The sequence below is a fragment of the Martes martes genome (assembly GCF_963455335.1).
Source record: "Martes martes genome assembly, chromosome: 1".
Lineage (NCBI taxonomy): Eukaryota > Metazoa > Chordata > Mammalia > Carnivora > Mustelidae > Martes > Martes martes.
The window spans coordinates 12,635,053-12,872,177 of record NC_137888.1 but is presented as its reverse complement, the minus strand read 5'-3'; the positions used below and the strand labels follow the sequence as shown (position 1 = coordinate 12,872,177).

The 237,125-nt window shown below is 42.8% G+C and overlaps 2 protein-coding genes and 1 long non-coding RNA gene across 4 annotated transcripts; 2 read left to right on the top strand and 1 right to left on the bottom strand.

The window, feature by feature from the left end:
• Positions 1-62,969: 62,969 nt before the first annotated feature.
• Positions 62,970-71,702, top strand: SOD1 (superoxide dismutase 1). The gene is made up of 5 exons (XM_080806082.1): positions 62,970-63,376; positions 67,288-67,381; positions 69,185-69,254; positions 70,066-70,183; positions 71,251-71,702. The coding sequence occupies exons 1-5, from the start codon at positions 63,305-63,307 to the stop codon at positions 71,356-71,358; spliced, it is 462 nt and encodes a 153-aa protein (XP_080662208.1). The 5' UTR covers positions 62,970-63,304; the 3' UTR covers positions 71,359-71,702.
• A 1,553-nt stretch (positions 71,703-73,255) lies between these two features.
• SCAF4 (SR-related CTD associated factor 4) lies at positions 73,256-141,011 on the bottom strand. Of its 2 annotated transcripts, none has more exons than XM_080806057.1 (20): positions 140,575-141,011; positions 117,731-117,814; positions 116,780-116,824; positions 115,085-115,246; positions 113,628-113,763; positions 113,152-113,291; positions 112,362-112,538; positions 107,760-107,932; positions 107,022-107,130; positions 105,395-105,559; positions 104,776-104,861; positions 103,915-104,105; positions 102,665-102,765; positions 102,130-102,243; positions 100,181-100,337; positions 98,807-98,964; positions 89,753-89,918; positions 89,579-89,665; positions 89,234-89,425; positions 73,256-75,272 (listed from the first exon to the last, which is right to left on the bottom strand). In XM_080806057.1, the coding sequence occupies exons 1-20, from the start codon at positions 140,602-140,604 to the stop codon at positions 74,320-74,322; spliced, it is 3,426 nt and encodes a 1,141-aa protein (XP_080662183.1). In that variant the 5' UTR covers positions 140,605-141,011; the 3' UTR covers positions 73,256-74,319. The 2 variants fall into 2 exon arrangements, with proteins under 2 accessions (XP_080662183.1, XP_080662184.1); XM_080806058.1 differs by having other exon boundaries at positions 89,234-89,359.
• On the top strand, positions 140,079-170,935 carry LOC308344504. Its single transcript, XR_013966984.1, has 3 exons — positions 140,079-140,292; positions 166,047-166,294; positions 170,318-170,935. It is a non-coding gene; the product is annotated as an uncharacterized lncRNA (long non-coding RNA).
• Positions 170,936-237,125: the final 66,190 nt, after the last annotated feature.

Here is a 237,125-nt window from a genome sequence, read left to right as displayed (position 1 = left end):
TTGACCCCATTACCGCCCCCCCCCAAAGTTCCGGAGGATCCTCGCGGGTCCCCAGACCACCGTTTGAGAACGACCATGTTTTGGGTTCTCTGGCTTCAGGCATCTCATCTGAACAAAAGCAGGAAGGTGGGGCGCCTGGGTAGTTCAAGGGGTTAAAGCCTCTGCCTTTGGCTCAGGTCATGATCTCAGAGTCCTGGGATCGAGCCCCGCAACGGGTTCTCTGCTCAGTGGGGCGCCTGCTTCCTCTTCTCTCTCTGCCTGCCTCTCTGACTACTTGTGATCTCTGTCAAATAAATAAATAAAATCTTAAAAAAAAAAAAAAAAGCGGGAAGGTGAGAAGAGGTGAGCGGGTCACACTATCTTCTTACCCGGAGAGGGTAAGCTGCTCTAGCAGGTCTGAGCGGCTCCCTGGCCAGCGCTGTCACAGGATCTCAACTAGCTGTTCTCCAATAGGAAAGAAAGCAAAGACCAAAACCCAAAAGAGGTGTTTTGAAGTTTCAAAGGAAACAGAGACAGTCCAGAGAATGGAGTAACAAAAATTTTAAATCATAACTAGTTTCTTGGGAGAAGTAAGAGGACAATATTGGGTCCCTCAAATAACAACAGTATACTATTAAAAATATTTTACGGTTGAAATAAAAATTCAACCAGTGGACGGAGAGATAAAATGGAGGAACTCTCCCCGAAAAAAACAAAAAACAAAAACAAAAAAAACAAAGCAAGTAAACAGAAGAGATAAAATTTTAAAGAAATTAGAGGATACATATACAAAGTGTAATCAGCCAAAGGGGGGGGGACTGGGTGGCTCAGCTGGTAAGCATCGGACTTTCGCTCAAGTCCTCAAGTCATGATCTCAGGGTCCTGGGGTCGAGCCCCACGTCGGCCTCCCTGCTTGATGGGGAGCCTGCTTCTCCGTCTCCCTCTGCCTGCCACTCCCCCTGCTTGTGCTCTCTCTCTCTCTCTCTCTGTCAAAAAAATAAATAAATAAATAGTCTTTTTTACTAAAAGACAAATTGCACAAAGAAGTGAGAAAATAGAAAATTACCATGGAAATAATTCAAGACTCCAAGAATGGTTCAGGAATCAAGAGAATTGGGCTTCTGGATTACAAGAGCCTACTGCGCACCCAGCAGGAGGAAAACCTTGCAAGGCAGGTCGTGATGGCATTTTCGAATTGTGCAGATAAAGCAGAGAGAGGGGGAGAGGGGGACAGACAGAGAGACAGAAAGAGCCACAGTCTGAGAGAGAGAGAGAAGTCATATACACACACAAAATTTTGAGAGTTAAGTTGACTATGTGCAGAATGTTGTGTTGATGATAATTTGCCTCTCAAAAATGTCTCTCAATCTCTCTGTCTCTCTCTCAATCCGTGTTTCTCTCCATAATACATCCTATTGGTTCTGATTGGTTCTGTTTCTCCAAATGGCCTGTGATAAACGGGGCAGGCGGAGTTCTACTATGACAGGGGACAGAGGAAGGATGGGTACTGGGGACTATTAGGAAAAAGAAGTACTTAAAAACTTCACGAAGAGCAAAAACTTGTATAAGAAAGGAAACACAGCCATGATGGATTGCTTGGCTTGGCCTTGACTGGTATTTTATATGATCATAACAAGTAAACTCTGAAACATTGAGTTAACATTGATTTAACCCCAAATCATCATGTAACTATTGGAATGAGAAGAAGAAAATGAGGAGCAGTAAATGGTTTCAAGGTCCTAAATGACCCCCTTGTACATTAGGACTCTGTTATAGCCCAAATATTTGCATTATGTATAATATGCTATATTTAATATATTGTATATTATAACATATATTATTATATATTATAACATATTTAACATATATTATAACATATATATTATGATATATTATGTTATATATAATATAGTCTATATATGTATTCCCATTGTATATAATACAGCCATATATATGTAATTACGTTATATATAATATAGCCCAAATTCATACATCAAAATCCTAACCTTCAATGCGATAGATAGTATTAAGTGAGGTCTTTGAAGGACTCTCCCTTGGGATGTCGGAGTGGCTCTGTCCCTTTAAGCATCTGACTTTAGCTCAGGGCCTGATCTCAGGGTCCTGGGATCGAACCCTGCATGGGGGAGGGGGGCCCTGCTCAGCGGGGAGCCTACTTCTCCCTCTCCCACTCCCCCTGCTTGTGTTCCCTCTCTCTGTGTCTTTCTCTGTCAAATAAATAAATAAAATCTTTAAAAAAAATAAAGATTTTATTTATTTGTCAGAGAGACAGACAGAGCACAAGCAAGGGGAAGGAGCAGAGGGAGAGGGACAAGCAGGCCTCCTGCTGAGCAAGAAGCCGGATGCGAGGCTCGATCTCAAGACCCTGAGATCTTGACCTGAGCCGAAGGCAGACGTTCAACCCCTGGAGCCAGCCAGGCGCCCCCACGAGAGCTCGTTTTTTGAGAGACCGGCCCAGGTGGCTGGTGTAGGTTGTGGCTGTGGCAACACACTTTCTCCAGCTGCAGCCCCGGGACTCACGGGGCCTCGACCCCACACCCTGGTCTCAGCCCGGCTGGGCTCTCGGGACTTCATGCGGCTGATGAAGGCTCGGAGGAGGAGTCCCGCGGCCCGGAGAGGGTGTGTGGCCGGCGATGGCACCCCGCTCACCGAAGCAAGGTCTCCCTGTGGCCTCAAGAGGGAAGCGGAAAGAAGGGCTCCGACCCGCTGGAGGAAATCAGGCGACGTCATGACAAGGGGCAGACGCCGAAGAGGGACACGGCAGCCGCAGCCCCTTGGACGGCCGCTGCCTGGAGTCGCAATTTGTTAACAGCCGTTAGAACTCTTCACCCTGTGTGGTGCTTGCAAGACACGGCAGCCCCCGGAGGAAGGAGGATAAATGTCTGACTTTCAGTCCTGTGCCGTCCAGTACGGTAGCCGCGGGCCGCCCGCGATGACTGAGCTCTTGAGACGTGGCCGCTCCGGACGGAGATGTGCTGGCGGGAGGGCGGCCACCGCGGTGGGGAGGGGAGCAAATGTCGCTCCTTCGTCTCACGCAGCAAGATAAACTCCCGAGGGATGAAAACGTTAGAAGCAGAAGCATACGGAGAGGAACTAGGGTATGTTCGACGGGCGCAGGGTATCTGAGAACAGGAGCAAGGGAAGAAATCACAGAGAGAGGGACACACTGCACTACAGGAAAAATGAAAACCCGTAGCTGGCTTTACTATTGACAAATATTAATTATAAAAAGGATAAGAAGGGACGCCTGGGGGGGGCTCAGTCACTTAAGTGTCTGATGCCCGGTTTCGGCTCAGGTCACCATCTCACAACCTTGCGATCGAGACCTTTGTCAGGCTCTGTGCTCTGTGCAGAGTCGCCTAGAGATTCTCTCTCCCTCTCCATGCCCTCCCACTTGTACGCACTCTCTCTCTCTCAAATCAATAAATAACTCTTTAAAAAATAAATAAATAAAAAGGTAAAAGAAATGACCTTCAGGCCAGGTAGGTACTTTTAGAAACATTCTCTGAAATATAATCGACATGTAACATTGTGTATTTTTAAAGTACGCAACCTGTTGATTCAACACATTTATGATACGTATTGCAATATGATTACCGCCAGAGTGTCACCGAACAGCTATATCATGTCATATAAATATTTCTTTTTTGTGGTGGCAACACTGAAGATCAAGTCTCTGAGCCACTTCCTAGTTTATGATACGATGTTGTTTACGATAATCGTGCCGTGCATTCCATCTCCAGGACTTATTTATCTACTAGTTGCAAATCTGTAAAAAGCTTCAGCTTTTTTTTTTTTTAAAGATTTTATTTACTTATTTGACAGAGAGAGAGATCACAGGTAGGCAGAGAGGCAAACAGAGAGAGGGGGAAGCAGGCTCCCTGCTGAACAGAGAGCCCTACTCGGGGCTCAATCCCAGGACCCTGGGATCATGACCGGAGCTGAAGGCTGAGGCTTTAACCCACTGAGCCACCCAGGGACCCCAAAAAGAGCTTCAGCTTTTATAACATTATAGATATAAATACAATTTCAAAGCATATAAAAATGGGAAATTATTTTCCATAAAGATCACATATAACGTACAGAAAAAATTGGTGATGTCCTAATACCCCAGGAACAGAATGAGCAAGTCCCAGGGGAACTCCGGGTGGCTAATAAACATTTAAGTGTTTATTCCTACAAGTAATCAAAGGAAAGCACATTAAAACTGCCATTAAAAGTTTAAAAAGTTAAGGCAAGTTGAAAACACTGTTTACTATGATTCAAGTTAAAAACTTTTTTTTTAAAAGATTTTATTTATTTATTTGACAGACAGAGATCACAAGTAGGCAGAGAGGCAGGCAGAGAGAGAGGGGGAAGCAAGCTCCCCGCTGAGCAGAGAGCCTGATGCAGGGCTTGATCCCAGGACCCTGGGATCATGACCTGAGCAGAAGGCAGAGGCTTTAACCCACTGAGCCACCCAAGCACCCCCCAAAATTTTGTTTTTAATGGAAGTCATACACAGCTGATGGAAATGTAAATGGGGAAAAATTTCTAGAAAGCAACTTGCAAAATGCATCAAGAGTCTAAAAATGTTCTACTCTTTGACCTAGAAATTTCATTCCTAAGGAAATTAACAGACCGATTTATGTGCAAGAATGTCCATATGTTCACTGCTCATAACAGCGAAATAACTGAAGCAGCTGAAAATATGCAAAAAAATGATGATGCCACCATGGGGAAAAAATGTGCTATAAGTGTAAAATGTGCACTGAGTTCCAAAGATTACGTATGGGCGTGCCTGCATGGCTCAGTCAGTCACAGGACCAGTTCTTGACTCTTGATTTTGGCTCAGGTCGTGGTCTCAGGGTCAGGAGATCCTTTCCGGGCTGGGTGTGGAGTCTGCTTAAGATTCTCTCTCTCTCTCCGTCTCCCTCTGCCCCTCTCCCCCAAACCCCAGCTTGTGCCTACATTGTCTTTCTCTCTCAAAAACCAGAACAAACCAAAAAACCCAAAGACTTAGCATGAAAAAATAGTGTAAAACGATCACATTCGTATTTTTAGATCGATTCTCTACAGTGGCCAATATACTGGGCTAAATATTAAGTTGTATAAAATATGTCATTTTAGGGGCGCCTGGGTGGATCAGTGGGTTGGGGCCTCTGCCTTCGGCTCAGGTCATGATCCCAGGGTCCTGGGATCGAGCCCCACATCGGGCTCTCTGCTTGGTAGGGAGCCTGTTTCCCCTTCTCTCTCTCTCTGCCTGCCTCCCTGCCTGCCTATGATCTCTCTGCCAAATAAATAAATAAAATCTTAAAAAAAATTTATATTTGGTTGTAATATCTGGTTAAATAAATAAGATTACATAACATATGCTTAAGATTGATTTCCCCTCTCTTTTAGTGTGGCTACTAGAGAAGCTAAAGATCCCATATGCAACTAGCGTTTGTGGCTGCCATGTGTGGGCTGGTCTACATTTCTACAGGATAGAGCTGCTCTAGATCTGTCGGTAATCCTCGGCCCAACCCTGTATCCTCCCCAATTGTCTCTCCCACCCCAGCCTTTCCCTGTCTCTCTCCTTCTCTACATTTTATACTCTTTCAGCAGGAAACCAACTCACTTCTACCACTAAATGGGAAAAACAACAGCTGACCTTTTTTTTTTTTTTTTGAAGATTTCTTTCTTTATTTATTTGACAGACAGAGATCACAAGTAGGCAGAGAGCCAGGCAGAGAGGGAGGGCGGGGAGAAGCAGGCTCCCTGCTGAGCAGAGAGCCCGACACGGGGCTCGATCCCAGGACCCCAGGATCATGACCCGAGCCGAAGGCAGTGGCCTAACTTACTGAGCCACCCAGGTGCCCCAGCTAACCTTTTTATCCTTTTTTTTTTAAAAAAAGATTTGTTTATTTATTTGAGAGAGGGAGTACTCATGACTGCACATGGTGGGGGAGGTGGAGGCAGACGGACAGAAGCTCAGGCAGACTGCTTGCTGAGCAGGAGCCCCGAGGCTTGATCTCTCCCCCCAGAGATCATGACCTGAGCCGAAACCAAGAGTCAGAAGCTCAGCCAGCTGGGCGCCCCGCTAACATTTTTAAAAAAGGTCTCTGTGCTAAGTGCTTTACCTGTCTTATGTCATATAATCCCCCCAGCTATCCTCTAGGGTAGGTAACATTATTGACACAGAGCGGTTGAGCTGTGTGCCCAAGGTCATATAGCCAAGGAGTAGAGATGCTAGGATCCCAACCCCGGGTCGCCTGTCTCCCAAACCTGTCTGCTCTATTTTATGCTCTATGCTGCATAAGAGAAACGGGAAGTTGGGACATCTGGACAGAAACCTCTTTGGAACAGTCAATGGTGTTTTCCCACTGGCACTGCCGGGTTGCCCTGGGGAGGACATGGAAGCTAAAAAGCTAATAACAGGTTCCTGAAATGAGCCCGTCAGTGCTGTGGATGGCATTGTGTCTCCCGAGTTGGGTCACTGCAGCTGAGACAGCATGTTCCTGACAATGTCTTACACATTAGGAGCCTTCTGAGGAGGCTTTTAGCCTTGGAGGATGTGAACAAGTGGGTTAGAACCAATAAAAGGGGATGTAGGGACTTCAAGTGGCATAGGACAAAGGAATGACCCAGTCAAAGGAATGACCCAGCCAGGAATGCTGCGCTGAAAACTGCAAACAGAAGGAGGTGAGAGGCATATTGTCTATGACAAAAGATCCTCAGGTTTTTCAGGAGGAAAATATGTAAGATGTGTGAACAATAAAACAGCCAATATGGGATGGTCGCACCAGTTGGATTTCTAGAAAGAAGATTTAACTGTTGACCTGGTGGGTCGACCACATCCAAGTCCCTTAAGCTGTGACCTCAAACCACAGTGCCTCGTCCAGTGGCAAAGTTGGCTGCTCGTTGATTATTAAGAATAATATTTAAGTACCCAACATGGCAGAGGATTTATTTTGTAGGTGTTTTAAAGGGGATGGCAGTGTTATCCCACTCCGGTCCCGTGCTTTAGAGAGCAGAGAGGAGAGGGTGGGGTCAGTGTTCACTTGGTGGCTGGTCCCCGGAGCTCCCTCACCCGCGCCACAGCCTAGGACCCCGAAGGAAGGCATCTGCCCCTTATTTCCAGCAGAAACGAAGTTTAGAACAGATGCTTTAATGGATGATACAAGAGAATCAAAGGGATTGTGGCAGGTCAGATGATGGCCAGACAGCAGGAGTGGGAGAGGATGATAAGCACAGGGAACCCAGAAGGTTAGGGACTTGGGGATCGGTGAAATGATGTGGATAGAGGAGTGCCTTGAATCCAGGTAGACTGGGTTTAGATCTCAGAGCTGGCACTAAGAGCCTTGTGTGTGGAGCTTCCCGCCCCTCCCCTCCCCACCCAACAACCAATTCACCCAGCTGGGTGTCTCTTAATCCATTCAGGGCTGTTACTGGTGCCTGAAGTTATAGGGCTGACCTTATCTACCCACAGGGAAAGGGCTTGGTCCCGCTGTGGATGCCAGATGCAAAGCGGGGAGCCCGGGCTACTCACACTTGGGCCTGGCGGACTATAAACTTGACATTCCCGTACTGCCACCCCCCTACCCCCCCCCCCCCGCCCCCGCTCAGGTTTAGCAATTTACTCCATCAACTCAGAGAACTCAGGAAAAAACTTTAATGACTATTTTGTTGGTTTGTCATAAAGGATACAACCGGTGCCAGTTGGTGCCGGAGAATGGGAGTTGGAACACACCAGCTAAAGCCCCGGGCACCACGGACCAGAGACAAGCAGTCCCCTGGGGGCTCTTTCCAAATCCTGACCCAAAGGATCTCCGAGCACAATTCAATGATCACAGTTTCATGTCACTTTTGGGGGTACTGGTTTTTTTATGCAGTCATAGATAAATGGACCCAGGTGGTCCCCTTCAGAGTGGTAAGGATCAGAGAGGACATACGGAGACCACCTAATCTGGGGCCTGAACTACAGCAAATCTCACAAATGGTAGCTCTTACCTTCATTATTGAAAACGAAAGGATCATAAACGACTCGCTGTGTTTGGCCTCTCAGTCTCCTTGGCTCCCTCCTCCCCGCCCCCCACACTTGCAGGAAATCTCAGAGTCACGTGGCAGTAGCCAGGACCCTCCTCCCCAAGTTCCAACTACTTTCTTCCACCCGGAGGTGGTGAGAGTCTTTATTTATTTACTTTTTTCATTTTATTTTATTTTATTTTTTTTCCGTGTTCCAAATGGTGAGGGTCTTTAAAGGTGTTTCCAGCTGGTCTGAAGCCAGTTTTATGTCAAATCAAGCCCCTCTACCCCCCTGTCTTTATTCTCTTGCTCTTTGGAAGCCCAAATCCACTTTGACCTGGGGCTGACCCCAAAATTACCCTGCGGGCTCTCTGCCAACCCAGGTCCTCTGATCCTGTAAAGTGGGGGAGGCCAGGTGTGGAACCTGCAGGGCCTGGGCTGGCCACGGAACACCTTTCCCCGCTCCCTCCCTCGGCCCTCAGTTTGACTCAGCCCGTGGAATCCCGTCATTTCTCTGGGCTCCGATGCGCCAAGGATACAGGGAACAAAGGTTCTCCGCCCTCTCTTTGTGGCTCTAAGGCACACAGACGCCACCCATTCACTCTGAGGTGTGTCTCCGTAGAGGGGCGTCTCCTGCCAAGCGGCTCTTCCTCTGATTTTTCTTTTTCTCTCCAGGTCGGGTTGTGAAACACTTGGCACTAACAGGGACCCGGAGTCTGAGATCAAACAAACCAAAGCAAAGTTCGTAACCGTGGAAACGAACGATGGCATCAGATGATGGCTGCGTCCAGGTGAGGCAAGCCCAGGGGCTCCCTCTGCCTTTGGCGCCCACGGCCCCCGGGGAGCTAGATGGGGACCCGGCAAAGCTGCCCCGCGTCCTGTTATCTGCATGGAACTGCTGAAAGGTAGATCCACGTGGGGTAAATACACTCATGGTTCCCACTGTATGGATGAGCAGACGGAAGCTTGGACCGTTAATCCGGGGCCTCAGAGCCGAAGCAAAACAAAGCTGGGATTTGAGCCCAATCTGTCCGATTGAACGTCTAGCCTCCCGACCCCCAGCTGTACACCATCCTCTGCTATAAATGGCGGCTCTGCTGCTGGGGGTACACGTTGGGGGTACACGTTTGGGGTACACAGAAGAACCCCGTGAGCTCTATGGATCTTTCCCGAGACCCTATTCCATGTGAGGTGCTGTCAGGAGCTGGGCAGGATGAAAAATGATGGAGACAGAGGATAGTAAAGAAACAACACATCTTTCTAAAGGTTATTGGAGGGGCATCTGGATGGCTCAGTGGGTTAAAGCCTCTGCCTTCGGCTCAGGTCATGATCCCAGAGTCCTGGGATCGAGCCCCACATCGGGCTCTCTGCTCAGCAGGGAGCCTGCTTCCTCCTCTCTCTCTGCCTGCCTCTCTGCCTACTTGTGATCTCTGTCTGTCAAATAAATAAATTAAAAAAAGATAAAATAAATGTTATTGGGTAGAATGTCATGACACCCCCCCCCCTTCCGTCATAGAGCTCTCGGGCAGTCAACAACAACCATTCAGGACATTTCCCTCAGCCGGAAGGGACACTCCAAAGAGCTGGCCAGGGCTGAACTGTGTCCCACAAAAGGACACGCTGAATCCTAGCATGAATGGAGGGAAGACGTTGTGAAAAGACAAAGGGCGAAGACGGCCATCTCCCAGCCAAGACGCGTCAGGGATTTCCGGCAACCACCAGAGGCTAAAACAGAGGCGTGGACTCAATTCATTCCTGAGTCTCCAAGAATGAACCAACTCTGCCAACTGACACATTGACTTTGGACTTCTGGCCTCCAGAACCGCAAGAGAATAACATTTTTGCTGCTTTAAACCAGCTGGTCCGGGGCGCTTAGTCATGACAGCCCCAGGAAGTGACTACGCCCACCCTCCATTTCTCCGTGGTTCCTGCGTTGTGGGAGGAAAGCAGTCTCTCCTTAACCTTCTGATCTCTCGTTCTTCCTGGGTCTCCTCGAAGACCTCCAAACCCTTCCCCTAAGCGCGTGTCCTTCCAACCAGCTCGTCTGCTAGGAGTGCGCCCTCCTACTCCAGGGCTAATCAGGTGCCCCTATTTACATATACTTATTGAGCGCCTGCTGTATGCTAGGCACGGTGCTAAATGCTGGAGAAATGCACCAGGTAAGAATGCTTTCTGCGGTGAACGACGGGACACATAATGGACTTAAACCATAAGTACATTTATTGTTCATTTAACATACAGTCTGGAGGGAGATGGGACCCAGGCTTTCCAACCTTCTCCGCTGCCCTCAACATGTTGGCTTTGCGTCTTGTGTTTGTTGCCTCATGGTCTTGAATGGTGACCCCACTGACCGAGATGGATGTTATAAGCCAATGTGCATCCCCCCAACATTCCTGTGTTGGGAGTCCTAACCCTCAGTACCTCAGAATGTGACTATACTTGGAGATAGGGCCTTTAAAGAGGGGGCTGAGTTACCATGAGGTTATATGGGTGGGCTCTAATCCAGCATGACTGGTGTCCTTACAAGAGGAGATGAGGATCCAGAAAGGCACAGAGACACCTGGGATGCACTCGAATGGAGGAAAGACCATGTGAGCGCAGGGAGAGGGAGCCATCCGCAAGCCAAGGAGAGGGGCCTCAGGAGAAACCAACCCTGCCAACACCTTGATCTTGGACTTCCAGCCTCCAGGCTGTGAGACAATAAATTTTTTAAAAGATTTTTATTTATTTATTTGAGAGAGAGCACAAGTGGGAGGAGGGGCAAAGGGAGAGGGAGAAGCAGACTCTCTGCTGAGCAGGGGACCCATGCGGGGCTCGATCCCACGGCCCTGGGATCATGACTTGAAACGCTTAACTGACTGAGCCACCAGACACCCCAATCAATTTGTTGTTTAAGCTGCCCGGTCTGTGCATTTTGTTATGACGGCCCTAGGAAATGAATACAATGGGGAATAGAGGGACGACCAGGCTGGCGGTGGGAGGGAGGCGGGGGGAGGAATCCAGCTTCTGTGCACTGATTAAAGCTCTTCCCTCCCCCATCAGTCAAGCTCAGCCAGGCTCCCCTCACGCCCCCAAGTCACACTGCACGCCTTAGAGACCTCACTCCCCCTGGGACTTGTGTCAGCGCCCACTACACTGTGAATTGCTCATTCTGTGTTGCACACCCCACAAGGTTGTTTTGAAGGGAGAGAGATGTGTTGTTCCTTTGTTTACCTCATGCCGAGCTATCTCCACGTGCTGGAGTCTTGTTCGTTCTCCCCGCGCCTGCGTGCGTAAAGGTCTGCGGTTTAACAGAATTAAAAGAAAGCGATCATGACTTGGAGAACCTAGTAAAGTGCCCGAAAATGTTGTAGGTTTTCCAAGTCCTTCTTGACAGAGGAGAGGGTGAGTCTTGGCACTAATCCTGAGAGGGCTGGGGTAGCCCACCCTGAAGTCTGGTGCAGACTGGGTGTGTGTGTGTGTGTGTGTGTGTGCAAGCAGGCGCCCATGTGTGTCTAATGAGGCTGTGAGCAGGGACGAGGTGGACAGATGGCTGCCTGGGGTGGGAGGCTGGTTTCTCTTCCCCTCCTTCTGAGCCCTCACAGGTTTCCAGGTATGAGACTGGCTAACATGGGCTGACAACCATTAGGATAAAATAAGGCGAAAAAAGACACCAAATTTAAACTGGGGTTTGAGGTGCCTGAAGAAGAAACATTGGGGTTTCAGTGCTCGGCGTGCGGAAAGAAATGAACCAGAGATCAGCAAACACCAGGTATGATAAATGGATTTAAGAGGCTGTCAAGAAAAAATTATTCTGAGACTTGCTAAAATGGCAAAAAGGAAGACTTTATTCAAGACGATCACTGTAGGTGTCAAGACGAGTGCAGTAGGGGAGAGACCCAGCTCAATTCTGAGGACAAGTGGGGATTTTTAGTCGAGGGTCAGCGTGAGGGCAGCCAAGAGGTGGGAAATTAGGAAGAGGAGACATCCTGGGGTGGGGAGATAAATGGACCTAACAGGGTTCCTACTAAAGGCGGGCCAAGGACTAGTACTTCAAAGGTTGGGGATGAGGAACTTAATCAGATAGCAAGAGTGACTAGATGGCAAGGATGGGGGAATTCTTTTTTTTTTTTTTTAAGTAATCTCTAGGGTCACCTGGGTGGCTCAATAGGTTAAACATCTGCCTTCAGTTCAGCTCATGGTCCCAGGGTCCTGGGATCAAGCCCTGAATCGGGCTCCCTGTTCAGCAGCAAGTCTGCTTCTCCCTCTCCCTCTGCCTGCTGCTCCCCCTGCTTGTGCTCTCTCTCTCTCTCTGTTAAATAAATGAATAAAATCTTAAAAGAAGAAAAGTCTCTACACCTAACTTTGGACTCAAACTCTTAGCCCTGAGATCAAGAGTCACATGCTCTACCAACTGAGCCAGCCAGGTGCCCCCCAACAGGGGATTCTCTTTATAATGACAAAGCAGGACTCTTGCTAAAACTGAGGGTAAGGGTCAGGGTCAATGCCCAGAAGAAGACCCAGATGAACCTGACGTTTGACCTAGGACAGAGTGTTGTCAAGGCAGCCCCACTGAGAAGCACATACAGAATGAGCAGGACTAAACAGGTTTTAGAATGTAGAGCTAAACTATATTGTGTCATATCTGTAACTAAGCATAATATTTTATACATTCTTTATGTTTTATACATATTGTATTTGTAACTATTATTTTTTTCTCGAAGTAGATTTGATAGATGATTAAGAAAATCCAGCCCAACAAAAAAAACATACTTAAATTTTCAGTCTCCTACTTCCTGAGAAGCTAACATTTTGATGAATCCTGACGAAATCTCATGCCAGCACATCAAAGATTTAGGAGGTTTTGGCCTAAAATTGTCTCAAAGATTTTTCAACGATGACTGTGAAATCAGTCTCGTTAATCTTCGAGAATTACGAAGAAAGAAAGAAGCACTAGAAGGTCAGCGTGGGACAGTTTGTCTCGATTATATACAGAATCTGGAGCCATTCACAGAATGTTCCCTAGATCAACTCTGTCTTAGGAATGAGCAGAAACTCACTGGAACCACGAAGAAAAGCAGTGGAGAGAGCGCTACCCAAGTCAGGAGAGTGGTTTCCTTCGGGGAAGGAGGTAATTCCTTGGGCAAGACTCACCCCGGGCTTCTGGGAATCTCCCATCATTCAATTTAGGGATTGCGGATAGTTCCAGGGGTGTTCGACCCATAGTTATTTATCAATTAGTACATATTTATATTTTAGGTACCTTTATGTAATGTGTTGTATTACACAGTTAAAAGCTTTAAAAAATAGTTTCTTCTAATTTTCAATAAACAAATGCATGGAGGCTTCTGGAAATTACAAACCAAAATAATCCTTGGGGAAAAAAATTCTAGAATAAGTGATGAAACTGACAGTGTGAGTCCTTGGCAAAGAAAGTGGTGATGCTAGACTCCAGCATGGGTTTATTTAGAATAAGCTGGGCTAAAAGCATCTGAATTTTGTTTTGCATAGAATTATGGGCTAGTGGGTCGTGGATTGTACAAAGCATCTGGAAAGAGCTCTCAAGATATGCTTGTGGACCAAACAGAAACGTAGGCTGGCCCAAAGGAAGTTTCTCTGGAGGATGTGAAGTTGGTTTGCCGTGGATGGTCTAAAGCATGGTGGCGGGGCGCCTGGGTGCCTCAGCCGGTTAAGCTTCAGCCTTCGGCTCAGGTCATGGTTCCAGGGTCCTGGGATCCAGCCCTACATCGGGCTTTCTGCTCAGAAGGGAGCCTGCTCCCCCCTCCCCCTGCTTGCTACTCTGCCTACTTGTGATCTCTCTCCCTCTGTGTCAAATAAATAAAAACAAAATCTTTTTTAAAAATTAAAAAAAAATAAAGCGTGGTGGCAAAGGTTTTGATACCCTTCCTAGAGAGAGGTCAGGTCTATACAGTGTTGTGTTGCTACATGTCTAATGGCCACCTCTCTGGGGGAAAAAAAGCCCTGATTTCTAGTATTTGACAATTTCTCTGGGATACATTAAAAAAGAAAAGATTTTATTTTTAAGTAATCTCTCCATCCAACATGGGACTCGAACTTGCAACCCGGAGATCAAGAGCCGCACGCTCTACTGACTGAGCCAGCCAGGCGCGCCTGTGGTGTAAATATTCCCACCATGATCGATGTCAAAGATGGCTGTGTTTAACACCTGACTTATATAATTTTTTGAAAAGTTTGCTGGCTTCACTACCCTACTGGGTCTATGTCTCCTCTTTTGCATCTAGGCAGGTTTGTGACAGCTTTAATCAAGAGCCCAGTGGAAGTGATTCCAAAACGCCAGGGATAAAGGTATGTAACTCCCACTTTGATGCTGGAGTCCTCTGGGAAAGCCCTCTGGGAGCCCCAAGCTGCCACATAAGGTTTGCCACTGAGAGAATGTGCCAGATACGTGAACGAAGCTGCTTTGGACTACACAGCCTCAGCTACCCAGTGACCCCCACCAATGCCACAAGAAACAACAATAACATAGATAGAGATAGAGACTTGCCTCAATGTCTGACTTCCAAAGTCATAGGCTATAATAAAATGCTTCTGTTAAACCACTAAGTTTCGGGGCAGTTTGCTCTGCAGCCGATCATTGAAATACTTCCCACAGCCTCTCCTCTCCTTTCTGACTTGACTTTCTCTATACCAGAGGCTTCGAAAGGGGGCCACTCAAATGCTGAGCCTTCCTTACTGCCAGGTGTGGCCATGTGACAGTTTTCGCCTATGAGATATAGGCAGAAATCCCTGGGGAGATTTTCTCTTTCTGGATTAGGAAGGCAAATATTTAAGAGGAGAGGATTTTTGCTCTTTGTGCTTTGTCATGTCTCATTTTTCCTGCATGGAATATAGATGTGATGATGGCCTGAGGTTTTGCAGCTATTCTGTGCCAGGAAGAGAAATTTGGTTCCAAAAATAGAGAAGGACAGAAATCCTGGGTTATCTGCCTCTGGATCTCTAATGACATGGAAAAAGTAAAATCTTACTTGCTGAAGCCCTTGTTTGTTGGGACAGCTGTTACTCACAGCTGGAAGCAATTCTAGTTTATTTTAGAGAAGTCAATTTGTAGCAAGTTGGATGAAGGAAACAAAGAAGTTAAATCAGGGCAGATTTCTTGGGTGTGTGACCAGTGCAATTACACAGGGACCCACACAGAGAACGGCCACACTTGGTTTAATGCTCTCCTAGCTTTACCTTGAAATTCTGAATAATATTTGAACAAGAGGCCCTGCATTTTAATTTTGTATCTTCATTTATCTTTAAAGTAATTTCTACACCAAACATAGGGTTCAAACTCACAACCCTAAGATCAAGGGTCACATGCTCCACCAACTGACCCAGCCAAGCGCCCCCGCATTTTCATTTTGTGCTGAAGCCCACAAGTTAGTCAGTTCTGGGTTTAATGAATCAGTGTGATCCTAAATGGAATTTGTATGTAAGTTGTATCATCAAACTTGGTCACTCAACATTTTTCTTAAAGTCACAGAAGAGGACATTGAAAACATAATGAAATTTGTAAACAGCCCCAAATTTGATATATCGTTAATTAGATGACAACTTTAATATTCATTTTTAAAGATTATTTATTTATTTGATACAGAGAGAGAGCGCAAGCAGGGGAAATGGCAGGCAAAGGAGAAACAGGCTCCCTGCCCAGCAAGGAGCCCGATGTGGGGCTTGGCCCCAGGATCCTGGGATCATGACCTGAGCCAAGGCAGTGGCTTAACTGACTGACACCCAGACACCCCAGATTTAATATTTAAAATACAATTTTAATAGTCATGAAGCCCACAGCAAGATGACATTTAAAAAGAGATAAATGAGAAGCCTTGTCTTTGGGATTTTAAAAAAAATATTTTATTTATTTATTTTAGAGAGACAGAGATTGAGTGGGGAGAGGGGTAGAAAGGGAGGGAGGAGGACAAACAGATTTTGCACTGCGCACAGAGCCCTACCCGGGGCTTGATCTCATGACCCTGAGATCATGACCTGAGTCAAAACCAAGAGTTGGATGCTTAACCGACTGAGCCACCCAGGTACCCCTGGGAATTTTTGTTAAACACACTATGTCGGAGCTATGTGGTGGGAAGCTCAGAGTTTGCCATTGCCATGACCAACCGTGTGTCCAAAGTAAATCACCACTTCTTTGGAGCATGATATCATCACATGCACGGGAAGGGATTTAGTTGGGTAATTCCAGGTCAATCTAATGATTCTAAGTGAGCTACTGACTTGGGCTTGGAAATCTTTTTGCCATATAGTAAATTTTAGTAATAGTATTTCGTCTGGGAAGGAGCCCGGTAAATATTTCCTTAAAGCTTGGAGCAGATATGGTACCAGTTGAATGGATGAGAACTGGGACCAATAGACCTTGTCCAGTCTTCTTTACCCCAGTGATACATACACAAGGACACACATATATTTACATAGTAAATATAAACACATGTACACATAATGGTTATAAGCGAAAATATCAAACAAAGTATTTATGAACCCCTTGATTATCTTACTTTATTAACGTCACCCAGAATAGACCACTTTATCCAATAAAAGCTTAAAAGTAATATATCTGCCATGATAAAAATTGATGTAATATTTTATTAACATTTCCAAAAACATGTTTGTTAGCGGAGAGTAAAACAATAAAACAGAATCTAGGTGCCCCAGGCTTGAAAGACTGTTATCAAAACACCCTTTGCCTTCTTGTGTTTTGTAAGGATTCTATGAGCAATCCAAGCAAAGTTCTGGGTACACAGTGAGCACTCAGGAAGTGAGTTCTTACAATAATACGATAACATATTGTTCTTCTAGTCATGGCCCAAGCTACCAGCTAACATCTTCTTGGGCATCGAAGAAGTGCAATTCAGGGAAACCCAATCCATGAGAGCTAGATAACGAGGCTACCCATCCTTGAGGGGGAAAATGTGAGTGAGTGGGAGAGAAGACTAGGGCTGCAAACTCGGTTCCCATTTCACCATTATTTCTAGCAGATTGTAAAAGGGAACGTTCTTCCAATCAACGAGTCTGCAAGCCTGATGGTCACCAAGACAACGACGAGGCGCTGGCGCCACCTGCTGGTCACACGGTAACAACTCTGTGAGGACGAAAGCCGACTTTGGTAACCAGGGCAAACACACTTTTTTTTTACAGGACAGTGTGGCCGAAGGAAAACGGATTTTGGAATTCGTACACCTGAGTTCCACTCCCAGCTCAGCCACTCGCTGGTGGTCTTGGGTGAATTACTTAACTGTTCTTAGTTTCCTTTCCTCTGCTGTAAAAAAAAAAAAAATGCTGCTAATAGGGTCTTTGAATGGAGTCAGGCTATGCCTGCTTGGGCGTGGCAGAGAATGTTTGGGTAAGTTTGCAAAGGGAGAAACAGTTTCCAGATCCGCAGCGTCCACCTGCCCTCATTCCCAGATTGTTCTGTCTGACAAACGAGCGTGGATGAAGTGTCAAGCTGGTTTTCAGTCTCCCTCTTACAAAGGCTCTTCTCTCCCACCTCACAGAAGGCAGGCATCCCTTGTCATCTACCCTCCATCTAACTAAAGTGCCTGTCCCCCCAGAAGGGGTGGCAGGTGATCCTGGGGCGCCAAACAAAGGGACAAATGGGGATATCCGTGTCTGCAGTGAGAATGTGAATGATTAATGACAGAGTAGCCAGTCCTGATAAATCAGGTCATTTCCCATGCATTGTCTTAAGCAAAAAGTAGAGCCCCTAATTGAATTGCTCATTACTAGATCATTAAAATTAATTTAATGAAAGATTACTAAATGATTTCTGACATATTATGCTAACGGAATTTTAAAAATTGAATGGTATCAGTGTGATAAAACTCGTTCCAGACCGCCTTCTGATCTACGTGAAGCTAGTCTCTCAGAAGATGCACCCTTTTTATAATTATTATTAAATAATAATGGATTTGCAGGCAGTTGCAAAGACAATGCAGAGACATATGATGGAGCCTTCACCCAGTTTTTGCCAGTTTTGATTAATCGTATGGAACTACAGGACAATTGCGAAACAGGAAACTGACACCAGTGCAATGTGTATGTAGTTCTGTGTCATTTTCATACACGAGGTCCTATGAAGGTATTCCTTACGCTGTCCCCTGTCATCCACCCCTACCCCACCAACAGTAAATCCTGGCAACCACTAGTATGTTCTCCATCTCTATAATTCTGTCATTTCAAGAATGTTATATAAACAGAATGATAGAGTATCTGATTTTTCCAGATTGGCTTTTTTTTTTTTTGTCTTTGTAATGCCCTTGAGATCCATCCAAGTTGTCACATGAATCAAAAAATTTTTTTTGTATGCTGATGCTTGCATCTTTCTATATGAAGAATGGGGATAGAACTGATGCCGAAGCCTGATTCATTGTAGCAGTAAGTAATTTTTATTACCAACAAGAAAAACTCAGTGTCACCAAAAAATCATCCATTTCATGAAGATATGTACTTCTAATAAAATTACTTTTTACATTTAATAACTTTCAATATTTTTGTTCTCTTAATCAATTCTATTACTAATCATTATAAATTAATCCAAATTAAAGAAAATGTAAACCTTATAACCTATGATCACAGGAAGTGGAAAAAAATTTTTTTAAAGATTTTATTTATTTATTTGTCAGAGAGAAAGAGAGAGCGCACAAGCAGGCAGAGGCAGAGAGAGAAGCAGGCTCCCCACTGAGGAAGGAACCCGAAGCAGGACTCGATCCCAGGAGTCTGGGATCATGACCTGAGTCAAAGGCAGCGGTTTAATCCACTGAGCCACCCAGGCATCCTGGAAATGGAAAATATTTCAATTTATATAATTCAGTTGGACAGAAATAGTAGATGATCGACCAAAGATCAAGCTTGTATTGTAATAAGAAGAATTCTGTGGGGGATGTGGAATAGAAGTAGCAGTTGAAGGGGGAAATTATGCCAATTTCTGACCGCGAAGGAGTTTGTTCAGTGCTTTGTAAATGGATAAGGATGGGTATTAAGTCCCTGGGGTATTAAGGTTCCATCAGACACATTTGCAGGTGATCTGAGAGGCTTGCTTTGTGCTAGGAACACTTAACAGGAGATCTGGCCTTTAAGCAAATTCTTACGTGCACTACAGAACTGTTAGCTATAAGCTCAATGCGGTCCTGCAGATCTCTAGAACTTACTCCTCTTGCATTTACTGAAACTTACACCCCCAAAAAGCGATCCAGGAGTTTTACTTGAAAATGTCAGTATCTCCAATATGGGAGAAATTACATCCTTTGCAACAACCTAAACTTAACATGAAAAATGGTTTTTAAAATGTTAAAACTTTAGAAAGCATGGGGGGGGGGATTTTTTCAGAGTTCTTCTAGAAGGTATGTGAGTGAAAGTGGTGAATCACCGACGTTTCCAAATGGTTTTGACAATAGGAGGTAACGCCTGTGACACGAACAGGGTGGTCCTGTTGCATAAGCGTATTCCCATAAAAGCTTCCTGGCATCCTGGTAAGCAACCAGTCCGTACTGGGACAGTTTCAGTGTGAGTAACCAAAATGTGACTCACACTGGATTAAACGGAACAGAATTAACTGGCCTAAAAACTGGGAGGTTCGGGAGGCGGATCCCTCCGCTTAGTTGGTAACTTTGGAAATCCACCTCTCCAGGGGTTCTGGCTCTAGATTCCTCTCTGAGAAAACCTTGCGGTGGCAACATGGCTCCAGCTCCAAGTCGTCCCGGACGCCCGTCCTCCCAAGTTGGTAACCCAAGTGCCATGAAAACTTCTTCCCAATAGGTTCAGCGAAGTTGCAGGAATTGGGTCTTATTGGCCTGGCTTGGATCATGTGCCCATCCTTGAGCCAATAGACTGTGGCCACAGAAACGGAATGCTCTGACTGGCTAGTCCTGGGTCACGTGCCCACCCTGAACCCGGGGAAAGCTTCGGCCCAGGTCAAACCACCCGAACGCCGGAAGGAGTCGAGGAAGACCAAGAATTTTCCCGGAAGGGAGAATGGCTAAGGGATGCGCCGGCGTGCTGGAGGGCCTCCCGTCGTCATCGGTCAGCCGGCATTCACGGAGCTGCAGGGTTAGAGACACGTCCGTCGCGGATCTTGTTCTGAATGAGTGCATGTAGGTCAAGGGCTTAGAGCAGAATGGCGTCCCGTACAAAGCACGAGTGTCCTAGGTCAGGCTCCCCGGAAGCGGGGCCGCAGGAGGATTCGGGTTCTGGGGATTGGCTGAGGGGCTGCTCTCAGGGGAGGCGGAGCGAGGGAGGCAGGATGGGGCAGGCAGGCGGTGGACTCCGCGAAGGCGTGCTGTCCGCGGGAGCCCGGCTTCAGACTGATCCCACAGGGAGCTCTGGGGCTCCGAGTGTCCGCCCGGCCGGTTCCCTTAGAGCAGGGGCTGGCCTTTTGTCTGTCTCGGTCTGGCAGTCGCCCGCTGTGGGCCGCGGGAGGTGGGCTGGGGGAGCATAACCTCCTGGGTCCGGTGCTCCTGCCCCCAGAGGGCGGTTCTCCGGAGAGGGGTAGGTGTGAGCGGGAGCGAACACTCAGAGCATCGCCGGTCTCCGTGAGGGAGTGAGGTGGGGCAGCAGCAGCATCTTCTTGGGAATTTCATCTTCACTGTGTAGAATATAAGGAGCCCCACGCTGTTTCTCATGGAGTACTCCTGACTGTCAAGGCAGAGGGGCCTGGGGGAGAGGAGAGCTCAGCAGGCCAGTGAGAGGGCCGGGAGAAAGTTCTGGAAAAAATGGAACTTGAGCTGGCACTGCAAGGGTTGGGGAGGCTCTGGATGATTGGGAGGGGGGAGGAGGTGCGGGGGGAGATGAAGTCAGTGCTTTCTCACAGCTTACAGTTAATTGGTGGACCTCTGGAAGGAGATGAATGAGGGCAGGGCAGCCACACATCTGAGACCCCAGATAGAAAGGCCAACCTCCAGATGGCCAGAAAGCAACATGTGACACAGCCACCCTCAACGTCCTGACAGTGATCCTCTGAGTGACACATGTGTCATCGCTGTGTCAGATGAGAACACTGAGGCCCAGAGAGGTTAGGCTATTGTTGAAAGTTGCACAGCTGGGAAGCAGTGGAGCACGGTATGGGCCAAGTCATCTGGCTTGAGTTGGCACGTGGATCCTCTGTGTTGGCCTGCCACCGTCTTGATGACCCAGGAAGGGCAGCGTGGCCCAGGCATGGTGGCCACAGTGAGCTGCAGGGGAGCTAGCTGAGCAAGGCCCAGTGAGCCCTGATGCACAGACCCCACCCGGCAGGGCAGAGGCATCACCAAAACCTCAGGTAGGCCTTCTGCAGTCCTACGCCAGCCTGAAGGAAGAACAGCCGACGGGGCAACTGGTGGCACAGTGGGGACCTGGAAGTGAGGAGTGAAGCCTGGGGGGGACAGAGCGTGGGAGGAAGGGAAAGCTGGGGCCAGGGTTGCAAGACAGCAAAGGGCACCAAGCGGGTGCTGGTCAAATGACTTCCCAGTGGACTGGGCCTCCCTGCCATTGCTGGGAGCAGGGGGAGGAAGCGCCGTTCAGTGATTAGGCCCGGAGGCCCTAGATGCAAGTGAGCCCGCCCTGGGCCGCTCCTTCCCTGAAGACAGGATCCCAGCTGCACAGCCACTATGGAAGCAGGTGGGATTTGTTTTGTTTTCTTTTTTTTTTTTTCCTGTGGTAAATATTTACCATTTTAACTATTTGTAAGTGTACAAATCAGTGGCATTAAGTACATTCACCTTATCTTACAACCATCGCCGACATCCATCTCTAGAACTTTCCATCATCCCAACCCAAAACTTCATACCCCTTAAATGATGACTCCTCAGTCTCCTGTACCCCAGCCTCCCCATCATCTCTATTCTACTTTCTGGGTCTCCGAATTGGCCTATTCTGGGCACCTCACATACATGGAGTCACACAGTATTTGTCCTTCGGTGACCGGCTTACTCCACGGAGCCTCATGTTTTCGCGGTTCCTTCATGTTGTAGCATGTAGTGTAAATACCAACGTGAAGTTTGAGGCTAAGGTGTTCATTTTAAAAGACATTCCTTTTGAATACACTTATCGCCAGCTGTGTGACGCGGCCATGAGCAAAACGACCAGATAAGGAGTGAGGCCTCCCGTACCCATGAAGTTGCTTTTATGGAACCCCTGGACAGCCTAGAAACCTGACCACTTGAGTGACTCTGCCTTCACTCTCCCATGCCCAAATTCCTGCTCTGATGCCTCGAATTAGCCACTAGACACTCCACCCTCTGATCCTAATAAAGGCAGAGCCCCAAGTCTGCGCTTATCTCTCCCAGCACGACCAACAGAACGTATCAGAACCTTATTTTTCTTAGGCCGGACAATATTCTGTTGTACGGATATATCCTCTTCTGTTTCTCCATTCATCTGTTGATGGACATTTGGGTTGTTTCTACCTTTAGCTCCTGCGAATGGCACTGCTATAAATGGTGCGCAAGTATCCGTTCAAGTCCGTTTTCAGTTCTGTTGGCTCCGCTCCCAGCAATAGAATTGCTGGATCACATGGAAACTCTGAGTGAGACTGTTTTCCGCAACGGCCGCTCCATTTCACATGCCCACCAGCAAGGCACAAGGGTTCCAGTTTCTCCACATCCTCGCCAGTTCTCGTAATTTTCCATGCAGAGGGTTGGTTGGTTGGTTTGTTTTAGGTTTTTTAGGTTTTATTTTTAAGTAATCGCCACGCCCAACATGGGGCTCGAACTCACAACCCTGAGATCAAGAGTTGCATGCTCTACTGAGCCCGCCAGGCGCCCCACCACGGGGAGGTCCTGGGGCTCTCCATGCCAGCCCGCACGTCAAGCGGTTGGAATCAGAACCAGCAGGGGTGAGGCTCTGGCTTAGTTAACCATCTGGTTCTCATCAGCTTCGCTCCCTCCCTGGCTCCAGACAGCCTCCCCGGCAAGAGCCTGTGTGATGACTCTTGGGTGGGGCCACACTGAAAAGTGTCACCACGGTTCTCTGGGACCCTGAGCCCCGACGTACAACCCTACCCCCCTCCAGTGCTGCCCAGTCTACCCTTTAAGAACACATCTTTGGAAATGAACACCTCCTTAAGTATTAGGAATTTCTAGGTTAACAAATGCAGGTGACAACCCACTTTTACCAGAATTTGAAGCTTATGGATCTTTAAATTTTTTTTTAAGTTTGTTTATTTATTTATTAATTAAAGATTTTATTTATTTATTTGACAGAGAGAGATCACAAGTAGGCAGAGAGGCAGGCAGAGAGAGAAGGGAGGAACAGGCTCCCTGCTGAGCAGAGAGCCCGATGTGGGACTCGATCCCAGGACCCTGAGATCATGACCTGAGCCGAAGGCAGAGGCTTACCCCACTGAGCCACCCAGGCGCCCTAAGTTTATTTATTTTTTAAGTAATCTCTACACCCAACATGGGGCTCAAACTCACAATCCCAAGATCAGAGTTGCATGCTGTTCCAACTGAGCCAGAGACCCCAAAATCTAAAAGAATTTTTTTACTGAAGTTTAATTAACATAATGTATTAGTTTAAGGTGTGCAATACTGTAGTTCAACAATTCTGTACAACACTCAGTGCTCATCTATGTGAGTATGTCACTCAGTACTCTTAATCCCCTGATCTATTTCACCCGTCCTCCTACCCACCTCCCCTCTGGTGACCATCAGTTTGTTTTCTATTCTTTTCAGTCTGGTTTTTTTTTTTTTTTTGTCTCTTTTTTTCTTTGTTCATATGCTTTGATTCTTAAATTCTTAAATTCACATGAGTGAAATCATATCGTATTTGTCTTTCTCTGACTGAATTATTTCACTTAGCATTATACACTTTATATCTATTCATACTGTTGCAAATGGCAAGTTTTGTTTTTTATGGATGAGTAATATTCCATTGTGTGTGTGTGCGTGTGTACACACACACACGTACCCCCCCTCCCCATCTCTTTTATCCATTCATCAGTGGCTTCCAAATCTTGGCTATTGTAAATAATGCTGCAATAAACACAGGGTGTACTTATCTTTTTGAATTAGTGTTTTCATTTTCTTTGGGTAAATACCCAGTAGCGGAACTACTGAATCATATGGTAATTCTAATTTTAATTTTTTGCAAACTGCCCTACTGCCTTCCACAGTGGCTGCACCAGCTTGCATCCCTAACAACCGTGTATGAGTGTTCCTTTTACTCCATATCCTTGCCAATACTTGTTTCTTGTGTTTTTGACACTAGCCATTCTGACAGGTGTGAGGTGATAGCTCATTGTGGTTTTGATTTGTATTTTCCTGATGATGAGTAAGGTTGAGCATCTTGTCATGCGTCTGTGGCCATCTGTACATCTTCTTTGGAAAAATGTCTATCCATGTCCTATTCTTATTTTTTAATTGGATTATTTGTGGTTTTTGGTGTTGAGTTTTATAAGTTCTTGATATATTTTGGATATTAACCCTTATTGGGTAGGTCATCTGCAAATACCTTCTCCCATTCAGTAGGTTGTCTTTTTGTTTTGTCGATGGCATCAGCTGTAGAAGCATTTTTCTAGATATGTCTCCTTTGGCAAGGAAAACAAAAGCAAAATAAAACTATTGGGACTATACTCAAATAAAACACTTTTGCACAGCAAAGGAAACCATCAACAAAACAAAAAGGACAACCCACTGAATGAAATCAACCTTTTCATTCGTCAGGGAAAGTCCCTGGCTTGGTGTGGAATCTTAGAGATCTAGAAAATTCCACCATGAGATTCGCAAATTTAATAAAATAAATATAATTATATAAATTATTAATCCATTAAATTAATGAAATAAATCAGACTTAGTTAATGTCCATTCTGCCCCATATTCTGCTGAGCTCTACTTAATAATTCACGAAGAGACCATCGGTTTACCCCATATTGTTGGTTCTTACAAAGATAAACTGTGTTTAATAAGGTTGATTACAGGGTTTCTCAGCAGTTCCTAAAGCCAGATGGGTCCACACAACATGACATCCAGAATCGATCCTCAGGAAGTTCCCCTGGCCTGGCGGAAGCTCCTTCCTTGGGGCTTTCTGCCTCTTTATGCTTGAAGCTATAGCTTCTGAAAAGAGGTCAGCAGACCTCATGTCCTTTGATTCCATCTTTTTATTTTTTTTTTAATTTTTTGAGGTTTATTTATTTATTTGGTAGGGGAGAGGCAGAAGCAGAGAGAGTCCCAGGCAAACTCTGCTTGGAGCACGGAGCCCAATGCAGAACTTGGTCTCACAACCTTGAGATCACGACCTGAGCAGAAATCAAGAACTGGACATGCACCTGACTGTGCCACCTAGGTGTCCGAATTATTTCAGCTTTTTAAAAATCTGGAGATTTCACATAAAATATAACTTTCTAGATTCTCTTACAAAAATGATGTGGCAACACTAGATGCCATATTGCCACAAGGCGAGCGGTGACTGGTACAGATTATTACTACTGTGTGTGTTATTTTTTTTTCTTTAAATTCAGTTAATTAACACATAGTATATTATTAGTTTCAGAGGTAGAGTTCAGTGACTTCTCAGCATTGTATAACACCCAGTGCTCATTACATCACGTGCCCTCCTTAATGCCCAAGAGTCTCTTATGGTTTATCTCCCTCTCTGATGTCGTCTTGTTTATTTTTGTCCTCCCTTGCCCTATGACCCTCTGCTTTGTTTCTTAAATTCCACATATAAGTGAGATCATATGATAATTGTCTTTCTCTGATTGACTTATTTTGCTTAGCATAATACCCTCTAGTTCCATCCACGTCATTGCAGATGGCAAGATTTCATTCTTTTTGATGACTAATATTCCATTGTGTGGACCACATCTTCTTTATCCATGCATTTGCTGACAGACGTCTGGACTCTTTCCATAGTTTGGCTATTGTGGACATTGCTGCTATAAACATTGAGATGCAGGTGCCCTTTGGGATCACTACATTTGTTATCTTTGGGGTAGATACCTAGGAGTGCAACTGCTGGGTAACGGGGATAGCTCTATTTTCAACTTTTTGAGGAACCTCCCTGCTGTTTTCCAGAGTCGCTGCACCAGCTTGCATTCCTGAACCAACAGTGTAAGAGGGCTCCCCTTTCTCCACATCCTCATCAGTATCTGTCATTTCCTGGCTTGTTAATTTTAGCCATTCTGATGGGTGTGAGGTGGTATCTCATTGTGGTTTTGATTTGTATTTCCCTGATGCAGAGTGATGTGGAGCATGTTTTCATGTGTCTGTTGGCCATTTGGATGTCTTCTTTGGAGAAATGTCTGTTCATGTCTTCTGCCTATTTCCTTTAAAAAAAATTTTTTTTAAAGATTTTATTTATTTATTTGACAGGGAGAGACACAGCGAGAAAGGGAACACAAGGAGGGAGAGTGGGGGAGGGAGAAGCAGGCTGCTGCTGAGTGGGAAGTGTGCCGTGGGGCTGGATCCCAGGACCTTGGGATCATGACCTGAGCTGAAGGTGCTTAATGACTGAGCCACCCAGGCGTCCCTTCTGCCTATTTCCTGATTGGATTATTTGTTCTTTGGGTGTTGAGTTTGGTAAGTTCTTTATAGATCTTGGTGATTCCATCTGTTTGGATTCTCTTTGGGAACTTGGTCTTCAAACTGTCAAACTCCTCTTGTACTCTCACTTCTCAGGGAACTGTTACTGTCCGTGCAGAGTTCCAAGGACTGTACCTTGATGATTCTAAGGGAAAACAGTTGGCATTTTTCCTTCATCATTTAGATTTCAGTTTGTCAAACAGAAATTACTGCTTTTGGTGACAATAGTAATGAAGTCGATGAAGGAATTAATTGGGCATTTATTCATTCAGTGGATTCCCACTGTAGCCATAGTGATGGTTAATTTCATGGGTCAGCTTGGCTAGGCAATGGTCCCCGTTGTTTAGTCAACCACCAGTCTTGGTGTGGCTGTGAAGGTATCTTCAGACTTTGAGTAAGGCCAATTACCCTGCACAAGGTGAGTGGACCTATCCAATCAGTTGAAGACCTTAAGAGAAAAGACTGAGGCCCATAGAAGAGGAGGCAATTCTGCCTCCAGTCTAACTGCAGACTCAAGACTGTAACTCTTGCCTGGGTCTCCAGCCCGCCCTGCATCTTTGACTTCCCAGCCCACAGAATCATATGAGCCAATTCCCTAAAATCAATCTCCTAAAATCAATCAATTTAAAGGGACTTGTTAAAATCAATCTCTTAAAGTATATGCATGAGTGCATGAGTGTGTGTGTCTGTGTGTGTGTATCCATATACATACTGTATATGGGTTCTGTTTCCCTGGAGAACCCTGACTGATACAGCCATTCTGCAGGATAAAAACAGCAGACTCTGCTTTCTTAGGAACTTAATTTTAAAGACTACATAAAGGCTGGAATTTAGTATTGCCAGAATTACCTTCATGAATCTTGGGTTCTCAGTATGGGACCATCTTTACACAATATGCTGATGAGTGACATATTAGCTGTCCAAAATAGTCCTCTTCCCTGATACCGGAGATGAGCAAACTGCTGTTCCTATGTTTATTTTCAGTTGAGCATCAGTTGAAATAATCACTTGAGGATATAGGGCCTTGTTACATCAAAAATAAGTACCTAAACTACATCAAACTAAAAAGCTTCTGCACAGCAAAGGAAATAATCAACAAAGTGTAAAGGCAACCTACTGAATGGGAGAAAATATTTGCAAATCATTATCTGGCAGAGGTTCATATCCAAAATATATAAAGAATTCATACAACTCAACAGCGATAAATCAAACAATCTGATTTTAAAATGGGTGGAGGGGCGCCTGGGTGGCTCACAGGGTTAAGCCTCTGCCTTTGGCTTGGGTCATGGTCTCGGGGTCCTGGGATCGAGTCCCACATCGGGCTCTCTGCTCAGCGGGGAGCCTGCTTCCCTCTCTCTCTGCCTGCCTCTCTGCCTACTTCTGATCTCTGTGTGTTAAATAAATAAAAATCTTTAAAAACATAAATGGGTGGAGGATCTGAACAGACATCTTCCCCAAGAAGATATACAGATGGCCAACAGACACATGAAAGATGCTCAACATCAATGACCATTGGGGAAATGCAAATCAAAACCATAACAAGCTATCATCTCACACCTGTCAGAATGGCTAGTATCAAAAAAGACAAGAAATGACAAATGTTGGTGAGGATGTAGAGATAAGGGTACCCTTGTACACTGTTGGTAGGAAGGTAAATTGGTGTAGCCACTGTAGAAAATAGAATGGCGGTTCCTTTAAAAAAAAAATTGAGGGGCGCCAGGCTTGGCTCTCAGTTGGGAGAGCATGCAACTCTTGATCTTGGGGTTACGAATTCAAGTCCCACATTGGTGATAAAACAGGTATATTTGGGGGTGCCTGGCTGGCTCAGTAGGAGGAGCACATGACTCTTGATCTTGGGGTCGTGAATTTGAGCCTTACATTGGATATATAGCTTATTTTAAAAATTAAAAATAGCACTACTATATCATGCAGCAATTGCACTTTTGGGTATTTATTCTAAGAAAATGAAAACACTTAATTTGAAAAGATATCTGCACCTGCATGTTCCCTGCAGCATTATTTACAATGGCAGAGACATGGAAACAACCCAGATGTCGCTGGACGGATGACCAAAGGTGTGGTGCACAGTGAAATCCTGTTATTTGTAACACATGGGTGGACCTTGAGGGCATTAAGCTAAGTGAAATAAGTCAGAGAGAAAGGCAAATACCATATAATCTCACTTATATGTGGAAACTAAAAAAAATAAAGAAACAAGCCCATAGATACAGAGAACAGATTTGGTGGCTGCAGGCCAGGGGAGGAATGGGTGAAGAGGGAAAAAAAGTATGGTCTTGCGGCTATAAAATAAGTAAGTTCTGGCGATGTAAGGTACAGCATAGTGACTACAGTTAATAATACTGAGTTTCATATTTCAAAGTTGTTAAGAGAGTAGATTCTTTAAAGATTCATCACAAGAAAAAAAATTTATAACTAGGTTTGGTGGCAGATGTTCACTGGAAATGTAGTGATCATTTCACAATGTATATGAATATGGAATAATTATGTTGTATGCCTGAAACAAATGTAACGTTATATGTCAATTATATACCTCAATAAAACTTTCTCTTTTCAGGGAGAGAACATGCATGTGGGGGGCGGGTAGGGGAGGAGGAGAGGGAGAGAGAGAACCTTAAGCAGGCTCCATGCCCAGCACGGAGCCTGACACAGGACTCCATCTCATGATCCTGAGATCACGACCTGAGCCAAAGCCAAAAGTCCGACGCTTAACCGACTGAGCCACCCAGGCGCCCCAAGAGTGAAGACATTTTTTTAATCTAAAGGAACAAAAATTGATTTCATACCTGCTGTGGGTGAAGTACTGTGATAAAACCAAGGTGAGTAAGATGTCGCTGCTCTCTTCACGCAACACAGTCTAGTAGGAAAGTTAAGACACGTGTAGTACACAGGCCCACATTTTGGTGTCTAAATCCCATTACCAACTAAGAGGAACCTGGGATTCTTTGAGAAAGACCAAACCTCAGGTCTTTGGCAGGGAATGTAGAAGAGGAGTGACATTTCTATCACAGAAAGCAAGATCGAAGACCAGTGGTGTCCTGTCATGAAAACTTAGAACCAACTTGAAGGAGTGCCCACGGCTCCAAGGTGAGAAAATCTGGGCAGCAAAACCAATAAAGCACAACCTGAACGTCCACTGATGGGGGAACGGATAAACGAAATGTGCTTTATACATGTGATGGAGTATTATTCAGCCTTTAAAAGGAAGGAAATTCTGACACCTACTACAACATGGATGAACGTTATGCTAAGTGAAATAAGCCAGTCACAAGAAGACAAATACTGTGTGATTCCACTTACAGGAGATACCAGAGTAGCGAGGTTTGTAGAGACACAGAGTGGAATGGTGGGCACAATTGCTGGGGGACGGGGATGGGGGTGTCATGGGAGTTGCAGTTTGTGATGATAAGGTTCTAGAGATGGGTGGTGGCGATGGTTACATAACAGTGTGAATGTACTGAATGCCACAGTGGCGTTTCACTGTGGCGTATTTTACCACAATTTAAAAAAAATGAGTGGCGCCTGGCTGACTCAGTCCGTAGAGCATGTGACTCTTGATCTCAAGACTGTAAGTTTGAGCCCCACATTGGGTGTAGAGATGACTAAAAAAAAAAAATAAATAAATAAATGGATGGATGGATGGATGGATGGATGAATGAATGAATAAATAAAAAGAGATGATTACTTATAGCCAGGAATGATGTGTCTGGAGATGGATGGTGAGGATTACATAACACTGTGAGTGTACTTTACCGCCACTCAAGTGTACACTTAGAAATGGTAAATTTATGCATATTTTACTGCAATTAAAAGGAAAAGAATCTTTAGAACTGATTATCACCAGGAAAGATGCTCTCTTAATCTAATATATATACTGTAAGGGTAAAAAAAAGACTAGTGTCCATAACTGGTTGAAACAAGGGGATTATACAAAAAACTGTGAGCAGAAGGAAAGCGTGCGTGAATGGAAGGCATATGAACTTATGCTTACTTCCACCAGGGGCGAAGATAAGGGAATGCAGTTCCAATATGTGTTTTCTCCGTCACCATGGCCATGGGCAGTTAGCTCCATTCTGACACTATCTACCTGCAGACAGTGTCAGAATCATGTCAGCTCCCACAGCTTAAGGGCTCAGTCCCACTAGGCTCCCCCTCCCTCTCCCTCCACCCTTCAACTGCAAGTCCAAGCTGTTCCCCGTGCTTCTGGTGACTGGCTGTTAATTGGAGGATCCCACAACTCCCTCCTTGGGTTGAAATAACTCGCCAGCAAGGCTCACAGAGCTGAAAGGAATATTTCACTTACTAGATCATCGGTTTATTATAGAAGAGTATAACTCAGGAACCGTCAGATGAAAGAGATGCAGAGGGCAAGGTACGAGGGAAGGGGCGTGGAGCTTTCACGACCTCCCCGAGCGCACCGCTGTCCTAGTCCCTCCAGGTACTCACCAACCCGGATGTTCTCTGAACCCCATCCTTTTGGGGTTTTATGGAGGCTTCATTACATAGGTATGATTGATGAAATCACAGGCCGTTGGCAATTGATTCAACCTCTAGCCTCTCTCCCTTCCCCAAAGGTCAGGAGACACAGGACTGAGAGTTTCCGCCTCCAATCACACGTCTGTTTCCCCAGCAACCAGACCCTAACCTTTGGGGCTTCCCCCAAATCCCGACACTGACATCAACTCATGTGTGGCCGAGAGGGGCTTGCACGGAATATCAAGACACCTTATGGCTATTGTTACTTACGAGATTCCCAGGGTTTTAGACGCTCTGACCCAGGTGTGGGGACAAAGACCAAATATGTATTTCTTTTTTTTTTTTTAATTTTATTTATTTATCTGAGGGGGGAGGGGCGGAGGAAGAGGGAGAAGCAGACTCCCTGCTGAGCATGGGGCCCGGATGCAGGGCTCTACACCAGAACCCTGGGATCATGAACTGAGCTCAACCGAACCACCCAGGCGCCCCCTAAATACATATTTCTTATTATAAATCATATCACAGACCTCTTCAAGGACAAGTCCTACAGTTGAGTGTGTCTGTGGGAGCGGCTGTCCAGGCAGAGCACGCAGCCAAGGGAAGGGCTTGAGAAGCAAAGTTGTGTGGCTGAGGAACAGCACAAGGCCCACTTGGCTGGAGGCAGGAGAGGGTCGTCTGAGAGTGAGAGATGAGGCAGAGAGCTCATCTCTGAATGGGCCAGTAGCGAGGAGGTGGGAAGCGAGGAGGTGGGACATGAGTTCCTGTGGGCACTTTGATCTGTGCAGACTTCTGGCTAAACGAAGCCAGTAAGGCTGTGGGGCAGAAAGGAAATGCCAGAAACTTAAAAAAATGCAAATAAAGTGTCAGTGAAAATGTGAGGCATCACAAACTCTCACACAGCTGCCGTTGCGTAACCAGGTTCATCCAGTCTGGAGGGAAGTGCCTCGGAACACAGAGAAATTAAGTGTGGGCCTGCCGGCCCATCACGTAGCAAGTTCATGCTTGCACGCGGACAAAAAGAAATCTGTATGAGAAGGTACGTCTTAGTAGCAAAGTGCATTAGTCAGGGAAGGAATTGGCTCATGTGATAATGGAGGCTTAGAAGTCCCCAGATCGGCAGTCGGTGAGCTGGAGAACCGGGAGAGCGGATGTAAGTTGTAGTCGGAGAGCAGGAGAAGACGGACGTTCCGACTCACACAGGCAGAAGTTCCGTCTTAATCAGTCTTTTTGCTCTGTTCAGGTCTTCAATGGATGGCATGAGGCCCAACTATATGGGGGAGGACAACCTGCTTTACCCAGTCTACCCATTCAAGTGTTATTCTCATTAAAAACAACAACAACACCCTTACAGACACAGAATAATGTTCGACTAAATGTCCGGGTACCCGATGGCCCGGTCAAGCTGAGGCATAAAGTTAACTATCATATGAAGTATGGGTAGCAATACAGGTGCCCAACCCAAGGGGATTTATAATCAAAGTGTAGCAAAGGGAAAGCATAAAGTATACTACTGACCAGAGCGCAATGAAATTGTCTCATCTCACAATCTGGATAAGATGGAAACCCAGAATTATGAGTTAACAAGGTAAAAAACAAAACAAACTTGTTTTTACTGAGACTCTAGAATGAGACCACCGCCCCCCACAGGAAAATCCCCATCCATGAACTCATGATGATATTCAACGAAAAGAGAAAGTTCTTTTGTCCCTAAAATAATGCTTCGTCACCATTGATGGTAGCTATTGCTCCAAATCCTTACTTGGAACACGGATCGTTAAAGGGAACTATGTGGACATTTATCTTGCCTTTCCTACAGAAATCGTATTTCAGGGTGACCAAATAGGCCCGAGTGAGGAGAAAGGCCTCCGCTTTACAGAGGACGCCTGCTAATAAAAGTAGAAAAATCATAATATAAAGTCACCATTGTGCAAACTTTAACTTTCTTCTGTGTGACAAAGGAATTATGGTTCTCGAATATACTGTCCTTTATTTCAAGTTGAGCTGCTACGATGTTTGTACCATGCTTCGGGAAATGATATAAAAGGAAGCATGAAGCAAAAAAGTTAAAATGGTAATTGTTGAATGTAGGTGATGAGTTCATTAAATCATTCTCTGTACTTTTCTGAATCGTTGGCATTTTTCAGATATGGAAATTAGAGAGAGCCAGGGAGGCTCTCGGGAAGAAGAAATTCAGGGGTTTTGGGAACCACTTTATGTGCAGATGTCACCTCCGAACAGAAATTGGCGGGTGTAATTCTTGCTGACTTATTTATCTTTGCATTAAGCTTGTCTTAGAAAGATTGTTTCCTCAATCCAGTAAGAGCACAGAAGTCACAGTTGTTTGAGAGAAATTCCGGGTCATAAAGTGGTGACACTGGCCAGGCCCTTGGTGTTCTACAGCATCCTGGGGACTCTAGGCCAGCGACCAAAAGCCTTCGGTTGCACCCCTGCAACTTCTCACCAGAGAATGCCTGTTCTTACTCCAAAGTGGGGATTTGCATCTATTCAACCCCACAAACCTAATTTGTAACCGTGTGCAGTGTTCCAGCATGTGGTTAGGAGCTGCTAAGATGAAGAACGTCCCTAAGGGTCTTCCCATCCAGTCAGAAAGACAGGAAAGACACGAGCAAACACAAAGGGAAGGAATCATTTGGTCTGGGGTCATGGAGGAGCAGCGGGTTTTCTCCCCTCTCTCCCCCAAGGCCACATCCTGAGCAACTGAACAAAGCGGTGTTTGGGTAGGGCCAGAAACCCGAGACCAGATGGCAGCAAACTTCCAAGCAGTTTCTTTTATGCTGGTGTCCAAACCAGCAAATGCTAGAGAGCCATGGAGGAAAACCAGGAAGCCTGGTGTTTTCAAAAGGTTATCCTGGACAAGTAAGGAGGACCAGCTGGAGAGGAGAGAGGACGGAGGCAAGGGTTGTTAACCTTTTTTGTGCCATGGACTCCTGCTCAGGATAATGTTCCTAAGTGCTGCTATGGTCTGGTTGCTTGTGTCCCCCGCAGATTCATATGTTGCATTCCAAATGCCCAATGTGATGGTAATTAGGAAGCAAGGCCTCTGGGAGTTGCTTATGTCAGGAGAGTGGAACCCCCACGAGTGGGATTAATGCTCTTGTAAAAGAGACCAGGCAGAGCTCCCTGCCCCTTTGACCACGTGAGGACATGCGGACGCAGGCAGGAGAAGATGGCCTTCATCAGCACTCGACCTTGCCGGCCCCCTGATCTCAGACCTGCAGCCTCCAGAACTGTGATAAATCTGTTGTTCATAAACTACCCAGCCTCTAGAATTTTGTTCCAACAGCCCAAACGCATTAAGACAAGTGCATAAAATAAAATACACAGGTTTACAAAGGAAATATTGTTGAAATCCTAACACCAAAATGTGTTCAAAATCTGATGTGTAATGTAAGTGCCTTCTTTATTAGTACACTGACTAGCAAAATCTAGTGGGGAGTCTAATTAAACTGAGGATTTCCAAGGAATGATGAGGGTAAATAATTTTGTGTCAGTTGTAATGCGATATAAAAACCTCTGTAATTTCCAATGGCACAGCCACTGGCACTGCTATGCTCTGTTTCATTCATAATTGAAAAGAATAATGAATTTTACTAAAAGGGTGGTGAAAATATCAACCTAATTGCTTTCCCAGCCAAGTTCTGAATTCTGTCCAAGGACCCCTTGGGGAGACCAGGTAAAGACTGAGCTTGAGGCTGTCCCGTTTACCCTGAAAATAGATATCACACTGATGGGCATATTTTTGGATCTTGCCAAAGTCAGGGGAGACTCCATTTTCTTTACAAAATTCGAGTTCATTAACTGATTCTTTGGGGCAAGGCAGTTTGGAGAGGGATATTAATGAAGGCTCTACATACCTCCCCACAGGTGAGTTATTAATTATACAGAGGAGAGAGTACCTTTATCGTGAGAACTATCCCAGACATCATCACGTTGACTACCACTCCAAGTGTCCAACATTCAAACACTAATAACAGGACAAACCGAAATCACATTACTCCAGACCAAAATGTGGAACCAGAATAATCTCAAGGAAGCAATCGGATAAGCCCCAATTGAGGGGCCCTCCACAAAACCAGGCACTTGTCCTCTTCAGAAATGTACACGGCATGACGAAGTAAGGTGGAGAAGTGCTTCCAGATAGATCATGGGAGAGTAAAGAGATTTGACAATTAAACGTCTTGCTTAATCCTTGACTGGAGCCAAGCCTGAAAATAAAGGTTTATAAAGGGTATTACTGGGACAATTAGCAACATGTGAACATGAAAATATATTAAACAATAATATAATAATTTTTTGAATTTGAATCTGAGATTATGTAAGAGAATGTCTTTGTTCTTAGGAGATAGACTCTTGAGGCGCGTGGGTGGCTCAGTGGGTGAAGCCTCTGCCTTTGGCTCAGGTCATGATCTCAGGGTCCTGGGACCGAGCCCCACATCGCGCTCCTTGCTCAGTGAGAGCCTGCTTCTTCCTCTCCCTCTGCCTGCAGCTCCCCCTGCTTGTTCGCTCTCTGTCAAATAAATAAAACCTTAAAAAAAAAAAAGGAGATAGACTCTGAATTATTTAGGTGCAAAGGGTACAAATTAGTCTCAGTGATTCAGCAAAAATGTCTCTACGTTAGATAAACGCACAGGTAGAGATAGACAAATATACACGTATATCTAGACACAAACGTACGTATATGGAGAGAGTGTTCATGAGCAAATGTGACACAAATGTTAACAATTGGTGAATCTAGATGAAAACTATAAAGAAGATATGTATGGGGGTTGGTGACTAGGATAGTACCCAGAAGTGATATTTCTAGGTCAAAGGTAAATACTGTTTACTTTTGTTAGATATTGCTCAAGTCCCTTCATCAGGGGATGTACCCTTTTGTATTCCCACCAGACACGCGTGAGTGCCCACTTCCTCACAGCCTCGCCACAGAGTAGTTTGTCAAGATTTTGAGTTTTTGTCCTGGTGACAGGTGTACTGTGGCTTCAATTTGTGTCTTGTGAAGCGCGCAGAGCTAGCATCCTTCCACCAGATTAAGTGGCTCCTAAGGCCTTATTTCAGAGAAATGGTTTCCACTTGGGCTCCAGGTACTTCTTCAATCCCAACCCCTCTTTCCTCCCTGTCTAGACAGACGCAGTTAGTCAGATTGTGGGAATGGGATCCTCACGGTCATTATCATCATTATCAAATTTGCCTTGACGAGGGAGGGCATCGGATACATTTGTGCCAGTGGTGCATTGGCATGGACCTGGACAACATGCCCAGCCATTTTGCTTCCATCTCAGTCCGCACAGCAGTCGCCTCCAGAGGGCACTCAGACAACACCCTCCCCACTGAGTGAGGAAGTGGAGGTTCAAGGAGATGAAGTGTCTTATCCAGCCAGTAAGTGGCGAATCCATGTTCAGATTCCTAATAAGTGCCTGTGAAGTTACGGAACAGGTCCCAAGACTACCCTTACTTCTGACACCCATGGCAAGTCCAGGGATCCCCACAACCACCCTAAGTTCAAGAATTCACAAGAAGGACTCTCAGAACTTGCTGGAACCTATTGTACTCATTGTTATGATTTATTACAGTGAAAGGATATGGATTAAAATCTGCCAAGGGAAGAGACCCATACGGTGGGGCCAGGAGAGTTCCACACACACACAGAGCATCCCGCTGTCCTTTCCTAGTGAAGTCATGGAGAGTGTTAACTCTTAGAGACAATGCGTGACAATACGCATGGAGTATTGCCAACCAGCAAAGTTTACTCAAGCCATGGTGTGCAGTGTTTTTATTGGGGCTTGATCTCGAGGACATGGTCAGCTGCCCCCATGGCTGACCTCAGTCTCCAGTCTATCCAAGGGCTAACCTTATACTGCATGACCAAAACCCTCGCCACAAATCCCATTGTTAGACTATCTGGCATGGCACAATGCACCCAAGTAAACAAAATCACTCTTATCGGGCAGGACATTCTCAAGGTTTAGAGATCGTCTCCTGGGGGTTGGAGGGCAAAGACCAGATCCCTCTTTGGGCATGGTTCAATCTCTATTGTGCAATGCCCTTTCTTTGTAATCCATTCCGACAAGTGGGGTTACCTGCTCACTGGGACAAGGAATGGAAACTGAGCAGAACAGCAGGGAGGAGTGGCACAGGGGAGCCCAGGAGTGAATTTAATGACGGCCCTGTACAAGAAAATGTGCAGTACCACATGTTTCTCTGCTTGTCAAGGGTGGAAGCAAAGTGCTAGCTTGAGCCCACTTGTATCTGGGCTCTGGCCCAGCTGGTCTCAGTCTCAATGTACTATGTACATTGTACTCTGATTCAGTGCATGCAGCACCCCTAGGTGGCACACATTTTCAGTTTAGGCAGCAAAAAGGAAAAAAAAAAAAAAAAAAGGAATCCAAAAGATTAACAGACCTCATTCTTCTATCAAATTACATTTCCCGGTGAGGTACTGTTACAATGAAAATTGGCCTGCAGTTTGTGCAAAAGGTCTAAGTTCACCCTCTTTATTCGCTTTTTAAATCTTAGCCGTGGGAATGTTGTTGACACTTGGAAAAACAGTCCATCCCCAAATGGAACAAAGTTCGATAGAGATGAGGCCAAGCCTTACAACAGAGGGGAGGAGAAGAAGGAGGGGCAGGCAGGGAGCTCGGAGTACAGAGAAAAGTCCGGTTCACTTCATCTCAGAGCTTTCCCTAAGAGCACTGGTGTGTCCTGAAGGAGGGCAGAAGACCTTTCCGGTTTCCCAAGCCCATCCCGGGTGTTTTCAGGATTTCCATTCTCTTCCAGCCTTCCGTGGATAGGAAGCCACAGCCATGGGCAACTGTTTTATTTCTTCATAACACAGACAGAAGCTTGGAAAGACCCAAACCCAACACCTGGGTTACTAAAGCTTTGGTGGGTGCTTATTTTGGGCACAAGACTGAAATAATGAGAAGACTTGTCATTAGTGATTTTGCTCTCTCTGTGCTCCCTTCCTCTTCCTGCAGTCCTGCAAAGGAACCAGAAGGTTCCTCCCAGGGATACTTTACTTATTGACAAATACTTACTGAGCATCTATTAATGCCATGCATTGGTGGGAGTGAGGATGGGCAGACACAAATGACAAAATAAACCAACTAGAAAAATACCAGCAGGTGGTCATTGTTTCCAGGGGGAGTGAAACAGTGTTTGGGTGGTTTTCCCATGGTCACAAATGGTCTCTTTATGAAGGTGACATTGAGGGGCGCCTGCCTGGCTCAATTGGAAGAGCATGTGACTCTTGATCTAGGGGTTGTGAGGTCAGGCCCCACACTGGGTGTAAGATTACCTAAAATAAATTTTTAAAAAGGTGACATTGAAATAGAGACTTGAAAGACAAGAATGAATCAGCAATTAAGAACTTCTGTGGGAAAAGAAGAGGGAAGCGACCTTTGACTTGATGAAGAAACCCTGACTTGCCCCAGAAAGCGTGCAAGCGACTAAGGTGAACTGAACTGGCTGAGACAAGACTTCTCAGTGTTTGAAACAGAAATTAATCTCCTTTGTAGGAAAATTAAGAAAGCTACAGTCCTCTCCATGAGGAGGGAAGGCAGGTTACAGAACAGGGCTCTGCTCTACTGAAATCCACCAAAAAGGTCTTCCTCTAAGCGTCTTCCTCCAAGATTTGCCTCAGTGGGGACTCATATGATTTTCAGCAGAGTGAAGAGGTTATGAGCAGGGACTCTGGCATCAGAGGGATAAAGCTTTAACCTTGGGTGTGTGACCTTGGCCAAAAATTTAATAAGTTGGAGCCTGGGTGTGTGACCTTGGCCAAAAATTTAATAAGTTGGAGCCTCTGTTTCCTCGTCTCTAAAAGGGGTATAGTGAACCCTGCCACTGAGGGAGGCCAGGAGGGCTTGATGCAATGGTTTGGCACCCAGGACCCCCCCAGCGTGAGGCATGGCCATACATCAAGGGTCCCTGGCGTGGCCCAGGAGGATTGCTCAGTGGGATAAGCAGGGTTCCCTTTTGTGACCCAAGGGTAGGATTAGGAAAGGAGTAAGGAACGGCTTCACTCTGGTGGCTCTTTTCCAGCAAATTCCTAGCAAAGGACAAAGGACACTATCTCAAGCTGCTGGTTATGTAACTGGCTACGTAACTGCTTAAGGGGAAACCAAACTCTATGGGAAGCTGCGACTTAACAGAATCATTTGTAATTGTTTAAAAATAAACCATTTCCCCACACCAACATGGAAACAGCCTGCATAACAGGCAATGCAGGTTGCTGGCGACCATCTACAGCGTTCTGATTTCCATGGGTTGTCAAGATAAACTAAAAGAAAAGGCGAGAGTAAGCCCATCTTTTTTTTTAAAGCAAATAGGTAGATATATTTTATTTGTCGAGAGTAAATGTCAATTTATTTCTTTATTTGGGACACAATAGGTCAGAATTCCAGAGCTGGTTGGGTAGCCTTGGGCAAGGAGCTTAACACTTGCTACTCAAGGTGTGGTTCCCCTGCTAGCAGTAGAGGGTCACCTGGGAGCTTGATGGAAACCTTCAGGCCCTACCCCAGATTTGCTGAATCAGAGCCTGCATTTACTGGAGCTCCAAGTGGTTTTAGGCACCTGAGAGCTGGGGAAGCATTTGTTTTCTTGCATACCTGAAACTAACGTAACACTGTATTTTAACTAACTGGAATTATTATTATTGTATTTTTAAAGTAAGCTCAAACCCACCCTGGGGCTTGAACTCACAACCGCAAGATCAAGAGTCATAGGGTCTTCCTAATGACCTAACCCCTTAACTAGCTGGAATTAAATGAAAACTTAAAAAGCCAAAAAAAAAAAAAAAAAGTAAGACAACTGGGGAAGCATTGATTTAACATCTCCAAGGGTCACTCTCCTAAGACAGGGGCCAAAGTGGCTTTTAAACAAATTAGATATAAATATAACCAGCTTTTTTTTTATTTGCCAAGTCATTCTCACCAATTTATTCTTCCAAATAAGCTTTCAAATCCTATGTCAGCATTCCACAAAAACAAAACAAAACACCCAACCACAAAACCAAAACATCACTGGAATTCTCATGAGAACTGCATTAAAAATGTAAAATAATTTGAGAAATGGTATCTTTATAATATTTATTCTTCCTATCCAAGAACATGGGCTGTTTCTACATTTATTCAGTCTTTTTATTTTTTATTCAAGTATAAGTTAATATGCAGTGTTATATTAATTTTAGGTGTACAATATAATGATTCAACAATTCTATAATTATTCAGTGCTCATCATGATGAAAATATGGAACACCGCAAATTTGCATGTCATCCTTGTGTAGGGGTCATACTAATCTTCTCTGTATCATTCCAATTTTAGTGCTGCCAAAGCAAGCAATAAATTTAACCAGCTTTTTAACAATTAAAAGTTAAGTGGGGGGTGCCTACCCGGCTCCGTCTTGGAGCATGTGACTGTTGATCTCAGGGTTGTAAGTTTGAGTGCCATGTTGGGTGTAGAGATCACTTAACAAAATCTTTTTTTTTTTTTTTTTAAAGATTTTATTTATTTAAGAGAGAGCATGAACAAGGGAGAGTGGAAGAGGGAGAGGGAGAAGCAGACTCTCTGCTGAGCAGGGAGCCCAATATGGGGCTTGATCCCAGCACCCTGAGATCATGACCTGAGCTGAAGGCAGACACAACAGACTGAGCCACCCAGGTGCCCCAAATTTAAAAAATCTTAAAAAAAAAAATTTAAGTGAACAGAAAGTGAAATGAAAAGCAAAACGCCCCTCCATCCTCCAACCCCTCCTCATCCCACAATACCCTGCAACTCCTGACCCCCACCAGCCACTCTCTGAACCTCCTCCAGCTTGGCCTGGTACTGGGTCTTTCTCCTTTGCAGGTGGGCAACCACCACACTCTAGGCATTATTTGCCTTGAGTTTGGGTGGGGGGGGGGGTAGGAGTAGAAAATCACCCTTCCCTCCCAGAAGCCAACATGCTCTTCAAAAACATCCTCACTCTCATCAGGCTGACGGATCCCTCCCTCGCTCCTATTAAGCTCACAGGAGGGCAGAGCTGCAGGTCAAAACTGGCCCAGCCACCCCTCTTAGCAAGTTATGAGGGGAGAATGAATGTTAGGGTCTTGGGGCATCTGCGTGGCTCAGTCAGTCAAGAGTCTGCCTTTGGCTCAAGTCATGATCTCGGAGTCCTGGGATGGAGCCCTGTGTTGGGCTTCCTGCTGAGGGGGGAGAGTCTGCTTCTCCATCTCCTTCTTCCCCCTGCTCACGCTCTCTCTCTCTCAAACACATAAATAAAACATTAAAAAACAAAACAAAACCAAAAACAAACAAACAAAACCCCAAAGCAAGTTAGGGTCTTGTCACATGTCACTGCTATTCTTGGTTTGGGGCTTCGGCTGATACTCCCGGACAGGAGTCTTCCAAAGCTGGCAGTCTGTGGATTGACCCCAGAGACCGATCTGTCTCAGTGATCACTTCACAGTCAGCTCCTTCATTATGACTGTGATATGACTGAGACAGGACTTCCCTTCACGTGGGCCCGCCCAGCTGCTCTAAAGGGAATCGACCAGCACCTTGGGATTCCATGACTACTTAGATACCTTCCATCTTTCTCTAGTTTTAAGAGTCTGGGCATCTTGGCCCAGCCTAAAATTTGAGGTTCTCATCCATCATCTCACTTAATGAACAACAAATCTTTTATACTCAGCTACTTTCTATGTAAAATGATCTAGTACCAATTCCCTGTGTGAGAGTGTGTGTGTTGACGGCAGGTGCTCCCCACGCTGTGCAACAAGTATCTGGACACCAGCTGGGTGTCCTACAGATTGACTCCGTTGTGACAGTATCTACCCAGAGAGAGCATCAGACACCACAGGGGAAGGCCTCAGTCCTATATGACTGTCTCCCTGCCCCCCCAGCCTCAGAAGCCAATCATAAGTCCAGTTTATCACCCGGGCTTCTGACTGACCAGCTACAGACTGAAGGTTCCAACGACCCCCTCCTTGGGCCTGATTAATTTGTTAGAGCAGCTCATAGAACTTAAGAGGAACATGCTACTTACTGGATTTCTGGTTCATTATACGAGGATATAACTCAGAAACAGCCAGGTGGAAGACAAACACAGGGCAAAGCTTGGAGAAAGGGTGTGGAGATTCCATGCCCTCTCCAGGGGGGCCACTCTTCCTAAACCTCCGCGTGTTCACCAGCCCACAAGCTCTCTCAACCAGTCCTTTTAGGTTTTTATGGAGACATCACCGGATAGACTTGATTGATTAAACCACTGGCCACTGGCGATTGATCCAATGTCCAGGCCTTCCCCCTAGTGTCGGTCAGGGACTTCCAGTTCTAACCCCCTAATCACATGGCTGGTTCTCAGGCAGTCAGTTCCCATCCTTAGATGCATCCAAAAGTCACCTCGTTAATGCTCTTAACACTTAGGGAATTCCAAGGGCTTAAGGAGCTCTGGGCCAGACCCGGAAGAAGACCAAACATATATTCATTCACTCACAGTATTGTACTTGACGCAAATATCCTTTCCTTAGCAAAACGCAGACTTGAGGAACATAAGAAGCTTGAATTTTCTTTTGATACCAATTAATTTATTCATCAAATATTTACTAAGGGTTTACTCTGTGGGCAATGCTCTGCTGGCACTAGAGAGAGACTTAATGATGACCAGGCGAAGTCAAAGTCGAAGAAAGGCACCCCTGTGAGATGACTTTCAGTTATTTTTAATGCTGGAGGAAAAAACTCTGAGAACTAATAAGCTTACCTTAGTCTTGTTGAAAGTAAACAGAGGCATATTAAACATTTTTAGACTTTCAGCAAAAATCGACTGGACTCAGATAGCATCCAATCTAGCAGATGGGAGCCCTGAGGAGCTGCACAAAATGGAAGACTGTTACAGTCAGAAGGGAGCAGGAAGAAGGAAGTTGTACTAGACAAAAAAGTGGGTTGGTTACTACAAGATCACTTTCTTTTTAGGAGACGAAGGGGGTCTGTCAGGCGGACTGCCCAGCTAGTGCTGACCCTGACTGGTTTAACAGTCCCTTTCTGGGAGAACCAAAACTGGAGTTCGGTTAAGTCTTGGTTTGGTGATGTGGGGTATAACATAAGCTCCCCGATTTGGGGCTGGGTGCCTTGTTTGTAAGTCCCAGCCAAAGGCGAATCTTCTATCTTGTAAAAGTTTGCTTAGTAGTATTTAGTTTATTGTTTAGTAGTATTTTTAATAGTGAAGCATTTTTAAAAGCTGTAATAATTTTGGAAAAGTTAACACAGTACATGAACACGGCAAAGTCAAAAAAGGCTCTAAAGGGGACACGGGTAAAAGTCAGCGTCTCCCTCTTCTCCTACCCCTATCCCCAGCTCCCTCCCCTAGGGCTGGTAGCTGAAGTTTGGGCTTCAGGCCCCAGTGGGGCCTTCTAGGCAGCTCTCCTTCTTCCTCAGTCCTATCCGAGATCTTTGGACCAGAGGATCTTGGCTTGCTGGACAAAGGGGGCAGGGGAGAAGACAAGTCCCCAATCCCCGTGTGAGGCCTTGAGTTCTCATACCCAACCAGCTGTTTGGAGTACAGGTACAAGTCACTCATTCTCAAATGCTTACTGATTGCCAGACACTGATCTGGACATCTGGAAAACAATAGACAGGAGTCTCTGCACTCATGAGAGCTTACATCCTGACATGGGAGGACAGAGGGAGAAATAAACATCATAAGAAATTAGTGCGAATTAGCCACCCCTCCTTGTTGGAGGTGGAGAGCTGGGGAGGGGTGGGTTGATGAGGGCCTGGTGTGAGAGCCAGGGCAAAAAAGCCCCTTCTCGCGACTCTAACGGCAAACTAAAGAGCTTTAAGCTGGGAAGGTCAAGTACCCTTTTTCCTTAATCATCTACAGTGCAAGGGATTTGTGGCCACCACCCACGCCTATAATATGAACAAGCGATCCCAAACATTGTTCTACAGTGCTTTCCTTCAACGACAAAAATGAAACAGACCTCACAACACAGGGGTTCAGTGAGCCACCCATTTTTTGGCTCCAAGCAGTGCTCTGCACTACCACTTCTGGTCAAGGAGCCATCTCTGGTTTCCAGGAGGCCTTCTTGCAGCCAGTGGGTTGGAGCAGAGAGAGAAGGATGAGCAGAATCCCTGATGAGCGCAGAGCCAGATGTGAGGGCTTAACGTGGGGACTCGACTCCAGGACCCTGAGATCATGACCTGAGCCAAAGTCCAATGCTTAACCAACTGAGCCACGTGGGTGCCCCCAACCTGAGCCATTTTTAAGTACTCAGTTTAGTGGTACCAAGTGCATTCATACTTGTGTAGGCACAACCTCCATCCCGCGCCAGATCTCTTATCTTGCAAAACTGAAACTCTGTACCCATTTAATAACAGCTTCCCCTTCCCCCCACCCCCGGCCCTGGGCACCCCAGGCCCCAGACACCCTACTTCCTGTGTCTATGACTTGACTACTCTAGGTCCCTCCAACAGGTAGAATCATACAGTATTTGTCATTTTGTGTCTGGCCTATGTCACTCAACAGAATGAGAGGTACCTTCACGGTTCATTCATGTTGTAGCAAGTGTACGGGATTTCCTTTCTTCAAGACTGAATAGTATTCCACTGTAACTTACTTATGCCATGTTGTGTTTACCCCATGCATCTGTCCGTGGAGACCTAGGTTGACTCCAACTTTTGGCTACTGTACACATAGCCGCTGCTGTCAACACAGGTGTACAGATTGCTGTTCTGGTCCCGTTTTCGGTTTCTCTGTGTATATGCCCAGAAGCGGAGTTGCCCTCCTTGCTTTCCTTAATTACAGTTAAATGACTCTGTTGCAAGAGAAAGTCAGGATGGACAGGTCGTCTGCTGGATGTTTGCCACCAGTTTGATGACCCAGCTGAAGCCCTCTCATTTAAAGAGAGAGAGGGGGATGTGTCTTCTCGAAGATTCACAGAAAGTCCCACCTACGGACATACTTTCGAACACACCTCGTTTCTGGTGTAACTATGCCCTGCGAGTGTGTGTGTCCAGAAACTGCACCCAGCCTAGAGCCACAATCTTATTAGGCGCTTTGAATGCCCATGGCACAGCTGCATCCAACGATTTCAACACCGAGAAGCTAATACCCCTTCACCGGAGATATATCCTTTCACACAGTCTCTTGCCTTAGGTTTCTGTAAAAGATCAAGTTCCAATCAAGTGGCAGAACAAAGAAAGGATGGTGACCTAAAGAAAGAAGCACTTAAAGTGTCTGAAATGGAGTAAATAGAAAGCAGAACAGCAGCTCAACGGGGAACAGGAAACACCTAGCAATTCGAAGACTGATGGAGACAGTGAACACATGAAGGTGTGCTCATTTGCACGAATAATCAAGGAAATGGAAATTAAATGAGATTTTAGGGGCACCTGGGTGGCTCAGTCATTAAGTGTCTGCCTTTGGCTTAGGTCGTGATCCCAGGGTCCTAGGATTCAGCCCCCACTTCGGGCTCCCTGCTCAGCAGGAAGCCTGCTTCTCAGGATCCCACTCCCCCTGCTGTGTTCCCTCTCTCACGTGCACGCTCTCTCTCTCTGTCAAATAAATAAAATAAAATCTTTAAAATAAATAAGATTTCATTTTTAAGCTCTGACTGGTAGATAAAGAGACTGGTCCTACGAAGTTCTGGTGAGGCTTCAGGGAAACAAACACTGAGGGTGGGAACGAAAATAAGAGTAACCTTTCTTGTTTTTTAAAGAAGGGATTTTTCCTTTTTAAAGATTTATTTACTTATGGGGCAACTGGGTGGCTGAGTTGGTGAAGCGGCTGCCTTCAGCTCAAGTCATGATCTCAGGGTCCTGGGATCGAGCCCCGTGTAAGGCTCCCTGCTCAGTGGGGAGCCTGCTTCTCCCTCTCCCTCTCCCTCTGCCCCTCCCTCCTGCTCATGCTGTTCTCTCTCTCTTTCTCTTTTTCATAAATAAAATAAGTACAAAATCTTTAAAAAGTTATTTAAAAAATGATTATTTGAGAGGGAGAGTGCAGGAACAGGCGGAGGGACAGACTGAGAAGGAGAGAGAGAATCCTAAGGAGACTCCCCGCTGAGAGCAGAGCCAGACATGGGGCTCAATCTCACAACACTGAGATCGTGACCTGAACCGAAATCAAGAGTCAGTTGCTCAACTGACTGAGCCATCCTGGCACCTCAATGCAACCTTTTCCAAGTACAATTTGGCAAAAACCTATGACTCAGCATGTACACTTGCAGGAATTCATACTTTAGAGACATTTTGCAAGTCCATGAGACTATGCATCCAAGTCCATAAGAAAATACGCAGCATCTGTTCTACCGGCAAATCATGGGAAACACCGATAAGTCTGTCCATAGGTGTAAGGGGTTGATATATTACCCCCAAAAGATAAGGTAAGTCCAAACCATTAGTACCTATGAACATGACCTTTTTGGAAATAGGGTCTTTGCAGATGTAATTAGTAATGATGGTATCATACTGGATTACAGTGGGCCCTAAACCCAGGGACTGGTGTCCTTATAAGAAGAGAGGACACACAGACATACACACAGGGAAGAAAGCCATGTGACCACACAGGCAGAGATTGGAGTGAAGTACCCAGGAGCCAAGAAATGCCTGAAGCCACCAGAAGATGGAAAAGGCAAGGAAGTGTTCTCCCCTAGAACCTTTGGAGGAATCACAACTCGGTTGACACCTTGATGTTAGTTAGACCTCTGTCCTCCAAAACTATAGGAGCGTAAATTTCTGTTATTTTGACCCACCCAGTTTGTGGTGATTTGTTATGGCAGATGTAGGAAATTGATACAAAAGGGATCAAGTCAATAAACGATGGTATACACACAGGACTGGGGATGGGAGTGAGACCCTCAAGCTAGTCCTTAGCATGTTCTGGTTTTTGAACTACATGAATATAGTTCCTTTTAAAAAATAAAATAAGAAGTGCCTGGGTGGCTCAGTCGTTAGGCATCTGTCTTCGCCTCAGGTCATGATCCCAGGGTTCTGGGATCAGGTTCCTTGCTCGGCTAGAAGCCTGCTTCTCCCTCTCCCACTCCCCCAGCTGTGTTCCCTCTCTCGCTGTGTCTCCCTCTATCAAACAAACAAACTCCTTAAAAAAAAATATTATGGGGCGCCTGGGTGGCTCAGTGGGTTGAGCCTCTGCCTTTGGCCCAGGTCATGATCTCAGGGTCCTGGGTTCGAGCCCCACATTGGACTCTCTGCTCCATGGGGAGCCTGCTTTCCCCTCTTTCTCTGCTTGCCTGTCTGCCTGTCTGCCTGCTTGTGAGCTCACAAGCAAATAAATAAATAAATAAAATCTTTTAAAAAAATTAAAAAAATAAAATATTAAATAAAATTCAGACAATAAATACGGTTCTTTTTCTTTATAACCTAATTATTTGAGCTTTATTTATTGTGCTTTATATTTTTAAAAGATTTATTTATTTGAGAGAGAGAGCGCAAAGAGAGTGTGGGTGTGCGTGTGTGTGCAAGAGCAAGGGGAGGGGCGGAGACAGAATCCCAAGCAGACTCCCTGCTGAGTGTGGAACCCAATGTGGGGCTCAAACTTACAGCCCTGAGCTATGACCTGAGCTGAAATCAAGAGTCAGACACTTAACTAACTGAGCTACTCAGGAACCCCAACTTTTTTTTTGTCCTTTAAAGCCAAAGTAATAGTGGACAATTATACTGATTCTTTTTTATAAAATTTTGAGCTAGAAGAGCTAAGAGATTACCCAGTGTAGTAGGGAGAATAATAGGTCCCAAAGATGTCCACATCTTAATCCTTAGAACCTATGAATATATTAGGTTATGTGTCAAAGGGGAATTAATGTTGTAGATGGAATTTAGGCTGCTTATCAGCTGACTCTAAAACAAAAAGATGGGGGCGCCTGGGTGGCTCAGTGGGTTAAAGCCTCTGCCTTCAGCTCAGGTCATGATCCCAGCGTCCTGGGATCGAGCCCCGCATCGGGCTCTCTGCTCAGCAGGGAGCCCGCTTCCTCCCTTCTCTCTCTGCCTGCCTCTCTGCCTACTTGTGATCTGTCTGTCAAATAAATAAATAAAATCTTTAAAAAAAAAAAAAAGATGACTCCGGATGAGCCCGATCACTATAATCATGGAAGTAGGCCCAATGCCATCCATTTAAAAATCAGAGAGGGAGGCAGGAAAGTCAGTGTCAGAATGACGTGATGTGACAAAGATTCAACTGGCCATTGCTGCCTTTGGCTTTGAAAATGGAAGAAGTGGCCAGGAGCCAAGGAAGGCAGGCAGCCTCTAGATACCGGAAAAGGCAAGGAAATGGATTCAGTCTAAGAGACTTGAAAAAGAACATGGATCTACTGACACCTTGATTTTAGCCCAGTGGGATCCCCATCAGACTTCTGACCTCCAGAAATGTAAGAGAGGAAAGGTGTGTTGTTTTAAACCAATAAGTCTGTGGTAGTTTGTGACAGCAGCCTTAGGAGGCAAACATCTTGTTAAATCCTCCTTTTCCAGAGAAGAAACTAAGATCCAGGAACTCCAGAGAGAAGAATCAACACTCAACCCCAGATCTCTTGGGTAACAGGGTGTTTTCACTATAAAATGTGTTACACAAATAATAAGAAGATAAACATACTTTCAAATCAAACATGTTTTATTATAATTGACTTCACTGAAACATTTAAAATACGAATCTTTGAAAAATTCAGCATCTTTTAGCATTTCTGGAATACTTCTCATTTAAAAAAAATTTTTTTTATAAGATTTTATTTATTTATTTGACAGACAGAGAGCACAAGTAGGCAGAGAGGCAGGCAGAGAGAGAGGAGGAAGCAGGCTCCCCGCAGAGCAGAGAGTCCGATGTGGGGCTCGATCCCAGGACCCTGGGATCATGACCTGAGCCCAAGGCAGAGGCTTTAACCCACTGAGCCACCCAGGCACCCCAGGAATGCTTCTCACCTTAAAAACAAAAATAAACAATAAGGGGCACTTGGGTGGCTCAGCTGGTTAAGTGTCTACTTTTGGCTCAGGTCAGGATCCCAGGATAGTGGGATCGAGCCCCGCATCGGGCTTCCTGCTCAGCAGGGAGCCTGTTTTTCCCTCTCCCTCTGATGTTCCCCTTGCTTGTGCTCTCTTGACTCCTCTCTGTCAAATAAATAAATAAAATCTTAAAAAAAAATTAAACAATAAGGATATTCCATACTCACTCTCAGACCAATTTATTAAGAACCATTTTTTCACCCAGTTGGTCTGGCTTGGCTTATTATCTTCCTTGGTAAAACTGGACTAGTTTCTCACCTCAAGCCGATCCAGGGTTTTCAGTCCCGTGCACACGAAGAGCTCCGCAAGAAGAAAAACCGATCGTGCCACTCCACGTACAGTTAATGCATGTGCAACAGGATTGCTATAAATTTAAATCCCTGTTCACTGTCAAGAGTAATAAAAAGATTGCTTCTAGAATTAATGTGGGTCTGAGCCCTGTTCTCTAAGGCACTGAAAGGTTAACAGAAAGCACAGGTTGTAAGAAAACTGTGAGGGGGAGAAAAAGAGTCCGGAGCAAGTGGCGTATGAAGGAAGATTACTGTTATTTTGGGAAGGGGGGGCTCCTGGCTGGCTCAGTCAGTGGAGCACGCAACTCTTGATCTCAGGGTTGTGGGTTCAAACCCCACGCTGTGTAGAGATTAATTAAAAATAAAATCTTAAAAAAAAAGATTACTGTTAGGGCACCTGGGTGGCTCAGTGGGTTAAAGCCTCTGCTTTCAGCTCAGGTCATGATCCCGGGGTCCTGGGATCAAGCACCGCATCGGGGTCTCCACTCAGTGGGGAGCCTGCTTCCCCGTCTCTCTCTCTGTCTGCCTCTCTGCCTACTTGTGATCTCTGTCAAATAAATAAATAAAATCTTAAAAAAAAAAGATTACTGTTATTTTTGGACAGTTTGGTAAAATGAACATACCCTACAGACCATAGGTACTCAGTGTGTGTTATGTTTGAATCAAGACTCATGGGAATCTTATGGTGGTATTTAGTTACTTTAATCATGGTTAATATGCAAAATTAGAGTAATCAAGCAAGGACAATGATAAGATGTTATTTTAGACTTTAAAACAAATTCCCTGGTATTGTTGAAGGGTGCTGGCCTAGAATTTAGAAAGTCTGGGTTTTACCATTTCGAGGCTATGGCCACTTCCTTGAGTCTTAATCCCCAATTTATAAAATGGGAATTATGATATCATCCTGGCTTTCTAACAGGTGCTTGTGAGTACAGCATGGAATAAGGAGCATGAGAATAATTCAGACTCTACTCTGGATGCCAAGGAAAAGCCCTGTGCAGGAGGGGCAAGCTAGGAGTAGACATCCATCCCATAAGGGCCACTGGTGCAGGTACCCTCACATGTGGAAATCCTGCCCTCACTGGCAAAAGAAAAGTAGAGATCTATGACCAAACAAGCAGTTTCTTGTGGAAGTTCCTGAGCAAGTCAGGTCCTTGCACTGGAAATCGTCCTGCTGCTGCCCTGGCCTGACTTTGCCAGTAATTACCTGGGCCTCTTACTCTACTGCCTGGCTATGGTTTCCTCCTTAGGATGACCTTCCCCTCATATGTTGTGTTAGGATGCTTTAACAGGTGAGCAAAACTCATCTCGAAATGGCTTAACTGAGAAGAAGAGGTATACTGAAAAAGAGTTCTGGAGATGGGTGGTTCCAACTAGTTAATCAACAGGCTAGAAGATGCCATCTTTCAGCCTGACCACCCTCGGCTTGTTTTACTCAGTTTAGCTCAGGTCACATTTGCAAGACAGTTGTCGTAGGACATCCAGGAGAAGCTGACCAATTCTTCATTTTGCAGATCTTTTTCATTTTTTATTTTTTATTTTTATGTGTTTACTTATTTGACAGAGATCACAAGTAGGCAGAGAGGCAGGCAGAGAGAGAGAGGAGGAAGCAGAGCCCCACCTGCTGAGCAGAGAGCCCAATGTGGGGCTCGATCCCAGGACCCTGAGATCATGACCTGAGCCGAAGGCAGAGGCTTTAACCCACTGAGCCACCCAGGCGCCCCTGCAGATCTTTTTTAAAGAAAGGGAACATTTCCCAGAAGCCTCCAAATGCATGCTCCTCATGTCTCACTGACCAGGACTGGGTAGGTGTCAGGCTTACTGACCTGCAGAAAGGGGTGACCCTGGCTGGTTTAGACAATCAGGATTTCCTATTTCCTCCAGTCACGGGGGAGGACAAACTCTGAAACAAAATCTGGGCTGTTGGGCTGGTGATCAGCAGTGCCTGATGGAACTTGAAAATAATTTTTTTTCTGAGGGGGGGTCAAGAGGGGCAGAGGAAGAGGGAAAGAGATTCAGGGCTTGATCTCATGACCTTGACATGATGACCTCAAGAATGGGACGCTTAACCGACTGAGTCACCCAGGCAGCCCTGGAAAATAATCTTTAAGGTTCAGTTCAACTCTGTCTATGGTAATTGCGTAGACGTTGAAAAGGAAGGTCCACTATGACCTTCCTTTCCTTAGATAACTAACGGACACCATGAACTTAACTATATCCGAGATGAAACCACCGCCATTTTCTTTCAGATCTGCCCTACTTGCAGTCTTCCCAACCACCTTAATTAATAACAACCTCAAGCACTGGGCCAAAGCTCTGGAATCATGCTGGACCTCTTTCCTCATGTGCCCAACATCCTAACCATCAGCAAATCCTACTGATGTTGCCTTCAAAATATATCCAAGTTGGGGCCCAGGAAACAGGGATTTGGGGGGAAGGCTTGGATAAAACCCAGCTATGATCCAGCATCAGACTAAGGAGCATGTGGAGGCAGCATCCTTGGCATGCAACTGGGTGTCCTCACGACGGGCAGTAGCGGAGACGAAACTTCTCCAGGTGGCTCTGTGGACCGTGGATGGGGATAAGGAGCCAGAGCATGTGAAAACTGCAGCTAATACTCTGATTTTGTAGACACACATGAGCCGCTACTCTGGATATGCCCAGAAATAACTAAGGACACCTGGGGATGAGGCAAAGGGCTGATAACCAATCGAGCTGGCAGGGACTTGTGCCAGGAGGAAAATGCAAACTGTCTTTATTTATAGTGGCTACAGGCTATTCAGGCTCTTCAGGACTACAGGTGGATAACTACAAATATTTATGATGCAGATGGTGTTGTGAAAACATGAAACTACTGTGTTTTTGTTTCTCTCTGAAATCACATTCCCCGGTAGCCTCCCACCTGCAAGTTTGAGTCACGGGCCTTTTTGTCCCAGAAAAGGAGAGGCTGTTGACCCACAGAATGAGGAATTAATTGGCTCGAAAAAAGCTGATTTTCCTGAGGCTGTAGCATGAGGTGACCAGCCATCCTGGTTTGTCTAGCACAGTCCCATCTACGCTTGTGGTCTTAGCATTATTTTAAGTATCAATTGATTTCCCCACCAAAGGTGCCTCAGTTTGGACAGTAAGCTATAGAAGATAATAGTTTGAAAACCTTTTCTTGAGAGAAAAGGATTTCCTAAGTTCCTTAGCATCCATTAACAAATCAAAAGTCAACCCTTATAAAAAGATTATAGAATTTTACTATAAATCAGGGGTAACAAGAAACCAGCATAGAAGGTAGAGATCAGTGGTTCTTAAAGTGTGAATAGCAGATCAGCAGCAGCAGTTATTTCCTGGGAACTTGCTAGAAATGCACATTCTTGGGCCCCATCTCGGACTTGCTGAATCAGAAACTCTGGAGGGTGGGGCTGAGTCATCTGCGCTCTAACTCTCCAGGGGGTTCTGATTCAGAGAAAGTCTGAGATCCTCTGAGACAGAGCAAGTAGGACACTTTTTCTTCAATATTGTGGGGAGAGGCGAAAGGAGAGCTGGAGAGGAAGCCAGCCACTTGGTGAGCCACATGGGTCCTTTCTTCCTCTTTCCCTGTGAGTTCTTTTATTATTTTTTTTTAAAGATTTTATTTATTTATTTGAGGGGCAGAATGAGTGAGAGAGAGCAGAGGAGCGAGAGGGAGAGGGAGATGGAGAAGCAGGCTCCCCTCTGAGCAGGGAGCCAGATGTGGGGCTCAATTCCAGGACCTTCATCATGACCTGAGGCAATGGCAGACACTTAACCAACTAAGCCACCCAGGTGTCCCTGAGAGTTCTGAGGGCTGAGGTAGAAACACCTAGATAAAAATAGAAGATCTTGAGAACTTTAAGAGTGCTCATGGCATGCATGTCAGAGTGGAAGAAGGTCAAAGGTCTGGGAGAGGGTCCATGGGGAGACATTCCAACATGGTGCCAGGCCAACACAGCTGGGTGTGGACGGAGATGTCAGGAGAGGGAAGTCTGAAGAGCTTCACATTGCCTATGCCTAGCCATCTACAGCACCCAGAAGTTTCTGTGGGCCGAGTGTTAGATTACAAAAAGACCAAGTCAACTGGTAGACCAGCAGAAGACTGAGAGCGGCGCAAAGAAGTGGGCACTTGGAGACAAGGTAAAGGGTCTAAACCACAGACTATAGTGGTGGGACCAGCCATATTTGGTTGTCACCAGTCCAGAACCAGACTGGACCAGGTGCTCTGCAACAGAAACTAACAAGGACCCTGGTGACATCACATGAGTAGGAGGAGCTCTCAGCATTCCAGTGCTGCCAGTGAGATGCCCTGGGTCCATCCTGGAGTGCAATCACGGGAATGGGAGGAAACGCTGCATCTACCAGTGACACAGGAAACCGTCCACAGTCTAAGGAAGGCAGTATGGAGCACTGTGGTGTTTGGGATAATTACAACCTCCTCTGGAAAGTAACTTAGCATTTTTGAGAAAATAACTGAGCAATTTTCTCATAGACTCTGATGAGATTAAGAGCCTCTGCAGGCAGTTAGATTTACCTGTGCTATCTTGTTATGAATCACCTGAACTGCTAACCATCAGGCTGGCACTGAACAGACACTCATTCACCTGACAGGCCTTTTTGAACCTAAGGCTAACAATATTATGTAGTCATGTTTACTTCTTCTTCTTCTATTTTTTTTTTAGATATTTATTTATTTGACAGAGAGAGAGATCACAAGTAGGCAGAGAGGCAGGCAGAGAGAGAGGGGGAAGCAGGCTCCCCGCTGAGCAGAGAGCCCGATGCGGGGCTCGATCCCAGGACCCTGAGATCATGACCTGAGCCGAAGGCAGAGGCTTTAACCCACTGAGCCACCCAGGCGCCCCAGTCATGTTTACTTCTATCAAAAGTTCCTACCAGGGCCACCTGGGTGGCTCAGTGGGTTAAAGCCTCTGCCTTCGGCTCAGGTCATGATCCCAGGGTCCTGGATCGAGCCCCATGTTGGGCTCTCTGATCAGCAGGGAGCCTGCTCCCCCTGCCTGCTGCCTGCCTGCCTCTCTGCCTACTTGTGATCTCTGTCTGTCAAATAAATAAATAAATTCTTAAAAAAAAAAAAAAAAAAGAAAGTTCCTACCAAAAAGAAATCTCTTAACTGGCTTTATTCCAGGTCTTGTTCCCCTGCAGCACCTTTTTTTTTTTTTTTTTTTTTTAAAGTAGTCTCCATGCCCACTGTGGGTCTTGAACTCATAATCCTGAAATCAAGTCACAGAATCTACTGACTGAGCCAGTCAGGTGCCCAACTCTGCAGCAATTTTAAATAACATTTTGTGAGTCCTCATAATGAGTTTATGAGAAAGTTGTTTTAGTATCTAAAAGACTCTGAGTTAATTTAAAGCAGTGGTTTTCAGAGTGTGGTCTTTGGGCCAGCAGCATTACCTGAGCACTCACTAAGATGTAAATTCTCCAGCTACACCCAGGCCTAATGAATCAGAAACACAAGGGGACAAAGCTGACTTCTGGCTATGGTCAAGTGGAAAGGTGAACAAATCCTCTCTTCAGAATGCAACTATCATATAAAGCTAGACAAAATTGATAAGAATGACAATTTCAGTGTTCTGGAAACCAACCAAAGGCATAGGACAATTTGAGAAGCGTTTACGCTTCAAAACTGCTGAACTGTAAGAATAGTAGAGGTCTGAGGCTTCCTGGCCTAGCACTGCTTCCCTCCCCTCCAGCCCAGTGGGTGGTAAAGGTTCTGCCAGGGAAGGACAGGTCGTGAGGGCTGGCAGCTATGCCACTGTGGCTGAGGGGGCCTCACACGATTTGCCGTAGTGGGTGATGCCCATGGCCAGTGGCACTGTCAGTGGAAGTCATGAAAGCCTTGTCTTTCAGAAAATACTATAGGAAGTCCTTCAGACTGTAAGGAAGTGACACCAGATGACAACTGGATGCGCAGGGGAGAATGAAAAGCACTGGAAATGGTAAGTATGTAGGTTAATATAGAAGACTCTATAAATATATTTGCCTCATTTCTCCTTCTAATTTCTTTACAAGACATAAGATTGTGTCCAACAATACTCATAACACTGTATTGTTGGATTTATAGCACATATAAATGTAATAACAATAATAATACAAAGGAGAGGGGAGAAAATGGAGCTATACTGCAGTAAAGTTTCTATGTTTTACCAGAATTAAATTAGTATTAGTCTCAACTAGATTTTGGTGAGTTAAGACGCTGAAATCTAGGGGGGAACCATTAAGAAAATACATTTTAACATAGTAAGAAAAGTTAACAGGGGAATTTAAATGATATACCCAAAAGTACTTATTTAACACAAAAGAAAGCAATGAAAGAGGTACAGAGAAACAAAGAAGAAAGGAGACAGAGACAAACAGCAAAATGGAAAATGTAAATCCAAACATATTATGAATTACAGTAAATGTGAATGGCCTAAACATCCCAAACAAAGAGTGGAGAGACTCAGATTGGATACAAAAAGCAAGATCCAAACATATGCTGTATGCAAGAGACACACTTAGATTCAGAGACAGAACGAGGCTGAAAGTAGAAAGATGAAAAAAGATACACCGTGAAAAAAGCTACCATAAGAAAGTTGCAGTGGCCCATGTGGATATTAGCTAAAATAGATGTAAAGACAAGAAATATTACTAGAAACAAAGACAGATGTTTCCTAGTGATAAAAGAGTCCATAGATCAGGAATCTACAAAACCCCATTTGCAAATAAGGTCGCATGGGATTATCTTCAAGTTATGAATTGTGGAGGGGGCACAATTCAAACCACAACAAATCCAAATGTCCAGCAACTTGAGGGGAAAAACAAGTTGTGGTATATCCAGATAATAAATTACCACTTAGACATAAAAAGGAATGATCTACTGCTACATGCTACAACACAGATTAAGCTCTAAAACATACTAAATGAAAGAAGCCAGATGCAAAGACTACATATTGTATGGTTCCATTTATAAGAAACAAACAGAAAAGGCAAATTTATAGAGAAAAAGGCAGATCAGTGGTTGCCAAGGGCTTAGGATGGGAGAAGGGATTAAGCAAAAACCAGCAGGAGGAAACTTATTGGGCTGATAGAAATGTTCTAAAACTGCATTTTGGTAATGATGGCCAGCCACCTAAATTTACAAAAAAAAAAAAAAAATCACTTAAGTGTACACTTACAATAGGTGAATTTTTAAAATAGTATATATATATATATATAATATATTAATAAAGCTATTTCTTTTTTAACAGTTTCTGAGGGTGGGGACCAGCCATCTGGGTTTTAATAAGCCTTCCAGCTAATTCTTGTACTAAGTGTGCAAATCACTGCTCTCAAGAGACTATTTAAAACCAAATGAACTTGACATAAAATCACTGGCACATCCAAGTCATACCTGATTCTTACCCACCCAAAGTGGTAGAGGATCTTGAAGACAGTGACATCTCCCAGAGGGCATAAATAACTACATTAGCTTTACCAATCTGAATAGCATGTGTGTTAAATTTGAGACAGAGTCCAGACTTAGATGTGACCCTGAGATTCAGACCCAGAGCCAAATGGACAATTTCACCTTGGCAATTCTAACTCCCTCAGGTACTCCAGATGCACCCTTTCCTGAATGAGGATCTTTATCCCCCTACTTGCTTTTCTTGGTAAATGGCCCCACCATCAACCCGGTGGCCCAAGCCTGAAAAAGGGGAACTACATTTGCCTTCCCCCTCCCTCACTTTAGATAGTCACTGAGGCTTGCATTGCATTTCAATTATCTTTTTTCCAGTAATGGCCGTAGGCCAGGACCTTATCATGGCTCGCAAATGGACTCACTGCCTTCAGTGTCACCCCACCCCGTGTCAGTCCACACACTCAGATATCCTAGGGATCATTTTTTTAAAGATTTTATATATTTATTTATTTTAGAGAAAGAGAAAGAGGCATGCTAATGGGTGGGGGTGGGTTGGTTACGGAGCGGAGGGAGAGACATAAGCAGACTCTGTGGAACATGGAGCCCCACACGGGGCTAGATCCCACAACCCTGAGATCACGACCTGAGCTGAAATCAAGAGTCCAACACTCAAATGACTGAGCCAGCCAGGCTCCCCAAAACACTGTTAGATTCTTATGTCTTACAGTGACATGATATGCATTTACAGTTCATGCATACATACAATTTGAAGATTTGAATGCAATTGGGCCCAAGCCCAGTGTTTTCTTTTCTTTTCTTTTCTTTTTTTTATGATTTTATTTATTTATTTGACAGAGATCACAAGTAGGCAGAAAGACAGGCGGGGTGGGGGGGGAGGCAGGCTGCCCGCTGAGCAGAAAACCTGATGTGGGGCCCAATCCCAGGACCCTGAGATCATGACCCCAGCCGAAGGCAGAGGCTTAACCCACTTAGCCACCCAGGCACCCGGTAAGTCCAGTGTTTACAAAAAAAAGCTCGCAGGTAGTTTAATGTGCAGCCCAGGTACCTCTGATTTATAGCAGAGGTCTAGAGAGGATATTCCAGGAAGATACAGTGGGCCAGACGGAGCCAGAGCCCAGGCTGGAACTGCTAAAAATATAGCCTATGACAGAGGTTCTGACAAGATTATTAAATATACAGCTAACTTGCAATTACAGTTTGCAAACTTCTAATCACAGACTGTTCACTCCTGCTTACCAACAATCTACATTAATTTTTACACTTTTCACTTTCCAACTTTCAAGAATGCCTCAGATACTTCATGGTTCTGTGATATACTCTTCCTACAGGGTTTATTGGTAATAGGTGTCAGTTTGGGGGATCTACTGATATCTGGATTTTAGTATAGGCCGGGAGAACAAGCTAATGCCACTTCTGTTTCTCCTTTGCTTCCTAGTGGTTAGTGCATTTGTTTCTTAGCATTACAAAACCTCTCTTTGTACTTTCCTTCTCTTGGATTTTCCCTAGCTCTGGCATTTTCCTACAGTTCACATAAAAATATGCCTTTTTGAGGGCGCCTCGGTGGATCAGTGGGCTGAGCGTCCAATTCTGGATTTCGGCTCAGGTCATGATCTCAGGATCCTGAGATGGAGCCCCACGTTGGCTCCGTGCTCAACGTGGCTCCGTCTGCTTCAGATGCTCTCTGCCCCTTTCCCTCCGCCCCTCCCTCCCATTCTCTCTCTAAAACAAATATATAAATCTTTTTTTTTTAATTTTTTTAAAAAATATTTTATTTATTTGACAGAGAGAGATCACAACTAGGCAGAGAGGCAGGCAGAGAGAGAGGAGGAAGCAGGCTCCCTGCAGAGCAGAGAGCCCGATGCGGGGCTCGATCCCAGGTCACCGGGATCATGACCTGAGCCAAAGGCAGAGGCTTCAACCCACTGAGCCACCCAGGTGCCCCCAAATATATAAATCTTTTAAAAAATATATGTCTTTCATAAGCAAAGGCCGTGGTGATAATCCCTTTGTGGCATGTGATGTAAAGGAGATTAACAGAAAGCTATGTATTTACTGAGAATGATGAAGGTATAAAGAGGAAATTGCCTTGAGTCACAGAAATAAGAATGATTTAGGGAAAGAAAAAGATGAAATAAATGAGAAAAAGTGGAGAAAATGAACCCTGGGCAAAGAAAAGGAGGAAGGGGAAAAGAAAAGAAATGCAAGACTGAACTTCTGGTCTACCTCCTCACTCACATCCTAACTACAGAAGTCCCCAAACGTTGACTTTCATTCTCAGGAATGCTGGAAAGACAGGCCGTAAGGTGCTCAGTCATCCACACAGGCTGCCTGATATCTGAGACACCTGTCCCTCTCCATCATTCCCTCTAAAATCAAAGTCTCTCTGGATTATCTGGACCCCATTCTGACTGTCAGATTCTGACCACATTCTGGGGCTCAAGACAACCCAGGCTACTTTCGGATTTTTTTGACTTCTTGGGGATAATGACTCTCAATGGGATTGGCTTGGTTCAATAGTGACTTTTCGAAATTACCTGAGTACTCTGGTCACACCGCAGTTTGAAACACATGAACTCTGGGGCATGAAATTTTGGGGCAGAAAGACTCCAAAGCTACCATGGAATCTCAAGGTTAACCTGCCTTAATATTTACCAGACTGGGGCAAGAGCACAAGTGGAGGCCCTCACACCATACACTAGATATTTAAATAATATAAATCACGATAACAGCCAGATAAAAATATATCCTATCTTCTGGTTTAACAATATATCTTAATAAAGACCTGCAAGGCGGGTTCAAATATGGCATTCTTGGGCTTCTTTGAGTTCTAGGTAGGAAGGTGGTGATAGGGTGAGAACCAGCCCCCCGTCCCTGGTCTTTCCTTCTTTCCCCACTGCAGGTTCCCTGTTGCACCGAGGGGTCAAACTTAGGTGTATACCCATGGTGGTACCATCTTTAGCCTGTCTAGGCCCTGGAAACAGGCCGAGGATGCCAAGAAATAGCAAAGTCTTAAGTCTTCAATGAGTGTTCTAGAATAGTAGTTCTCAACTGGGGCCAATTTTGCCCCTCAGGGAACACTGGGCAATTTCTGGAGACATTTTGTCTGTCACGGCTTGAGGAGAGGGGTGTTAAGAGCCTCTAGTGGGTAGAGGTCAGGGATGTGTAGACATCCTACAAGGCACAGGTCAGCCACCACAGTAGTTAACTGACCCGAAATGTTACCAGTGCCACGACTGAGATGTCCTGCTGTAGGTGGACACAAATACTTTTCAAGATCACAAGACACCTTGGAGATACTGTGGGTTTGGCTCCAGACCACTGCAGTAAAGTGAATATTGCAATAAAGCGAGCTGGATGAAATTTTTGGTTTCCCAGTGCATGTAAAAGTTATGTTTACACTACACAATAGTAAGCGTGCAAGAACATTCATTATGTCTAGGGGTGCCTGGGTGGCTCAGTAGGTTAAAGCCTCTACCTTCAGCTCAGGCCCTGATCTCAGGGTCCTAAGATCGAGCCCCGCATTGGACTCTCTCCTCAGCGGGGAGCCTGCTTCCCCCTCTCTCTCTGCCTGCCTCTTTGCCTACTTGTGATCTCTGTCTGTCAAATAAATAAATGAAATCTTAAAAAAAAAAGAGCATTCATTATGTCTAAAACAATGTATATACCTTAACTTAAAAATACCTTATTGCTGAAAAATGCTAACCATCATCTGAACTTTCAGCTAGTTCATAATCACTGACCACAGATCATCATAACAAATATAATGGATAATAAAAAAGTCTGAAATCCTGCGAGAATTACCAAAAACGTGACACAGAAACAAGAAGTGAGCAAAGGCTGCTGGACATACAGTACCAGTGGATGCCTGGCTGGCTCAGTCGCTGGAGTGGGTGACTCTCAGGGTTGTGAGTTAGAATCCCGCACTGGGTGTAGATATTACTTAAAAATAAAATCTTTGGGAAAAAAAAGAAAGAATAGAAAAATCGTGCCCACAGACTTGCTCGATCAGGGTTGCCACAAACCTTTGGTTCATAAAAAATACGTTTGCAAAGTGCATTAAAGTGAAGCACAAAAAAATGAGGTATGCCTGTATTTAAATTCCTTAATCCTGTTCTAGGAGGGGTAAGGTTCTGGGCAGGAACACCCTCTTGGCTCCACAGACTCTCCCCCACAGGAGATCTGGCTTAGGGAGGGACAGAACAGGGCCTTCTAAATTACAGGGCCCAGGGCCAGGGACTCCCTTGACCAGGTGGGAGGGCAGCACTGGGAATGAATTTAGAGTATATCCGGGGTCCTCGAAACCTGTAGAAGACAAATCCCTTCCACTGAGCAAAATGGGCTGTCCGGGCTTCAAGTGAGTATCTCAAAGAGGACCAACTCCCTGACCTAGGGCTGCTCTTTGTATCCAGGGGTTGGTCCCTGGGCTGGTCCCCTGGCAAGTTCATACAATGAACTGAAACCAGACTCTCTCACTTCCTGGAACCCAAAGAAACTTAGACCTTGGGCAAAGGCCCTTTGGCTAGCATTTGCACATTTATGCAACTTAGTAGCATATGCCAATTATCTGGAGAATACTAGTAAGTACACGCAGGAAAATTACAAATATGTGCACTTTCTAGAGGCTGATAAAAAATGTGGATTGTATATCTCTGATAGAGGACGCCTTAGAATCCAAGGGTCTGAAGAAGTAATTGAGATAAAGTGTAGCCCAGATGTGGCTGAAGCAGCCCCTGTCTTTGTTCCACTCTGACATTGAATTAGGCCTCAGTATATTGTCATCCTTACAAGTGAATCCTGCAGTAGAGGGACACAGGGATTGTGGTGCAGAGTTGTCAGGAAATGGGGAGGCTAATACCACAAAGCAAACAGAACAGAAATCCCCAGGAGGCAGAGCGGTTCTTCTCTAGGTCTGTCCCTTCTCGGTCCCTGTCCTGGTCTCCCTGTTTCCACTTTTCTTTTCAGGACTCTTTCCCCATCTCTTCTTTGGAGTCAGGTACGTCCAGCTCTTGGCCCCAATTTGCCTGCTTCACTGGGCAAGAGGAACACCTGCGAATCACAGGTTCTCAAAATGAGGACCCGGACCAGCGGCACCGGTGTCACCTGCGAGTAAGTTAGGAATGCAAGTTCTGGGTTCCCATCCCGGACCCACCCAGTCAAACACAGCCACCTGCAGTTAAACGCGCCCTTCGGGTGAGTCTAACGCCCACTGCCACGTGAAGGTCAGCTCGGCACTTCCTCCAAACACAGTTCAGCCGCCTTTGCTGGCATTCCCTCAGGCATGCCCTGTGGGGTTGGAAGAGGAAGGCTCTACTCCCTGCCGTGCTCCCCAGCCCCCACGGCTTATCAAACTATTCCCCCAACAAAAGTGCGGGTGTCAGGGGGGAGGGTGGGTAGGATTCTCAAAGCCCTATCGTTGCAAACAAATTCATGGCCCGTTGGGAAAAAAATATTCTAAGAGAACTCAGTAAAAGGTGCTACAGTCTCCTGTACATCTTTCCAGACATTTCTGAGCGCACAGTGAGTAGGTTTATCCTTAAAATACACACGAACAGTTTGGACTGTTTGCTCATTTCATAACATGTTTTTGAAGTATCTCCCTTGGGGCGCCTGTGTGACTCAGTGGGTTGAGACTGCCTTCGGCTCAGGTCATGATCTCAGGGTCCTGGGATCGAACCCCGCATCGGGCTCTCTGCTCAGCAAGGAACCTGCTTCCCTTCCTCTCTCTCTGCCTGCCTCTCTGCCTACTTGTGATCTGTCTGTCAAATAAATAAATAAAATCTTAAAAAAAAAAAAAAAAAGAAAGAAATATCTCCCTTGAAGGCTGAGTAAGCCTGCCGGTCTGGAGGAACGACTCGCGCCCCGTCTGCCCTTCTCCCTGACTGTCGAGGCAGTAGAGCCGACTACACACGAGCGAGGTGCGGGAGTCACGGCGCCGGCGATTTGGTGGTTTCACGGTGGTGGGCCTCGTCCAACAGGGAAAAGGCGACTAAGAACACAGAATTCCGCTAACCACATTGGTAACGCTGTGCGCCAGGGACTGAGGAAATTGCAGGGAAGCAAAGGCGGGGCAGGGAGGAGATGCGCCGCTTACACACCGTCAGGAAGCCCAGAACGCAAGACGAGAAACGAAACGACCAAAAGCGCCCAGCTCGACCGTCCCAATTTCTGAGGCGCAGATGAGACAATGCCCTTATAACCACTGACGCTTCCACACACAGTGACGTAGAGTTGCAAAGGCGTGCCACGTGTACCTCATTTTTCCCATTTCGCGCACAGAGATCTACGGGCTGCAAGAGAAAGGCCGAATTTTTCCACAGTTCCATGTTTCCGGGCGGAGGGAGCCGGCGGCGCGGGACGCCAGGTTCCCCACGCGGCCCCTTGGTCCCGCCCCCGGCCGGTCACTCCCGGCCACTCGCGCGCCGACGCCCCGTGGGGAGCGGGCTGAGCGCGCGGGCGGCGATTGGTTCCGGGCCAGGGTGGGCGGGGCGCGGAGCGCCGGCCTATAAGAGCGCGGCGCGACCACCTCGGTTTGCGTCGGCGTCTCCTGCGGCGTCCTGCGTTGTCCTCGGGGTCCCTGCAGCCCTCGGAGCCCGGTCCGGAGCGCGCCCTCGCGAGTCATGGAGATGAAGGCCGTGTGCGTGTTGAAGGGCCAGGGCCCGGTGGAGGGCACCATCCACTTCGTGCAGAAGGCAAGGGCTGGGGCGGAGGCCAGCGGCGAGGCAGTGCCCGCGCACCTGTGCCCCGGAGCGGCGGCCGGCGGGCCCTCGGGCCGCCCTCGTCACGCCCCCGCCGCGCGGGGTCTGCGGGTTCGCGCCGCCCGAGGCCTCTGCCCCGCGGCGGTGTGGCGGCCGAGTGCTGAGTCACCGGGCGGGCCCGGCGGGGGCGGCGGTGCGTGGCGAGGCCTGGGCGGGGGTGCAGGGAAGGAGCCGCGGCCGACCCTGGCGGGGGGGTGGGGGTGCTCAGAGCGCGGGCCCGGAGGAGAGGGCGGAGGCTGGCCGGCCCTCGGGCCTGGGGCGCCGCCCCGGCGTCTGTAGGTCGGCGGAGGAGGTTCTTGAGGAGGCTGTAGCCCTTCCTTGCGGGGTCGTTTTCTGGGTCCTGAGGCTCCAGGACATGGAGTTGCGCAGTCTCCGGCCTGGCCCGCCCTTGACGTCCGGGGCGGGGGTGGGGAGTGCGGCGGGGCCACCTGGGCACGGTCGCATCCGTAACCCCACTTTGGGGCTTCCTTTCCGCTCAAGGGTCTGCAGCTTGCAGCCTGCGGGCACAGCCGGTGCCGGGGCGGGTGTTGTGCAGCCCCGGAGCTAAGAGGGTGGCTGGTACACGGTTTGTTCAGAGGGTCCTGAAAAACAAGAATCATGGGACTGTCAAGTCCGAGATGAAACCCTTGAGTCCCTGAGGTAGTAATTAGTAAAAGCTTATTGTGCACACGCCGGGAGATAGTCGGAACCGGGAGCGATCAGACCAAACCATGGAATGAGGGGGTATATTGCCATAAAGCAGCTTATAGAGTGAGAAGGCAGGGACTGTACTATTTTTCACAGTCATGGGTCACCACAGTTTTCTTAAATAAGAATAAGAAATTGGTTAGTGTTTACCAAAGACCGGCCTTGGGATGCAAACAGTTTGACCTTTTGCTTAGGATTTCCAGAGGCATAAATAAGAAATGACCCAGGTCGAGTTAGTCTTGCAAAATAAGCCAGTTAAGCTATGCTTGTATGACTAAATTGGTTTTGTCTGATCAGGGAATTTTCAAGGCTGGTCTTGGTTTGTTTTTGACTTTAACAGGGCAGAGACCTTGTGTGGCCCCTTACAGAAAAGTTTGCTGACCCTTGCTCTGGGTCATGGTCAGGCTGTAAAGGCCGAGAAGATGGCCTTGGACAAAGCTCCTTTTCCACCTGCAAAGCTCCAGAAGCCAGAGAGCTAAATGGACTCCCTTGTTGGTTGTTTTCCAGACCTGTGATTTTTTTTTTTTTTTTTTAAGCCCTGGGTGCATAGTAGGCTCGTTTGGGGAGCTTTTAAAAAAAATGTTGATTTCTGGGGCCAACTCCAGATTAGTTATATCAGAATCTGTCGGGATGCAGTCTGGGCTTTGCTGTTTTTAAAGTTTCCACAGTAGTACTGATTTGCACCAACAGTTGAGAACTGTTGGTAGAGGGTAGTGGATGGGGTTTAGGAGTTGGAAGTCAGGAGATGTGGAGAGTTTCACTTAACTGTTGTTGGAGCGTTCATTTAACCAAAATCTCTGTAAAGTGGCTTTTGAAATTGCTCTACCAATAGGCCCATTACTGAAATGGTCAAAGAATAAACTCTACAAAAGTACTCATTAATAATATTGCAAAACACATGTTTTACAAGGAACGTGCTTGTGGTGAGACTTGTTCCCCAAATCTTAGTGAGGTTAGGAACTGATGGAAAATTGTCTGTTGTACTTGGCTTGATAATCATAACAGAATATTTAATATATGAATGAGATTTAATATTTTTTAAAGACTTTTTTGTTTATTTACTTGACAGAGACAGGGAGAGAGGGAGAAGCAGGTTTCCCGCTGAGCTGGGAGCCCTGATGCTGGGCTTGATCCCAGAACTCTGGGATCCTGACGTGAACTGAAGGCATTGAAGGCAGATGCCTAATGACTGAGCCACCCAGGTGCCGAGATTTAATATTTAAAGTGGCTTAGAGAAATGTGAGAGGACAGGAAAAGTAATCTTTGAAATTTATGCGAGGGAGCTTAATTTTTTCCTTTAAGTGGTTTCCAAATTTTCTGGAAAAAGGCTTTGTCATTTGACTAAATTTTGCTGTTTTCACTTGCCAGACTTTGTTTCACTCTTCTTCTTTCTTTTGTAATTCCGCCAATACTAAAAAATCTAAGAAGCCTCCGAGGAATACCTTCCCTTTGGCCTTGGAGAAATGGCATGGGTGTTACCTTCAGAAGTAAGCTGTGAATCCATACATAACGGAGTTTTTCCATCTTCCCTGAGTCTCTTATGGGGCTCCCTCTTTTTTTAAGTTCCAAACTTCATTTTGGTGGTGCTGTTTGTTACCTGATAAAAGATCCTACTGTAGTTAAGCATTATAGCTCTACGGATATGCAGGAATGTTAAATTGGAAATAAACTGTATTTGGTGTATAGTGTTTAAAATTTTGGATTAATTTCCAATTTCTAAGAATCAGAAGTTTTGACCTGTAAGACCAAATTACTAGCTTCTCTTGAAAAGGGGAAGCCACACTGAGCCCTTATTAGGTCAGGACAGCACCCTGCAGGATGAGTTAATGCTTTTTGCTTCCCTGACCTGTTTTAGTCAGTTAAGGTAACTGCCTGGCCCTATAGGGTGGCACCCAGGCCGCTGACTGTTGAAACGCTCATGTGTGCTCTGTGCATTACCCATTAATGGCGACTTGGAAGAACCTGCCCTTTTGTCTCTGTGCTGTCGGTAACACAGTGCATTTGAGGGACTAACATTCATGTTTTAGTTTTTCCAGAGCTAAAGCTTAGAAGAATCCTAGTCTGTTCTCAAAGAAAAGCAAAGAAGGGCAGAAATTGACATACTACTTTCTTTGAGCCCTGGAGGCTAACATCTCTTGTAACTGTTGGCCCTGGCTATTAAAAAAAAAACAAACAAACTAAAAACAAAGACGCCATCATGTGTATAACTGTGTGGTACAGATACTACATGTGTTTTATTTTTGTTCCTAAGATCTCTTAGCTGCAAAAGGTCTTTATTTCTGTATGCAGCCCTGCAGCACTGTTACCTATCACCATTTCCTATATGGAGATACCGGTATATTCTGCTGCTCTAGTGTTTTTACTGCCCTTTCTTTTCGGTCTCAAGTGTGGAGGTTATCTAGGATTGAGGGCCTAAAATGACTTTAGAAAACAATAACTTGGCTTAGACCAGAATCAGTCCCCCAGGGAAAGTGGGATAGGATATTTTCTGGCTATTAATAAAAAATAGCTATGCTGGAGATGGATAAATACCCCTAGTGAGAGAGTGGAGAACCGGGATCCTAGGGTAACCTGTTGGACGTTTCCAGGGTGTCTTTTTCTTTTCTTTTTTTGGTGGCTAATCTGTATGTTTGCTGTATGGAAGAGTGTCTGCATGAAGAAAATGACGTGTTATGATGTGCTGCTAACATTTGGGTTAACAAGTTTGATACATATTCATATATTCAGCAGGTGCAGATGTATTCAAAAAAGCATTTACAAAAGTCATGAACTTATTCATATAAAATAGCCATATTACATACGGATGTAGTATCCGTTGTAAGGGAGTCAAACCCTACAACATCCGCACATCCACCATTTTAGTGCTCACTCGTCATTCGGCTAAGTGCGTTTTCTTGGCTATTAATTGTGATGCTGGCTGTAGGGCTCCTGGGCTCTGAATGTTAGAACAAGGTCACATCTCCCTTCTGTGGGTTTCCAGCCTAGAAGAGTTAAATAGCTTGCTAGAAATTGGTGGGCCTGGGATTTGGACACAGATCTTTTGACTCCCATGTCCATGTTCCTTCCACTTCCCTGTGATTGGTAAAGATTATTCAACTCTTTTCTTTGTTCAGAAGCACTTGCTCTCTCAAACTTTTTGCACTTTTCTTTGACTAAAGGGAATGGGGCCTGTTGAGGTATCAGGAACCATTACAGGATTGACTGAAGGCGAGCATGGATTCCACGTCCATCAGTTTGGAGATAATACACAAGGTGGGTGTTGTTTTGGTCTAGTGGCTCCTACTTGTTTCAGCTAGTCAGATTAGTAAGACTGGGTAGAGCTACCCCTAAACATTAAAAACCCTCAACATGCAGAGAAGAAAAAGTCAATAGGATTACTATGGTCAACCTTAGGGAAATGACCCACAAAACTGACTCTTAAGTGTGGAAAGGAAGGGGAAGAAGTTTTTTTTTTTTTAATTTTTATTTATTTATTTGACAGAGATCACAAGTAGGCAGAGAGGCAGGCAGAGAGAGAGGAGGAAGCAGGCTCCCTGCTGACTAGAGAGCTCGATGTGGGACTCGATCCCAGGCCCCTGAGATTATGACCTGAGCTAAAGGTAGAGGCTTAACCCACCGAGCCACCCAGGTGCCCCAAGAAGTTTTTTTTTTTTTTTAAATCATGATTATACATTGATTATAAGAGCTTCAAGTTTTTTCTTTTTTTTTTTTTTTTAAGATTTATTTATTTATTTGACAGAGATCACAAGTGGGCAGAGAGGCAGGCAGAGAGAGGAGGAAGCAGGCTCCCTGCCAAGCAGAGAGCCCGATGTGGGATTCGATCCCAGGGCCCTGAGATCATGACGTGAGCCACCCAGGTGCCCTCAAGTATTTTTTAAGAAAACTAAAAATTAAGCTACTCTTACCTTCCATAGTAATCTCAGGTGTGTGTGAGCTGGGGTTGAGGGTGGGTGCTGCCAGCACAGGGTCTGCGTTTATTTGCATTACCTGTAAGAGTAGCTCGTACCTCCAACACAAGAGCCTTAGTAGGACAGAAGTAAGGTACAGTCTGAACAAAGAATGTAAACTGTTGTTTTTGATTGAGTTTCGTTTTTTCACTTTAGGATTAGAAGCAAGTTAGCAAAAGCTTATATGCATTTAGTCATCTTTTACCATATTGGAGTAACGTGAACTCAGTGTTTACTTTTTATGATGGGAACTTGATTTATTCGTCTTGCTGGATTTGTTTTTATGTTCTATAATTTGGTTCCTATAAAAATTGTGATTTAATGACCAGCTTTGAGCCATTTCAACAATTAAAATTCCTCAGGTTGCTCTTTTTTTTTTTTTTTTTAAACCACGTTGCGTTGGGTGGCATTTGCCCTGTGTCTTTGATTTACCTTGCTCCTTCCTGTGACCTGTGTGTTTTCTCCCTGGGGACGCTGGGTAGAAGCTGTAAGCCATGGAAACTCCGTCACCTGCCGAGTGAAGAAAGCCTGTCACTAACGAGCCTTCTGCATTGATGATGTCGTCTGTGAGATTGGCTTTCTGTGAGGCACAGGAGCGCCATTTTCACAGACTATTCTGAATGGCACTCTGTGGAATTCTGTGAGGCAACAGCCTGGGCTCGTAGCTGTAAGGTGCCTTTTCTAGTCTGCTCGCACCAAGTAAAGGGCACCGACAGTGGTTGCTGGTGGTATGTTGCTGGGGAGATCAGCTTCTTGTAGTTACAGGATGCCACCTCACAAACCAGGATCATAATCATGGGATTTTAATAATAGAAGAACCATGATGATCAAGTTCTGCCCTCTTATTTTACAGGGCAGTGAGGAGATCAAAGCCCAGAGAAGGATGTTACCTTTACTGGTGTTACAGAGTAGTTAGAACTTGTTTCTACTGCTTGCCTATTTTGTTTATACTGAGGTGTTGCTTCCTCTCTTTATGAACCTAGAAGTCATGATGTAGGTCAGCATTTTCTGTATTTGAGGTTTTAGCAATGACCAGTTTCTTTTTAGAATTGGTTTTGAAATTCTGATTCATAATTTGGCTACCTTTGTTTTTGTTTTTGGTAAATAGGCTGTACCAGCGCAGGTCCTCACTTTAATCCTCTATCCAAAAAACACGGTGGGCCGAAAGATCAAGAGAGGTGAGTGAAGAAGTGCTTTAACTGTCAACTAAAATTATGGTGATGGCTTGTTGGGGTCAGGATGGGTATCTACTTGCAGATTGCATGCTGACATAACTGAGTAGGCCTTCCCACCTCTGCTCTTGAATTTGTTGCCCCCACCAAGTAACCCCTTTGCCCCAGGTACTAGAGCGGCTTACTCTCTGGGCTGAGGAATTGACACATGGGGACAAGATTTGGTTTTGTAGCATTTATTGAATATAGAACTGATACAAGTGCCAAAGGGAACTAATACAGGAAATGTCATGAGTAACAGTACTGTCAACCACTAGCAACATAAACCATCATTGTGAAACATAGGAAGCCTTGTAGGTAAAAATTTGATATTGAAAATTCAGTGAGTCCATTTCCATGTGTGTTTCCTGAGAGCCTTTCAGGAAAATACTGTAGTTAAGGACAGGGCTGAATTTATTTTTATAGCAGGCCTGGGGCATAGCATTCTTAGCCAGGCCAAGAATTAACAGGTGTAACTCAGTAACTTCAAGTTTACCCTTTGGTACTTTACCTCTGAAATCAGAGATGTGTCCCCATCCTGCAGTTTTGCCCAGAGCATTACCTTGTAGATTGGAAGCTTTGAAGAGCAGCATGTCTAGAATGTCAGTTGTTTCTGGTTTGTGTATGTTCCAAAATTCTGTCGATCTGGAAGAGTGGGTCCTGTTTGATACATACCATACCAGCCCTTATGTATGACTCAGTCATTAACTTAGCTCACCAACTAGCCTGATGTTAAATGGAAGTCAGTCCCAATTCCTGATGACTCTTTCCCTGTTAGGCATGTTGGAGACCTGGGCAATGTGACTGCTGGCAAGGATGGTGTGGCCGTTGTGTCCATGGAAGATTCTCTGATCTCACTCTCAGGAGACTATTCCATCATTGGCCGCACAATGGTGGTGAGTTTTCGTATGCACCGTTTCTTCTAATACACAGACATGTATCTTTTCATGGATTCATGATTATTATTCCTGGTTTCTAAGGATCCACATACATTGTACCTTCAGTCCAGATTAGGAAAAGCAATTACTTTGATCACAGTGAAGGTGAATTAGGTTGATGTAGGTTGGTTGTGACACTGTTCTGCAGAGATGTGGTAATTAAGTAGGTTTCATTTGGTCATATTAGATCTGTATCGTGGAGAAACAGTAGTAGTCATCGTCTGGTTTTAAAATGGTCAGATTTTCCTGCCGTGATTGTCCCCCTTGTAGTTCAACAGAACATTTCGTGAAGTCCAAATGAGACAGACCTCAGTATTGGTATTTGTTCATGTTTGCAGGTCACCACCATTTGTTAAACTTGTGGGAAGCGATTGCCCTGAGTTACCCATGGGAGCTGCATCTGGTTCTCGTAGTCACCAAGTAGCGTAGGCTCTGTGTTGCCTGCCCCAGAGGACAGTTAACCTTCTGTAGTCCTTTCCTCCCAGGTGACCCTAGAGTTTTCTTCAGCTATGGTTGCGAAGCAGAAAAATCATTGATCAATGTTTGAGGAGCCAATTCTAAAATACTATTGTTTAAATAGTTGAAGATACTTATTTACAGACTGGTAGTTCATTAGGCACGTTTTTGGGTTTTTTAAAATTCACTTTCCTTTTCCTTTTTTTTTTTTTCCTAAAGTGTTTATTATGAAAGAAGGTTACAACTCAGGCTACTAAAATTTCTTCTGGAGGATTCAAATTGGCACACGGCAGCCTGTAACACTTGTCCCGGGTTTTTAGTATTTCATTTAGAGATAGCAACACTTACCTAGTGTTTACAACGAACTTAGTCTCTATCACAAAGAAAAAGCTTTGAGTAGTAGTTTCTGTTTACCAATAGATTAAACATTAGTGTATTTCCATGCTAGGATTATTTTAACATGGTCTTTTCTAGTATTAAGTGGTTCTTAAAAAGTCTTTTGGGTATTGTTGGTAATAGGTGGTAATTACTTGATTGTGCTATGTTAATGTTCTCAAAACTTTTTAAAGGTCCATGAGAAACGAGATGACTTGGGCAGAGGTGGCAATGAAGAAAGTACACAGACGGGAAACGCCGGGAGTCGTTTGGCTTGTGGTGTCATTGGGATCGCCAAGTAAATATTCCCTAGGATGCGATCTGAGTCCTAGTAGCTCCTCTGTTATCTTGCTAGTTGTAGAAATTTAACTTGATAAACATTAAACACTGTAATCTTAAGAGTGTAATTTGTGTGACTTTTTAATTGCTTTAAAAAGTACCTGTAATGAGAACTGATCTATGATCACTTGGAAGATTTATATAATTTTATAAAACTGCTATTCAGTTAAAATGTCTGTTTCAATGATCTCTGTATTTTGCCAGGCTTAATAATCATACGTGGGTATTAAACTTAATTGTGTGAATTTCTTCAATTCTCATTCAAGCTCGCAATAAACAAATACACCATATGGCACTGCATCTTGAACCTGTTGAAGTATCCAAATTGAAACTCTATAAATTAGCTCCTGATAGTCCTACAGAGTGCTCGAATGGAACAGATTTAGTAATATGTTGATAGATACGACCTGTTTCATAGAGGTTGCTTTTCAAAGTGTTCTAAATGACGGGAGAGGGTTTAAATTTCTAGCAGCTGGTCTTTTAGCTAACACCTCAATTTGAATCTTGGTTGGACAGCTGTCCTTTGTCAGCTTCAAGGAAGTTAAGGTGGTTTCCCTGATTAGCTACTTAGCATTTTGATTCAAAAGTATTTAAGTTTATTTTAAAAAGTAAGTGTTACGGTTTGAGAGCCCTTTGATAACTTTTAGTGAAACTGTGAACAGTTAAGTTAGCCTCAGCTAAGAGTAAATTTACCTGCCAAAATGGCACATATTCCATGTTTCATACACCTATGCACATTTATTTAGTTTTTAATAAAAGTAGAGGTTGGCGCAGTCTGCTTTCAAATTAGCCATTTAAAGAAAATACCGTAGCATTTTAAGATGGGACCAAGGAAATGTTTGAAGGTGGGTTATGGCTACTTAAGAATTTATGCATCCATTAGTAAGTTTAGGTGTAGTTCTCCTATTGTAAATACTTAACTATGAACCTATGAGAAACTACTTTTAAATGAAATGTTAACCTAATTCAGGTTTTGGACTCTGGATTACAGTTATCAACTGGTAATTGTAGAGTATTTCCAATAGAGAAATCAGAAATAAGGTACACTTCTGATTGATCATAAATATATGCTATACTTTTATCAAATGTAGGATATTGGTTAGGAGAGGAAAAGCCAATTTGGAAAAGGACAATTTGTAGTGTTCTCAAAGTTTTAAAATTGGTGATAAAAAGAACAACATGCTCAGAAGAAGTGGTTGTTAAAATCACTGTCAGAAGTTAAAAACAGTAACGGATTTCACTAATAGACCACTTGTATGTGTGTGGGATAAGACTCAAATATAGGGCCTGGCTTGTGAGCCTCAAGTGTAATCACTACCACTTAGTACTTCGGGGTGGGGGGATGCTGTCAGGTGGAAATAGGATGGTTCCAATACTTAAAATTGGAAATAGGGGTTTTAAGTCCTTGAAATCTGAACACTAAATCAGATGTATTATTTCTTTCCAGAAGCAGTTTCAGTTAGGACTTTTAAACCTCTCAGGTGGGCCAACATCAAACGGAGGGCAAGTCTTATAATTCAGGTGCAGTTATCAGCCTGATTTTCTCTCATTTTCTAAAGCCAGGAACACAAGAACATTGTCCTAGATACATTCTCCCTGTCGAAAGAGATCTTGCTGCAAAGTACTATTTAAAAACCAGAGTGATAAAGCAGCTTCACCTGGGGATGAGGGCAAAGAAAAAGTTACCTGCTCAGCACACTAAAACTAGGACAGTTTAAAAGGTAATTTAAGGGAAAAAAGCCTCAACAAGGCCATAAACACTTGGGACTGTAACAACAGGTCTATTCCTTGGCACCGGGGAAAGCAGTTTTATGGAACCGCTTTTCTTTATTATTTTAGATACAGGTTTGATTTGGCTTTGGACGTCTCCACGTAATAGTTCTTGGATAAACTACATCTACTTTTCTAGTTATCCCAACAATTTTAAGCAAAAGAGAAAATACTTTATATGTTCTTATATGTGACAAAAAGTTCAGTCTACCTCTGCCCAGCAGGGGAGTTTAAAAAATGGTAAAGAAAGGCAACAGTCAAGGCTTATAAGGAAACAATAGGTTGCATTTAAGTCCTTAAACATAGAAGACAGAAAGCTTTTAGGTTGCAAATGTTAAAACCTTGATTTTTTTCACCCTTCTGAAAAATTTAATGGGATGGTAAGGAAACACTCAAACTTACTTCTAATAAGTAATACCCAGGCAATCAGATAATTCTATAGTACAATTGGGTCTTTGGGATCCAGTTTTTCCCCCAGCAAAATTTCTCTTTACAAGTTAATTAGGGCAACATTTACCACAAAGCCAATGGCAAAAAAGAAAACCTTGATTGAACTGCAAAACTAACAAGCTTTTCAATTAACATGAAAACAACTAACCCTTTACACCTTATGATTGAAATGTTAAAATTCAAAAATAGTACAAATGAAAGTGAGAATAACTACATAAAGATGTCTATTTCCATCAAATAAACAAGTCTAATTTAGACTCCAATACAGTATTAACAGCGCAAACTTTGATGGTGAACAATCCTTTTCCACCTTAATGCAGTGTAGGAAGAATAGCACACATTAAAGTTTGTTATGAAAATAGAGTTTATTAAAAACATCCCTATTGTTTTGAGGAGCTTTCACCGTTACCTTGTCTTAAATTAAAAAAAAAAAATAGAGAGCACTTCTAATTACGATTTGTAAACTTTTTAAAGTCAAAACTTTTAAAAAGTTACAGCAAAAAGGGTAATATTTATTCATATTTTCAGTATTTTTTGTTATTTTGTGGCTATTTTTAAATAGAAGGGAAGCAATCAAATTGCTTACAATTCCCCGCCAACTACTGCGGGGCTGCGGTATAGCAGGAGCAATATAATACAGCATCTGTACACCTCAAGCTCTACACTCCGGAAGTGTCACGGTCACATTCGACAAATGCCAGTCTCTAACGAGGAGCCTCTGCTGCTGAGCCAGAATCCTTTTCGGGTTCAACGGATGAGGTAGCCTCAGCAGGTAGCTCTTCAGAAGGTTTTACAACGGCCGACTCAGACTCCCCCTTACCAAGTTCTGAAACAGTGTCTACGGTTCCCACTTGGCTAACGGGAGCTTCAACGGTTTTGTTACCACCTGCCCTGTCTGTCACCTCGGGCTTCTCCTTTCCTCGGTTTTCTTCCTTATCTCTACGAGACTCTCTATCTCTAGAATCTCTCTCTCTGTCTCGATGCCCACTAGAGCGTCTATTTCTCTCTTCCAAGTCTCTGTGCCTGTCCCGGTCAGGGCTCCTTCTTCCCCACTCTCTCCTTTCACGGTTACTATTATCTCTATCATCATTACGGCTCCCATACCGTTCCCGGTCATTTTCCACCCTATTTCCAAAAGATCTTCTTCCAAACCTCTCTTGGTCTCTACCTGAATTGAACTGCTGCCTGTTATCATTTCTAAACGGCTGTGGTGGTTGCTGCGCGGGTGGCGGCTGCTGCTGCTGCTGCTGCTGCTGCTGCGCGGGCGGAGGCTGCTGGGGCTGCGGCTGCGGCGGTGGGGGCTGCTGCGGCTGGGGTTGCTGCTGCCTTCCGTCTCTGTCTTCAGGACCCCCTGGGCCTGGCCCTGGACCCCCGAGCCCTGGCATTCCGCCAGGCCGAACAAAGGGGCCATGTGGTGGAAAGGGGCCTTTCATTCCATGAGGTGGCGGCATTCCAAAGCCCCCCGGTCCTGGAGGGGGACCTCTGTGCATCATATGTGGTGGCATGGGACGAGGTGGCATCAAAGGGAACCTCTGTAAGTGAGGTGGTGGCATTCCTGGAGGGCGCTGAAGTGGGATCAGGCCAGGTCGGGCACCGAGAAGACCAGTGGATGGTGCCTGGAGCCCAATTACAGGACCAGGTGCAACTCCTTGAGTACCTAAGAGAAAGTAAAAATAAAAATGTATGTAAAGTAACGCAGAGATGGCATTCGATTTTCACCTGTTTCCTGTGGCGCTTCAATCAAAATGAAGTTCAATCCAAATCTTCCAATTTTGTGTGGTTTGCCAAGTCCACCCTGTGAGAAACTCAATGTGACCGTCCGCCCAGTCACGACCACGGGATGCAGTCTCACAGATACTACACTGTACATATATGCTATGGAGATACGGGTCTATCTAACTAGTGGACAGGTGATTAGTGTCTCGTATCGGTAGAGGTCAAATCAGCTGGAAAAGGAAATTGCAGTATACCAATTTTGGAAAGTCTCCTATAGTCTTCACCAGCAGCTGTTTGGCGAAAATATTTAAAACACTCAAAATACTTAAAACATTTGAGAAACACAATGTACTAGGCCTAATGAGAAAGGGCTGAACTATCTGAGCCAACTGAAGGCCAGCTCAGGTGTACTCTTAGGAAATTTTAGGTTTTAAAGTCAATACTAGAAACAAATGGGGTCACTGACCCAGAAAATCCACTGAAGAGAGAGGTCTCTGATTCCTTGTCATTAGGATGCCTTACTATACGGTACGTGTTACTTGAACAGTAATGCTTATAAAGACTGATACACCAGCAGAGAGTTTATTTTTACAGGTTCTTGCTAGGCCACAATGACGAAGTCTGCTCAAAGTTCAGCCATTCATCTTCTCATTCTTCCTAAGGCGACAAGATGGACGAAGTTGGTGCTGTTGACAGCGCTGAGGACTTACTGGTTTTATTTCCCATTTACATGAGGCTTTGCTCAAGTTTTGGTATTAAGTCATACAAATTCAACAATCCATCATTTAGAATGATCTGGCAAGCAGTATGCGTGTTTCAGTTCACCACTTAATAACAGAAAGGCATCATCTATTTCTTCGCAAATATCAACATCACAAGGCAAAATACTGTATGACCAACGGGAGTTAACTCCTGTTACTGTTAACACTGTCACTAACACTGGAAACTGTTCCAGAGGTTAGAATAGGTACTATTTCCTCATGAACTGCAGAATGGCCTTTGAGCAAGTTATGGGTTAGGACTCTTGATCAGCAATGGTTCAGAGAAATGTTCGGGTGACACAGATAAAAAAACTCAAGAGCAAACCCCATACTTTAATACTAAGTATTCCCCCCCCCACATTAGTTTGAACCACTTCCTTCCTCCCACGTGGTTCAGCAAACATTTAACAAGTACTGCTCCCTCCCAAATTTTCTGTATGAGTTTCTAACTTCAGTTTCTGCTCCTCACAACACGTGGTCCAATAGTATTCTGTCAGACTTAAGGACTAAACAGAGTAGACCTGAAAATATATATATAGCAGTTTATAACTTTAAACATGAAAACCAGCTTTGGTATTTACTTAGACACACCTTCTTTCACATGCTTAAAAAGAAGTATGGGGGCGCCTGGGTGGCTCAGTGGGTTAAAGCCTCTGCCTTCGGCTCAGGTCGTGATCCCAGGGTCCTGGGATCGAGCCCCGCATCAGGCTCTCTGCTCAGCGGGGAGCCTGCTTCCTCCCCTCTCTCTCTCTGCCTGCCTCTCTGCCTACTTGTGATCTATGTCTGTCAAATAAAGAAATAAAATCTTTAAAAAAAAAAAAAAAAAAAGAAGTATGTTTGGTGAAATATAATCTCACTTAGGAATGACCTTGGACGTGTGCCTCAGAAATGAGAGTAATACCTGCCTCTTGTTGAGATTAAATGGGATAAAATACATATAGTTAAATATGCTGAAATTATTATATCTATTTTGACAGGTGATAAATATCCTAACATTAAATACCTAACTTCACTACAATGAGTGCATTTTTCATTTCTGATTTGGATCTTATTAACCTCTTGTGGTTCCCCAATACCCACCACAATTTAAAGTCAAGCATTTTGGCAGTTGGGAAAAATGTGAACGCACTGAGCTTTCACATGTCGGGTCTAAAGGTAAAATACGCTAAATACCACAGTAAAAAGCTAGAATTTATGAAATGGACAAACGAGGCAAAGACCTTGTCTCTTCACACACTCTTCAGACTTGCCTTGAAACCCCAATGAACATACAAAGAACCTATCCTATGTTTCAGATCTAAATGAATTCACAATGGCCAACATTATTCCTATCACTTAGTAAACACTGTGTGTATACCAAACAGCAGGGCAACAAAAGCATCTAAGATACGTCCTTTCTCTCACTTTTAAAAGAAATTAGTCCCAACATTTGTGGACCATAACTCAACATAAAATGTATGTACCCAAGTTACTGCCCTTTTCATAGAGATACCACACATAGATACACTCAAAACAAACTTTACTTTCCCACCAGCCTTTAAAATGACCACTGTTTTACTTTGTTAAAGAGTTCAGTGTGGCACATAAGAGTACCTCTCTTTAAGTGCCAGAGGCCAATGCCAAATTTTTAAATATCACTAGAAAAATGGGAAACAGGTTCAGAGCATCTTACTATAACAAAAGAATCAGGTTCAGATGAATCTTTAAGAGGAAAGAGGGACTCCTGTAGGACAATGGAGAGGTCCTATTTCCTGATTTACCCAAGACTGGCTTCCTCAACTACCAATGTGACAGTGGCCAAAGGATGCAAGGCCACCTCAGCCTTGTACAGAACAGATAAACTGGCAATAATACTCTCTAAAAATATAAACCTGTCTCTAGGAACACATCTCTTAAGTCCTTTATAACATGCATTTGAGAGTAAACAGACTGATTTAATATGGTTAACATTTATAGTAATCATATATTTAAACTATCCACAACATACAGTATTTTTTATAAAAGCAAAAATGTTGCCTAATTCATTGATTTTGTATGTGTAGCTGTTTGTATTTGCCTAAAATACTACAAGCTCAAATCCCTTCTCTCATTTGTAAATAAGTAGATTTCCATTTAATCCTTCATGGACAAACATTTACATTTCCCTGACAGAATATTCCCATAGTCCTAAATGTTGACCTTCAGGCCAGAGAAGTGGTAAAATTATGGATTATTATTAGGTTCTTTTGCCGTCAACATGTGTTGCTTTTATAATCAAAGTTATATTTAACTAAAAATATACTAGGTGGCATAAACCCTTGACAGGCATGCTAGCTCAATTTCATTTTTAATTAGGAAAGCTGACATTATACATACATCAATGGACGATGTAGTGAGTTAGTCTGGTCTAAAGGGGCTTCAAAGCAATCATTCATTATGTCATGGAAGGATGACAAGCAATACCACTGACAAGTTTTCTAGTTACAGATTAAAAAAAAAATTCACATATATTGAACACCTGAGCTTTACATTATTAACTCATTTCATGTGCTAGAGACATAAAGGTAAACGAAACATTGTCCTTTCCTTCAAACAGGATACAGTCCAAGTAGAAAGAAACATGGTGGCTGCAGGAAGAGATGGCCCAAGCTAGTATGGTGGCAAAGGCGGACCTGCTGAAGCTTGTGTGTATGAATCTGAGTGTGAGGCTTAGGGCGTCTGAGTGGGGTCCAACAGCAAGGACATCACCAGTGGGGAGAACTGCAACAGAGTGTCTTCTGACGAGAGAGAAGACAGATATGCACGATGAGGTTTATTACTGGAGCAGCAGGCAAGAATCTGTGTGAATACAAGGACCATCAAACTGAAAGAGGTTCAGGAGGCCGAGCAGGCTGGCTGGGGCAATTCAGAATTGTGATACGCCACAAGAGGGAAGCCGGACTTCGACTTCAAGTGATGGGGCAATGACCAAGGCATGATTCGCAAGGATGATCCCGTGTTCATTTTTTGAAAGAGCTTTCTAGCAAGCAGCGTAGGAGAGCCAGGAAAGGAAAGACAGCAGAGAGCAGGTGGACTCTTATCCCCTGGACTCTGGATATCTGGAATCTTAAAGATTCATCTGAACTCATGAATCTGTCCATGAAGGATTAAATGGAAATAGAGACTGAACCCAAATAGGGGGGACAGAGAGGAAGAGCACAGCTCTCTGGTCTGAATGAGTAGACGGAAGCATCAATGCAGTGCAGGAATTTAGGAAGAGAAGCTGTTTTGGGGGAGAGAGAGGACAAATTTCTACTGAGCTAGAGGAGACTGGGTTAGATCTGGTGGGTGTTTGCAGAAGAAACTGGTATGCACACCTAGAGCTTGTAAGAGAAGTCCCAGTGTCACCCTCAGTTCAGGTAAGAAAAGGGAAGAGTTCAGACCCAAGGAGACACTAAAGTCTCCAAAATTTTAATACAGCGGATTTTAATGCAGGAAACGGGACAGTCCCAAACATCTATATTCAAATTTGAGAAGTGTTAAGAAATACACTTGAGTTCAACTCAAAATAACCAAGACTTAACTGTGAATATTCCTATGAGTCAAAAACCAGACATTTCACAATTAAAAAGTCAGTCAAGATTAAAGGGGAGGTACCACTGCTATCTAGGGCAAAGCTGTCCAGAATTATGTGACTTAAAGAACAGGTGTTAAAAGGCTAAACGGGCAGCGAGGAAGAGGAAGCTGGTATCACGAGTGGAGTCCAACGTGGACCTTGAAGTCCCAGAACATAAATAAGGAACACAAACAGTAACTTTCTGCCCAACAGGCAGCTTTCTGCTAAGGACTGTAGGGGGACAGGGAGGACAAGGAGACACATATAAAATTACTAGAAGTTTGAATTAAGTGCTGAGTGACCCAAATGCATCAGTTAGCTGGATGCTTTTGAAGAGGATGAAAATTCAAGGGGGATCCTTTACGGAAAACAAGGACTTGCTAGGTGAAAAGGGGAGGGAGGAAAAGGATGAGAGGGAAACATCTAAAAAGGCAAGGCGGTTCTACCTCTTTGCCAACCATCTTGTCCTTCATCCTACCAAAACCACTGCTTCTTTCAAGTCCTGGACCTTTCGTTACAAATACCTGTATTACTTCCAAATTCTCATCTGCAAGCACCCCACTCCCCGACCCCCTTCTCGGAGTAATTTTTGATGTCACGAGGGTCAGGCCCCCACAGTGCCCTTCACTGTCTTTACCTTTCCTTCCTTAACTTGCCTCAGAGTCCATGGTTCCCCCTCACCTCAGCTGGCTTGGGAAAACCTCAACTTGATGGTTTTGAATGCAACTCTTCTACCTAATCTGTACCCAGAGAGGGCTGGGGGGGCATCCCACCCCCAAGACGTCAACTGGTCTCATTTTAAGTGTACAATTAAAACCACAAGTGCTTCCTTAATGGTTTAGTGATCCTCATTTTCCTAGTCTGTTTTCATTCTCATTTCCCTCTATATCTAATTCACCTGTTCGTCCTTAATTCTAACTATTCTTTTTTTTAAATTTTTATTTAAGAGAGAGAGAGAGAGAGACCATGAGAGGGAAGAGATCAGAGGGAGAAGCAGACTCCCCGCCCAGCAGGAAGCCCGATGTGGGACTCGATCCTGAGACTCCAGGATCATGACCTGAGCCGAAAGCAGTTGCTTAACCAACTGAGCCACCCAGGTGCCCCAATTCTAACTATTCTTAAATGGTTTTACAACAAATTCAGTGAGATAAAATACACAGTTTATAATTTACTCACATACAAGTGTTTATAACTCAATGGTTTGTAGTATATTTGGAGCTGGAAAACTGTCACAATCAACTTCAGGATATTTTCATCACCTCAAAAAAACCACTCTTATCACCCCCATTTCTGGTCCCCCACTCCCTGCCCCCTGGCAACCGCATACTCCAGTTTGCGTCTTTATAGATTTGCCTGTTCTGGACATTTTCTATAAATGGAATCAGACAATATGTGATCCTCTGGGACTGGCTCCTTTCACTTCGTCTATCTTGTCAAGATTCACCTATCTTGTAGCATGTTTAAAGGGCTTCATTTTTAAAAAAATTACCAAGTATTATTCCACTATATGGTTTATAATGGAAACCGTTATAATGAAAACCATATATTGTATATATGTACTGGGGTTTATCATGAAAAAAAAATATAAAGGTCGTTGGAAAACTTTTTCATTACCTACCTACCACATCTACCAGTTTACCTGTATCCGTATTACTCCTTCTGAGAACATTATGCTCCAAGGGCTAAACTCTTTATTCAAACCCTGAACCCATGCATGCCCTCAGCAAACACCTCTTCTTTCTTGCACCAAAAACTTCCCCTCTGCTGATTTTCCAATAAAGATACTTTAGTTTCATCCATCTTTTAGAAATTAAAAAAAAAAAAAGCCTCCCCTTTCCTCGCATCTCCTTTCAACCATCACCCCATTTCACTATTCCTCTATATAACAAATATCCTCAGTGATGTCCAGAATCACTGTACCCATTCCTTCAGCTCATTCTCTCCTGACCCTTCGAAAATGGGCTTTTTGGATCCGCCATTCCAAGGAAACCACATTTCTAAGGTTATCCAGGAGCCTTCATTTTGCTAAATCCAGGCAGCAAGCTTCAGTGTCCTTCCTTGACCCATCAACACAACCAATAGTTGATCCCTCCTGCCTTCTTAGTAACTCTACTTGGCTTCCAGAATACCCCCTCTACTTTGCCTGCTAGCCCATTGGCTGCACCTTCCAGTAACCTCTGCTGAACAGAACAGTACAGAACAGTGGTTAAAACCACAGGCATTGGGAGCAATGCTAGCTTCAGCTCTGGACCCACCACTTACAGCTGTTGACTTGGCCAGGCTACTTCCTCTTTACTCTTCAGCCTCCTTATCTATAAAATGGGGTAACTGCACCTACTGCTTAGGGCTATAAGGCTCAAATGACTGATACATACAAACTCTTCAGAAGAGTTCCCGGCATATGGGACTATGTCTGCCTTAGTTCTCAATACTGTATTCTCAAGTGCTGGGTGCTAAGTATTTCCTGGGTTCATCCCTCTAGGTCTCTACATTCCCTCAAGTCCTCTCACAGGCTCCTGTGGCTTTGCCGATGTGTTTGCAGACGATACCTGAAATCACATCTCTAGACATTATTCACCAAGTTGTTTACTTACCATCTGCACGTCAATTTCAAAGTTAAAATACCCACCATTTTACCTTGATATCCTCTCTGCAAACCCACTCCTCCTTGACATATGTTCACCTCAGGAACAGAAATTATACCCTACTGATTGCTTAGGTCAGAGACTTATTCCTGACTCCCTCCTCTCATATCCCATATTTAGTAAGGCAACAAGGAGGCCCTCTCTTCAAAATAAATTCAGTGTCCAACCAATTTATTTCCTCCACTGTACCACCCCCGATGCAAGTGGTCAGCCTGCATCTCATCGACTGTAACAGCATCTGGTGTCTTCTTTCCACTCTTACCAACTCCTGTAGTCTGCTTTCTCTGTAACAGCTGTTACCTTTATAAAATACATGTCAGATTAGGACCACAGAATTCCCCATAGCAATCATAACCAGGCCCTTGACAACCTTCTCTGAACTGAGAGCCTGCTGCTCTTTCCTTTGTTCGCCTGCTCCAGCCGCACCAGTTTACTGGGGTCCCTTGAATAAGCCAAATTCATTCTCAATCCTAGCCTCCTTTTGGCCTTCTACATGAAATGTCTTTTCTGTCTATGCCTCTTCCCCATCATTTCTCTACATATTACCTTCTTAGATGCCCTCCTGAGCTGTCCCATTTAAAAGAGCACATTGCTGGAGCGCCTGGGTGGCTCAGCGGGTTAAAGCCTCTGCCTTCAGCTCAGGTCATGATCTCAGGGTCCTGGGATCAAGCCCCACATCAGGCTCTCTGCTCAGCAGGGAGCCTGCTTCCTCCTCTCTCTCTGCCTACTTGTGATCTCTAATAAATAAATAAAATCTTCAAAAAAAAAAAAAAAAGTGCACATCGCATGTGATGTTCCTCCAATCCCTAAGTGTTCTCTATTTCACTCTTCACAGGATTAACTCCATGTGAAACTATTACTTTTATCTGTGTCCCTACCAGAATAGAAGTTCTACAAAGACAGGCTTTTGTCTTGTTCATTCAGGTATCTCTAGTACCCAGAAGGGTACCTGGCACACAGTAAGTACTGAAGAAATACATGTTGAATGTACGAATGAATGGTGGTGGCAGAGTCGTGATGACCAAATTAATCAGCAGAAAATCTCTCTCGGGGTGCAAGAGCAGAAGCTCTAAGTCCAGGTTTCTCCCCCAGGGTACGGAGTGTCTTTCCGCTGTTCACCTAAAGATCTGAAATTTATTTTCAGAAAGGCTGCAATTTTCTTTCACAACCTCCTTTTCTGTTCCTATTTGCAGTTCCACCTTTTTTGATCTGATCCCAATAAAATGAAGTTCACTGTGGCATTTGCATGAATCTAGAATGAAACTTTCCCACACAAGGAAAAAAAATTACCAACCACCCTTCTCTCTCCCACCAATACCAAAAATCCCTAGGCATGCGCATGTATATATGTAATTTTTAAAAAATCACTAAATGTCTTTTTTTCATTCCAAACCTTCAGAAAATGGGAATACTAGCACAGCCCACATATGTCTTTCTTTTGCCTAGATTTACCATTTAGTAACATTTACAGCATAACTACTTTGAAAACACTCCCAGGCAATTCTTATAGCAGCCACTATGTTGGGAGCTGGGGAGAACAAAAGAGTAAGGAGCTAGTTTTCAAAGAAAGAGAAAGCACATTTTAGACAGTATTATACCAAAATCAAATCGTGCCTAGAATGTTAACAAGAGATCTTTAAGAGAAATCGGGGTTTTCAATAATACATAATGCAAGTGTACTGAGAGGGGGATCTATTTTTAGTATAGGGGTACATTCTGTTTTGATAAAATCCAATACATGAAAACCAGAATTTCAAATGAAGAGAAATCAGACAGATTTAAAAGTGACTGCATGGCTTTTTGCAAAATAATGTACAATAGGCTCTGGTCCACGTCCCATAGTTCATTTATAGTCACTTTCTAGAATTTGCACACAAAGTGCTCTTTTAGTATAACTTGGCAAAGCACAACAGCTCTGACTTGGAGTTAAGAGTTGCAACGTTCAACGCTAGCTGGAAAAAAATCTTACCTGAAATTCTTCAAAGCAACATCACTGTCTACTAAAATCAGTTCAGAGCCCAGAGTATCTGCCCCTCCCACCTTCCTCAAACCCAAAGTGATATACGTCTGAAAGATGTAAATTTAAGAGAGACCCTTTAGGCTGGAGTTCTACAGGCCAGGAAGCACAGAGGGGCATGGAGACAAAGTGATAAACAGCTTTCAGATTTTTGTACAAGACCTTCCCTGTGTGTTTCATGCAAGTACTTTACCTACTGAGAAAATAGTGTATTCATGCATCAACTCATATCCAAGGCAAGTATTTGTTGTGGATTAATAGCTATTAAGCATCTACTGTATCCACTGAACAATGTTATATACTAAACTGAAGGTAGGGGGCCAGTATGTGGGAACCATTTCTACTATGTAACACTAGTGAAATAATTACCAATGTAATATTTAGAGTACCAATTCCAGTATTTTAAAGCTTTCAAGGAGAACATGTTATAGGATAAAGTCAACAGGCTTTTTGGGGGTACCAAATCAAACACCTCATAGATCCCTCTAGCTTATAATTTAAAATAACCAAATTATTATAGCAAAGTTCACAGTAAGAAAAAAACCATTAGAACATAAAAGTTGTATTAAAAATTAAATATCATAAAAAATGGCTTTCTAGAATTTCTTCAGGTTTTCTTTGAACGTTATTCACACTAGATTGGTGCTCTAATGTTCTAATTTAAATGTTAAAAATTACTAATATAAAAATAATTAAAATTCTGGGCAGAGAAATCCAAGCTAAGTGAAATCACCATAAACCAAATATGAATTTTAAAGTAATCACTGAATGTGATGGTATAACTATTCATCTTCTAGGCAGTTTGAAGGATTGTAACTATTGCATGAAAGCAAACACAGTTATTTACGTATAGAATTCACAAACCAAGTCTGTACACTTAATTTCTTGAAGTGTCCAAATTTGGGAACATCAACTCAAATACTTATTGAGTTCATGCAAGATGTGTTAAACCAAGTATGAAGGGCATCATACCACTGTCTAGCAATTCAGCCTGGAGGCCACCAATTTGTGACTTCTGCTTTAGATCTTTGGTAACCAAAATTATCAGTAAGTAGGAAGCAATCTTAGAAATACCCATTTCTTACTTACAAATTTCGCCATCATCTATAGCAGTGTGACAAAACTAGGGAGAATTTGCATATTAGCAATTAATGAAAATAAATGTATCTGACAAGAGAAAAGGCTTTAATTTTCCACCAAAGGAAAGAGTTCAAGTTAGCGTAATTTTTCCATGAAAAGATATTTTGGATATACTGGTAACACAGTAGAGATATGTAACACAAACAAACATTTTTTTTGTGTATTTTTTTTATTGTCTGGAACACCAAAGTAACCCAAATTTCACATTTACAATAACTTTTTAATAAAAAATATGCTATACATATTAAGGGATACATGTTATACAAGTTTTTGAAAAGTAAACACATACACTTAATACAGTAAAGAGAATAGACTGAATCGCTATCATTAATATTCCCTCTCACCTAAATGATCAAGAACCCCTACCAATAGCTTTTATGAAACCACCACTGTCCTAACTAGCTATTTTGGAGTGTGAGGTACGAAGAATGGATTTCTTCAAAATTAAGTGATAATGAATTATTACTGTGCATCATATAACTTCATATTTTCAGAATGTCACTAAAATAATCAGAACCTCTACAAGATGGAGGTTTAGTTCTCTACAAATTTGGTAGTGTGGGGTACCTCAGCCCAACTCTAGAAACAGGTAGTTAGTTACCACTTCCAAACTAACACCCACACTTACATTTGATCATTCAGAAAATTCTTTAAGCCAATCCTTGCAGGACTGCACTGCCTCCTCTCCGTATAATCAGGCCTTACTATTGAATTTTGGGAGATGCGATGAACAGTTGTTTAGCCCATGCTATCTTAAAAATACTATTGCCATGTTTCAGAAATTAAGATCCAAGAACTCAGTTAAGTCCCGAGGATAGGTTCAGCTTCCCTTGTAAGAAAACTACCTGAGTATCATTGATGAGAACAATACAAATATCATATCATGCTATTTCAATGAAATACCACTATGGCTAACTCTTTCCCTCAGTAGACCAAGTGATGGAACTTGAAAATGTGTGAACTTATGACCCAGTCTAATCTACCAGGAAAATATGGGAGGCAACTATGTCAAAGTGCATTTTTTTCTAAAAAGCCTGTTTCCTTTGCCAACAAACAGAACAGTTCAAAACTAACTATAGCTAAAGTAATATAATTTTAGAATTACAAGGTAGAGATCTTGTCTAGGTATTCTAAGTATCTCCTAGGACACTCCTTACCTGTAATAAGCCCCCACCATTCACAGATGGCCTACCCTGTGGCAGGCCCCACGTGTCAGTCGTTTTATATACATAAGCCCATTGAATCACCACAACACCTGGTGTGTCATTTTTATTCCTCCCCCACCGTTTTAAAAAACAACAACAACAAACACAAAAAAACAAAACAGATGAAGAAACTGGAGTTTCATATCACCTTATAGGCTTAAAGTTTCCTGGTACAGCACAGCATTTCTTTTTATTATCATAAGAGAAAACATTAGAGCACCAAGAAGAAAGTTGAAAGCATCTTAGTTCTAATATTCTACTACTTGGTCAACATCAACAATATCCCAACCTAATAAGCAACCCTTCAGGGCTACAGTATTACATGTGATTACTGCATTTCTTTATCAGAATGATGGAACTATGATTCCTCTTTTGGATAAATTCTCCTTTATTTGCATATGTGACCTTTCTCTTAAAGGCCAAAATTTATAGGATATTCTGTTCAAGATTTCTAATTGAAGGAACATGAAAGGCTTTCTTTCTCGTGACTGGAACTAAACCACTGCATTTCAGTTAAAAGTACTTATTTTAACAAAACAGTTTTCATTTTTATGTTATGTCACATTTTGATCTTTCCAGATTTGGAACAGCCTTCAATTTCTTAATTTTGTTTTGAAAGTTACTAAGATCATCATTAGAGGTAAAGTATTAACAGCCCTACATTGAAAACCATCCATTTATCCAAATCCTCAAGTAACAAATGTCCCTCTCTCATGGAGTTTCTATTCTAGTATGTATTTGGGAGGGAGAAGAAGGAAAAGACATACAAAGAGGCGTGTCAGGCAATGATAAATGCCGAGAAATTAATTATTTTTCTAGCAGTGCCTAGCTTACTAAGTTTGTTTTTCAAGCTCACCAACTTTTGATCTGTGCTTTAGTTTGTTTCGCACGTTGGATGCAGAGTTTAAATTAGGCACCTCAGTAGTGATAAGAAATAAAGGGCAGAGTCTTCAAGACCTTAATGTTAAATCAGAGGCAGTCTACTTAGTCTTCAAGGTTGTTTGAAAGTAGTGGTTATTAAACTCTTAGGGATGGAGAAAGCTTTCATTTAGTGGATTTACTAACACCAGAAAAAAAGCACAAATGCATGTCACTTTGTAAATAGTCTCAGGTGGCCTAATATCCATGGATGCTAGTCTCGGAAATTTCATTACAAAGAGAATTCACAATCAGTCAGTGTGAGGTGGAGGAAAGGGGTTGATCAGAAAATACTATCCAACTCAGATTCTGTGATTCTTATGCAACCATCTTATTACAAATATGAAAAAGAAAATGTGTAACAAAACTGAGATCCAAAGATTTAAAGGTCTCCTGGCTCCCAGAACAACGCTCCTTCTACTACACGATTTTCATTATGGCGCAGACCTTGTAAGCAACTTCCTCATTAAACAAACTATTTGCCATCATTATGATGACTACTGCTCCATTACTGGTGAGAAAATTTTAATCCTAAATCTTTTACCATTACCCAGTATGTATACTAAAGGAGTTGAAAAATCAAGTTTATTTTCAGACTAAGCTCAGTCTTAGAGAGGGCAGAAGACAGCATGCTATTTGAAAACAAATTGATTTTTATTATAAATGTAGTATATGCACAAAGTAAAAAGTTCCAACAGCACTGAAAGGTGTAGGTGAAAAGTAAAAGTCCTGAATCACAAACTAATGTTCCACAGTCCTACATTTCAGAGGCACCTAAGGTGCTCTCTCCTTAAAAAAAAACTATGATTATGAAAGCTTGTATGTGCACATACATATACTTCTGAAAAATACAATGGGGTTACAGGACTACAATGTTATAATAAGCAGGAATTAACTACCCATTAGGAGAATCAAGTGTTAATTATACTTGGTAAAACCACTTCAAGACACAAGAATGCATTAATTTAAAAGATGGTCACTATAACAAGTATATGAAATAATCATTTATAACTCCAGCAAGCAAGGGTAAAGCCTCTTAAAGATGGAAACAATCTAAATGATACTTCCCTTGATTGCAGTAGTAAAACTGCAGGTAAAGAGTACAACAGATAAACTAGCAAGAGGAAACTGAGGGGTGAGAAAACACTGTCCCAGGCTGTGCAACTGTCACTCAGACAATAAAGCCATTTTATTACAATGTATCAAAGATAATTTCTTTGATAGCCAGCAGAGATTATCACAGCCCAGGATTTTATAAAAACTGGTCCAGACAGGAAAAAATTCCGGGTTGTCAAAATGCTATCTCTTACAACGCTGGATGTCTGGCATTATATCAATCATGGACTCTGTACCAATTCCATCTCACAGAGATTAGTTTACCTTCCTACACTACATTACGATGTACAAATCCACACTTTCAATCAGGACAACAAACATGATATCATCTTTGAGGTTTGTCTCTTGGGCTACTCTTGGTAAAGACCAAGTGTACATATTTAAAAGGAAGATCTTCCTCAAAGAAAAGTACGAGTCTCAGAAAACATTTTACCAAAATTAGCACTGTTAAAAAAAAAAAGAAAGAAAGAAAGACACCTAACTTGGGTGGGGAAAAAAAAAACTGATGATAAAAAAATTAACTTACCAAGAAGTGAAACAGGCTGGGTTACAGGAGGGGTGGGCAGATTCGTGGGTGCAGCAGGTGGCACGGCAGAGCCATACATTTTCACACTGTCACCAGACTCGGCGTTTCCTCTAGCCCCAGACACCACTGTTGGAATGGGATTTCCAATAGATAAGTCTTTTGTAGTGTCTTCATTTATACCAGCGATAGTAGCTAAGGAATATAATTACATCAACATGTGAAGCTGAATAATTATCTCCCCAGTCAACATTCTTTTGCCATACTATAGATCCTATTACTGGTCCATTCTCCCTCCTACTCCCAACTCCAAGAGGATGAGTGAACACAAAGGAAAAACATGCTTACAGTTTGGGATGCTTATTGGAGGAGTGTGAGGAGGAGGAATGGATACTGGTGGAGTTATAGGAGGTGGGGGTCCAGGAGGAAGAAAACCTAGAATAAAAAAAATAATGTCAACTTACGTTGTGTCACCTTACTTTGGGTTCTAAAAAGAATGTCTTCTTAAACAACTCAGTGTACCTGGTGGTAAATGCATTGGATTAAATCCTGGGCGCAAAAATGGTGGAGGAGGAGGTGGAGGAGGAACACCAGGACCAAAACCTGGAGGGGGAATGCCCAAGGGAGGCGTGAAAGTGGGTGGCTGCAGAGCACCAACTACAGGAGGACCCGGCTGATGTGGTGGGACCTAAAAACAAAGAAAGAAGAATGAAGCCATATATCTAGTCACCTTCCCATCCATATAGTTAAGTAGAGATGAAGAAAAGATCATGTTGAAAAAGCTATTTCTAAACTTGCTTATTGTGTGAACAAATTTATCTAATGATAGGTGGTAATTAGTACCTACTATAAACGACAATTCAAATTTTTGTTCATTACTCTATGACAGCAAATTCACATTTTATCTCACGAGTATCTATTAGTGTTCTGATAGAATATGACATGTTGCATCGATAGGTAAGCGTGAGAAATACAACTCTAAGAAAAGATACCTGGCAATTTACAGGGATTAAGATCCCAGGTTCTGGAGTCAAATTGCCTGTCCCTTCTCTGCTTCTAACTAGCTCTATGATCCCGAGTAAGCTATTTACAATCTCTAGACACCAGTTTACTTATCTATAAAATGAAAAAGTGCCAACCTCACATAGTTAAGGGGATTAAAGAGGTAATACATGTTTAAGTGCTAGTGCCTGTCACTTTACAAAACAACCAACAAATGTTAGCTATTATTAAAAAAAAAAGTATGATTAACTTTAACAGATTAGTCAGGTTTCTTTAAATGAGTGGTGATAGACACTGAATCTTATTCAGAACCTATGCTGAATGCGCATGTCCAAAAAACCAGCTGAAGAGTTTGCCAATTTAATCCATGTACAAAATATCACAGCTAGGTTTGTATCAAAGCATGTAATTTTCTCCTTAGGGAGGGAAAATCAAAAGGCTAGGTAACTTGGAGGGAGGAGCAAGATGGCAGAGGAGTAGGAGATCTAAATTTTGTCTGGTCCCAGGAATTCAGCTAGATAGTTATCAAACCATCTGAACACCTACAGACTCAACAGGAGATCAAAGAAAAGAATACCAGCAATTCTATGAACAGAAAAGCAATTACTTTCTGGAAGGTAGGATGTGTGGAGAAGTGAATCCAAGGTGACATTTGGGAAGAAAAGACCATGGGGGTGGGGGGATGGAGCCTCTGTCAACCAGCTACTGGCAAGTGACAGAAGAATGGAGCATAAAATTGGAACTTTTAGAAGTCTGCTCCACTGAGGGATGTCGCTCCAGTGGCTAAGTGGGGGGTGGAACCCTCGCTGGGATAGTGTAGTCCAGGACCCTCAGGGTCACAGAAAGACCGGGAGTGCCTGAGGGCGGCAGAGCCCCTAAGTATTGAAGTGGGAAAGAGGCTACAAAGATGGACCTAAGAAGGGGGCTCTCAGCTCAGGGTTGCCACAAACCATGATCTGACGCACAGTCTGGCCACTGTTCTTCGAGCAGGGACCCAACAAGTGGCAGATCTGGGGAGACTCCCCTTCCTTCCCCAGGAGGAGTGGCATGGGAATGCATTGCAGGAATCTGATGGGTTTGGAAACCCTAAATGGGGTCATGTGCCAGAGACAGAAATGCTCCATCACAAGCCTGGTGAAAGGAGTGGGGCCCTGAGCCCTTGGCTCCTCTGGGGCCAGAGACTGGGAGGCCACCATTTGCATTCTCATCCTCCAAAGCTGTATGGAAAGCTTTCAGGGAACAAAAGCTACTGAGAGCAAACAGGAGCAGATTACTTATTTAGGCCCCTGGCAAGAGCAGTGCAATTCCGCCTCAAGCAAAGACACTTAAGAATCACTGCAACAGGCCCCTCCCCCAGAAGATCAGCAAAAATATCCAGCCAAGACCAAGTTTATTGATCAATGAAAACTGTAAAACTCCTGCACTAGGGGAATACAGCATATAGAATTCATGGGGTTTTTTTCCTATGATTCTTTAGTCTTTCAAATTAATTTTTAAAATTTTATTTTTTAAAAATTTTTCTTCTTTTCAACCAACACCTTATCAATTCCTTTTTAAAAATTTTTTAGTTTTCATTTTTACCATCCTATTCTATCCCTTCATTGTATTTAACCTTATTTTTGGTATATATGTAAGTTTTTCTTTCTTTAAAATTTTGAGATACAGTTTCTTCTAACAGACCAAAATATACTCTAAATCTAGTGTATGGCTTTGTTCTAGTCTCCTGCCTGATCACATTCTCTCTTTTTAAAAAAAAAAAATTTTTTTTTAAACCAATTTCTTACCAATTCCTTTTTTAAAATCTCTTTAAATTTTCATCTTTACAATCATATTCTGTCCCTTCATTGTAGTTACCCTTATTTTTGTAAACATACGTAAGTTTCTCTTTCTTTAAAATTTTGGGAGGCAGTTTCTTCTAAAAGACCAAAATACACCCAAAATCAAGAGTGTGGCTCTGTTCCATTCACCAGCCTGATCATATTCTTTTTCTTTTTTTTTTTTTTTAAATTGGGCAGTTTCTTTTCTTTTTTTTTTTTAAAAAGATTTTATTTATTTATTTGACAGACAGAGATCACAAGTAGGCAGAGAGGCAGGCACAGAGAGAGGAGGAAGCAGTCTCCCCGCAGAGCAGAGTCTGATGTGGGGCTCAATCCCAGGACCATGGGATCATGACCTGAGCTGAAGGCAGAGGCTTTAACCCACTGAGCCACTCAGGTGCCCCCAGCCTGATCATATTCTTATTCTTTTTTTAAAAATTTCCTTTTCCTTTCATCGCCACCCATCCCCTCCCCCGCCCCTGGTTTTGGGCCTCTTCTGATTTGTTTAGTGTATATTTTTTCCAGGGTCACTGTTACACTTTTGGCATTTTGTTCTCTCATTCATCTGTTCTTCTCTGGACAAAATGACAAAATGGAAAAACTCACCTCAAAAAAAAGAACAAGAGGCAGTACTGACTGCCACAGACCAAATAAGATGTGGGAACTACAGTTTAGAATGACAATTATAAAGATACTAGCTGGGCTTGAAAAAAGCATAGCAAATACTACAGAATCCCTTTCTGGAGAAATAAAAAAACTAAAATCTACCAAGTCAAAATAAAAAAGGCTATTAATGATGTGTAATCAAAAAAGGAGGCTCTAACTGCTAAGATAAATGAGGCAGAAGAATCAATGATATAAAAGACTAAATGATGGAGAATAAAGCTGAGAAAAAGATAAATGACTACTGGATCACGAGGGGAGAATATGAGAGATAAATGATACCGTAAGATTAAACAATATTAGAACAGTTGGGATCCCAGAAGAAAGAGAGAGAGGGGAAGAGGGTAGGCATCAGAATCCAGGAGGCACAGAGAATCCCCTACCAAAATAGGTCAACACCCCGACATCTAACAGTGAAACTTACAAGTCTCAGAGACAAAGAGAAAATCCTAAAAGTAGCTTGGCAGAAGATGTCTGTAACCAACAATGGTAGAAACATTAGATTGGCAGCAGACCTATCCACAGAGACCTGGTAAGCCAGAAAGAACTGACATGATTGTATTCAGAGTCCTAAACAAGAAAAACATGCAGCCAAAAACACTATATCCAGCTAGGCTGTCACTGAAAATCAAAGGAGAGATAAAAAGCCTCCAGGACAAACGAATACTGTAAGAATTTGCAAACACCAAACCAGCCCTACAGGAAATATTGGAAGGGATCCTCTAAGCAAAGACAGAGCCTAAAAGTAAGATAGACCAGAAAGGAACAGAGACAATATACAGTAAAAGTCACCTTACAGACAATACAATGGCACTAAATTCATACCTTTCAACAGGTACCCTGAATGAAAATGAGCTAAATGCCCCAAACAAAAGAAACAGTTGTCAGACTGGATAAAACAAGACCTAGCAATATGCTGTCTGCCAGAGACTCATTTTAGACCCAAAGACACCTCCAGATTTAAACTGAGGGGGTGGGAAACCATTTACCATGTTAATGGACATCAAAAGAAAGCTGGAGTGGCAATCCTTGTATCAGACGAATTAGATTTTAAACCAAAGAGCATAATAAAGAGATGAAAAAGAACACTATGTCATACTTAAAGGGTCTATCCAACACGAAGATCTAACAATTTTAAATATCTATGCCCCTAACAAGGGAGCAGCCAATTATAAAACCCAATTAATAACAGAATAAAAAAAACACATCAACAGTAATACAATAATAGCAGGGGACTTTAACATCAACCCTCACGGAAATGGACAGATCATCCAAGCAAAAGATCAACAAGGAAATAAATGTTTTATTTTTATTTATTAATTTTTAAAAGATTTTATTTATTTGACAAACAGATCACAAGTAGGCAGAGAGGCAGGCAGGGAGAGAGGGGGGAAGCAGGCTCCCCACCGAGCAGAGAGCCCGACGCGGGGCTCGCTCCCAGGACCCTGGGATCATGACCCGAGCCAAAGTCAGAGGCTTAAGCCACTGAGTCACCCAGGTGCCCCGGAAATAAATGTTTTAAATGACACACTGGACAAGATGGACTTCACAGATATATTCAGAACTTTCCATCCCCAAAGCAAGAGAATACACATTTTTCTCTTGTGCACGTGGAACATTCTCCAGAATAGATCATATCCTGGGTCACAAATCAGGTCTCAATTGGTACCAAAAGACTGGAATCATTCCCTGCATGTTTTCAGGCCACAATACTTTGAAACTAGAGCTCAATCACAAGAGAAAGGGTGGAAAGAACTCAAAATACATGGATGCTAACGAGCATCCTACTAAAGAATGAATGGGTCAACCAGGAAATTAAGAAAGAATTAAAAAAAATTCATGGAAACAAATGAAAATGGAAACACAACTGTTCAAAATCTTTGGGATGCAGCAAAGGTGGTCCTAAGAGGAAAGTATATAGTAATACAAACCTTACTCAAGAAACAAAGTCTCAAATATGCAACAAACCCTACATCTAAAGGAGCTGGAGAAAGAACAGCAAGTAAAGTGTAAAACCCAACAGAAGAGAAATAAAGAAGATGAGAGCAGAAATCAATGAAACAGAAACAAAAGTAACAGTAGAACAGACTGACAAAACTAGGAGGTGGTTCTTTAAAAGAATTAGGAAGATTGATAAACCCCTGGCCAGACTTATCAAAAACAAAAGACAAACAAACCAAATTAATAAAATCATGAATGAAAGAGGAGATCACAACCAACACCGAAGAAATACAAACAATTATAAGAACATATTATGAGCAACTATATGCCAATGAATTAGACAATCTGGGAGAAACTGATATGTTCCTAGAGATGTATAAACTACCAAAACTGAACCAGGAAGAAAGAGAAAACTTGAACAGACCCATAACCTATAAGGAGATTGAAGCAGTCATCAAAAATCTCAACAAACAAGAGCCCAGGGCCAGATGGCTTCCCAGGGGAATTCTACCAAACATTTATAGAAGAATTAATACCTATTCTCCTGAAACTGTTCCAAAATATAGAAATGGAAGGAAGACTTCCAAACTCATTCTATGAGGCCAACATAATACTGATCCCAAAACCAACAAAGACCCTATCAAAAAGGAGAATTACAGACGAATATCCCTGATGAACAAAGATGCAAAAATTCTCACCAAAATACTAGCCAACAGGATCCAACAGTACATTAAAAGGATTAGTCACCACAACCAAATGGGATTTTTTTCCTGGGCTACAAGGTTGGTTCAACATTCACAGCAATCAATCAATGTGATACAATACATAAATAAAATAAAAAGAACCATATGATACTCTCAGTAGATGCAGATAAAGCATTTGACAAAGTACAGCATCCTCTGTTATCAAAACTCTTCACAGCGTAGGGATAGAGGCTACATACCTCAATATCATAAAAGCAATCTATGAAAAATCCACAGTAAGTATCATTCTCAATGGGGAAAAACTGAGCTTTTCTGCTAAAGTCAGGAACACAGCAAGGATGTCCACTATCACCACTGCTATTCAACATAGTATGAGAAGTCCTAGCCTAGGCAATCAGACAACAGAACGAAATAAAAGGCATTCAAACTGGCAAAGAAGTCAAACTCTCACTCTTTGTAGATGGTATGATACTTTATGTGGAAAACCCAAAAGACTCCACCCCAAAACTGCTAGAACTCATATAGGAATTCAGTAAAAGTGTCAGGATAGAAAATCAACACACAGAAATCAGTTGCCATTTCTATACACCAATAAGACAGAGAAATTAAAGGAGTCAATCCCAGTTACAATTGCACCCGAAACCGTAAGATACCTAGGGATAAATCTAACCAAAGAGGCAAAGAATCTGTACTCAGAAAAGTACAGAATACTCATGAAAGAAATTGAGGAAAACACAAAGGAATGGAAAAATGTCTCATGCTCATGGACTGGAAGAACAAATATTGTGAAAACGTCTATGCCACCTAGAGCAATCTATTACACATTTAAGGCAATCGCTATCAAAATACCATCAACTTTTTTCAAAGAAATGGAACAAATAATTCTAAAATTTGTATGAAACCAGAAAAGACCTTGAATAGCCAGAGGAATGTTGAAAAAGAAAACCAAAGCTGGGGGCATCACAATTCTGGACTTCAAGCTCTATTACAAAGCTGTTATCATCAAGACATCATGGTACTGTCACAAAAACAGACACATAGATCAATGGAACAAAACAGAGAATTCAGAAATGGACCCACAACAATATGGTCAACTAATCTTCGAAAAAACAGGAAAAGAATATCTAATGAAAAAAAGACAGTCTCTTCAACAAATGGTGTTGGGAAAATTGGACAGCCACATGCAGAAGAATGAAACTGGACCATTTCCTTACACCACACACAAAAATAGACTCAAATTGGATGAAAGACCTAAATTTGAGACAGGAATCCATCAAAATCCTTGAGGAGAACAGAGGCAGCAACACAGGCAACCTCCTCGACCTCAGCAACTTTTTCCTAGAAACACTGCTTAAGGCAAGGGCAGCAAGGGCAAAAATGCACTATTGGGACTTCATCAAGATAAAAAGCTTCTGCACAGCAGAGGAAACAGTCAACAAAACACAAAAGACAACCAACAAAATGGGAGAAAATATTTACAAATGACATAACAGATAAAAGGCTAGTATTCAAAATCTACAAGGAACTTATCAAACTCAACACCCAAGGAACAAATAATCCAATCAAGAAATGGGCAGAATACACGAACAGACATTTTTTTTTTTTAAAGATTTTATTTATTTGAAAGGCAGAGATCACACGTAGGCACAGAGGCAGGCAGAGAGTGGGGGGAAGCAGACTCCCCGCTGAGCTGAGACCCCCAGTGCGGGGCTTGATCCCAGGACCCCAAGATCATGACCTGAGCCGAAGGCAGAGTCTTTAACCCACTGAACCACCCAGGTGCCCCACGAACAGACATTTTTGTAAAGAAGACATCCAAATGTCCAACAGACATATGAAAAAGTGCTCAACATCACTCGGCATCAGGAAAATACAAAACCACCATGCGATACCACCTCACATCAATCAGAATGGCTAAAATTAGTTAGGTCAGGAAATGACAGGTGCTGGTGAGGATACAAAGGGGAACTCTCATACTGTTGGTGGGAACGCAAGCTGGTGTAGTCACTCTGGAAAACAGTATGGAAATTCCTCAAAAAGTTGAAAATATGACCCAGGAATTGCACTATTGGGTATTTACCCCAAAGGTACAAATGTAGTGATCTAAAGGCGCACGTGCACCCCAACATTAATAGCAGCAATGTCCACAATAGCCGAACTATGGAAAAGAGCCTAGATGTCCAGCAACAGATGAACAGATAAAGATGTGCTGTGTATACACACACACACACACAGGAATATTATGTAGCCATCAAGGCCCCCCCCCCGCAAATTTCGCCATTTGCGAGGAGGTGGATGGAACTAGAGGGTATTAGGTATGCTAAGTGAGTAAGTCAATCAGACAAAGACAATTATCAAATGATCTCACTGACAGGAGGAATTTGAGAACAAGACAGAGGATCATAGGGGAAGGGAGGAAAAAATGAGAAAAAACAAAAACAGACAAACCATAAGAGACTCCACCTCAGGAAACAAACTGAGGGTTACCGGAGGGGAGAGGGGTGAGACGAATAGGGTGGCTGGGTGACGGACTTTGGGAAGGGTATATGCTATGATGAGCACTATGAATTGTGTTAAGACTAACGAATCACAGACCTGTACCGCTGAAACAAATAATATATTATATGGTAATTAAAAAAAAAAGGCTAGGTGATAGTTTTTTGATAGTTCAGATTTATCTGATTTAATGTGAGCAATTGAAAAAGGTACAGGAAACACGCTGAGTATTTAATACACATTATGTCATTTAATCCTCAAAACAACTCTGACCTAGGAAGAACACCAGAGCCAAAGCCAAAAAAGGGAATTTGCACATTTACAGATAGGAAATTAAAGCTTAAATTAGGTGACTTGCCCAAAGTTACATTGTAAAGAACAAACAATGGAGCTGGGATTCAAACTACGTTCTGTTAGAATCCAGATTCTCTCCTCTGAAGTAATGCACTGAGTGACCAGACAGCAGACATTTAAGAATATGCCTTCATTTTAAGTGGACCTCAATTTATTAAGTAACTGATCCATTAAAAAATGTCATGATAGCACCACACAATTTGAAAATTGAGAAACCCTCTTTCCCTCAAAACAGATGCTTGTTGGGATATATACTTTCAGTTCCCTCAGAACATGAAGTCTCCAAAGAATAAAGACCCAATAAAGGAAAACAAGAGGAAACAGAATGTAAAATGCTATTAGGTTTCGATCTCAAGCCTGAAACATTATAAAGACACTTAATAATCTAGACAGGTGTCAGGCAATATGAATTTACTTTGATTTTGTTGGTGTTTATGGAGAATGTATTAAGAGTTTATAAAAAGTAGGTAAGACATACCAAAATATGAATATGAACATTTATGGATTCATGTCTTTGAACATTCATCTAGACATACATCTAAATAAATAAGATTTAGAAAGGTTTATCTTTCAGACCCAAGTGCTCCAAATATTCTTACCTGTGGAGGTGGCACTGTTATAGGTGCAGGGACAGGAATAGGAGGGACAGGCACCGGTAAAGGTTTAGGTATGGGTGATACTGGTTCTGTATGTGAGGTTTCTGCCCCTCCATTTTGAGCAACTTCATTTTCATGCTTCTTGGGGATTCCTTTCCAATCTATGAGAGTTAAAGAAATTTAACAATATAAGTTTGCCATTTTCAGTTTATAGCTTTAAATATAGAAATCATTTTTAAAATGCTGATTATATAAAAAACCCAGTAGTATGATTATTAAGGAAATGCCTATGCTAATCTTATAAATATTAAGCGAATGAACAACAATAACAAACATGCAAAAGAAGGCCAATTATGTTGTGTCTCAGACACAGTTCTAAGTAATATGTATTAATTCAGTGAATTCTCATAACCATTTGTAAGTAGGCCCCATTATTATTCCCATTTTATAAATGAGAAAAACAATTTGGAAATTAAGGAAAACAAGGTCAGATACTGCTAAGTGGCAGAGGCGGGATTCAACATACACACATTTGGCTATACGGTCTATGTTCTTAACCATAATAGCGTACTGTCTGGAGTAAAGGTCCCAGGAGGGAGGAGCAAGATTCTTTTTACCCGGACCAGAATGCCTGGCACACAGTCATGCCCTGATACCTATTTGCCTGAACAGAAACCTAGCTCTACCCTAAAGTGAAGGCATCATGCACTGTGGGAAACAAGGTCAAGGTATGGGAATGGCCCAGGCATGGTTTCACCTCTTTTTGGCATTCAAACCAACTCCACTTGCTTCAAATTCCTTTTATCACTTACTTCTATTTTGTCACAGCACCCAGCACTCCACCTCATCCAGCTATCTAGCAATATCCAGCTCATGCCCACGCCTGAGGCTATTTCCCCCAGTGTAATCTTACTATCAATCTGGCATTTTTAATGCTCATCGCACAGGAAACTATACCTCCTTGTCTTATATGTTTACTTTCGACTGTTTCTCTGGACATTCAAATGTTTTCAAAGAAATTATTATGAAGCACTGGATTAAAACACAATACCAGTAGTGTTCAGTTTAAGACTCATTTTATCCATTAGGTTTTCACAGTGAAAAATTCCATTACGATCTACTTATACTATAATTAATGATTTAACCCCACAATCAATATTATTTATGTCTGAATCTGTCCCACTGAACAGAAGTTGCCTTAAGAGTAAAGACCACATCTGTCTTATCTACCACTCTTTCCTCAGTTTATTATGGAGAGATTGGCACATAGAGGGTACTTGAAAATCTCAAAAATCACTTCCTACTGTGAAAAAACATTTTTCATATGTACAATCAAGAAAACAGATGAATTTTAAAAGAAATTAAATACTGTTTTACCTGGATTAAGTGTATCACTGTCCAACATTCCTCCTTCACAAAAACTCTCCAGTTCTTCAGGCTTGACTTTGTCCCATGGAATATAAGTAACACCCAGTTCTACATCCCAATACTGCTTATAATCTGCCTTTATTCCTTTGTTTAAAGCCCAGGCAATCTGTATCACCATTAGTCAAAGTATAAAAAGAAAGAAGGGGAAAAGAAGGTCAATTTTGAGAATTAACTGTTTCTCGAATTTCTAATCACTCAGACTTGGGGGCAAAAGGGGAATAATCTGGCCTTGCTATCCCGAGATTTCAATTTGATGTCAGGAAACTGTTTAACCTTTTCTCCCACTTTATGCAAATTTAACTGGCATTGCCTTCTTATCCACTCTTTGAACCACTCACTTCTCAATTTAGCCAACATAAAACTTAGAGAAAAGGAAAACAATCTTTATTAGGGAAGGCTGAATGAAGTTCCCTGCACAGGGACCACTTTCCAAAGTCTTGGGTACCTTGGAATTATTCCACATTAGACAAAATCCTTTTGCTGTGCAGTTAAAGGGTAGACTATTATGACACTAAGGAAATGCTGACTCTGGCCCCTTACGGGAAGAATACCCATGTACCTACATCTTTTCCTCCCTGTTGAATTTTTTTTTTTTTTAAAGATTTTTGCTTATTTATTTGACAGAGATCACAAGTAGACAGAGAGTCTATAGAGAGAGAGAGGGAAGCAGGCTTCCTACTGAGCAGAGAGCCCGATGTGGGGCTCGATCCCAGGATGCTGGAATCATGACTGAGCCGAAGAGGGTTTTTTTTTTTTTTTTTTTAAAGATTTATTTATTTATTTATTTGACACGGAGAGGGGGAGAGAGAGAGAGAGAGAGAGAGAGATCACAAGTAGGCAGAGAGGCAGGCAGAGAGAGGGGGAAGCAGGCTCCCTGCTGAGCAGAGAGCCCGATGCGGGGCTCGATCCCAGGACCCTGGGATCATGACCCGAGCCGAAGGCAGAGGCTTTAACCCACTGAGCCACCCAGGCGCCCCCCGAAGAGGGTTTTTAACCCACTGAGCCACCCAGGCGCCCCGACTGTTAAATATTTTTAATAGTTAGTATTCTAAGGATGAGATAGCAAACTTTAAAAATGTGTAAAACTCAGAGGCACCTGGATGGCTCACTTGGAACACCATGCAAATCTTGATCTTGGGGTCTTAAGTTCGAGCCCCATGTTGGGTACAGAGATTACTAGAATAAAACTTTTTTTTTTTTTTTTAGATTTTATTTGTCAGAGAGAGAAAAAACAGAAGCAGGGGGAATGGCAGGCAGAGGGAGAAGCAGGCTCCCCACCAAGGAAGGAGCCCGATGCGGGACCTGAGCCAAAGGCAGACATTTAACAGACTGAAGCCAGCCAGGTGCTCAAAATAAATAAAACTTTAAAAAAATTTTTTAAATGTGTAATATTTAAAAAAATATTTTAAAAATGTATAAAATCCAAAATATCTTGAATGACAAAATGAAATTATATTTAAAGCACCGATTAATTAAAAATACCTTGATGAACCTATCTATACTTTTTGTTAAAAAATGAAATTCCAGGGGCGCCTGGGTGGCTCAGTGGGTTAAAGCCTCTGCCTTCGGCTCGGGTCATGATCCCAGGGTCCTGGGATCGAGCCCCACATCGGGCTCTCTGCTCCGTGGAGAGCCTGCTTCCTCCTCTCTCTCCCTGCCTGCCTCTCTTGCCTACTTGTGATCTGTCTGTCAAATAAATACATAAAATCTTTAAAAAAAAAAAAAAATGAAATTCCACATGAACCTAACATTTAAAATTTTATGTTAATATTTAGGAGATAAGCTCTTTAAAAAAAGATATAGGAAATGCTTCAGTGTCCAAAATTAGTTTTTAAAAAGCCAAGTAATGTTATGTGTTAAATTTTTAAAAAATGAACTACAAGGTATAAAAACTGTACCTTTATGGACTTCTGGTTTACTTTATAGTTTCCTCGGCTCAGTTTCTGCAGGGCACGATAGGCATCTTGCCTATGAACCATAACAATATAGGCACAACCTCTGGGAGGAATCATCTGCTCCAAAATATTTAATAAAATAAAATAAAATAAAAGAGCAACAAAATTAAATAAATACTAAATAACCAATTCCAACAAGCCCAACTCCCCTGACCCCTATCCATTCCATGAAGCCAGGTTCTATAATCTGAGATTAAGGTATCATAAACTGGCAATTCAAGTTTGGTCTCAGCTGCCAGTTTATAATGAACTTACAGTTCTCCAAGCTTTGTTAATATAGATTTTTGTAGAAAAGGGTTTCAAATTAAACTTGGGTTATCTAAGAACTGTGGTTAAATGCAGAGTGCTAAACTGGACTTAACACTTACACTAGCCACATCTACAAAGCTGGGCAAATTTTAACTTGGGTCTCAAGTCCTTAATTTCCTATGACATTAATCATACCTGTCCATCATTACATAATTTAATAAACACTCACATTAATTGATTCAATTGGACCGAACTCTTCTAAGAGACTGGCAACATCTTGTTGAGTAGTCCTTTTGTCCAGCTGTCCCACCCAGAGTGTAGTACTACAAACTTAAAATAAAATTATAATAATAAAAATAGACATATTTTGAAAATGAGCAGCACTGTACTTTTCTACAATAAAAAGAAAATTGTTATAAAAGATGCACAAGTCACATGATACCATAAAATTAAGAAGCAAATCCCATACACATCCAAAAATATCCTAGAAATATGTGGCAGTACTTCCAGAAATGGAATAGGATAGCTGAACAACATAAGAGTTGAAAAAAATCTGGCCCTTTTGTGGACAGATCTAAACTGGGGCCAGAGATAACAATAACTGGTCCAAGGCCACCCTTGGCAAGTGAGCAGCAGAAGACCCAATCCTAACTCTCTCGATCAACAAACAGTCCAGCTGTTTTTGTCCACTAACACAGCTGTCTCTTCCTGACTGTTGAGTACACACGAATGGTTTTTCTCTTATGTTGTATCCTAGGTAGTATCTCCCAATCAGAAGCTCTACATATGCCCTACTTGTAGTAGAAATAAAAATTTCAACAGTAACTACAAACTTACACAATGAATGTGTCTAGCATACCTTATTAAACATATTCTAAATACATGATGAGAATCAAGAGATAATGCAAGCTAATATATTCTGTAAACTGTAAAGCCTCTCCATGTATAGGAGCGCTAGTTCATTGACTTCCATTTCATACATTAAATTCAAGACATGCTATCACTTTATTCTTCATCACTATTAGCTGGGTTCACTCCTTACTGCTGCTTTACAGCTAGTTTTTTTTTTAATTGTGTTATATCAGTCACCATACAGTACATCCGTTCCAAGATTCATTTTTTATGTATAACACCCAGTGCTCCATGCAATCTGCGCCCTCCTTAATACCCACCACTGGGCTCACCCATCCCCCTATCCCTCTCCTCCCTAAAACCCTCAGTTTGTTTCCCAGAGTCCACAGTCTCTCATGGTTCTCTCCCCTTCTGATGCCCCCCTGCTTCACTTTTCCCTTCCTTCTCCTAATGTCCTCCATGTTATTCCTTATATTTAACACATCAAAGCAAAGTCAAGGGTGTGTATGCCAAAGCACAAACAAAAGAGAGAAAATAAAGCAGTACGTTGCTAACAGTTATGAAACATTTTATACTCAAGATACACAAAAAATAATGCAAGAAGTCTGAATGTAAAAGTTAATTTACCACTCGCAGTTTCTGGTTTGATTTGAGGAAGGCCTTTTTGTCGGCGTTCTCTTTCTTTTTCTCTGTCTCGCCTTTCTTGGGACCGAGATCTAGGAGAATGTCGGCGTCTATCTCTGGACCGGGATCGAGAACGTCGATGGCGGGACCTTCGAGATCTAGAGCCAGAGCGAGATCGCCTTCTTTTTGGTGACCTAACATTTTCATGAGGGGGAGAATGGATAGAATACAGAGAAAGAACTGAAAATATAAGTGGGTATTAATCTGAAAAAGAAAAAATATAACTAGGTAGTTTAATGTTTAGATATGTAATAATTCAAAAGCAGAGAATTCATTTTTAAAAAGTTTAATATGTTGCAAGTTAGAAAGCATGCACATATTTTAAATGAGATAAATAAGGCTGCTAGCTTATAAAAGAGTCTCTCATCTTTGATAACTTGATACTATACTAAATTATGTGCCTGGGAGTGTAAGAAGCTGTCATCACTGACACAGACTGCTACTACTGGTATCTATCTTCTCAGTTAACTTCTTTTCTGCAGCAAATAAAAATGTTATCTGTTTATAGTATTACTTATTACTGTTCCACTTTTGTTGGCTGATCAACTTGTAAAGGAACTGTGAATACAGAATTCCCATCATTCTATGCATATATGCGTGCAGGCACTGGAGCAACTCCGGGGAAAAGCACGGGTAAGATAAGATGACAGGCCTTAGTTTTTTACATCACTACTTCTGCTCCCACATACATACATATACACCAAATGTTATTTTATTAACATTGTATATCTAAAAATAATCCAGTTTGATTTTAATTTGTCTCCTAAGACACAGAGGATTGGAAAAACATTTTCTATCAATTACCTGGATGCTGACCTAGATCTTGACTTTCTGTTATCAGACATGTGCCGCTTAACCTCTTGAATGCAAGGCTGTTCGACTTCCATTTCCTTTAAAAATCAATAAAAACAAAAAGAACCAAAACCACCACCCATCATTAAATGAGAGAAATGGAAATTATAAAGGCAAGAAGACAAAATCTAAAAAATGCTAAATTACAAATCTTTTGCCTTGACAGTTTTATTCTGGTTACTTGACACCATATTACCAGTTTAATAATGACTGTCCATCAGTGAGAAAAAAAAGTTTTTATATGGTTTACAAGATTAGAAGAAACACTTCTCTACTTCTAGAAATTCGTATAAGTTACATATAATTTTATTAAACCATTGATTACAGTGGTAAACTAGGCATTCTAGTTAAGCATTCTGGACTCTGACTCAATCCTCAGAGAATCCTTCAGAAATTGGTTATTACTATATCCACTTTCCAGATGAAAAGCTTTAGGCACAGAAAGGGTGAATATGTGCCCAAAGAAGTCTTTCTTCACATTCAAAAATGAAGATAACAAAGCAAACAGGCAGGAATCTGCACATAAGTCAAAGCAACCAAAAAGATAACCAATCTGAGAATAAAGTTTTACCTGATGTGCCTTCTGTGTTAGTGGTTCATTCTGTGCCTGAAAAGAAGCTTGGAAAGGCTGCTGCACGGGTGGAGTTGGAGGAATCACAGACTGAGCCATGGGAGGAAATGGAGGTGTAGGAAGAAGGCCAAATCCCGGCATCTGCCCATTAGGAGGAAGTGGAACCTTTTGTTTTTAAAGAAAGCACATGAGTATTTTAAGTAACAGCTACCAAAAATAATTTGGGAAGTCCTTAGTTACTTGATGTAAAACTAAAAGATCTTCAAGCAATTTTGATCAAGGAAAAACCGTGTAGTGACATACAATAATGATTAATAATTTCCATAAGTGTAGTATTTATCTGAAGAATTTACATCACGTATATAGGTTAAAAATTCTAGAACTCATTTTTAAAATTATGAATACAAAGCCTTGACTTCATATATTTAAAAACATAATTTCATTTATAAGAGGAACAATGTGACCAAATAAACTTAAAATTCAGAGAGGTACTATACTGCAATCTGTCTCCCCTCAACCTCAAAGCAATCAAGTCAATTGGGAGGGAGAGTGGCTATAGCACTGATGTACAGGTTCACTTTTTAAAAATTTACTCCAAGGGGAATTTCAATAAACATCCCTACTTCTAGGGTTCAAAATATCATATTAATAATGAGAGTAAACCACAACGTAACGTATTTCTGCATGCGCCATTCCAATACGGACAATATTAAAAGCATAATTATAGGGGTTCCTGGGTGGCTCAGTTGGTTAAGTATCTGCCTTTGACTCAGGTCATGATCCCATAGTTCTAGGATCAAGCCCCACATCAGGTTTCCTGCTCAGTGGCAAGCCTGCTTCTCCTTCTCCCTCCTCTCTGCTTGTGCTCTCTCGCTCTCTCAAAATAAATAAAATCTTTAAAAAGCATAGTATCAATTTCCTACTAGCAAATTACAGAATGGATCAAACACGATACACATAAGAACATGAACATACTCTTCAGAGTTATTTCTCAGAACCCTTTCTAAACCAAGGATACGAAGTAGTATTTCCCAAGGCTGGTTATAAAACAGAATTTGTACATTAAAAAAAAAAATACAGATTCTTTAGATTTGACTTTAGCATTAGATTCCTACCTCTGTCATTTAGCTGTGCAGTCAAGTTTAGGAAACTCTGAATAAAGGATTTGCTAAAATAAACCCAATAGCAAACCCCTATGAACTTCTTCCAATTTTCCAGAGTTCCTTTCACTGCAGATTTCAAACTATACTCCTGAATGTGGAGAGCTAAAAACCCTCTACAGCATCTCAAACATCTACCCCCCAAAAAAGATCCTCACAAGGGAAAAAGCTGCACCATTAAGCAGGCCAGGTACCTAAAACAGAGCTATAATCTCTCTCTAAATGGTTTTAACAAAACTACCTGTTATTAAATTATAAGCACGTAGTATTTAGTATGCTTGTTTTAATTAAAGCTTTTTAAAAATAACAACTCAAGTCAATCTCATGCACAACAGCTTTGACTGTGGCTGTAGTACTACTTAGCCAAACACACAGCTAACTAACAGTGGGCTGGGAGGGGGAATCCGTATGCTCTAATGAACAGATCCTTACATATTAAAACTCAGTGGCGAGAAAAATGTGTATACCTGATGATGCACTGGGTCCTGCTGTATCGTCATCATTCGAGGTTGAAACTGATCCATAGTTTGATGCTGTGTGTATGCTGGCTGCTGCATGCCATCTCCAGGAAACCCACTAAAAAAATAGGAGAAATCTTCATTTTGTCCATCCAAAACCACAAAAGATTCTAAGCCACATTTTACTACAGAGACATTAAGAATGCTGTTCAGGAGTCATTAATAATTAACATCTTACTGAATCATGTACTTGCCTACATTAATTTACACATCCAGCATTATTCCCAATGTAAATGACATTTTTAACTATAAATCTGATAGCATCTCCTCCCCATTCAAAAGAAAACCCAAGTATCATTTTAAAAAACAATGACTATATGAAAAATGACTTTGTTACTGAAGTTATAGTTGACCCTTGAAAACATGGGTTTCAACTATGTGAGTCCACTTACAGTTTTTGGCTACAGTACAGTACTGTAAACATATTTTCTCTTCCTTATGATTTTAACACTGTTTTTCTTCTAGCTTACTTTATTCAAAGAACACAGTATGTGTACAGGTTTGGCTTCCAGTAAAGAGTAGGCTATGTAAGTTTTGGGGGAGGCAAGTTATAATGCAGACTTCAGACTCTGGGCAGGTTGGCACCCCTACCTAATCACCATGCTGTGCCAATGATCAACTGCACTTGTCGTATGCCTGATTACGACTCCCAACTCTATCCATGGAAGAGCATAGGAAAGAACTTACAAGGGCGCCTGCGGAGGGGAAGCAGCAGGTGTGGGGGCCGGCACGGTAGCGGAGGGCGCGGGAGGCGCAATAGCTACGGCAGGTGCAGCGGCGGCAGCAGCGGCGCCATCTTCCTTCTTTGATTCTTCCACAGCCTCTGGCTCATCATCATAATCAAATCTATCGAGTAGCTTCTGGAATAGGTACATCAATATTTCATTTTAAAATTGGGATTGGAAAAAAAAATAATGAAGTTGGGTTGGGATACACTACACAAAAGACTTGATAAAAACAACAGATATCTCCTATCATCTACGATCCAAGTGCAGTCATGTACCATCTCATGTTCCCACTCGCCCCTTAGCACCTTGGTTCACAGACAAACCAATGCCACACAAATGCCATCTGAAAAATAATTAAAAAAAAAAAGATTTTATTTTTTATTTTTTTAAAGATTTTATTTATTTATTTGACAGAGATCACAAGTAGGCAGAGAGGCAGACAAAGAGAGAGAGGGAAGCAGACTCCCTGCCAAGCAGAGAGCCCGATGCGGAACTTGATCCCAGGACCCTGAGATCATGACCTGAGCCGAAGGCAGCGGCTTAACCCACTGAGCCACCCAGGTGCCCCAAGATTTTATTTATTTATTTGACAGGCAGAGATCACAAGTAGGCAGAGAGGCAGGCAGAGGGAGAGGGGGAAGCAGGCTCCCTGTCGAGCAGAAAGCCCGACGCGGGGCTCAATCCCAGAACCCTGGGACCACGACCTGAGCCGAAGGCAGAGGCTTCAACCCACTGAGCCACCCAGGCGCCCCTGAAAAAGAATTTTTTACTGTTTTTCTTCACCAATTATAAATGCAGTGTTTTCTGATTATTTTCTATACACTTATTTTATAGTTAATTTAGCAATATAAATATTAAAATAGTCACACACTAAAAACGTTTGGAACTTTGCACACATGAAAATGGGTGTAAATTTTCAGTTAACTGTAAAATGTACCAAGACCGTCTTATCCAATCACTATAAATCCCTAAAGAAAAATGACCATATGCTGCTTGCTCAAAAACATACTAATATGACAAAGAAAAAAGAGAATGGCACAGACATGGCCATGAAGAATTTACTACCTGGGCACCAACTTCTTCCTTAAAGCTTCACAGCTCATGTCGGAGTACCAGAAACATGGAAGGAAGGAAGGAAGGAAGGAAACAAGCAAGCTAGCTCAACACGTCACAAGATCACATGTCTAGAAGAGCCATTTAAAAATAGGATGACATTTGTTCAGAAAGGAAGGAAGGTAACACCACAAACACCTACTCATACCACCATCTACTGTTTACATATCTATGTATGATACTTCATCACAAGAGGCCTGCAATGTACACATAGCTTAGATATAATTTCTTCTTTTTATAGACAAGGAATCTAAGACCCAGGTGATTAAGAAACATTACTCAGACCGCAGAGCCACCAAATGGTAGAACTGGGATGTGGACACTGTTCTTTTTGACTTCAAATCTCTCAATCTCTGGCATTCAAACAAGCAGTCTTTTCCCTCAAGCTGTGCCCATTCTGGTCATGGATTTTCAACCTCAAATTCCTAAACTTGTGTTGTTCTGTGGTAGTTCTGCCTAGAAATTATGGTTCCACTTTACTGGATAAGAGATTTCTGAATTGGGAAAGGAAGTCCCCTTCTTGGATAACATTGTTTCTTGGTAACGCTAGGCCATGTCATTAAAAGTTCTTACAGTGGGCGCCTGGGTGGGCTCTGTTGGTTAAGCGGTTAACGTCTGCCTTTGGCTCAAGTCATGATCCCATCTGGCCCCACATCAGGCTCCCTGCTCAGCGGAGAGCCTGCTTCTCCCTCTGTCTCCCTCTGCCTCCTGCTCTGCCTACTTGTGAGCTCTCTCTGTCAAATAAATAAATAAAATCTTAAAAAAAATTCTTATAGTAACTGAGTGATCTAATTACGGCCCAGACACCTTATTGTCTTACACACATTAGTGTATCATCTAACCCTCAAAGCAGCAAAGCCTACACACTGCCGTCACTTTTACAGTGCTGCACAATGAATACTTAAGTGACTCAGCATGAAGAAAGAGTCAATGATGGGAGTCAAAATTAAAACTCAGGTCTAGACTATCTACAAAACACAAAACTTCTGGTCTTTACTGTTTTTCACACGTAGATATGTTCTTCAAAGTTTTAAGATTTAAAGCTATTTGAAAATGATTTGAAAAAATTTGAAATGATTTGAATGATTTGAAAATAATTTGAAAAAATTTAAAAATTAAAACTAAGATTCAAAAAGAGATTTTTGTTGCTTTTTAGGAAAGTGAAGATCTGTGAAGCAGCTGAAGCTGTTCTACTAGCTTAAAACAGACCTTTTAGTCACCGACCAAACCACTTGACCAACAAAGGACTCCATCAGCATTACTATTTTTCAGTATTTTTTGAAGTCCCAGCCACCAGTACAGTAAGAAAAAGAAATAGGCATACATATTGAAGAGGAAGTCAAATTTAGTAGCTACCCAGAAATCTGAGAACCAACTAAAAAACTAAGTGTTTAGTATCATGAACATTTAAAAGATAAAAGAAACAAACAGGAAAAATGACTAAATATCTTAGAAATAAATGATGTAATAAATGTACAAGACTCGTATGAAAAGGGATTTTAATAAATGGACATTCTGTGTAAAGCTCTTGGTACTTCTTAAATTAACTTATAAATTCTAAAATTTATGTTAAAGTTCATCTTGAAAAGTACGATGTGATGGTTAATTTTATCAATTTGGCTAGGTTACCATGCCCAGTTGTTTGGTCAAATATTCATCTAGATGTTCCTGTGAAGGTCTTTTAAAAATGTGATTAATATTTAAATTAATAGAATTTGAATAAAGAAATACCCTCCATAATATGGGTGGGCCTCAACCACTCAGCAAAGGCTTTAGGAGTAAGAACTTTGGTTTCCCCAAGAAGGAATTCTCAAGACAGCAACATAAAAACCTTGCTCTGTAGAATTCAGACTCAGAACTCCAACATTAACTCTTGCCTAAATTTCCAGCCTGCCCTCTGCCCTACAAATTTCAAATCTGCCAGCCTCCACAACTGTGTCAAACAATTCCTTACAAATTAACCAATCTGTCCCTCTCTCGCTTTGCCTGTGTGCGGGCGTGTGTGTAATACTTGGAAATGAAATAATATAGTACAGAAGATGCAAGTAGTTAAATTGTTATGACGCAGAAGTAATTATATTAGGAGGACACAACAGAGTTCAAATGCCCACAGACAGACACAGAAACAAATGAGAATTCAATGTATGACAAAAATAGGGAGGGAGAATTGGCTATTTCCAAAAAGTTCAAGATACAACTATCTTGAACCATATTCTAAAACAGGTTCCAGATGGAATGAAGAGACAAACATAAAAAACAAAAATATAAAACTACCAAAAGAAAATATAAAATTAAAAAAATACATATGTGTGGAGCTTTCCTAAACTCTGAAAAAACATACACAAATCTGTTCCAAGCAGGTAACTGCTTCCCTTTTCACTTTAGAACTTCCTGTATTGTGTTCTTTTTCCCTATAAGCATGCACTCTTTTTCGACTTCAAATTTTATCCAAACTTCTTTGAGTGAGTAGTTGTTCATAAATCATGAAGATATAATGACAACTACTATTTACCAAATGGATTCTTAATTTGGACTACCAGCAATAAAATTATATCTTAAAATTAAAATCTGGAAAGAATAAAACATTTTAGAGATGATTAAGCTAAAAGATTTCACTTAGTTCTAGGGTTTTCAAACATTTGTATTTTTGGCAGTGAGACCAAAAAAAATGAAATTTTATATAGTCATAGACAAGACATAAAACAGGTAAGACAGAGTTGTCTGGGCTGACATTTCCGCAGGAAGCTCTGAGCTCTATGAAGCCAGCACATCTATATCCTTAGTTGCAGCTCCTTAAACATGCCTCCAACAGAGCAGCTGGAAGACCTTGAACCAAGGAAACTCTCAAATTATACATACGGTAACTAAGTTCTAAGAGCAAAAAGCAAAAGGCGACTTCAGTGCCTGTCAACAGGGGAATGGCTAAACCTGTGAGGTGCACGTGTAATGAATACTCCTCACAATAAGCACTCAGTAAAAATGTAGATCTTAATCTAAACCTTCAAAATGAGAAGAGAATTAAGATCAAAACAAGTTAAAAACTGTGTGTATATATATTTATATATTATGCATAAAACATGCATATATTATATATTGTAATATACATACATACTATGACCAAATAAAGAAAAACCTATCCACAGGAAATTAGTTCAGAAGAGACATACAGCAAAAACTTACAGTAGTTATCTCTAAGTACAGGGGTTAATGGTGAAAGTTCTCCTGTTGACTTTCCTACTTCCAATTTACTAAAAATTTTTGCATTGTGTATATAGTACACACTTACAGCCAGGAAAAATAATCAGTGTTTTGCTGTCAAGGGGGGAAATCCTTTAAGCCACAAAACAACAAAATGAAAAATCCAGAGCGAAAGAGAGAAGTAACTTCCATATCCTAAATTGAGTGGTATCAACAGTCAAGGTGGGTTATGTAAGAGAAGCAAGCCTACCTTGTCAAATGCAGTTTTTTGCTCAGGTGGGGGGAAAACAGCTTTTTGTTCAGGTGGCTGCGCAGGAGCTGTCTTTAACTGAGCTGTGATAGCCTGGACCTGAGCCATCACAGCATTGTCAATGGCTGGCGACTGCGGTTTTGGAGGCTGTTGAAAAGTCTGAAGGATCTGCTGAAGCTTAAAGAATGGGAGAACTGATAAACCACATAACAAAGTATAATCACAGTATCAAAGGTTGATTTACTGGAAAAAAAAAATCTTAAAGGTAACTCAAAACAGCACGGGCACAAAGTGAACTGGAAAAAGAATACACCTTTTAGTAAAGGTTAAGCCTGCTGTGAATACCAGGGACACAATGTGTATCATTTAAGGTTAAACATGTATGCTGATACCCCAACAGGCAGAAAACAACAGTCAAGAAGGGAAAATACACTGAACTGTGAACAAGGTAAAGAAATGTTTTCTAGAAAAATGTAAAAATATCTCCAATCCAAATATAATTTTGAAGTTAGTCCGAAATGCTAGAATCATGAGCAACAATACCAACCAGTCAGCAGTTCTGAAGTTCTCTTCACAGGGGCACTGCTACTGCTCAGCACACCACTCCCTTATTTCTCACCTTTCCCTCATTGCCCGTTATCCCTATGCTGTTACCTGCCTCGTAAATGCTTTTCTAGGTGAAAAGGAGAAATATTTCCTCCCTTGAATGTGTTCATTAGTTAGGAATGGAAAATAAAAACTGAAAATAGTACCTAACTGCAAGGAATTTAATCTTGAGATGGTAGTTTACCTGTTGACCTTGAGTTGTCTGAAACAGTTGGGCCACAGCAGCAAAAGCATCAGAGCTAGGCAGCTGTGGTACAGTTGGTACAGAGTTTGTAGTGGCTTGGGGCGGTTCAGAAGAAACTTTAACTGGAGGTGGAGGTGAACCTAAAAAAGAAAAGGCCATTAAGACCTGCAAAAACTTTAATCTTCAAATTTTCCTTTTTAAACTCCATTAGCTTTTTTACTAAAACAACACTGCATTTAGTTTAACATACAGGAAAAATAAAGATCATGGTACTAGACTCTGTACTATAGCAAATACATGAAAGAGCATATTTTTATTAGAAATAAGAACTGTGAAAAGAAAACCGTATCTTCCAAGATGTAAATTCAAAAGTTTTTCTTATGGAAAAATTCCACCAATATAATCAGACCACAAACTTCTCACGTACAAAAGTTATACCAGTGTTTTTCTAAGTTCACAGATATACTTGGCCATACCTTCATTATTAGTAACATTTTCTGCTACTGGGGCGGCATTACTGGTTCCTGCAGCCATGTCCAAAAGAGGCTGAATAATTTCAATTTTGAATACTCCATTTTTTTGCCAAAGGTTCAGCACACGAACTATTTTACTCTGTTACATGCAATAAAACATGAATATACAATAAATATTTTCACAAATAATGTATTATACCTCTAAAAAAGAAAGAAATCTCTAAGCTAATAATTCCATACTAAGTCTGTTTCATAAACAAAAAAAATTCATCTTTAGAATTACCACCTGGTTAAAACTACGCTAATCAGCCTTTTTTCAGTAGTATAAACCAGAATAAAAAGCAAGGGGGAAAAAGAAACAGAAAAAAAATATAAGCCAAATAATCAAAACAAACGTAATAAAAAATGTACCTCAAGTTTTCATTGTATTTATGATTACAAAGAAATACCGTCACTGACAAAAAAAGTAATTATCTTAGAAAAGTAAATGAAGTGATGAAGAATTTCTTCAGGATGATTTTAACAGTTAAAATATTTAAGAAACTGGCCTGTAACTGATAGCTAAGTCATTTTATGGCCCAGTAAATATGATGGCAATCGAGAGAAGATGTGTTATTCATGGGAAAAATAACTTTTACGTCCTACTCAGGAAACTATTTTTTTGTCTTGTATATTTTTCCCATTAAGAACATTCCTCTAAGAATATAGACAGAGAATCCACAACACCCAAATTTATATAGTGTTCACTGTAAATGTCTTCATTCTTCTGAGTGGATTTAGCAGTGTATTTCTCCCACCTACTGGGAGTCCAGTTATCATGTCTGTAAATGTTCTTTCTTCTACCCTTTTTATAGTACATAGTAAAATCAGCTGTAAAAATGAGGAATTAAATGCTGTAGTCTGATTGCTAATGAATACCATTTATGCTCCAGCCTCTCAAAATGCTAGGGAAAGCCATCAATTATTGGTTCCTTCTTTCTGGAATAAGCAACAATATGAGATAAGTACTGCCTTTTTCTATGGCAGAACTTATCTCAACTACAAGTCAATCTTTCCAACTCCTTTTTCAACAGTACAACATTCCAAAAGAATTTCACAAGAAAATACATAAACATGAGATGGCCACAAGAGAAAACACTAGGTTTTGTTTCAAGTTCACAGAGATCCCTATATAATTCTCTTTCAAATTATAATATACATTTAAATACATTTAAATATAGAAATAATACAAGTTTTTTTTTTTTTTTAAATTTTATTTATTTGACAGAGAGAAATCAGAGCTAGGCAGAGAGGCAGACAGAGAGAGGGGGAAGCAGGCTCCTGCTGAGCAGAGAGCCCGATGCGGGGCTTGATCCCAGGACCCTGAGATCATGACTTGAGCCGAAGGCAGAGGCTTAAACCACTGAGCCACCCAGGCGCCCCAATAATACAAGTTTTAATTTAAAAATTATTAACTATACCTTATCTTCAGATGGACAAAGATATAAATATTGGAATGTGGCGGTTATATTTTTAGAGAATCTTGGCCCAAAAACATCTTTATCAGTTCCAAACTGATGACGAGACTGTCGCACAATTGAGTCAATTACATATAATCCCGGAACCTTGTACTCTGGTTTACACTACAAAAATAAAGATGCAAAGTTAATACAAGAAAAGCAAAATCACAATTTGATGCCCAATAATCTCCCTTTTACGTGGATAAACTCTGTATATCCAATGATTGTTTCTATTTAGAAACTGCCTGAGTGTTTGGTTCTTTTATTGGCTAGCTTGTCAAAATTCCCACAGGTCTGTACAGAACTACCAATTCTCCTGACTCTCCAGATCCCCAATATTTTACTTTCCTCTGATCCCTCTCTCCCCCAACAATTTCCCAAAATCAACATTACTTTACCAATCCCTAAGCCACTTCCACACAATTCCACTTACTATGATACTCTCTACTCCCAATTCATCCTGCTTAAAAAATAAATTTCTACCTTTTAAAGTCATCAAAAAGATAGTTTTAGTAACATCAATTTTAAATCTACTCAAGTATAGTACCAGAGAAAAGAAAACCTGAAAGGAGAGATCACATTTTTGGCCCACCCAATTAATAAGAAGAAAGGAGAAACAGACACATATGTATTTCTGGTGGTACAACCTTTTCGGATAATGATTTAGCAATAAAAGCAAGGCCTTATTTGATCCAACAATTCCACATCTAGAAATTTATCATAAGGAAAACCATTAAGGTGTGGCTAATTTTTTCCTTAAGGCCAGCCACTGAAATTGAAATGTCCAAAAGGAACTAGCTGAGTAAACTGTGGAAACAATCATGCAATGGAATACTTTTTGCAAACATTTTATGATAAACTCAGTGGGAAAGCAGCTACTGATGTCACCAGTTTCTTTTATGAATGTATGTGTAGAGAATTAAAAAATGAATAGACCCAAATATAAATATTATAGTAATTTGGGGTGGTGGCAAATAGGTAATTTTAATTTTTTTCCATTTTACTTATTGGTACTTTGATTTGCTACTATAAAAACTTCTACTGATCATTTTTTTGGTCTGTTGGGACTCCAACTCCTAACTCTCAGTTAGTATTCAAAGGCCATGGATTAAAGACAATGCTACACACATTTACTGGTTCATACTACAAAACACAGCTCCAGGTTTTGGGGAGGGGAGGGGTAGACAGAGAGGTTTAAGTCTCTGTTCTCAGTCCTCCTGGTGAGACAGATGTGTGCTAATCACATGGTTATAAAACCAGATACAACTGTAGAAGTGAAAAATGATTTAATTATGATAGGAGCAGGAAAAAGTTGGAAAAACTTTACAAACTGATTTCATTTGAAATACTTCAAGATGAGTTAAATGTCAACGAAGTAAACAGGGCAAATGGCACAGAAGGCATATCAGACTCAGAGAAGAGTCATGCTGAGTACAAAGGAAACTTGTTGAGTGCCTATCTTATACTAATTGATTAATAAACAGCATTGCTATACATTTTCGGTTAAAAAACAAACTCAAGCGATTAACAAGAACACCTAGTGACAACTTTTTTGGTATAGTGGCTTTAGAAGTAAGCAACCAAATTATAATTTACAAAGTAAATTACAAGTACTGATCATAACTAAAATGAAGTAATAAGGAAATGGATAGTTACCTTTTTGATGAACTTTTCTACTATTTGAACTACATGCTTATAAAGCTGAAAAGAATTAAAAGAAAATTATTGCACAGTTTACATATTTCTATATATTCAGTAATATAATTAGGAAATACTTAAAACCTTAAAATTTGCACAATGTGAATTCTCAAAATACTGAATGAACCATGACAAATAATTCCTAGTCAGTAAGTGAACAATCATGAATCAGAAGAGAATTAACCAAAACAGAAACTACAAAAATACCCCCAAAAGGTCCTTTTATTAGAGATTTTTAATCAATAAACCTTAATAAAGCAGTGTATTCAGGCAACTCTGAGCCTGGTAAGAACAGTGGAACTGGAACTAAATAATGCAGTTTCTAAAGTGAGTCAGCTACTTAGGTGTGATCTTGAGGAAAACATTTAACTTCATGGAGCCTGAGTTGTTTTTTTTTAAAAAGTAAGTATGAGGCTAATACTCAGCTGATTTATGGCAAGAATTAACTAAAACAAAGAAAAAATCCTTCCATTCTACTCTCTACTTCAACTTTCTCACACACACACACACACACACACACACACACACCAGCAAATACGTGAGGCAATAGATGTGCTAATTAGCTTGACTGTGTTAATCATTTCATAATGTGTAAGTGTATCAAACCATCATTTTTAAAAATAATTTAAACAAATAAATATTTTTAAATAAATTTAATTTTGTCAATTATACTTCAACAAAGTTGGAAAAATATAAATGGGAGATACTAAAACAACAAAAAAGGAAAAAAGCAGGTTTGAAACAATGTGTTACATTTCAAATATATTGTACTGTATTATCACGTGGCTTCAGCAAAAGCTAGTTACTGTTCTTTGATTCATGCCTAAACAAAGAGGATGAATTCTCATATTTAAAAGTATTTTCAAAATTTCAAAAACATTTTTTGAATTAAATATATTTTATTCTTACCTTAATAGCTTTAATAGCAGCTTTAGTGATAAGAATCATCTTGGCTCGAGAGATGGGAGGTTTCATATCCATAAGTGAAAAGAGCTTAAAAAAAAAATTTAGAAATTAAAAGTTAGAGGTCAATTCCCCCCACTTCTACAAAGATAATGCAATTTATTAATTAAAAGAATAACAAACTTTTGGAACTAAGCTGAACAATTTAGCTTGTAAAGAAAATCCAAGCACTTTCCTATATACCTGCATCACTACCAAGAAAATACCATGGAAAAAATACTAAAAATAGCAAGAAAGAAAAAATAAGAGATTTACTAAAACTGTAACTAAAAAAAAAACCAAACCTAGAAAATTTTACTGAAGAACTCAGAAATAATTTGAATGGAAACATACCAGGGGTTTCTGAGATTGGCAATAGTATGACTCAATATTTAATGCAAACCTCACTGAGATTTTGGAGAACTTCAAATAATTCTAAGGTTCATTTGGAGAAAGATGTATTAAATTAGGCAAGAAATTTAAAATGCTGGAATTCACAATTTCTTGACTTAGTCAGGCATAAAAATAGCACCATATTTACCAAATCTCATGACAGTAAATCCAACAATAAGGTGCTCCCCATGAGATTCAACCACACATGCACAATTTTCCCAATATTTAAATCAAAACAAGACATACTCAGAGCCCACAGAGAGTTACAAAGATAAAATCCTGATATTAAGAAGCTTGTCTCTAGCTTCTTAAATTCTTCTTTGTTTGCTTTTGTTTTGGTTAAAAAAAATTTTATTTATTTGAGAGCGGGCATGCTCACATACTCACGGGGTGGGGGACACAGAGGGAGAGGGAAACCAGCAGACTCCCCACTGAGCGGAAAGCCCATGTAGGGGGCTCCAAGCCAGGACCCTAAGATCAGGACCTGAGTGGGCCTAAACCAAGAGTCAGCTCAACCAACTGAGCCACCCGGGTGCCCATTTGCATTTTGTTTAATCATGGGCACATACTCAACCTAGGACTTCTAAAAAGATAATTTGTGGGATTTTTTTTTTTTTTAAAGTAGGCTCCACCCTCAGTATGGAGCCCAACACAGTGTGGCTTGAACTCACCACCCTGAGATCCAGACCTAGCTGAGATCAAGAGTCAGATGCTTAACTAAAGGAGTCACCAAGGCACTCCTAAAAAGATACTGTGAAATAATTTAAGTTTCGGAGCTTTATACGAATCATATTTCCAAACAATGTTGATACTCCACATATGTAATCTCTAAGACACGGATCTTTACTAGATCACTAAGAAGTTAACCTAAAGTACAAAAGTCTCTTTTCATAAGGTAAATAGCCCTATTTGGCAATATACCCTAAAAATTCAGAAAATTTTCACACAACTACAGACACAACGGGACTACAGATAACAGCAACAGTAATATTAGAAAAGGCATGGAATGCCAGAGATAATCAATACAAGAATTAGATACTCTGGTTTAAGCAGAGAAAAGTAGAATTCTTCCATAAGTAATATTAAGATTTTAAAAAATGGGGAAAACACAGATATTAACAAAGGAATTTGTTTTAAAAATGTGATTCTCTGAAGAGGGTCACAACAATTCTTTATTATTTCTTTTCCAAGGTAATAAAAGTTATCCTTGAGAATAAATGCTCATTAACAGAAAACAATTAGAAAGGAGACAGTAATCTTTGAGACTAATATAAACTGATGGGAGATGAAAAAACAATTTAAAATATTACAATTTAAACACAAATTCTAAAAATATAAATACTGCACGAGATACATAGCATGCATTTTTATAAAGGATATTTTCTTACCATTTATAAGTTATAAAATTTATTAAGGCAATTGTTATTACTGCTGTTCTAGTTTCTTCTCTGTAACTTAATGTAGAGAAAAGGGATGCAAATAAGTTTATACATGATCTTTAGGAATGAACAACAGTGAGAACTTCTCTGGTCATTAAAAGCTTAGAGAATCATATTTTCATGAAACCTAAGCAAAAAGTACTCATTTAATGTATCAAATAGCACTCCTTGATTACTTTAGCAGTAAGCAACTTGCCGTATTAAAAAACCTCAGCCAACTGAGCACACAAGACAGACCAATGTACCATCGCATAAAATACTCCATAGTCTCTATTTAAATTAAAACTTGTTAAAAAAATTAAAATACAGACTATATTATAAAGCACTATAACCATTCATGCAAAACACCAGCAAGAGAACTCTCAAGTGCTATTATCAAAGAGCCAGTAAAAAGGATGTTAAACATTTCATGAAGAAGGATGACTTGGTAAGAGAGGGAACCGGCATCTGAGGTCCTATGATGTACAAGGAAGAATTAAATTTAGTGGTATATAATTTTATTTAATCATATTAACAACTGGAGGGAGGAGGATGGGGGATGGGCTAAATGGGTGATGGGTATTAAAGAGGGCATTTGCTGTGATAAGCCCTGGGTGTGGTATGGAAGTGTGGAATCATTAAATTCTACACCTGAAACCAATTTTACCACATGTGTTAACCAGAATTTATATAAAAACTTGAGAGGAAAAAAAATTCGTATTAACAACGAACACAGATTCTCTTCCACCTGTTTAAGATGATACTCAAAAGGGTTACTTATATCTGTTTCCAATGATGCCCAGGGAATGGGTTTGAACTATAATTTGCAGATTTTATAGTTCACAATTCCCGCCCCCCCCCTTTTAAAAAGATTTTATTTATTTATTTGACAGAGAGAGTGAGCACAAGCAGGGAGTGGCAGACAGAGGGAGAGGGAGAAGCAGGCTCCCAGAGGACCAGGGAGCCCAACACGAGCCTGGATTCCAAGACCGTGGGATCATGACCTGAGGCAGCCGCTTAACCAACTGAGCCACACAGCCGCCCCTATAGCTCACAGTTCCTAATAGCATATTCATACCCTTAATACAATGCTGCTTATAGATTAAATACATACGAGACCATTATGATGGGGAATACAGACAAAACATGAAGTAGGCATCTGTGCCTACTATATATACAGTGTGTGCCGTCTATATATATATTATATTGACTCAGGGATAATGACTAAACATATTCAATTTATACTGAAGTTCAGGCAGACATGAGAATATGGGATCTTGAACACAGAAATGGTCCAGTCTAGAAAATGAGAAGTCACAGAGTCAAGGCCATGAGTGTGGGTGAGAAGAAATTTGTAGTAAGAAGAAAGCCAAGAAAGAACACATAAGCTAGGATGTATCAAAATGCCACTGTGGTATAGAGAAAGGGGTTGCACGAATGAATAGTATCAGGATAAATACCAGAAATTAAAGGCATTTGGCATGGTCAAATGTGGTCAGAGATGCAAAGCAAACCTTGCATGGTTTGACTATTAGATGGCTGAACAGATACTAGTTTTTGAAAGTGATTTCAAAGGCCAACTGGTAAAGAAGTAGGAGGTGAGGAGGTAGAAATGCAGTTTTGGATAATTTTTCATTAATTTAACAAATTTTTGAGCTCTCAGGAAGTGTCAAGCTCAGTGAGTGGTACATAGAAGAGGCAGAGCCATGTTTCAGTGCTTTACAGATGACCGCCCTTAAAATATCTCTTACTTGTGAGCACCGTGATGCTTCTGTCACATTTAAGTTTCTTTTTAGATGGTCTTTGCTTTCCTTTACAAATGACTTTTTAAATCTTAAAGCTGAAAATCTGTATTTGATATAATTTATAAAGAAAAACAATACTACAGGCAGATAGAGAAGTTTCAAAACCAGAGTCTGAAAAAATTACCTTTAAAAGCTCAATGAATGTTTCTAATATTTTACTGACTTCTTCGAAGCACAAATTCATCAGTTTCTACCTTTTGCAAGGCAAAAAGGTTCCCTGATATCTAGATCAATACCTTCCTTGGATATAGAGACCCAGAAATTATGCTGAAATTGATATACCTTACTCTAACTATGGGCACTGACACTACCTATTTAAATAGAAACACTAATTGCTTTTGTGGTAGTTAGATATTATAATTCCACATGAGAACACTGAGGCATAAAAGTTCAAGAATCTGCTCAAAATCATAATTTAGGTGGTAAATTTAATCTGTGGTCCACCACTACCCAAAGCTCAAGTTCTTTCCAATAACTACCTAACAATAAAGAAATTATTTCATTAATACTATAATACATTATCCTAGAGGAATGAATGGCACACAGACATTAAAGATGACAGACTATACAACTAAATTTTTAAAAGTTATATATAAATATACACATATATATGCAATTATATATATATGTGTGTGTGTGTGTGTGTGTGTGTGTGTGTGTGTATGCGCATGAAGACCCAAATAAGAAAGTATACCAATATGTAACTGTGGAGGGACCGGACCCAAAGATTTTTTTAGTAACAAAAAATAAATGAAACAGAGATAAAGTGCTATGTCCAGCCAAGCAGTTAAGTTAGAGGTAATGTACTAAGTCCTTAACTGGATCTAGAGCAAAACTGAAATTCAATAATCTCAGATAAGAAAGAGTTAATTGACATGTTGGCTGAGAAATCTCTCAGAAGTACACAACCTTGTGGTGGTGATCTAAGAAGACTCAGATTATAGTTCCTGAATTTTCCCCCCACAGGTATACTCACCTTATTTATTTTTTCATTATTCATTATTTTCATTTTTCATTAAAAGTTAACATAATATGTATAATTTGTTTCAGGGGAACAGGTCTGTGATTCATCAGTCTTACACAATTCAGAGCACTACCATAGCACATACCCTCCCCAAAGTCCATCACCCAGTTACCCCCTCCCCTCCAGCAACCCTCCCTTTGTTCCCTGAGATTAAGAGTCTCTTATGGTTTGTCTCCCTTTCTGATTTCATCTTGTCTCATTTTTCCCTCTCTTCCCCTATGATCTTCTGTCTTATTTCTCAAATTCCTCCTATCAGTGAGATCATCAGCATAATAGCATTTAGTTCTATCCCCATCGTTGCAAATGGCAAGATTTCGGTGTTTTTAATGGCTGCATAATATTCCATTGTATACATATACACCACATCTTCTTTATTCATTCATCTGTTGATGGACATCTAGACTCTTTCCATAGTTTGGCTATTATGGACACTGCTACTATAAACATTGGGGTGCAGGTGGCCCTTCGGACCACAACATTTGTATCTTTGGGGTAAATACTCAGTAGTGCGATTGCTGGGTCCTAGGGTTATAGTTCCTGAATATTAAAAACAATAAATTTCTGTTAAAGTAATGATAAGAACAAGATCAATAATCAACGGTCTGGGAAATCTGGACTCCCCATCTGCTAGGTATGAGAAGTAGTTTCTTCGTTGTTTCTTCATCTATAAAATGAAAATAATTAGCCCCTACTTATTAAGGCAAATTTAATACAAACAACACATATAAAGACCACTAATGCAGCACCTAGCACAGAGTAAGTACACAACAGATGTCACCTATTACTACCACCACACATAATTTTGTTGAAAGGAGAAAAAATCCTGGAAATAATCCAGATGAGTGTTTTTTCAAACTGTGGGCTGAGATACATTAGAATATAAAAATGAGCTTAATGGGTGGCAGAAATTTCCAGTGGAATAGAGTAAAAAAAAAAAAAAAGATAGAATTGTACACAGCAAGGTAAGTATTACTTAGTGAAATTTCTCGGTTTTGTGTGTGGGTATGCATGCAAAAACACCTCTCTATGTAAAATTAGAAAAAGTCTTTTGTCTTAGAAATGAGGGAAAATAAAGCCCCACACTAAGTGCTGTCAACTTTCAATAATGAAGAGAGTCCTTAAGCCATTAACATATTTCTTATGAACAAACTGGGGAAAAAGGCAGCACTGTCAAGTTAGAAAAAAATTTCATATTTTTCAATCAAGTTTAGAATACACAGTATATAGAGTAGAAAGAGGGGTAAAGATAATTTGGGCTCTAGTTATTTCTGACCAATATCCAATCTCAGCCAACAAACCTCAAGAAAATAACCCACTGGCTTTATATAGAAGCTTGAGAACCATAAACTAATATAATTCCAACAAACTCTACTAGTGGAAAAAAAAATCAGATACATGGGTACTCTGGAAAGAGTCAGAACAAACTGGTTTTGATTCTGGGTCCAGCAATGTAAACAATTCTGGGCAAATTACATAACTCTATAGGATGCAGTGTCTTCATACGTAAAAAGGTATGGTAGTTACCTACTGCAGAGGCTTCAATGAGAACTGAGTGAGTTTTTGCAGATGGAATGACTAGTGTATCATCTGCGAGTGCTCAGTAAGTATCACTAAGAGCGGCACTCTCCCTACTACTACAGCCTCTAGTCACCACTTGTGTTATCTGTCAATGAAACCAAGTATGAAAGCAAAACAGAGGAAGCATAGGCAGAAAAAGGTGCAAGACCCGCATGAAAGGCATTAGTAGAAAAAAGTACTTGCCAGCAACAGAGGTGTTTGGCTTTTTCCTCTGTCACTAGCTAAATAACTACAGAAAGTATAAATGTGAACACAGTCTTGCTACAGGACATATAAAGAAGCCTGATACACAAAGCAGTCTAAAAATTATGAAGAATCATTCATCACAGTCCCTTATACCAATAGGGAATAGTTTCAAGAGAAGGTAAAGAATGAGACTATTTGGCCTGTGACACATGTTGAATTCAGTTTGAGGTAGTCAAAGTAACATGATACTCTGCTATTTACTAACACTATAAACTCTAAGAAGTTTAGTTAACCTCTCTAAACTTCAAGGATCTTCTGAATATGAAAATGGGGATTAACAGCATACATTTAATCTCATAAAACTATTAGGATTAAATAAGATAACAGACATAAATCTCAGCCTAGTACCTAACATATAAGTGACTCACTAAATAAAGCTATAAAATGCCCTGAGAATCTTTACACATACACTGAGTTTAACTTTTTGTTATGGCTTACCGTAGTATCTTTTTTGTATTACAACTACTATTCAAACACTGCACTTAGAGAAATCTTCTCTACAGCGACAATACCATAGTATCAAAGACTCTTAAAGCCATATAGCACTTTAATATCTAACCTGGTACATAAACTGAATTTAGAACTACTTTTATAATGTATCTGTAGCCAAGTGACACACGGCTTAAAACTCCTAACTAATCAGCTCCAATGGTTACAGAGGCCTCCTGTGTACTAACCCCCAATCTCCTTTCTGATACCTTCTCTCTCCTGTTCCAATTCTGATTAGTGCGCTCTCTTGCAGGATAAAATATTTAAAGCTGACTAAACATGTTTCCCACTGAACTATCTTCTTCAACTACTAGTGAGATGGTACTTCTAGTGAAATGACTAATTTCTTTTAAGTATGATATCCCCAAATGGACACTGTCCAGATGTATTACTGTGTTAATGGAATCCAGTGTATTGCTTTTTTTTTTTTTTTTTAAGTTTCCTATTTCTGCAGTAACACATTACTACAAAATTAGCAGCTTAAAAACAACACAACTTTATCTTACGGTTTTGGAGGTCAGAATTTCCCTAGTCTGAATCCAAGGTGTTGGCAGGGCTACTATATTCCTGCTGGAGGTTCTAGGGCAGAATGTATTCCTTGGCTTTTCCAAGCCAAGGGTGCCTACATTCCTTTGGCTCATGGTCTGTCTCTTCCTCCATCTTCAAAGCCAAGAGGGTAGCATCTTCTCCTCCCTGACCTCTGTGATTCTGTTGTCACATCACTTTCTTGACTCTACTCCCTCTCTTGTATAATGACCCTTGGGATTACATTGTGCTCATCTAGATAATTCAGGACAATTAACCCATTCCAAGATCCTTAACCCCATCAGATCTGCAAAGTAAGGCAACTTATAATAAGGTTCTAGAATTCTAAAGTGGATGGGGGAGGAACTTTCTTTCCTTTCTTTCTTAAAAAGATTAATTTGAGGGGCGCCTGGGTGGCTCAGTGGGTTGAAGCCACTGCCTTCGACTCAGGTCACGATCCCAGGGTCCTGGGATCGAGCCCCGCATCGGGCTCTCTGCTCAGCAGGGAGCCTGCTTCCCCCTCTCTCTCTGCCTGCCTCTCTGCTTGTGAGTTCTGTCTGTCAAATAAATAAATAAAATCTTTAAAAAAAAAAAAGATTAATTTGAGAGAGAGAGACCACGTGTGGGCAGGAAGGGGCACAGGAAGAGGGAGAGAGAAACTTTCGTTGATTTTGCTGAGCTTGGAACCCAGACACAGGGCTAGACCTCAAATGAGATCATGACCTGAGCCAAAACCAAGAGTTAGGCGCTTAACTGACTACTGACTGTGCCACCCAGGAGCCCCAGAACATTATTTAAAAAAACAAAAACAAAAAGAACAAAAACAGTTTATGTGTTTTTGTTAACCCACATCTATAATAAACCAAACCCCTCAAACTGTTTTCAATGGAATCTCTATCAAAACTCGTCTTCACGTTGACTTTATGTTGTTTTCTGACAGTCCTTTCAATCTACTTAGGTCATCTGGAAATAATTTTCTGCTACTTGATGTAGCAGCTACTCCAATCAGCTTATAAATTTCATGAACTTTCATGAATGTGCTTTATATGATTTCTTCCAACTCAATGGTTTTTTAAAAATTAATAAGAACAGGACCTACTTGGGGGATGACCCATATAGTCCTTGGACACTGCCTGTCAGCTAAAACTGACTTAACAATACTCTTATCCTGCCTTTATTTTTCTAACGTATTCATGATGAAATCAAGACACATATCTTTCTGAAATACTTGGTTTATAGTCCTCACTAGATAAAACACACTTCACAAAAGAGAAAAGTTTAATTTGGTCTGCTATGAATTGTTAGTGAACCTGTTCTGGCTCTGAGTGTTTTAGAAATTTCTAGTTAAAAGAACCAGCGAAGATAAAAGTTATTGGCAGAGTCTTCGATTTCTGGAATATGCCTTTTCCTGTTCTTTGAAATAGAGCTATCAAACCAGTGAAAAGAATTAGAAGACCATATTAGTCTAAATAATTCTTCTAGTCCCTAATCCCTCAATGTTTCTTTTAGGAATCTTTCAATGGAGTGCTCACCTCTACCTTCTTCCCCCTAAACTTTAAAAAATTTGCTTTCCTCAAATTTATTTTATAATGAATCATACTGATGATATATGCAGTATTCCTTCCTTGCTATTATCACCTCCAAGATGACAAATTCTACCTTAAGCTGGTATTATCAATACTTATTTACAAGCTTTAAAGAAAAAATATGAATCCTTCCAAAAGGAAGTTTGTACACTTAAAGTGACAGGCTGACAGTCAAATCTCCCTCCTGATAGATGCAAGTATCAAAGCATTTAATTCTAATCTTTCCTCCTCTTTCATTCATTTGACTCAGTATAATCACTTTCTTCTGGAAAGATGCTTTGTTCATCTAATTACAGCCTGAAGACCACTCCATAAAATACTGCTGGAACAATTAGGAAAGGGATAGTTAACAGCTCCTTTTACATGGCATTTCACTTTATGCCTTAAGTACACTATATCAAAGGTCTGTTCAAACTAATACTTTCTTGGGGCTCCTGGGTGGCTCAGTGGGTTAAAGCCTCTGCCTTCTGCTCAGGTCATAATCTCAGGGTCCTTGGATGGGGACCCTGCTTCCCCCTCTCTCTCTGCCTGCCTCTCGGCCTACTTGTGATCTCTGTCTGTCAAATAAATAAATAAAATGTTTAAACTAATACTTTCTTAGTACTGGGCAATTCAACATGATGGGTTGACAGGTACAGAGAGTTGCAAACCAATCACATGTACAATGCCATTCTACTAACTATGCCGTTTTACCTGAAAGTAGAACATATGCAAACAGTAAGAGACGGTGAAATTGAAAAATACGTAGAGGAAAGTAACTCAATTAACAAAGGAAACCGCAACCGCCAATTAATAAACATAGGAAAAAAGCTCAACTTTACCAATAATCAAAGAAGTACAAAGTAAACAATGAGACACAATTCTTCAGCTGTGTAACTGGCATGAATGTGGCTTGGCATCAAGCAAACAGAGCCCTCTGCTGATGAGACCTAATTGGGGAGTTTTAATTTCAGGAAGAAATTTAAAGCTATGTATCAAGAGCTGAAAAAAAAAATTTCTTATCTTTTAAGCCAACAATTCCACTTCTAGAAATTTATCTAAAACAATAATACATGCTCCAATCTTCCATGATGACTATTTTAAAATCAGAAAATATCTTATTAAAAATTTTGATCTGGTAACTGTATAAAAATTTCCAAACACAAGTGGAGGGAGAAAAAGACTAAAACACCCTAAAATATTAATGGTATTCAGTGGGATGGTATTTTCTTTTTTTCCTAATTTAAGTTTACATAACTTGCATTAATTTTAAAGGGAAAGAGATTAAAATCTATTGATTTTAAAAATGAAACACTTTGTGTCTGAGACAAAAATGCATTTCTCAACTTCTGATTATAAATATAATAAAATAATATACAGAACCATCATTACCAGATATGGCTTATTCATGGATTAACCCTTGTCTCTGAGTTATCAAAAATTTTCAAAATTATTAAAACATATTTTTAAAAAATAAATTTAAAATTTTGCCCCTTTAAATATTTATAATAACTGATGCCCTTGTGGATATAAAACTCAAATTTGAGACATCACTATCTTTGTATTTTGTTGACCTCTGCACATTAAAGAAAGTATCCCTTTAGTTACTGCCAAGCAAATTCTATTTACTTTCTATAGAGTCAGAAGCCCTTTGAAACCCAAGTGGTAACCAATTTTCAACCTGCTTAGAGGAAGGTATAGAGAGACAAGACAGTCTGGCATTAACACGAGCTATTCCTAAGATGGAGCAAATTTACAAGGCCATTGAAACAAAAAGTCAGGAAAAAGAAACCATTGTCTCCCTGCTCCTACTAAGCAGTCTTTCATTTGACTTAAACACTAGAAAATCGTTCCATTTATTTCTCCACAAAATTCACTTTTCAGATTTCTAAAGATCCCTAAACCAGATTATTTTCTTTCTTTTTTTTTAAATTAACGTATAATGTATTATTTGTGTCAGGGGTACAGGTCTGTGAATGATCAGTCTTACACAATTCACAGCACTCACCATAGCACATACCCTCCCCAATGTCCATCACCCAGCCACCCTATCCCTCCCCCCTACCCACAGCAACCCTCAGTTTGTTTCCTGAGATTAAGAGTCTCTTATGTTTGTCTCCCTCCCAGTCCCATCTTGTTTCATCCCCCTCCCACCCCGCACGACACCCCCGACCCTGTCTCTCAAATTCCTTGTATCAGAGATCATATGATAATTCTTTCTCTGATTGACTTATTTTGCTTAGCATAATACCCTCTAGATCCACCCACGTCGTTGTAAATGGCAAGATTTTGGGTGTGTTTTTTTTTTTTAAATCCTAACCAGATATTTTTACAAGCAACACAGCTGCACAGAATATTCTTGAGTTCAAAAAAAATTTTCATACTTTTCCTACATCTTTACCTTACTACATCCTCCTACAAACTCTCCAAGTTTTCTCCTAGTTCCAGAATTTGGAGTAATGCTTTGCAAAATACACACCTGTAAGTGCAAATAAAAATTGTGAATATTAAATATGAAACTACGTTTGAGTTAACTACTTATTATTTCTGTGTGCATTAAGGAAAGAGAGTATGGGTGTGCCTGGGTGGCTCAGTGGGTTAAAGAGAAAAAGAGAATATGGGGAATATGGGAGTAAGAATAAGAGGGAATATGGGAATAAGAGAATATAGGAAAAGAGAATATGGCAGGGGCATCTGGGTGGCACAGTTGGTTTGAGTGCCCAACTCGGTTTCAGCTCCAGCCATGATCTCAGGGTCTTGAGCCCGCTCTGCCCTCAGTGCAGAGTCCAGCTGGGACTCTGTCTCCCTCTCCCGCCAGGGCTAAGCTCTCTCTCTAAAATAAATAAATAAATTTTAAAGAAAAAAAGAAAGAAAATAGAACATGGCTAACAACAGTTTAAACATCCTCTGTATTATTCCACACTTTTTAATTATATCACCAAGCCCTATTTGTCACCCTTTGCTGCTGGCAGAACTAATTTTCTAAGTAGTTAATTTCTCACAACGTACTCTGTAAAGTATGCCCTTAATTTATTCTTCACTTAAGAGTAACTCTGCTATAATTTCCAAGAATCTACCCTTTACCCCCCAATTTTTTTTTTAAAGATTATATTTATTTATTTGACAGATCACAAGTAGGCAGAGAGAGAGAGGAGGAAGCAGGCTCCCTGAGGGGCAGAGAGTCTGATGTGGGGCTCGATTCCAGGACCCTGGGATCATGACCTGAGCAGAAGGCAGAGGCTTTAACCCACTGAGCCACCCAGGCGCCCCATACCCAAAAAAATTTTTTAAAGTAATCTCTACACCAACCTGGTGCTACAACCCACCCAAGATCCAGAGTCCCATGCTCTACTGACCCAGCCAACAACCACGAGCCCCTCATTCAAACTTCCCACTTTAGAACCAAGGCTGTCTCTCTTTAGCAGGGCTTTTAACCCATTCAGTTCCAGCTCAGGACAACAGGTCATTTTTTTAGTCCTTAGCTACATTTTGGTTCACTGAACTCCAATCAATCCTCCACTTCTTTTCACTTGATCAAGAAATAGGCCAGAAGGTGATTTTAAGAAATGGCAAATATTTTCTCTATGTCATTGTTCTACTAGCAGATTCCAGATTGCAAAATTACTTTTACTGTGCCTCACACTAGTGAACTTTGTGTCCCCCCAAAATTGTCTTCAGTTTTGTGAGGGGTGCCTGGGTGGCTCAGTAGTTCAAGTGTCTGTGCTCAGCTTGGGTCATGATCCCAGGGTCTTGGGATTGATTGAGCCTTGCAAAGGGTTTCTTGCTCAGCTGGGAGGCTGCTTCTCCCTCTCCCTCTGCCCCTGTTCTCTCTTCCCACTCTCTCAAATAAATAAAATCTTTGAAAAAAAAAATTTTTTTTGTGAATTAAATAATTTTCTCCTAGACTTCAAATGAAGAAATAAAAATTAGTTCCTGGATATAAAATCATTTGATTAGAAGAAAAAAGAAAAATTATCCCATATTTAATGTATTTCATTTATAAACAGTTCTTTCCACAAGGTTGTGATGAATGGATTTATGCACAAGTATGGGACTAAAAATGAAAATGTTAGAACTTATAAAATCCTCAATTTAAAATTTTAATTGTGAATATAAACTATAAAAGAAATATAAATGCCTGAAAGTACATTTAAGTTTTAAATATGGATTATCTATGCATGACTTAAAACCTTACCAAAGTTCATTATTCTTAAACTTCTACAAATCCTTCCAGAAGTATACATTATAGTGTACTTCCTACCATGCTTCAGATGTAAAAAAGTTGTTAGTGAGCCCTCTCCCCTCATAAACACTCCAGCAGACAAAGAGCCACTGCTTAAAAACCTTCAGCACAACCATGTGGGGCTACGGACTGGGCTCAGATAGGTACTTAAAAATACTCAGTAAAGTCTCAGAACTGCCATATTACCGGGTGTGGTCTTGGTCAATTCACACCATCTCTTCCATTTTAACTTTCAAATGAAAAGAATGGAAAGACACACCTATAAAAAAAAACTTAGCCCATTAGCTGGCATCTGGCTGGTAGTTAAGGAGCAAATGCAGGATTCCTTTCCTATCCTTCCCCTGGACTGTCCCCACTGGATTACTTCTTAAAATAGCATGTAAAAACTAAAGATATCCTATAAAACAAACTTAGAACTCAAGATCAACAAAATAATTTACAGAGCCACTCAGCGGCTACTAGGGACTGTTTTCAACTGAAAGAAAATCAGATCAAGCAACAAAATAATGGAAATGATGTGCTAAAAACTAATGTTTTCCTATTCACATACTGTAAAACTCACCCCTTTAAAGTATGCAATTCAGTGTTGTTGTTTTTTTACTATATTCAGAGTTGGGCAGCCATCAGTATTATTTTGTTTTAGCATACTTTGATCCCCTCCAAAAAGTTCTATACCCATTCTTCCCTCCCACCAACCAATAATCTACTGTCTCTATGAATTTGCCTATTTTTGGTATTAACCAATAATTAGAGCCTTTATAAAGATTTGAACATATCTCCAATGAATCCCAAACCTGGCTCTCCTTTCCAACGTGACTTATCATTCAGCATCTCTTAATTAAGGTGAATAAGGTGATATATGGCCATTAAAGTCTGAAGAGTATTTTATGCTTCCTAAAGGCTTAAAGGGCTTATATTACTGTAAATTTCCATATTATAGGCTTCCTTTAAGCAGCATATAATTCCACTTCAGCTAAAACTCAGCTCTGACAAAGTCAAAAGGAGGGAAAAAAGTAGAATACTCATGAAAAAAATGCATAAAGATGTCTTAAAAACACTGCAGAGGGAGACTGAGAGACTACAGAGTTGGTCAACTATTGCTCTCTAACAGCATACCAACAGTGGGACAATGGGTGAAACTAACATAGGTCAGGCAGTCAGTGGGTAAATTGTCTCTGAAGACTCTAAACACAGTAAAAAAACTGACTGAAATCATTCTGTCATCACTGAGCACTAGCAATTCTAAATAATATCAGGTATAAAATATTCCTTCCCCTAACACATGTTGACTGAGATGTTTAAGTTTTAATCTATTGCTGTGGTTACTGTTAAATTCCAACAATATGTAAGCATCAAATTTATACATTTTTACTACATGTCCTTTACTAAGCCATCTATTCTAAGTGGGAATTCATTAGGAAATCCCCCAGTTATGTGGTCAGTGCCCCAAACATGCAGATTCGCCCTACCTGTTCATTTGGAGAGTCACTACAAAGAGATTTAGTATACACAGCCTGCATTCAGGCTGTTTGTTCTCCAATCCTATGGTTCCTATATATGTGTGTGTATGTAGTTAAAGAGTACATTCAAAATATGATAGCTGAATGCAATTCTCCTTTCTGAGATCTTTTTTTCTGGTATAAATATTTACAAACAGCCAGTATCAGCCTTGAACAAAGGTATAGTGGAACACAGAGCTTGAAGATCCATGAATAAAAATCACGGAAAATGTCATTACTACTCAACAAAATGTAAGGAAGTAGACATTTACACATAATTCCAAGAATGTTTAACTAAAAGAAATCTACACTGAATTTTTTTTTTTTTTAAAGATTCTATTTATTCATCCGACAGACAGATCACAAGTAGGCAGAGAGGCAGGCAGAGAGAGAGGGAAGCAGGCTCCTTGCCGAGCAGAGAGCCCGATGCGGGGCTCGATCCCAGGATCCCGGGATCATGACCTGAGCCGAAGGCAGAGGCTTTAACCCACTGAGCCACCCAGGCGCCCCTACACTGAATTTTTTGGTGGAAACATTTCAGTGAATTTTGGGGGGGGGGGCTGAGGAGATATTTGAAAGTCACTACAATCAATGTGGAAGAAAGACATTCTAGATTTCTAGAATTTATTGTGAAGTGGTTTTTTTCCCCAAAATTTCTAACCAAAGATAATTTATGTTTAAGACTACTTAACTAGTGCATGTCTGTTGCTTTACTTACAACTTTTCATAATTAAAACCGATAAAAGTGTTCTCCAATTACAGGTGAAGACTGATCAAATGGGCTATAACGGTCTATGAACACAAATATGTGAAGATCACCTTGACAGTCACCGATAAATACGCAGAAGGTAACGACTGAAAAGAAACTGGAATATCCTAGTAAGTCATTATGACAGACCAGTATGTAGGTAAATTTTTCTACTTTTCCCCCAAAAAAGTATCAATGCAATTTAAAAATACTAACTTTTTCCTACTGTAATATATACTTGCAATTGGCATAAAGTTCAAGTTTCTTTCTTGGCCATTCTCATGATTATTTCTGGAATAAATTTTGTTGTAGAAAAGGGATCTATTAAAAAGAAAAACTGTGCTCTGGATGTCACCTATGCAAGGCGTGCCACTGCTCTACAGTCTCTTCCAACTAGGATTACTGACCCACATGGGTTTATACCAAAATCACCAATTATCCAAACACAAATGATAACTTTCAGAAGAACTTGGATGTCCCTCTACTTTTCACTGAGCCCTGCTGTCACCAATACCCACCCCCCACCCTGTGACTCCATCTAAACCTTAGCTTAACTTCGCTCCAGAGTTACATTTGGATTTCTCGCAGAATTCACTGTAAGTCAATACAATGTGCTTCCCTGGAATATCAAAGTTTTTATACTTATGCCTTCACAAGCACCAGTAAGGAGCTTTAGATATACAGCAATGAAATGTAATCAATAAACCATGCCAATATTTAATAGGACAAAGGTGACCAGGGTATAATAAAATTATAATACTGTTTGTGAAATCTTAACAGTTTTCCAAAAAAATCATGGTAATACACTGTTAGTCACAAGTAATATTAACAAAGAAATGTAGACATGTCCCTTCAAGTCTAAGCTTTCAACAGATCATTTTAAGGCCTAGTCCTACCAAACTACTTTTTCTTGTTCCATAGGAACAGAATATTAATCAACTAATGTTACCAAAAATTTGAACCAATAATGGGTAAACCACTTATTCTATATAGCCAATAATGTAGCGTAGCTTGTTTTTAGCTCATCATTAAAGATATATGCTGTTGCTCTGAAGTATGCTTAAAAAAAAAAAAAGATCTGGCATATTATCTCAACAAATGTTATGAATAATACTAAGGTTCATCATCTTTGTAACAAGTTTTTTCCTACCATGTTACTAAAATATATTTAAAACAAGATTTCAATGTGTGCAAAAGTTACCTGGAATGCTGAAGTAAATTATATTCACTTGGGTTCCATGGCAGAGAACCTACAATTTGTATCTGGCAAAAAACACCCTGCCCCAATACCAACTACCATCTGTCAATTTTCTGCCACATAGTTTTAAGTCCTGAATTCTGTTTCACAAGATTTATAAGCCAACTTTTCTGGGATTCCAATTTTTCTCTGAATCCGTTCCTTATCACATGTCCATGTAATTTTTTTTGAAACATAATACTAAATGAAAGGCCAGACTTCTAGGGTAGGGGACATTTTCAAAAAGAACATCAGTGATAAATGCTGCAACAGAAAGCTCTGAAGAGCCAGCGTTATTACACTCACCGTAAGGCCAGACCTCTACCGTTGCTGGAGATAAGCAATTCTCTGAGAGTCAAGAAAGAGCAGAGGAATACCACGAGAACTTTTAATATCTAAAACTCCTGTGGTAACAGCGTAACATGATCAAATGAGTCAAGGAAAAAAACCTCCAATTTTACTTCAACTGTGGCCTGGTTCTCTACGTTTCTTCCACACAGTAAGAATCTTGTGTCAACTCTCTGTCCACTGCTTTAGACAGACCTCTCCAAGGAGGGAATGATCGAAAACAAGTGAAGACGAACATTAACAGATAAAGAAAAAAATACTTAAAGTATCTTCATATGATTTAAATTCTGGAAGATAACCGTATGTAGTAATCAATAGGTAAAACATACAACAGTTCAGACACAAAAATTTCCAGTGGGAAAACAAAGGGGTGGCAACTCCCGGCTGAGATGTGGAACACAACTCCTCCTTCGGGATAACGTGGTGGTTCAAGACTGGCAACCCAGTGGTTAAGTGCATCAACGTAAATTCATACATAAAATATTCATAAAACTTAATTTGAGTTTAAAGATAAAAATGAATGCCAAAGTTCTCGTGTTTTCTTCTTGCACTTCCAACACAGCATTAGATGTATACCACCTCAGTAACTCAGCGCTGTAGTTCTCTAACAATAGTCTGCGGATCTCTGGGGGTCTGAGTTCCTTTCAGTGTCTGTGAGGTAAAAACTGTTTTCATTTTAATACTAAAACATTTCTTGCCCCTTTCATTCATTTTCTTACAAGTGTACAGCAAAGTTTTCCAGAGGCTACTTGATGTGTCTAAATGCAAGAGACTGAATAAAGAAGTACATATGAGAATCCAGGTTTATAAACCAAAGTTTAAATGAGATTTGCAAAAATGTAAAACAATGTCACTTCTCATTTTTGGGGGGGAAACATTATTTTTCATTTAAAATGTTAAATATGTTAAAATATAATGGGTTTATTTCAATAAATGCATTTCTCAGACTAAATTTCTAAAATGATAAATATCCCAAAGATATATGATATATATGTATGATATCAGCCAGATACAAAAGCTCTCTGTAGTCCTTAACCTTTAAGAGTTAAAGGAGTCAAAAATCCAACCTCTGAGAACAGCTGTCCCAGAGAAACTTTTATACAATGGAAACATGTTTGAGAAAGTTTACTGCAGTGTTAGTCAGCAACAACTGAGAAGCAATTTGAATGTTCATCAACTGGGGAATGAGATACATAAAATATGGTTTATTCAAATAATAGCATACTACCCAGCATTAGAATGAAATCTTAATATTAACAATGTTTGAGGGAAAAAACCTCACAAATATGTACAATATACCACTTATGCATATCAAAATACAGATTATATATTACTTATGTACCACAGATTGATACTAAATTCATTCTGATTGCCTCTGTGGGAGGAAAGGACTTTAACTTGTAATATTTTAAGTTTAAATTAAAAACACTTATAATAGTAACAACTGTCCATTCTTGTTATATCCTCTCTGCACTTTTTTATATTTTAATTCTTTTTTTAAAAAAAGATTTTATTTTAGAGAGAGCCTGCACAGGTGCCTGCGCTAGTTGGGGGGAGGAGCATAGGGAAAGGGAGAATTTCAAGCGGACTCCATGTTGAACTTTGAGCCCAATGTGCTTGATTTCAGGACCCTGAGCCACAATCAAGAGTCTGGTGCTTATCCGACTGAGCCACCCAGCTGCCCCTAATTAAAAGTCTTAAAATCACAGACGATGCTCCCCTCCCAAAAGTGTGGGAAGATACACTCTTTTTTGGGATTAGAGAGATTGGTTAAAGGCTAAAAATGAAATCAATGTATTAAAAAATCCAATCTATAACTTCTATTCATTCAACAAACTTACAAAATACCAAACTCTTCACATTAAGGAGTATATACACATAGCAGAAAACAATTAAATATTGGCTATAATTGGTCACTCATTTTTTTACAACTTTTTTTTTTAACAACACTTAACAAACTGCCTCACCATAAAAGTCCTGTTTAATGGGTGTCTTTAATAACTTCATTCTTTTTATCTTCCTTCCTGTATCAGAAATACTGACCTCATTTACCTGTGCTGATCTGTACCGTTCCTTTTATCCACAACTGTGTTCTAAGCAAGCCCTCTTATTTTTAAACTGTACTACTCTACTCTTTCCCTCCCCCAACATGCTCAAACTCCTACTCCCATCTGAGACCAGGGCTTCAACATCACTTATTAAGGCTAAGATCACATATATGCTATATAAACATACAAATGGCCTACCATTAGTGCCTACTACCCTGTTAACTGTACTTCTTTCCCTTCATTCTTGAAGCAACTTTGTCCTTAAATCCCTCAGAACCAAACTTCTAAAGACTACATTTGTGACCTTACCTCCTTTAATACCATTAAACCTTACTTCAGATCCCATTACTCTCAAATTTTAGTAGCTTTTTAAAGTCTTTTTCTTTTTACATTTTTTGTTAATTATTTTTATCAATATATAATGTATTATTTGCCCCAGGGGTACAGGTAGCTTTTTCCCTAAGTCTTAACTTCTAACCACTCCCCCGGTATTATACAAAATATTATCTTTAGGCAGCAATTAAGATGAGGAGATGTGCATTCAAATCCCAGCTCTACCATTAGCTAACAACATGCCCCTGGGCCAATTATTATTTAACTTCTTTGAAAATCAGTTACCTCATCTATAAGTGGATGTCTATGCAAGGTTGTGAGACTATCAGATATGTATTTATAAAATGCCTGATACACCACAGATGCTTATTAAATATTAATTCCTTTTCTCACCCCGGCACCCCCCCTCAATTTTCTCCAGGGCACATCTGAAAGTGACTCCCAGATGTCTTCCTCAATTTCTTGGTTGCTTCCAAGTTTGAGTCCTACATGCCCAACTAATGCTTGCCAAAAATTTCCACATGACTTTTCCACTCAATCTCAAACTCAACCTGTTAAAAAACCAAACACATTTCCTCTTCCACTAAATATGCTTTTGATGACTGCTTGACTTGTGTTAGTAGCATCACCACTTTCCCAGCACCTAAAATGTGGGGGTAAAAGGTGCTGATAACCCTTTCAGATGGCAGGTGCATGGACTCCTCTGGCCCATATCCTTCCCCCGCTCTCCCTGCCACTACAGATGTGCCAAGTTCAGATTTTACTCAATTCTACCTCCATCCTCAAAATGCCCATCTCCCTCAAATCTCTGCCTTCTACAATATATATCCAAATCAAGCAGTTTTCTTAATTATATCACCTCACTACTTAAAATCTTCAGCTTACCCAGAGCCTAAAAGTGGAACTTAAACACATTAGACAGACATGAAACTTGTCAGGCTCCAAATTACTTAACCACCTTTACTTTCCAGTAGCCTTTGGAATCAAACTACTGGTCACTCCTCAGCACTGCTGCCCTTCAATCACTACTTTCTACACCTTCCGAAATCCTAAAACTGACTCCACCTTCTCTTCCCAAGTCTTTGCTGATCCCCCCATAGTCAACTTTTTTAAGGGCCCCAAAGGAAGCTATTCTATCACATGTTAAAGTTATTTGCATAAGTCTTGTGTCCTCTATTCGATCAGGCTCCTAAGTGAGAGATCCTTGGTAGCACCACACTATTCAGGACACAGCTTTGTAGCTGAGCACGCACTTAAAAGTTTATAAAACTAAGTTAAGACTTGGGAGATTTGAGGTTACAGGAAAACTAACCAATAACATTTCATGAGTGGGGAGAAATAACTGAGAAGTACTGCAAATCAAACAGCACAAGAGGATGAATTTTAATTTCTCCAGCAAGTTTCTTCAGAAGTTAGAACTGGCAACACTCACCTAACATAATGTAATTTGGAGTTCATAAAGAGTAGGAATGGAAATAAAAATTTGAGCAGAAAGGTGAACAATGACAGGAAAATTCTCATTTTGTACATTTTAAAAAGGTTAAAACACCATTTTCCTTTTTTGAGAAGTCACTACCACACCTTATTTTGGTTTTTCAGAGTAAAAACTCCTGCTCACACTTTTCCAGAGCGTAAGATATTTTGCTTAATGTCAACTTCCACAATGTTTAACTCAGAATCAAACACTTGTGATCTTAAGAATACTCTAAAAATCCCCTTCTTCGTTCATCCTGGAAAAGAAATGTACTTATAATCTTTAAAAAGCTGCTGTACCATTTGTAAAATTCTCATGCATTCAACCATTATTTGCCTCCTATGTTGAGGGGAGGAGGAAAGAACAAAACTCCCTGCCCTCATACAGCCAACATTCCAGTGAATTTTGCCTTCAGGAAACCAAGTCAACTTCCAAACCTGAAATCTTTGGAGCATTATCACAAAGTCTCTAGCCATCAAACATTAGAAAATATTGTCTCGTTATTTTGAAAATCATCACACTGTCCAATGCCAGTTGCTACTCCAATTAAGACATTTTATGCACTCATCGGTTGAAGACAAATCATTTCTAGGATAATCTGTAAGGCAATAAAAGATCCTACATGCAGTGTTACTGGAGGATCCCATATTACGGCTATTACGGCACTGCAAATCTATAGAAAAGTTATCGCACGTTAATTCTGTTGCAAGTGAAATTACAAAATCTTATTGTCCGATACAAGTTTTTAACGCTGTATCAAGACGTCTAGAGCTACAGAACTACATCTGACTTTTTCAACGTTGGGTTTATCTCTAATGTTTGGAAAAGGAAAATAATCCAACTCAACACATGACAACAGTTTCCATTCTGTAACTGCATTTTAAATGGTCAAGTCCCCTCCCCCCCAAGTCATTCTGAAGAAGAGGACGGGTGGACTCCATGCTCCAAAAAGAGCACCTGGAATGACTTGAGATAAAACTATAGAGCTTTAGGGCGGCAGGCAGCTTTGTTCCCGGTTTTGGGAGGTTTTCACATGTAAATGATCCCCTAGAAGGGAGCCGCGGATTAACTACCGCGGAAGACGTGCGAAGGTGGGGGACTGGAGGCCAAAGCCGGCTTTCTACCGGACCCAGGCGGAGCAAGTACTCCTCTCCCATTCAACTTCTTAGATGTCACGTTGGGGCCACGGAGCCCATTAAGAGGACTGCGTTCATGACTGGAAATGATAAGGAGCCACCCCTCTTCATTTGGGAACCCCATTTCCTAAGTGTGTGCATCCCGGGAGAAGAGAATGAACACCCTCTCCAACTCCTCCTCCCCGACCCGGGATCAGAGTCCAGCCGCCGCCGAGACGCGGCCTGAGCAACAGGAGAGCCGAGGCCGCCGCTCCGCCAGCCCAGCGACCGGCAGATGCTCCCGCTCCCCCGCCCCCAACCCCACACGCCCGCCCGCGCTTCTTTCTTAGCCCCTTACTGGCTCCCGGCACTGCGAAGCCAGTAACGGGGCTGGAAGCAGACAGCGAGAGAGCCTGGACCTGAAAGAAGGCGAAGTTAGAGGTACCGGCGCCGAAGCGGGCTGGGGGAGGCCGGAAGGGGCGAGGGGGGCAGCCCGAGGTCGCCGCCCGGGGGTGGGCGATGGGGGAGGGGTATGGGGTCGGTTCCCGTGGCCGCCGCGACCTCTCCCGGACCACAGGCCGCTCCGCGCAGGCCCCGCCGCCCCGGAACCCGGGCAGGAAGCGTCCCCACCCCGACCAAAGCTTTAAATCTCCGGCGGCGGGAGAAACGGAGCCCCGGCTCCTGCGGCAGGCCCGGCACCCCCCAGCCCGGAGCACTCCTCACCTCCTGGTTGAAGGCGTTGACGGCGTCCATGTTCGCGCTGCGGCGGCGGCTGCTCCGGGCCCGCCGGTCACATAGACCTCGCGCCGCGGCGGAGCGGGGTCGGGGAACCGGCCGGGCCTGAGGGGCGGTGGGAAGCGACGAGCGGCGGAGCCAGAGGCCGGGCAGGAAGAAGCTGCGGCCGAGGCAGCGGGGCGGGCGGCAGAGGCGGAGGGTGGCGGGCCCCCTCTCAGTCCTGTTCGGAGGATGAGGAAAAGGAGGCGGCGGCGGCGCTGGGCTCCAACATGTCCGTTTGGCGGTGGCGGCTGCGCTCTGCGTCTCGCTGACACGGCCCCCCGCGCCCTCACGCACTGGCCCACACTGGCCCGACCGGCGAGCGGGCGGGCCTCTCTCTCCCTCTCGCCAGCGGGATGGCGGCAGCGGCCCGAGTCCACGCCGCGCGGGGCACCCTGGGACGGCTCGGGCCTCCCAGCGCTTCCTGTGCCCGGCTCCCGCCCCGCCCCGCCCCGCCTCAGGCGCGCTGGCCCCGCCCCCGTCCCGCCCCCGTCCCGCGCGCCGCGCGCCCGGCTGCTGGCGCGTGACGCCGGGACGCCCGGCGCTTTCCCGCCGGCGGTGGCGGCTGGCCCGGGAGACAGCCTGGCAGTGAGGCTGGGCCCCGGCGAGGGCGCTGGGGAGCGCGGGACCCCGGAGTCGGGAGGCTGGCACGGAAAGGGCCCGCGCACACGCGCGCCCCTGCCCGACGCGGCGTTCCCTGGTGCGTTTTTGTGCCATTCTGCCCAAGCAGGCCCTGCACCCGGCCCGGGCGGGAGGGCGGGCACGGACCCACTTGCTCTCCGCTGCCTGGAACAAAGGGCGCAGGATTTAACCTCAGCCCGCTGAGCGTGCAGTTGCGGGCGCCCGTGCAGCCTCTGCCTGTGCAGCCCTGTCTGCTCTAACTGCGAGAGTGAAGCCCTGAGAAGGACGTGCAGGCAGTGGATCCTCGAAGGAACCCCTGTGAAGCCCTCTGTCGCGGGATTCGCTAACCCTTGCTGCAGATTCCCCCAAACGTTTCCTTTTTGGTGGAAACACTTTGCCCCGGTTCACGTGCCTCGAGTACCAACTGTGTGCTGGCTGGCGACTCTGCTAGGTTCTGGGGATACGGAAGTAAAAGGCAATCTTTCTGCCGGCCGACCACTCAGTTTAGTGGGGAGGAAAGACAAATGAGCAGATAAGACCTAACGCATGATAAGTGTTAAGGACGGAGACCCAGGGGAACAAAGAAGAAGGATACCCATCCGACTAGACGTCCAGGAAGGCTTCTCAGAGGAAGTGGCACCCAGGGTACATCTGGAAGAAGCAGCAGCTGTTGGAGAAGAAGTTGTGGAGTGACTGAGCCTGATGGGTACTTTGCCATCACCTTCCCCCAGGAGGACCCGTGGAGCTTAGGGGGTGGGATGGACTGAGAGGGAGTGACTGAGACCAGGTCCTGAAGATCCTCTGTACCCTTACAAGGAGTTTGGATTTTGTCCCTGAGGCAGTGGGGAGACAGACAGGTTTTAAGGGGAGGGTGGTGTCATGCCATGTGCTCTTTCAGAACGAAGGTGTAACAGCAAGAGTGAGGTCAGGGAAAGCATGGCTCTAAGCCCCAGGGGATGCCAGGGACTTAAGGCAACAGAGTGGAGAAGGAAAGACAAGGTCAGATTTTTAGGAAGTGGAATGAACCGCCTGGGACAGAATGACAGGTTGAGGAACGGGGAGTTGTCAAGGAGCCTGCTCAAGGTTCTGGTTGGATGAGAGTAGTGTGTGGTGGATATGTAAGTCAATTTGGGGACTATGGGGAGGAAGGAATGGGTTTGAGTGAAGGTAGAATGATGGTAAACACTTGTAGATTCTTTACCGTGTGCTAGAGTCTATGCAATACACAGTTCCATGTTATTTAATCTCTGTAAGAGGCTTCTGTTTGAGGTGGCTATCAGTAATGCCTTGTTTTATAGTTGAGGCAGTGAGGCCCGGTTCTATTAACATGCCCAGAGCCACATGATTTCCTTCTGGGGCCGGTGGAGTTCGAGGTGCCCCTGGGGCAAATAAGTGAAGATGTCTAGGAGGCAGTTGGGTAAACACCTGTGGAGCCAGGAGAGCTGGCTGAGAGGAAGCGGAGACTTGGGAGTCATTAGCGCACAGCCATGGATGGGAGGATCTGAAATAGGGAAAGCAGGCGGAGAATAGAGGTATGGAAGGGGGAAGAAGCTGGGAGAAGAAGCTGAGAAAGAAGAGACCAGGAGACCTGGTCAGCCCTGTCTCATGCTGAAGATAGCAGGTGGCAAGACACGGACTGGAAAATACCTGACAGCATCTAGGATCCCAGGAGGGAACGCTGGCAGGAGTGGGTGCGGACAGAAGCCAAACTGATGTGCATCCAAGAGAGGAAGGCAAAAGGAGATATTTCACGGACACTTGGTTGTGAAGGCAGGTTGTAACGGTATCAAGAGAAAGCTGCAGGATGAAGGAAGGGTATGCCTGTGTCTTTTATTTTTTTATTTACTTTTTAATAATTTTTTATAACGTTCATCACCATACAGTACATCACTCGTTTTTGATGTCATGTTCCATGATTCATTGTTTGTGTATAACACCCAGTGCTCCATGCAATCCGTGCGCTCTTTAATACCCATCACCAGGCTCAACCATCCCTCCCACCTGCTCCCCCTCTGAAACCCTCAGTTTTTCCCTTCCTTCTCCTAATGTCCTCCATGCTATTCCTTATGTTCTACAAATAAGTGAAACCATATGATAATTGTCTGTCTCTGTTTGACTTATTTCACTTAGCATAATGCCCTCCAGTTCCGTACACATAGATGCAAATGGTGGGTATTCATCCTTTCTGATGGCTGATGGAATATTAATTCCATTGTATATATGGACCACATCTTTATCCATTCGGCTGCTAAAGGGCATCTTGCCTCCTTTCATAGTTGTGGCCATTGCTGCTATGAACATTGGGGTACGTATGGCCCTTTTCACTACCTCTGTATCTTTGGGGCAAATACCCTATAGTGCAATTGCTGGGTTATAGGGTAGCTCTATTTTTAATTTTTCGAGGAAACCACAGTGTTTTCCAAAGTGGCTGCACCACCTTGCATTCCCACCGACAGTGTAAGAGGGTTCCCCTTTCTCCACAGCCTCTCCAACACTTGTTTCTTGCCTTGTCGATTTTTGCCAGTGTCTTTTAAAATGAGAGAAACGTAGTCTTAATTATTTGCTGCAGGAACAAACAAAATTGATCCCAAATATTCTTTTCAGGCCCACCCATCATCTACTTCATATTACTACCTGTTTCTCTCTCACCTGAGCTACTATTACCATTTCTTTAAACCCATTTTGCTTCCATAAGAGTTGTCATCTGTAGGACTACCAACATTGCATTAGAAAATGAAGTTCTTGGGGAACCTGGTGGCTCCGTTGGTTAAGCGTCTGCCTTCGGCTCATGATCCCAGCCAGGGTCCTGGTGTGGGGCTCCCTGGCTTCCTCCGCTTGTGCCCTCTCTGTCTCTCTGTCAAATAAATAAATAAAATCTTTTAAAAAGTTGTTTTAGGATCCAATGCATTGTGGCGATTGGGCCCTAGAATGGCTGTTGGACTGAGGGCCTGACGGAGAACATTTTCTGTGTACCATCCTACTGAGATTTGAATGCATAAGGGGGAAGATTTGGTTTCTATGATTCTCGCGCTCAAGGTAAAGAATTTAGATTTAGAAGGTTCGTTGCTGGATGGGGTTGTTCATGTTTATGTTGCTCGTGTTCGGGAAGTCTTTTAAACAAGTTGTTTGGGGAACTTGTGTTATCAGCTAGATCGTGGGTGCCTTGGCGGTATTTTCTCCCACTTTTTCTCTTTGCAAGATGGCAACTCCTCTCTCTGCTTGGGGGACACGTGGCAGCCATTCTTACAGCTGTGGGTGGACTTCTGTCTTGATCTGCTCAGGCAGACAAGTCAAATCTTCCAACAGGAAATTTTTGGCAAATGACAAACACTCAGGAGGGCTGTCCTTTGTGAGCAGACCTTGAAACAGTAGGAATGCAGCCTCTTAAGAAGATGGCCGGAGGATGATACATACATGCAACAGATAAAACTCAGCAAGACAATTTGATCAACTTGCAAACTTGCCTTCTCTCAGAGAACATAGATTTAAGCAGATTCATGTGTTCTTAATGTGGGTGTGAAAATAATTCTGAAAAGCCATTCCAAACAAACTCGTGTTTTTTTTTTTTAATTTTCATTTATTTTTATTTGAGAGACAGAGATCACAAGTAGGCAGAGAGGAAGGCAGAGAGAGAGGAGGAAGCAGGCTCCCTGCCGAGCAGAGAGCCCGATGCGGGGCTCGATCCCAGGACTCTGGGATCATGACCCGAGCTGAAGGCAGAGGCTTTAACCCACTGAGCCACTCGGGCGCCCCCAAACTCGTGTTTTTTTTAAAGAGCAGGTGAAATCAATATTCAGAGGAAGGAAAAGATGGCATTCAGGAAGTAATAATTCTGGTTAATTCTGTGTCCTTCACAAGTCAACTTGTTCTCTTGAAAGGAATGCTGGCCACAGTCCACAGGTATAGAGAATACAGAAAGCATCTCCTGAAGAGCCTAGGAAAACATTTATAGATAAGAATTCAAGAGGGGCGGCTGGGTGGCTCAGTGGGTTAAGCCCCTGTCTTCGGCTCAGGTCATGGTCCCAGAGTCCTGGGATGGAGCCCTACATCGGGCTCCCTGTTCAGTGGAGAGCCGGCTTCTCCCTCTGCCTGCTGCTCTCCCTGCTTGAGCTTTCTCTGTCTCTCTCTCTTTCAAATGCATAAATAAAATCTTAAAAAAAAAAAAAAGAATTCAAGAGAAAATAAGTTCTTTCTAATGCTTTATTCCGTATACTATCTGGAGCGAGTATAAACTAATTATATTTTAAGAGACTTTTCTTCTTGGTCTGCTTCTCTTCTCTGGCTAGCCTCCTCCCCTTCCTGAGATATCATCTGACACCTATAGAATCCCTCTCCCTCCCCACATAGGGACTGGAAATCTCTCAGTGTATGGCTGCATTTCCTGTTGGAAAATTCCCACATGGATGTCCCCCTCTGTCCCCAAGGTACCCACCTGATTCCTTTTCATGTCAACCTCTGTCTCCATGCCTGTAGGCAGCTGGTGCCAAATTAGTGGAACAGATTATGAGGAAAACAGGAACTAGAAGGAGGAAGAGCTTAGTGGCGGTTGGGACAATGGGATTTTAGGGAATCTTCATTTCCTTCTTAATTTTTCAGCATTTTTTAGACTCCCAACAGAAGGCGTGTATTACTTTTGTAATCAGAAGGAGTGAGCTCCTTTAAAAATGAAATACAGAAGAGTGTGCAGCAAACCTATAATGTTTGGATTGACGATCTTAGCTATGATAGTAAGCATAGGAGCTTAAGAGTAATCTGTTAATCAAGGTTTTCCAGAGAAACAGAACTATTAGACTAAACACACACACACAGAATATATATATTTTTATATATATATATGTATATATATATATACTCTAATGTATCTAATTTTAATATAATTTAAGATTATATATAAATATATAATTTTTATCTTTAATAATATATAACTATAATCATATGTAATTATGTATACTTATATAATTATAATATATAATTTATAATAATATATTCTAATTCTCATATTCTATGTGCTCTCTATATATTGGGATATATATATATTTAAAATATTTATATATTCTAATCTCTGTCTCTGTCTCTGTCTCTCTCTCTATATATATATATACCCTTAGTGTGTGTGTGTGTATGTGTGTGTGTGTGTGTGTGTGTGTACAGAATCTGCCATCTGCAAGCTGGAGAATCAAGAAAGCTTGCAGCCCCAGACCAAGGCCTGAAAACCAGGGAAGCCAGTGTTATAAATTCCAATCCAAGGGCAGGAGAAAATGAGCTGAGATGTCCAAGCTCCAGCACTAAGGCAGGAGAAAAGGAGCTAAATCCTCCTTTTTGCACCTTCTGTTCTAGTCAGGCCATCAACGGATCTGGATGATGCCCGCCAGTATTGGAGAGGACAATCCACTCTACCGATTCCATCAGTCCAAATGTTGGGTCTGCGTTGGTGGTATAATGGTGAGCATAGCTGCCTTCCATCAGTCCAAATGCTGATCTCCTCCAGGAACACCTTCACAGGCACACCCAGAAGTAACATTTAACATGGGCATTCTGTGGCCCAGGCAAATTGACACATAAAATCAACCATCATAAGTAACTGATAAAGGAAGACAGTTTCTTTTGGCTATTTCCTATTTGACTTAAGATTGTTATCTAAGATATCTTTTCCAAAATTGAAAGTTATAAAAATCAAGTCTTGGCTGAAGTGAAATGAACCACCCTAGTCTAACGTTTGCCTGTTCATTTCATTCATTCGTTCATTCACGAAGTAAATATGACCGCTTCTATGATGGGCACTGTGCTAGGTGTTTAGGAGACCATGGTAAACAAAAACAGAAGTTCCTTTCTCCCGAAACTACCTCCCCAGAGTCTAACACCTGGCCCTGAGGTTGAGCATTTTTTCATATACATATCGGTGATTTGTTCACCATCATGTCTTGTGAAAATAAAGATGGTTTATTTATAATTCCCAACCTCTGTCTATGTCTTTTATGTGTTTTTCTTGCCTGCACTCACTAGTCCTCCAGCAAAATGATGAATAAAAGTAGTGAGAGTATCTTGTTTCTGATCTCAGAGGCAAACATTCTTTCCCCATTACCTAGGTCGTTGTCTGTAGGTTTTCCATAGATGCCCTTCTATAGTTTCCTTCTATTAGTTTCTTGAGAGGTTGTTTCATTTTGTTTTTTATTTTTTATTTTTTAATTTTTATTTTAATAATTTATTATTATTTTTTTATTTTAAAAGATTTATTTGTTTTAGAGAGAGAGCACGTGAGCAGTGGGAAGAGCAGAGGGAGAGAGAAAGAATCCCTGTTAAGGGGCGCCTGGCTGGCTCAGTGGGTTGGGCCTCTGCCTTCAGTTCAGGTCATGATCTTGGAGTCCTGGAATCGAGCCCCTCATTGGGCTCTCTGCTCAGTGGGGAGCCTGCTTCCCCCACCTCTTCTGCCTGCCTCTCTGCCTACTTGTGACCTCTCTCTGTCAAATGAATAAATAAAATCTTAAAAAAATCCTTGAGCAGTCTCCCTGCTGAGTGTGGAGCCTACCCCAGGGGTCCATCCCAGGACCCTGAGATCATGCCCTAAGCTGAATTCAGTTGGTAGAGATTCTGTCAAGAATATTTCCTTCTATGTTTATGAGTGATACTGGTCTGTAGTTTCTTTTTTTTTTTTTTTTTAAAGATTTTATTTATCTATTTGACAGACAGATCACAAGTAGCAGAGAGGCAGGCAGAGAGAGAAGGGAGGAAGCAGGCTCCCTGCTGAGCAGAGAGCCCGATGCGGGGCTCGATCCCAGGACGCTGGGATCATGACCTGAGCCGAAGGCAGCAGCTTTAACCCACTGAGCCACCCAGGCGCCCCTGGTCTGTAGTTTCTTGTACTGGTTCTGATGTCTGAGCAGCCTGTCTTCATCAAAGGAGTTGAGAGCAGTTTCCTTCTTTCTCAATTTTCTGAGTTTGTGTAGAATCCGTATTATGTCTTCATTAAGATTTTGTTAGAATTCACCAGTGAACCCATCTGGGCCTGATGCTTTCCTTATGAGAAGGTTTTATATTCATAACTTAATTTTTAAAATTGATACAGGGCTCTTCAGATGTTCTTTCTATTTGTTGGGTCAGCTTTGATAATTAGTATCTTTTGAGAAATCTGCTTAAAGGTTGACAACTTACTACCATACAGTTTTTTTATACTAGTCCTTATTGCCCTTTTATTTTTTAATTTTTAAAAAAGATTTTATTTATTTATTTGACAGAGAGGGAGAGAACAAGCAGGGGAAGGGACAGAGGGAGAAGCAGGATGTTGGAGGGCTTGATCCCAGGATCCGGGAATCATGACCTGAGCCAAAGGCAGATACTTAACCGACTGAGCCACCCAGGCAACCCTCTTATTGCCCTTTTAATGTCTGTAGTGATGTCTCCTTTTTCATTCCTGATGTTGGTAATTTGTATGTTCTTTTTAAAATTTTCTGGGGTGCCTGGGTGGCTCAGTGGGTTAAAGCCTCCGCCTTTGACTCGGGTCGTGATCCCGGGGTCCTGGGATTGAGTCCCACGTTGGGCTCTCTGCTTGGCTGGGAGCCTGCTTCCCTTCCTCTCTCTCTACCTGCCTCTCTGCCTACTTGTGAGCTCTGTCTGTCAAATAAATAAATAAAATCTTTAAAAATAAATAAATAAATAAATAAATAAAATTTTCTTATTCAGTGTAGTTAGAAGTTTGTTTTGTTGATCTATTCAAAGAAACAACTTTTGATTTTATTTTTATTTATTTTTTAAAAGATTTTATTTAGTTATTTGACACAGAGAGAGAGATCACAAGTAGGCAGAGAGGCAGGCAGAGAGAGAGGGGGAAACAGGCTCCCTGCTGAGCAAAAAGCCCAATGCGGGACTCAATCCTAGGACCCTGAGATCATGACCTGAGCCAAAGACAGAGGCTTAACCCACTGCACCACCCAAGGTCCCCCAACTTTTGATTTTATTTTATTTTTTTATTTTTTAAGATTTTATTTATTTATTTGACAGACAGAGATCACAAGTAGGCAGAGAGGCAGGCAGAGAGAGAGGAGGAAGCAGGCTCCCAGCCGAGCGGAGAGCCCGAAGTGGGGTTTGATCCCAGGACCCCGGGATCATGACCTGAGCCGAAGGCAGAGGCTTTAACCCACTGAGCCACCCAGGTGCCCCCAACTTTTGATTTTATTGATTAATCCTACTACTTGTGTGCTTTCTGATTCATTAATTTTCACTATTACCTTTTTTATTTTCTTCCTTCTGCTTGCTTTGTATTTAATTTGCTTTCGGCCTAGATCACCGATTTGAGGCATTTTTTTCTTTTGTAATATAAGCATTTAAAACCTTAAATTTCCCTCTCAAAACTTAATATGTTGTGCTTTTCATTTCCATTTACTTCAAAATATCTTGCAATTTCCTTTATGATTTCTTCTTTTATCCCACATCTATTTAGAAATGTATTATTTAAAAAATAACTTTAAGTCTAAAAAATATTTTAAGTATCTTAAAAAAATCTTCCTGTTATTGATTTATAATTTTATTCCATTGCAGCCAGAGATCAGACTTTCTGTGATTTCAATCCTTTTGACTTTTTTGAGACTTGTTTTATTCCTCAGCCTATGGTCTATCTGGATGATTGTTCCATGTATGCTTAAAAATAATGTTTATTCTGCTGTTGTTGGATGGAATGGTCTAGTAATGTCAATTGGGTCAGGATGGTTGATAGTATTGTGTAAGTATTTATCTCTTCATTTTCTGTTTACTTATTCTTGGTCCCTGAGGGAGGAGATTTGGTAACTTTTCCTGTGATTATGGATTTGTCTATTTCTCTTTTCTTTTTTAAAAATGTATTTTATCTTTATTTATTTTTTTGAGAGAAGGAGAGAGAGAGAAAGTACATGAGCAGGCACCAGTGCAGTGGGCACAGGGGCAGAGGGAGAGGGAGAGAGAGAATCTTAAGCAGGCTCCATAGCCAAGGCAGAGCCTGACATGGTGCTCAATGTCAAGACCCTGAGATCATGACCTGAGCCCAAATCAAGCGTTTGTCACTCAACCAACTGAGCCACCCTGGTGCCCCTTCTCTTTCTCTTTTCCGTTCTGTCAGTAGTTTCTTTCATGTGTTTTGGATCTTTGTTATTCAGTTTGTACAAATTTAGGGTTATTATTTTCCCTTGATGAATTGCCCTGTTTCCTTAGGAAAATTTCCTTTTTTGTCTGGTAATAGACCTTACCCTGAAATCTGTTTCATCTGATATTGATATAACTACTCTGGTCTTATGATTTGTATTTGCATGACATATATTTTCCATCCTTTTACTTTTTTTTTAAAGATTTTATTTATTTATTTGACAGAGATCCCAAGTAGGCAAAGAGGCAGGCAGAGAGAAAAGGGGAAGCAGGCTTCCTGCTGAGCAGAGAGCCCGACGACATGGGGTTCATCCCAGGACCCTGGGATCATGACCTGAGCCGAAGGCAGAGGCTTAACCCTCTGAGCCACCCAGGCGCCCCCCCCATCCTTTTACTTTTAACCTGTCTGTGTCCTCTCCCATCCTTGTGCTTACTGTTTTATATTTTACTTCTACATATGTTACATAAACCCACAATATATTAGTATTAGTACTGTTTTTGTTTTGTTTCCTGTATGTTTTCTAGTTTTCTGGTTTTTTTGTTTGTTTTATGGTGGAAGGGTAATCCTGGACCTTGTTACTACCTCATGATTAGAAGTTTCCAGAAGTTTTAAATTTTTATGGAGTAAAATTTGTTAATTTTTTCTTTTGTAGTTCTTTGTATTTTGCCTAAGAAACTTTTGCCTGCCTTGAAATCATGAAGATATCCTTCAGTTTCCTTTTGGATTTATTGGAAGTTTTAGTGCTCATATTGGGTCTATGGTCCATTTTAAATTAATATGTAAAATAGGGTTCAAATTTCATTTTTTAAAATAGTTCTTCTGTCCCCATTTACTGTAAAGCTTTCTTTCCCCTATTGAGTTGCATTGGTACCTTTGTCAAGAATTAAATGGCTGCATATGGTTGTATTTCTGAAATCATAATTCTATTCCTTTGATCAATACCACACTTGATTACTAATACTTTATAGTTAAATACTTTATAGTTAAAGTTTTGAAATCCGGAAGTGTACATCTTCCAATTTTTTTATTCAAGATTATCTTGACTATTCTAGTTCCTTTGCCTTTCCGTATATATTTTAGCTTACACTTGTCAATTTTGGAGAAAAAAACAAAATCCATTGGTGTTTTAATGGACATATTTGATTCTCAATTAGTCTTCATGCCCATGAATCTCAGGTGAGCTCACTGTGAAATCCAGCAATCACACTACCTTTCCTTATATGAAGAAAGGAAGCTATTCCAGAGTTCTCCTTACTTCTTATTTTTTTAAAGATGTTTTATTTGTTTATTTGACAGACAGAGATCACAAGTAGGCAGAGAGGCAGGCAGAGAAAGAGGAGGAAGCAGGCTCACCACTGAGCAGAAAGCCTGACTTGGGGCTCGATCCCAGGACCCTGGGATCATGACCTGAGCCGAAGGCAGAGGCTTTAACCCACTGAGCCACCCAGGCGCCCCTCCTTACTTCTTATGGACCAGAACTGAGCTACATGCTCATCCCTAAACAGATTAAAAGAAGAATGGAATTGTCTGTTTAAAACCAAACCAGGATTTGTTGGCTAAAATATGGGTGCCTTTCCTTCAGTCCAACAGATATTTGCCCACTTGAGCGAATAAATTGTCAGCAAGGAAGCCTCGAGGGGGAGGAAGGAAGCAAAAGTATGGCTGTTGAGTGGGCAAGATTGACTCCCATGCAAACAAAGACATCCTATGTGTGTGAGTGTGCATTTATGATTGTATAAGCATGCAGAAAATGTGGACGGGTGGATACCCAGTGGTTGGCACATGCGACATCATAGTGGGGAAGGGGTAGCCTTAAAGCAGGTGAAAGCAGGAGAGGAGACAAGCAAAAATGAAAACAAAAATCTTGGGGCGCCTGGGTGGCTCAGTGGGTTAGAGCCTCTGCCTTCGGCTCTGTCTGTCAAATAAATAAAATCTTTAAAAAAAAGTCTTAAAATACATAGTTCACATGTATGCATTTATTTAAAATTCTGTACATATGTGAATACATTTCTCAGGAGATTAGAAAGGGGGACACCTGGGTGACTCAGTCGGTTAAGCATCTGCCTTCAGCTCAGGTCATGATCCCAGGGTCCTGGGATCGAGTCCTGCATCGGGCTCCTTGCTTCTTGGGGAGCCTGCTTCTCCTTCTGCCTGCTGCTCCCCCTGCTTGTGCTCGTGTGTGCTCTCTATCTAAATAAATAAGTTAAATCTTAACTTAAAAAAAAAAAAGAAGAAGATTAGAAAGGGGATCCCAACCCCCTCTAAACACAGAGGTCCTTAGGTCCTTTTCGGGGCAGCATATGAGCAACATGGCTGTGTACCTGAATTCAAGAAAAAAGTAATACAGGAATGAGGAGGGAATGAGTAAGTCAGTAAGTCTGCAAGCAGCCATTGTACATTCCACCTAAACAAATACATGAAAACAAGTCTGCAAACAGCCAAAATAGATATCTCATTGTCCACATATTAAGGTCACACGTGCCACCCACTGGACACTGAGCACTCACTCCTAGAATAATTATCCAACAATTCTAACCCCTTGAGTCTTTGGTTTTTAAGTACAAGCACATGAAAAGTAGCAAAACAGGGAAGGCAGCTGCTGGAGACAGGCAAACTGGGCATCAGAAAGTGGTGGCTGACAGGCTGACAGTGAGAGAGGAGACAGAAACGTCTGTAGGCAGCTGTGAGAATGCACAAGGCCAGGCTGTCAGGGCCATTGGGTTTAAAGACAACTCGTTCTAGGAACCCACGCACCCCTGGGTGGCTTGTGTTTTACAGTAAGTCACCGAGGGCTGCTGGGATCTCAGATCCCTGTTAACAAAGAAGCTGACATTCTCTGTTTAAGACGGCGAGGCAGCCTACTAGAACGGAGGGTGATGGCTACACCTTTCTTCCAGAAAGAAACTATGCCCAGGTCACCCTTGTGACTCTCAAGGCAGAGATTCTAGCTCTCCACCAGATGCCCCAGCGTGGGTCCACAGCTACCTCAGGCTCAACACATCAGAAACTCTTCCCACATCATTTTCAATTCAGGTGCCCACTTGTTATCAGTTACAAAAGTGATCATGAGGCAAATCCATATAGGAAGATTTTCAAGGGAAAGGTCTTCACTACTTTTAAACATCCTCCCCCACTTTCAGACAACAAGATGGCCAGAGCACAGAGTGGGAGGACCTGGTGTAAGGAGGCTGGTCGTGAGAAAGTAGTTGCCTGTCTCGGGCTCCCATCCCTCTTCAGTCTGAAACTGGAAATAAAGGGATGGAGGAATGCTGCCTCTAACCCAGGGGTCAGCAAAGGTTTGGCCTGATCACTGCCCATTTATTTTTGTAAATAAAGTTTTATTGAGACACAGCCCCGCTGATTAGTTTGTGTGTTGTCTCTGGTTGTTTTCAAGCTACAAGGCAGAGTTGAGTAGTTCTGACAAAGACAGGTAGGTAGTCCACAAAGCCTAAAATACTTACCACCTGGCTGTCTCGAGAAGAAAGTTTTCTGACCTCTATTCTAAGATCACAACTCATGAGGAAGACTTCAGGTATCATTAGGAGGGTTTTGAAATGTGTTCTCTGTGGTGAGAGAGAAAGAGAGAGAGAGAGAGAGAGAGAGAGAGGACTGGTGCCCAAGCCATGTCTAAGACCACCAAGGCAGCCTGTGGGCTGGGGTCTGACTCTTGGGACATCCAGAGGACAAGCAGTGGGTTGAATACCTACTTTGGTGGCAGGTGCTAGGACAGTGGGATCCGGGATAAGTAGGGGAAGTCCCTGACTCTCCTGTTTGAGGATTGACTGGGAGACAGAGAGCAGTGCTATGACTCATCTTCCGTCTTACTGGATAGGCCACCTGCAGACCTGAGTAGGAAGAGCCTGGAACTGACCAGGGATTGCATGTGCAGGGATTAAAGAGAGAATTACAAGAGACTACACAGAACTGGTGTGCCCTTTGTGCTCAAAGGATGTGGGGGGAAAAAAGGATCCAGAAGAGAATCTTTGAAGAGCCCACCAAGGCATCCTCGAGAAAGTGCCAGCACCAACCGTCATGCCAGGCCCAAGACTCATCATGAAGCCGCCAGCCAGGGTAGAGCTGGTCTAGACCCTTCCCTCTCCTTCTCCACGCATGCTTCACCGGGGTGGTCCTGTATCAGCCAGTGGCAAGAAGAGGAGAATGTGAGCAGGAGGTGAGAAAGGGTACACTACCGCACTGCAAGCTCCCAGCCAAAAAGTCAGGGAGGGAAGTTTTAACACGGTCAAGTTCAAGGTGCTGAAATTCTGATGGCTAAATCCAAATCATTTATGATCGTTGGGACTCATTTATTGCCCAGAAATGAGTAGATAAGCGACAGGACCGGCTAAGGTTTCATCCAGGCTCAGAAAAGACTACCTCTGCAGGGGCAAGTTCGAAGAACTAAGGTTTCTTTGTGGCATGATTCCTGCTTGTTCAACATACTGGGTATAATAATATGTATTGAGCGCTCACATGTGCTGGTCGCCATGCCAAGCACTTTTTTTGTGTTAGCATGTTTCATCTTCCCATCAAGTCTCTAGTATGAAGCCAGTTTTACAGATGGGGAGTCAAGATAAAGGAAAGATAAGCTATAGTCCACAGCCTCAGAGCTAGTAAGTAGCAGAGAAGAGATTCAAACTCGAGCAGCTCAGAGCCAGTCAAGCTCTCAGTCACTGCGTAAGGCTGCCCAGAACAGGACCCCAAGAGCTGGTTCTCTAAAGGTTCGTTATTTGCCGAGAGGTCTTGACTTTCCCTGGAACTATCGGGTCTTCTATTTGGGTTCTCCTCTTGGCACCTGCCATGGGCTCTGCTGCAGCCCAGTGGGCGGGGGACTCTCAGGCCTTACTGGATTCCCCGAATCACAAGTGTTAAACAGCTGAGTGTTGCTTGTCCTGCAGCCGGGACCAGCCCCGGGCTTTCTCGTTCTCAAAGCTGAGAGTCAGTTGGGTCCCTCTTGGGGTCGGGTGGTGCACGCAAATGGATTATGCAGCTCTAGAATCCTGTAGAAGTGCACAAACATTGCGTCTGATTCCTCGTGACAGGACATGCAAGGGATAGCAGCCTCCCGCTCATTTTGGAGACAGAGAGCCCTATGTCCCTAGGTTGTCGGAAACGTTCTCCCATTTCCCATCCCCAAATCCACTGCAACTTGGTGAGACTTATCTTCCAGACTTCGAGATGAACTTTCTTACCCGGGCCGCTCACATGTCTGCTCCTTCAGCTCCTGGAGTCTCTCAGCTTGAGGTCCTGTGAAATGGTCCAGGGCCCATGGACCAAACCCAGGCAGAGCACCAGACAGGGAGCAAGTCTCAGGTAAGACCGTAGAGGTGTAACTGTTGGCTTTGCCAGGTAAAGCAAACAGAAAAACAAACAAACAACTTGCTTTTGGTGTTCTTAGTGTTGGGCAGAGAAAACATGCCTTTCGCAAACCCACAGATGCCTACCATACAATGCCAGGGGCTTTGTATATTTGCTTTTGTCCACTGAAGGCAGCTGGAACAGGAGATGTAACTAGTTAAGTTTATGATGATCCATTGCCATTCTCCAAGACGCATCTGGTTTTCTTCACCAGCCAAACTAGAGAGTTCAATGGGAATATGGTAGCGGTCATCGCCTCTGGATCTTTCAGTCTTTTAAAGTTTGAAATTCCATGAGGGATGTGCTGTCAGTCGTGATGTGTTGTTTTATGTAAGGAGGGCACCATGGGCTTACATTCCTATCTTAATGGCCCTTACTTCGTGGGATAGAGAGCCGATGTGGGGTTTGCTGTTTGTTCTGTGTGTCCCTTCTACTTACACTTTCACGAACTGAGGGCATAAACACAGATTTGGGGGCTCCTTAAGCCTACTGAAGATGAACTTAAGTCAAAACTCATTTTACTACATTTTTCCCTATAAATTTCCTCTCTGATTGGAGGACAACAGTGGCCTTCTGGGTCCATGGGAATTAGCATTAGTCATAGACCAGTTTCCATTAATCTTCCAGGGATCTAAGTATTTCTTTTTCGGTGGCACACATCTATCCTGATTAATGGCGGTGTCCGTTTTGGAGGACGATCAGGATGAAGGTTTACAATATATATTTGTGATCTTTTTGCTGTATTCTTCAGCAAGAGTTTCTGGTATTTCCTTCATTCAAGAGGTTCTACGTCTGTGAATTTACTCAAGCCCAGGATTTGAGAATCTCTGTTGCAGTACTCAGATCATACCTCTCTTCCTCAGACCCGAGTGAGCTCCTTATGATTTTGGTCCTAGAGATTCTATGGTCAATTAGCCACGGTGGAAGATCCCTGCAAGGCAGACCATTCTGATTTTATTTTGGCCACTTCTTTGGATCTCTTCTTCCTGATTCTCTAAGGGTGGCTTTGGGTGAAGGGAGGCATTAAGCTCGTTAAGTCTGGGTCACTTGCCCACATCCTAGCTGCAATGGCACCTGGGGAATCACAGATCTGTTCTTCAGTTTCAGTTGTGGGAAGTAGAGTCTGCTTTCCACCAGGATTTATAATCTGCGGAAATAAATTCAGATTTTTAAAAAAATTTATATATTTATTTGACAGAGGGAGATTCACAAGTAGGCAGAGAGTGGGGCAGGGAGCAGGCTCTCTGCTGAGCAGAGAGCCTGATGTGGGGCTCGATCCCAGGACCCTGAGATCATGACCTGAGCCGAAGGCAGAGGCTTAACCCACTGAGCCACCCAGGAGCCCCTAAATTCAGATTTTTATCCCAAACATAAGAAGGAGGTTCAGAGTTTGCTCAACCAAAGACAATGACAAATGCTTTCCCTAATCTATTTCACCCCTCTATTGTTTAACAACAATGAGACTTCGAAGATTAATCCCAGCTCCAGATGTACCCCATGCTTTAGCCAAGCCAAGCTGAATAATGTAACCTTCCTTGATTTGTTCAGAAACTCAGATCTGAGCCAGATAGGACATTCCTCTGACCTCAAAGGCTGGTTTATATATCGGCATCAGACACATTTTGATCTAATTAGATGCAAAATGATGGGTTCTGGGGGATTTTGAGGGAAAAGTTTCTTGTGTTCCAGAGACCTAGAAAAGATAGTAGTATCTTCTTTATGGGATGCCTGCAACCATATTGACACCCGCCTGAATAGGAAGCTGCCATTGGGTGGTAAGCAGAACCAAGATTGTCCAAGAACAATTGAACTGGATCTGCTGGATGAAACCAGTCCTGAAGCCCATACTACTCCTGGTCTTGGGGTTTTGAAAGCCAATCCATTTCCTTATTGTTTAAGCCAGTTGAGTTGGGTTTTCTGTTCTCAGTGATTGAAAATACCCGAATTGATCCAGTATGGAATCTTCTATGTTTATGACTCCTAATGGCCTGGTCCGGAATTGGTATTCTTTTATAATAATCACTACTGCCCTGCAAGGTGGGGGTGGCTGAAATCTGGACTGAGAGGGCATTATAACAAAAGTGAATATTGATATGAAAGGAAGTGAATATCGACTGAAGGAAGATTGAGATGTATCGTTTTTCTAATGAAAGAGATATGCTTTAGTTACCCAAAATTTGAAGAGTATTGACAATTCAGTTCCAAGTAATATAAATAAATGAGGCACCCTTAAGCATTTAGAAAACACTTATGAAAGTAAAATAAGAATCGTACTTCTGCCTTGCCATACCCTTTCTCTCCCACTGAGCTACCTTATTATTATGAGTCATTGGAAAGAGTCCGGGGAACTGGTTTGTAATATGACCTTAGGCAGGTGAATTTGGTCCTTTGAATCCTAGATTTCTAGTCTGTAAAAACAATTGTTAGTATCGAATTAATTCATATAGGTGAAAAGTTGTGATAGAGCCCAGGGCAGTGAAAAGGCAGGTTTTATGGTTGTCTGGATGGTGGAGGGCTGACAGGTCCCATCCCTCATCTATGAATGTTAGTTCTGGTGTACGTACTTCATTTCCTATTTTGCTTGCTGATTTGTATATTTGAAAAAGGTAGCAAGTCTATTGGTGTGTGTCTTTATACCCTGGTGCTTCCTAATTGATACCTCTCTATATTTTTGCTAGATAACAGAAGATTGATAATAACTAACATTTTGTGAGGGTAAACAGAAGGTAGGAAGCACTTTTTTTTTTTTAAAGATTTTTTTATTTATTTCACACGGAGAGAGAGATCCCAAGTAGGCAGAGAGGCGGGCAGAGAGAGAGGGGGAAGCAGGCTCCCTGCTGAGCAGAGAGCCCGATGTGGGGCTCGATCCCAGGACCCTGGGATCATGACCCAAGCCAAAGGCAGAGGCCTTAGCCCACTGGGCCACCCTGGTACCCCTAGGAAGCACTTTCAAATGCCTAATTGCATTTGAGCAGTGCAGGAGCTCTGCACAGTCGGGAGGGAGGGCAGAGTTCTGAACAAAACTTTCTGAGGAGAAAACTGGTACTCGGAGAAGTGTGCAGACCAGTTTGGCCAGTTACTGGGGAAAGGAGAATTTTAATCCTGTCTTCTGATAACATTTCTAGGATGATTAGCTGTGTGACCTTAGGCAAGGGACTCAGCCTCTTCCTGCCTTAGTTTCCTAATCTGGGAAAGACCCACTGCAGGTTTTTATGAATAAAGTTTTATTGGAACACAACCAGGTCAGTTCATTTGCATATCACCAAGGGCAGCTTTCAGGTTATAGTGACAGAGTTGGGTAGCTCAGTAGAGACAGTATAGTTCAGAAGGCCTAAAATAGTTATTATCTGACCCTTTACATAAAACATTTGCTGACCCCTGTTTTAGATGCATACTTTTTGGAGACACACTTAAAGTCTTCGAGAGAGGAAATCTCACACATTCTAAATTCAAAAAAAGTAAGTATTTCCCTTTTGTTCCTTTTGGATTATGAATATAGATGATTCCCGCAAAACTTCACCCACCTTTCCTATATCCCAGATAAGGGGCAATTATTATTATTATTATCCTTATCATCAATCTGTTATTATTATATCAAGTACAGATTGTCATTGCCCGGCTCATGCCCCCCAAGAAGCTTGCGGAGTCAGCTCTTCTATATTTGGGGAGGCCCATTTCCCTCCTTAAACATGTCTTATGATCAGAGACTCTCCCTTGAGATCAAAGGAGTGATTCATCTCTCCCTGAGATCAGATCAAAGCCTGAGTGGGGGCCCAGGTCTCCCCACCCCTCATCTCACTCCTACTTCCTGCAGCAGAACAGTTCCCAAGTTTGATCCCAGGCCACACCAGTCAGCTTTCTGCTCTCTCGTGATTGCAGCCATCCCCTTCATCTTGGGTGTTGGTCTTCTAAGTCTGTGCTTAGAAGAGCTTCAAGAAGAATTGGGATGGATCAGGTCAAATCCCTTCGGGTTCTTCCCCTGGGAAAATAGTTTGGGGCACGTGACACGTGTCCCTTGTATAAACAGACCCACTCCAAGTGCCTGGCATGTGGCTGTATCATTGTGTATTTTTAATGTTCCAATGTTTCATGGTTTAAAATGATCTGTCAGATCAGATGGTGATTCTGCGGGGAAAATCGTCCCACCCTGGTCATTTGAGTCTAATTGCTTTTCACAGATCATTTTCAGCAATTTGTCTTTAAAGCTTCTTAAAATTATCTTGGTACTCTACAGAACCTGCCACTCTGAGAATCTGTCTCCCCTAGATATAATTCCTGTCATTCTGTAATGCAATAACATCGCTTTGTAAATCTTTAATGTATGTTACTATCCAGATTGACAGATTCTGTACTTCTTATCTGTGACATTTTCATTGACTTCTTTTGCAAAGTGACATTATTGCCATCCCAGCCTGGGTAAGATTTAATACCTGATCTTTCTTCCAACCATCTATCAGAATCATTCATAACTCCCTCTTTTTCCCCTTCCCCCCATGCAAAGTTTAAATTCAAAGATTTTTCTTTTTAACCTATTTCCATGGGTATTTTTCTCTGATCACTACTTTGGTAAAGAAATAGTAATACTTAAAGGACGGTAGCTGTCCCAATCCCTGTCTGCATTCTGATTTATTGAGATAGTTTATGGGCTTTTATACCAAACTTCTAAGGAAGTGTCTAGATATACTGCTAATGATAAAGGCCATTGTTTTGTTTTATAATTTTTCTGATAAACATTATTTATAATGTCCCTATTAGAAGCATTAAAGATTGTTTCCAAGGTGCCTCTATCTAAAATTTAAGATTTATGGAATTTTAAAACTTTAAAGCCCATTTGTAAAAAGGACTATAGTGTATTTTTCTTTTCTTTTCTTTAAAGATTTTATTTATTTATTTGACAGAGAGAGAGAGAGAGCACAAGCAGACGGAGTGGCAGGCAGAGAGAGAGGGAGAAGCAGGCTCCCTGCTGAGCAGAGAGCCTAACGTGGGACTCAATCCCTGGACCCTGGGATCATGACCTGAGCCGAAGGCAGCTACTTAACTGAGCCACATTACCAAGATGCTCCTATAACGTATTTTTCATATCTTGAGGGCACTGATCTTAAATTTTCACAACAAATTATTAAGCTTGAAGTACTAATTTATTTCCTAGTCTAAAGGCAGTGGAGACTCAGATCTGAATAGCGCAGAGTCCCTACCCTCATGGAGTTCATAATTTCAGGTGAGGATCTGACAAATTTTTTAAAAAATTAGCAAAAGGGGAAGAACTAAAGAAGCTACTGTTCTGGGTGAGTTTTATAGGTTTTACTAGAGCACGTGTGATGGCATCATCGGGGAGGGCTTCTTGGAAGAGGTGAACCAGGTCCTAAAGGAAGCAGAGGATATTGCTGGGTTGGGACAGGTATCCCAGGTTAAAGGAACAGGTTGTGCAAAGTAAAGTAACTCTGTTTGGGTTATCTCCAGCAGGTCCACGTAAACACAGACCATTTAATTCTGCAGTCCTATGTGCTTCAGGAAAAGCTCAACCAAACCAAAGTGTTGACACACTTTCTCTGGGGTATGTAGAAAGGTCTAGAATAGGCTGAAGGGCCAAGAAAGAGAACAAGGACCTCTGACATAAAAAAGCAAGTGTAGTGGCAGGAAAAAGAAGTTTAGAGCAATGAATTATAATTATGTAGGTAATTCTTTAGAATAACACTTCTTTATGGTCCCTATCTTGATTCTTAACTTGGCAATCATATATTTTTTTTTCTGATTCTCTTTTACAGTTCTATTGAGAAGGACTCAGCGTATAGGTCTACAGACTGAAGGAAACAGACCAAGGGGAACATTTTTTCCTTTCTTTTTTGGGTTAAGTCTAATTTTAGGAAGCAGTGAAACAGATACTTAATAAAAACGGATGTTTCTAAGCAGATCGTGTGGGTACGTGTGTGTGCGTGCATGTGTGTGTTTGTGTGTGTGTGTGTGTGTGTGTGTGTGTGTGTGTCTGTGAGAAAGTTTTTTTCTCCTGGTCTCATGCAATGTCAAAAAAATCGAGTGAGCAAATTGAGGTTTTTTTCTTTCAGTGACGTTTTTATATCTAAAACTCACCTGTGAAAAGTTGGTTTCTGCTCTCACTCCCAGAACCAGGGTACTGGCTTAAACACACTATAATGTAGTGATTCTAAGCAAAGACTCTGAAGCCAGGCTGCCTGGGTTCAAATCCTGACACTTCCACTTCTTAAACCTATAAATTGAGGGACATTTGTCATCTGTAAAATAAGGGTAATAGTAATAGTGTCAACCTCATGAGAGTTTTTTTTTAAAGATTTATTTGATATATATATAGAGAGTGCACAGGCACTCACGTGCACAAGCGGGGAAGGGGCAGAGGGAGAGGGACAAGCAGACTTCCCACTGAGCAAGGAAACCCACACGGGGCTCGAACCCAGGACCCTGGGATCATGACCTGAGCCAAGGGCAGATGCTTAACCAACTGAGCCACCCAGGAGCCTCCTTGTGAGAGTTGTTATGAGGATCTACGAGTTGACATAGATAGAGGTTCAGAGGAGTACCTGGAAATCATGGGCACAAACCTGAGTGTTGGCTGGCCCCGTCTATCAGGTGGCATCCAAGGACAAACGCCCAGGCCCCGAGAAGTGTGTCTTCAGTGCTCTCTCTCTTCCTTCTGTCTTCCTCACTGTGCAGTGTCCTCCCCTCTCCCCATCCTCACCTCAGTCAGCTCCCGGGGCTCTGACTTAGCTTGCTCAGAGGGATAGTGATCTGGTCAGGGTCAGTCACTGGTAGCAATGAAATATACAGTTGGCCCTACAACAACTTGGGGTTTAGGGGTGCTGACCCCCACACAAATCCATGCATAGCTTTTGACTCCCTCCAAACTTAACTACTCATGGCCCATTGTTGGCCAGAAGCCTGACTGATGACATAAACAGGGGAGTAACACATAGTTTGTATGTTATATGAATTAAATACTGCATCCTTACAATAAAGCAAGCTGGAGGAAATCCTAAGCAAGAGAAAATACACTTAAAGTACTGTACTATATTTATCGAAAAAAAAATCTGTGTATAAGTGGGCCTGTGCAGTTTGAACCCATGTCGTTCAAGGGTCAACTGTATTGTTTTTACAGTCTGATTCCTTATTCCTAATTGAATTTGATTAAGAATAAGAAAACCTGGGGTCTGTTCCCCATCATGGCTTTCTAGCTGTGTGTCTTTAGGAAAATCTGAAAATTCTATGATCCTCGGGTGTCTCATTCTCAGAGTTGGGATGACAATACTTGACCTGATCTTACCTGGTCATTGTGAGGGCCACAGGAAATAGGGCTCATGGAACTCTTTTGTAAACTGTAAGGGGCAAACGAGACTGCTTCCGTTAATCCAAAGAAAAGAAAAAAGATTAATAGTATTAGCTTTTCCTGCCCTTCATGTAACATCTAGTAACTGCAGTACAGTGTTGAATAGGAGTCTCATCTTATATCTGACTTTCATGTTGAATTTCAGCAAATGCCTTTAAAGCATCTGTTAATACAATCATACTGCCTTTCTACTTTCTTAACACTGAAACATCTATTCCTAGAATGATGATTTTGTGTTATCCCTTTAGTACACTTCTGGATATGGAATTTCATATCTTTGTTTTTAAGTAAATGTACACGTATGTGTTTGGATAGAGAGATGAGATAGAAAGAGACAAAAGCATGTATCAGGGATCTGTATTATATTGAAAACTATAAAATGAGTTAGACTTTCTGTTTTTTCCTAGGCTCTGAGATAGTTTATATAGAATTAGCTCTTCACTAAAGATCTGGTAGAATCTGCCTTCTGAAAAGCCCTCCGGACTTGATGCTTATTTATTTATTTATATTTAGGTAGGCTCCACACCCAACATGGAGCCCAACATGGGGCTTGAACTCCCAACCCTGAGATCAAGACCTGAGCTGAGATCAAGAGTCAGATGCTTAACTGACTGAGCCACCCAGACCCCCCTCTTATGGTTTAAGATTCTATTCAAGTTTCCTACTTTTCCTTGAATGAATCTATAAAGATTCATTAAATATTCTCCTAGGGAATTAGTCACTTCATCTAGTGATTTTCAAAATGCTTGCCGTAAAGGTTTGTAGAATTTTTATAATCTTGTAATTTACATTCTTACAATTTTTGACTTAAGATTTTGTCCTTTTTCTTTCTTTTGACAGGTATGACAAAGATTTGTCCTTCACCAGTCCATTCAAAGAACCAGTTTAACTCATCAGTTCTATTGCCTTTTTGTGTTCTATTTTTATTAATTTCTACTTTTATCTTCCTTGATTTCTCCCTTCAACTTTCTTTAGATTTATTTTCTCTCTCCCCCTCCCCGTCTCTGCCCTCAGCTTCTTGAGTTGAAAGCTTTGTTGATTCATATATTTTTCACCCTTCTGGTTTTCCACATTTAAGGCTATCTACTTTTCTTCTGAATGCTGACTCAGCATAGCCCATGGGCTTTGATATGTATGCAGTGCTTCTAATGTGGTTGTAAACACCTTGTCATTTCTGGTTTTAGTTTCTTTCAAGCCTGTGACTCAAGAGTCACGTAAAATACCCAAAAGAATAGATTTTTGTTGGTTACTCTCTTGTTTTTATTTTCCAGTGTTATTCCTTTATAGCTCATGCGTACGTACTGTCAGAGCTTTCCCTCTGGAGGTTTGTCGTGAGTGCCTTTGTGACCTAATACACCAGGAGAATGTCTCATGGGAGTTTGCAAACAGTGTATAATCTGTGTTGGATGCAAAGTTATTTCTCTCCATATATCTATTAGGTCATAATTGTTCATTTTATTAGCCAGGACTTCTGGAGCCTTATTCCTTTCTGTGATATTTGATCAGCCAATTTCTGAGAGGCTTGTTTAAAGTCACCACTTATGACTTATTTCGCTTAGCATTATACTTTCTAGCTCCCTCCATGTTGTTGCAAATGGCAGGATTTCATTCTTTTTTATGGCTGAATAATATTTTATATATATATATATATATCTCACCTCTTATAAAATCAACATTTATATATATCCACATTATATATAACATTATTATTACATATAGTATGGATACAATATAACATTATTATATATAATCAACATTATATATATATTTCACCTCTTCTTTATCTCTCTATGTAAACAACATGTTATTATATCTATCTATCTCTATCTATCTATATCTATCTCACCTCTCCCATACCCATTCATCGATGGATGGATGCTTGGGTTGCTTCCCTAGTTTGGCTGTGGTAAATAATGTTGCTACAAACATAGAGGTTCATATATCCTTTTGTTTTTTGTTTTTGTTTTTGTTTTTAAAGATTTTATTTATTTATTTGACAGACAGAGATCACAAGGAGACAGAGGGGCAGGCGGAGAGAGAGGAGGAAGCAGGCTCCCTGCCGAGCAGAGAGCCCGATGTGGGGCTCGATCCCAGGACCCTGAGATCATGACCCGAGCCGAAGGCAGAGGCTTTAACCACCCAGGTGCCCCATGAGGTTCATATATCCCTTTGAATTAATGTTTTCATATTCTTTGGGTAAATACCCAGTAGTGTGATTACTGGATCGTAGGGTAGTTCTATTTTTAACTTTTTGAGGCATCTTCATGCTGTTCTCTTAAGATTTTAAAAATTTTATTTGTTTTTGTTATTGTTGTTGTTTCAAGTTTTTATTTAAATTCCAATTAGTTGAAGTGTAGTGTAATAGTAGTTTCACTCCATACTGCTACGAAGTAAGTCTGTTGGAGAAAGACAAATACCATATGATTTCACTCACATGTGGAGTTTGAGAAACAAAACAAATGAGCAAAGGAAAAATAAAGAGAGATGCAAGCCAAGAAATAGACTCTTCATTCTTGAGAACAAACTGGTGGTCACTAGAGGGGCAGTGGGTGGGGGATGGGTCAAACAGGTGGCGGGGATCAAGGAGTGCACTTGTCCTGATGAGCACTGGGTGATGTATGGAATTGTTGAATCACTCTATTTGTATACCTGGAACTAATATAACACTGTATGTTAACTATACTGGAGTTAAAATAAAAACTTAATTAAAAAAACTGTCACCATTGTGAGAACTCATCTGTGTCACCTTGCATTTCTATCAGGGTTTGCTTTATGCATTTTTGAGGCAAAGACTTTAGGTACATAAAGGTTTGTGACATATTTGGTAGGTTGTACTTTTGTAATTATGATATATTCCTTTTAGCCCTTTTCCTTTGGAATTTTACTTGTTGTGAAATGAATAGTGCTAATATGCATTTGACATACTTTTCTCCATGTCTTTCCATGTCTTTGTATCTGACTTCCCTGTGTTATTTTCATTAGGTGTTATGATTACTGGTATGGTCAGCCTCCTTTCTGGCTGCAGCAGAAGTGGGTAGTCTACCACCAAAAATTCATGCTCCCCACTCCATAGTGTGGACAGTGGCTGCCAAGTCAAGGACGATGTCCAGGTACAGTCATGTGATTAGTTCTCAGCAGTGGAATGTGAGCAGCAGTGATGGGAATCACCCAGGACTATCATTTTCCTCTGCTTCAACTGGATGCTCAATTAGTGGGAGATGATTTTGCAGGTACGTGGAGGTAACAGAGAGGAGGAAGGTGCTTCTTTTTGTTGATTAATTCTGAGCCCTCCAAGAGACAAGGGAGACCAGGGGTATCTACGTTATTGCTATAGTCTGAATGGTCGTGTCCCCTAAAATTCATATGTTGAAGTCGTAATCCTCAAGGTGGTGGTATTAGAAGATGGGGTTTGGAGAGGTGATTAGATCGTAGAAATTACTGCCCTTATAAAAGAGGCCCCAGAGAGCTGCCTTGCCCCTTCTACCATGTGAGGACCCAGCAAGAAGATGGCTGCCTGTGAACCAGGGAACGGGTTCTCACCAGATACTGAATCCGCCAGCACCTTGATGTTGGATCTCCCAGTCTCTCCAAGTATAAGAAATAAATTTCTACTGTTTATGAGACACTCAAAAAATTGTATTTTGCTATAGCAGCTTCAACAGACACCGGTTGGTGATGCAAATGACCTGCTTGACATTTGTCATAGATAACCTAAGTTTGTCATCTATGACTTAAGTTATAATTTCAGCTCCCCGAGGCCCAGAGCTATCCCCACCTAGTTTACTGTGGCCTCCCTAAAACTCAGCTTTGGTACACACTTCATTAATACATATTGTATGAAGGAATGAAGTTCTGGCCATCTTCTCCTGAGCATTTGCTTTCTGGTGACCCCCTCAACGGATTCTTTTGACAAGTGAATCTCTGCTTAAACTAGGCCGGGCCGACATCTTTCTTGACAAGAAACCAGGCCAATGAATGTGGGAGGGACACCACAGGAAAAGAGTCTCCCATCTGTGTCTTCCAGTCCTGTGTTGGGCAATGGGTATCTGGGAAGTCTGCAAAATGAGATTAATAGAAAGAAGTTGTATCTATTCATAACAATGAGGACCTACAAGCTGGGTGCTCCCCACAAATTCCCCCATCTCATCCCCAAAATGGCAGCCATTTAGGTGTTATGTATTCTCCCTATTTTACAGATGAGCCCAGCTGAGGCTCGGTGTGCAAAGTACGTAGCAAAGTTGGAATTCCAGTCCGTGGCTTCCTGACTTCCTTCTTTCCCCTTCCTTCCTTCCTTCCTTCCTTCTTCCTATCCTTTCTTCCATCCTTCCTCCCTTCCTTCCGCTATACCTCGTCAAAGGAATTCAGCAGCCTAAGGTCCAAGGCTCTTTTGCTTGATTTGGGGAAGTCATTTAATTGTGCTAAGCCTCAGTCCCCTCATTTATAGAATGCGGATATGACGATACTGACTTCCAGCTGCTCTCAGAGTCGTTGCAAAGAGCAAATGAGAGAATGACGCGGACGTCATGACATGTTTTGCAAACTACCAAACTCTACGACGATCAGTGATCTTATGGAAACTCAGAGAGGCTTGCATCAGACTTCAGATTTGCTCAGTTTGAGGACACGACTTCTCACAGTCAACCTCTCCATTATTCGGAGTAGAATTAATGCTCTCAGTCCCATGAGAGGCTATTTTCTTCCTGTATTTCCTTGTATTTTCGGCATTCAACTTTCTCCTCGGCATTGTTTGTAGATGGGCAAATCTTAACTGGGTTTCTGTTCCTCAAATCAGTTACTTAATTTGCACTAGGGGGAAGGGTGGCACAAGCGGATTTTATTACCACCCGGCCTTTCATAAATCTTTGCTGAGAGAAGCCTTGCTTGGTTGTCACGAGCCCCAGATGGAGCTGAGCCCCCACTCGGCAGCCTTGTGACCTTGGTGAGTTTCTTACCTCCCTGCTTCTCAAGCTCCCCGTCTACAAAGCGATGGGTGAGGCTCTTTCCCTAAGGGCCGCCTTGCTGGAAGGCTTCAGAGTGATGGCAGAGTCCCAAGCAGAAGTAAACACCTGCTGTAAATGCCCGCACCTCGGCAGCGGGGCCCGCGGCAGAATCTTTATTTAGTTGTGTTTGGATAATTTTCCTTTCTCTTTTTGCTCGACCACTTCCTACTCCAAATATCTGTTTATTACAGCTCTCCCCCCCCTTTTTGCTCTACTGATGCGGGTGAGATGCAAATGTGCCTTTTGTGACTTCCTTGCTGTGGCCCACCTGGGCCCCAGATTGACAAATACAAGGCAGAATGGTTGTCTGAGCTGGAGCGGGCAGGGTTTGGGGGCAGGAAGTGTGAGTCAACACACAAAGAAACCAGGGCAAACAGCTGGAATGGAAAGCAGGGGTAGAGAATCTGAAGCTAGCAGGAGTTTCCTTCAGAGATCTCTGGCTCTGGGACTCCAGGGTGAGGAGAGCCGACCTGAGTGTGGTCATGCTAGCGGTACATTAAAAAAAGGGGGAGGGCATCTGGGTGGCTCAGTCAGTTAAGCGTCCACCTTTGGCTCAGGTCATGATCCCAAGGTCCTAGGATCAAGTCCCATGTTGGGCTCCTTGCTCAGCCGGGAGCCTGCTTCTCCCTCTGTTTGCCACTCTCCCTGCTTGTGCTCTCTCCCCCTCTCTCTGACAAATAAATAGAATAAAATCTAAAAAAAAAAAAAATCAATGTTATTCTACTGCTTAAAACTATTCAATGGATTACCATCTCACTTAAAAACAAAAGAATCTGAAAATCCCTATCCTTTAGCTGACAAAGTCTCTGTGGCCTAAGCTTTGCTATTTTCTTCTTATTTTCTACCACTTTTCCTGCTCCCTGTGGGCCACAACACTAGTTTCTTAGCATCCCTTAGCACGGTCCTGCCTCAGGACCTTTGCACTTGCCATTCCCTCTGCCTGGCACATCCTCCTCCTTTATCCAAGCAGCAATGTCACCTTCGCAGAGGCCTTCCCCGACCACCCACACTGAAGGGGCCAGCCTCACTCCAAGCTTTCTTTATCCCCCTTGTTCAGATGTATTTTTCTTGGTAGCCCTTACCACCGTGTGACCTTATCTCACAAAAGGGGCTGCTTGATGTCCATCCCCTCCACTGGCGTATGAGCATCTCAAGGACTAGGGGCGTTGCGAAGTTCTCCATAGTGTCCCCAGCACGTAGTTGAGCACCTGACGTAATTGTAGAAGGAGTGAGTGCATGAGGGAGTGAGTGCATGAGTGGAGAGATGGATGGGTGAAGGCTTATTGGAATTGTAAGCTTTGGGACCTGCCGGGTCTGCAGACTTTCCTTCCGTCATCTTGATCTTCGGCTTCCTGTTTCTACACCTGTCTAAGTTCTACTCTCCTTCTCTTCCTCCTCCTCCTCCTCCTCCTCCCCCGCTACCCCCTCCTCCTCCTTCTTCTTTTTTTGCTTAGCCACAGTTTCAGTGAGAAATGTCCCTGCCCTATTCCTGGTTCCATGGCCCCTGGCTGGTCAGGCAGAGGCCTTGAGGAAGAAGCAGAGCAGCAGCAAGAGGAGACGGAGGGAGGCTCAGGACCCAGGGACAGAGTTCCTTCCAGCAGAGAAGATGCTGTAGCTAAAGGCCGGCCGCACCCCTGCAGAAGAGCACCCATCACGTGCGGGTATTACCTGGGCCTCGCTGGTGTGGTCCTGTGTATCAGGGCAGGACATCAACTGATGGACTCTTAAACAAGCCCGCTGCCCCGGGACTGGGTCGAGGCTTCACACACAGTGGGCCAGGCACCTAGGACCAGTGGAAAGGATTCGGTGCCAGAGCTGAGAGGCCTCTTACAAAGCTTACAAAGGTGTGACCCTCGTGGATCAGCTGCCATAGGCTCTTGTCTTCAGATAAAACAGTCCAAGCAACCAATGACTCTGATTTGTTTCCATTTGTTTCTCAAACACCTGGAAATCCATAATCACCTGTCAGGAAATTTAAAAGTTGCACGGAGCACTAGGTGTGCTTGCATAAACAATGAATCTTGGAACATTGAAAAAATAAAATAAAATAAAATAAAATAAAATAAAATAAAAAGTTGCATTCTCCACAGGGGGGAAAAAGTATTTTTTTCCACTCTACATTATGTTTCTGAAAGCTGGCCACCCCCCTCCCCAAGCTAATTAATAATGTCTTTCCGTGGCTGTAGGCAACGCTATCCTACGGTTATAACACGTTTTATTGATCTATTCCTTTACTGATGTTTTGCTGTTTAGATTGGCTTTTGGATAGACCAACCCCTGGTGCAGCGGACCTCCTGGTCCAGCCGTCCTCGTTCTTGTGGGAGAGAGGGTCCTGTAATCACGTCCCTCCGGATTCGTGTTTGCTCTGCAGTTGTTCGCATATGAGAGGCTCGCCGCTGCTCCAAACATCCCAGTGAGGCTGCGCGAGAACAGCTACTTGCACCAGCCGTCTGTGTTTGGGCTCCGAGTGATGAAGATGAAGCCATGGCCTTTGTGCAGGGCAGGTGCTGGGGTGGGGAGTGGGAGCAGGGGAAGGTGGCCAGGCTTGAATGGAGACCTGTGACCTCTCAGGAAACCTGCTTGCCTCCCCCGGGCTCTCCTGTTTCGTTATGCAGAAGGCAAAGGAAACCCATGGTTTGGGAAAAGTCCTGTTGATACAAAACCAACCAGTTTGTTTTTATTTATTTTTTAAAAGATCTTACTTAGGGGCACCTGGGTGGCTCAGTGGGTTAAAGCTGCTGCCTTCAGCTCAGGTCATGATCTCAGGGTCCTGGGATCAAGCCCCGCATCGGGCTCTCTGCTCAGCAGGGAGCCTGCTTCCCTTCCTCTCTCTCTGCCTGACTCTCTGCCTACTTGTAATCTCTGCTTGTCAAATAAATAAATAAAAATCTTAAAAAAAAAAAGATCTTATTTATTTGACACAGAGAGAGTGAGTGAGCACAAGCAGGGGGAGCCAGAGAGAGGGGGGAGACACAGACTCCCTGCTGAGCAGGGTGCCCGTCATCGGGGGTCATTGTCTGGGCTCGACCCCGGGATCATGACCTGAGCCGAAGGCAGATGCTTAATAGACAGAGCCACCCAGACATCCCGAAACCAAACAGTTTAAAATTTAGTTGAGATTCAGGCTATAGCTGGGAAGCACCATTAATCGTGTTCAACCTGCTTCCACCCTAATGTGTGCATAACCTGTTCTTACTTAACAGCACCATTCAACATTTATATCTGGGTTTACAGGTGCCAAGAGCCCTTTGACATTAATTAATTATGCCACATAGTAATTCTGCTGTCCAGGTAGTGATGCCCAATTTATACTTGTGGAGGATGAGGTTTGAAGATGCAAAGGACCTTACCTGGGGCCAGAGTCTTTTAGCAGAGCTGGGGACATATGTTAGAATTCCAGTTTTTAACTATGTATTTGATTTTTTTTTTGAGATTTTGTTTATTTATTTGACAGAGAGAGAAAGATCACAAGTAGGCAGAGAGGCAGGCAGAGAGAGAGAAGGGTAAGCAGGCTCCCTGCCAAGCAGAGAGCCTGATGCGGGGCTTGATCCCAGGCCCCTGGGAACATGACCTGAGCTGAAGGCAGAGGCTTAAATCCACTGAGCCACCCAGGCACCCCTGTATTTGATTTTCTGTAAGCCATGCAGACTTCTACGTCCATTCTAAGGTTCATGAACATATTGGTGGATACCAACTCATACATAAGAGAGACTGTAGGGGTTCTGCCCCGAAAAAAACCTGTTCCTTGCTAGGTCCACAAGTCTTTGCAAGGATGCACCTGTTGATGTCCTCTGTGCCTTTTTTTTTTTTTTTTTAAAGTAAGCTCCATGCCCAGCACAGAGCCCAATGCAGGGCTTGAACTCACGACCCTGAGATCAAGACCTGGGCTGAGATCAAGAGTCAGACACAACCAGCTGAGCCACCCAGGCGCCCTGATGTCCTCTGCTCTCTTACCCATCTTAGTTGGCGTGGGGTTTCTCTGTCACTGGTGAACAGATCTTCCTTAACATAGCTTTTGCTAGGTCAGTACTTACCGCTCCAAAGTTTCCAGGGTAAGTGACGTGAAGAAGGGGATTTGGATATGTAAATAGGGGGCCAGTGAATCTGATCATTTCAGAAAACAATTTGGGAGGTCCTCGAAAAGCTGGAGGTATACCGCCATCTACAATCTCTTGCACGGGTGCAACAGGTGACATGCCCTTGGCAGCATTTTTGTTAGAGCAAAAAAAAAAGGGGGGGGGTGAATCACTCCAAATGTTCACTAACCAGAGAATGGACAGAAAAGTATGGGATGTGGTCAAGGGAATACGGCGCTAAAGATCCGTGAAAATGAATGAACTAGAGCCAAGGCCTCACCATGAATGAATTTCTGGAAGGTAAAGTCGAACAAGAAAAGTAAGACACAGGAAAAGCAGCACAGTCTGATTGCATCTAGATAATGTTCAGAAAGCAGCAGACCACCTGGCGTATGTAGAGGAACACACAAATGTGGGCCCACTAGGAAGTAAATCCTAGAAACACAAGTGCCCGAATCAGGCTGGTGCTTCCCTCGGGTGGGAAGGGATGGAGACCGGTGGGGAAGGGGACCACGAGGGTTTGTAGTGCATTGGTGACGGTCTCTTCCTTTAGCTGGGTCATGGGTCCATAAGGGGCATCGACTATACACATACACACGCTTACATATATCCTTTGTTTTGAACGAAATATTTTGTCATAGAAAAATATAGAGTCTACCTTTTTAAAAAAAGATGTATTTATTTAATTGAGAGAGAGAAAGAGAATGAGCATGAGTAGGAGGGACAGAAGGTGATGGAGAGAAGTAGATTCTGCTAAGTGCAGGAGCCTGATGTGGGGGCTCGATCCCATGTCTCTGAGATCAGGGCCTGAGCTGAAATCAAGAGTCAGATGCTTAACCGACTGAGCCACCCAGGCAGCCCTATGAACAATGCAGGGTTAGGGGCACCGATCCCCTGAACAGTTGAAAATCCAGTATAAGGTTTTTTTTGGGGGGGGGGTAAAAATTTATGTGTGTGAGAGAGAAAGAACATGAGTGTGGAGGGGGGCAGACAGAGGGAGGGACTCTCAAGCAGACTTCTTGTAGAGCGTGGAGCCCAAAGTGGGGTTTGGCACAGGGTTGGATCTTACAACCCTGAGATCATGACCTGAGCCGAAACTAAGAGTCAGACGTCCAACTATGAGGCTACCCAGGTGCCCCCATCCAGGATAACTTTTGACTCCCCTGAGATGTAACAACTAATAGCCTAATGTTGACCAAAAGACCCATGGATAGCAAAAACAGTTGATTGACATATATTTTGTGTAGTCTATGGGTTATATACTGTTTTCCTTCAATAAAGTAAGCTAGAGGGAAGAGATGGTCATTCAGGAAATCCCAAGGAAGAGAAAACACTTTCATGGTACTATTTTGTTATTTATCGAAAAAAAAAGAAATCTGTGTATAAGTGGACCCGTGCAGTTCATACCTGTGTTGTCTGAAGGTCAGCTGTACAAATAAAGAAACTTCTACGGGACTCCATCTGTCATGTAGCACTTACGTTGCTCCATCCGACTTAAAGACCCTTCACCGTCTGGCCTCCAGCTCTGTAATGTTTGTGGACAATAACATCACTTTGTGCCAGGAACTGCCCTAAGTGCTTTATATTTATTGTATTACTATATCCCATCCAAACAATAGCTAATCTATGTATCACGTGTGAGCAAAAGGCCCTGTTCAAGTTCATGTGGCCAGTAGGTGGGAGAGGTGATACTTGAACCTAGATGGTCTGATGTAAGCATCTAAACATTACTCATTTCCCGCCTAGCTTTCCCCTGCCCTCTGGCTGTGCCATCCATCTCACTATTTCATGCACATTCCCGGCTTTCCTGCACTTGCCTTCCCGTGGCTGGTACTCTGATTCCAATGGTCTTTCCCAAGTACATGCCATGCAACCCCAGGACCGTGAAACCTGCTGTTTAAAAAAAGAAAGAGAGTGTGGGTGCCATGTTCAAGTAAACTAAGCAAATTCTGAAGAGCAGAACCCACTCGCAGAGAATTGCGATGGTTCTCAGCTATCAGACGATCTAAGATGCCCTGGATTAAAGAAACCTGCTTCATTTCAGCAATTGCCAAACTTATTTGACCCCAGGACCTTTCCCTGCCAGTCCCAATATTTGCTATTTCACTGAATCAGTGCTCCAAGGGACCCGCTCCGGGAAATAGCTGAGGAGGATTTACCTATTCTTTCCTCCTGTTTAGGTAGTTTCTCTGAAACTCCAGTCCTTCTGGCTTGTATGGAGCACTTAGTGCTGGTTTATAATCTGATGTACGTAAATCCAGTCTGGTCTAAGGAGTTGTCTCGAGGGCTGGCCTATTCCTCAGTGGTGAGTGAAATTCTTGATGGGCAGGGAGGAAGTCTTGGGCTCTTTCTTTGCCTCTCTTGGCTACCAGCTGTGGCTACAGTGCTGGGCGCTCGGTAAATTCTCAAAACACGGGGACAGAAGGTGGTGATCTGAGCGACAAAGGAAGAATACCGCAGGCTTAACCGCAGGAATTGGGCGTTTGGAGTCTTGTGCTCAGGGGTCTCTGGATGTATCCAGTCTTGTTGGAAATGGTACAGAGAACACAGCAGATGCCTGTTTATCAAGCTGGGACCAGGGGACAAATTGCAGCAAGGTTCCTCAATAACGGGTCTACTGGATTAGGGGTGGTTCGATCCTGCATTGTATGGAACTTTCCCGAATATTGCAGGATGCTTAGCATCCCTGGTTCCCGCCCCCAAATGTCAGTACCCACCGTCAGTCATTGCACCCGCCAAAAGTGCTCTCGCGCATTTTCAGATACCCCCCGTGTTGTGGTACTGCTCTCAGCTGCCACTCAGATATCACTCGTCCAAGGTTAGTGTGGGTTCTAGGCCGAGGGGCAGCTGCGAGCCCGGGTCTATAAGCCAGTCAGCATTAGCAGTAAGGAGACGGAGTGTATAAAGGCAGGCCTGAGAAGTACAAAATATTTTGGTGGTTGTTTTGTTATCGATAAAAATGGAACTTCTTTTCCAGATCTTCTGTGTCATGGCTCATGCTCTCTCTTTTCCTTCCTTCCTCTCAATTTTATTCTGTTTTCTCCTTTCCGTGATCACCAGCCTCGCCGAAAGTCACCAGCCCTGGTGATTTTCTTTCATGATGTTTGGAAGAGCCGCCTAAATGGCCATTCTTTGTCCTGCTCCTTCCCTCCTCTGAGCACCATACACACACCTTCCATAGCCTCCTTTAAAGCTCACCCCTGCTCATGCCGCTCACCAACCCCTTAATGAGCCTTCTGGGGCCCCCACGTGGAAGGTGCTGAAGAGCCAAAGCCCACCCTGCTGGATAGTCCTCCAGCTTTATGTCCCAGCTCTACTGGCTAGGATTCTCTCGGTTTTGGGGTATTCTCTCCATCTGGCAAACTCCTCACACTTGTTTCAGCCACCACCGTGTCATTAAGGACCAGTTCAACCCCTTCCCTTTTATGCCTCTACCTCCTTGTAGGAGCCGTTCAGCTGCTCTTGTCTCCATGAATGGTATGGCATACTGGGAAATATGACAAGATTTCACAACAATTTTTAAACTATCCCATTACTGAAGGTCGGTCTCAAACATAAAAGCGCTTTGTTTCTTGTTCAATGTTTCTTTTCTTGAACCATAAACTGTCGGGTTCTCGAATATGGAGCTACTTTCGGTGATGACAAATTAATCCATGCTAAAAAGCGTTGATGGTCCGCCTGTAGGATTTCTAGCCCAAGAACATTTGATAAAAATTAAAGAGATGGGGACGCCTGGGTGGCTCAGTTGGCTAAGCATCTGCCTTCGGCTCAGGTCATGATCCCAGGGTCCTGGGATCGAGTCCCGCATTGGGCTCCTTGCTCGATAGGGAAACTGCTCCTCTCTCTGCCTCTGCCTGCCTCTCTGCCTCCTTGTGTGCGCTCTCTCTCTCTGACAAAAAATAAATAAATAAAATCTTGGGGCGCCTGGGTGGCTCAGTGGGTTAGGCCTCTGCCCAGGGTCCTGGGATCAAGTCCCGCATCAGGCTCTCTGCTTGGTGGGAAGCCTGTTCCTCCTCCCTCTCTCTCTGCCTGCCTCTCTGCCTACTTGTGATCTCTCTGTCAAATAAACAAATAAAATCTTAAAAAAAATTAAAGAGAACTTTGGTGCAATCAGCTGAAAAAAAAAAAAAATCAGCGGATGGATAGGGACGCCTGGGTAGGGTAGGGTAGGGTTGGCTCAGTCGGTTAAGCCACTACCTTCAGCTCAGGTCATGATCCCAGGGTCCTGGGATCAAGTCCCACATCGGGCTCCTTACTCAACAGGGAGCCTGCTTCTCTTTCCGACTCTGCCTGCTTTTGCACACTTTCTCTCTCTCTCTCTCTCTCTCTCTGACAAATAAATAAAATCTTAAAAAAAAAAAATCAGCAGATGGATAAACCCAATCTGAACAGCAGAGGGCTCTTATGTACATAACAAAAATTTGAACTGCTTTTGAACAGCCCCACAAGCCCAGGTGTACAAAGCGTATGTCATCTTCTGTGTGCTTCTGCAGGTGTACGTTTCAACAGGTGTGATTCCTGCACTCCTGGCCGCCATCGCCCACGTCTTTTTGGTCCCTAGTGGCCTTGAAAGGAGCAAAATGGGGGCAGAGACAGCCTGTGGGGAAGTGTTGTAGCAACTCTAAGGAGACACATAAGCGAAATGTGGTTATTAACCAGTTCAACTAGAAGTAATAACAACCTCTTGAGGTTGCTGGGAAATTCAGGAGTCAGGTGCCCTGTGAGCCATGAGATGCTGCACGCACGTACCATGATGCCCCCCTTGCAGGGGCGTGCTCTGCCCTTCCTCTCTAGAATTTCAGCCAGTCTGCATCTCTAATGTCCTGCGTGGAGTTCCTCTTCCTCCCCAACGTGGAGTAGGCATTTCGTAATTAATGAAACTGAGACCGAATGCTCGATCCATTCCCTACCCCACTTCTGACAACGCAAAATGAAACAAACCCGATCATGCCAGCCCTGGTTTTCCTTACTTCTGTAAGTGGCCCCAGTATTCACCCAGCTACTCAGGCCAAAAATCGAATCCTTGATTCTGCTTTTTCCTGTTCCTCTAATCTAAAGAAGGTCCTGCCTCCTCTGCTGCGACTCTGCCCATCTCTCCCCGCCCTCTCTGCTTCCAGTCTAGCAGGAGTCCCCGTGCCGGCTGGTCTGGACTTCAGCCAGGAGCCTCCTTCATGGTCTCCCTGCTCCCTCTCTCGTTCTTTTCAGCCTATTCCTCAAACGCAGCAAGTGTTTTTCTCTTAAATCACATCAGTTCCACTCCCCTGCTTAATCCCCTACTTTCCCTTACAGGCTTCTTCACTGTGCCTGAAAACAAAAGCCAAGACCCTTCCCTGGCTTTGTAAGACCCACCTGGTCACACCCTTCCTGCCTCTGCAGACTCATATGTCATATACTCCTTCCTACATCCCACGCCACCACTTTCTTTCCATGCTGTGGACACTGTGCACGCGGGCTCCCCATCTTCGCATGGCTGTCTCCTTTGATGCATCTGATTCTCAGCTTAAATACCGTCTCCTCCAGGAGGCCACCCCTGATCCCCCAATCAAACATAGTGAGCCACTCACTCTTTTTCAAACCCACCCTACTTCAACTCTGTGAAATACTCACCATTAGCTGATTATCACCTACAAAGCACAGCACGTCCTTAATAAAGCATGCATATTCAAATCCCAACTCCTGACATAATTCTATTAACCGTATCCACACAAAAGCATATGCTTTTTTGTAACAGAGATGTCATCCACAAATCCTTCGTATTGTCATCCGCTCAGAGATGCAGTGACTTCAGAATCTGGGGGAGAATCCAGGCAAAATAACAGCTACAAACGAGTTACCTAGGGAAGCTAGAGGATGCTGACAGTGATGTCACCAATGTTGAGCAGCAATATCCCTGGCATCGTTCATATATTCATCCCTTTAGTTACTTATCAGCAAACACTTCCCCTGCCAGTTGCTGAGGAAGTCATGATAAGTAAAATCAGGACCAGTCTCCTTGCATCAGCTTCTCCTTCCTCCCAACCCTGTCCCCTCTTCCTTTTGTTAAAGCTCAGGATGTGAAACCATAAAATCCTCTAAGCCTATTCCTAAATGCATGTTTTGGTTTTAGGGGAAGGCTGCTGCAAATACTAGGTGGATGAAATGACCATGTCAGTGATCTCCGGGGACAGTTTAACCAATGCGTGGTCTTGGGGAAGTGCTATAACCAGCCATTTAAGGAGTGAATCCAAGAGAGTCTGAGAAGAATTAATCAAGGCCATACATGCCACTGGCAGTCTCCTGGGAAATTCACGAGGCACATAAGCGTCATGCCTGCAACTCTCCCACCTTCAGACATCCTATTCCTGACTCAAGTGTGTCTGCTTTCTAGCTGGCTGCTAGAGACAAGCCTTCCCAACTACAGCAACTCGCTCCCTCCACACCTCTTTTCCAAAGCCACTCATCTGTTCCCACCTTCAGGGAGAACTCCCATCTATTTGGGATAATGTTTGATGCACATGTGTGAATGACGGATAGCCTTCACTTACCAGGTTGTACTTTTCCTTTGAAAGAGAATCCTAATGAAAGTCCAAATAGAACTCTTGTTCCTATTTAGGAAAATTTGTTTAATCAATAATTTAGAGCAGGGTGTTGGTGGCCTCTCCATTTCTTTCTTGGCTGTGTTACTTTGGGCAAATGGCATGCCCTCTCTGTGCTTCAGTTTCCTCACATTTAAATGGGGATCATAAAAGTACCTGCCCTGTAGATTAAGTAAATGAATGCATATAAAGCATTTGTAGTAAAGCCAGGCATAGGGAAGGGCTACATATGTATTATGTATGACTGCCTCCAACACCACCACCACCACCACCAGATCACCTCCACCATCATCATCATCACCATCATCATTACCACCATCACCACCACCTCTATCAACTTCACCATCACCACCATTACCACCACCATCACCATCATCACGGCCACCATTACCACCATCATTGTCATCACTACCACCACCACCATCACCATCACCACCACCATCACCATCATCACCATCACTACCACCGTTTCCACCATCGACATCATCACCATCACCACCACAATCACCACATCACCTCCACCATCACCATCATCACCATCACCATTACCACCACCATCACCATTGTCACCATCACCTCCACCACTATCATCACCACCACCATCAGCTCCACCATCACCATCACCAGCGCCATCACTTCCACCATCACCATCACCGCCCCCAGCACTGCCACCATCACCACAACCATCATCACCACCACCATCACCATCATCTGTATCACTACCACCATCATTATCATGACTACCACCTCCACCACCACCATGATCACCTCCACCACCACCACAACCACCATCACCATCACCATCATCACTGTCATGCCCAGTAGCAACCACAGCATTATTATTTTTCCTCCATTATCGGGAGGTCTCAGGGCGGCAACCTGACTCTGCTCCTTTTCCCTCAGTAAATTCAATCCCAGACGAGTTTGCTGCTTGCTAATGTCACCAGAGGGCAGACTATGCATAGAAGGAAAACATGGTCAAAGTTAATAAATACAAGAATTTTATTCAATTCTTGAATTTGGGAGCTGCCTGTGTGTAAATTCCTCCAGACTGCTCCATAAACCACACTCTATGTATCTCCTCAGCAGTTCTATTTTTTTTTTTTTTGTATTTCTTTGTCACAGGAAGTCTCTCTCGTTCAGTGAAATATATATATATATAGCTTTGAGTATTTGAACCCAATGTTTTCCTCTTTGCTCTAAACTCTGAAACATTTTGTGAAATGTGGGAAAACAAAGCTTGGTATGTCCATTGCATTTTCTTTTTTGCTGCAAGAAAGCTTTTTTAATTTTAGGCTGCAGTCGTAGGAGAAAGACGTCTGGAGTAAGAGAGTTTACATTTCTAGGCCTGTCCACAGGTGCCACATGGGCCATCCTTCCCTCTTCTCTTGCCCATGGAAGGCACTGCTGATGGATTTTTCTGTTCTTCCTTGTTCTTCCTTGCTGAGTTCAAAGGTCACATTAAATGCTTTCTCAACACAGCCCTCCAGCCACCTTCCAATGGCACTTGAGATAAAACCAATATGGCATCCCTGAGATGTTCTACTTCACACTTCTCCCATCACTCCCCATTCCAAGTACAGGGTTGGGGCCTCCTGTTTTAAGGAACATATTTATGCAGTAATGCTTAATTGGGCAGTTCCACTGGAGTATTTTGGAAGTCTGTGAAGCGTGTTTTTTTTTTTTTTAAAGATTTAATTTATTTATTTGACAGAGAGAGATGCATTGAGAAAGGGAACACATGCCGGGGAGAGGGGGAGGGAAAAGTGGGCCTCCCGCAGAGCAGGGAGCCTGATGTGGGACTCAATCCCAGGACTCTGGGATCATGACTTGAGCCATAGGCAGCCGCTTAATGACTGAGCCACCCAGGTGCCCTGTGAAGTGTGTTTTTTGGTGGTGATGATTTTTTTTTTTCCTGTTATCAACTCTTCCAGTTTTGTGGGTTTTTTTGTGGTAAAATATACACACCATGCAATTTACTATTTTGCCATTGTTAAGTGACAGTTCAGTGGCATTCCCATTGTTGAGCTTTCCCCAAAACTTTTCATCATCTCAAACTGAAGCTTTGTATCCATGACACGTTAACTCCCTGTTCTACTTCCACAGCCCTTGGTAATCACCATTTGATTTTATGTTTCTATGAATGTGACTACGTTTAGACAGCTCATGTAAGTGGAATTATATAGTATTTGCCCCTCTGTGAATGGCTTATTTCCCTTAGTGTAATCTCTTTAAGGTTTACCCATGTTGTAGCATGTGTCAGAATTTCCTTCCTCTCTAAGCCTGAACAATATTCCAGTGTATGTATGTACCGTATTTTTTTTTTTATCTATTCATCTGTTGGTGCACACTTGGGTTCTTTCTACTTTCTGGTTATTATTAATGATGCTGCTATAAACATGACTGTACAAGGATCTGAGACTCTACTTTCAATTCTTTTGGGTATATACTCAGAAGTAGAATTGCTGGAAATATGGTACTTCCATGTTTAGTATTTTTTGTTTGTTTGTTTGTTTTAGAGAGCAGGAATGTGCATGTGCATGTGGGAAGGTGGGGGGGGCAAGGGGCAGAGGAGAGAGAGAGAAAGAATCTTAAGTAGGCCCCATACTCCGTGCAGAGCCTAACACAGGGCTCAATCTCATGACCCTGAGATCATGACCTGAGCCAAAATCAAGAGTGGGATGCTTAACCAACCGAATCACCCAGGTGTCCCACCATGTTTAATTTTTTAAGGAACCACCTTATGCTTTCCATAGCAGCGATACCATTCTGCATGGGTTCCAATTTCTCCAGATCTTTGTGGGACAGGTTTTGTAGTCAGAGTAATTCCAGGGGGGAGCCTGGATGGCTAGTCATCCCAGTGTGCGGAGTTTTCTCGCACAACGAAGAGCTGGCCCCCAGCCTGCCTTACTTTTGAGTGTCTTGTTGGTCATTCATGTAAGTGAAACACGCATTGATAATGATCTAATCCTCGACCCACACTCCACTCTATATTTTATTATTTTTATACACTTTTAATATATAATGAACCCCGTTGGGTAACAACCATATACATTGAAACAACATGGCATTCCGTTTTCCGAGAACGTTGCTAACGGCAACAGTGCTCATGGGATTTGAGTTGCCAATGCAACACCCCCATTTTAGTCTGCAGTTGTAATTGTCCTGTTGCTGGAGTTTTCCAGGGAAGGCAAATACGCGATTCCCACTGATGTCTTCTGTTGTAGTCACACACGAGCATTTAGATGCATGTGGTTTGGCTGTGCTATGTATGGATTTCATTTCAGAACAGTAAGGTAGATGATTCAAATATTTGGTGTAAAGATGGTCCACTGCTATAGACAAAGGGTCGCTTTTCTTATCTCTGTTGAAGAGGAGGTTGGAGGCTGCAGCGGACTCAATGTTTGGGTTCTCCCCAAGTTCATATGCTGAAACCTAACCCCAATGGAATGACATTAGGAGGTGTGGCCTTTGGGAAGTGATGAGGTCACAAGGGTGAAGCCCCCTTGATTGGAATTAGTGCCCTTATAAAAGACACCCCAGAGATCTCTCCCTCTCCCCGCCATATGAGGTCATAACGAAAAGACCGCTGTCTAGGAAGCGGACACTGCATTGGCTCTCACCTTCGTCTTGGACTTCCAGCCTCCGGTACTGTGAGAAATAAATTTCTGTTGTTTATAATCTAAGGACCTATTTAGCAAGAGGCTTTCATTAAAGTTAAACTGTCGCTGCTCCCCTTCCCCCAGGGGACTTACTTAAAAACAAGTCCCAGAGACCAGCTCCAGGTAACAAAGTCCAGATACAAGGGTGGGTCAGGCCAGGTGGAGACATCCGATCAGTGGGAGGTTGCATACTGTCTCCCTAGCTACCAAGGAGTATGGGCCCCCGCCCTTTGGGAGCCTTTTTGGCGCCAGTCTTAATCAAGGTGTGATAGGCTGGTTCAAATGTCTGCTAGGGTAAATTGTAATTCAATTGGTCACCTAGCATCACTGTGGAGTTTCCTGTGTGTGTTACAATCTCACCGGTCACCTGTGCATGGCCAGGCCCGACCGCATGGCCTTTGCCCTTAAAAGCTAGTCTGCGAAACAGCGAAGGGTCGCCCTCTCTTGTAAGAGGTGCGTCCCTGAACGTTTGGTTAGATTCTTGATGCTTGGGGCGAAATAAAGCTTTGCTTGACCTTCGCTTTATATCAGTCTCGCTCCTTTAATCACGGACCCGTTTTGGGGGCATAACATATAAGCCACCTAATTTATGGTATTTTGTCATAGCAGCCTGAATAGGCCGAAACAGAGGCATGATTTGGTGTCTTTGTGTGAAAAGTAGAGCTGGGGTGGGGTGCGTACAGGTGAGTGTGTGTGTTTTACTGCTCAGTTTTTTTTTCGAATAGTGGCCACTGATTTAGTCTGACCCACTAACACTCTTTTCAAGTGCATACATTGCTAAAAGCACAGATCTAAAAATAAATATTTTATTTATTTTTTTATTTATTTGCGAGAGGAAGAGCGAGAGAGAGCATGAGTGGAGGGGAGCAGCAGAGGGAGAGGGAGAAGCAGGCCCCCCTTGAGCAGGGAGTCTGACGCAGGGCTCGATCCCGGGACCCCGAGATCATGACCTGAGCTGAAGGCGGACACCTAACTGAGTGAGCCACCCAGGTGACCCCAAAACTCACAGATTTTTTAGAATGATGTCACCTGGGAGAGCCATCGCTCTGGTTCAGGTATCAGGTAGGAGCCACTGATGTCCATGCGGTTGAAGGCACCTGTGGGCCCTATTTTTACCATTATCTGGCTCTGCACTCAGCGTGGAGTCTGCTTTCTCCCTCCCACTTCCTCTGCCCCTCCCCTCCATGCTCACGTGCTCTTTCTTTCTCTCAAATAAATAAATATTTAAAAAAATGAAATAATCTATTTATATGCATATATTTCTGTTTGGAAAACATTTTGGAAGGATGCACATCAGCAGTGAGGGAAGGGAAAATGTAAATTTCATGAAGTTTCTATTTCTTTTCTTTTTTCAAAAATTCAAGGGGGCACCTGGGTGGCTCAGTCTGTTAAGCAGCCAACTCCTGGTTTTGGGGGGTGTATTTGTGGGAGCACGGTTCAGTCCATAAGACTTTCCTTCTCAATAAAATAAGGACATCCGGGGCACCTGAGTGGCTCAGTTGTTAAGCGTCTGCTTTTGGCTGAGGTCATGATTCTGGGGTTCTGGGATCGAGCCCCGCATTGGCCTCCCTGCTCAGTGGGAAGCCTACTTCTCTCTCTCCCACTCCCCCTGCTTGTGTTCCCTCTCTTGCTGTCTCTCTCTGTCAAATAAATAAATAAAAATAAAGATATCTAAATAGGTTTCACACGAATCACCTTCTGCCTTAAAAACATCATTACAACATGAAGATAAGATGATGCTAATAATTATTTTATATCATGCCAAAATTTTATACATTTATTTATTTTTTAAAAAATTTTATTTATTTATTTAAAAGATTTTATTTATTTATTTGACAGACAGATCACAAGTAGGCAGAGAGGCAGGCAGAGAGAGAAGGGAGGAAGCAGGCTCCCCGCTGAGCAGAGAGCCCGATGCGGGGCTCGATCCCAGGACCCTGAGATCATGACCTGAGCTGAAGGCAGAGGCTTTAACCCACTGAGCCACCCAGGCGCCCCTATTTTATACATTTAGACAGATTCCCACAATGTCACTGGTGATAGGAGGAAGACCCAAACACATGCCTGGAGAGCAGTTTCTCCCCCAAGTAGTTCACGACTCACAAAGTTTGAACCAAATCATTCTTCGTTTGAAGCCAGCCGTCAGCTAATCCACATTTACTGGATGCCCACAGGGTATGGCACATTTTACTAGGTGTGGGGGTGAATTAAAAATAAATAGAAGCTCAACTCATGCCTTGAAGGAGCTTTTTAATTTCTGGGGGACACGGAACATTCCCAGTGAATGAAAACTCACTAATATTGAGGAAGCGTTTCATGCGGGGTTTCGAGGCCAGCGGCCTAACTTACTTTGTGGAGAGTGACATATTTCATAATTAAGTGACCACGAAATAACAGGATAAGCCAGGACTTGCCCCTAAGCCTCTTGACTCCCTGCCCAGTATTTTTCCCATCAGATCAGCTGCCACCGACCCCAGTGAGTGCCACCACCTACAGTACAAAATTGTACACTAGATGCCTCAGGGAGTTTTAAGGCAAGAAAACAAAATCAGATGTTGGTATCAGGAAGAGCATTTGCAGTGTGTCTTGGAGGAGGGGAGAGACACTGACTGAAAGGAAAGGAACAGAGGGGCCTCTGGGTGGCTCAGTTAGTTAAGCTTCTGCCTTGGGCTCAGATCGTGATCCCAGGGTCCTGGGATCAAGCCCTGTGTCTGGTTCCCTGCACAGTGGGGAGCCTGCTTCTCCCTCTCCCTCTGCCTGAAGCTCCCCCTGCTTTCCCCTGCACAAGCTCGTGCTTGCTCTCTCTGACAAATAAATAAAGCCTAAAAAAAAAAAAAAAAAAAGAAGGAAAGGAACAGGGAGAGTGGTTTTCTGGCCTGGTTATTCTCATGGTCTGAGGGTTCTCTACGTCCAGTGGGAGGGAGATCGGCAAGGCCTGGGAAGGAGAGATTCTCCGGTGGGAGAAGGCAGGGCTGCGTGGAGTCGCCACTGGACTGTGACCAGGGAGGCCACAGGTGAGCCTGGCCGAAGTCGGGATTGTCAGAAGCCCCCCTCACATTCCATGGCTTGTTTCATTGTAAATTCTTTCTTGGTATGGTCAGGAGAGTTGAAGTTTTTTCTTGGGAACGATGAAAAGTCCGTAGATATTACTCCATACAACCCTGGACTGTTGAATGAATTAGTTCTTTTTTTTTTTTTTTAAAGATTTTATTTATTTATTTGACAGACAGAGATCACAAGTAGGCAGAGAGGCAGGCAGAGAGAGAGAGAGAGGAGGGAGCAGGCTCCCCGCTGAGCAGAGAGCCCGATGCGGGGCTCGATCCCAGGACCCTGGGATCATGACCTGAGCCGAAGGCAGAGGCTTTAACCCATTGAGCCACCCAGGCACCCTGAATGAATTAGTTCTTAAAGGCACGTGAGTGCATGTGTAGGTCTGAGTGAGTGTGCATGTGTGTATGGGAATGTGTGTGACAGTACATGAATGTGTGTTTTGGCGGACTGAGTGTACGTGTGTGTGAGTGTGTGAGGGTGTGTTTGGGGAGCGAGTGTATGTGTTTGAGGGCGTGCATTTGGAGAGTGAGTGTGCATGTGTGTGAGTTTGTGAATGTGTGAGAGAGTATGTGTCAGTGTACGTGTGTGGGAGAGTGTACCTGAGTGTGTGTGTGAGAGTATGGCAGAGCGGGGGTGTGTGCGGGACTGCGGTCACAGGAGTATGTGAGGCTATGTGTGAGACAGTGTAAGGGATTGTATGTGAGAGTAAGCGTATGTGTTCCACATTGGCCCCTGAGGTCACTGCGTTGGTTTCCTGTTGCTGTTGTCACAAAATTACCACATGTTTAGTGGCTTGAGACAATACAGATCATTATCTTCTATTTCTGAAGGTCAGAGATTCAAAATGGATCGCACTGGGTTCAAATCACAGTGTCAGCAGGGCTGTGATCCTTCTGGAGGCTCTGGGAGGAAATCTGTTTAGTCCCTCTTCCAGTCTCTAGAAGCTGTCCGAGTTCTTGGCTTTCGGCTTTCTGGCATCTCCAAAGCCAGCGATGGCAGGTGGAGTCCTCACCTTAGACCTCGGACCTCCCGCCCTCCTCTTCTGTCACCCCCTTCCACGTTTAAGAATCCCTGTCATTCTCCTGGCTAACCCAGTATCCTTTATCTTCAGGTCAACTGGTTAGGAATCTTAATTCTAAATGCAACCTCAATTCCTCTTTTCCCTGAAACCTAACATATTCACAGGTTCCAGGCACTTAGAAGGGGGACAATTTCCTACCACAGTTGCCATCATAATCACTAGACAAGCTTTCATAAGGTCCCAAATGTCACGGTGCCCTGGAGGGTCAGCAGGAGGCCAGTTGGAGAAGCAGGTGCACGTCGCGAAAGTGCTGCAGGTGATTCGAATTCAACCCCACTCCCACGGAGGGCCCCTGTGTGAGGTGCTACCCTGCGGCAGACTTTGCCTTTCCCCAAATAGCAGTGATGGGAAGGACTTTTGTGATGACCTGTCTAATCCCTTCATTTTTATTCATGAGGAAATGGAGAGCCAGGCTGGTGGACTGCCTTCTCCAAAGGCTCCAAGCTGGTGGGGTCAGAGAGAGATCGCTAGCAAGGTCTCCGCAGCTCCATCCGCTGCCCGTCGTACCCCCATGCTCATCATTTTCCCCAAGATCATTGCCCTGCATTTTCTAACCCAAAGGGATGCGGCTTTTTGACCTTTGGAAGGTGTTTAATTCTCTTGACTAACAGAGTATATCTGTCTCTGTGTGCGTGTGTCTTGAAAGCAATTACAATAATTGGATAAGATGCTTACATGGTTTTGCTGCATTTGCTGCCTGGGGCACATAATGAGACGAGGAGGTGAAAACCTACATCAATGCGCCTGGCGTTCAATCCGGAGTGCCGCGGTATCAAGAAGATGCAGATAAATTGGCAGAGGTTCAGGAGAGATCAACTAAAATGATGAAAAGAGGGAAGATGGAAGCAGCTAGGTAAGGAATGCTTCACTAAGTCGTCAGTCGGCTGGAAGAAAGCAGGCTCCGGGACTTCTGTGAATGTTTTCAAGCCACGGCAAAGAGGGAACATAATTACTTTAGCATTTTGGCAGGTCTGAAAAGATGCTCTGTGTGTAGATACCAAGAACGAAAACTGCTTTGTGCCAACGTTAAGGGCATTGAATCATTTTTGCCTTAACCTGTGGTCGACCTCAGCTTGTGGATGTTCTTGATTTCACGTTGGCTGATTGCTAGGGTGACCAGTTGTCCTGGATTTCCCGAGACTAAGATTTTCCTAGGAGGCTGGACTGTCAGTGCTAAGACCAGAATGGTCCTGGGTGCTATGAACAGGACAATTTGCCTCCCCACAGACTGTACTGATTGTTTCAGTGCATGTGAGAGTCATAATCTAGGCTAAACTGTCCACCCTTCTGAAGATACTGGGATTCTAGAAGGTTACCAGAAGTCCTGTTTGCACGAGGGCTTCAAGTCTGCTTGGAGAAATGAGAAGGAGATCCGTGGGACTCATGGTCGGGCCTCAGAATCCCTAGTTGAGCAATTCTGCTCAAATCAGGGGAGCAAAGGCTGACCACCTTGGGTCGAATAACCTCTAGCCCAGTAGGGAAGACTGAGGCTACCCTTTGGGGCCCTGGAAATGTATAACCACTGAGGTAGGACAGCACCAGTGTGGAGGGCCCTGAGGAGTGTTTGGATGCCAGCATGGTAACAGGAGGGATGGCTAGGCACTTTTCTGTAGCAAGAACTGTAGGCATCAAGCCAGGTCATCAGATAATGGGGTAAAACAAGAATGAAAGTAAGAACAAAACCAGCAAATGCCAGAAAGGGAGGACGTTGGGTGGAAACTTAGAAGCACAGTAGTAAGACTTTGTGAGCCTTTTTTCAAGCCAAATGCAATCCCTATTTTTACCCACATTGTCAGAGTCTAAAAGTCCTGTTCTTCCAGGTGCCCTGGGGCCCTGGAATTGGATGAACCTCTAGAAGGATTAGCCAGAGGGGCCTAGCAGAGGCCAGGGTCAGGATCGAGAAAGGTGGCTGAAATGTGAAAACAGAAAGAAGGGAGAAAGACAGAATAATTCAAGGCCATCGAGTCACGGGCTTCGGGACTGAGATGTGGGTCAGGTTATAGAATGGGCGTTTGATGATCAGTCTCACACTTGCTGAATCAGTCAGTATTCTCAGCTGTGTGCAAGACAGAGTGACGGGTGGATTTAAGCAGAAAAGGAATTTGTGGCAAGTTAAAGCAGGTATCTATCTCATGGAAACTTCTGGAGGCTTCAAGAACTGGGCCTGGAGCCAGAAAGTGAGGGTGGGGGTAGGGTGCCTACAACTACACCACATAGTGGGGAGTGTGGAACCACAGCCCGCCCAGATGCGCGGCTCCCGTGGCTGACCCAAGACCTCGATGCCTTCAGTCACTGCTCCTTTGGTACCTCCACCGCCGCTCCCACCTCAACCTTCCTGCCAGGGCAATGCACACATCCAGAACTTGCTGCCATTCTAGCCTCAGGGAAGCAGTCATTCCCCGTTGGAGGAGTCGGCATGGCCGATGTAACCCTAGGATCTGCACAAGACCGTCTGACTCTGTGACAACATTCTCGATGTGGTTTCAAAGGACTTTATTCCAATGCTGGCTGGCGAAGAAGGGCATGAACATAAGTTGCAGGTGGATATTTTGCTCTTAAAACAGTAGTAGGGCGTCTACTTGTAGTTGGGAACCACAGCAGTCCCTAGCTATTTCAAACAGGTTGAAAGATGTTGGATGATTTTGGTGGGGGGGACAGCTTCTTGACAACCAAAAATCGTCGAAATTCTATGTGACTCCTTCCTTCAACTCTCTCTCAGCCCTCAATTGACCTAGGCTTCTTATCTTTCCAGGAGAGCGAGGGGCTGTCATTACAAGTCTTCACCTAATGGACTCCCCAGTTCAATGGACACTCCCATCACCTCCGAAACACACACAAATCAATGCCCGGGGCAAGCTACGTGCTCACAGCTGGTTGACCACTCTCTCCCCCACTTGCTGATTTATCTATTGTGCCTACTGAGTTTCGTGTGTTAGCTTTCCAACATTGTTATGCTGGTTCTACCATTACTATAATTTATTAATCTAATTAAATATTATGGTACCATCTTTTTAAAAAAGATTTATTTGAGAAAGAGAGAGAGAATGAGTGGGGAGCGGTGCAGAGGGAGAGGCAGAGAATCTCAAGAAGACTCCACACTGAGCACAGAGCCCAACACAGGGCTTGATCCCACAACCCTGAGATCATGACCTGAGCTGAAACCAAGAGTCAGATGCTACCCAGGTGTCCTGTCCTGACTGAGTCACCCAGGTGTCCTGTCAAGCATCTTTTAAAAAAATTATTTTATACATATATATACATATATATATATGTGTGTATATATATATATACAATATATATATTTAAGTTTTTTAAAATTTAATTTTATTTTTTCAGTGTTCCAAGATTCATTGTTTATGCACCACACCCAGTGCTCCATGCAATACGTGCCCTCCTTAATACCCACCACCAGGCTCACCCAACCACCTCCCCACCTCCCCTCCAAAACCCTCAGTTTGTTTCTCAGAGTCCACAGTCTCTCATGGTTCACCTCCCCCTCTGATTTCCCCCAGTTCACTTCTCCTCTCCTCCTAATGTCCTCCGTGTTATTCCTTATGCTCCACAAATAAGTGAAATCAAATGATAATCGACTCTCTGTGCTTGACTTATTTCACTCAGTATAACCTCCTCCAGTACTGTCCATGTTGATACAAAAGTTGGATATTCATCCTTTCTGATGGAGGCATAATATTCCATTGTATATATGGACCATATCTTCTTTATCCATTCGTCCGTTGAAGGGCATCCTGGCTCTTTCCACAGTATGGCGGTTGTGGCCATTGCTGCTAAGACATACAAATGGCTAACAGACACATGAAAAAAATGTTCATCATCATTAGCCATCAGGGAGATTCAAACCACATTGAGATACTACCTCACACCAGTTAGAATGGCCAAAATCAATAAGACAGTAAACAACGTGTGTTGTAGAGCATGTGTTGAAAGGGGAACCCTCTTACACTGTTGGTGGGAATGCAAGTTGGTGCAGCCACTTTGGAGAATAGTGTGGAGATTCCTTAAGAAATTAAAAATAGAGCTTCCTATGACCCTGCAATTGCACTACTGGATATTTACCCCCAAAGATACCAGATGCAGTGAAAAGAAGGGCCATATGTACCCCAATGTTATTCTTATATATATTTTTTTAAAATTTTATTTATTTAATTAACACAGGGAGAGAGTGCACAAGCAGGCAGAGGGAAAAGCAGCCCCCTTCCCCCGATCAAAAAGCCTGATGATGCAGGACTCGATCCCAGAACCCTAGGATCACAACCTGAGCCAAAGACAGATGCCCAACTGACTGAGCCACCCATGCATCATCTTTTTAAAAACAAATTGAATACCTGCAATGTGCCAGCCTCTGTTCTTCATGCCCAGAATAAACCGGTGAACAAAGCAACAAAGATTTCTTGTTTCATGTAACTTAAGTTCTGTGCAAAAAGATATAACCTACCTCTTGGAGTTGTGTCTCTGAGAACTGAGTTGCGTATTGCCATGAGACTCAACAAATGTGAGTTGCTCAAAAGTTTTGCTTAATTTGATATGGCTGCGACAACTGTAAAGAGATTTGAAAAAATATTGCAAGGATCTGGAAGGATTCCACACTCAGAACACTTCACCAGTATCTTTATATTCTTGTTCTATTTTAAAGAAGTCAAAACTAGAAATATATGGACATGATTTATACAAGAAAAATAATGAAGCCATCCAATCAGCAAACCCATACCCAAGAAAGGCCTTAGGCATTCATCAAAAAAATAGGGGAAGAAATAGACATTTACATATTTTAAAGTAAACTGAAGTGTTTAAGTGTTTTCTTTTTTCATGTGGATTTTCACTGTAAGTGGCCTTTTTTGATCAACAACCCACAGCTAGTCCCACCTGGGTTTGATTAAAGAGTTTCGGACTCTGTTTCTCAAGGACTGGTGGGATCAAGAACCATGGGGGGGGAGCTGCAGTCCTGAATCCAAAGTTCTGGGAAGGGGCTCTGGAAATCTGTATTAAATAAAACTTATAGGGACTGACTGAGAAAGGTTGGCCACTGAGGGCTATCCTACTAATTAGGGCAAAACCCCTAGGTCCTTCTCAGTCTGGACCTTCCGCCTTGAGGATCAGGGCTCAAGACACCATCTGATGGGAAATCTCATCCTGTCTTTAGAGGGAAAAACCTTTTAGGGGTCTTATTTTGAACTGGGTCAAAGCAGAGACCTGGTACTAAAAGAAAAGAAGTCAACGTGCAATTCTTGCAGCCTGGATTAGGCATACCGAGGGGATTAATAGAAGACCTTGACTTGAGTAGTTTATTATCTTGGGACAGACTTAGTCTATGTCAGTGGGTTATATTGGTAAACAGCATACAGTATGATTAAGAGCCAAATCACATGCTACCGATCCTGTAGGGCTGTGAGAGACCCAGGGTGGCCGACGGTCTCCGATTGCCCAGGATTAAGGGGTTTCCTTACATGTGGCACTTTCAGTGCTGAAATGGAGACAGCTCCAGGCCAACTCTATCTGGTCTCTATAGAGAAGGATCCGAAGGATCCCTTTGCCAGCAAGCACAGCTGGGGAAAGCTTTGCAGAGGAGGAAGATAGCTGAGTGGTGTTGGAGACTAGAAGAATGCACGGCAGCCCCGATCTGGGAGGGGAGAGGGAGAACGCTCATGCAGATGCGTGGACGGCTCAGAGATCCCAGCACAGTTGGTTTAAATCCGGGTATTTTAGACCCAGCGTGTGGTTAGCAATTACCTGGCGTGTTGCCACAAGAGGTGTGACATGTTGCTACAAGAGGGGATCTGCAAAGCTCAAGTGTTAACAGTTCCTATGCACACCCACCTCCGAGTTCAGGTTAATTAGCTCATGTCTGCAGAAGCTTCGAGTGTGTGCAGCACACCCCGAAAACCCGATATTATTAGCTGGTTAGCACCAGCTAAAAAAAAATTTTTTTTAAAGTAAAATTAAAAAATTAAAAAATTAAGATTAAAAAAATTAAAAAATTAAAAAAAAATTTAAAAAATCACATTTCTGCTGTTCCATCATCCCTTATTTCTTCTCAGTTCCTTGGAAAGAGCTGGACGCCTGCGGGTTTCAGCACGAGCCTCTCATTGGAACGACAGAGGCCGCAGGGCCTGATGCCGGGATCAGTGGGACCACACAGCAGTCCCAGACCTGTTAGCGGTTGGCTGGTGGGCCAGTTTCTGAAGTAGGTGGTTGCCCTCCTCTTAGAGGGCTTTGCCATTCCTCCTCCCTGCCTCTTCTCTGGTTGTCGGCCTCTTCGCAGATCTCCTCTCTGCAGGTACCATCAGCCTTGTCTATACCAGAGCTGCAACATCACAGACCATAAAATGTTCTAGCCACAGATATGATGTATCTTAATGAGAGCTGGGCTAATGTGGCAGGTACAGCAGAAACACTGAACCACGGGCCTCTCTCCACGCTGAACTCAGGCCAGTAGCTCCCACCCTCCTGGGTGTCCAGGCAAAAGCGCTCTGATGAGGGCTGAACTCTCAGAAGTACATATATGTGTATATGTGCATGTAGTATGTATGTGAGTGTGTATGTTGTCTCTGTGTGTGTCATATGTCGTACACGTGTGGGGTGAGTAGGGGTATATGTGTCTGGGTGTGTGTGGGGGGGGCGGTGTATGTTGTATGTGTGAGTGTGAATGCATGTGTGTGAAGGTTGTGTGTGCATGTCCGTGTCTGTGTCTGTGTGTACACACACAAGCATGCACACAGCCTTCTTGGGGGATCCCCCGGAGTCGGTGGTGAATGAGCTTGCCAGCTCCCAAATGTGGGTGCAGAGACGTTTCGCCTGTTCCTCGTTCTAGTGAGAGGGTGAGTGGCAGCGCAGGGAGGCGCGGGCAGGGGAAGTCAGCAGGAGCAGAGAACCCAGGCTGGGCGGGAGGATACCCATATCCAAGCCTGGGCTCGAGTGCCGTCATGCTCCCTCTCCTGGGCAGAGTTCGGGCAGCGGGATTTACAGGTGGGTTTCCTCGGGGACAATAACCAGCCTCAGGCAGCCTGCCAGTCTGTGGATCTCCTGGATACAGTTAGCCAGGCCGTTGTTGCTAAGCAGTCGGTACAATTCCTGCCTTCGCGGTTAACTGCCCTTGGCTAGGATTTCATGAATGGTCGGGTCTCACTCCCGTGAGCGGTCCTGCTGGCTTCCAGATCTTTTTTGTGTAGTTCCACACTTTGGCCAGCCCACCACACAGGGTGGCCGGAGTGAGGAGTCTGCAAAGCTGATTTGATTTGCTTCAGATGTTTTGTAAAGCCCAGAAGTCAGGGCTACTCCTGCAGGATGGCTGTTAAGAGGTCTCGAAAAATCCACGCGGTGGTAGAATGCACACTGGGCGCTTACTATGCGACCGCGGAGAAAGGAATGAAGTCTTACCGAACGGAACAATGGTTTTAAAACCTGGAGAGACAGCCTGGGAAGCAGAGAAGCCAAGAACACGGACGTGCATTCACTGTCATGAGCCCCAGAATCCAAATACCGCTGCCTTGTTGGGATTGCAGACCCTTGGGTTTTCTGTCCCGACAGGCTTAGGCAGGTGCAGTCTGTTCCCTAGCGAGTGAATGCTGGCCAGGCATCCAACATGGTCTGAAGAAAAGGAAGCACTGGGGGGTTCCTGGGGGGCTCAGTCGGTTAAGGGTCTACCTTTGCTCAGGTCCTAATCCTGGGCCTGGCATGGAATCCCAGTCCTGGATTTGAGCTCCCCGCCCACCTCTCCTTTTCCCTCTCCCCTGCTCCCGCAGTCTCTCTCTCTCTCAAATAAATAAATAAAATCTTAAAGAAGGAAGAAAGAAAGAAGAGGAAGTGCTGCGTGAATAGGGGGTTGGGGCTGTCTAAAGGTGACATCAGGAGTGCCTGGGTGGTTTAGTCGTTAAGCGTCTGCCTTTGGCTCAGAGTCCCGGGATCGAGCCCTACATCAGGCTCTGTGCTCGGCAGGAGGCCTGCTTCTCAAGCTCTCACTCCCTCTGCTTGTGTTCCTGCTCTTGCTGTCTTTCTCTGTCAAATAAGTAAATAAAATCTTAAAAAAAAAAAAAAGTTGACATCATTCTCCTCTTTCATAGTGGGTCTTTTAAAACGCCACATCAAATACCTACGAGACCCATGACCCACGACCCGAGTCTGCAGGATGACACAGAGACATTCGAAGCCACCTTTTCAGATGGGAGAGTGAGTGCCACCTCCCGACAGGACTTCAAACAAGTTGGCCTCTGGCCACTGGCTTTCTCGGGCTGGAAACACCGTGGGGTCTCTCCGTCTCTCTTGATCTGCTGGGACACTCCTTAGCACTGGTAACCGTCTGACTGTGCCTCCTTTCTTCTCTCCGCCTTTCATTCTTTTGTCTCCAAAGAAAAATCATGCTTCTGGCAGTCACGAAAGTTCACTGCCGCTTTCCCAACACTCATTTCAGCAGGAGGAACTTCGCGTTGTGGTATTCCCTGTAAAGAGGACTTAGCATATACGTCAGAGCTGCGGCAAAGAACTTTCCGCGAGGACGGACACGTTCTGTGTCTGCGCTGTCCAATACCGTAGCCACTACATGGGGCTCTTGAGCCCTTCAGATGTGATTTCTGTGACAGAGGAACCTTTTACGTAATTTCAATTGATTTAAATTTACCTCGCTGCCAGGGACTGTGGGCTACACTACGGACCAGCGCCCTTACAGAGCTGATCTGTACCTCCTAGGCTTTCCACCTCCTTGGCACCCTCCAAATCCAAGTTCAGTATTTTTTATTTTTTATTTATTTATTGGTTGACCGTAAGTGATCCAGGCACGCTTCAGCACCCTTCTCTAGGCTCCTTGACATGAGAGGAAGTAAGGAAACACTCAGCTCCTTGCCCTGTAATTTCTGCAGCTTTCAGACTCCTTCGCGCGGAGGGTGGGAGGGTGTGCTGGGCAAGCCTTACTGAAATGTCAGGAGTGTGGTGAGGAAATTTCAGTTCTTCGCCAAGCATTTTGTTTGTTGACACGATAGGTTCCTTTTTTTTTTTCTTTCTTTGTTTTTCTGCATCCGAGGAAGGAGAGCCATGGCTAACCCCCAAAAGGGGAGCCTGAAGTCTCAGGTGGGTGATATTTTTCATTTCAGCTTATGTATGTTCGAACTCATCTGAGCGACTGGAGTTAGGTAAGCGTGAAGGTATTGCATTATGAACATCTTAGGAGAGAGCCTGTGGAAATTGCAGTTACATAACCAGAGAAGAATCCGAAGAGTCTCGGGTTTGCACGAAGGAAGGCAGCTCGGGCTGGAGCGACGTCTCCAGCCGAAGAAGTGTCACCGCTCTAGGACAGAATGATCTGCGATCGGGGTGATGCTGGCAAGGAGCCGGCTCGAGGGAGATGATTGGCAAGGCTGGATTTGCTCAAAGAGGCTCCTGGGAAAAGAAAGGGACGAGGAATTTCCAGGGTGGAAAAAAGTAAATTTCACTCTTTTTAGCAAAAGTCCAAGGCAGTCGTTGGGCCCTGGAAGGAGAAAGTGGGTGGACAGAGGCTAGAGCAGGGATGATGGCGTGCACCTGGAAAAGGTCTGTGGTCCAGAGGCAGCTCATCAGTGTCAGGAGAACAAGACAGACGGGGCCGGCCTGTCCACGAAGGGTTGTCGCGCAGACACCACATGAGGGAACAGTGGCCAGGTCTGGGGAAGAGTCCTTGGTTAAAACAGTGGAAAGCGTCCCCTTCATTTAACAGCCTTCCAGCCCTTTGAATCTGCTCAGGCTGCTGTAACCAGATGCCGCAGGCTGGCCGGTTTACACAACAGTTGTATATTTTTCCCACAGTCCTGGAGGCTGGGCGCTGGCTGATTGGGTTGCTAGCGACAGCTCTCTTCCGGCTTGTAGGTAGCTCCTTTCTGGCTGTGTCCTCACGTGGCAGGGTGGGGTGAGCGAAGGAGGGAGAGGGAGAGATGGAGAGGGAAGGGGAGGAGCAAGAAGGGCAAGGGAGTGAAGGGGGAGGGGAGAGAGAGAAGGAGGGAGAGAGGAAGAGAGCTCTCTGTCCTCTCTTCTTACAACAAAGCCCCACCCTCATGACCTTATCTGACCCTTATGACCTCCCAAAGGCCCCACCTCCTAATATGGGGGTTAGCACTCCAACATATGAATTTGGAGGGGAAGACAAATAGTAAGAACATAATATCAGCTAGTCGACAAATATTTATTGAGCACCTACTAAGTGCTACAGTTGTATTGAATGAAACACTGTCTGCCTCAAGGAACTCAGTGCAAACACACACCACCTAAAGGTCTAAGTGTTCTAGTAGAGAACGAGCTGGGAGGGCACAGAGAATGAGGACAGGCTCCGCCTGGGAGGGCATGGGTTAGGGTTATGTCACATGTGAGTGACTCCTTTTTTTTTCTTTTCTGTTCCCTTCTTTTCTTCCCTCCCTCCTTCCTCCCTCTTTCTCTTTCTTTCTTTCTTCTTTCGTACCTCATTCATCCAATCAAAAAAGTTTATTGAGTGTCTACTAAGTACAAAATCCTATTCTACTGCCCAAGGTTATGATGTTCAATGAGTCAGACAAAAATCCTTGACTTTTGGTGATTACATTCTAGAGGAATAAGATAATAAATAATAAGCAACTAGGTAAACTATTACACAGTTTATCATGTTATTATTTCTTCGCCTCAGGTTTATTTTTAAAAAGATTTATTACTGAAGTAGAGTTAACATATGATGTTCAGGTGCACAACATAGTAATTCAACAATTGTGTACATTACAAGCATCTCCTGAAGGACGAGGGAGGCACAGAGAGGGTGACTGCCACAGCTGACAGTCTGCTAAGTCAGGGAGGTGGTCGAGGCACAGTGCGTTCTGATGTTTGTGCTGGTGTGTTGTGTCATGAGATTAGGAATGATGGCGTGGGCTAGGACAGGTCAGCAGGAGAGGACAGCAGAGAGGCAGGTTGGGTTAGGAAGAAGATCCAGATATGCTGTGTTAAGGATTCTAAACCTGATCCCATGGGAAATGGGGAGTCTGAGAGCTAGAGCAGAGTTTTAAACAGGATTTATGGGCAGATCTCTGTGTAGGGCACTAATGGGCACTGCATTAGTCTGCAAGGGCGGCCATGACAAAGTACTCCAGGCTGGATGATTGAAATCACAGACATTTATTTTCTTACCATCCTGGAGGCTGGAAGTCCGAGATCAAGGTGTTGGTGGGTTCATCTCTTCTGAGGCCTCCCTTCTTAGTTTGTAAATGGCCATCTTCTCCCAGTGTCTTCACACAGACTTTCCTCCAGTGTGTGTGCATGTCTGTGTCCAGATTTCCTCTTCTAGTGAAGACACCATTTCTATTGGATTAGGGCCCCCTCTAACGACCTCATTTTAACTTATGACCTCTTTAAAAGCCTTATCTCCAAATATGGTTCCATTCTGAGGTACTGTATGTTAAGGCTTCAGCATATGGGGGGGGGCAAAATTCAGCCTATAACAGGCATCCATGCTGAAGGTGGCCTGGATCACAGACTGGTAAGTAGTGAACCAGTTTAAACTCTTATGTACAAATCCACTTGAGTGATGGTAGAGACCTGATGGAGGGGTGGGGTGGGGACAGGGTGGAGGTGGTAGACTGGGGAGGCATTTGAGAGGAGGGTTGATGGCTAAAAGTAAGGCGGAGAATTTACTAGAAAGGAGAAGTTTGGAGCCCTTAACTCAGCATTCCCATCTCGTGTCAGTCAATATTTGACACTCAAATGGGTCTGGATGGAAGCTGGTGTGTTCCAGATGTAACAGAGACCCCAACCTCAGGGGTCCCGAGGTAGAAGTCTGACAGTGTTTGTCATCGTTTCTTATCCCAGAATTCTTCACCCTGTTAATACATTCTGCTTCTCTATGTGCCCAAGGGCTGGAACATACACCTTCATCAGGGCCAAACCAAGGGACCAATAATATTTCCTCATGTCCCAAAGAAGTGATTGGTGACAGCTCTCAATTTTGGGAACAGAGTTTTCCAGAAAAAATAATTGGAGGGACCTAGATGCAATGAGAGTGATCCTTTGTTCCCTCTTAAACCTCATCCTTCCTATGTTGTATGTTCTCAGCATTACCGAGACAATTACTTTACGACATTACTTATGCGATCTACTAGTTTTGGACCCACGCCAGATGAAACCGGACCAGAGAGGTCCCCAGCTTTGTTGAGAAATAGCTTCCAAGCCTGAGCAGCTTCTAAAATGGAACTTCTAAAGTCTTCCCTTTAAGTCTTTGCCCTAGAGTTGAACTCTTCTGACTTTTCCTTCCCAGAGCTCTGTCATGCTGCTGGGCCACCGCCATGGTGGTCTTCCTCCAAACCACCACCAGGCTCCTGGAGCTTGGCGCCACTAAGCACCAGGGGAGAGGGGAGAAGGCATTGAGGGGGAGTGTGGCAGAGTTCCCGCTTCCAGGAGCATACAGTCTCATGAGAGAAAAGACAAGCATAGGATGTTGAAATGGGACTCGTGTCTCCATTTTGGCTGAAGCTCCAAGTCAATAGACACACAAAAAAGACATCGCAAAGTGAGGCATGTGGTTTCCCAGGCAGGACTGCAAAGGGCGTTGTTGGAGGCCAGCTTTGAGGCCCCTGCTGACCACCAGCTGTAGCTGATATAAAACACTTGAGAGGGGTGCCTGGATGGCTCAGTGGGTTAAGTGTCTGTCTCTTGATCTCAGCTCAAGTCTTGATCTCAGGGTCATGTGTTCAACCCCTACATTGGGGGCCATGCTGGGCGTGGGACCTACTTCAAACAAAACCAAAACATTGGAGAGGCCAAGAGAGGGGCTGGAGGTTAGCTAGAAGACTCCTTTGAAGAGAAATAGGCGTTGCACTGAGTCTTCTCCCTCCATGCAGGGGGGTGGGAGGGTGACTTCAAAAGCACCTTTTGTAGAGAATGTCAGGTATTCCCAGGAACTTGGGGACCTCAGGGCACCAGAGTTGGATTCTCATGGGCAAGAGGCTGGCTGAGGCCACAGGGAAGAGGGCTGCGTGCCCAAGCTTGCATTGACCGCAGGCCAAAGACGCATGTTCCCAGTGGACCCGAGGTGAGCATGTGACAGAGCCCTGGGGCTCTCTGAGCACAGCTCTCTGAGAAGAGCAAGAGCACAGAGAAGCTAGAGGAGTTGCTAGGTGACCAGGGGCCAAGTGACCATCTGGATGGGACTCTACTGCCTATAGGCATGACGGGTGGGAAATATCCCCAGTTTGGGGGAGAGGAGGTGGAGGGAGGCTCAGAGAAAGAGTTGGCTTCACACAGGAACGTGGCCAATGGCTGTTTACTCTGCCCTCCTCCCTGATTCTAACCTTGGCAAGGTCAACGGTGCAGCCCGCAAGTTGAGAGAAAGAGAGAAGAAACCAACTGCATGGTTCCAGGGGCCTGCCAGAGGAGGCCTAAACCGATGGGGAAGGACTTCACCGTTAAATGGAGATTTGACTATGATGTGGACTGGATGTTGTGAATGTATTATCTGAGAGAAGCAGGAAGCCATAGGGCCTGCCTGAGATTCGTACGGGGATAGGGAAAGAGCCAGTCCCTCCAGCAGGTTGAACCCTTTCAAGCATGATGTTCTGATTGTACCTAGTGAGGTCCCTGCTTCCCAGTACTGGTTATAGGCACACATCATGAGGGTCTTGCCAGAATGACGTGCATGTCTCTTGTTCCCTCATGCTCACTCATGGGACACCTGCTATGTGTGGGATTCAGCTGACTCTGGGGAACAACAGGGAACCAACCAGACAGGGCCTTGACCCTTCACAGAACTGACAGCCCAGTGGGGGAGGTCCTAGACCCTATTATGTGAACACACACAGCTTATACTGAGAATTTGGCAAGGGGAGAATTACGCGGGAGTGGAGTAGGAAACAGGAAAGCCTTCCTGGAAGAGAGAGGACAGGGTTGGGTCCTGCAGAAGCCCTCAGCCCCCGGGGTGGGCAGCAATGGCCAGCAAGACTCTCCAGATGGAGTGACCAGTGCTTGGGCACATCACGGGAGAAGAGTGGCCCAATTTTGTGACAGCTCAGAATGTGCAAATGGTCAAATGAGTGAGTCTGTTTTATGAACTAGAATACAATAGGTAAATGTGTAGGGACAGAAAATAGATTGGTGATTGCCTAGGGTGCGAGGGGGTGCTAATGAGCACAGGGGTTCTTGCAAGGGGGGTAAAATTTTCAAAAATTTGATTGAGATGATGGTTATCTTAAATACATGAAACCTACCAAAACCATTGAATTAGACACTTGAAATGGGTGAATTGCATGGTATGTGAATTCTTTCTCCAAAAAACTGTTAAAAAAAGAAGCTAGTCACGGCATAATAAATATAGATGATACACTCTGTAAAGAATTCAGAATCCGGCAACCCTAGACAGCATGTCATTTAAGAATAAGTGGCAAAACTATAAAGAAATCAGGGGAATACAGTCCATAATATTGTAATAATTCTTTGTGGTGACCGATGATAATTAGACTTAATGTGGGGATGTTATAAGATATTGTATATCAGTTGTACTTCAGTAATAAAGAAAAAAATCAAGGGAATGATCCTACAAATGTCAGGGGGAGTATTCGTTCTTGGAGGCAGAAGGGAAACAGGTAAATGGGGGAGCACAGAAGTCATTGGCCATCTATCACACGCGGCATAACTGAGTCTTACTGCAACTGGTGTTTTCACAGGCACGATCTTTATAAAAATAATTGTACGTCTCTTAGGAACAATCTTTTGAATGTATGATATGTTTTAAAATAAAGAAAGAAAAAAAGAGAGGATGAGGAAGCCAAATGAGAGACAGGACGAAATGTTACCTGGCACTCAGGGTCCAAGGTCCAGAGCACCAGGTGAGACATTGCACTTGACGAAGGAGATGATGGGGAGTCAGCGAAGGTACTTGAGGAGGCAGCCGAGGGGATGGGAGGGGTAGTTTAGGAAGGTATCCAGGATCTGTGAGCAGGGAGTGCCTGGGGTGGGGAAGACCCCCCCGGAAGTGACAACAGGGTCTGAGCAGCAGTGAGCCAGTGGAGGGGCGGGGCCATGGGAATAGTGTGAGGACCACCGTGCAGGTGATGTGAGAATCAGGGATGAAAGGTGTGGGAGACAGTGAATGACAGCATCATGGGCAGAGATAGGGAGTCGGGGAGGAGGAGCTGGAAGGCAAAGAAGATGAACGGTTTAGCTTTGGACATGCATGAAATATAAGAAACTACTTTATTATAAAATGAGGCATTTCAGGAGATTGCAATTATAACTCTTGGGAAATTGTAGGTTCCCTGGTAACCTTATCTGGCATAGCTTGTGAGAAGAGCAGATATGAAGATTCCCCAGAGGAAAAGTCTCCTAAGGCTTCCTAAGGAAGGAAGAACAGGCTTATCCAGTTCCAGATGGGAGGAGCAGGTGTGCCGATGACAGACAGTGTGAGTGAAGCTGAAAGGGAGGGTCCCAAGAGGAAGCCAAAGGCCAGATTGTACAAGCAGTTTGGACTTGATCATTTACCCCAAGGGTGACCGAAGCTATTGAAGGTTTTGAAGTAGGGAAGTGATATGATCAGTTTTTACTTGTGTCTAATGAGCATTTACTATGTGCCAGGAATCTTTCAGTCTTTTCATATACACCATCTAATTTAATCTTCTTAGGGGCTCTGTGGGGCTGGGTATGAACCATCTATCCAATCATTCATCCACCCGTCCATCCATCCACCCATCCATCCGTCCATCTGTCCGTTTATCCATCCATCCATCCATCCATCCATCCATTTATCCATCCATCCAACAATTTTTTAAAAACTGAAGACAGGATGTGAAGGCAGTCTGGCTGTGACATCTGTCACCCCATTGATTGCCAGGAGTTGGCTGATCTGGTTGGCAAGGCGGGTGTCTCCTTCCTCTCTCATCACTCTATGTGCATCCCTCCTGAAGCTGTGCACTCAGTCGAAGAGGATGACTTTCCCCACTAGAGGAGGACTGTTCTTCAGTCAAGGGTATACCAGTAGCTGCGCTCCCCTAGAACCTCCAAACAAGCTCTCAAGGTCCATTTGTAGAAGAACGTAGGGTAGTCAATCTTCTAGGATGCCAGATACATCCAGATGAGATGCTGCAGGTGTCAGTGTGCCTTTCTTTTAAAAAATAAGTTAATATTATTAATGAAAAAATTAAAAATTGAAGACAGCTTTGTGCTAGCCATTGTACTCATGTTCTTTGCACAGATGAGGATATTGAAGGGTCCTCACTCTTTTTTTTTTTTTTTTAAGATTTTTATTTATTTATTTGACAGACAGAGATCACAAGTAGGCAGACAGGCAGGCAGAGAGAGGGGGAAGCAGGCTCCCTGCTGAGCAGAGAGCCTGATGCGGGGCTCGATTCCAGGACCCTGGGATCATGACCTGAGCCGAAGGCAGAGGCTTTAACGCACTGAGCCACCCAGGTGCCCCGAAGGGTCCTCACTCTTAAAAGGACAAATCAATTCCTGAAAGACTGCAACTAAAAGGGGCTTGGCCAGAATTCACATCTAGGAAAGCAGACTCCAAGGCCTGGGCTTTTCCCCTGGACGAGAGATGGGATTGCAGGTCCTGGGTGAGTCTTAAAGGTAAGGTTACCTGGGGTCTTAAAATATGAATTGATCTTCAGCAAGAGGAAGGGGTTGGTGAGGTCACTGTAAGTGAGATGAATAGGATAAAAGACATATGTGTGGGGGCACCTGGGTGGTTCAGTCATTAAGCATCTGCCTTCGGTTCAGGTCATGATCCTAGGGTCCTGGGATCAAGCCCCGCATTGGGCTCTGCTCTGTGCGAGGCCTGCTTCTCCCTCTCCCACTCCCCCAGCTTGTGTTCCCTCTCTCTCTGTATCTCTCTCTGTCAAATAAATAAATAAATCTTAAAAAAAAAAAAAGACACATGTGTGAATGAGTTTGGCAGACCTGGTGCAATTTCTCTGCTTTCTTTCTTGCCAACAGAACTCTGATTTTGGGGGTAGAGAAAGCAAAGTATGGGGGAACCACATTGTATCCAGTTTCTAGGAAAGACTTGTGACTGGTTTTAAGCCAATCATGGCTAAGATTATACTGTTTGCCAGATACTCATTTTTGTTGTTCCCTTTGCAGCTAGTTGGGGAACATGTGACTGAGTTTTGGTCAGTGAAACAAAGAAGAGATCTTGTTGAAGCCTTGTAAAAAATAGTTTTGATTACCCTGAAGGAAAGTAAGATCATCAGCCCTCTTTCTGGCTGCCTTACTGCATCCTTACTTTGAAAGTATCCATGATTCCTGGAGCTGTGGCAGCCATTTTGTGACAAAAAGCCAACAGAGGGTGGAAGTTATGGAAAGAGCTGGGTTCTTAATATGCTTGAGGAGCTAACCTAATGGCAGCAAAGCCTTCCCTCCAGACTTCTTAATAAGTGAAAAAAAATCCCTAGGAGTTACCATTTCTTTCCATTACCTCTAGTTGACCACGTGCTCACTAAATGACAAGCACAGTGAGGAGAAGGCAGGAAGGCGAGAACTTATTTGGAGTGCAGGACAATGTAAGGGCACCAGTGGGAATGTGGTTTTGTTTTCTAATTATTTTATGTGTTGTAAATCTTGAAGACAGACTCACTTTTTCTTTCCTGTTTTTATTTTTTCCCACATGTACTCACCCAGCCTCCCCTCCTTTCCTTTAGCCCACACCGAGCCCACATGTGCCACCGACTTCTGGCTTGGAATGAAGGAATTTCCCCCTTGTTGATCCTCACTGTACCTTCGTCAAGCTATCAAAAAATTTCCAGGGCACAGGGCAGAGAACTAAACTCTTCCATTGTACTCATGAAAACTTTTACAGATGCTTTGCTTATTATTTTGTTTGGTGCCCACAAGGGAAGCAGATAATTTGAAACTTACATGGTCCTTTGAGAAGAAAAAAGACCTCAAGCAAAAAATATGTCATAAAAGAATTTGGAGGGGAGAGGAGGGCAGTTGTAAAAATAAAATGACAGAGACAATGGAAGAAAAGGAAAGAAAAGATACAAAGGAGTCTTTTGTCTCACTGGCCTTTTAATGCCCTCACAAGTTATCCTCAGCAAAGCCTCCATGACCCCCTACCCCCACACAACACACACTTTGTGCCTAAATCCCAGCAGTGGACTGATGTCTCTTCTATCACTGAAGACATATATCTGAGATAATAGCCCCATGGCAGCACTGTTAGCTACCTTGCATATAGCCGTTACCCCAACTTCTCTTATTCCAAGTGAACATAATCCCATTTTTAATTACCTTCCAAAGTGTGGCAGTGCTATTCAGATAAGGATGGCCTTGCAGTGGCCCAGACCCAGAGTAGGGAATCTTGTTTTCCCTTCCCAGGGATTGGTTTATGAATGGGCTTGTGACACAATTTTGGCCATTGAGATGAGAGGGGAAAGCTGGTAGGGATCTTATAGGGAATTTTCCTTTGCTTTTAGAGGAGGTGGGCATTTTTTTTTTTTTCAGCTTCTGGTGTGGATATGTGAAGAGGGGATGCCTGGAACTGTGGCAGCCTTTTTAGGATCATTGGAAGAACCCACTGAAAGGCTAAGGCAGCATACTAAGAATGGTAAAAAGAAAAACAAAAATAGTCTAAGTTCTTGGTTTTGTTTAGCCTCCATATTAACTGAATCTGGAAATAGTCCTTTTTTGAACTTGACTTATTATTTTTAGACAGACTGATCAGAAGAAAGACTGAAGTAAGATGAATATGAAGCATCTCGTGGTGCCAGCGAATAAGGAAGTGCGTAACTGCTGCCCCCATGAGGATGTGTCCAAGGGACACAGCTGAAAGACCTTCCAATGGCCGAAACTGGGACAATTTGAGCAACAAAATAATTGAAATGTACTGGATTATAACCCAGGGTATAAAATAAATATCCATGAGTCCATACTAATATTAAAAAGTGCGCAAATCAATGAGTAAGAATAGAAGACTCTCCTGTGCAGAAAAATTCCAAGTAATTCATGTAGATACTATACCCTCAAGAAGGAGGAGCCTAACTGCCCACTCCCTAAGTGTGGAATGCACACAGTGACTTCCTTCTAAAGAGTATACTATGGAAAGTGGAGAGAAGAGGATCACTCACAGTGGAGAGTCCTGACAAACATGACCCTAGCCAGGGATCAAGGTCAACATCAACAGCGGTAAGTCATATTGATACGCACTCCTGATACAGTGTGGTGAGAATGGCACTTTATCTCTCTGGCCTTCCTTCCCCAAACCTGTAACCTCTTTCTAATCATGAGACAAACATCAGACAAACACAAATTGAGGCATGTTCTAAAAAAATTCTTTGTTATTACTCCTTGAAACTATCAAAATCATCAAAAAGAAGGAAAATCTGAGAAACTGTCACGGCAAAAGGAGCCCAAGGGGAAATGGTGACTAAACATAACGTGGGATCCTGGATGGGATCCTGGAACAGGAAGAGGATATGAGGTAAAAACAAAGAAAATCTGAATAAAGTATGGACTTTAGTTAATAATCATGTATCAACATTGGTTCATAAATCGTGACAAATTTACCATACTAATGTGAGATGTTAATAATAGGGGAAAGTGGGTGGAGGTACTTAGGAATTCTCTGTACTATCTTCACAAATTTTCTGTAAACCTGAAACTATTTTAAAATTCAAAGTTGATTTAAAAAAAGAGAGAGACCAATATTAAGAATGAGAAAAATCCCAATCGTTACAGATTCTGCAGATATTATAAAGGATGACATCATGAATAACTTAATGCCAATTTATTCGATAACCTAGATGAAAAGGACACAATTGTTAAAGACACAAACCACTATAGCTCACCCAGGAAGAAACTTAATATAACTTAGATAACTTAAATAGCCCATGGCTATTAAGGAAATTTAATATTTAGTTTAAAACTTTTCTATAGAGAGAACTTCAGGCTCATTTAACTTCATTGGGAAACTCTATCAAATATTTAAGGGAAAATTATTACCAATTCTACACAAAAATCTTCCAGAGAATTAAAGAGAGAGGAACACTCTCCAACTCATTCTGTAAGTCTAGCATTACTCTGATATCAAAACCAGTAAAAGATATTATAAGGAAACTATTCCCCCCTATACTTCACGAACAAGAATGCAAAAATGCTGAATAAAATTTTAGCAAATTGAATCCAACAATATGTAAAGGGGATAATAGATCATGACTAAATGGTGTTTTCCCCAGGAACTAAAGTTTGATTTGACATTTCAGTGTCAGTCCATGTAATTTATATTAACAAATTAGCAAAATAACAATGAAATAAAGAAAGTGAATAATAATATACATTAACAGAATAAAAAAAGAAAAACCATATGACCATCTCAATAAATGCAGAAAAAGCATTGACAAAATTCAACAGCCATTCCTGATAAAACTCTCAGCAACTAGAAATAAAAAGGAATTCCTTCAACCTGATAAGGGCACCTGTGAAATTCCACAGCTAACACAATATTAACGGGAGGGAGAATGTTTCCCTCCTAAGATCAGGAATGAGACAAAGACACCTACCACTCCATCCAACATTGTACTGGAGGTTCTATATAGTGCAATAAGGCAAGAAAAATAAATACACTTAAATTGTTAGGGAAGAAGTAAATCTGGTTTTATTTACAGATGACATGATCATCTATGTGTAAAATTATATGAAATCTATAGAAAAGATACCACAACTAATAAGCAAGTTTAGCAAGATTGCAGGATCAATACACAAGACCAATATATAAACTCAATGGAATTTCTATATATTAGTGATAAAAAAATCAGAAATTGAAGACGTTGAAATATACCAATGACAAGACCATAACAAATATGAAATACTTGGAAGTCTAAAGATAGGAAAGACCTGTCCCTGAAAACTATGTAACATTGTTGAAATAAACGAAAGAAGACCTAAGCAGATGGGAAATATACCAAGTAGATGAATTGGAAGACTCAGTATTGTTAGAATGTTAATGATCTCCAAAGTAATCTACAGATGTAGTATAATACAGTCAAAATCCCACTAGGCTATTTTGAGAATAGAAATTGATTAAACTATTTATAAAAATCCATATGGAAGTGCAAAGAACCCAAAATAACAGCTTCAAAAAATATGCACAGTTGGAGGACTTACACCACCTCAATTCAAACTAATTATAAAGTTACAGTAACCAAGATGCAGTGTGTTATTAACTAAAAACTAGACTAACATAGAAACAGAATAGACTGGAAAGTTCATAAATAGAGCATTTATATGTGTTCTCTCTCTACATATAGACAACTGATTTTGGACAAAGTTACAAAGGCATTCAGTGGAAGGGAAAGCAGTCTTTTCAACAGGTGGTGCTAGAGTAATTAAATAAATAAGTTAAAAAATTAACTTCAATCAATATTATCAGGTACAAAAACAACTCAAAATGGGTCATAGATAAAAGTAATACAACTTTTAGAATAAAATATATTTTTGTGATGAATCTTTGTGACTGAGTTAGGTGAAAATTTGTTAGATACAACAAAATCATGATCCGTAAGGGGAAAAAATTGTCAAGATACACTTCATTGAAATTAAGTACTTTTTAGTCTCTTCAGCAAATGGTGTTGGGAAAACTGGATATCCACATGCAAATGCAAGAAGCTGAACTCTTACACCACACACAAAAATCAACCCAAAATGGATTAAAAAATAGCAATAAGATCCAAAATTGTAAAACTCCCAGATGAAAACAGGGGAGGATGCCTGGGTAGCTCAGTCAGTTAAACATCTGCCTTCTGTTCAGCTCATGATCCCAGGGTCCTGGGATCGAGTCCCACATCAGGCTCCCTGCTCGGCGGGGAGCCTGCTTCTCCTTCTGCCTGCTTATCCCCCTGTTTGTGCTCTCCCTCTCTCTCTCTCACAAATACAATGAATAAAATCTTAAAAAAAGGAATTGTTAAAGAAAACTGGGAAGAATCTTCAAGACGCAGGTATTGGCAACAATTTCATCAATATGGCACCCAAAGCACAGGTAATAAAAACAAGTGAGACTACATCAAACTAAAAAGTTTCCATGCAGCAAAAGGAACAAGCAACAGGATGAGAAGGCAACCCATGGAGTGGGAGCAAACATTTGCAAACCTTGTATCTGATAAGTGCTTAATCTCCATGTATAAGGAACTGCTAGAACTGAACAGTAAAACAACTAATCACTCAATTGAAAAATAGGCTGATGGAACTGGAAGGACTATGCTAAATGAAATAAGTCAAGCAGAGAAAGACAATTAGCATATGGTTTCACTTATGTGTGGAGCATAAGGAATAGCACGGGGGACCATAGGGAAAGGGAGGGAAAGCTGAAGGGGGTAAATCAGAGAGGGAGACAAACCATAAGAGACTCTGGACTCCGGGAAACAAACTGAGAGTTTCAGAGGGGGAGGAGGTGAGGAGGATGGGGTAGCTGGGTGATGGGTATTAAGGAGGGCACGTGTTGCGATTAGCACTGGGTGTTATATGCAACTATTGAATCACTGAACACCGCGCCAAAAACTAATGATGAACTATATGGTGGTTAACTGAACATAATAAAAAGAAAATGGGCTGAGGACTTGCATAGATGATTTTCTAAAGAAGACATACAAATGACCAACAGGTATATGAAAAAGTACTCAATGTCATTAATTATCAGGGGAAAACAAAACAGGAGATACTACCCCATACCTGTTGGCATATAATAAGATTAATAGGATGGCTATTATATGTATGTATGTATATATGTATATATATAATGTATGTGTGTGTGTATTATATAAAACCAAACCAAAAGATGACAAATTGGAATCCTTGCACACTGGCAGGGGAATGCAAAATAGGGCAACCTCTATGGAAAACAGCATGGAGCTTCCTCAAAAAAATTAAAAGTAGAAGTACCATTTGATCTAACAATCCCACTTCTGGGTTTTTTCCCAAAAGAACTGAAATCAGGATCTCTGAGAGGTAATAGCATGCCTATGTTCACTGCAGCACTACTCACAATAGTCCAGATGTGGAAACAACCAACAGAAAATGGGGCATATCCTTAAAACGAAATACTATCCAGCCTTTAAGAATGACATTTTGCAAGATGTGACAACATGGATGATCGAGGACATTATATTAAGTGGAAGAGGCCAGGCACAGAAAGATAAATAACACAAATCCAAATACATGAGGTATTGAAAATAGTCAAACTCATAAAATCAAAGAGTGGAATGGTGGTTATCAGGGGCTGGGGAGAAGGAAAAATGGGGAGATACTAAGCAAGGGGCAGGAAGATTTAGTCAAGCAAGATGAGTCAGTTCTAGAGATCTGCTCTGTAACGTTGTGCTTATGGTCAACGACAGTGCATTATACACTTAAAAATTTGTTTAAAGGGTAGATCTTACATTAAGTATTCTTACCACATTAAATTTTAAAAAATGATGAAATTTTGCTCTTTATGAAGAGCATTCCTGTAAGAGAATGAAAAGACAAGAGATACGATGTTTTCAAATCATATCTCAAGTAAAGGTCTTGTATACAAAATATATACGGAATGTCAAAATTCAATAGTAAGATAATGATCTAATTTTTTAAATCAGCAAAAAAATTGAACAGATACTTCAACCCAGAAGATATATGGATGGCAGATAAACACATTAGAAGATGTTCAGTATCATTAGTCATCAGGCAAATCCAAATTAAAACCACACTGAGATATTAATACATATTTATCACAATGGCAACATGTGTGAGTTGCTAAGTAATTATGTGAGTGATAGAAGCCAGACAAAAAAGTACATACTGTATGATTCTAATTTTTATAAAATTTTAGAAAAAGCAAATTTATCTGCAGTGGCAGGAAACTTTTTAATAGGTTGAGTAGGGTGGGGGGAAGTAAAAGGGAGGGATTACAAAGACGCAGAAGAAAACTTCTGGAGGTGATGGATATATTCATTATCCATTATCGCTTGCGGTGATAGTCTCATTCATGTATACATATGTCAACACTAATCAAATTGTTCACTTTATATATAGCTTACTATACCACAATTGTAACTCAATAAATCTTCTCTTTAGAAAATAATCACAGATATTTAGGAAATAATCCTTAAGAAATAATCAACCATAAAAATGTATTTATAAAGATGTTCATTGCAGAAATATTTACAGTAGCATAAAAATTCAGAGGCGGTTTCAATGTCCAATCATAGGAAGATGTAAATTGTTCTTCTACATTATAAAAATAAGTATTACACATTTATATAATGTGAGTTTTGTGATGGAATTTTACTGACATGAGGAAAGGCATGCAATATGTTAATGAAGAAAAGCAGGATACAAAACCTTGAAATGTAATCACAATTTAACTACCCTCTCCCCCTCACACCCACTTGTAGATAAAATTCCTGAAGGAGATGTACCAAAATTGTCTCTGGGTAGTGATATTACAGATTTTTTTTGCTCTTTTATTTTTATTTTACCTCCATATTTTCCAAGCTTTTTATAATAACCACAATTAACTTTTTTTTTTTTTTTACCCAGAAAATAACATCTTTTCAAAGACAAAGCGTTACCCAGATTGGTGGAAAGACTGATGCATTAATCATCAGCTACAAGATGTCAGCTCCTGTGTGTTGCCAGTTGCCTGCCTGTGCCCACACATTTGTTTGTTGTGGTTTATTTTTGGTTACAACTATTTATTCCCTCCCTGTAGGTGGAGTATATCCACAGACTCAGCCAGGCGTTTGCTTTGGCCAATGGAATATGAGTGAACATAATGGTGGTCACATCAGAGCAGAAGCTTTAAATGCTGTTCTGTGATTTGCCTTGGCCACTTGGGCTGCTGCTCTCTGCTGGAGAACAGCGTGAGGCAGATGGGCTGTTCCTTCATTCTGGGTTCCAGAGTGGAGGGTTCCATGGGGAGCAGACCTGAAATCATCCTGTCACCTGGAGCAAAGCCACAGCTGCCCAACAGCCCTCATATAATGAGCCAAGAAAAAAAGGTTCGTTGCTGGAAGCCTCTGAGATTTGGGGATTGTTTGTTACCCAGCAAAAGCTGACCAGTACGGATTGCCCATTACGGATTCTAAGCTCTCAGATGGCAAGGATCAAAGTGTAGCGAAGCACACTTTGGTGGTGTGTATCACCAAATCTAGAATCGAGGTCAACCACCTTTTCTGCCCTAAATTCCACGTTGTGGGGTGGAGGCATATGGAAGGGGGTGGAGGCTTAGGTGTGGAGTAAGGCTGCTAAAGGTGGGGAAGAAAAAGAGAAGAGAGAAGTAAAAAAGAAAACTCTGGAACCAGGGTGGTGGGATGAGAGAATGGAGTGAGACTGCAGAGAGGGAAAGAAGCAGGTGAGAAAGATGAAGAGGGAGGGATGTGTGTAATCAAGAAGCCGCACAGATGATACAAAGCAATGCTGTTGAGGGGGGCAGCCAGTTAGCAGGCTCCTGGAGAACGTGGGAGTGAATCACTATGTCCTACACCTGAAACTTAAAAAAAGAAAAAAAAAAGTGGAGCACGCGCTTTTCATCTCAGTCCCCATAGGTGGTATCCTTCCTGCTCTTAAAAATGGCGCCGGTGTGATCTCTTCCTCAAATGCAACTTTCACCTCATTTCCTTAGCCAGAAAGTGAAAAATGGCCCATGTTGGGTTTGATAGAAGTGCCTGCTGTCCTAGCTGCTCAGGACCCTCCAAGGGACCCATGTTCCTTTTGTACCTGAAGGAGGACATCCATTCAGGTGTTCTCATGTAGTGATTCTTTCCGGGCACTTGCCTCTGATTTTTCCTTTTTCTCTTAACCTGCCTGTCTCCAACCCCCAGGTCAACTCTTCTCCCTTTTGCATGCTAATTTCTCCCAGGAAATGTACTAACATCTTCAACTTTGTGCACAACCCCTTTTTTCCCGCGTTGGAAAGCAGGATCATTCGATGCCCTTGGCCCAAGAAACTTCACTGAACATTGAGATGTAGGTGGAGAGAATTTAAATTCATATTTAATAACCAGCTTGCTTTTTTTATACTTAAACTTTTTTTCAAAAGAAAAAAATCTAATTATGCATAAGAGAAATTCACTTAGAATTAATTCACTAGGAATTAAATTGAAAAAAGGTAAGGATGTTAATAATCTCTTTTAAAAAATAATTCAAATTAGAAACACTAATTATAGGAACTCCTTTATATAACATGAAACACAGTTCTCTGAGGCAGGGGGAAGAGGGCTGGCTATAAAGCAGACTCACGAAGAACAGTATCTGATTTCTGGGAGAATTTGTGTGAGTGAGGCATAAAATTTCGCCTGAGAAGGGACTGCCCAGTTCTGTGGATACACAGTGTGATCGTTTCTGGGGAGACCGAAGGACATAATATGACCCACATTTGATTCTGGGATTAGGACCCATGGGTTTAGCATCTTGGACTTCCAAAGTCAGGAAGGAAGGAAGCCGGAATGCTTGACTAGCCCCTTACAGATCAGGAACACACAGTGAGTGAGTGATACAGCTGGGATTTCTGTCTGGGTGTGTCCTACCCAAGGTTTTGCTCTTTGTACATCCCTGATCTCTCTGAAGACAGGCAGGAATCTCATGAGGATCTGGGGTTTGCTGCTTTCTGGCACCTTATCAAGGTTATCTTGGCCAATCACCAGATAGAAGGGTAAAGACGAGGCATTGAACACTGCTTTTCAAACCATGGATGGTGTCCCATTCTCAGACCGGAATTCAATTTTAGAGCATCTCGATATGAATTTTTAAATGAACAGAAGAGAAAATACTAGGCTTCATTGGATGCATGCAGAGGGAGTGTTATGGGCTGAACTGAACACTCCCTCTCCCCCTAATTCATAGGCTGAAGTTCTCAGCACCAGTACCTCAGAACGTGACTGTATTTGGAGATAGGGTCTTGAAAGACATAATTTAGGTGGTATGTCATCATCAGAATGGGCCCTAATCCAGTATGACTGCTGTCCCTATAAGAAGGGATTAGGACACAGACACACACAGAAGGAAGACCATGTGAGGACACAGGGGGAAGGAAGTCATCTACACACCAAAGAGCGAGGCTTCGGAAGAAGCCAAACTTGCCCACACTTTGATCTGAACTTCTGGCTTCTAGAACTGTGAGAAAACAGATTCCTGCTGTTGAAACCACCCAGTCTGTGGGACTTTGTTATGGAAGCTCTAGCAAATTAATACAAGGGGTAAGTATTATTCTGTGGACTTTTAATTTCAATTATACACACACACACACATGCACACTCTTACTCTAGAATTATAGCCTAAAATTACTGATGAACCCTGGGTTACAATGAGGCTACCACATTTCCGTATTCAGGAAGTGAGCCTTACACCCCATCTGTAGCTGTGGAGGTTAGGACAGTGGTGACGGGACACTGACTCTCTCAAAGCCTACCTGTGGCATCTTTTGTGGCAAGAAAGAGGAGCCCTTGGCTTGGCAGAAGGAAACTCCTCTTCTGTAGGTGAAATCCAAGGTTTCTCTTTTATCAGGGCAAAAAGAATATGTTAGAATAAAGCAACACTGTCTAAGTGGAAATTATTTTTATGTATGTATGTATGTATTTTTTAGAGCAAGCAGCTCATTACCCAGTGAGTTCAGCCATTTGGAGTTTACCCAGGAGCAGAGAAGAAAGTCAGAAAGTTTACAAGTCAGTAAGCCTCCATGTCATAAAAATCCATGACCTGAAGTTCACCAGCTGTATTCACAGGAAAGCTCTTCTGGCCCTCATACAATTTCTTTATTCTCATTTTAGACCTTAGCAGTTGAAAAAGGAGTGTTACTTTAAAAACGTTTCACATGATACTGTATTTATTGGCCCAACTCAGGGGTGGATTTTCTCCTTTGGTCTAGCCTAACTCTGGGTGATGGGGTAAATATGTCAGGACATCTAGAAACCTAGAATTCTCCAAGAGCCATTTTGCTTTCTCTTTATTTTCTATCTAAAAAATGTGATACGATTTGTAGATATAATCATGCAGATTTCTGCTGTGCTGGTAAGATAATTTACTTTTCGCCTGGGTCTGAGCAGACCGGATCAAGCTCCCAACTTGTAAGGAGCCTGCTGTCGGAGTCCGCTTAGAAGGAGGATCAAGGGCTGGGCCTTTCTGGGACCTCTAGCTTGAGGAAAATTTGACTGACAGCAACAGGGTCCAGTTACATTCCCATTACCTGATTGGGCCTGCTCAAGAGACTTGCCCCATTCTGTTTTTTGAAACCGGTTTCTCTCAAAAGCTTCACAAGCATACATGTGTTTCATTTGTTGCAATGCTGTGAAATTTACATTTCCGCAGGAAGTACACCAGCTTTCATTTCTTGAATACAACACTTAGTGGTATTAATTTAATTTGACTTTTTTTCCCCCAGAAAGAAAGAGAAAAATTATAAATGGGGAGGATGAGTGGTGCCAGGCTTTTAAAGGGGAACTCAACCAAGGGCCTCCCAAGACTCATCAACCAGCATTCTAGGATCTTAGTTAATACAATTCAAATTAGGCATATTTCACACAAGCCCAGCAGTCTGGTTCCTAGTTCATGGCAACCTGGAGACGGCAAATTGGAAAGACAGGTGTGCTGACAAGAGTAAAGATGACAGCTAACAGATTAATAAGAATCATGACAACCAAAACATTAGAGCCAGACTTGGGAATTTGGAAAGACTTTTTGTGAAGGAACAACCCACCCAGCATACCTTAGTAGTCCCCCGAGGGCATGGCTGATTCAGCTCAGAATGTCACCATTGAGTAATCAAGAAGACAAACTCTGATGTCATCAATTAATGACAAACAGTCTCTCCCTAAGCAAACTTTAGCCAAGCTCCTCTGAACCCCTTTCTTGATGACACCACCACATTGGTCCTGTCCTCGCCAGGTCTGCAAAGCCAAGTTGTAGCAAGAATCCTGCTAATTTGGTTTAGAGAGAATCCCTCCACTCTTGATACCTCGGTCATCTTCAATATCTGATCAAATTCCTCATCCCCCACCCTTGATATCCGCTCACTCTGGCCAGCCTTCAGCAAGAATCCTCCTACTTTTATTATTATTATTATTATTACTTATTTGACAGGCAGAGATCACAAGTAGGCAGAGAGGCAGGCAGAGAGAGGAGGAAGCAAGGAGAGAGAGAGAGCCCGATGAAGGGCTCGATCCCAGGACTCCGGGACCACAACCCGAGCCGAAGGCAGAGGCCCTAACCCACTGAGGCACCCAGGCGCCCTGAGAATCCTCCTACCTTTGATAACTCTTCTTGATAACTTTCCACCCACTGGCCATCTCACCTTGCCTCTTGGCCATCAGTTCCCACCCATTCTTGTATTAGTAATTGAACCCTATCTTTCTCCCCTATTGGGATCGTCTTGATGCCTATTACAATAGTCCTAAATAAAGTCTTCCTTAGCGTTTTAACAAATGTCAGAATACTTTCTTCTTTGAGAAGAGGAACCTGTCTCAGAGACTTGAATGCAGCTGTTTAAGCTGTTTGCCAGGCTGGTTCCTTGAACTTTAGGCACTAGCTCCTACCCCACTTCTGCGGAGCACAAATCTGAGAGAGGGGTCTAAGATGATTCTATTTTGAGTTGGTTTATACCAAAGGCAGGGATGTATAAGTTCTTTACTGACAAGAGTTCCCAGGTGAACCCCAGCCCATGACCACTTGGCAAGTATCTCGTCATGGAGTGGGGCTGTATCCCCAGAGTTAGGGATGAGTTTTTCTAATTGTCACAGAGGTACCATCAGTTCACTAAACTGTGTATCTATGGGGCTCATCCTCCCGAAGGGTCATGTTTAAACACTGTCAAAGGTGTGGTTTGGAAAAGTCTGAATGAAGATTTGGGTTGGATAACAGGGCAAAAGATAAATTTGCCCAAACACATTCAGTAGCAAATTGGCTATGGAAAGAAAAGGTTGAGTCACCTCCTTGTAATGCCAGTGGTTCTCAAATATCAGTGTGCACCAGAATCACTGGGGGGAACAGATTCCCAGGAACCCCCCTACCACCAGTGATTGGACTCACAAGTGCTGGGCTGGGACCTGGGATCTGTGTTTTAAATATGTGCTTATATGATTCCGGTACTTGAGGCTCTTGACCCCACACTTCGAGGGTCATCATTTGGGAAGCTTGCATAATCTGCTTAAGGAAGGAACTGATTTTTAGTTTATAGAAGCTCCTTACTTTAGATTTTGGTTGTCAAAGGCAAAGCCTTTGAACAGAGTCTGGAAGAAGACATGAGCAAAGATAGTGGAGTGCTTGTCATTATGCATCATCAAGTGGCAGGAATCTAGAAATTGTTGGAAGCCTATGAAGGAGGAGATGCTAAGAAGATGAAGAGAGGAGAGACCTAGCAACTTGGTAGGGAGCCGAGGCTTGAGGAGAAGATGGGCTCAGCAAAGTTCCCGGGGATGGGAATAAACAAGGAACTTTCTGGAAGGATAATGTTGGATATTTGAAGTTGCTTACTATTATGAGTTATCATCTCTTTCTTTTGCCCTAGAACTCTCAGTAGGTCTGTCTTCCAGATTGGTCTTGTGCCATTAGTTATTTATGGATAAAGAAGAGGCCCAGCCTAGGAACCAGTGTAGAAAGGGACCCGAGGACTTCAGTTAGGACGCAGGAACAGGCAGAGAAGCTGGCCATAGTGTGTCGCAATTCAGAGAGGGTGAGCCATGAAACCTGTTTCTCCCTGAAGGCCCTAAAGCAGTCTTAAGATTAAATACCTCTATCAGTAAAGAAAAAGTTTAGGCATGGAGACCCCCCCAAATATACGTATATGCATTTATTTTTAAATTAATCAATCCATTAATTAATATTTATTCATGATTTATTTTAAATATGCACTTATGCTACTATACTACTGATGTTACAAAACACATGTCAAAATTGAGGTTAAAAAAAGAAGGCATGGGACATGAACATGGGAGTTCTAACAATTTATGCTTGTGTCCCAGGGGACTGGGCTGAGTAACCCCTGGAGCATGTGGGTTCCATATTGGAAAGCCTGACCTTAAGGAAGGTGACCCTTTAAGCAGAGGAAGGATGGCTTTGCTGCTCTGCGGACAGGACCTGTTTAGTTAGCAGACACTAGGATTACTCAGTCACCCAAATTATAGATGAAGAGTCTGGAAGGAAATAAGGTCTACGCTCTGGCCAAAGGATGGTGCCATATGTGTCTCTCAAACTTTGTTCTGTAGCATTTCCATCAGCCCACAGGAAGAATACTTCCATCACACCACTTGTAATCACTAATTAAAAGGGGAGGAAAACCCCTCAAATTCCTAAGGGCACCAATCTTAAGACATTCAATTCTTGGCTGCTTAGCATGTGCTTTGGGGCTTTTGATCAGAAATCTCTGGGTTCTGGGGCACCCGGGTGGCTCAGTCATTAAACGTCTGCCTTTGCCTCAGCTCGTGATCCCAGGGTCTTGGGATCAAGCCCCACATGGGGCTCCCTGCTTGGCGAAGGCCTGCTTCTCCTTCTCCTACTTCCCCTGCTTGTGTTCGCTCTCTTGCTGTCTCACGCTGTCAAATAAATAAATAAATAAAATCTTAAGAAGGAAAAAAAAGAAATCTCTGGGTTCTTATAGAGACAAGAGCAGTTTGGTTATGATCCCCTTCACCGGGGCTCTGGGCCCTAGCTTTTGCTTTTCTTTAATTTTTTTATTGTGGTAAAGTTAGTATAACATAAAATACGCCTTTTTTTAAAAAAAGATTTTATTTATTTATTTGACAGATCACAAGTAGGCAGAGAGGCAGGCAGAGAGAGAAGGAAGGAAGCAGGCTCCCTGCTGAGCAGAGAACCCGATGCGGGGCTTGATCCCAGGACGCCGGGATCATGACCTGAGCCGAAGGCAACGGCTTTAACCCACTGAGCCACCCAGGCACCCCAAAATACGCCTTTTTTATAACCACTTTAAAGTGGCATTAAGCACATTCACAATGTTGAACAACCATCACTATGTCTGGTTCCAAAACTTTTCATCATCCCAAACAGAAGCCTCATAACTATTAAGCAATAAGTCTCCTTTCTCTCCTCCCTCCGGTCATTAGGAACTTTGAATCTACTTTCTGTCTCTATGGAGTTGCCTACTCTAGGTTACCTCATACAAGTGGAATCATACAGTATTTGTCCATTTGTGTCTGGCCCATTTCACTAAGAATGATGTTTTCAAGGTTCTGGTATGTTGTAGCATGTTCTGGAATTTTCTCCCTTTTTATGGCTCAATCATATCCCATTGTATGGACAGACGGTATTTTGTCCATCCGTCCATCTGTTGATGAACACTTGGGTTATTTCCACCTTTTGGACTATTGTGAATAATTCCGCAATGAATATGAGTGTACATGTATCTCTTTGAATGTCTGTTTTAAGTTCTTTTAGGTGTAAGAACAGAATTGCTGGGTCATGCTGGGTCATACAACAATTCTACGTTTAATTTTTTGAGAAAGCACTAATCTGTTTTCCACAATGGCCCCACCATTGTACATTCCCAACAGTAAGTATGAGGCTTGCAATTTCTCCACATCTTTGCCAATATACTTTTTATTTCCATTAAAAATGATTATAGCCATTCCATTAGGTATGAAGTGGTATCTCATTGTAATTTCTATTTGCATTTCCTAATGACTAATGATGTTGAGCATCCTTTCATGCACTTATTGGCCATTTGTATATCTTCTCTAGAGAAATGTCTATGCAAGTCCTTTGTCCTTTTAAAAAAATGGGTTGTTTGTTGTTGTTGGACATAGGCATTCTTTATATATTCTGGATATTAAACCTTTATCAGGTAGATAACTTGCAAATATTTTCTCCCATTCTGTAGGTTGTCTTTTGTCTTTTGATGGATAAAACATTTTCATTTTAATCAAGTCCAGTTTTTCTTTGTTTTCTTTAATGGTTTGTACTTTGGTGTCATGACTAAGAATCCATTGCAAATCCAAGGTCAGGAAGATTTGGCCCTATGTTTTCTTCCAAGGATTTTATGGTTTTAGCTCTTATATTTAGATCACTGTTTCATTCTGAGTTAATTTTGTATATGGTGTAAGGATCCAACTTTATTCCTTTGCATGTGGGAATCCAGTGGTCCCAGAACCATGTGTTGAAGAGATTGCTCTTTTCCCATTGAATGGTCTTGGAGTCTTGGACCCTTTGTCAAAAATCAATGATTGATATATATATCAATCATATATATACATGTATGTATATATATCCGCCCCCACCTGTACTCTCAGTTCTACTCCATTGGTTGATCTCTATGTCTATCTTTATGCCAATCCCACACTGTTGGATTACCTTAGCTTTGTAGGTGAAGTTTTGGAATTGGGAAGTCTGAGTCCTCTGGCTTTGTTTTTTTTTCAAGATTGTTGGGCTCTTCAGAGCCCCTAGTAATTCCATATAAATTCAAGGACTGGCTTTTCCACATTTTTTTAAAAAGGTTGTTGGAATTATGATGGGGTTGTGTTAAATTTGTACATCACTGTGGATCTAGCTGTTGCTTTTTTCCTGGACTATTAGGACCATCAAGAAGCCTTTTCACCTCATTCCTGAGGGGCTAAACTTGAAACTTCTTAGCCAGGAGGCTTAGCAACTGCCCAGCACTCTGTCCATGGGGAGTTTGAAGCAGTTAGCCAGTCAGAACATTCAGTGCCTATCTTTTCTCCCAGTACTGGCTGAGTGCATCATTCAAAACACCAACACATCTCTCTCTCCATTTGTTCCAGACTGGAGATTACACTTTAGAACCCACTGTCTTAGTAGGCTGATGAATCACCACCCAATTGAGGAACTGAAATTGAACCAGCTGGATGTTTTGAGGCTAATTGGGAAGCACTGAACTAACTCCTAGCTTTCCAGTAACTCTTCCCCTCTTGTAAATGTATTTTCATACTTTTGTAGTTAAATATATTCTGCAATTCATATATGTGTTGGCTAGGAATGCATTCAGCTGCATGTAACAGAGAGGTAATTTTCTCATATAATAAGAAGTCCGAAGGTAGGTGTTTCCTGGCATGAGTTCAGGAACTCAGAGATTTCTGGGCTGGCATCTTTGCAGTTCTTTTTGCCTCTCTCTTATGATCTCAAGATGGCTTCGCCACTCCAAATATCACGCCCACCTTCATAATAGGAAAGGGCAGGAGGGGCACCCCAGAGCTTATATTAAGACAGAAGCTTTCCTAGAAGCTCACAGAAGTCTCCCCATTATAGTTTGTTCTTTAGAATTGTGCCCCATGGCTATGTGTAGTTGCAAAGGAGATGAGAATTTAGGGAACAGGATTGTCATGACTGTCGGCCAATCCTGATCCATTGCTTGGAGCTGGGCCCATTACTATCCTAAACAAAATTGGGATTCTGTGGGCGAGGACTAAGAAGAAATAGTATGTCAGGATATACTAGTATATGCATATACATATTTATACATATTCTCTTATTATATGTTTCCCTAACACTTTCTACGTCTTGTGGGCTTGTTCTCATCTCTGATACTCTAAGACTACCAGAAGTCATCTTCTCTTTATTTCCCTTTTGAACCTACATAGTGGTTTGGACACATAGTGAGTACCCAATAAATATGGGGTGATCTCACCAACAGACAAACCAGAAAGTTGACTTCTTCAGGAGAGTATGTGCAGGAAAGTGTTGGAAGGTGGTACTCACCTTCTGTTGATCAAAGTCTGATTAGGTTAGTGTAGAGACAGTAGGGCATGGCCATTCTATCGGACTATAAACAGATCTGAGCAGGGTTACAGGCTCTGTGTCTTTAAAACCTCAGTTCACACCATCCATGATATGCTTCCTAATTGTATCCTTTAAATGTTAAAACACTCTTTTCTTGCCCTTTAGGAAAAAATGCCATGTTTCAAAAAGCATCTCATCAATGATTCAATCAAAGAAATGTCTTAATGAGAACATAAATAGAAAAAAATTCCCCAACATTGTATTTGGGTAGATTTCAACAGCTAATTTATATTTAAAATATGAATATAAATCAAAAGGCTAAATACTGGAAAGTCAAAAATATTCTACATTTGACATTAAAGTCAGGGAATTGATCACATTTGCTGAGTGTAGCTTATAAAAAGTGCTAATTTATGGTGAAGTAATTAAACAGGGAGACAGATGGAGAATCAAATGAGTTTTCCCCACATCCAAATTTGCATACTGTTTCTGATGGTGCATACTCTCGTTGCTCTGTAAGGTGGGCTCCAGTATTGGAAGAACATGAAGAGCTATTTATGTCAGTTTTGTTCAAACATCCCCAAGGAAAGAAAAGGGGAATTATACAGAACCACAGACGGAGATGAAATACAGATCTCGGTTAGAGATGTCCTCTCTTGGTCCTTACTCATTCATTCCTTTTGGTTCCATTTCATGATGAAAAGAACAGGCCACTGTGGAATAATGCAATGCTCTCTGTTCTCCATTGTGTAGTGGAAAATGCGCTGGTCTAGGAAATGGAAGATTATTTAATTTCAGTTTTGGCAGTAGCCAGCTATGTGACATTGGGCAACTCTCTCGTTGAGTTCAAGAACCATTGCCTTATTAGACGTTGAGTTTAGTGTTGGCTAGACAATCTCTAAGCAGTATTGAATGGTGGAGAAAGCAAGGGCTCTTTTGATCTTGGATCAACCACATGCTAACTGAGGAATCTTAGACCAATGACTTTAACCACCACTGTGTGCTCCAGTCTCTTATCTGACTAGATTATCTCTAAGCAGTATAGAATGATGGAGAAAGCAAGGGTTCTTTTGATCTTGGATTAACCACATACTACTTGAGGGATCGTCAACAAATTGCTTTAACCACCACTGTGTGCTCTAGTTCGTTATCAGCAAAATGGGGCTGTTGGGTGGTTTCATGCAAAACCCTTCAAGAGTGCCTGACCTATAATAAGTACCCCTCAAATGTTAGGTGTTTAGTATCTCTAAGACTGTCTCCTACACTAAGATTCCATGAGTCCATGTGTCTGTCTATTCTCTGAGTCTGTGAAGGAAGGTAATTTAATGATAGCCACACCAGCCTGCTCCCACCCTGTACCAGACTTAGCAATTTCTGAAAACCACTACCAGAACTTATTTAACTATCTGAACTTTATTTACCCTGCCCTTGATGGCACAGTACCACCAGAGAGAAAGATTGCAAGCTCTCCCAGGTCAGACCGGTGCTCATACCCACCAGAGTTGTGCTCAGAGTGGCCAGTGGAACTTGCAGAAGGAAACCTTAACTGTCTTCTCCATCTTCCCTGCCCTTTCCCCCACACTTGGCAGAAAGAATCTGGGTGTCTACGTCCCTGGGATGGCATGAAGTGCAACTCCGTGATCTACACTTGGGCTGTCAGATGCCTCCCCTCAACCCACACACACTCCAACACAGAGGGTGCCTAGGAGAGAAGCAAATCCTTCCTTGATGTTTGCAGAGATCACTTTGCAGACAGTGATGATCAGAGTGAGCAGAAGCCAGTTGGTTTTGCAATCCATTTCACTTTCGTCCTTGTGTGGTAGCCCATTGTTAGGGATGACAGAAGTATGAAAGTCTTTAAAACGAAGTTCTAGAAGATGTCCATGGTGGACATCACTGTCCGGTAAACCGTTTGTCTTGCTTTCCTAAAGTTATCTTCACTTTTTTTTTTTTTTAAAGGAGATGTAGCTTTTTTTTTTTTTTAAAGATTTTATTTATTTATTTGACAGACAGAGATCAAAATAGGCAGAGAGGCAGGCAGAGAGAGACGGGGAGAAGCAGGCTCCCGATGCGGGGCTCGATCCCTGGACCCTGGGATCATGACCTGAGCTGAAGACAGAGGCTTAACCCACTGAGCCACCCAGGTGCCCCTTCACTTACTTCTTGATGTCTTACTGAGACAGCAGATCAAGTTGCCCTGCCCTTCCTGCCCAATCTAGGCCCAATCCAGGCAACTTGGTTCTCCTCTGACTTTAAATCCTATGCAAAATGATAAGAATGGGTGCTGGGAATTCTTCATTGGTCTCTCCAGTTCCACTCTCTAGCCATCCATTTGCTCAATGTCTCAGAAAGTGGATCTTCACAGCCTACATCAGTGGATGTCCTTGACTTCTGTATTCCATCTGGGTTTGGCTGGTGGAACGCACTAGCAGGAGGTCAGTGGGTGGAAGAAGAGTGAACTTGGGATTCTTCCTCACCTTCCTCCCTCCCTGCCAGGCACTGTGGTTTGGCTGTTCCTCTCTACGAATGCCCCAGTTCCATAGAGCAGCCCCAAAGATTAATCATTTCCTTCTAGTTTAGTACCAGCACAGAGTGGCAGTCCTGATGATCACTCTTAAAAAAAAAGTGTCAATGTGAGTTCAAAACTGGTCTGGAAGCTCTGCAATTGTTGTTGTTTTGTTTTTAAAGATCCGAATTAATTTATAACTTCTTTCTTTTCTTTGTTTTATAGTCAAATCATTATCATATTTAGGGTTGTCTCTTTCCCTATTTATACCTTAAGGTCTTTTTTTAAATAATTGTGATATAATTATCACAAAATTCACCCTTTAAAGCATACAATTCAGTAGATTTAGGCCTATTTCCAGAATTGTGCAATGATCTCCACTATGTAATTTCCAAACATTTTGTCATCCCACCAAAAAGAATCATACCCCTTAAACAGTCCCTCCCCATTCTTTCCTTCCCCCCAGCCACTGGCAACCATGAGTCGGTTTTCCTTCCTCCCTCCCTTCCTTCCTTCATCCCTCCCTCCTTCCCTCACTCCTACCTTCTTTCCTTCCTTCCTCCCTTCTTTATTTCTTTATAAGATTTTATTTATTTATTTGAGAGAGAGACAGAGAGAGAAAGAGCACAAACTGGGGGTGGGGGGTGGGGGGAGGGAAGCAGATTCCTTGCTGAGCAGGGAGCCTGATGTGGGGCTCCATCCCAGGACCCTGGGATCATGACCTGAGCTAAAGGCAGATGCTTAACTGACTGAGACACCCAGGTAAGTGCCCCATGAATCGATTTTCTGTCTATCAGTGTGCCTAATTTGGACATTTCACGTAAACTGAATCATACAATAAGTGGTGTTTGTGACTGGCTTCATTCACGTGGTGCAATATTTTCAGTGTTCATCTGTGTTGGTAACACATATCAGTATGTCTTTCCTTTTTATGGCCAAATAATATCCAGTTGTAGGCATATCCTGCATTTTTCTAATCCTTTCCTTGGTTGATGGATATTTTGTTTGTTTTCACTTCTTGGTTACTATGAATGAATGGTGCTATGAGTATTCATGCACTAACTTTTGTCTGAACATCAGCTTTCAGTTCTTTTGGGTATATGCCTAGGAATGGAATGACTAGATCGTATGGTAATTCCGTGCTTGGCTTTTTGAGGAATCATCAAACTGTTTTCCAAAATGGCTGCACCATTTTACATTCCCACCAGCAACATGTGAGGGTTCCAGTTTCTCCACATCCTCATCAAGACTTGTTATTGTCTATCTTTTGATTATAGTCATCTGAGTAGGTGTATCTCATTGTGGTTTTGATTTACATTTTTCTAATGACTACTGCTGTTGAACATCTTTTCATGTGTGTATTAGTCATTTGTATGTCTATATGTTTATGTTTTTATTGGGAGAAACATCTATTCAAATGGTTTGCCCATATTTTAACTGAGTTTGTTTATTTTTATTGTTGAGTTGTAAGAGCTTTTTTAATTTTAGGTGCAAATCCCTTACTAGACATATGAATAGCAAATATTTTCTTCCATCCTGTGGGTTGTCTTTTCACTTTCTTGAGTGGTTGTTCTTTATGAAACAATATCTTTTAATTTTAATGAATTCCAATTTATCTATTTTTTTCTTGGATTGCTTATGCTTTTAGTGTTGTATCTAAGATACTGAGATCCTAGGAAATTCTTACTCACTTATATTCCAATATTTCCACTCTTCCATGAAATTCTGAGGAACTATATTACATATTCTGACTTCATTTTCTAAATCTCTTTATTTTTAATATTTATTTATTTATTTGAGAGAGTCATAGAGAGAAAGCATGAATGAGAGGGAGAGGGAGAAAAAGACTCCCTGCTGAGCAGGGAGCCCGATGCGGGGCTCAATCCCAGGACCCTGAGATCATGACCTGAGCTGAAGGCAGAGGCTTTAACCCACTGAGCCACTCAGGCGCCCCAGATTGTTGATTTTTTAAATCTTCAAGTTTTAGGGTCCTCTAATCCTCGTTTCTTTTGTCTCATGATACCTGGAGGTCATATATATGTACGCATGTGTGTGCATCAAATATATATTTGTAAGTTCATCTTTAGCCAGGCTTCTGTTTTGTGGAAGTCTACAGAGGTTTCCTTGCAGAGAATCTGAGAGAGCATGTTTCATTTTCTTCTGCCGTGTTGTCTTTTTCTAGCCCAGAACGAATTTTTATATTAATTTCCAGGATTGATGTTTCCTGGCCTCTACAATTACCATAAATTAAAATCTCAGATGCATCAGGCAATGACCTAAGGTTTTTTACTTCTCTTTATTTTTGACCCAGAGACCAAGAAGAAAACAGACGAGCTTTCTGTCTTAGCTACTGGCTGGACTGATGGATGAAGTCTTTCTGGTCTACCCTTTGGCTGACACTACAGCTATTTGCCAATCCTGCTCTATACAAGGGGTTTGGCTCCCCACTCTTCATCCTGTCCCAGACCTCAGCACCTAGCCCCACATGAACACTGAAATCCATGTCCCCTCATCATTTGGACAAACAACTACCTTCCATTCTGTTACAGCGTCCGTTCCCCGGGCAGTTTTCAGCTCTGTCTCCCATGTGGCCCACTAGAATTTCTACTTTCTTGTCAGTACAACTATAAATTTTTTTTTAAAGATTTTATTTATTTATTTGACAGACAGAGATCACAAGTAGGCAGAGAGAGAGAGGAGAAAGCAGGCTCTCCACAGAGCAGAGAGCCTGATGCAGGGCTCGATCCCAGGACCCTGGGATCATGACCTGAGCCGAAGGCAGAAACTTTAACCCACTGAGCCACCCAGGCGCCCCACAACTATAAATTTTTAAGAGTTTTTTTTTTAAAACTATATTTTAAAAAGGCAGCATATCTGGGATTTTATTGAGGGAGGTTTGTGTTATTTTGGCTTGCCATCTTGTCCCTCCCCATCCCTGTTTTTAAAAACTCTTTGCTAACAGACCACTGTTACTGGAATAATCTGAGTGTTAAGCTTACCATGTCTAGCAGGCTACACTGATGAGAAGAGAGAGAGAGAAAGAGAGAGAGAAAGAGAAGGATAGTAAGGAGGAGAATTCTTGTTACAGTGAAGGTATAATTTGAGCTGGTTCACTAGGGTTTATTGGTGTTTTAGTCTTCCCAAACAAACAGTCCAAACACCAGGGGCTGACTTATTGTTCTAGGACTAATTACTTGATGGATGAATTACTAGATCTTTTGTCTTCATTCCTCTTCTCTATTTGTTAACATCTCTACTGTTGGCTGGACCATGGAAAAAGGAGTCATTGGAAACATTTAACAAAACTATTTAATAACAATCATTACCATTAAGAAATTATTTTATTTTATTTTAATTCCAGTGTAGTTAACATACAGAATTGTATTAGTTTCAGGTCCATCATTAAGATCTTTTTTTTTTTTTTTTGAGAGAGAGAGAGAGTGCGAGCAAGCACACAAGCAGGGGGAGTGATAGAGGGAGAGGAAGAGAGCTTCAAACAGGCTCCCACCTCCCGCTGATGCTGGAGTCTGATGCAGGGCTTGATCTCACAACCCTGAGAACATGACCTGGGTTGAACTCACGGGCACCCAGTCATGAAGATCTTTTATGGAACCGTAATTGGAAAGACACAGGAATGACGGGCCAAAATAGGATGTGAATCTTCACCATCTCTGCTCTTGTCCTCTTCGTCTGTACATGTGAATTTGGTAGTGAACCCAAAACCTCCTACAGGACTATATTATTACTATGGGAACTTTACACTCTGTTCTACAGAACTATGGCATTCTCCAGAGAGTCCTTAAAAAATCCTGGAGGAAATAATCTATCTGTTTATTTATTCTACAAATATTCACTGAGGGCTGGCCAGATGTCTGGCGCTGAGTTGAGTATGGTCTTTGGGGAGATAGAACCGCCAAGTTTCTGGTCTTCACTCTTTCAATCAGAGCAGCCCTGCTGTATCTGTTTTATAGTTGGCGTTCTGGGGAAGGGGATTCTGCTGTTCATAGAAAGTTCGAAATCTTCTGTGACTGAGTACACTTACTTAAAAAAAGTCTCTATTAAGCAACGCTATTTTGGGACCATGGCCTCATAGCTATATGTATAAATAAACTGTACATCCAGCACAATGATGAGCACATTGTGGGTGTGTGTGTTAATTCGGAGTGGCTCTCTTCCGCTGGTATAAAAAAGTGACCCCAAACACAAAAGGTTTATTACTCGTCGACGTTATATGTCCCTTGCCATCTGTGGCTCAGTTTCACACGTCATCCTACTTTGAGACTCAAGCTGACACAGTAGCCTCTGTCTGGAACTTTCCTGGCCCATGGCAGGGGGGGAAGAACATGGTGGAACTTACATTGGCTCTGAGAGCTTCTGCCTGGAGACCACACTTACCACCGCTATGGGCTTCCCACTGGTTAAAACAAATTATACGACTTTGCCTTATGTCATTGGCACAAGGGAATACAATCTTCCCATAGGGAGGGGAAGCAAATATTTGAGAGTGATTAATGCAAAGCGCCATGGTACTCAGTAAGTATTTGTTGATTAAACAACTCTATGCAATAAATAATCAGGTACCAATGCATTCTCAAATCCCAGCCACAGAAGTCAGTCTCTCTGAGTACAAGTCCACAGCTGTGTGCTTTTGTGAATCAGGAGAAGAGCTGAAATTAGGTTAAAAATCATCTCGAGACTTTCATGACCACAACACAGTCACAGCTACTCTTCCACACTAAGGTAACAAAACCGTAACATCCATTCTCCCAACGCCACATCCCTTCTGCTTTTTCAAAATGCGTTCTAAATATTAGGAGGAAAAAGGCCAGGGACTTCTTAGGATTAAGAAGAAATTTGCATCAGCAGAAGGTCAGTCTGTAAGCCCCAAGGAGTGGAAGAGCTTAGTTCGAGAGCCAGATTGTATAAAACAGGGCTTAAAAAGTAATCTGGAGCCATCCTATGTAAAACAAATTGTCCGCCAAGAGGAAGCCTCAAAGGGCGGCAAAATATGAAGGAATGAAATGATTTCCAGATGACCACGAGCATTTTCTTGATTGAACCAAGACCAATTTATGAAATCATGTTTTCTGCGAATCTCTGATTTTCCACTTTCATGCAAAAATATGAAGGAAAGCATCCAGAAAATGTCGGTGTTGCCTGGATAACATAGACGAAGCATGCTTCTCTGTGCAAAGAGATACGTGAAGGAAAGCTATGGTTGGACTCAGGAGTGAAAGCGATTGAAATTTGACTCACGCTACCTTTAGCAACAGGGACTAATAGTGGTTCTCAAAGCTGAGAAATGCAGAGATAGATTTGGCCTTAGGTACGGCTGGGTGCAGGAGTCCGTGCAATGATGTGTGGTCTCTGTCTCTGTCTCCCTGTCTTTCTGGTTTCTGTTTGGCTTTATGCTGCAGGCTGGGTCCATCGATCCAGGTTTTCCGCACCTGGACCTTGATCTTTGCACAACTCACCTGCCTTGGCTGAGCATTCCAACATTTCTGGAGCTACTTGCAGCAGAATCAGGTCTCAGCCTGCTGGCCTGTGTCTGTCCTTCCTTTGCAGCTGATATGGGCCTCTTTGTGAGCTCCCACCAAAGCCCTCTGGCTCTTGGCATCTGCTCTCTGCTGCAGGTGACCAGCTCTCGTTTCCTATTCTCTTTCTGTGGGGACACCTGCATGACTTAGCACCACCCAGCCAACGCTGCTCTCTCTGTAGGCTTTGTCCCCCAATTTTTAAAAGATTTTATTTATTTATTTGGTGGGAGAGAGAGAATCTTTTTTTTTTTTTTTTAAGATTTTATTTATTCACTTGAGAGAGAGAGAGAGAGAACGAGCAGTGAGAGAAGCAGGCTCCTCGCTGAGCAAGAAGCCCGATGTGGGGCTCGATCCCACAACCCTGGGATAATGACCTGAGCCAAAGGTAGTTGCTTAACTGACTGAGCCACCCAGGGTGTCCCTTTCCGAAGCTCTCTTAAGCTTCAGGCTTTCCTGGACTGAGAAACACCAGCCTGCAGTGTCTCTCCAGCTGTGGGAGATACAGAGCAAGCTCTCTGAGTGGTCCCAGGGGAGCCCCTTTCCCTAGCCTTGGCGAGAGGCGCAAGCTCCCCATCACGCTCGTAGGGGAGAGAGACTCCAGACTTACCAACCTTCTCTCGGAAAATCCTCTGGCTGTGATCTTACTTCTTCACCCACCCTATGTTGTGGAGAGGACAAGGGTCACAACCCCGTCTTGAGTCACCCTTCTGCTAACCCTATGGCGTTCCCGCGTGTTACAGGAGATGTGACATCTGCTCTCTTGAGAACCCCGCTACAATAAGACAAAACAGCTCCACTGTCACTTCCTGTCCCCTATATATGGTCGGGGATTTAACATCTGACACAATGGGTATTTAAATCAGAAGGGGAAAGAGCAGCCATTCAAGAAACAGTCATGGGACCCACGGTTATCACCTACGGGGAAAAATTAAATCCCCCTTCATACCATTAATACGAACAAATTGTGTCAGGCTTAAAGCCCTAGTTTTAAAGTATTAGCTGGAAATGGAGGATAATATGTTCATCCTCAGCACTCTTAAGAGACAAAAAGCAAAAACCACACACACACACACACACACACACACACACACAATTTGACCACATCTGTGGAGGCTGGGAAAATGTGCCTCACGGACCCCCAATTACGGGGATCCTGGCCAACCTAGGGCCCCATTGTTGAGCTCTGAAAATCCATCATGAATGGAGCTGATGCCACCTTCCCAAGGGCTGCTCTGGGGGAAGTGACAGAGCACAGAGGGGACACTAAGACAGCCAGTTTCTGGGAGCAGGGCTGGCTTCCTGGGCACAAGACCTATGCCATCCCCTGGGACCCCACACTCAGAAGGGTCCTGTGTTTGGTTAACCATCCCACTGTTAACAACTTTCAACAACGACAACAACAGCAAAAAGAGAATGCCTAGGAGAGCTGGTTGCTCTTCCCCTCCAGGGCTGCCTGGACCCCCCCACCTACCCCGCATTCCCCACCCTCCTTGGGGCATCTTGAAGGGCTCTGCCTGGCTCCTTACCCCCTGCATCCCCACTGGGTTTGGGCATCAGGAGGCCCAGCCAGAGCTGAGAGTGGCTGAGAGCGACGAGGCGAGCCTGGCCTCCCCCAGCTGCCTCCTGGATGGGGGCTGTTGGCCGAATGGTTGCTGGTCTCCACCTGTGGCTGCTTCCTGATGACGCCCCTTCGAGCCCAGGGCCAAGAGCTGTGCCTGGTGGGCGGGCGTCCCTTCCTTGCAGCCTTCCCCCCGCCCTGCCCACACTCCTTGTATTGGCCGTTCTCCCTTCATGGACTCACCTTCCATTCTCCCCTCCCGGTGTGCCTGCCGTTTCTAACGGGAAGGAACCTCCATGTGACACACTTTGATGTTTTAGAAGATGATATTTATTCCTTGTTTCCCCTAGTTCAAACTGTAATTTATACTGTGGGCACAAAACTTGGAAATGGGAGCCCAGGGCAGAAATGCGGGAGGGCTTGTCCTGGCTCTTCTTCCTTTCTGGGCGCTACCCCCAGTTGCTAGGGGATCCCAACTTGGCTCGGAGCTCCAAATGCGTCTATGTGCTGACCCCCCAATTTATATCCTCCTCTAGTTCTTCTCTTCTGAGCTCGGGGTTTGCATGTCCAAAAGCCTATTGATGTCCACTCGGCGTCTGATGGAGCTCCTGATCTCTGCGCCCCACAGTCCAGGCCACCCTCCCCCTGACACTCTGCTCTCCTCACCAGGCTGGCCTGTGTGGTGGTCAGGCATCCCCCCACACCCCCACCCCCGGCTGCCAGAGCCCCACACATGGTCACCGTTGACCACGCTCCACCTCTCCCCCGACCCCCCTCCCTGTCTACACGGAATCTCTCACCAAGTCCCATCAGCCCAACTGCCAGAGTAGACATCAAATCTGTCCCCCTCTCCTTGCTCTTGGCCATGCCTCTCACCTAAGGGACCTTTATCGCTCATCCGCACGAAAGTCTTTTTCGGGTCTTCCGGCTTCTGTCCTTTTCCAAAAAGTCAGACTTGCATGTATAGATTTTAATCCTGACTCAATGTATTTGTATTCATGGTGTGCAGTGGGGATTTAATTTTATTCCCTTAGGTGATAACCACATGTCCCAGGAGCATTTCTTGAATGGCTGGTCTCCTGGGTCCCAGCATAAAAATCGTCACTCTCACTGGTGCTAGAACCAAGTTCAAACTCCTGCCGGTGAGCTGTAAGCAGAGCCGCTGGGAACAGCCGGGCGGCTTGCGTCCTCCTGCGTGGTCAACCGCGTGGGCTGGCTGACGTCCAGTCTCGTCTCAGCTTTGGGGTCCTGCCGCAGGGTGGACCTCCGCTCCGAGGACGGGGTGCCTCTCTCTAATTTGTGCCCAATGCCCTGGCTGCCATGTCTTAATGGCTCGGCCTCTTCTGCTCTCTCTCTGGCCTCATCTCTCATTGCTCTGCCCCTTGTTTCCAGGGCTCCCGCCACAGTGCTCCCGATCCAGTGCTCATTCCCACCTCCATGCTAGGGCAGCTGTGGGTCTCTTCATCTTGAATGCCCTTCACAGGACTTACTCATTCTCAGTCTTTGGGTGTTGGTCCAGAAATTGCCTCCTCTGAGGTCTCCCCCAACCACCTAATAAAGTGGCCGTCCTAGTGCGCACATACTCCACGCACCCGCTTTGTGATTCCATCAATATTTAATAAACGCCCACCATGTGCTGGGCATAGTCTATGTTGAAACAGTGAATCCAACATGCTGCCCACATGCGTGTTCCTTTCCAGTGGTAAGAGTCAAACAGCAGATGTGACAGTTAATTTTGTGTCACCTTGGTGAGGCTGTGATGCCCCGATTTTTGATCAATCACCAGTTTAGATGTTGCTGGGATAATATTTTTCAGACATGACTGGCATGGACATCTGTAGGCTTTGAGTAAAGCAGATGATACCCCACTTGTTGGTGGGCCTTGTCTAATCAGTTGAAGACCTTAAGAGAAAAGACTGACCTCCGCCCCGGAAGAAGGATTTCTGCCTCCAGCCTGCCTTGAGACTTCAGGAAGGCATTGACTCTTCCCTGGGTCTCCAGCCTGCTGCAGATATTGGACATGCCACACCTCCACAATTATGTGAGTCAATTATTATTTTTTTAAGATTTATTCATTTATTTGATAAAGACAGAAAGAGAGAGAGAGAGAGAGAGAGAGGCTGATCAGGGGAGGAGTGGAAGGAAAGGGAGAGAGAATCCCCAAGCAGACTCTCCACCGTGGGGCTCAAACCCAGGCCTTGAGATCATGACCTGAGCCAAAATCAACAGTTGGATATCCAACCAACCAACTGAGCCACTGAGGTGCCCCATGTGAGCCAGTTCCTTAAAATAAACCTCTCTCTCTCACACACACACACGTTGTATTTGTTCTGTTTCTCTGGAGAATCCTGATGAATACAATGGACAAGATAAATCAGAAAAATAAATGATCTAGGACACGGATCGTGATAAATGCAATGGGGAACCCCCCTCACCTTCTCCGTTTCCTTCCCTGCAAGGATCTGTAACTGTCTCATTTGATGTCTTTCTTGTTGCCTACCTTGTCTGTTAGAGTATTGTTCCCGGTTACGTGCTATTCTGGTTATCTCTGCTGTTGAACGGACAAAGTGGACTAAACAGTAACCACTTTATTGTGCTCACACATTCTGTGAGTGAGGAATTCGGGAAAAACACCATGGGGATGAGTGTTCTCTGCTCTAGCAAGTGTTGGCCTCAGTTGGCAAGACTCAGGGCTGGGGGCTGAAAGGGCAGAGGCTGCAGGAGACGTTTCTCAGGGGGCTTCTTCACTCATCCGCCTGGTCCCTGGGCTGGGATGGGCGAAGAATGGGTCCAGCTGAGACTTTGCCAGCAGCATCTACACATGGCTTCCCACGTGACCTGGGTGTCTCCTAGCATGGTAACTAGGAGGGAGTTTTTTTCTCCTTCCTTCCTTCCTTCCTTCCTTCCTTCCTTCCTTCCTTCCTTCTTTCCTTCTGTCCTTTCCCTCTTTCTCTCTTTTTTAAAGATTTTATTTATTTATTTGCGAGAGAGAGAGAGAGCATGAGTGGAGGGAGGAGCTGAGGGAGAAGCAGACTCCCTGCGGAGCAGGGAGCCCAACACAGGGCTTGATCCCACAACCCTGGGATCTGGACCTGAGCCAAAGGCAGACGCTTAATAGACTGAGCCACCCAGGCACCCCGAGAACGAGTTTCTAAGGGCAGTCTTTGGACAGTTTGGATTCAGAGAGAACCAGAGAGAAGTGGCTTGGCCTTTTACAACCTAATTTCCAAACTCACAGAATGCCACCTCTGCCATATTCCAGTGGGGGAAGCAGTCTTCAGCCCAGATTCAAGCGGAGGGGACACAGATATCTCCATCAGAAAAGATTTAAAAAATGGATTAAAAAATGTGGCATGTACACAACAGAATGGTATTCAGCCATAAAAAAAAAAAAAAGGAAATTCTGCCATCTGGAGACAACATGGATGGACCTCATGTGCACGATGCTAGGTGAAATAAACCAGATGGAGAAAGAAAATACTGTATCTCATTTATTATGGAATCAGAAAAAAATCCAAACTCATCCAAAAAGAGAGTTGATCGGTGACCGTTGCCAGGGGTTTAGGGTTGGAGAAAATGGGTGGTTGTGGTCAAAGCACACAAACTTCTAGTCCTAAGAGAACTGAAAAGAAATATTGGGAGGCTTTCTGAAGGGATCTGGGGACCTCACGTGCAGCATGATGATGAGAGTTAACAATACTGTACCATATCCTTGAAAGTTGCTAAAAGAGGGGTGCCTGGGTGGCTCAGTTGGTTAAGTGACTGTCTTCTGCTCAGGTCATGATCCCAGGGTCCTGGGATCAAGTCCCACATCAGGCTCCCTGCTCAGGGGAGAGCCTGCTTCTCCCTCTGCCTCTGCCTGCCACTCCCCTGCTTGTGCACTTGCTTGCTCTCTCTCTGCCAAATAAAACTTAAAAAAAAAAAGTTGCTAAAAGAATCCATCTTAAGGGTTCTCACCACACACACACACACACACACACACTCTCTCTCTCTCTCTCTCTCTCTCAAGATAACCGTTTGATGATGGAGGTGTTAAGCAACCTTACTGTGGTCATTATTTCACTATTATATGTATACCAAATCATCACATTGTACACCTTAAACTTGCACAATGTTATATGTCCAGTCTATCAACAAAGCTGGAAAATTTTTGGGTGATGTTTTCAGACTCTCTCACGTGCTTGGCACCTAACTCAGTTCCTAGCACATGGAAGATGCTCAACAAATGGTTGTTGACTGCACACACAGAAAAGTCCAAGCCAAACAAAGTAAATGTTACTTATTCTCCTCCCTAGAGATAGCCACTATTAAAATATGATTCCAGGGACGCCTGGGTGGCTCAGTTGGTTGGGCGGCTGCCTTCGGCTCAGGTCATGATCCCAGCGTCCTGGGATCGAGTCCCACATCGGGCTCCTTGCTTGGCGGGGAGCCTGTTTCTCCCTCTGCTTCTGCCTGTGCTCGCGCTCTCTCTCTCCCTCTCTCTCTCTCTGACAAATAAGTAAATAAAATCTTTAAAAAATAAAATAAAATAAAATATGATTCCATTAATTTTTCAGCATATGGACTGTATCTGCACATGTTCTTTTTGCTTGATTGCTTCTGTAAATACCATTGACGTTATATTTTCCACTTAATAGTATGACTTTCTCATGGCCACAAATTTTCTTCTACCTCACAATAAGGCTTTGTAGTTAGCTGCACATTTTGGGGGGTACTGTATTTTATTTACTTGATCTGCCAATGTGAGGCAAATGGATTTTTCCCAGTATTTTGTGATTAGTAAATACTGCAATGAATGTATTTGTTGCGGGGCTTTGAATACTTTTCTAGGAAATCTTTTAAGGATGAATTCCTAGAAGTAAAATTCCTGGGTCAAAAGGCATGTATGTTTCCGAGATCACTGACATATATTCATATAATATGATTTTCTCATTTCTGAGGAATCAAAACTGAACATTCAACAAAAGTCATGTTGGATGTTTTGAAATAAACTTATTTTCTTCAGAACAATAAAGCATAAATGTGTTTTCATCTATTCTAAATGTTTATCTTTATGGCTTTTGCTTTTTTTACATTTGGTGTTCCAATAAATTCAGAAGTGCTTCTGAAAAGAAATATCAGGAGGCTTTCTAAAAATATCACATCTTTGCAAAAATGTTCAGATTTAAGATGGAGTGTGTCCCGAGCAATTCAATCCCACTGCAAACCAATTCATCTCGGTTCTAAGGAGCAAAGAAAATTGCGTGGTGAGAGGCGTGACTGTAGCACATTACCCATAACAGCAAACTCGCTTGAACAAGACCCGAGAGTCTAGATGTACACGAAGAGAAAATTCATGTTTTTAGCTTCATGATGGTGGTATGACGCCATACCATGATGGTGGTATGACTGAACCTGGTAGTAGTCCATGAGTTTTATCTTATTAATTTTAATCTTATTAGAGATCATCCAGTTTCTTTCATTTGTGCGCACATTTAGTTATATTAATGATGGGTGTAATACTGATGTGTAGTCTAATTTTTATAGTCTCACTAAAGTTGCAGAGTAAAGAAGCATGCTTCCAAATATTGTATCATATCATATGTCATATATCATATCATGCAACTGTACCTGCATTTATAATTTGTGATCTATGCATAATCAAGCTTCCCTTAAACTTATATTTTAAATTCTACATGCTTAAAATTTGCACATTCTATGAATCGGTTTGTTTCACGATATGTCATATTTAGCTTAGCTAGTGTGATGCCTGACTTCTTTAATGTACCTGGAAGATGGCCTCTAATACGTACATCTATATATTTCTATATATATCTGTCTCCTTTAGAGCAAATGCTATTAGTGGATAAAATACTAAAGGCTCCAAGATTTATATTAAAAATAAAATGATTTATAGTAATTTTCTTTTTCCCAAGTTCTAGTGAAAGGTAATTAACATATAACATTGTATTAGTTTAAGGTGTACAATGTAACGGTTTGACGTATGTATGTATGTATGTATGTATGTATGTATGTATATATTGTGAAATGGTTACTACGATGAGTCTGGTTAATATCCAGTACTTCATATACATAGAGTGACTTTTTTTTTCTAAGGATGAGAAGTCTTAAGAGCTACTGTCTCAGCAACTTTCAAATATACAATATAGTCCTGTTAACTATTTTGTACTTTTGATCAAGTTTGTACTTTTGATCACCTTCAGCCATCTCCTGCTGACACTCCCTCTCCCTGCCTCTGACAACTACCAATCTCTTTGCTTTTATGAATTTGTTTGTTTGTTCGTTTGTTTTTTAGATCTCACATAAGTGAATCATATAGTATTTGTCTTTCTCTGTCTGACTTATTTCACTTAGCATAATGCCCTCAGGGTCCATCCATGTTGTCCCAAATG

Excerpts from the sequence above, each read along its gene's own strand:
- SOD1 (XM_080806082.1), top strand. The coding sequence starts at position 63,305 with ATGGAGATGAAGGCCGTGTGCGTGTTGAAGGGCCAGGGCCCGGTGGAG. Across the intron at positions 69,255-70,065 it reads GGGCCGAAAGATCAAGAGAG|GCATGTTGGAGACCTGGGCA; the intron begins GTGAGTGAAGAA and ends TTTCCCTGTTAG. Across the intron at positions 70,184-71,250 it reads TCATTGGCCGCACAATGGTG|GTCCATGAGAAACGAGATGA; the intron begins GTGAGTTTTCGT and ends AACTTTTTAAAG.
- SCAF4 (XM_080806057.1), bottom strand. The coding sequence starts at position 140,604 with ATGGACGCCGTCAACGCCTTCAACCAGGAG. Across the intron at positions 112,539-113,151 it reads AGACAACTCAAGGTCAACAG|CTTCAGCAGATCCTTCAGAC; the intron begins GTAAACTACCAT and ends CCATTCTTTAAG. Across the intron at positions 102,766-103,914 it reads CAAACCAGAAACTGCGAGTG|TTTGTAGTACTACACTCTGG; the intron begins GTAAATTAACTT and ends TTTTATTTTAAG.